We start from the raw sequence: 220,409 nt of genomic DNA on the forward strand, positions 1-220,409 counted from the left end.
CTTGGTCTGGCTCTGACATGCCTTTGCTACCTTGACCCACACTACTCTGGTGACACTGCTATGTGGACCCTCCTGCTGCACACTAAACATTCCCTAATGTGCTGTGATTTGTTCCCTTTTCCATATGGAAATAGATCAAAGCAACCAGGGAACTTGTAGTGTGTGGCAACAGGTTCTACATAGACAATTATTACAAAACCAGCTAGTGGAGGGTAGATTTATTTGCTAGTTTGTTGTGCACTAGCTGCTCATATAGACGAGCCCAAAATTTCATGATACTGTTTCTTGTTTAATTTTGAATGAGTGAACCTTTCTAAGCAGACTAATGAAACGAGAACAAGAAATGCTCATCATGCACCGACACATTTATTCAGTCATGCATACAGATGTTCAAGTGCGGCAAAATTCACCCCTGTGCAGTGTGAACTCAACCAAGAGCTATGGGCCACATAAGTCCTTAAAACAGGGCTCGTAGGGGATTTAAATGAGGTGCATTCCTTTAACTGGTCCTTTGTACAGGGGACAGTTTCACTCACACACAGCCATTCCCCAAATGTTCAGCTGAAGAAAAATCCGTTTGCATGAATAAATTAGGACACAAATATAACAACGTTCAGGGCTGGGGCATCAAACACACAACCTTTGCATTTAAAAAGCAATGAGTCACGCTTGCTTGAACTAAATGACACATTCCACAGCCTTAGTAATACTAACAGACTCTACAAGCCGTATTCATCTAATGAAATGAGTTTTGTCCACAAAAGCTCATGATTGTATATATTTTGGCTAGTGTCTAAGGTGCTATGGGCCATTTTGGCTAGTGTCTAAGGTGCCATGGGCCACTCATTGTTTTTAGACTCTACATGGCTCAGTCACTTGAGGTGGACAAAACCCAGCACTGGATCAGCTAAGGTAACAAATACATGATGAACCAAATGACTGTTCACAAGTCAAATATTCACTGACCCTCTGTATGCAGTTTCCAGCCTGGTATTTGCCTTCATGACACACATGTTAGGATATAAAAGTGAGTTGGCCAAGTCTCCACAGGAAGGTTGTGGCAGAGCTGGGACAAGACTCAAATGCTGTGCTCTAAGCACACTGTCTCACCTCTCCCCCTCTTGCTGTGAACACTCAAGGCCAAGTTGGCCAGGGGTGGTGTTGAAACATTTGCTCTGAAATTCCATCAGGGAGGCAGGGCAAATACTTGCTGGACCATTAGTCTACTGCAGTGATCTCCAACCTTTTTAGGCACAAGATGACTTTTTTGAATTTAAATGCAATCCAGGATCTACCTCACACCCAAATACCCTTGCCTGGCCTCCTTTGTGCTCCTTCTCTAAGGCTCCACCCCTGCTCACTCTGTCCTCCCCCATCCTTCTTCCCTTTCATCAAGCAGGGGCAGAGGGTTTGAGTGAAGACTCTGGTCTTGAGTTAAGGGATTTGGAGTTGCTCTGATCTGAGCCTGGGGCGGGGAGTTGGGGTGTAGGAGGGATACAGGTTCTGTAAGGAAGTTTGGGTATGGGGGGGGCTCAGGGCTAGAGCAGGAGCTTGGGATGCAGGAGGGAGGGTTATGACTGGGGCAGGGGTTCAGGATACAGGCTCTAGCTGGACACTGTTTACCACAGGTGGTGCAGTGGGGCTAAGGTAGGCTCACCCCTGCCCTGGCCCTGCACCAATCTCAAAAGCAGCCAGCAAACTCCCTCCATCCCAAGACCTGTTGTGCCCCCCTCCATTCTGTGGAGATAGACTACAGGGTGGGAGAGGGGGCACCCTGGCATCAGCACCCCCTCCTCTTTCTTCCCTGCCCCGCCCAGCAAGTGGGGAAAGGAGGGGCATCTAAGGCAAAGGGCAGGAGGATTATTCTAAGAGGGGTGGGTGAGATTCTGTGGCCTGCACTGTGCAGGGGGTCAGACTAGATGATCATAATGGTCCCTTCTGACCTTAAAGTCTATGAGTCTATGAGTCACAGCAGTGTGGGGAGAGGCTGCTGAAGTGCCAACATTTGATAGCCTCTTGGCCAAACCAGTCAGGATCACCTGTCAGAGGCTCCAAGATCTACCGGTAGCTCCCGATCAAGTCTACTGCATGTGCTCACTGAGCATTCTTAGGCAGCATCTGGCCAAGCATTTTGCAGCATTGGTCCAACTGCACCCAGGAAACCAGTAGTGCAAGTACAGACACTGGCAGCAATGAGGTGGAAAATGTTGGAGCCCCATAGACACTAGCACTTGCCCCACTAGTATTAAGGTGCAGGGGGGCCGAGAGTGAAACACAGGCACTGCATTTGCTCCAGTGATGCTCCCTTACATGAGTTAAACCATCTTCTTTGTGAGACTGTTCTAAATCCTAGTGCTTTCCCTTCATAGTCATTCCCCTGCTCTCAGTAAAAGCCTTGTAGAAACAATCCTTCAAGTGCACTTTAAAAATCACTCTCTGATTAGAGTTGTTCAAGCTCTGACAGGAGTCCAGGCAGCACATAAAACCCTGTCAGGGCAATGCCACTGCTAATCTCTTCACAGAGGAAAGTCCAGCCAGAGAATGGTTACTGCAAAATGCTTTTCTCAGTTGCATAGAGCTTAAATGCTGCCTAATGAGCACTGCAACGTGACAGTAAATGTGTTGCAATAGATTTGGAAACACATCCTCCTCTCTGAGCTTTAGCCACCAATGTCATCTACACCAGCTTTCCCTCTCTCACTGTGCCACTGCAAACAAAAGAACAGGAACAAAAATAATGGTAGCACCTAACTCCCTCCCTGTCTTCCATTTCATTTTATCATTGCCTGTATCCATCAGCTGCTTAACTAACAGACACTATGTTCCCTGTAACCTGTGCATTTGTGAGGCCACTCAAGAGACGTTCAAATGCTGTCCAGCAGATTAGCAGAGCACTTACAGTTAGGCTTTGTGTTTCTATCAGTGGTGCACATTCACATATGTCTTGGTCCACACAAAATTTATTCCACGCATGAATGGGAAAAATCTGCACATGGATGGAAAAGATTTGAGGGGACATTGCAACAGCGTGTTGCAAATCACCATGGGTTACATTCTGGGCAAGGCTACATGAGCCTGATAGGGAATTGATGCTCTCTGAAAATCTTACTCATCTCCTCAGGGTAGATCATCCTGTCCCATGGAAAAACCCATGTGAGGGTCTCCGAGGAGGAAACACCTGAGTATCTCATGATAAAGATCCTGCCTGATGATTTCTGTGAGGCAGAGTGGGGATTAATCCCTTGTGAAACCAGCCACTGGACCCACCCAGAAATCCTGCAGATCCTGGAGGAGCCACAGAAGGCCAGGGCCATCCATACAGAGGCTCTATGTTGCCACCCCAGCTCTATTTTCGGATTTGCCCCCACTCTCTGGGCTGCAGTGAAGTGATATTAGCTAGCAAGTGCTCTCCTGGCTGCAAATACCCATCAGACACCTGGAGGGTAGATTCCATGGTTTAGATTGTCTGTTTGTAGTCACATGAGTTCACTGAGAGTTAGAGCCATTATGTTTACACAAGAAGGGGAATCACACCCTTACCTCATAGTGTAGACATATGTCCCTGTGTGAACACTCTTATTCTACTCCAAGTTTAACCTAGGATAGCTACTGGCTTTAATGTGCAGCCTTGCATATTTTGCAATCGCTGTCCCCTGAAGACAAGCCTTATCAAACAGATTCATAGATATCAGGCTTGGTTTGCAAACAGCAAGAAGGGCTATATTCTTCAGATAATTTATTTGCAATGAATAATTCAGTTTTAGCTGTGAGATGTAATTAATTGGTTTGTTGAGCACTTTGAGGTGCTCTGATGAAGAGCACTATGTACTCCTAGCACAAAGAAATATTATTTACTATCATTAATTAAATTCCAAACAAAGCAGCAGCCATTTGCTTCCCATTCTGAGAAACAGTCAAAGGACTGTGTGAGCTCAAGGCCATTAAAATTTCCCTTCTTTTTTAACTTGCTCGCTTCTTCTCAAAACACACACTAGCCGCAGGCTCAACTCAGCTCATTACGTCATTCTTGTCAATACTGTCTCTGTGCTTCAGTGCAGATAGTCTAATCATTATGACTAGGGGAGAAGTTCTACTAAAAATACCAAACCCCTCCCGTGCACTGGAAGGTCTCTGTGGAGAGTTTTCTCTTTACATTTTCTCATATAATGACTCACGCGATTATGAATATCCAGTCCCCTCCAACCTCATATCAACAAGGAAAAAGAGGAAGCTGTTATAGAATTGCACATTTGAAACTTCCATTTTCTAAGGTTAAGCAGTCAGAAGACACAAATTGTTCTGGCGGCAAAAAGCTGACAGAAGTGAAAATATTTACAATAGTGGTCAAGAGGCTGACAGAACTGCCATTCTAGCTTATTTGGTCTATCCAGCATTTATATCATGCATGAGCATTTCTTAGTGTTCAATGGTTCTGTATGCTAATTAGGGAGGCTTCGATGGCTAAGCCTTTGATATTTGAAATACTTGGCCTCTGTGGAACCAGAGGTTGTTTCTGGCTGGAGATGTCAACCCGGTCGATTATTGTTTCTATTACAGTGATGACCAAAATGTGATAGATGCTTTCCAAGCACAGAGGGGGAGACAATCAGTGTCCTGAAGAACATATAGTCTAATGAGCCAGAAAAGGATGGGACTAAACAAGCAAAGTGATCAAGACAACCCAGAGCAAAAGTCAAGGTGGATTTCTTTATGGCACTCACACCCATCATCCAGCTTCACTTGCCTCTCAATTCTCAATGCACTAGGAGTGCCATTGACTTCTGCGCTGTTGATTGTAGAAGGGCAGTACTGACAGCAGTGGAACGGAGAGCTGCACCCTGAAGAAGAGAATGAGCCAATTTTTTAATTACAGCAATAGCAACTGTGCGACATGACAACCTGTACATTGGTGCAGGACAGCAGTCTCCACAATATCAACGTTAATGAGAGAGAAACACAAGATGCAGAAGAGGTAGAACAAACATCTTACCAATATATTTTTAAAGGGATGATTCAAAATCTACACTAAATATTATATGTTTTTTACATGTTTGAGCAGAACAAAGTAGGGAAAGGGAAATACTAATTGCAAACAGGTGTGTTTGGACTGGTAGTGTGAGCAGTAACTTTCAGCCTGTCCTAGTCATGAAACTTTCATTAGTCCCGTTATTGTAAGGTTGCAGTCCCCTTCTCGCATTGTAAACACACAGCCAAAAGAACGGGTCAGTCTTTATTAATTATTTCTGTCTAGTCAAGTGAACTCTTCCTCAATTAGGCCATTGAGAAAATTCTTCAGTACTAACTTTTTGTTTGTCTGCCACTAAGTGTTGAGGACAGAGACTGTGGAGAATCGAATAGACCAAAAACATGGCAGGGAAATGAGTTTCAGGAGGGCAAGAGCTGGGTGAAATACTTTAGCAGAAAGCAAATTACTGTTACAATATATGTTTCATTAAAGAAAGCCATGTACTAGCTGGAGTGTCTCTTTCAGCAGCCTTCAGGTGTTCAAACTTCTAAACAATTATTTAAGTGCAGGTTTCATTACAGATGCAGAAGAGAATAACAACACTCAGCCTAAGAGAGTGGAGGTGTGATTTCTTACACATATGTAACCCTTCTGTGAGGTGGAGCCAGCAGCAACCAGCACTGGGCTCAGTATTTACAGGGCTCTTTTCAGCAATACAACACAGAACCAACTCAAGCCCCTAACCAATAAATTACACACAACCCCTTGGTGCTTCTAAGAGGCAGTACTTCCCCGCTTGCAAGCATAGAGTCTCAGTGTAGAAAAGAAACCTTTAATGAAAGAAGACATCACCCAACATTATTTAGGGAACATGTCGCAAGCAGGATTCATAAATATAAAACTACAAGCAGGACGCTCACCTCAGAGTATGTGGGGCAGAGTCTTCTGCCTCATGTTCTTGAGTTCTACAACCAAATGTTCCTTTTCTGTGCCCCCCTGTGCTCTCTAACCAGCCCCCACTCACAGTGGTTTCCCTTGATCAGTGAAGAACCAGGATTTAAAGGGGCATCTGTGTAAATTCATCTCCTACCCAGGGAAAAAGGGCACCATGCTCGTGCTTCCTGAGTACTGTTTGGTTGTCTGCCCTGTCAGCTGCAGCTCCTCTCCACACGCCATGCCTGCCAGTCACCTTATGCTGCCACCTGCCTTTTCATGCAACATCTTTAGGTCAGTCTTTTAGTGATTTTTAGCTGTCAGCAAACTGGGCAGAAATACTGCCTACCACATGTGACTTCAGGGCTGATTGAGTACTTAAAATAACAACAAAAGGCTCCTAATGAAGCCTATTTTATTCTATCTGTGAGGAGGAACCAGCTGAGCCAGACCTGGGACCCTTAGGGCATGTCCACACCTCCTGGCTAGGACAACTGTCCCAATCCCTCTTACTTTCACAGGGGCCTGGCATTCAAGCCTCTGGCTTAACAAGAATCTTTCAGCTAAGGATGACCCCTTATTTGGGACAGGTTAAGCACAGTTTTGCTCCCCTTTATTCATACAATAAATACAAGAACATTGATAACTTTTCACTATTGAAGTGATGTAACCCAACACCAGCCAGAGTTGATTACTTTGAGCAATACAGCTCTATCACCTTTGCTCTCCCTGAATTTTGAGGCCATGCAGGAACCCAACCCCTATTGTAAATTCAATCACCTTGCCCCTGGGTTCTGAGAAACAGAGCCATCTTAGCGCAGTGCACTCACCCACACTCCTAATACCTACCCATGCTGGAGTGGGTGGAAACGGGGCTGACAGACATCACAGTCCTGCTAGGGTACGTCTACATAGCAGAATTAAACTTGAAATAAGCTACACAACGTGAGCTACGCTAATTGCATAGCTTAAGTTGAAATAGCTTATTTCGAATTTGGGCTAAAGATGTTAACTAGTGGTTAATTTACTACTCGACTAGTCGATAGGCACTTCCGCATTCCGGGCTGCACATGGGCCAGCTTTGAAATGTACAAAGAATCCCCAGCGGGGGTGCTTGTACATTTCAAAGCAGAAGCACCCTCATGGAGCCCAGGGTCAGCTGGGCACTCAAAGTCTCCTGCTGACCCCGGGCTCCATGCTGCACTGCCGATTTGAAATGCCACACGGAGCCTGGGGTCAGCTGAACCGCACAGCTGAGCCAGGGATCAGCTGTGCAGTGCTGCCTTTTGAATGCTGCCTTGGCATTTCAAAGTGGCAGCATCGCATAGCTGAGCCAGGAATCAGCTGTGCGGTGCTGCCGCTTTGAAGTACCCCCTCTGATAGAGGCAGCGGGCGGAGGGTGGGAGGGCGGGAGGAAATCAACTAGTCGACTGACTATCCAATAAGCATTTGATTATCAGATTGTTGACTAGTCCTTAACATCTTTACTTTGGGCACGTCTACAGAGCACTTATTCTGAAATAGAGCATTCTTCTTCCGACTTCCCTTACTCCTCACACAATGAAGTTTACAGAAGTCAGAGTAAGAAGCCTGTTATTTTTAATGTATTTTGAAATAACAGATTTGCTGTGTAGACGTGCACTATGTTATTTCGGAATAACGCTGCTGTGTAGATGTACCCCTACAATGCTGCTGATATGTATGGGCATCAGCCTGACCTCACCTAGCCTGGTATGAATCAGGGTAAACTCTTCTAAAGGCAATGGCATTTCAGCAGTGATTGGAAGCAGGCTTTTCTGGACTTGGGAAGTCTACAGCAGTGTGTTTCTTAAACAGTGTACCACAGCACACTAGTGTTCCACGAGGCAGTCGGAGGTGTGCCACGGAGAACAACAGAGTTAAAAATGGCTGCCCTTAAAGGGGCAGGTGACCTTTTTTTGGGGGGGGGAGGAGGGGCTCAATAACTTCACCCCTGAGGTGTTCCTGAGTCTTAAAAAGTTTAAAAAACACTGGTCTACAGGATCACTGTACTCCCCCCTTCTGGCTCCAGGAGCACCCTATTGGTATGAGTAATACTGCACAATATGAAGGTTGCACCCATGTGCAAACATTGGGCTAAGAGGAACCAATTATTTCTTGACTAGAAAATGGGAAGTTTCATCTCCACTTCCCTCTTTGATAGGAATCATATTTATTGTTCCTAGTTCAGAGTTAATTTTTTGTAAGTAGCAGAGAAGGGGTGAGGGATAGAGAATAGAAAGAAGCTTTTGCCATAGCCATTCAAGTGCAGACAAGATAGGAGTGCTTACTTTTCTTTGCACAAAAGTGAAAAAACAAAACTGGGAAGAAATCCACCCATCACCTGACATGAGGTCCTGCTGTGCCAAAACAAACAAGCATTGGTTTCAGAAATGGCTCCTTATTCCTTTCTTTGCCCGCCAGTCATTGCAATGGCTGAAAGTCTTGAACTTCTAAAGGAAGATAATTCAAGGGTAGCATGAATTGTCCTGTAACATGCCCTTACCTCATCATGTCAATCCAATTTATTATGTATTTCTCAGATCCTTTCCTTCTCTCAGCAGGCAGACTGCACTGGCGGCTGGCTGGAAAATTAGCCAAGTGAATCTTTGGCTGCATCTCTCTCTGCCCTAGGCTAATGAGAAAATTGAACTGTGATTCTTTCAATCTGTCTCCTCATTAGGCTAGCAGCATGTTTTAGTTTCTCAGGGGTGGCTGCAGGACTCCCTGCAATCTGAATTGTTATCTATGTTCATAAACATTCAGAGAAGCAGTTCAGGAGTTCAAGGGTCAGAGGGAAAAGATAGACAGTTCTTGCTTAATAGCGAGGATAGCCCAGTTCACTATCAGTCAGCTAGTTGCTTCAGTATCAAGCTATATTAACCCTCACTGGTGCAGAACTGGCCTACAGTCCAGCTGACTGTCATATACACAAGAAAGGTGTGTTGTTGAACTAGCAAACTCTTTAATAATATGACATTAGCAGACAAAGGAAATACATGACAACTATATATTTTATAAAAGGTGAAAGACATCAGTGAAGAAGATGGGGTGTAGGGTAACAATGTTACAGGGCAGAAAAGGGACAATCCATAAGGTAGGCCAGGTTTCTATTTAACAATAAACTCTATTTAACAATACAAAGGATGAGACTAAAATGGAAATGAGCAAAGGCTGCTGAGTATGTCAACAATGCCAGAATGGTATACAGTACAACACACTATTCACAGTTCCAGGTATTATTTAATACTATGAATGGAAAAGCACAGGAGCAGATTATTCAGGCAAGCCCAAATAAGAGCTAATCAAGCCTTTATGCTACACTCCTCTATCATTGTTTGGTATGTTCCACATACATTACAGCAAGACAATTATAGGTATGTTTTAGAGGGGTTTAAAATGTTCATATTGCAGACTAGTTCTGTGTTCTGCCCTTTACAAAGCCAGGTGCTTAAGGCCAGGTTTACATTGGAGGAGAAATTCGAGTTAAGATATGCAGCTCCAGCTATGAAACTAGTGTAGCTGAAGTCAACATACCTTAAATCAAATTTCTGCAGCAGCCTAACTGCAGGAGGTTGATGGGAGAAACTCTCCCTCTAGTACCCTGTGGAGTACCAGGGTCAACAAAGGCACCATCAGCATTCAATTTAGCAGGTCCTTACTAGACCTGCTTAATCGAATCCCAGATAATTAACCTCTGGAGTGTTGATCTCCAGGTAAGTATAGATAAGGTCTTGACAGTCCAACTGTGCAAGGCTCAGAAAAAGCAAGTCGTAAATCCTCTAAAAATGACCTGAAAAGGTTTTTCTAGAGAAGTAATTGTCCTGGCCAATGGCTGAGAGTTCAGACTTCTTATTTGTATAGGGGTCAGTTTGCTGGTCATACATTATACCACTACATATAATGGAGTCAGTTTCTGTGAGGGATGAAGATGTGATTATTGAACTAATCAGGATTGCTGCAGTGTGACTAGATAATAAAGTGACTGATGTTTTATAAATACCTTGTCCTGAAGTTGACTAGATAAACCTTTTGTTTAGGCCTCCTCAGCTAGAAAAGGCTGAGGTAGCAGGTGTTGAGAAAAGCAGCACAGGATGAGAACAAAGCGTCAGTCATTCTCACTCAACCATTTTAGTCTCTCTCTCTCTCTCTCTCTCTCTCTCACACACACACACACACACACACACACACACCCCTCTCTCCCCTCTCTCCAAGGTCTCAGAGAGCCTCTATTCCAGAAAACAAACCCTGATTTTCAAGTGCCTGTAAGAGCTATTAATTCTATTTTTATCTTTCCCTGTAACAAAAGTTTTCCAATAGCAGCATCATTATCCACTAGATAGGTTTTAATAACAAAATTGCCCTATAATCCCATTTTTATTGCATGGTTTGTGGTTGTTTGATGTCTGGCCTGGTTAATAAATGTTACAATTATAGTCTGTTCAGCTCCATCCTATTTAAAGGTGTATCCCTTCAGGAGCATTGCTGTGAGGTACATTTCCCAAAACAGAGGAAGGCTGTTGTAGAGGGAGCTGTTCTGACCTATTATCTGGATCACAAGATAGCATTAAAACAAGATTTCCCCTCAGCCCCCATAGAGAAAGAATTAACTTAGTACAAGACGAGCTAGAGACACTAGCATTTGGGGGTGGGGTGGTTAATTTGGGTTGATGTTCAGATTACATCTGATGGGCAAAGCTATTTATCAAAAACACAGTCTGTGACAAAGTTGTGTTTTAAAAAATCTTTTAAATGAAGAGGTCCAGCAAATGTAAAGCATCAATGATTATAAAACAATCTAAGGAACAAAAAGCCACAAGAGGACATAAAAGTGACAAGTCATTCACCCTTTGGTCTGGGAGATGTGGTGCTGATTCTGAGTTTGTGAGCAGCTTCCCACAGCATGGTTCCTACGGGTCCATGGCCAAATATCAAAGTTGTCCTTCCTTGCTGAAGAAAAATCTATCAGAGATGAATCATCAATAGGACATGGTTACAAACAGCATGTGCCACTGCTTGAGCCCTGAACGTGATTATTCCAACATGCCTGCTTTTCAGATTCAGACATACCCCCATGGTACTGACAAGTTCTGTGGCCCTCAGAGAGAGCTTAGGGAGTAGAAGCACGTTGGCCTCCTGGAGATGTCTAGTTGGATAGCATGGCTTAACAGCTTCTAAGTTCCCTGCCTGCCAGTTGACAGGCACTAATGAGAAAAAGGCAAATCTGAGGTGGCAGAATAAGGAAGAGCAAGTTCCATACTGGAAGGCTACGCAGGAGTAGATAATGCCGGAGGAAAGCTAGAAGTCTATTTTTTAATGGGTGATTCCAGTTCTGTGGCCAGGGCCGGCACTAGGCACCAGCAAATCAAGCTCGTGCTTGGGACAGCACGTTTCCATGGGTGGCATTTCCAGATAAGCAGCCACCCCTGGCAATGCCCAGCCCCGCCCCGCCAATTTTAAAGGGCCACAGGAGAAGTCACTACCTGCTGTGCAGCACTGGTACCATGCGCGCCTGGAGCCTGCTGGCTGCCCTGTGCCTCCTGCTGCTGCCCGGCTCCGCCACCTATTTCGGGTCAGTCCTGCCCGCGGGGGGCTGGGGTCGGTTCTCAGGGGGAGGGCCCTGGTGCAGAAGGCACAGTCTCCCCTCTGGCGAGGTCCATGGTGGCTGCAGGGGGGCCAAGCACTTGGCAGAGGGGGCGAGGATGCCCAGGACTGTGGGTCGGGAGTGAGGGACACTGGCAGGGCTGTGGCTCAGGAGTGAGGGACCCTGGCAAGGCTGGACTGGGCTGGCTGTGGGTTAGGGCGTGAGGGGCACTGGCAGCTGGTGGGGGGAGCCCATAGCTGGCTTCGTTATGGGGCCTGTGGGTCAGGAGTGAGGGGCACAAGCAGGTGCGGGGGGGCCAGGGCTGGGCTGGATGTGGGTCAGGAGTGAGGGGCACCAGCAGCTGGGGGGGGGGGGCAAGGCTCAGCTGGCTGTGGGTTGCTAGTGAGGGGTGCTTGTCTATAGGGAGGGACTGGACAGGGCAGGGAAAAGGCTGTTGACCCAGCAGCGAGCGAAAGGGGAGGAGGATGTTACTTTAAGTGCCTTTGCCTTTATGGGAAAAAAATAATTAAAATTATATTTGTATGATGAATTAATAGCTTTATCTGAGCTAAGAAGTCCTAAAATTTCTCCTCTAAAAGTATTAGAATTTATAGTAAGAAAAGATTTTTTCACTCCAAACACTGCTATAGCATTATGCAGTCTTTTAACATTACCAGTATCAGTGGCTTCTGGTAAGCACTGTTTCTCAAAACTGAAATTACTAAAAAATTATTTGAGGTCCATCATGTCTCAAAATCTTTTGTCAGGACTCACATTAATTTCAATTGAAAGTACCATTGCAAAAAATTTAGATTTTACTGAATTATTAAAAGGCTACGCAAGTATAAAAACCAGAAAAATTCAGTTTATATAAATTCTTTTAATTTATGAGAAACTGGGTGCACCAGAAGACACTAATGTTTTTTATTACAATGTATAGTTGAACCCAGATTGTTTGTAATTGTGATTTTGTTAAAATTAAATGAGTACACTAGTAGGAAATTGTTTTATTTCACTAACTACACATTTTCTGTTTTCATTTTCTTAAAAATTTTAAACAGTCAAAAGAAAAGCAAAGCAAAAAAAAAATTGCAAAGTGCAAACGTGTAAAAGCCAACAAAAAAATGGAAGGGGAATGTTTTTGCTTGGGGCAGCAAAAAACCTAGAGCCGGCCCTGTTTGTGGCTATATTTCAGTCATTGTTTTCTTTCCTGTTGTTGTATTTGTAGTTGTGAACACCTGTGCACAAAACAGGAGGCTAAATAAAACTCATTTCACCCTAAAAATAATCTCTCAAGGTCCGGATTGAGATTTATGAGCTATAGGCTCACAACTGGGACCACAGCTCACAATCAGTTAATTTTGCAACATCTGTCTAAGCAGCCCCAAACTCAAGACTTTAAAAAAAAACCTAAAGTTCAAGTGTCATATTGTCATGGTGTCGCAGGCCCCGTGGCCGAATCTCTAGCTCCCCCAGTTCAGGGAGTCAATATGGCCCCAGCAGTTGGGTTTCTTGCTCCGGTCTGGGCGTGAATATGGCCCAGTGGCCAAGTCTCTAGCCCCCTCCCGCCCCGGTCTGGCAGGCGAGGTTAGCCTCCCCTCAGCCGGTGCGGGGCTGACACACCCTGTCACACACATATGGTAGGTATGTAAACAAGGATGTCACAAACATGTGTATGTACAGTGTATGAGTCTCTAACTGTAGATGACTAAAATAAAGTTTACCAACCACAACAACCTAAACCTTAGAATCTTAAAGAAAAAAGGAGAAATACTTGGAAGTTATACATTGACAATTTCTGTGGACTTCACTAGATATGTCTCTGCCAGAATCCTCTTCAACATCTTGCTCTGGCCATGATAAAAGTTTTGCATCTTAAAACAACATGCTACTCATAGAAATATTTATGTATTTATATACAGTAGACTTCCGATAATCCAGAACCTATGGGACCTAGGTGGTGCCGGATTATCAGATATGCCGGACTATCAGGAGGTACTATAAACTGGTTATATATATACTGTATACATTATATACTGTATATAAAGTGTTCTTAACCCTTTTTATTGTACATACTGTATACAGTATACTGTAATATTTTAGTTTTTTAAGCCTTTTTTACCCTTTTTGCTCAGTTCAGCTGCTCCGCTGTTACCTTGTGACTCATTTTTTGCTGAAGCTCACTCACTAGGCTCTTGCCATTTTGATAGTCCGGACTATCAGGAGTGCCAGACTATTGGAGTTTTACAGTATTTATTTGAGGGCCAGCTGGTGGAACTTGGACTGTGCGGGGTAGAGTACAGTAGCTTGTGCTCCAGTTGCCAAAAATTCTGCAGTAAGGATAACAGTCTTATGGCTTTGTGCTGCATTTTGATGGAAGAAAATGGGATAAAAGATTTCATTACAATAACCCTCTCAATTATTACAATACATAATTGGGAGTAAAGCTATTGGACATATGCGGGGGGAGGAGGGGAGGTAGTTTTAGCTTTCATGTGGTCTCTGTCTTCCCATGAACAGACGTTGTACAAAAATGGAGAATGGATCAAATTCAGCCTGAAAAGGTGATTACTATGAAACAAAACTCTAGTCCCAAGATGTGACCAAATGGTACTGGTAAGGTCCAGACCTTTAACACCCTCCTGCAAATTCACAGCTAAGTTTCAGCTCAGTAGTATTATTACTTAGCCCCTATTTTCTATTCTCAATATAACAGTTACCATTTGTAACTGTTCCTTTGATGGCTGTCACACTCACTCGTCTTGGCGATAAGGTGTTCATTACTGTCAGATCTTTTAATTATAATGACTACAATCTAAGGATAGCCCCAGATGCTCTATTCCAAATAAGATGGATTTCCCCAGTTAAACCAGCATGATGTGAGGAGGAATGATGTGCACCAATTGCAGGGTAATTGTGGCTGCTCCCTCTCCTGAATCACTGAGGATTTAAAAAAAAAGCCAATCAATGGACTTCTGTGGCAATTTTAATATGGGCTTTAGCTACCTCAAAGGAAGCCAGGTGACTAGTACAGCCTCAAGTGATTGATCTTGCTCACTTACAATAAAGATGACCCGTTTTATATTTTCGTAATTTTTTTTTAACCACAGCAAAAAAACATCACTTTTCTATGGATCAAAGTAGCAAAATTTCATAGACCCACACTAAATTTCATAAATGTACTTTATGGTCAGTGTCAACCACACATGCTTTATAATATGCTAGAAATGGTTCACCATCCAGCTAATAAAATTAAAATAATGTCGGAGTACTTTTAGTTTGTGGAGCTTTAGTTTGAAACATTCCAGAACTCCAGGGGTATATTTATGTCTGATGTGTTCAAAAACACAACCAATTTCAACTAAATCAACTTACATAAGAATCTAAGCAGGAAAGAGTAATTATAGCAATGTTTCTATTGTTTGACTGAGTTTGTTACAAAATGCTGGACGGACAAACACTCTGGTTTCGTGTAGCTGTATTTATCCTTTAGCAGTGCAGCATAATGTGAAAGGATCTTTCAGCACTTGTGCTGGGAAAAGCCTCAAAGAAAACCACAATATTTGTCAAGTCTGGAAAACATTCTGTGAAGTCCCTTAGAGCTGAATGATGATGTTTTCATCCTGCTTGACAGAACTGATTCCTTGCACGTACCTTTTAAACGAGCAATTTTCAGTGTTTTTAAAAAAGGCAATATAGATTCTAGCCTATATGTGCTGCACACACAAAGGCTCAGGGATTAGATTTTATTTTTGACTTCCCACCTACTAATGGTAGCTATCAACTATGGGAAATGTTCTACACACATATTTTTATTTAGGACATTTGACTGTAGTAGTGAATTTATTTTCTTGAGACCGCTGGTTGATTCAAGAAATGAAAGACACTGCCAAAACACAGGAACTGATTTTTGGCTGAACTATTAAAGCCACATATATTGAGCTGCCTCTGAGCATTGCACAACAGCTATAGTCTCAAATCCTCTTTTTAAAGGCTGCACAGCTATTAGCAGAGTTAGGAAGGGTCAAAAGCAATAATACAGGAATGATATAAGACTAAACCTCTGTGACACTCCCTCTTTTTCTTGCTCTCCTCGCTATCAAAAACTTGATGTTTGCTGGCTTAGCCATGTACTGATACTTAGTATTTTGGTCATTTTATCTAAACTACATGCATTCATGAGATTAAGACAGTAATGAATCCTCTCAGTGTTTACATTTAACACACAGACACGGACTATCATGATAAGTAGGAAATGTTTGCAAGTTGTCTATATGTGTCTTTTGACAGAGTTAAATAAGCTACCTATAAAAAAGCAGAAATGGGAGAAGGAATTGCAATGACAAATCAGGGAAAGACCGTGGAAGTTTACACATCAGGGGTACGTCTAGACTACATGGCTCAGTCGACGGAGCCATGTAAAATAGTTTATTTGGCATAGTCAAAGAAGCGGGGATTTAAATAAGCTCTGCTTCATTAAAATAAAAATGGCCACTGCGCTGTGCCGATGATCAACTGATCCGGCACAGCGCGGCAGCCTAGACACAGCGCAGTCGACAAGGGAAGCCTTTGTTGACTGCCCCCGTATACCTCATGAAATGAGGTTTATCGGAGCGGTCAAAAAAGTCTTCCCTTGTTGACCGTGCCGCGTCTAGACTGCCACACAGTGCCAGATCAGAGGGCTGGAGCACACCATGGGTCCTTGCTGCGGGAGGAGGGAGAGGGAGACACAAGCTGTAACTGATAAATTCCACAGACAGGATAATTTCATTCTAATTTCCTAAATTACTCGGATTAGGTTATATATAATTTGAAGAAAAAACACAAAAATGTCTCCTATTGCAGACCTTAGGGATAATTCTCCCTAAAGAAATAACCTGAATATTTGATATCAATTTCCATTTCTATTCTCTAGGGTGTACTACATCTGTCAATCTTATTACTTAGAAAAATAAATTTTCAGGTAAGAAAAGAGAAATTTTCTTACTCATCATCCTGCTTAAATACACAGATCTATCACAATGAGGTTTTCCACAGCAATGTGGGAAAGCAGGATTATCCCTGAAATATAAGCATCCATAATAAGGTAAATTGTGTACTCTTCATCTTTAATCCCCACTTAAATTTGGAGGACACTTCAACTGAAAAATGGTATTGGCAAAATATTGAAAGACCAATATGCAGAATAATGTGAATGTATGTACTCATGGCCACGGGGAGCCTAACTGATCTTATTACAAGAGACATGACTTTTCTATCCTGAGAGATATCCATGTTCTTATATTTATGGACTTCATGATGGACAGAAGGAAGAATATTTTTTGAATTTACATTGGGAATTAATGCTATGACAGTTGTAAGAACTATTTGTCTGAACTAAAAGTACGCTGCTTGGAGTTAACTAGGAAAACTTCCAACTGCAGAAACGTATCTGATTGGAGATAACTGTAGCACTACATTAATGGATTAGAAGCATAAGGACATCTGCTACAGAGATTTAATAGGTGTAGTACTGTCAGGACCAGAATGAGATGCCAAGGTTGTGGTCTATAACCATGGGTGGCTGGAATCAAGGCAGATGTTCCAAGGAATGGTTTAACATCAATGTTTGTATACCGTTTTTTTTCTTGAAAATATTGGCATAATTGAAAAACTAGACAGGTTTGTTTGACTGCTTTCCTACACCGGCAATTGAGCCCTCCTGGAGGAACTCAAGGGTATGATTCAGGTAAGCACAGGTAAATGTTCCTATTGAGTAATATTACTCTGAACTATTAGCAATGATGGTTTAATATCTTAATAATCATAAATAACTGTTATATCTTATTTTTCATCTAATTCCTGCATGAGGTATAAATTGTATCCCATACAAGATACACATGTTCTCTTTCTTTCCAGCAAATCCCCTAACTTACACATGAAATTGAAGTTCCCATGTCAGAGCAATTAAAACAATCATATCCAGTGCTGTTTTAAAGACAATATTGTGGGGAATAACTTTCTTTAATTGACGTAAGCAAAAACATAAGACCATGAGAATGGCCATGCTGGGTCAGAGCAAAGATCCATCTAGCCCAGTATTCTGTCTTCCACCAGTGGCCAATGTCATAGTGAACCATAGGGAATGAACAGAACAGGTAATCATCAAGTGATCTCTCCCGTCACCTATTACCAGCTTCTGACAAACAGAGACAAGGGACACCACTCCTACTCAGCCTGATAAATTGTTATTGGGGAACCTATCCTCCATGAATTTATCTAGTTCTTTTTTGAATCTTGTTAAAGTCCAAGCCTTCACAACATCCTCTGGCAAAGAGTTCCACAGGTTGACTGTGCGCTTTGTGAATAATCTATTTAAAGCATAAACAACTGAGGTTTCTTTTAAATGAAAAAATAGGAGCAGAGACTGTGGATGTCTCTTACTTGTATCTGTATACTCATTCATTCTATGATCATAGTTTAGTCAGCAGAAGAAATGAAGTGACAATGACAGGCTTTCTTTTACAGCTGGCCAAAAAAATTCCAATGAAACATTTTTAGTTTGGATTTTGTTTCTTCAAAATCATAAAATTTCACAGAAACAGTTCAATTCCAGAGACGTTCTAGTGGAACGCAGGCAGGGTTCTATTGAAAACCTGATGGGCTTCCTGCCAGCTCACTTTCCCAGCTCTAGGGTAGTACAGCCTCCATGCTCCTCAGCAGCCCAGCCGGTGAACTGATAGGGAGCCAAGATCCTGGAAACTAAAGCTCCAAGGAGTTCAGCAGATCAGGGCTTCTAGTCTCCTGTTCTGGGACAGTGTTCCAGGCACGCTATCCCAGAGCTCAGGACTTCCTGAGTCCATGGAAGCCCCTTTCACAAAGAATTTTGAAATTGTGAGGTTTTGTTCCACATTAAAATGAAATCAAATTTCCTATTAGTCAAGTCCTCCATAAAGCAGTGTTATGTTCCTCCAGCCAGCTCTATTTTCAATTCATCAACTGGCTACCCATATTGAAGAACTAGCATTCCTTTGAAATAGCAAGTCTTTCTCAGACTATATAACTAGATAAAGGAATGGGGTCCTACACACAGCAAAATTGTTTGAAGAGAATTTATTTTTTTGTTTTTTTTACAAGCTCTCTCTCACCTGAAATGAATATACATCAGCTTTGGCTACAAGGGTTGAAAAGAAAAGAACTTTGATCACAGCTCCCATATTGTTTTTCAAAGAGGGCAGCTCTCTGCACGTGAGACTAGCTTAAATGATAAGTTTAGGACCTACTGAGCCCATCTGTACCGACAGCAAATTCTAGCTTTAGCCTGAACACTTTCATATACCTACATTAGAGCCCTGAATGATTGGATGAAAAAAAAAAATGAAATAGAGCTAATGAGTACCAGAGAGAGCCCTTTCCAGTAGCCTCATATTGCATTTGACGTAAGGATGAATGTATGCATTAGGGATGTAATGACTAATCAACTGATAAGCATAAGTTTATCGGATAGTTGAGTAATGATTAGACTAGTCACTCCCCATGTCCCTATAAGAGGCAGCAAGCAGGGGGACAGGAGTTGGTGCCAGCCACCGTGAACAGGGGCTGCTGGACTCAGCGTGAGCAGGGAATGAGTAGTCCCAGCTCGTGCAGACACTGCACCCCTGCATTTTAAACGTCATAAGAGTCCCATTTAAAATGTAGAGCTGCAGAGCAAGTGGCTTCCAGGAGCTACCCTCACTGTGGCTCTGCAGAGCGGTTCCATCGACTAATCGTATAGTCAATACAATTAGCTAGATAACCGCAAATTAATATCCTTAGTGTGGATCCTTTCCAAAAAATCTGCAGTTCTGCATTCACCAATTGGGGGAGCAGAGAATAGGTAATTGGATCGCAACCTCTGCTGATGGATTTGAGGGTGCACTGTGGAGGAGCTAACAGGATTTACTGGGTAGGCTCTGTGTGAACCCTCATTCATTGAAGCAGGTCTGTGCATGAGGTTCGCATGCCCAATAGGTTTCACTAAGAATTAGATTTTTATTTCTCTGACACCACTTATTTTTGTTTATAGCCATCTTTGGCATGGCTTCATCTTTTAACATTCAGCTGAGAAGAGACTCTGGGACTACTTGTCAGACTGAATGGTAATGATTGCCATCATCCATATGCAAAGTAGGAGACCGGTCTGTGAGATGGGAAAATGGGACTGTGAAAACAGGCCTCTTTCAGGAACTTATTCTGATGTTTCAAACTAACTCCTGCTCCATTTATTCCTGAGTCCCTAAAGCTAGATATAGACTAGGGGATAGCCCTTCAAAGAGACTGGGTTAAATCTAGAGCTCCATGAAATTCTTTTTTTTTTAAATATTGGTACTGTTCCATTTTATTTTTCCAGAACTCTTGTAATAAAAACACTGACAGCTAAAACAAGACATTTGCATTTATAAAATACCTCAAAATGACCCTGTATAGACAAAAGCAGTGCACAAATCCATTATTTACACTACATCATTTTATTAAGCATTAATGATGCCTTGCCTTGAGACATTCACCAATCACTCCCCCTCTACTCCTCCCCCCACTTAAACAACCCAAAATACCCTGGACAGCGCATTAGGGTTTCGATCCTTTAAATTTACCCAGTACTGCACATTCCCTCTTAGTGTCACAAACCCAGTAGGATACTTCCTAATCCCTAATGCTTCCTTCTCCAGCACTGCCCTGCCATCAGTTCCCACTCTATTTACCCAAGGACACCCCTCTGGGCAATCTCCTCTCCTCTTATAGATTTCCCCTCTGCCATTGAACCTCTCCTCCCCGTAAATATTTTCCATCCCCTGTTGTGTTCGAGGGGCCCCTCCCTCATATCTCTTTATATAGTCCTTCTATCTCACTGAAACCTTAATCCTTCTTTAGCCCTCTTCCCCCAGAGGACAAGGTGTCAGGCCCTGCCTCCCGGGGTGGAGGTTCTTGATGGTGATGGGGTTTCAATGCAAGCTCACCCCAGACGTGGGGCTAGGCCCAACTCCAAGCTTTGTGACCCAGAGTAGCACTGGTCAGGTTTGATCTGACCATTCCCTCTCACGATGGCAGGGAAGTTGGACCAAATTTGAATGAGTAGTGCTGACCCCAATGTGCCTAGTCACAATGTCTCTCAAACTTGGCCTGGGTACCGTAGCCACCCCCTTTTGCCCTCTTTTGACTGTGGCCCAGGTCACACTACCCTGGAGTTCAGTGTAGCCCAGCATGTTCAGTGGAGAGGGGAGTTCAGTGTAGCCCAGCATGACAGGGGCCATTGCTATAAGGTGAGGTTTTCTGTTTAGCCTCCTATATTTCTATGTTCTTTTGCACTCTGATCTGATGCACATGATGGATGTCCTGGCATTTCCAGAGACCTGTATGAAGTTGGGAATTGGACAAAGCTGTACTGCTAAGTCTTGCACAGCATAATAGATCTTCTCCTCTGGATATCTAGGGATCTCCTTTTGACCAGAACTGTAGCTAATTTGCTATCGAAGTGAAAGACCCTGGCACCAATTGCAGCCTAACTCTTGGTAGAGCTGTAGAGAAGTTATGCAAGACCTTGCTTCACCAAAGTGGTATTCTCTGTCCCACAACAACAAGCCGCCACATGATCTGCATTCCCTTCTATAGTCTGACAGGAGCAAGGATTGTAAATCTACTTTCCCAGTGTCAACAAACAGATATGGCTTTTTGTAACCATGCCCACTGCAACATGAAGATCTGGAAACTGTTTTGCCTGAGCAGCTGATCTTAATGACAAATACCCCCTCAAACCAGCATGAAAACAGCTTTGTGCTCAACTATTTCTTGTCTGGAAGCATCTCTCACACTATAGGCTATTTTAGGATCACAGAGCACACTGCTCTTCTGGCATTCTACTTGCTGAATCGTGATGAGAGAGTTTCATGCACCTGAATCCAGTTATTCCAGTCTTGGCTAGCTCTTTTCCCGCCCTAGTGAAGAGGCCTTGAGGCAACCCAGTTGAGACTGGGGCTGCATAGTGGAACAGCACAAATCCCAGAGCTGGCCGAGCTCCCTGATAAGGCCTTCAAAGAAGTGAAACCCTCTCCTTTTGTCTTTAGAATGCCTTAGCTTAGCGCTCTCTTGAAGGCTTCAGGGAGATGGGGCATTCCAAAGTGCTGCCAAATTCTCCACCTACGCATTCAGTATAACAGAGCTGTAGTCCTTAGCATGATGAAAGACAAAAATAGAGGAAATTGGGTTAAGTCAGCTCCTTCCCTCACACTGGAAAATTAAGGATGAATGTAGTGAACCCTGCCATAACTATCAAAGGGTTAAACAAGGACTCCTCCCGTCCCTTAAATTTCTGTCCAAAGTGGAACTGTAAATCATTATCCTTTCCTTAATCTCTATTTCCACATGATAAAGTTAGATCAATAATATATTTTGCTAAATAGTCTTCCACAATATACGAAGTCATTTAATATGGAAATTAGAAAATACCATGGGTCAAATTTGTCTGAAATCAATGAGGTTACACTAAATATGAAATTGATACCATGTCTCTATCATGCACTATTGATTTAAGATGGTATATGTCTTTGTGCAATCATATTATATCTGTATGTATATGCAATTTTTTTGCGCTGCTTACTCTGAAATATATAGCTTATATTAAATCTTGGAACACATGCTATATCAAAAAGCAAAATTGGAAGAAAATTGCTGAAAACAAACCATGTCTGGGAAATTGGTATAAAATAAAATTTATTTGCTCATCACTTTTGACAACTGAGAAACAAGTTCAACTGGAAGGTGTATTTTCTCAAGTGCCTCAGACCAACATTCCTACATGACATTCATAGAAACCAAAATGAACTTTGAGATTTGTTTGTCTCTCTCTCTCCTGAATGAATCCCTCCTGTGATCATTCTACAAAAGCCAAAAGGAAAAAAAAAAATCTACCCCACAGGAGGCCTTCATGTGATGTGCTAACACATTAAAACAGCTCTACTTGATAACACAGAGAGTTGCACACTGTTGGCTTCACATTTGTGTGAGGATATACAGCTAGATTCACAAAGATATAATCATGCCAAGGCTGAGAATCATCATACCTATATTTTAGATGCTCAGAAAATCATTAGCATTCATACTGCTTGAGTTACACACGCAGATTTCCTAGGCAATGAAGGGAGGGACACAGGCACCCAAGGAGTCACAAATCCAGCACACTAAGCAGCTCCCTGGCTAAACTAGCCAATGAGAGAAGCCAAGGAGAAAAGTCTGGCTTAAGCCAGGGGTGGGCAGAAGGCACTCAGCAGGCCAGATCCAGCCTGCATAGAGCTTTGATCCCTCCCACTCAGCTGTTTCAGGCCCCACCCAGTCATGTGTTGCCTGTCAACTGCTTCTATTTAAAAGGCTCACACCTTCCGGTGGCTGGCAGGCAACAACCCCAGGGAAGGCGCAAGCCCTTTACATAGGAGCAGTTGAAAGGGCCCTCACGTACCCAGCTAACACACTAGCAGCAAGGCTGGGAACGAGCCCTTTAAATAGCAAGAATTGAAAGGGCTTGCAGCTCATGTCTCTAGCTAATGTGAAGCCTAGGAGCTGCAGGGGAGGCACAAGCCCTTTCAACTCCTGCTATTTAAAGGCCCTGCCCTTTCCAGGGCGGTCCTCGACTATTTCAAACATTTTTTAAGTGCCCCCTCTCAAAAATTATTGCCCACCCCTGGCTTATGCCCTGAGCTCTGGAAGTTCAACAACTAAATCTACAGGTCACCTACAGTACTGGGATTATCAGATGTGAACATTCTCTTGCGGAGGAGAGTAGGAAGAGCACCCCTCATAATATCCTAACCATTGGGCTACAAGTTAATTTGGATATGGAAGACCCATTCCCTTCTTGAATGCAGAGAAGCATTTGCCACCTCTTAGGTAAGTGTCCGATCTACTAGACTACAGGATATTCTGATCCTGGGCTGTCAATTGCTGTTCCACTTCGGATAAGAAAGAATCACTGGGCCAGAAAACAAGTGGACATATGGAAGCATGAGAATGACTTTACAGCCTGATTAGAGCACTCTCAGGATCTGGGAGACCTAAGAGCCAGTTTCCTTACTTTCATGACTAGTTATCCAAAGTGAAACAGCTTCAACAGGTGAGACTGAGGGAGTCGCTCAAATAGAATATCCCATAGTCCAGGGGCTAAGGCACTCACCTCAGAAATAACTGGCTCCTCTTCAAATCCCTTCCCTGATATTTGGTCCTACCAATTTAGTCTAATTGTGAGATTAACTGTAAAAAAGCATATGAAAGTTTGTAAAATGAAACAACTTATTACAAGAGATGACGGAAAATGGGTCAAATTGCTTTCACTAATGAATGTTATAAATAGGTGCAAATGAAGCAAAGAGAATTTATCTAGGACAATTTAAAGGCCAAATTGATAGGATTAAAGGATTACACTGAAATTATGCTTGGTGAAAAGATAAGATGTAAAACTGGCAGCTGATTAACCAGAATGTGTCAGATATTAGCCCTCATTGATGGACAAAATAATGAGGTGGATGGACTATTTCTCCCATCACTCCTATATTAGGTCCATAAAGAAAGGCTCCAGGGAATGGAGTGAGGGGGAAATATAGAAGAGCACTCTATTGGAGCTGGCTGCCACCCCCATTATTTCTTGGGACTCCAGACCTTCTGCATCTTAGTTCTAAGCAATGTCTTTGTTAGACTGGGACTCAGATAATACCACCACCACTACCCACTCCACCTGAATCCCAACCACCACTGGCAATGAAATAGAAATAGACATTATCAGTTCCCTCTCATTAACTCTTTTACCCAAAAGAACAATTGCCACCATCTTTAGACACCATCTGCCTGACAAACAATGTGATTTTTTCCTTCTAAAATTTCTTTCCTATGGAAGCAGCAATATTTACAATTTCACAGAAAGGTCATCAATCCATTTGAGAGCTTCAGGACATGCCGAGTACACCATTGCTATTACCTGGAAATACAGAGATGAAAAATTTGTTCACAATACGTTCAATGGTTTGGAGGTTTCCACACCCACACTGTGGCAAAGCCGTTTCTCTGTGCATTGGATGTACACATCTTTCAAGAAACATCCATAATGCAATTGATGGTCATCCACGGTCTTTGATGGACCAAAAAACCAAGCAGTTCAACAGTGGGATCCTCTATGAAGTGCTTGTTTACATCACTCCCTGATCATTACAGGCATCAAATGTCTTCTGGGTTGAAGCTGGATGAAGAGATTCTTCAGCTGCCGAGAATAGTTGGTGGCATTAAGACAGGTGAACAAGGTTGTCACGGAGCTGTCTTGTAATCATGTAAACACAGCCAGCTATCACCAGATGGTTCAAAAAGTTGTTTGTGAGGACTGAACATCAGAATGGACTTCAGGGTGCCAGCCCCATTTAGTTGGGTATTCAGGTCTGTATTCGACTGTACTCCCCAAAATAGGTGTGCAGTACTTAGATATGGAATAAACAGTACTGCTGTTTATAGCATTCAAGCATCATGATCACAGCTAGAAACTGCTAGCTGTTGCATTATATTCATGCAACTCAGTTTATGGCATATCTATCAACAATCTCTGAAATAGGTAAGATAATTAAGTGGGATTCTGAGGTAATGGGGTAAGATTATGGTCAATTACTTTGCCACCGAAGTTTATATTCAGCAACTTCTTAGCTTCCAAACTGCAGACATGGGAAGCTGACACCATTTTTCAGGTACTGAGCTTGAACTGTCAGTTCCAAATGTAAATTTTCAGTCCTCTTCAGATTAGCAAAAATAATAATGTTGTAGCCTGTGTCAGTGGTGCCAGGTCATTGGCATAAGTGATCTTGTAGCATGTAATACAAATTACTGGAATGGACAATACTGGCGAGGATGACCCCCATCCTGGAGCCTGCAAGACGCCCTGAAAAGAAACACTACAGGGCAAGACAAAGCTGCTGAGATCCAGTGCCTGCACTGACTACACATATGGAGGCTGGCTTCCAGCAGAACCTTAAAATGGCTGCAGCTATTGTCAACTTGTCATAGGTTAATGACACTCTTGCACAAGGACTCACAGCAGAAGCTATCCAACCTACATCAATGTGATCAGACATTTCTACTAATTAGGTCAGTGCTTTTGGACAGACCATTCCATGATCTTGCAATTCAGTTTACCAAAAAGCAGAGTCTGTACAATGGCCTCCTACAGAGATCAGTACTAGTACCATCACTTTCTAAGAATGTGTCTACATAGTAACGTTATTTAAGAATAACTGATGTTATTTCAAAATAAAATGTGCATCTACACAACAAGACATTATTTCAAAATACTGGTGAGCTGGAGGACTTCTTACTTAGACTCCTGTAACCCTCATTTTACAAGGAGTAAGGGAAGTCGAAGTAAAAGTGTTCTTCCTCTGACTTCCTGCTGTGTAGGCAGCGCCAAAAGCTGAATTACGCTATTTCATAAGAACAGCAACACTGGGTCAGACCAAATGTCCATCTACCCAGTATCCCGTCTGCCAACAGTGCCCAATGCCAGATGCCCCAGAGGAAGCGAACACAACAGGTAATCACCACATGATCCCTCTCCTGTCATCCATTTCCAGACAGAGCCTAAGGATACCATTCCTACCCATCCTGGCTAATAGTAATTGATGGACCAAACTTCCATGAATTTATCTAGCTCTGTTTTGAACCCTGTTAAAGTTCTAGTCTTCACAACATCCTCTGGCAACAGCCTCAAATTCAACTATTCAATTGGTGTAGCTGAAGTTGCATATCTTAATTCAACTTTGGCCCTGCTGCATAGACCTGCCCTAAGGTATAAAATGCTCGTCAGGGAAAAGGAACAAGAAATGTTAAAATGAAATTCTTACTTAATACATTTCAAATGCTTTAAAACAGCTTTTCCTTAAGATACAAAGGATGTCTAATGGTGTGTTTGCCATGGTACTAAGCAAGCTGCAGTCTTAGTAAACCAAACCACCAACCTTATATGACATTGTTTAATGTTGGACAGTATGTTCACACTTCTCACCCATAAGATCTCCTGCCTCCCTGGTAAGCAGCCTCACCACGGAGCTATAAGTTTTGAGGGAACCTCTCTTGCTCTGCCATACACCCCACCTGTTTTGCACGGAACTAGGCAAGCTCACCCGCAAGGCAAGATCCAGAAGTGCCTGATCCTGTGCCTAACTGGCATGGATCAGGGACTACATGCCAATTAGGTAGAGGAGTGCGTATCTTCCCTTGGTTTGCATATCACACCAAACCAGGGTAGAAGATAGGTGTTTTGATGTCTACAGGAAAGATGCAATATCTGTGTCTCTGCATGTAAAGACATGTAGGAAGCTTTCTCTGAAAAAATTTGTCAAGTGAGTTTAGGCACCTACAGAGTTGGATGAAACATGAGTAGAACTTTGACTACCTGTGAAGCTTCCTCTCCCCCCCCCCCCCCCCCGAGTTAGGCACTTAGTGTCAATAGGCACCAAAAGCCCTTTGTGAATCTAGCCCATAGTGTTTAAGTGCGCAGATTCCCACAATGGAAAGTGCCTTGTACCATAAATAAAACCTACCTAAAGAATCCAGTTTCTTGCAGTATGTGTAAATAGTATAGCAAACTACATCAATTCTTGAGACCTGAACTTGTATGCCTAGTCAGAGTGCAAAGAGCTGCTATTTAATAAAATACAATCTTAAAATATCTTAAGTGATGTACACAAAGGTAAAGAATTCACAGAAGACAGCGTGACTCACTTTGATATTACACACCTACCATCCTATTGACAGAGCAGTAACAGAGGAATAAAAAAAAGAGCTCAATATCTAGTTATATTTTATCTTACATATATATTTCCCTAATCTCCCCCTTCCTTTTGTTCTGCTCATGTCCCAAGGAAGCTTCAGAATGAATATAGTCCAGCTGTGATTTGTCAGACCACTTACCAAGTATTTTTTTAAAATTTAAGTAAATGAGGGTATGTCTACACTATCCCACTAGTTCAAACTAGCGGGGTAATGTAGGCATACCGCACTTGCAAATGAAGCCCGGGATTTGAATTTCCCGGGCTTCATTTGCATAAGCGGGGAGCCGCCATTTTTAAAACCCTGCTGGTTCGAACCCTGTGCAGCGCGGCTACACGGGGCTCGAACTAAGTAGTTCGGACTAGGCTTCCTATTCCGAACTACCGGTACACCTCAAATCCCGGGCTTCATTTGCAAGTGCGGTATGCCTACATTACCCTCCTAGTTCGAACTAGGAGGGTAGTGTAGACATACCCTGAGTTCCTTCACAGGAACATAGGCGATAAGGGATAAAGTCCTACATAGATAAAAAATGGATTAGGTAATATAAATCCCTATAGCAAGAAACAGTTAGTATAGAAAGCAGAAGCAGAGTGTTTTTGAAATATTTAGAAGAGAAGTAATTATTTGATTATGTAAAAAGACATTGATTCACTCTAGAAGCTGTAGAAGGATTGTGTCAATCCTGGGTATCAGATATGCAAATTCAGATTTATAAGGGATAGGTACTGCATTTTTTTTTTAAAAACAAAGTAGTAATTCTTTTTTCCACATATAAATGAAACATGAAAGAACCTTTCACAGAAAAAAACCCCTAGAGACCTACGACAGCTCAGATACTGAACCCAATACCTTATACTTAAGTACTCAAAGCTACATCTACACTACGAGGTCTCTCAGCAAAAAATATGCTAATGAGGGACTCATTTGCATGAGTTGTGATCTCATTTACATATTTTCTGCCAATCCGTTTTTGCGTAAAAACCAAGCAGTGTGGATGTTTTCTTTTTGTGCAAAACCCCCCTTTTTCCACAAGATTGGTAGGGATTTACAGATCTTGTGGAAAAGGGGGGTTTTTGCACAAAAGAAAACGTCCCCACTGCTTGTTTTTATACAAAAACCCAGCACAAAAACGGAGCTGCAGAAAATATGCAAATGAGATCATGACTCATGCAAATGAGAACTTGTAGCATAGACACAGCCAAAATGTATTGTTTGGATATGCACAAAATAAAGATTTTATCCAAATCTTAAAATTTCAAGCTAATGATATGACCACTATATTTCTTGGTAGTTGCCTCATCTAATAACACATACCATAAAAATGGAAAAGGTAAATAAATGATTGTTTAAAAAAACCTCCATGCTTTTAACCAACTGAAAAAAAATAAGGGGCCAATATTTAACAGTTTAATCTTATGCACTCAGTAACAGTTTGGAAGATAGGACCCCTTAATATGGGCAATGGAAAGATAAGTATTGTTTTTATTAGGTATAGACACTAGCAGACTAAGAGGACTGGACTATTCAAACACGATGTCAACAATATTTGTTGTAGTTTAACAAGACACCTTAATTTAGGATAGGCCAGCTCCACTCATCTTCCTAATTTTATTTCCAGTTGCTGTGAAAACACCATACCACCAACCAGCAAATTAGCACTGTTTGGATACACATGCTTCTAATATGCCACATGAAATTAAACTAAAAAACTGCTACATTTGTCATATGTTCAGTATCCTAATGTCTCTAGGTTTGAAACCCTAAAAAACAAATGGTTTGGTTTGAATCCATTAAAAAAAAAAAAAAAAAAAACACAACCACTATTTTAGTGAAAAAGGCTGGTGTTCAAACAGTTGAAAAAGAAAACATAGCAAAATCAATAAATGACTTCTGAGTATAAACTAACATTTTACAGTGCACCTTTAACATGTTAAAATTATTACCTCTTTTTAAGAATCAAAATAAATGGTTCCATAAAGAAAATTAACGCTGATAGTCAAAAAATAACTCCCATGATTATGTAAGATCACATTTAAACATTCAGAAATAAGTTATAAAAATAGTTTAAAATGTCATGAAAAGCTCCTAGTAAGTTTTATTTTACGAATTCTTGCTCATATCTATAGATTGTCTAGCATCAGCAACTGCTTCGGGTACTCGAACAGTCATATTGTTCATACATTTCTTCAAGCAGATTTGGCAGCCCAAACGTGATCTGCAACAAAGAACAAAACACTGTTTTTAATTCAGCCATGCACGTATGCCAATGGTCTTATAACACTCCAGTGACAAAACAGAGTTTAAAATCTGATCTTTCAGAATTCATTCACGAGATTTAGTACAGTTTACCCAAATGTGCATTTGTACAAAGCTGGCAAGCTGTAAACACTGTAGCATAAAGATGCAAAAACTTTAATTTAGTGCTTACATATTAACTAGTAGATTATGTTACCTTAGAGGGGGGAAAATAGTTTAACATTTATATTTAAAATTCTGATCCTGCAAGCTGCTCCACATAAACAATTATGCTCACTAAAATCAGAGAGGTTCTGCCTGCATGTACACACAACAGCTTTCAGGAGAGAAGCCCAATTTTGAAAAACAGCAGCATGGTGGAGTTCAAGCACATGAGATTTCTGATTGTCATAACTACAATGAAGTATTCAATGAACTTTAAATTTACTCCAGCTGCAAATATGTACCACAAACCTCTTCTACTTTAAGTCTCTGGTTTTAAATCCTGTTGAGATCACTAGTAACTTGAGATTTTCTGGACGGGTTTTTGTGACAAGTTGGTATTCTCAAGTCCAAGTTTCTAGTGGAAAGTCTAAATCACATTACAGAGCAATTGGTAGAAAAAAAGGACTAAATTTTCTGATGATTCTGCAAGATCATAACTGCAGGATCAAGCCCCTTAATTGGCAACGGAAAGATACTAGGCCGGGGGAGAAAAGAAAACCCAGCCCTGATCTATACTTATTTTTTACTAGGACCTCACTCTTCATTTTAGTCAATTCAGAAATTTCAGTGGAAAAAATTGCAGTGGAAATAGAGCGAGTAGGTCTTGCATCCAAATAGACTGAATGAAAGAGACCATTGAGTCTAACCCCCTGCCCTCACAGCAGGACCAAGTACCATCCCTGATAGATTTGCCCCAGATCCCTAAATGGCCCTCTCAAGGACTGTACTCACAATCCTGGGTTTGGCAGGCCAATGTTCAAACCATTGAGCTATCCCTCCCCCGTTAGAGCATCATATGGCAGATTGTTTCTTCACATCTCCCGCCTGCTCACTAATACTGTCTTTATGTGCTCACTGTGAACTATGACCACAGAAATGAGGAACTTTGTCGCAGCCAGTAGAATTCAATGTGCTCCTGAATAGGGGGATATGATATGATGAAGCCATTATCAGATGTAACAGAACTAATGAATAGTCCAGAGTTCTATAAGAAAGTAAATAATGCAGAATAAAAAGGAACCTGAGTTTCCAAGGGAGAAGTGTGATTGCGTTCTGCCAGTTGTACAAATCTTTTCTACTTGGTTTCGTGTATTAATGTTGTGGTATCTTTTCTGGTTTGGATCAAAGTGCTGATACCAGCAGAACAACCCCTTTTCACTAAAATCAGCCAGCATCATACTGAGTGATACAGTGATGTTGATTTGGCATGGAGGAACTGTCCACCGTTCTGCGAAATTATGTGCAGGATCTGAAGTAACATTACTGATGGTTCATTAGATAGCTCAGAGATCTGGATACTAAGATTGTTCAGGGCAATCTATTGCTATTAAGATCATTAGCTATCTTGCTTGAGCTCTCTCAATATTAGAGGGATTAATGGGTAAGCATATTACATACAGGGGGGTAAGGAAACCACTCAGAGCCAGGGCTTGCATGTGCAGATATACGCACTCCATCCTCTCAGAACAGAAATTTGGACACTATTTCTGTTGCAAATAAGACCATGACTGGTTGGATCCTATTTGCAGAAAATGTTGGGAATCAAAGACCCCAGTCATTCACATGTGATTGCACATGGACACTAAATAGCTTGCTCAGATGGTATGCTAGGGTATTTAGTAATCTTGAAAGATTCAGAGCTACTGAAATGATGGGATGCCCACTCAATCAGTTTGACAGCTGAATAACTTCTTGGAAAAAGTAAACAGCTGGACTCCTTGAGTGGTGGTGCTGATTTTATGAGTGTCCCAGGTGAGGCATATGGACCTCCCTCAACTATGCTGTGGAAATACTCAATTGTCCATGTTGCACCGGTGGCCGGTATGAAGAAGGGTAACAGCAGGGACTCAAGAAGCTGGTACCATGAGATCACGCAGTATTAGGAACTATGATGGGAGCCCTAGCAGGCCCCGCAATCACCTGGCACTGACCCCAGCGGGCTGGGCAGAAAAGCCACTGCTGGCAGATTGGCAGTGTGTGTTCCACAGCCACTGGGGAGCCCAGCAGCTGCTCCGGTCGGCAGGAGGGGGGCGGGGCTGGAGCCAACTCAGGAGTAAAGGCAGTCCCGGTGTGGTGGGACATTTAGAAGCAGTGCCGCTGCCTCAAAAGGGGAGGGGTGTGGAACTCCAGATGGGAGACCTCCACGGTGGCGGCAGATAGGGAGGCAGGAAGACGCCAGACCAACACTGACCCGGAGAGGCAGTAGGAAGGGGCCCAGGGTATGGCCAAAGGAGGGCCCACGGGTTGGTGAGCTGCGGGAAGCGTTCCCCACCAACTGGACGGGGTTGACCAGTCCTTAGGGTCCTGGGTCAGGGCTCGGAGTGAGGGAGGGCCTGAACCCCCCCTACCTGCCTCAAGCACCCGAAGCACAATGAACAGAACTCCCATCCTGGGGCAGATACCAGACGCAAGATGGGCAATCTGGGACACTCGCGGTGTGCCAGTTATCTAATAAAGGTGACATCAGACCTAAGTCAGAGCCTCAGCCTTTACAGGAACTCAGCGCCAAGATGACTGGGATCTTGACTAGGACACTAGATATTAATGGTACCAGAGTGGAGGATACTGAAAAGACTGGTTCTAGTATGGAGAGCACCAATGGAGGAGAGGTTGAAACTCCATAATCTGGAGCTCCCTAGTCCAGCTAAACCCCTGGTCTGGCATGCTCAGAGTGGCCTTGTGGGAGCACTCATGGGGAGAGCCCAAGGGGCTAAAAGTGTTGCCAGATTAGGGTGCTGAGAAAGCAGAGCCCCAAGCAGCAGCAGTAGCGTGCAGAGTCCCCAGTCAACAAGGGTAGGGCGGCAGCCATCAGAGCAGCCAGGAGCTGGGGGAGAACAAGGCCCCCTGGGCAGGAGCAGGGACCCCTGATTGGCAGTGGAGCCCCTCGTGCATTGACCTCCTTTGGTCTGGGACCTGTCAGGTCCTGAGTAAGGCTGGTAAACACTAGTTGACTATCCAATAAGCAAAAGCTTATCAGTCAGTTGACTAGATGATTCCCCCTCTCCTCTGTGCTGCCTCTATCTGATAGAGGCAGTAATGGGGGAGAGAAGGGTATTTCAAAGTGGCAGCACTGCACAGCTGATGCCACATGCAGCTCAGAGTCTGCAGGACTTCCCTACTGACCCTGGGCTGCACACCCCCAGTGGGGGCTCTTGTACATTTCAAAGGAGGAATGAGAAAGTGCCTATTGACTAGTCAATGGAAATGCCATTGATTACTCAACTAGTAAAGTAACTAATAGTTAACATCCCTAGTCCTGAGGTGCCAGACCAGGGAGGTTCAACCTGTATTGCAATTTCAGAAGCATTGTCTTCGGTCCACCCACTATGGGACACCTGGTGCTGGTCACTGTCGGCAGACAGGCTACTGGGCTAGATGGACCTTTGGTCTGACCCAGTACGGCCATTCTTATGTTCTTATGTAGAGAATACCCCAAGACTGATCCTTAGGCAGTACCATAGCTCAACCACTGGAGTCTGAGGATTCCAAATAGACCCATTTTGGAATATATGCTAGTCTTGGGGGTGGAATGAGACCCAGCTGTGCATCTGGCTAAGGTTAGCTGACTGGGGCTTGCATAGCTAAAAATTGCTACATAGATATCAGGCTCAGGATGGAGTCCAAGCTCTGGGACCCTCCCCCCTACAGTGTCCTAGAGCATGGGCTCCAGTCCCACACGGACATCTAAATTTGTATAGGAATTACACAGCCAGAACCACATGACCCAGGCCAGCCATCGTAGTTTAACAGCTATGCAGACATCACCTTATTTTAAAGGTATTTTAGGATATAAAATCCTGTTTAATTGGTTAACCAATTAAAGGAAGGATGGGTGGGGGAATGCTGCAGCCCAGCTGGGCTGGAGCAGTCCCCCTGCCCATCACTGCTTGGCTGGAGTGGCTCCCCTGCAGCAGGCAGGGTCTGTCCTGGACGACCAGAGCAGCCTGTGTCCACAGCGGGCCCCGCTGCAGGGCTGGAGCAGCCCCATACCTGCACAGGCAGGGAGCTGCTACAGCCCCCACCAGTTAGGCGGAACTGGAAAGACTCACCCATTAAGAGTGATGCTTATCACTTAACTAGTTAACCTTTCACATCCCTAAGTGACTTTAGCCTCCTTTTCTCAGCAGCTCCTTCAGAAGGTGACCTCTTTCTATACTTTCCCACCCGAGCAGGGCTTTTTCATACCTGCTGGAAAAGCCGACAAAGACTTGACAGAAAGAACAGTGGAAAGTCTTTTCAGGAGCAGGAGCTGGGTGCTAGCAGTGAAGCAAGAACTAACCAGAACACTTTCAGAGAAAATCTGTTCTATTCCACAAGGGTCTTGTTTATCCAGATCAGGTGAGTATTTTTCAGGGCTGTGCCCCTTCTCCAGACAAAACAGACATCCGATATCTATTAGTAAGGAGCACAGCTGCCTCAAAAGAGGGACAAGTCTGGGATATTTGAGCTTAAGTCATAAGGGTTGAAGACCAGTACTGGGCATAAGAAAAACAAAAGAGCCCTATGCTAACTACCTACATACTGATCTAAAACACTATAGAACTAAAGGACTTCTATATACAACTGGAGGTAGCCAAGAAATACATGAACTGCTCACAAATCCACCTCACAGTCATGAGCTGTAACAAGATATTGAGGGAGATTGGCCCTAGCATGCCTCGTATGCTCTTAAAATAGGGGGGGTGCAAAGGTACTCAGATCATACGTATGCATGATCCCCACAGACACTGCTAGACAAAACATTGCAATTTCAAGTGCATGGAGTATGTATGCGCCTGGGGAAGCATACTTACAGAGAAACATCTGAAGAACTACTAATCCCAGGATCAGCTGGAAAAACTGCTAAGTGATGCACAGAGCCCAGGATCAGCTGGGGAGACCTTAGCTGGGCTCCACAGCTGCCCCTTGGAAAGGTGCAGAGGCTGTGCAGTGGCTTCCCCTTTTAAATGCCGCCTTGGGGTTTCAAAGTGGCAGCACTATCCCCTCCCTCTATCTCATGGAGGGGGAAGGGAAGGAGAAAAATCAACTAGTCAAAATACTATCCGATCGACTTGTCTTTTACATCCTTACTACACAGCAGAGTTATTTCGGAATCACATCAGTTATTCCAAAATAAAGAGCATGTCTACGCTGCAAGCCATTATTTCAAAATACTGGTGAGCTGGAGGACTTCTTATTCTGACTCTATAACCCTCATTTTACAAGGAGTAAGAGCAGTTGAAGGAAGAGTGTTTTTCCTTCAATTTCCTGCTGTGTAGACAGTGACAAAAGCCAAATTAAGCAATTTTGACTTAAGCTATGCAATTGACTTAGCTGAAGTTGCACAGCTTAATTCAACTTTTGCCCTGTGTAGACGTACCCTTACTGACACATAACATATTGAAAAAGTTACCTCCAGCATAATTTACTTTTCAGCGTTTCATGTTCTTGTTCTGTTATATGTACAATGTAATGGAATTAAATTTTAGTAAGGAAGGAGTTTTTAATGTAACAGCTAACATTTAAAATTTTGCATAATTTTGACTGATCGGCAATCTAAATTACACTGTAGCTGATAGTTTCTAAAACTGATTCTTAGACAAATTAAACATTTCTGAGTCCAACATTCTAATATTACCAACTAGGAATGTAAGCAAATAGTTGACCATCTGATAAGCAAAAGCTTATCGGATAGTCGACTACTCCCCCAACTAATAGGCAGGTGCAGGAGCCAGTTCCTCCCAGCACCATCTCCATAGGGTCAGAGGAGTAGCGGAGATCAGGTGCAACCCGAGAATCAGCTGATTCCCAGCTCCCACCCAGTCCCAGACATTGCACCTCTGCTTTTTAAATGTATTAAGAGCCTGCTGGCTAGATTACGAGCATGCAGCCCTGCTGCATGTTCGCCTTTTATATGTATTAAGAGCCAACAGGCTCTTAATACATTTAAAAAGCAGAGCCATGGTGCGGTTAACTTCCAGGTCGGGAGCTAACCCCACTCAGCTTCCCCCACTTATCTACTAGTCAATGGAAAACCCATTGACTAGTTGATTAGCTGATTAAATTTAGTATCTCTATTACCAACATTAACTTTATTCACTAACTTTATTCATTACTTTATTAATCCATTTCATATATACTGATTTTTGCAGCGGCAACCCATAGATTATTTCTGACTTGAGCCTCGTTTCATTGGACCAAAAGTAACTAACTCCACCAAAGTGTAGTCCCTGCTACCAATTACAGTAACTGTGATGCTAAGACTCCCTGATTCAATTCATTTACTTGTTATATGAGAAATCTATTTCCAGTTACCAGAACAGCAATCCAGAACTAGCAAAGATATTCAGAGGAGCCAGTCATTTATTAGCACAACAAATCATTGTTCTCTCAATACAGATATGCAGTATTAAAGTATCCTGCAAGTTATTCTCTTTTTGTTTGTGGGGGAAATTAAAGATTTTTTTTTTTTAGAATTTCTATATGTTTAGGAAAGACTCCTATTGGAGGATGATTTTTTGGGCTAGTTTTATGAAGGGATAGAACAGGTAAATTAAGTCAAGTTCTATTATTTTGATTTTGAAAGATTACACAGGTGAAATTTAATCCTCAAGATACCAATGGAAGTTGGGGTAACATCAGTTAATCCCTGGAGATAAAATGAACTTCACAGAAATGAGCTCATCATAACCATCCAGAAAAGGGCTGCATCATTTCGTATGTTTTACTGAGGTAGTTAGAGCAAATAAAGTCAGGGTGATAACACAAAGAATTGTTCTTCACTTCAAATCAGTGGATATTAGGGATGCAAAAAGTCATTTAAAAAAATGTAATAGTAACCGCTAAAAATCCTTGCAGTTACACAAGCTGTGGGCGCTGCAGTATGAAGCTTAAATAAGTTTTATATTGCAGAGCCCATATTAAAGCTTCCCTGGGAGCAGAGTTGATAAAGGCTGCCGGCTCCACTCTTGAGGAGGTGGTTTTGTGGCCACAGTGAAGCCACCTTTCCAGAAACGCTGCTAGCAAGGGCTGTTGGCCCTTCTCTCAGGGAAGCTTTGGTGCAGGCTCTGCTCCCGGGTAGTCAACATATAACATATGGTAGGAGGAAAAGGGGCAGATGGACCTGCCACGGACAGGCGCTGCTCTGGCCAGAGAGCCCCTCCTCATGGCTGGAGCAGCAATTAACTAGTTAACCATTTAAATTCCTCATGGATGTATTGATATACTCAAGGTTAAAGATCATCATCAAATAACTAATAACTTTATTTTGAATTTGAAAGAACAAATTTGGAAAGATGTATTCCCCCTCCCCAAAATCAACATAGTGGGTTGAATTAGCAAGTATTTGTATATGAAATGAACAGGCTAAATTTCCTTCTAATTCTAAAGTTGACGGGTCTTCACTAGAGGTTAGTAGCTAGCAGTGGGAAAAGTGCACAGTTTAAAGGGGTTGAAAGGTGAAAGGAAGATCCAAGAGAAAACTAGCTGAAGCTCTGATTACTTATCTGACACTTTAGATGAAAAATCATAGTGTTGTCATGTGGCTCCTGGCTTAGAGAATCACCTTTAATCCTGTGATCGTAAATGTCTGCTTTAACAGGGACATAATTTAAGATATAAAATTGGTCAAGTTCATTGCAAATTCTTTGGGACAGGGACTGCATCTGTACAGTGCACAGCATAATGGAACCCCAATATGAAGGGTCAACTAGATGACACTAATGCAAATATTTAAAAGATTTCACATTATGTTCCTCTTTCAACACTTATAATTGTTTGAACTATTCACAAAAATACTCTAAATCTCTTGCTGAAACTTTCTAAGGCTAGAGATTCACCTGCAAAAAAACCAAAACAAAACCCTATGCATATTATTACCCTAGGGAAGTTAACAGGCTTAGTTAATTATAAACCCATAAAAGCAGCCTAGCAAATGCAACAGAAGCCATAAAAGTTGTCGTCCTGTTGGTCTGCTCATCCAGAAAACTTCTCCCTCTTCAGTAACTCATAGTATTATTGGCCAGAGAAGCAATAGCAATGACAGGTAAACTGATTAAGTATAGCTTGCCTTTAGAAACTCTAATTTTTCACCATCTTGCTTCCTCTCCTTCCGATATTTTTCTCCTCCATTTAAACTGGATGAACTATCTATGCGGTATTCTACTCCTTTGTCAGTAAAAGGACACTTCTCTAAAGCCTTAAATAAAAGGTAATTAAATAAAAAACATATCTTGAAAAATTCTTTTCAGAGTCTGCTCCTTAAATAGCTCTGGCCTAGAATCTAAAGTACACGTTGGATCTCCCTAGTCCAGCACCCTCAGGACCTGACTGGTCCCAGACAAGGGAAATTGTCAGACCAGAGGTCTGCAAGAGCGAGTGGGAGAGTGCCAACCTCCCAATTGACTCCTCTCCTCAGCCCCGCTGAAGCTGCAGACGGCCCTGCCACCACCCCGCTGTCTGCAGGCTCCTCTGCCCTACCGATTCCATCAGCAGGCTCTGCTTCAAGCCACCGGCAACCTTTGCCACTGGGGCGCTCTAGTCCTGTAACATCCATGATCCTATTGGACCATGGATGTTGCCGGACCAGAGAGTCCCGGACCACAGAAGTTCAATCTTTACCTCTCTCTCAGTGGAGAAAGTGAACAAGGTAGGTAACGGTGAAGTTTAGGTGTAACGTTCTTACACTTTCTTTACCCTTCCTTTAATTTTCTGTTTAGGGGAGGAGATGGGGAAGAGGATAAAGGGAAGGAAGCAGACAACTTTCACAGAGTAATGTCTTACCTAGGAGACATATCCTAGAAACACAGCAGTTGAAAAACGTTTGGCTGACCAAACCAGGCAATAGGAGACATATCCCCACCCTTTAATTCAGAAGCCCTGCTGCAGGGAGGAAGAATGCTTGAATTAGACAGTTTTCCAGAATTATAAAAGTGGTGTGGGATAGATCCAAAGCCCATGTGGGGGGGGGGGGGGGGTGGAATCAATTGAAACATATCAACGGGCTCTAGATCAGGCCTTTTCTGAAGCCCATCTCAGTAGAATCAAGCTTTTAAACGTGTTAACGGGATGCTTGTCTACTAGGGATATAAAATCCTGTTTAGTTACTTAACTGGTCAAACGTTATTTAACCAGTTAACCACTTAAATGGGGGTGGGTGGGACAAGGCTCATCAGACCACACCTCACACCAGTGGGGAGATGCTCCAGCTCAGCTCAGCTGGGCCAGTTAACTACTGACATTCCTATAGTCTACCACGTTCTCCTGTCTTTGAGCCTAACCAAAGAACAGCCTTTGACAGCTGGAAAAATGTATTCATATGTGAAGTTCTTTTGTAGCTTTTCTTAGCTCTTTAAAAGGGTAAGTTGTCCTTCACAATGGGTAGTACACAATACCTCAATGTGGATGAGTGACTAAGTCCCACATATTGATTTCAGGACTAAGATTTCCTGGGCTTTTTGAGGTATTTAAGAGTGCTTGTCTTGTTATGACACTAAGGTGAACACAGACTAACAATAGAATAGATTAACAGGAAAAGGTTTTTGGCAGCCAAACTTGCTTAAAGCTGAACGGCATTTTTTTTTGGTTTTTGCTTTTACAAATGGCTACTAATTACCTGTTCCAAAATGACAACAGGCTCAATCTCAATAGATATGGCTAATATGGTCCATAAAAGCAGAAGAAAAAAAAAAACAGAAGAGCAGCAGCTGAACTAGTGAGATTCTTTATTTATACTGAGCTACATAACAGCTAGGTGGAAGATCATCTGTACACTGAAAAGATACTACTGAGGACTGGCAAACAGTCGTTAGTTTGGCATAGGTGCCACCTACGTAGTAACAAAGAAAATCTAACCTACCATTCCTTTCTATGATATTGATTTCAACTATTTATTTTCATTAGATAAGTCATTCTAGCAACATTTAATTCTTTCTTGCTATTTTTGCCATCCCTTTCACCCACTGGAAAAATCTGTGCCTTACGTTTCTGTCAGTCCATAGGCTAGGTCCAGCATGTCCATCTCCTCATCAGTAATTGCATCTAATTTCTCAAATATGTGGTCTTCAAAGATTAAGTGACAAGTGGAGCATGCCAAAGTTCCTTCACATGCACCTACAAAACAGACAGAAGTTTAATAGAAATACTAAGTTTGTTCATGGGTTCAATGGTATCCACTGCCTGTCCCTGCACTGTGCACAAAGCGGGGGCTCTCTTGCTGTCATGACTACACCCATTAAATTGATAGGTTACATCTTACACTGCATTATAAAGAAATTTCCGTAGAATCTTTTCCTGATCAACTACGTGTTAATAAAAGTCAACCAACGAGTAATCACAAATGTTAAAGTGCATACATATAACATGCTATTAATTTCCAACAAATTCGTGTATTAACCAGAAATCTTATTAGGCAACAGAGAGAGCATTACTAGATTCATCCACTTTTTCCTAAGACATCACAAGTCTTATGAATTATGCACCAATATATTTACTGTAGTTTTGCTGAATTTATGCATGCAGTTTGAAAAGGACTAGAACTACTAAGGCAGGGCTAAATAATGAGAAGTACCTTATCATTAATGTGAATGTTACTTAAAGAACCTGAGAAAGTGCTATGTAGTACATGTGATATGAAATTTCAAATAAAACACTTGAAAAATTCACCCAGTTCCCACCAGCGCACAGAATAAGGCCAATAACCAGAATGCTTCCACTTCCAATATGGTTGGGGCCCTCAAAACAAAACCCATTTTGGTAGTGTATTTCTACATTGTTTCAGTATCTCCTGGACTTGCCCAGAGCAGCTCCTACCCATCATAATCCAGACAAAAATATCTGCTGTCAGATACTAGGTTATAGTGGACCACAAGCTGAGTATGAGTCAGCAGTGTGATGCTGTTGCAAAAAAAGCAAACATGAATCCGGGCTGCATTAACAGGTGTGTTGTGAGCAAGACATGAGAAGTCATTCTTCTGCTCTACTCTGCGCTGGTTAGGCCTCAGTTGGAGTATTGTGTCCAGTTCTGGTCACTGCATTTCAAGAAAGATGTGGAGAAATTGGAGAGGTCCCAGAGAAGAGCAACAAGAATGATTAAAGGTCTAGAGAACACGACCTATGAAGGAAGGCTAAAAGAATTGTGTTTGTTTAGTTTAGAAAAGAGAAGATTGAGGGGGGACATGATAGCTGTTTTCAGGTATCTAAAAGGGTGTCATAAGGAGGAGGGAGAAAACTTGTTCATCTTGGCCTCTGAGGATAGAACAAGCAGCAATGGGTTTAAACTGTAGCAAGGGAGATTTAGGTTGAAAATTAGGAAATGTTCAGGGTAGTCAAACACTGGAATAAATTGCCCAGGGAAGTTGTGGAATCCCCATCTTTGGAGATATTTAAGAGTAGGTTAGATAAATGTCTATCAGGGATGGTCTAAACAGTATTTGGTCCTGCCATGAGGGCAGGGGACTGGACTCGATGACCTCTTGAGGTCCCTTCCAGTCCTAGTATTCTATGCTACAATTTCAGGTCTGAATGGATTATCTGACTGTGATGCTGGAGACTTGATCATAGCTCCTATGAGCTGTACTGTCTGTGATAGGATAACAGAAATTTGATAGTTAACCAGCAGAGCTAGTTGGGCAAACAGTTTGAGAGAGCATGTGAGTGCACTTTCTAGGCTTGCCACTATCTCCTGCTGGGATCTGCTTTTGATCATCCACCCACTCAAGGAAGGATACTCAAGGTTAAAGATTATATGGGCCACCACCACCAAGAATTTATGAAGATTCAGGAATCACGGAGAGTTCACCTGGCAATACTTTGAGAGGTAGGAGAGTTACTTTGCATGCTGCCTGTTCTTCAAAAAGGCAATTCCCATTAGTCTGTTTCCAGCCAACGAGAGCTACCAGATTGTGCTGGGGCAGCACACAAAGCCTTTTCTCCCAAACCCACTCCCCCAGCTCACAACTGTTTGCAAATGCACATGGCCCCAGAACTGGCTTTTTTTTTTAGCAGCATGTGGGGGCATGGCAGGGCAGGGAGCCTTACTGAGGCCCCTGCTGTGCCCATGGGCCAGATCCAACCTATGGGCCACATTTTGCCTGGCCTAGGTTTAGTATCTTTCATGATGCATTGCATTTGGAGCCAAACATTTCACTTGTACAGGGGTAGTGTTCCATGAAAAAAGGGGGAAAGGGGTAAAAACCAAAATTCTCTTCAAATATATGAAGCTTTCAAAAGTACACCTGGTCAGACGCTTGCTACAATCCACCGTACTGCTATGGGTGGCAAGAAGGAACTAAGGGAAGATCATGGCTTGGGGAAGAAATGGTACTTGGTCCCGTTGTGAGGGCAGGGGACTGGACCGGACCTCTCAAGGTTCCTTCCAGTTCTAGTGTTCTATGATTCTATAGCTGGCCCCAACTGTGCTGGTGGGAGCAGGGGACCATGGTACTGGGGCAGGGTGCCAGTGGGGGCAGGGTTCTGCAGCAGGGGACAGGGTATTGCTGGGGGCAAGGAGTCCCCCGCACCCACCTCCTCCCAGGTGTCCTCACCCGCCCCCCCCCCCGCAGAGGAGGGAAGCCCTGGTGCGCACCTCCTCTGAGGCCTTCCTCTCCACCCCCGCAAGTTCTCGGCACGCCACAGACCCAGGGGAGGGGAGCAACCAGCGCACTTCCAGAACCCCCGAAAGTGGCGCACAGCTGCAGGACTTCTGTCCACCCCGCAGGAAGCCGGCACTACCTCCATTGTCGCTGGAGGTAGGTAGTGGGGCTTCTTGAGAGGGAAGGGGGAGGGAGAGGCGGGCTGCGAATGCCTCACAATTGACTGGTCGAGCCCTCGCGATAGATCAGTTGATCGCAATCGACGGGTTGGTGACCATGGCTCTAGATACTATATGATTTCACAATTAAAAACCAATATTAAATACAGCTGGCATGCCAATTTAAATTAGCCACCCGAATAAAAGAAATACGTTTTCAGTTTGGATTACATAATCTCATTACACTGACCATTCCATTTAAATAATACAACTTATTTAACAAAGTTGTTTAAGTGAGGTGAATATAGTTAAGCTATTTTAAGTACCTTTATAGCACTATTGCTGCATCTGGAATGCCCTCTAGTGGCAAAATTGCACACTTAAAAGGTTTTACAAGACCAAATACTTTTAATAAACCAGTCCTATATATCAAACATACAGAATTTCTTTAACATTATGTAGGACAGACTCAGCACCAAGAATGAGATTCTACTATCCCCCAAATTTAGTTTGCTTAAATATTTATTTTGGCTTCTTAAGATACAGACTATCACTTTTTGCTTCCAGATTTAAATAAGGAATTTTTTAAAAACACAGAATACAAACAGATTAGCTACAGGGCCTACATACTGTATTTAGAATTCCTAATAGAGTAGCTATGATATTTTGACATGCTCTAAACATTTAAGTAAATTAACAATTTTACTTTTAAATGATGATGTTAGGAATCTATTCTCCCATATTTGTGTGTGTGTGTGTGTGTGTGTGTGTGCACGTGTAATTATATATATAAAATTACACACACACACACACACACACACACACACACACACACACACACACACACACAAAATAAAGAGAGTTTCTACTGATGTCAACAGAGATACCTGATAGGCACACTTGTAGCATCACCGATACGTTTATTTAACCTTCCTTTAAACAAGACTGAAACCTGTAAATTATGCACATGAGTAGTTTATTTCATTCTATTTTGTTCCTCTCTAATTATTATATTCTCAGTCACTTATCCATCTTTTCCTACTTCATTTCATTTGTTCTAGCTCTAGTCTCAAACCTCAATCCTGCAAGTTGATTTGTACGGATCCCAATCTGATAAGGGCATTTGAATGCTATTTTAGAAACCAGAATCCATTAATCTAGACTAGCACAGGATACTTCATAAAATTATGATATATTCACCAAATACCTGATCCAATTCTATTTAAAAAAAACCCAGTAAGAATCTCCCCAGACTTCAATGGGCATTAACGCGGTCCTAAATTACTTGCGCATGGCCAATGACGATGTACTATTGCACATGCAGCCTAAACCAATACATACCTAAGCTTTGCAAGATGATTAGACAACAGGAAAATTATAAATGATTCTTATGTAGGAATTAACAATATTAAGTTCTTAATACATTAAAATCGATATTTTATAATATAAAAGTTTTAATTCAGTAAATTAAATGAAACTATATAGCTTTTTTTCCTGAGAAACATGGAAAAGCAAAGACCTTACTTCTACTGCTTGGATACCTTTTAGTCTACAATCACTTTTTATTTTGATTACAAGAGACGCAAGAGGTGAAATTCTCCATTACAAGTGGCAAAGGAAAGGAAATAGACAATTTAGTTTCCCCTTTCATCCACCATCAAGATCCCCACTCTCTCTTGCACAGAGAGTTAAAGGAGCCTGAGCAGAATAGAATCACATCACATCACATGCTCTCCCCATCCCACTTTTGTTGTGACACCACTGGATAAAAAAATTTTAGGGAAATTTCTAGGAACACTGGAGGGTCAGGCGGAAGAGAAGAGAAATTATCTCTTTAAAGTGAGAACAACCCCCCTTCCAAATTCCTCCTCAAAAGAATAAAATAGAATACAATTCTTTCCCTGTCAACAATCCTTTCACAACTCCTTTTCTGAGAAGGAAAATAAAAGTCTCATCTTGTTTAGATGATCATCTCTCTGAGGTAGGGACCATGTTTGTCCTTGAGAAGTGTGTGTGAATTTAAGCTGAATTATAGAAGAGCAGAGCAGGACTGGATTGCAAGAAGGCTTTCTGAGACTCTGTAGAACTGTCCCACCTCTGGTCAGGCCCTGCGCTATTAAGGCAGATGAAAGGCTCAGGCTCAGGGAAGGAGAACCATCAACTGGAGCAGAGGGAAATGATCCCATACTTGGGACCCATGTTCCAGAGGATGTTTTGGTACCCTTCAGCACCAAGGACACATCTCCAGGGGAGGGAACTCCAGCTGTTAGGAAAAGGCAGGTGTTAGTAATGGGGGATTCGATTATTAGAAACATAGCTAGCTGGGTTTGTGATAACTGGGAGAACCGTAGGGTGACTTGCCTGCCTGATGCAAAGGTTGCAGATCTCTCGAGATATCTAGACAGACTTATATGTACTGCAGGGGAGGAGCCAGTGGTCATGGAACATGTAGGTACCAATGACATAGGGAAGGGTAGGAGAGAAGTTCTGGAGGCTAAATTTAGGCTGCTAGGAAAGAGACTGAAATCCAGGACCTCTATGGTAGCGTTCTCTGAAATGCTTCCAGTTTCATATGCAGGGCCAGGTAGGCAGGCAAAGCTTCAGAGTCTCAATGTATGGATGAGAGAATGGTGTAAAGAGGAGAGGTTTGGATTTATGAGGAACTGGGGAAACTTTTGGGATAGGGGGAGCCTATACAGGAAAGATGGGCTCCACCTAAACCAAAATGGAACCAGACTGCTGGCACTTAACATTAAAAAGGCTGTAGAGCAGGTTTTTAAACTAAGGGCTGGGAGAAAACCGACAGGTGTGGAGGACCACATGGATTGGACAAAGGCATCTATTGGGGAGGCTCTATTAATAGAGATGCTCTATGTTCTAGTCAGGAGGAGAAGATGGAAGTATGGGTCAGCTCAGATGAGAGACAATCTAATGAAAAAGTCTAACATCAAGAAATGGCAGACAGATAAATAGTAACAAATTATTCAAGCGCTTATACACAAATGCTCAAAATCTAAATAATAAAATGGGTGAATTAGAGTGCCTAGTTTTAAAGGAGGATATTGATATAATAGGCATCACAGAAACTTGGTGGAATGAGGCCAATCAATGGGACATCATACCAGGATACAAAATATATCGGAAGGACAGAACAAGTTGTGCTGGTGGGGGAGTGGCACAATACAAGAAAGAAAATGTAGAATCAAATGAAGTAAAAATCATAAATAAGACAAAATGTTCCACTGAGTCTCTATGAATAGTAATTCCATGCTCCAATAAGAATAATATAGCAGTAGGGATATATTATTGACCACCTGATCAGGACTGTGATATTGACTATTAAATGCTAAGGGAGAGTAGAGAGGCTATTAAAATAAGCAACTCGATAATAGTGGAGGATTTCAACTATCCCCATATTGACTGGGTACATATCTCAGGACAGGATGCAGAGATAAAATTTCTTGACACCTTAAAATGACGAATTCTTTGAGCAGCTGGTTTTGGAACCTACAAGGGGAGAGGCTATTTTTGATTTAGTCCTAAGTGTAACACAGGATCTGGTTCAAGAGGTAAATATAACTGGACTCCTTGGAAACAGGGACCATAATATAATAAAATTTAACATCCCTGTCTTGGGAAACACATCTTATCAGCCCAACGGGGTGGCATTTAATTTCAGAAAGAGGAACTACAAAAAAAGGGAAAAAGTTAAACAGAAATTAAAAGGTACATTGACAAAAGTAAAATCTCTGCAAGCTGCATGGAAACTTTTCAAAGACATCATAATAGAGGTCCAACTTAAATGTATACCCCAAATTAAAAAACACAGTAAGAGAACCAAAAGTGTCACTGTGGCTTAATAGTGATAGAGATGTAGCCATGTTAGTCTGGGGTAGCTGAAGCAAAATGCAGGACAATGTAGCACTTTAAAGACTAACAAGATGGTTTATTAGATGATGAGCTTTCATGGGCCAGACCCACTTCCTCAGATCAAATAGTGGAAGAAAGTAGTCACAACCATATATACCAAAGGATACAATTAAAAAAAAAGAACAAATACGAAAAGGACAAATCACATTGCAGAACAGGAGGGGGATGCGGAGGGGGGGGGATTTGATTTACAAATCAAAAGAATTTGATTTGTAACTTACTTTGCACATTCCCCCTTTCATTGTTAAAGGTGGCTTACCTAATTCTTTGGGGTCGGATCCCATCTGGGGAGTGCTCTCTCAGCAGGCTGGGTCCTAAACTGCACTCTCCTTGGACCTGAAGTGGTTCAGCATCTGTACTGCTTCTCGGTGGGGGCAGGGACCTCAGCTCGGGGCCTTGGCTGGGAGAGACCAGCAGAACTAGCCCAGCAGGACCGGGCAGTGAGGAGCCCCAGAGAGCGGGAAGGCGAGTGGCAGGGGCCGTGTCAACACCCTGGGAGACCCCCCCCCCCCGAGGGGTCATCTGTGACTGCACCCCGTCACACATCTTACTCCAACCTTCCAACGTAGTGTAGACCAGGCCTCAAACAGTCCTGCCTCCCTTGAACTCTTAGCTGAAATGAACCGTAAACAGTTTTGTTAAAGTTTTGAACTAGCCAATTATTGTTCATTACTTATTCCTACTTCTGTGATGCAAAAAGCAAGACTGATGTTGGCTACTGCCAAATATGATGGATTAGTAATACTTGTACAGCATCATAAATGAGCATTGTTCTTTACTATTCACAAAGAACAATGCCAAGACTCCCTCTGGATCAAGCTGATGCCAAAACTCTGAAGTCAAATCAAATCCTGAATTTCAAAATATGCCTCCAGGAGTTAGGAAGTGTTATTACCATTGTACAAGGCATGCATGAGAACTTATTTGGAATAATGAGTGCCACTCTGGTGTCCAATGGATAAGAAAGATGATTTCAAACTGAAACAGGCACAGAGGAGGGCTACTAGGATGATTAAAAGAAAATAGAAGAAGAAGAACAACGAGCTTCGGCTGTTCAGCCTAAGCAAAGGAAGAATGATGGAAGATATGATTGCTGTCTATATACACATTCAAGGAACAAACACTAACTTAAATAACTCTTCCCTTCCTGAAGGCACAAGAACAAATGGATATAAATGGACCATCAACTACAGGCAGTCCCCGGGTTATGTACAAGTTAGGGACTGTAGGTTTGTTCTTAAGTTGAATCTGTATGTCGGAACTGGCGTCCAGATTCAGCCACTGCTGAAAAACTGACCGCCAGTTCTGACTTACATACAGATTCAACTTAAGAACCCCAAGTCTCCAAGTCCGCTGCTGCTGAAACTGATCAGCGGCTGATTCCAGGAAGCCCGGGGCAGAGCAACTGTGCCTCGGGCTTCCTGTAGTCAGCGCTGGTCAGTTTCAGCAGCGGCTGACTTGGGGACGCCTGGGGCAGAGCCGCTGGGGTGCTGCTGGGTTGGTCCAGTAGTGCCCAGAGCGGCACTGTGGGACCAACCGGCAGCGCCCCAGCTGCTCTGCCCCAGGGTCCACAACAAAAGCCTGGTCTGCTGGGAGGGGGGGCACACTAGCTGCACACCCCCCCGCTCCCAAGCAGACCAGGGACACGGGGAGCAAAGCCTCAGAAGCACGGGAACCCGCCGCGGCTGCGGCTTTGCTCCCGGTGCCCCTGGTCTGCTGGAGACGGTCCCCAGCAGACCAGGGGCACCGGGAGCAGCTTTTCTCGCCCTGGAGGTCGAGGTGGCGGACCGCTGCCTGCGAGCTCCAGGGCGAGAAAGCCCCATTCGTAAGTGCGGATCCGACATAAGTCGGATCCGCGTAAGTCTGGGACTACCTGTACTTTAGATTTTAAATTAGATGAAGACTTGTAACCATCAGAGGAATGAAGTTCTAGAACAGCCTTCCAAGGAGAGTTATAAGGGGCAAAAAAATCCTCTAACTTGTTTCAAGACTGAGCTAACTTTATGGAAGGGATGGTATGGGTTGCCTATAATGGCATATCTCCAACAGCCAGAGATGGGACACTAAATGGAGAGGCGGCGAGGAGTCCTGTGGCACCTTATAGACTAACTGAAGTGTTCGTTTTTTGCAGATTCAGACTAACTATTGTACCATGAATGAGAATTTATTTGGAATGCTGAGTGCCATTCGGGTTTCAATTTTTTTTGCCTTCTTCTGCAGAAAGGGGCACACATTTGCTGGCTTGACCTAAATGATGCATTCTCTATAACTTGAAGTCTTTAAATCAAGATTTGATAACTTCAATACTTCAGCCAGAGTTTGTGGGTCTATAACAGAAGCTGATGGGTAAGTCTGTGCCAGGTCAGAACAGATGCTCCATAGATTCTACCCCAGACAGATCATGAATGAGTAGGCAAGTTATGCAATCTAACTCCTACATGATGAAAAAAACTAGCATGTTTCAGCATAGGGAGGAGGATGGCAGAGAGGAGTGCTTTCATGAACTAAACTTATCTGGAGGAACAAATTGGCCCAATCTAACAGATGGACACTGTTTACTGCAGGTCCTGTATGAACTGAAGCTGGGAAATACAAGACAAATGAGAAGCCAACAGTAGAGTATGAGTCCCTTTCCCTCAAAAACATGTACCCAATCCAGAGCATGGAACGAACTAGACACTACATTCCCTAAATGAAACTGTGTAGAAGAGAGGAGATACTTCTGGCCACACTTCCTACCAGCATCTGTGGAAGTTGGAAGGAAAGAAAAGGAGGAGGTAGTGGGTTTGTGGTTTTTTTGTTTTTACACACACAAAGCACCCATTCTTCCCTAAGGTCTGGTGTACACTGTTAAAAAAGGTCAAATTAAGAGGTGTTGACCCAGCTACATTACTGGAGTCAATGGATCTTAAATTGCGTTTCCGCACCGTCCACACAGCGGAAGCGCAACGGTAGCGAATGCTCCTGTTGGCTTCCCTTAGTCCTCATGAGGAGCAGGAGTACCCACACCTACAGGGGCACCCTCTGAGTTCCATTTAGCAGCTCTATACTAGACCCACTAAAAAAATCGAACCCCAGAAGATTGACAGCAGCAGCGTCTATCTTCCATGTAGCATAGATGTGCCCTAAATGCAGAGTTTAATAGGATGCAGTTGAAAGAATTGGATGGGAATGAGTAAAGAGGTTTCCCCTCTATCCCTGTGCAGAGATCTACTGGGAAAGTTTCAAAACAAATGCTGTTTGCCAAAAAGTAATGTTCTATATTAAAAATGGTTCAAATTTTCTACGCGACCCTATTCAGAAAGGGACAAATTCTGAAGTTGGGACATAACGTTTTAGACATAACCCATGCAAACGAAAAAACCAACCAATTATACTTTCACAGAAAGTATAGTATTCAAGTAATTTTACTTACCAAATCCATCTATGTCTAGATTCTTATCAACAACAACATCTAGCAGTGAGTCCCCAACTTTCCCTTCAGCTGTTAGTTTGTCACCATCACGGTTTATGAAGTGGACAGTTATTTTATCTTCTGAGCTGAAAAACAAAAGCACATCCTCATTAACAATAACTGAAGCATATAATGTAACTAGCAGGAAAAGAATTTTAGAGCTTCATGGTAATCTACCAATTTCAAAGAGGTACCAATAAAACACTAAATATTCCCAAAAGTTTTTAACATAAAATCCCAAAGAAATTAACTCTGTAAAGTCCTCAGAAGAAAGTATTTCCTGATAAATTAAATGTCATTAGGTTTCTGAATTTCTGGACGAAACTGTTTAGCTTTAAGAATACAGGCAGTCCCCGGGTTACGTACAAGATAGGGACTGTAGGTTTGTTCTTAAGTTGAATCTGTATGTAAGTCGGAACTGGCGTCCAGATTCAGCCGCTGCTGAAACTGACCGCCAGTTCTGACTTACATACAGATTCAACTTAAGAACCCCAAGTCAGCTGCTGCTGAAACTGATCAGCAGCTGATTCCAGGAAGCCCGGGGCAGAGCAACTCTGCCTCGGGCTTCCTGTAGTCAGCGCTGGTCAGTTTCAGCAACGGCTGACTTGGGGACGTCTGGGGCAGAGCAGCTGGGGTGCTACTGGACCAACCCAGCAGCACCCCAGCTGCTCTGCCCCAGGAGTCCTGATTCAGCCGCTGCTGAAACTGACCAGCAGCGGCTGAATCAGGACGCCTGGGGCAGAGCAGCTGGGGTGCTACCGGGTTGGTCCAGTAGTGCCCAGAGCGGCGCTGCGGGACCAACCGGCAGCGCCCCAGCTGCTCTGCCCCAGGGTCCACAACAAAAGCATGGTCTGCTGGGGGGGCACACTAGCTACGCCCCCCCCCCCCAGCAGACCAGGGACACAGGGAGCAAAGCGGCAGTGGGGGGGTGCCTCGCCTCTGAGGCTTTGCTCTGGCACGGGACCGCTTTGCTCCCGGTGCTCCTGGTTTGCTGGAGACGGTCCCCAGCAGACCAGGGGCACCGGGAGCAAATCCGCAGCCACGGCGAGGTCCCCGCACTTCTGAGGCTTTGCCAGAGCAAAGCCTCAGAAGCGCGGGACCCCGCCGCTGGTGCGGGTTTGCTCGCGGTGCCCCGGTCTGCTGGAGACGGTCCCCAGCAGACCAGGGGCACCGGGAGCAGCTTTTCTCGCCCCAGAGTTCGAGGTGGCTGACCGCTGCCTGTGAGCTCCGAGACGAGAAAGCCCTGTTCGTAAGTGCGGATCCGACATAAGTCGGATCCGCGTAAGTCGGGGACTGCCTGTACAGAAGTGTATATATTCTCATAAGACTAAAATATGCTTCCAGTACATTTGGAATACTTTTTTAAAAATCACAACAGGTGAAGGCGATACAAATCTAACTGCTTTTACGGACTACTTTGAAAGTTTGCTAAAATATAAGTATTATTTATTCAAAATGGCCACAGCATTCTAGGCCAGCTAAAGCATGTATAGTTCTGGATGTGTTCAAAATCCAACAGCAGACATGATGCAACAAGTACGAGGAGATAAACAATAGTTGGGCAAGTTATATGATGCTTGGAAAAAGGTTACTAAAATAAAAGTAGGTGTATTTCGTTATGAAGACTTCTTACTCCTAAAATGTGCACAAACATCTTTTCAAGGAAAAGTGCTCCTTTAAATAAAATTCTCATTCACCCTTCCACAGTCACTATACAATCATCTTTTATTGTGTCCTGCACCCTAATGGCCACTAGGAATGTTAAATATTGGATAACTGAATAGTCGTGTAACCGCACGCAATCTTAGTGGTTACATGACTAATGATAGTCACCGGGGCAGGGCCAGCAGCCAGTGTGCCTCCAGCCCCACTCATGGTGAGCCCCCTACCACCGCACACTGCTGTCTATCAGAGGTGGCAGGTGGAAGATGGTCTGCCAGGGGAGCCAGTTTAAAAACCAGCCCTCTGTGCTGATCAGCTGCTTGCCGCCTATGATACAGAAGCAGCAGTGCAGGATGGCAGCAACCCTCGTCCATGGGGGGGTCTGAGCTCAGGCCGGCCACAGACAGAAGCTGCTTTGCAGCAGGCTCTCTGCCACCCCCTCAGCACTGCTGCCTCTGACATAGGTGGCAGCAACAGGGGGACGGGAGGCAGCACTGCAGAGCCAATGCTGGGGTGGGGACTGGCTTTTAAGCTGGCTCCCCCCAGCACCAGCTCCCCCTGATACAGAAGCAGCTGGGGGGGAGGGGAAATGTGTGTAGCCAACAAGATTAACCAATAAACCTTGAAAGCCAGCTTCCCCCTCATCTCTAACTGTACCAGCTCCTGCCTGTGTTCCCTCCTCCACACTGATACCTCTGTACCAAAGGCAACAGCAGAGGAGGGAGGGTAGGCAGTGGGGAGGAGCCAGCTTTTAAACCAGCTCCCAGCAAGCACTAGCTTCTGCCCCCATCCCCAATGCCCCGATACAGAGGCAGCAAGGGAATGAACTGCATGTAACAGAGAGGCTCATCAGTTAACCTTCCCTAGATAGAAGCAAAATGCAGGACTACGTAGCACTTTCCATCTTGTTAGTCTTTAAAGTGCTACATAGTCCTGCATTTTGCTTCAGCTACACCAGACTAACACGGCTACATTTCTATTACTCTCCCTAGATAGGAATTAAAGATTTAGATGCAACAGAGAAGACCAATCAGTAGATGGTGCTATAGTTGCATGACTTGTGAAATCAAGTGCTCAAAATACTCAACTTGAAAATCATTTTTTTCTGATAAAAAAGGCTGCTTACTAGTAGTGCCAGGAGACTCTAATCAGCCTATAATTAAGGCTAAGTTTGTGTCAAGGATGTTTTTAGTAGATGTTCCAGAGAAGTCAGAGGGTATGTCTACACAGCAAAGTTATTTCGAAATAACAGCTGTTATTTCAAAATAATTTTCCTAGCGTCTACACAAGCCAACTGCTATTTCAAAATTAATTTGAAATAGCAGAGGGCTTATTTTGAAATAAGTGCTGTGTAAATGCTTATTTCAAAATAGGGGGCCTCCAGCCCTTCCCAGGGTGCCTTGCTGGCCGCCCAGGCCACAAAGTAACTTCTGACCTGATGCCCTGCTGGAACCAGGTCTGGATGGCCTTAAATGCGATTCAGTGTCCAATCAGTGTGGACATGCTATTTCGAAATAGCAAAAAGCTACTTCGAAATGCATTTTGTGTGTAGATGCGTTATTTTGAAATTAGATATTTCGAAATAACCAGGTCTTGCTGAGTGGCGGCGAACCCTGCTCGCCAGCCGCGCGGTTCTGCGCTCTGCGCATGCGTAGATCGCTCTGCGCCGGCTCTTCCAGGGTGTAATCTACTCGCCACAGGCATTGTTTACATTGTTTGTCAAGCCCTTGGAAATAACTTTTGAAATTAGATATTTCAAAATAACTCTGTAGTGCAGACATACCCATAGGTAATAAAAATACACAGAAACATGTGACCTGTCCCTGACTTTCACTTAAACTAAGGATCCTTGACAAAGCAGAAATTAGAGCTTTCCTTGACTGGTTAAATAGCAAGCCTGACTAGTTTAGGATCTCAAGTATGTTCAAATGACTTCAGGAGTTAAACTTCTAAAACAAAACATCAGGTTGCCTTAATGAAGTTGCAGAGGAGATTGCAGTTTTTAATTTACCCATAACAATTTAATTAGAAAGTGGCATGCAAAATAGGTTTTGCCTGACCTGCTCATATAGTTTGGAATACTGAACAGCAGAACAATATATTGCACTCTTTTACCATGGCAAGATTTAGTTATACTAGCAAAATGTTAAAGTAAAAAAAGTAAGATTGAGTAACTTCCATGATTTCTGTGGAAGTAACTGTATAAATAAAAGGATCCTTGCACAATTCTAAGAAAGTTTACATGCATAATGGAGAGAAACGTTAGGGCTGATTAACTTGCTTTTAACATTTCAGTATTTGGAGTCTTCCACCACCTCTCATTTAAATCAAACATTTTTTTAAAACTCGATTTTTTTAAAGCTATAATTCAGTTTTGCTCTATTAACATCTGAAGTTCTGCCCGCAGACTGAGTGACTTTGGATTGAGAGTGGTATCTGAATAGCACAGGAGGTCGCGAGGGCTGGAGATGGAGCGACAGTCAGCACCTGTACAGGGAGCAGAACTGGGCACTAAACATTAGCAATTCCTCACACTTCTTCCAAAGGAAGAAGCCATTTAGCGGTACCCATAGACGTTCGGCCAGGGCAAGTCTCTTCCATGGGACCCAACCCTGCAAACCCGGTGCATAACTTTCACTCCGCCCACGCCGCACCGCGCTGGGGGTGACCCGAGAGGCGGGCTGGGCTGTGACAAGCCAGGGCCGCACGCCCGACGGGAGGGCGGCGAGCCCGGGGAGGCGCAGGGTAACGAACTACCGGCCCCGCACTAGCGCCCACCAGGCTCGGCCACGGACCGTTTCCCGGGCAGCTGCTGAGCGCCTGGGGCCCGGAGGCAGCACGCGGGGCCCTGGCCGCAGGACCCGCCGTGGCTCCCTCCCTTACCCGAGCCGCGCTCGGGCGGAGACGCCGAAGAGCCGGGCCGGGGCGGCACCGCTGCTCCCGCTCGGCCTCCCCGCGGCTCCCCGGGGCGCGGCCAGGAGCCAGCGGCGGCGGCAGGAGGCCGCGGCGGCCCGCAGGAGGCAGGCAGCGCCCGGAGCAGCCATGGCCGGAGCGGGCAGGACGGAGCGCAGCGGCTCCTCCCACAGTGAGTAAAGTCCGCCCGCTTATACAACCGGCACCAGCCATGGCAATTCCTCAACGCACTTACGCCTTCTACGGGACGTAACCCTCGCGCCACTTGCAAGCGGCTGGTACGCAAAAGGTGCGGCGTAGTCTCCTCCTTCTCTTCTTGGTTCCGGGATGGACGCAACGTGCGTAGAGCCGTGCTTTAGGCTGGAGCGCGCTGGTACGTACATTGCGTAGTAGGTACCTCGATTGGAGCGCTGAAGCTGCTGCGGTCCCTTCTTTAATCCCCCTCCCCAACACACACTGCTGTCCCAAGCTCTTGTCTGCTGCTTTAGCTCCTTGTCCTCCAGTCACCTCTCTGGCTGCCCCCACTAGAAGCCCCTCCAATGCCCCTTTCTGCTATTGCAGCCCCCACTGCTCCTCTCTGGCCCCAGTAGTAGCAGCACAGTAGTACCTCTGCGGAGCTGGCTTCTCACAGTCCCCTGGCCCCAGCTCCCTTATCACTGGGTTTGGGGAGGCTAATAATCCTCTTTATTCTCCATTCCTCCAAAGGTGGTGATAGTTTTGCCCCATTTCCAGAATGCCTGTGTAATGCTGAAAGCTCCTACCTTATAGGACCGGCCCCTTGCTGCTTCTCTAGAGTTGTAAAATTCTGTTTAATCAGTTAACTGGAAAAATGTAGCATTGAACTGGTTAACTGATTAAAATTAATTTAAACGGGTTCCTGCCCATGGGTAGGGCTGCTGGTTTACCAGTTCACAGGAAGCATCACTTGTTTAGGGTGATGTTTACAGGGTTCACATCCCTACTGTCCTATTAAATCAAGGAGAGAAGTGTCATTGCTGCCCTTTTCCTGGTGGGGTTGGATCCTAGCAAACTAGCTTCTTCTCTGTTCCTGTCTTTTACAGGAAGGGCACGGCTAGGCACAAGCGCCAGCCTCAGCAAACGAGTTTCCCTTTGCTGTGGTTTCCCTGTTCAAATACAGAAAGGAGACTTCTCCAGAACTCAGAATGCTTATAAAAAGCAAGGTATAGGTATGTTTGAATTGATATTCATCTGGCTCAGGGACTGTCTTTTTGCTGTTTGAACAGTACCTAACAATGAGGTCCTTGGTCCTACAGTAATACAAATACAAATAATAATTTTGGGATGAACTTCATATCTTGTCTTTCCTACAGTGAGTAGTGGGAACGTACATGCCAGATTTGGTTTGATATAAACTTTTCATACCACCATGTAATCTTGTTATGGCCAAGGGTCAGCAGATGGCATAGTTAAACTAAGATTTTTATTTGTGCTTGTGAGGAAACTTGATCTTGGAAGAAAATGCTGTGGTGTTATTTATCTCTTGAAGTTTTATAGAAAAAAACAACAAATGCTCTGGTAGCACTTTATAGACTAACAAAACATGTAGATGGTATCATGAGCTTTTGTGTGCACAGACCACTTCTTCAGATGACCAGAGTTATGAGTTGGAGATATGAAAACTCGAAATACATAGGAGAAGGAGAGGGGAGAGAAAGAAAAAGGGGTGGGAGACAGAGCATAATTAAGTATCTGGAGAATGGGTACTTAAACCTAAGTAGATAAAAATCAAAGTCAATAGATTCCTAAGACAGGAAGGATACCACTCAGAGAGCTGTTAGCGCCTTCAGTGGTTATTAAGTAGGTAGAGTCCCCACCAGCCCATATCACGATTGAGTCTATTAGTATGTGATTTGAATTTTCAGATGAACTGTGATTCCAGGGCCTCCCTGTGGATCTAGCTTGTGGAGCTGATTTGTGACAAGACCACAAATGCTCACCAACAGTCTTCTGTATGTTCCCTTTACGTATATCCGATTTGTGTCCATTGATTCTTTGCCGCAGAGACCATCCAGTTTGTCCAATACATATAACAGTGGGGCTCTGCTGGCATTTGATGGCATAGATAACAGGAACCTTGCTGTCTGCCTTAATATCTCCACCTAGAGTCAGTTCTTGAGGCAGAGTCACTACATGGGCTTTGGTATTTGTACTGAATTACCTGGAAGAGGGGATTGCCTGAATGCCATTTGTGACCACTTCTATTCCAGAATTGGTGTGTATGTGTAAATAAAACAAGTTACACTAAGAATATTCTCAGACTCTGTATAACTTATTTCTCCTCCTGGGGGGAAGCCAACCAGGAAGAGCACCAATATCTAGTTTCACTCAGCAAAGGAATGACAATACAAACATGCCATATGAACAATGATAATGACAGCCTGTTAAAATTGCAGAACGAAGCACTGAAAACCCAAAAAAGTCAAAGCTAAGGTTACCTCTGCAGTCTTAACTCTGACCTCTTGTGTTGAGGCATTAGAACACAGTCTTTCATAGAATACTAGGACTGGAAGGGATGTCAAGAGGTCATTGAGTCCAGTCCCCTGCCCCCATGGCAGGACCAAATACTGTCTAGACCATCCCTGATAGACATTTATCTAACCTACTCTTAAATATCTCCAGAGATGGGGATTCCACAACCTCCCTGGGCAATTTATTCCAGTGTTTGACTACCCTGCCAGTTAGGAACTATTTCCTAATATCCAACCTAAATCTCCCTTGCTGCAGTTTAAGCCCATTGCTTCTTGCTCTATCCTCAGAGGCCAAGATGAACAAGTTTTCTCCCTCCTCCTTATGACACCCTTTTAGATACCTGAAAATTGCTATCATGTCCCCCCTCAGTCTTCTCTTTTCTAAACTAAATAAACCCAATTCTTTCAGCCTTCCTTCATAGGTCATGTTCTCTAGACCTTTAATCATTCTTGTTGCTCTTCTCTGGACCCTCTTCAATTTCTCCATATCTTTCTTGAAATGCGGTGCCCAGAACTGGACACAATACTCCAACTGAGGCCTAATCAGAGCAGAGTAGAGCAGAAGAATGACTTCTCATGTCTTGCTCACAACACATCTCTTAATGCATCCCAGAATCATGTTTACTTTTTTTTTGCAACAGCATCACTCTGCTGACTCATATTCAGCTTGTGGTCCACTATAACCCCTAGATCCCTTTCTGCTGTACTCCTTCCTGGACAGTCATTTCCCATTCTGTATGTGTGAAACTGATTGTTCCTTCCTAAGTGGAGCACTTTCCATTTGTCTTTATTAAACTTCATCCTGTTTGCTTTAGACCATTTCTCCAATTTGTCCAGATCATTTTGAATTATGACCCTATCCTCCAGAGCAGTCACAACCCCTCCCAGCTTGGTATCATCTGCAAACTTAATAAGCGTACTTTCTATGCCAATATCTAAATTGTTGATGAAGATATTGAACAGAGCCGGTCCCAAAACAGACCCGTGCGGAACCCCACTTGTTATACCTTTCCAGCAGGATTATGAACCATTAATAACTACACTCTGAGTACAGTTATCCAGCCAGTTATGCACCCACCTTATAGTTGCCCCCATCTAAGTTGTATTTGCCTAGTTTATTGATAAGAATATCATGTGAGACTATATCAAACGCCTTACTAAAGTCTAGGTATATGACATCCACCGCTTCTCCCTTATCCACAAGACTTATTATCCTATCAAAGAAAGCTATCAGATTGGTTTGACATGATTTGTTCTTTACAAATCCAGGCTGGCTGTTCCCTATCACCTTGCCACCTTCCAAGTGTTTACAGATGATTTCTTTAATTACATGATCACACAGTGCTATATTGTATCTGCAGATTCCCTACATTCTTCAGCATGTAGGTTGGATGGTGAGGGCACGTATACGCTGCTGTGGTTGATCTTCCAGGGTTCAGTTTAGCACAGGGGTGGACAAAAGGGCTTCTGCGGGCTGGATCCGGCCCGCGGAAGCCCTGCTGCTCCACCACCCCCAGGCCAATTAGAGCCTGGGGGCGGGGGAGCACGCAAAGCCTTCTCCGCTCTGCCTCTGCCCAGCAAGCAGCGTGGGTGCTTCAAAGTCCTGTGTGCTCCTGGCAGAGCGGGAGGAAGCTTTGTGTGCTCCCCCGCCCCCAGACCCTAATTGGCCATGGGACAGGGGAGTGAGGGAAGTCTTCTCCCATGCCAGGGGCATAGGCACCTTGGGGGAACGTGGGGTAGGGACAAAGGCACTCCCTCTCCCTCAGACCAATCATTGTCTTGGGGTGGGGAACCCGGAAATATCCTGGCCATGCCTCTTCCGCTCCATGTCCCACCCCTTCCTGTGTGGCCTGGGGCCACTTCAAAAATTTCCAAAGTGGCCCCCAGCAAAAAATTATTGCCCACCCCTGGTTTAGTGGGTCTAATGGAGACATACTCAATTAAACTCACAGGGCACCCCAGTTGGTGCTGGTACTCCTGCTCCTCACAAGGAGTTAGGGAATCCAATGGGAGCAAACTTATCCTGAATCTATTCTGTGGGTAGGGCTGCTCTGATGGAAGGAAGAACAGGACAAAAGTGATGGATCTGGGTGAGACATCTGAATAAAAGGAAGGAAAGATACGAGGCATAAGCAAGAAGGAAGAAAAAAAAGAGACAGTTCTAACAAGATACATACATAAGGTAATAAAGTGATAGGGAATAGCCAGCATGGGTTTGTGAAGAACAAGTCATGCCAAACTAATCTGATAGCTTTCTTTGATAGGATAACGAGCCTTGTGGATAAGGGAGAAGCGGTGGATGTCATATACCTAGACTTTAGTAAGGCATTTGATACGGTCTCGCATGATATTCTTATTGATAAACTAGGCAAATATAACTTAGATAGGGCCACAATAAGGTGGGCGCATAATTGGCTGGATAACCGTAGTCAGAGAGTTGTTGTTAACGGTGCTAAATCCTGCTGGAAAGGGATAACAAGTGAAGTTCTGCAAGGGTCTGTTTTGGGACCTGTATTGTTCAATATCTTCATCAATGACGTAGATATAGGGATAGAGAGTACGCTTATTAAGTTTGCAGATGATACCAAACTGGGTGGGGTTGCAACTTCTTTGGAGGATAGGGACATAATTCAAAATGACCTTAGCAAGTTAGAGAAATGGTCAGAGGTAAACAGGATGAAGTTTAATAAAGAGAAATGCAAAGTGCTCCACTTAGGAAGGAACAATCAGTTCCATACATACAAGATGGGAAGCGACTGTCTAGGAAGGAGCATGGCAGAAAGGGATCTAGGGGTCATAGTGGACCACAAGTTGAATATGAGTCAACAGTGTGATGCTGCTGCAAAAAAAGCAAATATGATTCTAGGTTGTATCAACAGGTGTGTTGTAAGCAAAACTCGTGAAGTCATTCTGCAGCTCTACTCTGCACTAGTTAGGCCTCAGCTGGAGTACTGTGTCCAGTTCTGGGCGCCACATTTCAAGAAAGATGTGGAGAAATTGGAAAGGGTACAGAGAAGAATGACAAGAATGATTAAAGGTTTAAAGAACATGACCTATGAAGCCAGGCTTCATGAACTGGGCTTGTTTAGTTTGGAAAAAAGAAGATTAAGGGGGGACATGATAGCAGTTTTCAAATATCTAAAAGGGTGTCACAAGGAGGAAGGAGAAAATTTGTTCCTCTTGGTTTCTGAGGACAGGACAAGGAGTAATGGGCTTAAAGTACAGCAAGGGAAGTTTAGATTGGACATTAGGAAAAAAGTCCTAACTGTCAGGGTGATCAAATATTGGAGTAAATTGCCAAGGGAGGTGGTGGAATCTCCCTCTCTGGAGATATTTAAGAACAGGTTAGATAGACATCTGTCAGGGATGGAGTAGACAGAGCTTGGTCCTGCCTTGAGGGCGGGGGGCTGGACATGACCTCTCGAGGTCCCTTCCAGTCCTATGATTCTATAACATCGCTTTGCTTATGTTGCATCACCTTTGCTTATGTTGTTTTTCTATTTATTTAGTTTTTTGAGACAGGCTGCATCTTCTATTTTTATACATTTCCTAGCAAATTTTGGATGCTACTGCATTATAAAGTAGGCATGTAGACAACTACACAATTAACCGATAAACCTAGGCTTATTGGTTAATCTTGCTCACTACAATAATTTCTCTTCCCCCGCCCTTCCCACTGCCTCTGTATTAGAAGCACCAAAGAGGGAGAAGAGTGGGAGCTGGTGCCCATGAGATGGAGGGTGTGAGGGGGGGGGGGGTGGCCGCCCCGCCCCGCCCCGCACTCAAGCCCAGGGAAACCACCTGGCACCAGGGGCGGAGAGGCCCCCACCCATGCAGCCCTACTGGGCATGCTCCCAGGGGAGCCCAGGTACAAAAATCTTCAGGACTGCTCAAAAGGGGCAGACCACGGTCAGAGCTAGAGCTAGCGCCCACCCGCCCAGGGCACTGACCAGACCGTCAGAGAGGGAGTTGCCAAGCCCGCTGAACGCGCCGCTGCCAGGACCAAGCCGGGCTTGACCCCAACCCGCCAGCCAACCCCCCGTGACCCTGGCATCGGACTGACCAACGCTGACCCTGCTGACTTGGGAAGTGCCACTACAGCCACCTGACTCGCGCCGACAGGTGGGGCCGCGACGGGCCGGGGGAAGGGGGTAGGAAGCGACCCAGGGCAGGGAGCTGGAACGGCCCGAGGGCTCGGCGCGTTGCAGGGAGGAACCCTGCCGAGCCAGTGGTGGGAGCCACCTGCCACTGATAGGGCCCTGAGTCGGGGCCCGGTGGAGAGGGAGGGCCCAGGCCCCCCACCCCTCCTGCCCTGAACCCCGGCGAGTGGGGACTCGGCTAAGGACTAGGCCGGGAGGCCGTATTTCCCCCAATACTGGGGCAGGATACTTTGGGACTAGGCCAGTGGGCCGTATTTCCCCTAATAGAGGGGTGTTACACAAGGTGACTTTAGGCCCGATAGGTCTGAATGATGTCCCAAACAAGAGGGGAGCCCCCTGACAGAGGGGAATGGGAACTGGTGCCCGCGAGGAACTGGCTTTTCCAGCACAAACACTGGATCCACCTGCCCCACCCCCATGTTGCTGCTCCTGATACAGAGGCAGCAGTGCAGAAGGTGAGGGGGGTAGGCTGGAGCCAATACATGTGGGGAGCCAGTTTTTACGTGCCAGCTCTGCAGACCTGCCTGCATAGTTTCTATAGTGAAAAATAAATTCTTTTAAATAATTTATAGTCACAAATACAAAATAAAACTGAGATTACATGAGTGCAAGAGAAAATATCAAGATAATGTACCTCATACATAATAAATGTCTTCATCAGATCTTAATAAAAAATGTGTTGGTTTTAGAAAAACGTTGATTTTAAATCCAGACCCTACTTCAGATGACAGTGTATAAACCTATATGTAGTGAATTCCATTGTTTTTATGCCCCTGTTGTATGAATTGAAGCATATTATATATTTAGTATTATTCAGTAAATGTAGTATGTATGTATTACAAATTGTGGAGCTAATAAAATCTGATGAATAATTTCAATGCTTATTTTAAGTATATTTTAGATTTTTATCCATTTTGAATTTTCACAGTTGCATGAAATTATGGGGTAGGTAGTCTGACATTTTATTATTCCATTTCAGGAGCCAGTAGAGATTCAAAAAGCAAAACTTGATAACCATTAAATGCATGTTGGTAACATAATATGTTAAAACTATACAAAAGTAAATATCCTTAAATCAAACTTTAATTTGAGGTTCCCAAGTACAGGTTGAACTTCTCTGGTTCGGCACCCTGGGTATCTGACCAGTGCCAAATGAGGGAAGTAGCCAGACTACAGCAGGTTACTGCCAACCCCTCTGCTGCCAGCCTGGCTGGGCTCCCAGCCCTGGCAAGACTCACAGTTGCAAGTCCCCCTGCCACCAGCTAGACTCCTCTGCCAGATACTGGTCCTACTGCCACAAGCTTGGCAGGGCTCCTTGTTGCTGGTCCCACTGCCACTGGCCCAGCTGGAATGCTGGCCCCAACAAGGCTCCCAGCTGTTGGTCCTTATCAGACCAGAGTTCCAGTTTCAAGGGTTTCAATGTGTAGTGTTTTTCTTACTTTTGCCTATTTGTTAATTTTGCTTATAGATTCAGACTCTTGAGGACGGAAGGGGCCATCATAATTACATAGCCTGACCTTCACATTGCAGGCCACAGCACCTAACACACTCCTGAAATAGACCCCTAACCTCTGGCTGAGTTACTGAAGTCCTCAAATCATGGCTTTAAAGACGTAAAATTACAGAGACTTCACCAATTTATACTAGTTTGCAAGTGATCTGTGCCCCATGCTGCAGAGGAAGGTAAAAATCCTCAGGGTCTCAGTCAATCTGACCCAGGAAAAAATTCCTTCCTGACATCAAACATGACCCTGAGCACATGGACAAAACCCACCAGGCAAATACCTGGGAAACAATTCTCTTTAGTAACTCAGAGTCCTCCCCAACTAGCATCCTTTTTGCAGCAGTAGGGGCTTTTTGCTACTGGCAGTTAGCAATGGCTGTATGTCATCGATGTGGCCCATTGGCTGGATTCAGACTACGGGCCATCGCGCTGGGACTTTCAGGCACAGGGTAGCCCCATGCTACTTTAAGCTGCTCTCTGTAGCTCTCTGATCCAAGCACCCGGGAGAAATTGTGCCAAGAGAGGCGGCAGTATGCAAAGCCTCCTCCTCCCCTGGCACAGAGACCCAGAGCAATATCTCCTATCATATTGACTGCACAGGGGTTAGCCAGCCATTTTGAGCAGCCTGCAGCTGCTGACAAGTAGGGAGCCTGCCTCAGGGTCCAGCAGAGCTGCTGGCCAGGAGCCTCCTAATGCTCTGATCAGAAGCTACTACTTGTGGATTTAAACCCTGCCCCCAAGCATTTTTAGCTTATTTATTAGTGAATAAAGTCACAAATGCTACCATTGGAAATGAAAATGCTATCATTGCAACCATTGGAAATGAAAATGCTATCATTGCATAACCCCCATATATGTGTATTTTCAGAAACAGAGCTCATTTAAGAATCACTCTGGTATCTGAAGAACCATTCAGTACCAGACAGTACATCCATAACTGCCTAATTGTGGATACTCTAAGACAAACATTTTTAAAAAAATGTCGGGTCAGCACTAAGCACACAGACACATAGTCACTGTGCAGATCTGCAGTTTATAGCTCAGCAAGGGTTTCCCATCAGCAATGTAACTGAAACAGGAGATAACTCAGGGTTGGCTCCTTCCCTCTGACATCTTGGAATCATGCAAACTCTATCAGCATATTAAATGGTGGTTCTTGCAGTACTGCCAACTTTTGCAATATATGGGGTGTGTTTTCCTTAAAATTCCAGCTCTGGGAGTCAGGGATCATGTGAGAACTTTAACCATTTAAAGAAAAGTAAGCTTTCTAGCCCTAATAATGGTGGGTAAAGAAAATTGAAAATCGGAACCTTAAAGGCTCAAACCAGAAGAGAACTCAAACTCTGTTTCTAAAATCTAAGGGCTTTTTAAAAGCCAACCACATGACTTTGGGGTTGGCAATACTGTTAATGGGCCCATCATTTCCTCCTCTAGCAGTTAGGGTTGCCAACTTTCTAACTGCACAAAACCAAACACCCTAGCCCAGTTCCTTCCCTGGGCCCCCTGCCTCATCACTTCCCTGGCCCTAATCTCACTACATCCCCCTCCCTCAGTGGCTCACTGTCCCCCACCCTCACTCACTTTCACTGGGGTAAGGGTAGGGGTTGGGTGTGGGAGGGATGAGAGCTCTGGGGTGAGGCAGGGATGTGGGTTTTGGAGTACAGGAGGTGGTTCCACCTTGGAGAGGAGAGTGGAACCAAGGGACGTGGAATGCAGGAGGGAGCCATGGCTCCAGCTGTGGGTACAGGATCAGGGGTTGGAGTACAAGAGGGATCTCCAGTTTTGCAGGGGCTCAGGGCTGGGATTCAGGTTTGGGACTCTGAGTTGGGGCATGGACTCACCTTGGGCAACTCCCAGTCAATGATGCTGCAGAGCTAAGGCAGGCTAGATCCCATCTGTTCTGGCATCATGCTGCACCCTGAAAGCGACCAGCAGGTACAGCTCCTAGGTGGAGGGGCTGAGAGACTCCGCGCGTTGCTTAGTCATAAGCACCACTCATGCAGAATCAGTACTCAGGACAGAGGCAGTGTGCAGAGATGTGTAGTTACCCTGCCTAGCAGCCAGAGCAGATGGTTGCTTCTGGGGCACAGTGTGGTGACAGGACAGGTGAGGGCTAGCCTGCTTTGCCCCTGCAGCACCACCAAGTGGATTTTTAAAGGCCTAGTTGGCAATGCTGACTGAAGCTGCCAAGGTCTCTTTTTGACAGGGTGTTCTGATGGAAAACTGGACACCTGGTCATCCAATTGGCATCCTATTATGTGCATGCATAATGGGGGAGGGGAGTCTGGAGTCAATCACTCCTATTACAGAACATTATTTTTTTTATTTCTCACTTGTATTTATTTTTCATTATTTTCAAGATGGGCCTCAGGGTTGTATTGCCTCAAGCACTATTCTTCAGGCAAACAAAAGAAACAAACTCATAACACAAAGTGGGAATACCTCTTCCTGCCTCCTCTCTGGAGTGCTGCCTTGTTACACGGGCTACTGGGTGCCAGTCCTTCCCCAGTGTGTGAGATCAGTAGTTTCAACCAACAGCAGTTCTAGGCCCCAGGGTGGAACAGTCAATGGGCCCCCATGTATACACAAGCTGAGCCTGTGCAGACATGATCTTCCTGACATTTGAGCAGTGCTGCACCTGCCTAACTGGTGCTCAGCCAGCTACCACCTGCACTGTCTGGGCATGCTCTTCCAACACAGCCAGGGCTTCTACATGCCCTCCCGGTAGGCTTGCCAACGGTCTAATCATGCAAAGCCTTTACCTGAGGTCATGCCCTTGTCCTGCCCCTTTTTTAAGGCCCCACCCACTTCTAATTCCATCCACCCTCCCTCCATTGCTTGTGCTCCCCAACCCTCACTCACTTTCACTAGGCTGGGGCTGGGGCAGTGGCAGGTGATCTGACAGACTCACCAGGGCCCTAGGCAGGATGGGGATGTGTGGTTCCCTGCCCCCAGACAGAGCATGGCCTTGGATGAAAGGGGAGGGTCCAGAGCAGCCACTCCTTAGTGTCACCCGGACTGCCCTGCTGCTCCCCCCAGCACTATTCAGACCATGCTGCCTGGCGCTCTGCAGTGTGCAATGTGGGGCTTTGGCTGCCCTGCTGCTGCAGTTGCCCCTGCCATGGGCAAGTCTGGGCAGTGGGCTGGGATGTAGGAAGAGGTGAGGGGTTGGGTTCTCACAGTTTGGGTGTGGGGTGAGGGCCCTGGCAAGGATTGGGATGTGGGAGGCGATGACCAGTGTGGGCGGTTATCCCAGGCAGCTCCTGAAAGAAACTAGCACACCCCTTTGGCAGTGGCTTATAGGCAGGTAGAGGGTCTCTGAACACCACTGCTCACAGGCACCACCGCCACAGCTCCCATGGGCCACAGTTCTGAGCCAATGGGAGCTGCAGAGTTGGTGCTTAGAGTGGGGGCAGTGCACAGAGTCACCCCCTGTAGAGACATGATGTCCACTTCTAGGAGCCAGGCAGAGTGAGGGGAGACCACTGTGCTGCCCATGGTTCCCAGGTCCTTTTAAATGGCCTGAGCCCCTGGGCAATTACCTCCCTTCTCCCCTTCCCTCCCCTCTCCTCCCCTCCCCTTGCCATCAGTGGGCTTGATGTTCATCTATATGGAGCAGTGGAGGTTTTTTCCCCTCTGCTGCCACTTGTCTCTCATCTCTCCTCCCTCTTGGTCACCAGAAGGAGATGGGGTTGGGGTTAAAAGAGCACAAGCAGCCTTGACTCAGGTGTCTCTGGCTGAACTAACACAATCTCTTTTCCGTTCATAGAAGAAAAATCCTTCTCCATTCTAGGACTGGTACACCAGTCTTTAGCCACTCTTATACAGGCAGTCCCTGAGTTACAAGGATCCGACTTATGTCGGATCCGCAGTTACGAACGGGGTTTTTCTCGCCCCGGAGGACGGGAGCAGCGGGACGCCCAGATGCGCCGCGGCTGTCTTTGCTCCCCGTCTCCCTGGTCTGCAGTCTCCAGCAGACCAGGGAGACGGGGAGTAAAGCCTCGGAGGACGCCGGCAGCGGGACCGCCGCGGCGCGTCTGGGCTGTCCCGCTGCCCACGTGCTCCCCGGCTTTGCTCCGCGTCTCCCTGGTCTGCTGGAGACCAGCAGACCAGGGAGACGCGGAGCAAAGCCGCGGAGGACTCGGGCGGCGGGACTGCGGTGCATCTCGGTCCGCCGCCCGCGTCTCCCTGGTCTGCTGGAGGGGGGGGGGGGCGCGCAGCTAGTACGCCCCCCCCCTCAGCAGACCAGGCTTTTCTCCGGACACCTGTGGTAGAGCAGCTGGGGTGCTGCCGGTTGGTCCCGCAGCGCCGCTCTGGGCGCTACTGGACCAACCCGGCAGCACCGCAGCTGCTCTGCCCCAGGCGTCCTGATTCAGCCGCTGCTGGTCAGTTTCAGCAGCGGCTGAATCAGGACGCCTGGGGCAGAGCAGCTTGGGTGCTGCTGGGATGGTCCAGTAGCGCCGAGCCGCTGCTGAAACTGACCAGCGCTGACTACAGGAAGCCGGAGGCAGAGTTGTTCTGCCCTGGGCTTCCTGGAATCAGCCGCTGATCAGTTTCAGCAGCAGCTGACTTGGGGACGTCTGGGGTTCTTAAGTAGAATCTGTATGTAAGTCGGAACTGGCGTCCAGATTCAGCCTATTGAAACTGATCAACGACTGATTCCAGGAAGCCCGGGGCAGAGCAACTCTGCCTCGGGCTTCCTGTAGTCAGCCGCTGGTCAGTTTCAGCAGCGGCTGAATCTGGACGCCAGTTCTGACTTACATACAGATTCAACTTAAGAACAAACCTACAGTCCCTATCTTGTACATAACCCGGGGACTGCCTGTAGCTGACCAGCCTGATTTTGTCACATTTTATATTTCTCTCTAGCATTTATGTGGGATGTTGATCTTTGCCAAGCTGACACTGTGTGGGCCCAACTTCTGCAGCACATCTGATTCTGCAGTGTTTCAACAGCTGCTTCTAATATTTCTCAACTATTTGGCATTCCCCAGACAGTGCTAAAACAATCCTTTAAATTAATTGCATTTGCTTTGTCACAGTTCTCATGCATTTGTAAATAACTTTAACATCTTGGGTATTCTTGCACTGTTTTAGGGCTCTCTGCCAGTGTCTTGGCACAATTTTTGAATGTAGAAAGCCAAAGCAGTATTATTGCAATCCCATGACTGCTGAGGCAGCAATCTGTTTTATTTCTTTCTTCTTCTGACTTTGATAATCTGTACAGAGATGCAATGATAACACAATTATGCAGTATTTTAGTCTTAAAACTGGCCAAATGCTATTTTAAACTTGTATAGCTCTATTGAAGTCAATGGATCCCTGCCATGTTACTAATAGTACACTTGGCCTAACAACTCTACAGAAACACTTTATACATATAAATCTAACAACTGCATTTCTAGTTCTTATGTCAAATTCCTATGTATTTGAGTGTAGTGTATTGTTTAATGACTTGTCTAGTCAAAAAGCTGTGTGTTATAGGGACTTGCTGTGAAATCCTGGCCCCATCGAATCAATGGCAACACTCCCATTGACTTTTCGGGGCCAGGATTTCACACACAAGAGCTTTTATGAACAGAATGATATGTTATTCAGGTGGAGAGACTCCTTAACTTTTCAGTTATGCAATTGTAAAGCCAATGGATCTGGGTCATCAGCAGGTAGAATTGAACCTGGGAATCATAGGGGCTAAAGCCATGAACCTCTCTGTATCAGCTAAAAGCCAGATAGTTCTTAGTTACGGCTGTAGATCAGACTTCACTTTCCCTAGTGGTCTCAGAGCCCTTGGGTTACACAATCATGAAGTTAAAGGTATTTCCAGAAATCACATCACAGCTATATTTGTTGTCAGCCAGAATTTTGTTACCTTTCCCCTCCCATTTCACCTTGAGAACCTCTCTATGATTTGCTAGGGTGTGGACCTCTAAATATATCTATTTTGACAGGGGGAATGTTGAGTAGTGGATAAGGCCCTACTTGAATTTTGGGATAATTGTCAAAAATTGTATCTGAATTGCAGACAAGCCATAAAAAATTGTGGAAAAGTAATAATGAACTTTGTTACTCGCAGTAATAAAGTCCATCATTACCTTTCAGTCATTTTCCACTGTTGGGCACTCTGGGGCTGACAGCAGAGGCTCAGAGCAGACAGCTGACAGCAGGAACAGGAGGCTGAAAGTGGGGCGCCTGCTGTCGGCAGCCTGAGTACGGCTGAGAGTAAGGCTTTGGGATTGACAGTGACTATCTGGAACAGAGATCAGGGGGTCATGCTGTCGGCCACCCCTCGGTCCCAGGGTGGCGGAGGCTCCCATTGTCAGTCCCATGTATGGTGGGGTTCCTGCTGTCAAAATTGCAGTGGAAGCGTAATACTGTGACATCACCAATTTCCACAATATCACAAGTTATGTAAGGTCTTAGTACTGGATTAGTTTCCTTCCATCTCTGCGCTGGGTTACTGGGCTGGCAAAATCTACATTTTGTTTAGTTACTCTCCAGGATATTTGCAACCCGTCTGTGAAGATCTTCCACAGATGTCTGTCTCTCTGACTTGTCTCTGTAGTTACTAATGGCACTATTTGCACCAGGCCAGAGGCCTGATCCTAACTAAAATGAAGCATGGGGTCTTAGATTTGGCCTGTATCACACTTGGTGGTCTGAGGAGAGTTGGCTAGTTTGCCTGCTGCTGGATCTCTTCCCTTGTCTCCAGTTGCTAAATCATAGAAGAAACATAACATCCATATGCTCCAGATTAACCATACCAGTACGTGAGAGACTGGAATGCTGCAAGCAGTAAATAGGGACAGTGAACATTATTTTATTTAACCTAACATTAGAGCATATTGTCCATCTTTCCTCCTGAGTGTCTAAAGGCAACAGTAAAACTAGCTCAAGAGCGTAAGAGCAAGTCATGCATAGTTATAGACTGCATGCTAGATCAGCTTAAGACCATAAGATGGGCCATACTGGGTCAGACCAAAGGTTCATCTAGCCCAGTATCCTGTCTTCTGACAGTAGCCAACGCAAGGTGTCCCAGAGGGAAGGAACAGAATAGGTAACCATCAAGTAATCCATTCCCTGACATCCATTCCCAGACTCTGACAAACAGAGGCTAGGGACATCATTCCTACCCATCCTGCCTAATAAGCACGGATGGACCTATCCTCCATGAATTTGTCTAGCTCTTTTTTGAGCTCTGTTAAAAGTCATGGTCTTCACAACATCCTCTGGCAAGGAGTGCCACAGGTTGACTGTGCATTGCATAATGAAATACTTCATTTTGTTTGTTTTCTACCTGCTACCTATTCATGTCATTTGGTGACTCCTAGTTCTTGTTTTATGGGATCAAATAAATACTTTTTCCTTATTCACTTTCTCCCCACCATTCACATTTTTTTGACTTCTATCCCATCCCCCTTTAGCCTCCTCTTTTCTAAGATGAATAGTCCCAGGCTTTTTAATCTCTCTTAACATGACAGCCATTCCAAACCTCTAATACATTTTGGTGCTCTTTCTGAACTTTTTCCAATGCTAAGATTAAGGATGTTAAAATACGATTATCTAGCCAATCACGTAGTCGACACAATTTGTATTGACCACGCGATTAGTCGATAAGCGCCTCTGCAGAGCCACAGCGGGGATAGCTCCAGAGAAGCTGATTCGAGCCAGGAGTGAGCAGTTCTGGCTCGTGCCAGCCCCAGAGGCACCCGCATTGTGGCTCTGCACTTTAAATGTACCAAGAACTGCTGGGCTCTTACTACATTCAAAATGAAGAGGCACAGCGATTGGCACAAGCCAGGACTGCTTGGTCCCAGCTCATGCTGAGTCCAGCAGCCTCTGTTCATGGCAGCCATGTCTTTTCTATAAGTATCCTAGCCATTGCTTTCTCCCACAAAATGTCTGCTTACTATAAATTGCCCTCAGCTTCTCACTACATAATACTTCAGTGTGTGCGGTTCCTGAGTGGACATACGTCAGCACAATCCTAATGAAATTAATGGAGCTATCCTGACTTATGGCAGTTGTTCTTGGGAACTAAAGTAGAGGTTTATATTCTTCCTTCTGTCAGAAAGAACAGATATTGGTGATGATTAAAAGAGCGGGCTTGTCACTAACCAGATTATTCTTTCTGCAGCCCAATTAAACTATGCTTGTGACAGAGTCAGAATCATCCTTTCAATTTAGTTAAATTGGCACAAAGCCTTATGTGTAGAAAAGGCCAAAGTCTTTGATGTTGCAAATGCTGAAACAAGTAAACAACTTAACTCACGTGACCAGTTACACTGTTTGAAAAGCCAGATGACCTGGACAATCACTTTGATTGAGAGATATTGTCATACAGTGGTTGATGCAAATATTAAAACGGGGCTTGCTTTCATTTGGGGGACTTTATATTTTAATTAGATGGTATAACAGAAGATGGGCATGTCTACACTACAGAGTTATTTTGAAATAACTTATGTTATTTCAAAATAACAAGGCGAGTGTCCACACAGCAAGCATGTTATTTAGAAATAACAGGCTTCTTATTTCAAAATAATAAATCCTCATTTCACAAGGAATAACACCTATTTCAATTCAAAACAGGGGGGGGAGAGAGATAGCTCAGTGGTTTGAGCATTGGCCTGCTAAACCCAGGGCTGTGAGTTCAATCCTTATTGAGGCCCTTTGGGGCAAAAGTTTGTCAGGGATGGTACTTGGTCCTGCTGTGAAAGCAGGGGGACTGGACTCAATGACCTTCAAAGCCCCTTCCAGTTCTAGGAGATAGGCAATCTCCATTAATTTAAAATTGTTATTTCAAAATAGGATGAGTGTGGACACTGCTGCTGTGCTCATTTCCAAATAATTGGCCTCCAGGGCATCTCACAGATGCCCTGGTGGCCACTCTGTCCATACCCCTCAAAACTCTATAGTTTCCCTTCCCCTGACATTTTTAAAGGTGCAGGAAGAAGGGAAAGTGCTAGTGGCACAACAAAGCCCTGCTCGCACTGTGCCACAGACCAGCACTCTGCCAACCTTCCCTGTTGCCATGGCAGACCCCAACACTCCCATCGAGCCCCACATGGCTGCAAGCACACCAGCAGCCAACGCTAAAGCCCCTGGCTAAGAGCATAAGAGAAAGGCAACCTCATGGACTGACGCGAAAATCCTGGATCTCGTAGGTGTCTGGAAGGGTCAATCAAACCTACAAGATCTCTGCACCAGGCAGTGAAATGCTGACATCTACAGCTGGATGGCCAACAGTGTGGTCCAGAGGAGGCACGGCCGCACTCTGGACCAGGACCGAATGAAGATCAAATTGCTCTGCAGGCCTCCACCAAGGCCAGAGAAAGAAGTTCCTGGTTGGGAGCAGCATCCCAGACCTACCACTTTTACTCCCAGCTGGATGGCAACTTGGGAGAGGGGCAGGTCGCCTCCCCTTATAGTCAACTCTGGCCATTGTCAGCTTCCAGAAGGGCGGTGCTGTGGAGGAGGATGACAAAGACAAAGAGTGGGCGGGGAGGGGGAAAGGAGGCCAGCACTAACACCATGCCTGCCAGCCAGGAGGTGGTCATCAACCTGGAGCCCAAACCCCCCTCCAAGGATGTCTCCCAGGCTTTGGACGATGCCAAGGAAGGCCCATCAGGTGAGTTCCATACTTTCCCTATCTACATGCGGTGGCAGGTGGTGGTCTGCAAGGAGCTGTGAACTCCTTCTCAGCCTGGGGATCGCATAGCAGCCTGTGCACATGGATGCATGTTGGAAACCAAAAATGTAGACACCTGTTCCTACAGTGTACATGGAGCACCAGTCCAGAGAAGACAGCCCCATGAAGCTGCCATACAGGAACCAGTTGCTTCTTCTCACGAGGTTCCTACACAGTCCTGCCTTACTCTAGACTCCGTGGTGGAACATCCTCCCACCACAAGCCACCACTAAGAAGGATGGGGTCAGGGAAACACACAGCAAGGCCGCACGGGGATGCCCATGCCCCTACAGGACAATGCCTGCTGCTTAGGCCATAGATGGCTTTGCTCAAAGCACTTCGCTGTTATCTGAATAGAAACCTTCATTGTTTCACATATTAGGGTTAGGCTTCACGCACACTGTCTCCTGGGATGACTGGCCCATTCTTTTCTTCACAGATGGACCAGCTGCAAGTGGGGCATGTGCAACACCTCCAGTGCCATCCTCTCGATCCTGCAAGACCTGATGGCAGAGGTGACCCCAGGATGACCTGGTGAGGGGACACCTGGAGTATGTCGGTTCCCTGAACTGAAACTTTGAGGAGGACCACCAGGAACACTGCACTGACTGGGAGCTGTGCTGCACCATCTGGGAGCAGCTGTCCTGAGAGCATGTGAACGGCTTACACCAACACTGTTGAGCACATTATCACCACCATGGAGTGGTCCAGCAGCCATCTTTTCCCACCCCACCTACTCCTTCCCAACTCTTCCCTGCACCCACCCTGCCCCCGTCCCCTAGCTTCTCCTCCTGGTCACCTTTGGGCCACTGAGGACCCTGTCCACGAGACAGCGGGACCACCCAAGGCAGGTGCCAGTCCCAGCCCCATCCCTGAGCCCCTCCTTCCCCCTCCTGAGTTCTTTCTCCAGTCCCTCCTCAGTTCCATATTCCCCAAATAAAAATCAATGAGTTTATTGTTTCAAACAAAAGTCTGGTTTATTTGGATGGTAGGGGAGCAGGGAATGGGGAAGGGAGGCAGGGAAAAGGAGGGGTGGGAGAGAAAAGGCACACAGGGACTATGCAGAGGCCCCTTGTGGGGAGGTCCATGGGAGACTGTGGTGAATGAGGGGCTCCCAGGCCTGGGTCACCATTCCAGGCTGATCATTGTCCTCAAGCAGTGCCATGAGAGCAGTCTGCATAAGCTGTACTAGGAGTTGCAGCAGCAGGTCTAACAGCTGGTGACTGCTTTGCAGCCAGTCCAGCTCCATAGTAGGGGTGTTGTGGCATTCGCAAGGGCAACCAGAGCATGCAGTGTGAGTTTGCTGTCCCTCATGGAGGTAGGCGATGGAGAAGGGTCTGCGACATGACTGTAGAGGAGAGCCCCTTTAAGCACAAGCCATAGACAGCCTCAGGCAGCAGCTCCAGGAAGTGACTGCTGTCCTGAGGCCCTGCCTGGAGTGCTTCCAAGGGGCCTTAAACACGCTTCAGGCACCAATCAGTGCGGATGCACTATGTCAATATAGATCTGTGCTATTTTGATGGGGATTTGTAATGTGGATGCATTATTTCAAAATAGTTGTTACAGGAATTATTCTGAAATAACATTTCAAAATAATGTTGTAGTGTACATGCGCCCAATGGGACTACTCATGAGCAAAGTTCCTCATGTGCTTCAGTGTTTGCAGACTCAGGGACTAAGGTCAACCTTTCTGTTTCGTAGGAATCAGGGCTAAAGGTTGGGACTCCTGGGTTCTGTTCCCAGCTATCCCATTGGCACAGTGCTTAAATTTTATCAAAGAAGTTATATTTAATGACATATCATTTACCATAGATTAAGATACTCTTAATATTGTATTGTATTATATTATTCTTGTTTGCACAAAGAGAACCTTTTCTTTAGATAAGGATAAGAAAAATAAACTAAGGTTTATTAGAATTGCTTTGCCTAGCAGGTTCTCTGTATATACAGTCTAGACGACTCAAAGTTTCAGTGTGCAACTACATATGGGAATAAACAAATAACTTGAATCAGGTTAAATAGCTTGAATTCACTAAACCATAATTCACTTGAGTAATATTTAGTCAATGAGTTATCTGACAAACAATTTGGGCAATTAAAGGGTATGCAGGACTGGACTTTCAGAATACTGTATTTCTAGAGCATTAGTGCCGAAAGGCCATGTCAAGATTAGCTTGTGCTAAGTGCTGTACAAATGGCTTTGGGCAAGCTAGCAGCTTTGTGACTGTTCTGGATAAGTTTAACTCAAGTTTGCTGGTCCTGGATGATTTTGTTAACAGAAAAATGGAGGAAAATATTACCAAAATTTAAGTCATATTTAAGGGCTCTGACAATTTACCTGGAACATAACATCATCTGTAGTAGAGGCTTCTCCTCTCTGTTAGGGCCACTTGTCTAGATGAGGAAATTTTTTTACTGACTATTCTTCTCAACAATGCAGCTGCATCACACAATTGATTATGTGAATTCTAGCTCTGATTCACAATTGATTTTGTGAATTCTAAAAGTGAGGACTTGTACTACTTTTAAACCTGCTTTGTGTGGACAAAAGGAATCCAGTGGATATGATGTACTTAGATTTCCAGAAAGCTTTTCACAAGGTCCCATAAGGCTCTCAAGCAAAATAAGCTGTCATGTGATGAGGGAAGGTTCTCCCATGAATTGACGACTAGTTAAAAGATAGACTACAAAGGGCAGGAATAAATGGTCCGTTTTCAGAAGAGAGAGAGGTAACTACTGGTGTCCCGCAGGGTCCACACTGGGACCAATCCTATACAACATATTAATAAACAGTGCTTTTTTTGTTTAAAAAAAAAAGGTGCCAGTACTCCAGGGGAAAAGTTGTTGAGCTCTGACTGGAGGTGCTGGTACTGCATTTGAAGGTGCCAGTACTGCGTACCAGGCGGTACCATCACAAAAAAAAAACCTGTTCATAAATGATCTGGAGAGAAGAGTAAACAGTAAGGATATGAAAGTATAACAATGTACATGGTTAACTGATTTGCCTGGGCTCATCTGTTAAGGTTCACGGTTATATGCAGGCTCTACTAGTTCTCCAACCATCTACCATCTTTTAGGATAGGAATGATCTGATTTTTTTTTAAATCAAATTTTTTGAAAGAAAAAGTACAAAGACAGCCTTTTGGGCCACCTTTATACAACACAGAGAGAAAAGGATGCTTTAGTTTTTTACTCTTAAAAATCACAAACTGCATTTTCTAACATCATTACAGCAAATTGTATTACCATTCCCCCCACCACTGTTTTCTCTTTTCCACTGAACTTCGATCAAGGATGATCCATCCTGATAATGTAAAATTGCAATACATTGACAACTGACAAATGAACACAAGCCTTATGTCAAACTAAATTACTTTCTCAGGTTCCAGTCCTGAAATTGGAGACAGACAGGTATGTAAAAGACCACACTACATAAGATAAATGTGTAGGATAAATCAATCCTCTCTCTGTGTATACCTCTTTCATACTATGCTCATGAAGTCAAAAAGGGGCTCATATGGGCATTCACTTTGGTTTTAATGTGAGAATACATACCTTTGTTAACAGTTCAGCCAGTGCCTTGATAAATTTCTTCAGAATTCTGAAGAAATACCACACAGGCTTGAGGACTTAATCTTTTACATATTTTAGGCCTTGTCTATATTGGCATGTTTTGTTGCCAAAAACTGCTTTTTATTGACCAAACAGTGAAAGCATAGACACAACAATGCAACTTTTGTGAGAAAAAACACACAGTTTTGGCAACAAAATATTTCTACTTCTGTGAGAGATTTTTGTCTTTTCCCTTCCCTTTATTATTGACAAAGGGACTCTGTTGTGTGGACTCTGTCGTTTGTTCCACAGTATCCCACAATGCCTGCCCTGATGGTTGTGATTGTGTTTTGTGATCTCTGGTGCCCTGCCAGCATGTGTCCCACCCCTTTCAAAGCTCTGGGAAGTATCTGACAGCTGAGTGAGCTGCTCCATTTAGGGAACAAAGAAAAAGAGCAAATCACTGAAATGCTCCTGTTTTGCTCTGCTAGAAACACAGCTTCAGGCAGACTGCTGTTGCATGAGGAAGGCTGGAGAGACTTCTGTGCTGCTTTGACATTCCTTAGCATGGAGAGCTCACAGAGCTACTCGTGATGCTGCTCCCAGCAGCTGAGAAAACTAAGGGAGAACTTGGAGAGAATCCCAAAAAGCATAGGGATCATACTACAGCAGAAGAGTTGGGTACCCTATCTAAGTTTGCTTATCTTAACATGAAGCAGGTGTCCATGCTAGGGTCTTTTTTATTCTACAGACTGCAACTGTATTCTGCTGAGCAGCTTTGTGTATTCATAGGGCTGATCCTAGGCTGCACTTGGTGCAGCCCAAAAGTAAAGTAATGGGGGAGAAATTGTCACATACTTCTGGAGGAATGTTTTTTAACTAAAAATAGCTTTCCAAATAAAAAAGGTGTGGAGAATCTTCTGAAAAGAATTCTGAAAGGGTACGTCTACACTGCATCCCTAGTTTAGATTAGGAATGCAAATGGAGACGACGGAAGTAGTTAATGAAGCGGGGATTTAAATATCCCGCGCTTCATTAACATGATCTCGCCGGTGCGCTAGTTCGAATCACAGCTGATTTGAACCAGGAACTGCGCACCGGGACGCATTAGTTCGGACTAAAGCCCTTAGTCCGAACTAACGTTACTCCTCATTTTTTGGAGTACCAAAGAGAGTGTTCATACACACAAGCGCATCGAAAAAGCAATGTGCTTTTTTGAAAGAGAGCATGGAGACTGATTGCACACACTCTTATAAAAGGCCATCTGGAACCACTTCAGCCAGGGCTTTAGGTCATCAGTTGCTTCCGAGTGCTGGTGCCAAAGCTTTGCAGAGATATGTGCTTAAAAGAACCCCTCCCTCCCCAGACAGCCGTTTATCTGCTTCCGCTGCATGCTTGCCTATCTCTTCGAGGGAGAACAAAGTTCTCGCAGTGCCTGCTGTGGCTGCCCTGCTTTTTTGGATGCCACAGCTTTTCTCTTAGTGTCATGGAGCCGGAGCTGCCCCATGGCATGTGATGGCCCCACATGGCCATGCTGCAATTTCTGCAGCACTTTGTTCCAGCTGCCTTCCTGGCTCTGACCAAGCTCTAGCTCATTCTGGGGACCCTCTCCCTGGGTGCGGCTGCTACACTCTGGCAACTGCACCCCACAGTGGAGAGGCATTTTTGGAGGCTCAACACCAGTTCAGACTGGTGGGACTGGCTGGTCATGAAGTGGTGGGACAACCAGTAGTGGCTCCAAAACTTCTGCATGCGGAAGGCCACCTTTTTGGAGCTCTGTGCCTGGCTCACCCCCGCCCTCCAGAGACACAACACTCACCTGTGGCCCACCACCCCTCTGGAGAAGTGGGTCGCAATAGCCCTCTGGAAGCTCAATATCCTTGAGGTGGCAGCAGCATGTTGTGTTCTCCACAACATTGTGGGGAGGAAGGGGGAGGCCTTCCTCCCAGGGTTGGGGGCAGATGCTGGCCATGAGGGATAAGCGTCTGAGCATCCAAGGACAGCTGCCACCCGCCAGGCCCATCAGGCTGGGGTGCGCATCCAGGAGGCCCTGAGGGAAAAGTTCTCTTAAGGACCCAGTAACTCTCCCCCAGGCCTCCTTCGTAGGGGCCTCTGGCTTGCAGCCCTATCCCTTCCCCACCACAACCCCTCCCTTCACCCTTTCCCTGGCCTCTCAATAAACACACCTGTTTGGTTTTCCAAAAAATTAAGTCTGTATTTATGAAACATTCAGAAAAGGTGGGGAGGGGAAGGGGGCTCAGGGCTGGGAGGTGTATGGGGGGCAGCTTGATGTGCCACCTTGGGTGCATGGACCTCGTTTGACTTGGGGTTGGGTGGGTCCAGGGGGCTGAAAAGAGGGGGGGGCTGGAGTGGGGTCAGGGTTGGCAGGGGGAAGGGCATAGGCATCACTTGGGGAGGGGCCATGGGCATCACCTGGGGAGGGAGCAGAGGCATAGCAGGGGGGCAGGCGGAGGGGGAATGGGCATTGCAAGGGGGGCAGGAGGATGGAAGCCAGGAGCAGTGGCATCAGGCGGATGTGCCAACGCGCGCAACATGACAGCACATATGTTGTCACACAGGGGCAGATGACCATTTTGCAGGGCCCAGGGCAGCACAATTTCGCGGGGCCCCCCCTTTGCCACGGCACATGCAGGGGGCTTCTTGAAGCGCGGGGACTGGGGCGGCCGCCCCGCTCACCCTGCCCTATATCTGCCCCTGTTGTGTCACTGCTGCATCAACTGGTCCCATGCATGGTTCTGCCACTCCACGTCAGGGAACTGATGGGCAGGATCCCCTGGTATGCTAACATAAGGTAAAATGGAAATGAGGAAAACTGGCAGTATTTTAAAGAAGCCTTATTGAAGGCGCAGGAGCAAACCATCCAAATGTGCAGCAAGAAAATCAAACATGGTAGGCGATCTGTTTGGCTTAACAGTGAAATTTTTGGTGAGCTTATACACCAAAAGGAAACTTACAAGAAGTGGAAACTTGGACAGATGACTAGGGAAGAGTATAGATATATTGCTCAAGCATGCAGGGGTGTAATCAGGAAGGCCAAAGCACAACTGGAATTGCAGCTAGCAAGGGATGTGAAAGGTAACAAGAAAAGTTTCTACAGACATGTTAGCAATAAAAAGGTGGTCAGGGAAGGTGTGGAACCCTTTTCAAATGAGGGAGGTAACCTAGTTACAGATGATGTGGGAAAAGCTGATTGAGGCAGCTCTTGTACATTCCAAAGGGAGAGAAGCAGCAGTGGGACCAGTGCATGTGGGACTGTTTCAATCCTTGTTCGCGCCATTTCCCTGCTACCCCCTGCCTCCCTGGAGACAGTGTTGGGGGAGGAACCAGCTTTTAAGATGGCTCCCCCGCCCCTCCTTGCTGCCTCTGTCTGATAGAAGCAGCAAGGGGTGGGGGGAGTGACTAGTCAAGTTCCTACTCGACTACCGGATAAGCATTTGCTTATTGGGTAGTCGACTGGTCGCTTACGTCCCTAGTCCTAATGTGGCTGGTGATGCTTACTAAAGAAAAAGACTTCAGACCTTACAGTCTCCTCCTTAATGTCACTTTTACTAAAGCCATCATTACTATTCCAGGAGCCCAATATTCAGACCTGCAGAACTTGGGCTTGCCTCCTGGGTATAGTTAACAAGGGCCTCATTTGACTTTGTATGCCAGCTTCATGTATTCTCCCAACAATTCTCTTCATCCAGCAAGCCAAAGCTATTATACTTCCTAATAAAGGCAATTGCATTCCAATAATCACCACAATGAGGTGAACCATTATATTTAGCATGCCAGTTGCAAAAGACCAGTATCCTAATAGTGTTTTCCAGTATCTGCAACAGTTTTTAGTGCATGAGTGATTTCTGTATTATGTATTTCATAGGTATTCATTCTCCTGTCTGTATAATACACTGTAAATGTGAATGGAAAATGGCATGAATCAACACATTTTCTTATCATTGTCATATTCATGCTTAAGGCTATAGGCATTACATTGTGATAGCTGTGATTTAAGCTTCAGGTAGTTTACATTCCGTAAAGATATATAGAATACAAAATCACAGCTTTTCATCTCTGTAATATTACAAAAACATTTTAACTAAATAAGTCATAACATACAATTATATTCCCCCTCTGGTAATTCCACTTTGTGCTTAAAATTCTTATGTTTGGGTAAGTCTAGACTGGTGGGTTTTTCCAGGGAACATGATTGCTTTTCTGCCTTTTTTTTTTTTTTTTTTTTTTTTTGCAGAAGAGCAAATGTGCTCTTTTGAGGAACCCTATATACCTCATTCTATGAGGAATAAGGGCTCCTCCGCAAGATGACGGGACCGAACGGCGGAAAAGCCTATTCCGGAAAAGCAATCAGAAAAAGCTATGCAAATTGAGGAGCATAATTTGCGTAGCTTTTTCCGAAAAACGGCGATAGTGTAGACCTAGCCTTTATCCTACCAACAGATAAACCATGTGACCCATGAATATTTTGCCTTTAAATGTGTCTCCACCACTTATAGATATTTCCTTGTTAACAGGTTGGCGTTCTTTGACCTCTGCCCTTCTGCGCAACATTTGTTTCTGTATGTACAGTTGAAGTTTCCATTAATTCTTTTCTGCCTAATGTAGTTTCCCTTTTTTAAAATATAATTCACAACGCTAGCAACAATACAAATATAATCTTTGTTGTGATAGTAGATCTGCATAAGTAGTATGCTGGCTGCTCTTGAGCTTTAGCAGCTTCTCCTGAAGTTCTGAAAGACAAAAAGAATATGTTTCTACCCCCATAAGGGGGCAGTAGATTATTGTTTAAAATACCCCTTCCTTTTACAAATCTCCTTTCTAATTGTGGACAAGAGAAATTATCTCCTTACTTTGTGTGCTTGTTCTATAGGCAAGCCAGGTTTTAATGGCTTCTACTTTTAAGAATTTAGGCTGCATTTTCCCACTGTTCAGTCATGACATTTGTAAGATGGTGTACCTTAGTTTCTCTTTTTAATGAAGCAGACCAGGTTCGTAATCTTTTCTATGCTGTGTCAACTTTTAAATTTAGTCACAGGTAATGGCTGAGAAGAATTATTACCATAAGGCTTTTTAATACTAGGGCTACGTCTACACTGGCTCCTTCTTTGGAAGGGGCATGTTAATTTTGAAAGTGGGAATAGGGAAATCCGCGGGGGATTTAAATATCCCCCGCGGGATTTAAATAAACATGGCCGCCGCTTTTTTTCCGGCTTGGGGAAAAGCCGGAAAAAAGCGTCTAGACTGGCCCGATCCTCCGGAATAAAGCCCTATTCCGGAGGATCTCTTATTCCTACTTCAAAGTTTGTACTTTGAAGTAGGCATAAGAGATCCTCCGGAATAGGGCTTTATTCCGGAGGATCGGGCCAGTCTAGACGCTTTTTTCCGGCTTTTCCCCAAGCCGGAAAAAAAGCGGCGGCCATGTTTATTTAAATCCCGCGGGGATATTTAAATCCCCCGCAGATTTCCCTATTCCCACTTTCAAAATTAACATGCCCCTTCCGAAGAAGGGGCCAGTGTAGACATAGCCAAGGTGTATTTCCAGTTACCATTTCTAGCATGCTTATAAGCTTTTCCCAAAATTCATAGACAAGTTAGACCTTCCTGGTTCAGCACCCTTGGGACCTGAGCTGTCCCAGACTAGGGAGTTTGCCCGACCAGAGGAGGTCAATGCTCCACTGCTGGCTGCCCCACTTTCGGCTCTTCTTCCTATGGCTGTCAAGTCTGGGGTTTCCCACCCTGCCACTGCCTTGCTAATGTTGGCCCGGCTGAGGCTCCCTGCCCACTGCCACCAGAGGTTCCCCAGCCAGGGCTACCTGGCCACCAACAGCCCCATTCAGACACTACTGGCCCTAGTTCCTCTGGGGTTCCCTGTCCCCGAGGCCCAGTTCTGCTGCCCCTCGGAGGTTCCCGGACAGTGCCACCCGGCTGCCGCTAAACTCGCTGCCGCTGGGGGTTCCCAGCCGGGGCCACCAGGTTGACCCCAATGCCACCGGGGATTCCTTTGGTGAGGCCAGGACTCCCAGCTGCTGCCTGGACCCACCACTGGAGTTCCCTGGCTGAGGCTCCCAAGTCACTGCATGGCTCTGCTGCCACGAGGGAGTTCTCAGGGTTCCCCAGCCAGGGCCATCTCTGGCCACCTGACCCCACTAACGCCGTCTGGCCCAGCTGACACCGGAGTTTCCCTTCCCAGTCACTGATGGCCCAGCAGGGACTCGGTAGACCTGCTCTCCTGGGGTTCTTTGGTCTAGCAACATCCATGGTCTTGTTGGACCATGGATGTTGCCAGACCAGAAAGTCCCAGTTTTGGAAGGTTGTAGTGAGCCGGGGTGGCCACTCACTGACGGTTTGTATCGAACTGTGTCTTGCCCCTTTAACTCTCCGGAAGCCAAAGGGTGGAGCAGGGAGGACAAAAGCGCAACCCAGGAGCTCAGTAGGGCCCCAGCTGCTGAAGGAAACGGGCCTGCCCTGAGCTCCCAAGTCAAGGGCCCGGAGGACCTTGCAGAGGCCGAGGACTGGCCTAGACCGCAGGGCCCCTCCTCCAAAGAGGAGACCTTCTACCCTCTGCCCAAAGGTCCAAACTACCATGACCTGGAGAACCAGCAGCCAGTGTGGAGCCAGGTAGCTGCTGAGGGAGACTTAGGCAATGGCCCAGGGGAAGCTGATGATGATCAGGCTGATCTCATAACATTCTAGAGCAGGGGTGGGCAATAATTTTTTGCTGGGGGCCACTTTGAAAATTTTTGAAGTGGCCCTGGGCTGCACAGGAATGGGGGGTATTAAGCAGAAGGGGTGGAGTATTTGAGTGAAAGGGGCGAAGCCAAGATAGGTTCCCCATGCCCAGAAAATGATTGGTCTGGGGGGGAGGGAGTGCCTTTGCCCCCACCTCATGTTTCACCAAGGTGCCCATGCCCTGGCATCGGAGGCGACTTCCCTTGCTATCCTCCCCTAGGCCAATTAGGGCCTGGAGGTGGGGGAGTGTGCAAAGCCCCCTCCGCTTCTCCCCCCCCCCATGAGCAGTGCGTGGCGCTTCAAAGCGCCACATGCTCTGACAGGGCGGAAGGATGCTTTGCACGCTCCCCTGCCCCCGATTAAGACCTGGGAGTGGGGGAGCATGTGAAGCCTCCTTCCGCCCTACCAAGAGCATGCAGTGCCATGCGCTGCTTGCAGGGCAGGGGCAGACGGTAGAGTAGGGTGGGCACATGTCCCCCTGCCACCCTTCATACTGGGTGGCAGTTCCCCCTCCACATTCATCCCTGTTTGCTGCCATGCCCTGCCCTAGGGCCTGGGGCCTTATTGCCTGGGGGGACTGTGTCATTGATTGCCCTGCCCTCAGGCCCTGGTGTGTGAAAGTGTTATGCTTAAAAGAAGCACATGGGACCCTTTTCAGGGGGTTAAGGCAACACGCACTTATTGATAATTTAACAAAGTAGCATATGCATTCACACACATGCAGAGTGTCCCACACACTCTGCTGATGAAATAGTTACCAGTCTGTTGCTTGGCCCAACCTATTGGCCAAATAGGTTGGGTGCAAGGAAGGAGCTGGGTTCTTGTCAGTCCGGACCAATGCTCCACAATCTTAGCAGGATGGAACCCAAAGAACCATACACGACACCAAGCTTGGATTTTCCTTCCAAGCGAATCTATGCATTTTGTTTGTCAGGCCTTAATCAGTTATTCAGCATCATAATCAGTCTTTCTGTGACGTATGTTAATCTGGAAGCTGTTCTCATAGTCATCTGATATCAGTGTGCTGACAACCCCTCGGGGGTGTTGTCTTTCGGCAAAAGTTATCGGTTCCCTATGAAGGAGTGCTTGCCACTAACTTCAGGGTTCATCAACCTGCCCCAGTTCAGATTGCGTCTTCAGTGTGCTTTAGCTTAGTTGATAATTATTTGGGTATTCTGAGTCTCCAGCCCCTCCTCTGACCACAGAATCATAGAACCATAGAGCTGGAAGAGACCTCAGAAGGTCATCAAGTCCAGACCCCTGCTCTAGGCAGGACCAATCCTGACTAAATCAACCCGGCCAGGGCTTTGTCAAGCTGAGACTTAAACACCTCTAGGTATGGAGACTCCACTACTTCCCTAGGTAACCCATTCCAGTGTTTCACTACCCTCCTAGTGGAACAGTTTTTCCTAATATCCAACCTGGACCTCTCCCACCACAACTTGAGACCATTGCTCCTTGTTCTGCCATCTGCCACTACTGAGAACAGCCTTTCTTCATCCTCCTTGGAACCTCCCTTCAGGAAGTTGAAGGCTGCTATCAAATCCCCCCTCACTCTTCGCTTCTGCAGACTAAACAGACCCAACTCCCTCAGCCTCTCCTCATAAGTCATATGCTCCAGCCTCCTAATCATTTTGGTTGCCCTCCGCTGGACCCTCTCCAATGCATCCACATCCTTTTTGTAGTGGGTGGCCCAGAACTGGACACAGTACTCCAGATGTGGCCTTACCAAAGCTGAATAAAGGGGAATAATGACATCTCTCGATTTGCTGGCAATGCTCCTCTTAATGCAACCTAATATGCCATTAGCCTTCTTGGCTACAAGGGCACACTGTTGACTCATATCCAGCTTCTCGTCCACTGTAACTCCCAGATCCTTTTCTGCAGAACTACTACTTAACTGGTTGGTCCCCAGCTTGTAACTATGCTTGGGATTCTTCTGTCCCAAGTGCAGGACTCTGCACTTGTCCTTGTTGAACCTCATCAGATTTCTTGTGGCCCAATCCTCCAATTTGTCTAAGTCACTCTGGACCCTATCTCTGCCCTCAAGCATATCTCTCTCCCCCCCTACCTTAGTGTCATCCGCAAACTTGCTGAGGGTGCAATCCATCCCCTCATCCTGGTCATTAATAAAGATATTGAACAAAACCGGTCCTAGAACCGAACCTCGAGGCACTCCGCTAGAAACTGACCGCGATCCTGACATCGAGCCGTTGATCACTACCCGCTGGTAGCCATCTTTCTATCCATCTTACTGTCCATTTATCCAATCCACATTCCCTTAACTTTCTGGCAAGAATATTGTGGGAGACCATATCAAAAGCCTTGCTAAAGTCAAGGTACATCACATCCACTGACTTTCCCATGTCCACAGAGCCAGTTACCTCATCATAGAAGCTAATCAGATTGGTCAGGCATGACTTTCCTTTTGTGAATCACTTTCCTCTCTTCCAAGTGCCTCAAAATGGATTCCTTAAGGATTCCTTCCATGATTTTTCCAGGAACCGAGGTAAGACTGACCAGCCTATAGTTCCCTGGATCGTCCTTCTTCCCTTTTTTGAAGATGGGCACTACATTTGCTTTTTTCCAATCATCCGGGATTTCTCCCGATCTCCACGACTTTTCAAAGACCATTTGGGCATGCAGTGGCCCAGGACTAAGCCAGGCAGTTTAGAGGTTCAACCTGTACATTATTACAGGGTTACTTATTAACATTAAATTATCCCAATAATATTAACAGTAATTTTAGCATCAAATTAAGTGGGTGCTTATAAATATCTTGTTATACCACACCGTTTATTCTGACAATTTGTTTCTGAGGCCAATGTTTTTAATCTCTCGGAATCTTTGCATAGTCTCTTTAATTGTATTATATCCTTGGAGCCTGGGGAGAATAAATTTGGAAGGGATGGTTTGTAATTTGTTAATTTGTAAGGTTAACCTGTCCCTCAGCATCAGGACTAACTTCTCTTCTACCTCCTCTTCCTGGAAAGTCATAATTTGAGCCTTCTTGCTTACATTAATTTACATACGGGCCAGGTGTGTCCATTATCTGCAGCCTCTTTGTGCTACCATCTGTGGCCAGTTCTCTCCTTCTATAAGCTAGGAAATTTGCATCAACAGACACATCAATGGTTGGTTGTTTTTCTTTGAGAGTTTGAAAAATAAAATAGATAATTTTCTAACCCCTTCACACTTTTAATTATGAAGATTGGGAACAATTTTAACCATGGTGTATTTTTTCTCTGACCTTTTTTTTTTAACTTGGTATATTGTTGGGCTATCCTTTTTCTACAATGTTTGCAGGGCTCATTTAAAAATATAAAATACGTTTTTACCTAATTTTGTTGTTGTTGATCTGTTTGTTTTTAAAGCATACGACAATTAAAAAAAAAACCAAACAAACATAACCTATCATGACTCCTCCTTGAGCTCTTAATTAAGTAGCAGGTTTTGTTTATCTTTATTTTATCCTTTCTACAATAGGTGCAGATGTGTTGTGGGAAAATGCATATTCCTTCCATAGTTTAAGATCTATAACATTATATAAATCATATCCATTTTTACATAAAGTGTAACTGTTTACTTTGGGCTTACAAAGATTTCATGTACCCTATCAAAGTGATATTCTGATTATTCAGAACCACATTAAGGCTCAGTGTTCCTAACATTGCTTTTTTGTGCAGCTCACCCCTCTTGTTGCTCCAAGGGACATTGCCTTTTTGATTTTTTTTCTTTTGACAGTTCTTAATCTGTTTTGTTATAAGAAAAAATAGACTTTGTCCCCATTCTGATTCTGGCTGCTACAGCTCTAGTCCTTAATTAAAAACACATTCAACTTTATAAAGAATAGAAGTACCCAAAGGGTTAAATGCTAAATAACACTGCCAAACCACAGGAGCTGCTTGTATCTGGCAAAAGTGTCTCAGTGCTGCAACTCTGAATGAGAGATTTAAATGGGTTTTAGTGGTATTTTTGAAAAAATATCAAAACCAATTCATCTTACCCTACAAAAGAGAGTGTTGAATTATGTTCTGAAAAGCTTACATATTTAAATACATGATATAGTTACACACACAGATTCTCTTTTCTTAACATCCCTTGCAATTAAGTGCATTAATTATTTTTACACATCTATACACGCATTAGTTCCCTTTTATTCATTTGGAGGCAGTTAAGTTCCAATGGAAAACCCTTATATTCTTTTAGTGCTTGACGAAATTGTCCATATTCAAATGATTTTAATCATATTCTCTGACTGTCTGCAGCAAATATTTACAATTGATTATTTACAGACTCTACCTTTGGGAAAGGTCTATTTTCTTTCAGAATGGCTGAAAAAGAATAAAAAATCTTCTTCATATAGCACTAACATTCCCACAACTTAACTATTTAAATCCTTTCAGTCTCTGTGGTGTTAACTTCTCACTCTTTCCTTAAGTCTCTCACAAAAGCCCAAATACCACCATTCCAATATCATCCCTAGGGAATCTGGGCCCCTAGGGTTTTCCTAAGTATTCCTCCCAATATGCCCCTCTGGGCTTCCATCATGTGTTTTTTAATCTATCTGTTGCTGGCAGACTGTATTTCACTTGTCTGAGCCAAGTTCTGCTTTCCTTGCAGAACTGTCCCACTACTAATTTAGCCAGGAGAGTGGGGGCTGAAGTAGACCACACCTCTCCCTTTTATTTGTTCCTGGTCTCTCTTGTTGTTTTGGAAAGGTCATTCTGCCAGGTAGGTAGCAATCTTTTCTGACACACAGGTAATCTTATCAGTTCAGTCCAAATGACTTTAGGCTGCCCATATTCTTCACCTAATTTGTTACCCACGTACCCTAGGGCAGGGGTCAGTAACCTATGGCTCACTAGGGAGCCAGACATGGCTCTTCTGGAGCCCAACTCAACCCCCTCCCCCCAGCTCCCTCTGCAGCAGGGAGCCAGTGCTGGTGCTACAACCTTACAGCCCTCAGCTAGACTGGAACGCCAGCGCCTGCTTCCTCTCGGGAGGAGGTGGGGGTGGGTGGAGAAAGCTCCAAGCCTCCCTGCTGGATCTGGCGTGTGGGGAACGGTCTCTGTGTGCTGCCCTTTTCCTTCCCTGGGGTGTGGGGAACTGGGAACCAAAAATGGTTCCATGCATGCTGCCATTTTCTTTCCCCCAAGGCATACTTCCCTTGCAAATCCTGCCTGGTGCATGGGACCAGCCAGAGATGTGTTACGTGTGGCACGGAAGCAAGTAGTGGCCCCCCCAACCCTCATGCTCAGAACCCACACACCCCCACCAGGAACCCGGCTCCCCTAGCCTGCTCCTGACCCCAGGCCAGAAACCCTGCCCTGACAGCCTGCCCCCAGCCCACTCCTGCCTTCTCTCCCCAGCCAGACACCCTACTCCCAGCTTGCTCCTGCATCCTACTTCCCACACAGGCCTTACACCCTCACCCCCTCCTCCATCCCACCTCCCATACAGATCTTGCATCCCATCCTTTTCTCATTCACTGACAGCTCTGTCCCGCACACTTAACCCCTCATTTTCGGCCTCACCCCAGAGCCTAGAAGGTACCATAAATTCCACTAATCCTTGAACCCCAGAAGAATAAATCTAGCCTGAGGCCATGAACCTAAGTCCTTCCTGTCACATCCTGGGACTGGAGCACCAGGAGAGTGAGGTGTTTCTGTTGGGGGCCACATCAGTGATGGTTGCAGGATTTTGAGGGGTTTTTTTGCTTCTCACTTATGTGGTCCCCGCCTGATTTTTTTTCTGTGAATCAGTGGCTCTCCCTCCCAAAAAAGTTCCCTGCTCCTGCCATAAAGACAATGTTGAAACCTTGTGTTGGACATAATATTTTACTATATTTAAAAATGAAGACTGGCCAACAAGCCCCCAATTGGGGCCCAGTCCCCATCTGGCTGCAGCGTCAAAGTACTCCTGCACCCCCCCACCAATCCTGAGTCCATCATACATCTGCACCGCCTGCCCCGAACCCCTCATATTCCCATGAGGGTTGCCAGGTGTCCAGTTTTCTATTGGACAGTCTGGTATTTGCGTCCTCTGTCCTGAAGAAAAATTCAGAAAATACCGGACATGTGCAATGTTCGGTATTTTCTGAATTCCCATCTGGGCGCGGGACAGAAGCCTGGTGGGGCCGCGATTGGTGCTGGGAGCCCTATGGTCACATGCAAAAGTCGGGGGGCAGGGCGGGGCGGGGGCCGGGACTCCCAGTCACTCCCCCTGCCTGGCTTTTGCACACAACCAGAGGCTCCCAGCCTCTCCCCCGCCCGGCTTCTGCTCGCAACTAGAGGGAGTGGCTGGTGGGTGTTCGGCCCGAAGGACTCCGGTTGTGGCCAAGTGGCTGCACCCCCCTGCCAGCTCTGCTTCCCGCCCCCCTTCCTTCGGGCCCCCCTCTCCTCCTGGCCAGCCCTGCGGCCCCCAGACACACACCCCCGCCAGCTCTGCTTCCTGTCCCCCCTTCCTCCCGTCCAGCCCCGCGGCCCCCAACCCCCCCCCAGCTCTGCTTCCTGCCCTGACCCACTCCTGGCCAGCCCTGATCCCCTCCCGGCCAGTTCTCCCCCGCCCATGATCAACCGTGTTCGTTTTTTGGCGGGGTCTACCTGGCAACCCACTTCCAATAAAGCAGATGAATTTTTACTGGTGGCCAGTCAAGATTAGATCATTTTGGGACTCCAGTTTCTGCACAGTATAGTTGGCAGGATGTGTGTCAGGCAGCTCTGATTTTGGGCTGTGTTCTGGAGTTAGGTTCCAGAGGCTACGTCTAGACTGCAGGCTTCTTTTGGAAGAAGCTTTTCTGGAAGAGATCTTCTGAAAAAAATTCTTCTGAAAAAACGTACACACTGCCAAAGTGCATTGAAAAAGCAATCTGCTTTTTCAACAGTGTCCACACTGAATGGACGCTATCTGTTGAAAAAGCAGATAGCTTTTCGGATGCGCTTTGGCAGTGTGGACACTATTTCTCATGTAAGCTGTGATTACTATGGGCGGAGTTGCCACCAGGGCACCTGTGCTTTTTCCTCTTTTATTGAAAGAACTCTCTCTTCCCTGTCTACACATGCCACTTTCTGAAAGAGCTCTTTCAAAAAAGCTGTTCTCCTCATAGAAAGATTTGCCAATGTTGGAAAACCTCCTTTGTTCTTTTGATTTTTTTTTTCAAAAGAATGTGATTGCAGTGTGGACATAAGTGAGGTTTTTCTGGAAAAACAGCTGTTTTTCTGAAAAACTCTGTAATGTAGGCATACCCAGACAGATTCCTTTTGGACTCCAGTTTATATGGGTTAAATTTTACTCCTGCTTAGTTATACTTTAACCAATAACTTTAAAATTAAGTACTTTAGTAAAGTATCTTTCTTTCAATCCTAGTCCATTATGAAACAATTCTTTAACCAATCATACTCCATCACTATTTGATTTAAATCTTGCAAAATTAGTTATGCAATTAACAAACAATTAAAGAATCAGACCATAGAGGTAAATAGTAGAGAAGTGGGGACAGTACAGGCAAAACAGTAGCAGTATAGATTACACAATGCTATCAAACAAAATTTTCTTTAACGATCTTAAGGTCTATTTCTTTATCTGGGTACTACTTGAACAGGAGAACCTTGTGAACAGCCATCTGGCCATCACCACCCCTGCATTTCTGTTGTCTTCTGGAATTTTTTAAAAGTAATCTTTTTTTTTCTCCTTGTAGAAAACAGAAACCCAGGTGCAGGGCCTATTAATTTAAACATTTTACAATCCCGTTAACATTTTAATAAAATACTTTAGTTCGGTGTCTCTTAAACTGTGCTCCACAGCACACTGGTGTACCGCGAGGAAGTTGGAGGTATGCCACAGAGAACAGAGTTCAAAATGGCTGCCCTTAAAGGGATAGGGGCCTTTTTTGTGATTTTTTTTTTTGCTCAACTTCCCCCAACCTTCCCTTCCCCCCCCTTTTTTTTGGCTCAACAAAAAATCCTTAATGTTCCTCATTAAAAAAAAAATTTGGTGTTCCTCGGTCTTAAAAAGTTTAAGAAAGCATTTGCGGAAAAGAGCATCTACATTGGCACGGACGCTTTTCCGCAAGACGCGGTTTTGCGCAAGAAAGCCCCAATCGCCATTTTCGCCATCGGGGCTTTTTTGTGCAAAACAGTTTTTAGCTGTCTATACTGGCCCTCTTGCGCAAAAACATTTCCGGAAAAGGGCTTTTGCCTGAACGGGAACGTCAAAGCATTTGCGCAAGAAGCACTGATTTCGGACAGTAGAACGTCAGTCCTTTTGCGCAAAATCAAGCGGCCAGTGTAGACAGCTGGCAAGTTTTTGTGCAAAAGCGGCCACTTTTGCGGAAAAACTTGCCAGTCTAGATGCATCCCTTTAGTTTTAGAGCATGAAATTGCTAATGGTATTTTAACACTGGTATTGCAATAGTTTTTCCCTGACCAATTCCTTCAAATATTAGGCAGATTAATAGATCTCAGTGTATAAATGGAGTCATGTGGATAAATATTCCCAGGATGAATAGCTAGGACTCTCCCATCTTGCAAATATTCAAGCATATGTGTAACTTTATTGACTGAGAAGCAGTCTTGGGGCTTAAACTTAACGCAGTAAACATTCCCATACTAGCCAAAAGCATACATCTAGGGTAACGGGATAAAATGTGGAATTTTACACAACCATATTTGATATGAAAAAGTTAGGAAACTGTACAAAAAGTGCAACTTTTTACAAAAACTGTTAATTCCATAACGGTTTATCCAATTTTCCTCATTCTAGACTCTGATCATGCCAGGAAAATGTCATATAAATATATTTAGTTTTAGCAAAATAAGGTCCCAATTCTGCAATTCTCTCTGTACAGACCAACCCTTATATTTGTACAGGGCCTACTTAAAATCAGTGGGGCTCTGTGGGGGCACAAGGGTCTATACTAGCTGCTATGATTGGGCAAGAGTCTTCAATCTATTTTACACTGGAGAGCTATCTTGGTTTTGAATGTGTTTCCAATGATCTTTATCATTCATTATCACACAGTAGCTTCTGTTAATAGTTTTAACTTTATCTTTATAACCTATCTTTAACTGTGTAACTAGACAAACATATCTGAAAGCTTTTTGTAAAGAAAACCAACATGCGGTAGCCACAGCCCTTCAGTAGTTTCACTTCTACTGTTAGGAAGGATGTACTTTGATTACACTTCTAATACTTTATTGACTGTAGATATATGAATGTGATTTTACAGCCCAGGGAAGTCACTCATGTTTACAAGGTAGATAAAACTGTTGTATATAACTTGTTTATCTTTCATTGAGGGGTAGTACAGATATAAGCATAATTTATGTAATCAGACAGGGTGTAAAGTATAATATAAAATGACAAACTAATGTATCCTTTTGAAAGGAATCTACCACCATTGTCCATTAACCCTCCTAATAACCAACTGCAACTAATTCAATATTAGGGGCTGGCTCAGTGGACTATGTAAAAGCAGTATTTGATGCAGTAGCCTGCCTCTAACACAGCCAACCAAAATGAACATACTACACATTTATGCTGTCCAGTTCAAAGGCCTTGCCTCCAAAACCCAATCATATTTGTTGTATGCAGCAAGTAAACTTGTCAGCTGATGGAGCACTATTGGGGTGACTAAAGATAAGGAGGCTTAGTGAAAGGTCAATGATTTTGGACCATGCTTTTGCAAAAGTCTAGCATTACCCTAAATATTAGTGTAGAAATCACATCAAATACTGGAGAAACTGATCACCTTCATTCTTTCACTGTAATGAACTGGCTCCAACAAAAAACCCCAAACCCCCAAAACACCAAACCCAAGGGAGCTGGGGAGAGAACAAGAGGGAGACTTCAACCTCCTAGAAATAATTGAATATACTTTTTACAGTGTGAGGCATAAGTGCCTACTCTGGATTCTCTAGGGCTGGAACACTCATAGGGAAAAGTTAATAGGTTCAGAGCATCCACTGGCAGCCAAGCTAACTGCTTTTTTTCCCTCGCCCCCAAGTCTCTCACGTGCTGCTGCTGGTCTCACGGACCAACTCCTCCTCTATACTCCCAGCACTTCCAAAGAGCCATGAACAACTGATTCGTGGCATTCAGGAAACTCTGGGGGGAGGGGCAGTGAGGATGGGACACACAAGGGCTACGTCTACACTGGCCCCTTTTCCGGAAGGGGCATGTAAATTTCAGCAGTCGTCGTAGGGAAATCCGCGGGGGATTTAAATATCCCCCGCGGCATTTAAATAAAAATGTCCGCCGCTTTTTTCCGGCTTTTAAAAAAGCCGGAAAAGAGCGTCTAGACTGGCCCCGATCCTCCGGAAAAAGTGCCCTTTTCCGGAGGCTCTTATTGTAAGAATAAGAGCCTCCGGAAAAGGGCACTTTTTCCGGAGGATCGGGGCCAGTCTAGACGCTCTTTTCCGGCTTTTTTAAAAGCCGGAAAAAAGCGGCGGACATTTTTATTTAAATGCCGCGGGGGATATTTAAATCCCCCGCGGATTTCCCTACGACGACTGCTGAAATTTACATGCCCCTTCCGGAAAAGGGGCCAGTGTAGACGTAGCCTTGGATGACGAGCAGGAAAAAGGTGAGGCAGCAGTTTGGGGGAAGGGGTGGAGTGGGAGCACTGTGGGGACAGAGAGAGGCAGAGTAGGGGTGGGGGCTTGGCTAAAAGTTGAAGTAAGGGCAAGGCCTGGAGCAGGTTGGGGGCTGAGCACCCCCTCAGCTAGAGGGAAAGTAAGCACCTCTTGTATGAGGGGCTCTCATTCTATGGCAGAGTACCAGAGAAATATCTATGTGAAATATGGAATCTAAAATACCCATTAAAACTTTATGCACTAAACCCCTTTACTAGCTGGACTCTCCAACACTATTCTATCAGGGTATGTCTACACTTGCACCCTCTTTCGAGAGAGGGATGCAAATGAAGACATTTGAAATTGCAAATGAAGCCATGATTTAAATATTCTGTGCTTAAATTTGCATATTCGCGTTATGGCGCTATTTCGAAATAACAGACACTGTTAAGACGCGGTTATTTTGAGAGAAAACCCTTCTCTAGAAATAAACCTTATTCCTCATACAATGAGGTTTACCAGTTATTTTGAGAGAAGGGATTTTCTCTCAAAATAACTGCGTCTTAACAGCGTCTGTTATTTTGAAATAGCACTATTTTGAAATACAGCCGGTCCCCAAGTTATGAACGGGTTATAGGCCAAACACTTGGCTGTAACTCAAAATGTTCGTAAGTCGGACCCCATTGAGTTACATTGCAACTGCACTGTTTGTAAGCGCAGGTCGCGTTCATAACTCGGGGACCGCCTTTACAACCGCTTAATGGGAGCTTTGGTCGTAAATGCGAACGGTTAAATTTAATGTTTGTAACGCAGGGACCGGCTGTAGCACTATAATTCAAATATGCAAATGAAGCATGGGATGTTTAAATCCTGACTTCATTTGCAATTTTGAAAGTCTTCATTTGCATCCCTCTCTCGAAAGAGGATGCAAGTGTAGACATACCCTCACAGAAGCTGAATGGAAGAGATCAACTGAACTATCTAATGCAGTGGTTCTCAACCAGACATGCGTGTACCATGAGGATAAACAGAGGTCTTCCAGGGAGTACAACAATACATCTAGATATTCAGCTAGTTGTACAACCAGCTACATAAAGCTCTAGCGAAGTTAGTAGAAACCAAAATTTCATACAGACCATGCCTATTTATTTTGTTCTAGCCTATAAACTCTACATTGAAAGGTAAGTACAATATTTATATTCCAGTTGATTTGTTTTATAACTGAAAAAATAAGAAGGTTAGTACTTTTTCAGAGGGCTGTGGCACTCTTGTATTTTTATGTTTGATTTTGTAAGCAAGTATTTGAGTGGTAACTTGGGGGCAATGCTTCTTCTTTTTTTTTTTTTTTTTTTTTAGAAAAAAGGTGCCGGTACTCCGGAGGGGAATGCCATTCATTTCTGGTATGTTGGGAAAATAGGTGCCAGTACACCATACCAGGGCGTATTGTCACAAAAAACACTGCTTTTAGGTATGCAAAACAAATCAAACTCCTGAAAGAGTAAAGTAGTCTGGAAAGACTAAAAGTCACTGATCTAGTGCATACTTCTCCCAGCATACATAAATGTTCTTTATATAATAGCTGTTTTGTCCAGAATAACTTTAAATGATGTGGCTTCCATAATTTCCGCCAAGGAGATTATTCCACATGATTTCACTGTCAAGAAGCAGCTTGTTGCTGCTGCAGCTTTTGTTGTTTGTTTGTATTTTGGTGGTGGTGGTGGGGGGTTGGTGGGTTTTTTTTTGAAAGCTGACTTTTTTTTCCTTACTCTTTTTGAAGCAGCAGCTAATTAGAAATTCCTCTGTTCTTCCTCAATCATTCATTTTTTATCATACAGAGGTCAAGGCATATTAATAGCTGCTGTATGACTCAGAGTTGCTAACTCAAGGGGATCCCTTCATACTGAGATCTGCTGGTGTCCCGGGCTAAACTGTCGCTGTACAAGAAAGCACATTTCCTATCAAACAATCAGAATAAAACTGCAAAACACAAACAGCTGAGTCTCCCTCAGTATTTTCATTCCCGTTTTTCTCCAGAAGCATTCTCTCTTTGTTGCTACTCTCTCCTATCATGGTCGAAGGAGGAACTGAAGAAGAAGAATATTCAACCTGTGGAAAGTCTGAGTCTCTTGTCCATACCCCATGAGTGATAGAAAAGGAGTCAGAGGCTGAAAATTCCTTTTCTTCCCCCATACTACAAAATCCTAAAATGCATGAAGCAGCATCTTAATTGCTTTCGTGTTCGCATATGGCAAGGGAGGGTGTAGGAAGACAGTCAAGGTGATCCTGGAAGAGCAGTGTTTTGAACCTCTGTTTGCTTTCTGAACCTTCCCTTTCTCCAAGAGGGCGGGTGTCCTAAAGCAGTGTTTCTCAACTAGTGGTATGAGTACCCTTATGGGTACTTGAGAGAATGCTGGGGGGTATTTTAACAACTGAAATTTAGAGAACTGAATTTTCTTTAAGTTTTATAGTGCTTTATTATTTTTGTCCTTTTTACACCCATAAATTTAATTGCCTGCCCAGCTACGATTAAGTTGTTTAAACAAATGTGTTGCAATGCTAGAAAAAAATTGTGTTGGAAAACTGTAGGTACTGGGGGTACTTTTTTTTGAAAAAGGGGTACTTTATAAAAAGTTGAGAAACACTGTCCTAAAGCAATCACTTTCTTTTATGGTGGGCAACACTAACCAGACTAGCCAGGGTTAGTCTCACTGAACCTGCAAGTGTTGGCAGAGGCTGGTGTACTTAGGAGGAAAAGAGATGGCTGGAGTGTAGTGTGAGCACCCTCACACTTATTATTGAGTCATCCAAGTACATAACCTTCTTTGCCATGGTCCAGGGAAGCTATTTTTAACAGGAGAAATCTGTGGTAATGATTGCATTCCTTCTGAATTCCAAGTACATTTATAATTAGCGCTCCATGTCTGTCATGGAAATCACAGATTCTGTTACCTCCATGATTTCTGCAGCTACCATTGTAGCTAACCATAGAGCTCCTCAAGCACCTGGCTTGGGGCAGGGGGAGGCAGTCACTTGGGTGGCTCCAGGGACCGCCATATCAGCCATTGCCTGGGGCTATGTCTACACTACACTGATACACGCAATTTGCGTACCTTTTTCTGATAGTTTTTTCAGAAGAGTTTCTTCTGAAATTTGGCACGTCTACACTGGGCCAAATTTTGAAAAAGTCTCCTCTCAGAAGAGCCCTTCTTCCTTGTGGGAGGAGGAAGACAGGGCTTCCAAAAGAGCACGTCTGCTCTTTCACAAAAAAAGGCGGAAGAGCAGACACATTCCCTGAACGCAGTGGTGTTTTTCTGGGATACCGAAAAACACCATAGTGTAGACATAGCCTGTGTCGCCCCAGTCAGTGGTCCCAAAGTGGCTGCCCAGAGCAGCTGCAGTCTGCTTGCCCTGGCAGTGGTCCCTGGGAAGGCCACTGGAGCAGCCACAGTCCTCATCCCTCAGGCATGTAGACACTAGAGCAGCTGTGCTCCACTGACTTTGGCAGCAGTCTCACAAGCAGGCAGGCAGCCAGAGTAACCATGATCCCTTGGCCCTAGTAGCAGTTCCCAGGTGGCCAGACAGCGTAGTCATGGTCCACTGGCCCTAGCAGCAGTCCCCAGGTGGGTAGGCAACCAGAGCAGCCATGGTCACAGCAGCGGTCCCCAGGCAGCCGACTAGAGCAACCATGATTGTGGCCCTGTGCATGTGGGGCTGCTGGCTCTGCCCTTCACCCAGCAGTGATATTCCAACTACTAAGATTTAATGATGGGTATTTTTAGTAAGAGTCATAGACATGTCACAGGCTATAAATTTTTGTTTATTGTCCATGACCTGTCCATGACTTTTACTAAAAATACCTGTGACTAAATCATAGCCTTATAATTCTCTTATTTGTCTGTATAATATGTTTTAACAAATTACTGGCATGCCAATTGTCCCCTGCTTTAGGAAATGTTAACATTCTAATCTTTCCCAGTGCCCTTTAATCTCAAATCATCCTTCCAACCTTTAATCATTTGTCTTGGCACAATGTTTACTCAAGATAGTAACCTTGCCTTATTTATATAGTATTTTCATTTAGATTACTCTTTTCAGCTATATTTACTTGCATAAGCTTCAGTTTAGTGGCTGGGAAGGAATTATTTTCTGTTTGTTCAACATGAAATGTTTTGAATCGCATATTTACAAATCATGGCCCTATTCATCAAATATTCATGCACAACTTTGATAATGCTACCCAGTTGAATAAAGTACAATTGGGCCTATGCCTTTTTTAAGATGGCTAGGTATGCAAAAGAAGCTACAGCTTCCTATGAAAAACTACTCAGGCATGATTGTTAATGCATAAATATAAGAAAAAATACTAAAATAAGAATATTACATGTATTCTGTGAAGACCACAATTTTACATTTTTTTTTCCTAGAAGTCAAAAGAATTTGCATTCATGTGTTTGCATGTGGCCAACAAAACAGCTGTGTCCTACAAGACTTTCAGGCCTAACTTTGCACTGAAATCAATAGGAGTATTCACAAAGTGTGAACCACAAACGAATGTGGGCACCTAGATTCTAGATTTAGTATCTGCTAGTTAGCTCCACTATACTGTCAAGGCATGACCCCGCTAATTTAGGTACCCTCACTCCTTCCCATTCCTAGGGCTCTGAGTGAAAACTTACCATATCCTGTTTCTGGGGCTTAGGGACACCCATACTCCCTTGCTATGGCTCAGAGTGTAACCTGCTTAATTTAAGTATCCTTCCTATCTCCATTTCCTAGGGCTCAGTGTATAATCTTCTGTGGGTTTGTGCCACAAGGTCTTCTACCATTGAAAAAGTCTTAAACAGTATTATCCTTAACTCCTATTTTTTTAAAGAGTTACCAAAACAGAATATACACACTAAGCACACACTGTTCACCACTCCCATAAGGCACACATGTTCCTGGGGGCCAATCAGGATCAGCTCATCTCCAGATACATAGCTCCAGATTCATAGCTGGCAGAACATTGATGCCTGGCAGCTCTTGATCTTGGGCTGTGTTAATGTCCAGCGAGATTCCTTTTGGACTCCAGTTTACAGGCAGTCCCCGGGTTACGTACAAGATAGGAACAGTAGGTTTGTTCTTAAGTTGAATCTGTATGTAAGTCGGAACTGGCATCCAGATTCAGCCGCTGCTGAAACTGATCAGTTTCAACAGCGGCTGAATCTGGATGCCAGTTCCGACTTACATACAGATTCAACTTAAGAACCCCAGGCGTCCCCAAGTCAGCTGCTGCTGAAACTGATCAGCAGCTGATTCCAGGAAGCCCGGGGCAGAGCAACTCTGCCTCGGGCTTCCTGTAGTCAGCCGCTGGTCAGTTTCAGCAGCGGCTGACTTGGGGACGCCTGGGGCAGAGCAGCTCGGGTGCTGCCGGGTTGGTCCAGTAGCGCCAAGGAGCGGTGCTGCAGGACCAACCGGCAGCGCCCCACCTGCTCTACAACAGGCCCCGGGCTTTGCTACACCACAGGCCCCGGGCTTTGCTCCACGTCTCCCTGGTCTGCTCGGGGGGGGGTGGGGGGACACTAGCTGCGTCCTCTCCCCCCCCCCCCCCAGCAGACCAGGGAGATGCTGAGCAAAGCGGCGGAGGACCCGGGCCAGACCACAGTGCTTCCAGATCAGCTGGAAGCGCCGCGGGTCCGGCCCCGGGTCCTCCGCCGCTTTGCTCAACGTCTCCCTGGTCTGCTGGCTCCCCCAGCAGACCAGGGAGACGGGGAGCGGCTTTTCTCACCCCGGAGGAGGCGGGCGGCGGGACCAGGTGTCCCGCCGCTCCAGTCCTCCGGGGCGAGAAAATCCCCATTCGTAACTGCGGATCCGACATAAGTCGGATCCGCGTAACTCAGGGACTGCCTGTATATAGTTAAACTTGACTCCTGCATAGCTCTATCTTAACCAATCATTTTAAATTAATATACTTCAAAATAGGAGTTTTCAACAATCTTAGTCCATTATAAAACAATTCTTTAACCAATTATACCCCACCACCTTAGTTGATTTAAATCTTGTAAAATTAGTTATGCTCAGTGCTTTTTTTGTTTAAGGAAAGAGAAAAAAAAAAAAAAAGGTGCCGGTACTCCAGGGGAAAAGTTGCGGATATCTGACTGGAGGTGCTGGTACCGCGTCTGGAAGTGCCATTACCGCGTACCAGGCAGTACCATCACAAAAAAAGCACTGGTTATGCTACAGACAAAAATAATTAACGAATCAGACCATACAGGTAAACAATAGAGAAGTGGGTATCATACAGGCAAAACAAAGTATAGATTTCACAAACATAACTGTTGTTAAGAGAGGGGGAATTGGATGTGAGTCTCATTTGCTATGACAGTGGTTCGTGAACCACTGGGTGCCAGGCTATGGCAACTTTGGGGGTATGCTGCTCAGTGCCTCCCCTCCCACTGCAGCTCTTGGGAGAGGCGTGCCCTCTCAGCCAACCAGCACTGGGGTCTCCTCCAGGACATGGAAGAGTGGTTTGCTGCATGGCTGGAGGGCCGTGCAGAGCCCAGCATGGCAGCCTTAGAGCAGCCACAACCTGGGCAGCATCACTCAACTAGCAGCGGGAGGCAGTGCAGGGCTAGGTGAGGGGGGCAGGGCTAGTGCTGAGGGGGCTCTAAGAGGCAGGGGGCTGGCACTGGGGGAACTCTGAGGGCAATGCTAGTACTGGGGAGTTCTCAGGGGTAGACAGGGCTCTAAGACAGGTAGCTGACACGGGGGCACTGGGTGTCCAAGGTGAGGAGCTGGCAATGGGGAGTTCAGGGGGCTGGGTTGTGCCCTGACTCCCAGAGCTGCCGTGAACAGTCAGCTACAGCTGTGGCAGCTGCTTACATTGTGGTGGTCACTAGCACTGAAGCTGGCTGTTCACAGCCAATATGGGGGCCAGGGCTTTTGGTGGGCCAGCAACATGCTATTTGCATTTTAATTATTTGCATAATGAACATGCAAATGAGATGTTACTGGTCTGCCAAAGCTTGTGAATAGGTTTGCTGGGCTGCAGAATAAAAAAGGTTGGGAACCACTGTTCTAGGTGATTTGGCTAAAAGGTATAAAATGGCCATCACTTCTGGCTATTTTGTGTGGAGTATGACGGATGCTCGACTCATTCCCACAAATTTCAGAGGGGTAGCTGTTAGACTATGTTATGTTGACTTCAGCGCCCCCTTTGTCAGCATCTTTGATTATAATGTTAGAATTGTTTTTGATGCTGTTAAACAAAGACCTCAACTGAATTACTTGCTACATTCCATATCTTAATGACATAAAAAGCCAAATACCAGGGATGTGTCTACATTGGCAAGATTTTGTGCAAAAGCAGTCGCTTTAATGCAAAATCTTGCCACCTGTCTACAATGGCCGTGAGTACTTGTGCATGAACACTGACGTTCTAATGTATAAAATCAGTGCTTCTTGCGCAAATATTCTGACGCTCACGCTCAGGGATAAGCCCTCTTGCGCAAGAGGCCAGTGTAGACAGGCAACATGAATTTCTTGCACAAGAAACCCCGATGGCTAAAATGACCATCGGACCTTTCTTGCGGAAGAGAGCGTCTACACTGGCATGGATGCTTTTGCGCAAAAGCACATCTCTTGCACGAAGGCACATGCCAGTGTAGACGCTCTCTTGCACAAATACTTTAACGCAAAAACTCTTGCGTTGAAAGTATTTGTGCAAAATCATACCAGTGTAGACGTAGCCCAGGGCTATGTCTATACTGTGCTCTTTTGCCTAATTTGCATACTTAATGAGCTGCCATTTTTGCACAAGGGGCTTTTTAGCAAAAAGGAGCTGTCCACACTGCTCCTTTTTGTGCAAAAACCCCCTCTTGTGCGAAAAGTAGCAGTGTAGAAGGCTCCTTTTTGCACAAGCCCCTTGCACAAAATGACAGCTCATTAAGTAGGCAAATGAGGTGCAGCAATATTCACCACTTCACCTCATTTGCATATTTTCTTGTGCAAGAATGCACTATAGACATAGCCCAGGTACTTAGAACCCTCTCAATTAGCTTCATTTAGCATGGAAACTGATTATTTTCCCCCATTTTTTCTCCTTTCCTTTCCCTCCCCATCCCATTTATCTGGAACCTGGACCCCTTAAACTCCATTCATCTGAAGAAGTGGGTTGTACCCACAAAAGTTCATGATACCATCTACATTTTTTGTTAGTCTCTAGGATGCTGCAGAACTATTTTAAAGTTTTTTTTCATTCCTATAAGAAATGCTGTGCCTATTGAAGTGTGGGAAGTGAATGGGCACAAGCCTGCCCATGTTTGAAGCCCCCCTCCTCCCTCAGCCTAAGCTACTGAACTGGGATTCAAATAATTACAGGGACACAATGGAAAAAATAAGTCAGAGTCACAGGAACATGATCTGGAAGGGGACATAGAGCAGAGAACCTTGGACAATGCCTACTGCTCCACAAAGGTTTCTCTAGGGAACCAGTGGACAGGAAGTGTTGAAAGTGCCTAAGCTATCCAACTTTAGGTGGTAGGTGCCTGTTCATGAATTGCTAAGCCAAGATAGGTATCTCCCTGGAGTTCGGACTTTTGTCCCCATGACATAAGGAGCACTTAGCCCAAACCCCTGTTTGGTGTCTCCCATGGGCTAGCATGGATGGGTCCCTGCTAGCGTGCTGGCTTTACTTGATTGCATTCTTCGTCACTCTTCTTTCCATTTCATTGTATAGGGTTTTGTGGATTGCAGTGTTATTCCCACCTACAAGTTATGCCCTGTAACACTCAGCTTTGCAACATAAGACTCTTTGTAGATTCCAACTACAGTGCTTAAAGATGTGAATTTTTGTAAGAACTGGGTTGAAGAGTTAGCAATGCCCAGCCTGTACAACCATTAGGGAACTGTGGCTTCATCCACCCCTCCGTAGGCACAGATTTTCTCATTTCTCTGGAGGAGCTCAACTCCTATTGCACCCCTTCCCCAAGGCCCAGCCCTTTCTGCCCCCACTCTGCTTTGTTCCATCTCCACCCCCAACATACCCTCCTCTCACGCCACCACCTCCCAGCATCTCCTGCTCACTATTGAACAGCTGATCCACAGCAGGTGGGAGATGATATGAGGGAGAGGAAAGAATCACAGCTGTCAACATTCAGGAGAAATAAGCCCCCAAAATTCAGGTCAATGCCATTTTAAAATGAACCCCAAATGAACCCTGTCCATTTTTTTGCTCTGAAATGCCTGGTGACAAGTGCCAAACAAGCCAATTCTCTTTTTGGGTGGCACTCTCTCCTCCCCCCTCCCCAAAATAAGCCCCAAACAAGCCATATTTCAAAAGTGGTGTTTGCTGTCTGTGTACAAATTTTTTAAAAAAGTGTCCCTGTCCTCAACCCAATCCCCCAGTACACATCAAACCAATAGATCAAACCTACATGCATCTGACAAAGTGGGTCTTTGTCCACGAAAGCTTATGCTCCAATACATCTGTTAGTCTATAAGATGCCACAGGACTCCTTGTTGCTTTTATCAAACCAACAGGCAACCCTGCAGAGAGGGCACCTACCAGGCCAGCACCACATGGCTGGCAGAGAGATGTGAGCCAGCAAGCACATTTCCTCTCCAGCCCAAACTTCCCATACCCACAACTACACACCAAATCAACCTCCAACCATATACCTCTCCCTTCCTCCCAAACCTACCTAGTTACAGCTCCTTGGGGAGGGGTGGGGGAAGAGGCACAAAGTTCTACCTATCAGGAGGACTTCAGGGGTTGTTTGGTGGGTCTGAGTCTGTGAGTAACTCAACCCTTCCCTCCTTCCTCTGCTGGCTCTTGGTTCCCTACATTCTTCCCAAAGAATTGATTGGCAGGGTCCACTGGCAGGTGGGAGGAGCTAAGGCAGTGATGAACAATAAAGTGGTGGTAATTCACGAGGGGTAGGCCCTGGCAGGCCTCTGCCACTATATTTACCTCAATCTCTGCAGATACTAGTGATCACAGCTCCCACTGGCTGCAGATCACCATTGCTGGCCAATGGCAGAGGCAGGAAGCGGCACAGATCGGGATATCACTTCTGCAGCTCCCATTAGCCAGGAACGGCAATCCATGGCCAACGGGAGCTGTGATTGCCTGTACCTGAGGAGGCACAGGTAAATATAGTGGTGAGGGCCTACCAGGAGCAATACCTGGAAGACCAGATCCAGTCTGCTGGCTAGTATTTGCTACCCCTGTGCTAAAGGGAGGAACTGCTTGGGAGGACCCACCTGTGGGTGCTGAGTACTCCTTTTTCTTCTCCATGGGTGTTCCAGCCTTGGGGCATCCACGGAGTCACTATTCCATCCTAAAGTCCCAGGTTCAGAGGCAACAACCTTCCATGACTGAATCAGCTTCTCCAAAGTATCTCCAAACAGGACTCTGCAGAGCCTCATTCCCTTCAAAGTGTGTGTGTGTAAGAGTCTGCCTGTACAGAGGCGAATTCTGGATGGGCACATGATTGCCTAAGGTGTTAACCAAAAATAAATAGGAACTTATAAGAAGCTTTCATGTGACAGAATGTTTCCAAATGGAGCACTCAGAAAGATGTTACTCACAAAGCACGTTTATCATGGTACAACTGTTTGAATGAAAAGGTGGGCAAGGTAAGATCTTTTACTGACTAACCAGTTGGTGGAAGACACAAGCTTTGAAACCACATCAAAAATTTAAAAAACAACAGAGTCCCGTAGCAGCTTAGTGACTAATAAAAAAAATGTAGATAGTACCACGAGCGTTTGTGGGTCCAACACACTTCTTCAGGTGAGCAGAGTTAAGGGGTCCAGGGTACAAATAAATAGCGGAGAAAGGGGATTGGGAGGGAAAGAAAATGGGGAAAAATATTGTCAGTGTCCATACTAAATGAGGCTAATAGTGGACACCCTAATTGACAATACTTGCCCCATTTTTCCCCTTCTTTCCCTCCCCATCTCCTCTCTTTCTTTGCTATTTATTTGTACCTAGACCCCTTACCTCCCTTCACCTGAAGTGGGTTGTGCCTAGGGAAGCTCATAATACTTTCTACATTTTTGGTAGTCTGTAAGGTGCTGCAGGAGAACTATTTCTTGTGTTTTAAATTTTCAGATACAGACTAACACAACTAGCCCCCTGAAACTTTTAAACTACATCAAGTTCTTCATGGCTCTGTACCTTGAAAGCCAATCAAAGATACCTGTATTACCTCCCCTGTCCCACCTTGTGTCTCTAATACTCTTGCCCAAACACAGCTCCTGGGAACCACCCAAAAAGCCAACGTGGGACATGCCACATACAGGGGCGCTCGAAAACTTATATGGTGGAAGTGCTAAGAGACATTCAACCGAACTGTGAACCTTGTATACAGGCAGTCCCCGGGTTACGTACAAGATAGGGACTGTAGGTTTGTTCTTAAGTTGAATTTGTATGTAAGTTGGAACTGGTACATATTGTAGGGGAAACTCTAGCCAAACATTTCTCCAGAGCTCAGTTTTATTCTCCCACACCTCACTTCCCTCAATCCTTTATTCTCAAGCTGAGGTGTCTGCTGAGAAAAGCCGCTCTGCGTCTCCCTGGTCTGCTGGGAGGGGGAGCACTAGCTTCGTGTCTCCCTGGTCTGCTGGGGGGAAACAGCTAGTGCGGGGTTGCCTCACCCCGTTTGTAAATAGGGATCCGATGTAAGTCGAATCCATGTAACCCGGGGACTGCCTGTATAATGGAAATCCCTGCAGAGGATTGTACCAGAACTCCAACTTCCAGCAGCGCCTCTGGACACACGAGCATTAGAGGTGGAAAATGTGTTCTCTATCCCCTATGCCTGCGAGCCCAGTCCACGTGTGCCAAGACCTTGCTGGAAAGCCAGGGCCAGGAGAAATACATGAGCGGGGACTGGTCCCAGCAAAGGTATGACACGAGCCGCTCCTGCCCGCCCCACAACACCGCTTCTCCCAGGGCCGAGACCCGTTCTGCCGCTGTGTACTTGTACTTGCGAGACTTCCAGCCCACGGACACGCCGGGTCCCCTGCTGCCAGCCGCGCGCTCTCGTTCCCCACCTCGCGTCTGGCCAGCAATGCGGGAGATAAGGGCAGCGGCTTCGCCGTGGCTAGTGCGCAGTCTCAAGCCTCTCGCGCATGCTCCGTAGTATCGACGGAGGAAAATCTAAGCGGCCGCCGCCACCGCCATATTGCGTAGCTGTCAGCGGCGGCGCTTTGCGTGTCTCCTGCAGCGACCCTCCAAAGAGCCGCCCAGGGTGGCCCCCAGCGCCTGCTGCCCGGCCGCGGAGGGGCCTGCGCGGGGACCGGCTACAGCTGGCTACTGAGAGCGCATCGGAGAACGGCGGCAGCGAGCCCCCGGCAGAGCCCCCGCCGGGGAGCGCAGCGCAGGTGAGGGGGGCGCGGGCAGAGCTGGGGAGGGGGTTGGTATCTGCGCCGTGTCTGTGCTGCCGCCTTGCAGGCCGCGTTCGCCCCGCCTCCTTCTCCGCTGCTTCCCGCCAGCCTGGAGCCAAGGGGGGCTGGTCTTGGGAGCGCGAACCTGGCAAACAGTCCGTTATCCGAGTAGTGGGGGCTGCCTGCCTGGCCCGTGTGCCCCGCCCGGGCGGGGGGTGTCTGCCTGGCCCATGTGCCCCCCTCCCGCGGGGGCTGTCTGCTTGCCTGGCCCGTGTGCCCCCCTCCCGCGGGGGCTGTCTGCTTGCCTGGCCCGTGTGCCCCCCTCCCGCGGGGGCTGTCTGCTTGCCTGGCCCGTGTGCCCCCCTCGCACTGGGGGGGTGTCTGCCTGCCTGGCTCGTGTGCCCCCCGCCCGCACCGGTGGGGGTTGAGTGCCTGCCTGGCCCGTGTGCCCCCTCCTCCCGACTGCTTGTGTCGTCTCGGCCACGTCCCGCCACGGGTGTCGCCCCCTCTCCCGTAATCCTTTCTCCAGAGCTCTGTGCCCCACAGCGCTGTCTCCTCCCCGCAACACCCCGGCTCTCCCCCCTCACCTGTGTCACTCCCTGCCTCTGTCAAGCTGCTCGCCACCTCTCCCTGCTCTGTGGTTTTCGGCCCATTATGGTTCTCGGCCCCATTATGCGCTCAGTGGTCTGCCCGCAGCCTCCTGTCGCTGCCCGTCCCCCTCGGAGACCGCAGGAAGAGGTGGGTGGGTTTTGGGGAGAAGAGGTTTGGGTGGCTGCCGTTGTAGGGCTAAAGCCGGTGCAGGATTGGCTACTTGTTGTAAGGAGGATGATACTATATAACACACTCCTCTCGTCAAATAAAATACCCACCTAACCTGCGCGGTCCAGGAACAGGAGGCGGCCACGGCACCGTGCAAGTCGCACTAGGAGTGAAGAGGTATCTGCTGGCGTGTCAGGTTCAGATACATTCTCTCCCCCCACCCCGCCTCGCCTGCAGAATCTGGGTGTTTTGAGAGTTGGGGGAGCTTTGAATTTTTAAATCGCTCCGGCTTGAAACTAGAGCTCACTCCTTATTTTAAAAATAAGTTTGAAGTGATTTAGTACATAAAGCATATCGAGGTGGGGGGAGAAGAAGAGGTAGTTGATCCTTTGAAAAAACCAAGGTACAGCATGTAAAATTCCACTGCCTTGTAACTGCTTTCACTAATAATTTCCCAGGGCTTTTTAACTCTTGATGTTCTTGTAGAAAATCAGTTTGAATCAATAAATAGACAAATATGGAGGAATAGTAAGGAATTAATTCATAAACATGTGCCATGAAGTGTACATGCTTACACTGGATAAACAGTGCCTTGTATAAATAATGCAAATCTTTGTTTTCAACCTTACCATTAAAACCCAGCAAAGTCAAGGAAATTTAAAGCAGGAAAACATAGTGTTTAACTGTGTAATTCCTTTGCTCTTGTTGGCTTTATCAGCTTGGATATTTAAAAACACTTGATGTCATTGCTAATGCAACTGATTTTGCTAATTTTTGTAAGGAAGTGTGAAGTTGCATTTGCTTCACTAAAGTATTGGTAATGGAGAATTTGATATTACTATGAACATTGTGTTTGTTTGAAAGGCATTTTTGTTCTGAATAAGAATGCCATACTAGGTAATATCAAAGGTCCATCTAGCTAGCCAATATCCTGCCCTCCAACAATGGCCAATACCAGGTGCCCCCCAAAGAATGAACAGAACAGGTAATCATCAAGTGATCCCTCCCCTGTCACTCATTCCTAGCCTCTGACAATCAGAGGTTAGGGACATCATTGTTACCCATCCTGGCTAATAGCCATTGATGGACTTAATCTCCATGAATTTATTTAGGATTTTGTTTAACCCTGTTAAAGTCCTGGTCTTCACAATATCCTCTGGCAAGGAGTTTCACAGGTTGGCTGTGCATTGTGTGAAGGAAATACTTCCTTTATTTGTTTTAAACCTGCTACCTGTTAATTTCATTTGGTGACTCTTAGTTCTTGTGTTATGGGAACAGTAACTTTTCCTCATTTACTTTCTCCTTACCAGTCATGATTTTATAGACCTCTATCATATCCCCAGTTAGTCTCCTCTTTTCTAAGCTGAAAAATACCAGTTTTTAAATCTCTGCTCATATGGTATCAGTTCCAAATCTCTAACAATTTTTGTTGCCTTTTTTCTGAAATTTTTCAAATGCCAAGGTATCTCTTTTCAGATGAGGCGACCACATTTGCCTGTACTTAAGATGTGGGCATACCGTGGATTTATATAGTAGGGATGTTAGATATTGAATAATTGTGTAACTGTATCAAAATGTTGCGGTTACACAATTATTCAGTAGTCCCTGGGGTCAGTCCCTGGGGTCAGAGCTGACAGCCATTGTGCTCCTGGCCCCCTTCACAGGGAGCACACTGCACTACTGCACAGGGGCGGATGAGAGTGCCGCGGGGACCAGGGCAGCGCCGCAGGGCAGCGCCACGGGGCCCCGGGCAGCAAAATTTCGCAGGGCCCCTACTTTGACACGGCTCATGCGCAGGGCCTTGGGAAGCATGGGGCCTGGGGCAGCTGTCCCACTCGCCCTGCCCTAAATCCGCTGCTGCTGCTGCACCTGATACAGAGGGAGCAGCATGGGGCAGAATCAGCCCCTATCTGCTGGGGCCCAAGCTCCCCACAGATAGAGGCTATGTTGGCATCCCACAAAGCAGCTTCTGTCTGCAGAGAGCCTGCCCCCTCCAGCCCCACATTGCTGCCTCTGGGCAGGCAGTTCCATGGAGCCACTCCCATGCTACCTCAGCCCCAGCAGTCACCTTGTGGCCTGTCCCAGGAGCAGCTACCACATGGCGCTAACCCAATTCCAGCCCTTCCACAGGGCTGAAGCTGGAGCCAGAGCCATGTGGTGACTTCCCAGCTGTTTTGTTCAGTGGCCCCAGCCACTGGAGGAGCCGATGCTGTAGCCAGGCAGTCCTACTGTCACAGCCACACAATTTCGGGCTGAGGCTGGAGGCGCCAATGCCATGGCCATGTGGTCCCGGGTTGGCCCCTGAGGAGCTGCTGCCTCAGCCCCAGTGCTGCCTCCTACTGCTGGGGTACAGTGCAGCCTAACCTACTGCCGGGGAAGGGAGAGGGCTTCAGTGGCAGTGTGGGTTTCCCGCTGTGTGGGGAAAGAGAGGGGCCAGATCTCACTGTGTGCTGCTCAAAATTGGCTTGTGTACCCTTTATGGCACATGTGCCATAGGTTTCTGACCCCTGACGTATGTAGTACAGGCAGTCCCCGGGTTACGTACAAGATAGGGACTGTAGGTTTGTTCTTAAGTTGAATCTGTATGTAAGTCGGAACTGGCGTCCAGATTCAGACACTGCTGAAACTGACCGCCAGTTCTGACTTACATACAGAATCAACTTAAGAACCCCAGGCATCCCCAAGTCAGCTGCTGCTGAAACTGATCAGCAGCTGATTCCAGGAAGCCCGGGGCAGAGCAACTCTGCCTGGGGCTTCCTGTAGTCAGCGCTGGTCATTTTCAGCAGAAGCTGACTTGGGGACGCCTGGGGCAGAGCAGCTGGGGTGCTGCTGGGTTGCTCCAGTAGCGCCGCTCCTGGGTGCTACTGGACCAACCTAGCAGCACCCCATCTGCTCTGCCCCAGGCATCCTGATTCAGCCGCTGCTGAAACTGACCAGCAGCAGCTGAATCAGGACCTGGGGCAGAGCAGCTGGGGTGCTGCCGGGTTGGTCCAGTAGTGCCCAGAGCGGGCGCTGCAGGACCAGTCGGCAGCGCCCCAGCTGCTCTGCCCCAGAGTCCAAAACAAAAGCCTGGTCTGCTGGGGGGGAGGGGGGGGGAAGCACACTAGCTGCTCTGGCAAAGCCTCAGAGGGAGGGGCCCCGCCGCGGCTTCAATCTGGGTGCCTGTGGTCTCCTGGGGACGGTCCCCAGCAGACCACAGGCTCCCGGACTGAAGCCGCAGCCGCGGGGGGGTCCCGCGCCTCTGAGGCTTTGCTCTGGCAAAGCCTCAGAGGCGCGGGAACCCGCCCGGTGCCCCTGGTCTGCTGGAGACGGTCTCCAGCAGACCAGGGGCACCGGAGCAGCTTACGAACGGGGCTTTCTCGCCCCGACTTCCGGGGCGAGAAAGCCCCGTTCGTAAGTGCGGATCCGACATAAGTCGGATCCGCGTAAGTCGGGGACTGCCTGTATAACATTTTAATTATAGATAGATCCTTATTCACAGCCATAGACTCTCTCCTGGAATTAAGTGCCTAAGCGCCCCCCCCCCCCTTTTTTTTTTTTGCACAAGAATTAAGTAGGAAGTGGAGCTGCTTACCTTCCATAAAATTTTAAGCTGGATAGAGCATTCCCTTAGGCTAAAACTTACAAAGGTTTCTTTTCTGGTATATTGTATAGGCATGATTTATTAGGAAGCCATAAGAAAGGCCTTACTGGATCAGACCACAGGTCTCTCTAACTCAGTATCTTGTCTTCTGACAGTGATCAAGTAGCAGGTGTCCCAGAGCCATCCCATTTTCCATTCCTAACCTTGACAAACAGAGGCTAGGACCTGGCTAATAGCCATTGATGGACCTATCCTCCATTCATTTATCTATTTCTCTTTTGAACCCTGTTCAAGTCCTGTCCTTCTCACAACGTCCTCTATCTGGGGTTCCACCAAGTGACTGCATTATGTGAAGAAATTCTTCCTTTTGTTTGTTTTAAACTTGCTGCCTATTAACTTCGTTTTTTGACCACTGGTTATGGTGTTATGAGAGGGAATACATAACTTCTTTACTTTCTCCACACCACTCATGATTTTCTATATCTGCAGGATATTTCCCCTTAGTCATCTCTTTTCCATGCTGAAAAGTCCCAGTCTTATGATTTTCTCCTCATATGGCAGCCATTCCATACCCCTGATAATTTTTGTTGCCCTTTTCTGAATCTCTTCCAGTTTCAGTATACCTTTTTTGAGATGAGCTACCACATCTGCATGCACCAGTAAAGAAGCAGGCATGTGGATTTATACAGAGGCAATATGATATTTTATGACTTATGTATCCCTTAAACAGAATGTTGGCAATCTTTGCTTTTTTGACTGACTGACTTCAGAAAATTATCCCTGGCTCCAAGAGCTCTCTTGAGTGATAACATCTAATTTAGACCCTATCATTTTATATGTATAGTTGGGATTGTTTCCAATATGCATTACTTTGCATTGAGCATTTCTATCAGCTCAGACCATACAGATGAGATAGGCAGGGAATTGTATAGTTTGAGAATTTTTCTGGGGTTTAGGTAAAGGTGAAAGTAAGCCAGTGCACCTTGGTGTGGTACACAGGTAAGAGACTGGCTGGCTGGGTACTGGGCTATGGATGCTGCTTGCATCATGGTTTGTGTGGCCACAGTGTACCAGGTCCAGGGGATCCAGCAGTTGGCTGGTGTAGTGGCTACTCACCCAGCCCCTATTTCCACCCAAAACCTCTAATCTCCTACACTAAACTCCCCATCTCCCTAAACCCCCCATATCTTGCCCTGACTCCTCTACCCCAACATCGTCCGCACCCCTGCCCTGAGCCTCCCACAGCTTCCCCCCACTCCAATCCTTGATCTGAGTGATACAACAGTACCTGTAAGAAATTTAAGTTACTTTAACCTCTAGTTAGGTGTGAGTTAGATGTCTGTTTTCCTGGGCTGAGAGAGCTGTGTTTATACCCAGTGGCCGATTTTTTTAGGGGTCTAAAGACATTTTTTGATTGATACTGAATTGCTTACAGGGTTAGGCAGCATTTGAGCAAGGGCTTTGGGGATCTAAATGTTGGATTTGGGCACCTAAATCCGTTTGGGAGATTTAGCCCTAAATGCCAAATGTTACCATTGGTCCTTAGAATGATTGGTGCTACAGAAATATATGAAATAGAAAAAAATGAAGTGTAAGTGTGATAAAAGTCGAGCAGAGATATGCATAATTGCGAGAGTCTGGCGACTCTTACTATGTTTAAAATGCAGAGCTGCAGCATGGATGGCTCCCAGAGCCAGCACGAGCTGTGACTGCTCAGTCCAAGCTCGAACCAGCTCCTGGAGCTCCCCTTTGCTGTGGCTCTGCAGAGTGGTCCTGTCAATTAATCATATAGTCAACTATACTATTAACAGTCCTATCGACTAATTGTATTGTCAACTATATGATTAGCCTGATAACAACATTTTAACATCTTTATGGTAGGCATGAGCATACAGCAATCGGCGAACTGCTTCTGCTGGAGACTTAAGAGGTGGCCTCTTCCCCCTGTCAGCCAATCAGCTCATATGGGCAAACAGGCAGTCTGCTGCAGGCCAGCTGTTCTCTTACAGACTTTGCTTTCTAACAATACCTGTCCCTTAAGGGTCCAACTAGAAACCTTTGGGCCTGGTTTCTCAGGATAGGTATAGTGAAAGGCATATAGGAGATGCAGGCTCCTACTCAATTAAATATTGTCCTTTCTCTTGGAGCTGACTAGAATCTGCTAAATCACATTCTTTTTGGCCCCCAATATTTATCGGTGAAGGAGAGGGAGTAGCATAGAGTGGGAAGTGATTCTTGAGTAATGATTTTAGAAGGGAGACATGGAAGACTGGGTGAATCTTGCAGGACTCTGTTAGCTGTAACTTGATTGTAATCTGGTTAATCTATTTCATGATCTAGAAAGGAATGAGATACTCATGGTCCAGATTCATGAAGTGGAGAGTTGATCGCAGCTTCTTGGAGAACCACCATGCCTTATTCCTTATCCTGAAGCCACACTTATGCATGCCTCATTTATAGACTTCTGTCCTGAAATATGAAACTTGTAGCAGTCTGGTGTTCTTTGGGATTTCAGGCTTGATGAGTTTGGATGGCAAAGGGATCACTAGATTTTTTTTTTTAAGTGTCTGTATCCAAAATTTATTCACTTCAGCAAAAGATCAGGTTATCTTCTGTCACAGCTGGGACCCATTCACCTCCACAGAGAAAATCCTACCAATAGTGAGGAGGGGGCCGATCGTGCAGTTAACGAGGATGGTGTAGATTCATCCCTGGTGCAGTGCCACGGTGGTGTGGCACTATTTGAAACCATGGGGGTGGTGGGCAAGCGCTAGACCACCCACTTTTCAAAGCCCTTCCCCCAGCCCAGTGGGAGGGACAACTAGACCCAGGCCTAACTGATCATGGGGCACAAATAATGAAAAAAGGTCAGGGTGTGTGGGTCAGAGGTTCAAAATAAGGGAACCGGATGGGGACACCAAGCAGAGACCCCTGGACAGTGCCTGCTGCTCCTCAAAGCTATCAGTGGAGCCAATGGATGCTGCACAGAGGAACTCTGCCCGGATATTTGACACTAGGGAGGAACAGAAGTAGGCCCTACAGTCACAGAGAACCCTCTCGTCCAGCATCCTCCTCCTGTTATTATATATAATGGCTTTCACCAGGGCTAGGAGGAGGTTGATGAGGAGGTCTCACGATTTTGTGGGGCCATGGATGGCATGTGCAAAGATAAAAAGGTGTGGGGGGAAAAGTGCAGCCAGAACTTCAGTAAGAGGTTCTGGAGGAGCTGGAATAGGGGCTGCAACCTGGCGTGTTCCAGGTACACGTATGCCAGGTTTTCCCGCAAGCCAAAAAAGGGACAGATGTCAGGAATAGGGGTGAACCGTTCTAGGTACACGCCCGTGCTGATGTCCCTATTGGGCCATGGGATTAGGGTGGAGTATACACTGGCCCATCGGGGTTCCCCACCCTCCACAAGTCTTAAATAATACCGCCACTTGGTGTTGGGGCGGGGAACGAGGGAGAAGAAGTACAATGTATGGAGCATGAGTGTATATAGATGGTTCCTAGATGTGGTTCGGAAGCAGACTGGCTGCAAATCTGGCAGCTGGCTGGGGGGGGGGGGAGGGTCCAGGGATAGGGAAGCTGGGGGAGGCCTGTAGAACAGGGGCCCAATAAGGAGAGACAGAGGGGTTGCAGTGAGGGGGAGGGGAGGGAAGCAGTGCGTACCTTCTTGCAGGGCTCTCTGCAGAAAATCGAGAGTGGGCTGTGACAAAGCCATCTTCACCTCCTGGAGTACGCACAGAGGGCTTCGGGGAGTGGACAGCCCCATGTGCTGAGCGAGCGCTCGTGGATTCATCCGTGGATGAAGGAGAATAGGTCGAGGGCTGTGATACCAGACATTGAGTTTGAGAGCATGAGAATTTGAGTACATAATCTCCTTACCAGGTTCATGGTACTTGTTTTGGGACTATATATCTCTCTTCTTTGTCCTTGTCCCTGGCTTGTAGTTGACCCCAAACTTGAATTGTACAAGAAGGATCAGCATGTCTGTAGACAATACAGATGCCTTGCCATTTTAGACAGTTTTTGTGATCTGTTAGTACTTGTACTGGAACCTAGCACCTACTAGAATAATGTGTCATTCTTCATAGGCTGTTTTGATATCTAGAAATTCTTTGTTTGTGTTAAACTTAAAAAACAAATAGTCTAGTAGCACCTTAAAGACTAACGAAACATGTAGATAGTATCATGAGCTTTCGTGGGTACAACCTACTTCTTCAAATGTTGGAAGTCCAGATTCATAATTCCTCTGAGCAGGAGTGAATTTTCATAAGAAAAAAATCACTGAATTCAAGTATTGGGAGCAGTGGGTTGGGCAAGTGTAACATTTAGAGTTCCTGCCCTTATAGTAAATGGTCTGCAAGGTCTGAGTGGATAAAGATGGGAGCTGTGATGTATCCCAATTTCAAATTGTCAAAGGCAGTTTGTGCCTTTGGGGGCCATGAGAACTGACTCCCTTTCACAACAAAGCTGAGAGGATTAGTGAGCACAAAGAATCCTGGGAGAAATTTGCAGATGATACCAAACTGGGTGGGGTTGCGACTTCTTTGGAGGATAGGGACATAATTCAAAATGACCTTAGCAAGTTAGAGAAATGGTCAGAGGTAAACAGGATGAGGTTTAATAAAGAGAAATGCAAAGTGCTCCACTTAGGAAGGAACAATCAGTTCCATACATACAAGATGGGAAGCGACTGTCTAGGAAGGAGCATGGTGGAAAGGGATCTAGGGGTCATAGTGGACCACAAGTTGAATATGAGTCAACAGTGTGATGCTGTTGCCAAAAAAGCAAATATGATTCTAGGTTGTATCAACAGGTGTGTTGTAAGCAAAACTCGTGAAGTCATTCTGCCGCTCTATTCTGCACTAGTTAGGCCTCAGCTGGAGTACTGTGTCCAGTTCTGGGCGCCACATTTCAAGAAAGATGTGGAGAAATTGGAAAGGGTACAGAGAAGAGCGACAAGAATGATTAAAGGTTTAGAGAACATGACCTATGAAGCCAGGCTTCATGAACTGGGCTTGTTTAGTTTGGAAAAAAGAAGATTAAGGGGGGGACATGATAGCGGTTTTCAAATATCTAAAAGGGTGTCACAATGAGGAAGGCGAAAATTTGTTCCTCTTGGTTTCTGCGGACAGGACAAGGAGTAATGGGCTTAAAGTGCAGCAGGGGAGGTTTAGATTGGACATTAGGAAAAAATTCCTAACTGTCAGGGTGGTCAAATATTGGAATAAATTGCCAAGGGAGGTGGTGGAATCTCCCTCTCTGGAGATATTTAAGAACAGGTTAGATAGACATCTGTCAGGGATGGTGTAGACGGAGCTTGATCCTGCCTTGAGGGCGGGGGGCTGGACTCGATGACCTCTCGAGGTCCCTTCCAGTCCTATTATTCTATGATTCTATGAAATTATCTATAAAAATCACCAAAAACCAAGAAACATTGGATTCTGCAGATTTTCTATGGTGCCACCCAATCCATGATGGTAGTCATATTGCAGGGGGTCCATAACCAGTCCTTTGAGTGAAATGATATAGCCAAGAAATTCAAGGTCAAACTCACCTCTCTCTGGGTTGATGTGTAGATGATTCTGGAATAGCCTTTCAGAGTGCTGCATACTTGTTGGTCAAAAAGAGTTGGTCTTTGGGGAAAATCAGAATATCATTGAGGTGAGTAATGACAAGATGGTCCAGCATATTTCAAAATATATTGCTCCGCACTCTTTCAACACTTATGGAACATTCCATAAGCCAATTAGAATGACTAGATATTGATGGTAGTCATGTTAAGTATGAAAGGTGATCATCCACTTGTCTCTTTTTCATGCATAGGTTATAAGTCCTGCACAGATCTAACTTCATATATTTGTGGGAATTTCAGCGATTACACATTTACCTAAATAAACACATTTTAATATCCCTAGATTATATAAACTAAAACATTGTCCAGTTGCCACAGGATTTTTGGAGACACTTCTGATTGTTGAATGGATGCGTACATATCTAAATATAGTATCTCTTGCAGCCTGAGTGAGCATACTTGATATACAAGTTTCTGTCCAAACATCGTATTTCTTATCAGCATTGAGATATTTCTAAAAGTCTAACTTCCTATTTGGGAAAGAAAATAATCAGGTCTGAAGTGAAATGTATTCAGTTAAACTTTGATGTTTATTCATTTAAACTCATTGTTGGCAAGGAGTATATCCCTTCATATTGAAATGTGAACATTTGCAGCAATCTTCTTTGTCAGTTGCTATATTTATTTTAAATTCTAGCTCTTGTATATACATATAGAGGGATTATGCTGCTTTTTGCCTGCTGCAAAGTTTTCACTATAGTGGTTCTTGCTATAGCGAACTAGTCACACTCAACCGGCCAAATAGCCATGTTGTTCAAGCCAATTAGCCATACTCAAATAGCCACATATGGTTAGCAGTGAGCATGTTGGACACCACTTGTTTACACCACAATTAAATAGCCCCTTAGCGTGAGCTCCTTAGCTCAAGTCAGTTGGCACTTGCCAGCCATAGGTGTTTAATTGCAATGTAGACCTATCCCTAGATTAATGGATTCCAAGGCCAGAAGGGGCCATTGTAATCTAATCTGACCTTCTGTATAACACAAGCCATAGAACTTCCCCCAAAATAATTCCTAGAGAATAGTTTTTAGAATAACATCCAATCTTGGTTTCAAAACTTCCAGTGATGGAAAATTTGCCATGATTCTTTGTAAACTGTTGGAATGGTTAATTACACTTTATTTCCAGCCTGAATTTGCCTAACTTCAGTTTCCAACTATTGGATCATGTTGTGTTTTTCTCTGCTGTGTTGAAAAGCTCATTATTAAATACTAGACTGCTTAACCATGTAGATACTTAACTGATTGTAATCAAGTCACCTCTTAGTCTTCTTATTGTTACCATGTTTAATCTATTTAGTTTGAGTTCCTCACAGTAAGGCATGCTATCTAATCCTTTAATCGTTCTTGTAGTTTTTCTCTGAACTCTCCATGTTATCACCATTCTTCCTGAATTGTGGGCATCAGAAATAGGCACAGTATTCCAATATTGATGGCACCAATGCCAAATATAGATGTAAAACAACCTCTGTACTCCTACTTGAGATTTTCCTATTTATGCAGGATCACATTAGCTCATTTGGACACAGTGTCGCATTGGAGCTCATGTTCAGCTGATTAACCACCACAGCCTCCAAATTTTTTCAAAGTCACAGCTTCCAAGAATAGAGTCCCCTGCAGTATAAGCATGGTTGCATTCTTTGCTCCTTGATGTATATATTCACATTTAGCTGTTTTAAAAACACACATTGTTTGCTAGCGTCTAGTGTACCAAATGATTTGGATTGTTCTATACCAGTGATTTATCTTTTTTATCATTTATCACTTCCCCAGGTTTTCGGTCATCTGCAGACTTGCTCATTGATAAAAATGTTAAATAGCCAAGAACTGATAATTATCCAGTCATACTTTGTATCGTTTGAGAATTGGCTTTCTTCCAGTTTTCTAGAACTACCCCAGTGCGGCATGACTTATTGAAAATCAACTTCTTCCAAGATCTAGGATGCTTGGATACTTCAGTAATGGGAACTTAAATGAAATAGAACTCTTGCCACATAATTCCCACAAAAAATTGTTTTGTACCAGGTAAGCCTGCTTCACCAACCCCTCCAGTCATTTCCCAACTGCTCTGCTCAATAGTAGGTAAACAATTACCTGTTAATAGACCTGCTGAGGTAACTGTTTGCTCAGAGAAGTTCCTGAATTGTTTGACAGGACTCTGCTTCTGAATAGGATGCCTGCTTTTTCCAAGCTTGGCAATCTCTTCAAGTCTCCTGTGCCCCCCAAACCTCCACTTCTTCATCTTACTCCAGGATTTTAGCTTTGTATAGACATTTTTATTTTGGAAAATAGCGGTTGCATAAAATATGTGATCAATAATTTGGCATCAAGCATTTTATGTGCTGTCGTTTTACAAAGAAAGCTTTATTTCTCAAATTTTTATAATCTTTTGTTGTTGGCTACAGTGCCAGTAAAAACTTTAATACAAGTTAATGTCTTAAAATATGATGGCATTGTAGTTGTCCTTTTTAAATCAAGAATCTACATTCTTGGGGGATTCTCAGATGTTGATTGATTTCTATGAGGTAGACAATTTGGCAATTTTGACATTTTGGCAGAAGGTCCAAATGACTTGACTATGGTTTTGAAGGATTAAATAGCCATGGATCATGAACTGTCCCTTCATCTTAATAGTGTCTCTTTTATGTCAAGATTGAGAAATGTAAATGATGAGCCTTTCTTTGTCTAAGGCAGTAATATTACTAAGTAGTTCAGAGAGTGCAAGAAATCCAAACACAACTAATTTGGCCTTTCCTCCCCTTCTCAAGGATTCTACAGTTCAACATAACATAAATGTTTAGAGAACTTGTAAGCAAGTACATGGAATTAATACTTTGTTCCAAAGCTTAAAGTATTTTATTTGGTAAAATTGAAGTGTTTGTTTATGCTAAATGTGATGTTATTAGAAACACTTAAATGGCAAAAGTGGATTTCCACTCTAATATACTGTGTGGTACTGATTCTAAATTTCCTTTGTCCAAATGTTTGCATGGTATTTCCTTTATTGTAACAATGTCAGTAATTCAGAAGGATATACTTTATAGAATGACTGCTTCTTTCATCATTCTAACACAGTTTTAAAGCATATTTTTTTAAATATTGTACTAATTAATACTTTGTAATAACATCCCTCATATCAAGGGTTGGCAATAGTTTTTGACCGTGGGTCACGTCAACATTTTTTGAAGTGGCTCTGGGCTGCCCTGGAAAGGGTGGAGCTTCAGGCAGAAGGGGCGGAAACTTCCATGTTTCCCCGCCCACAGACCTAGATTGGTCTGAGGGTATGGGAGCGCATGAAGTCTTTGCCCATGTCGCCCCTCCACCAGAGAGAACCACCAGCTATTCTGAAGAGCTGGCAGTTCCTTCTAGGTGCCTGTGCCCCTGACGGTGGGAGGAGACGTTGTGCGCTGCCCAGTCCAATCAGGGCTTGGGAGCTGCAGGAGGCATGCAAAGTCTCCCACCCTGCCCCATTTCTGCAAGGAGCGTGCGGCGTTTCTGTGCGTTGCATGCTCCCTGCAGGCTTGGAGGAGACTTTGCACTTGACTGGCTTGGGGGCGGGGAGGAGTGTGAACTCTCTTGCTCCCTGCCCTTGGGCCCATGGGGCTTAGAGTAAGTGCTGCATGCTCCTCGGTCCCTACTCCCTGATTGGCCTGGGAACAGCAGGGACACCGCGGGTCAGATCAATTCACTTGGTGGGCCAGATTCGGCCCACAGAGGCTCTTTTGCCCACCCCTGCCTTATATGCATCTTATTTTTAGTATACCAGAATACCTGGGGCTCTGCTCTCCTGACCTCCCCCATGGCTCTGTTGCCACCTGCAAGGGGGACTCCATGGTCTGCCCAGCAGCTCCACTGCTCCTCAGTGGCCCCATGCCTGGAGCTCCATGATCCGCCTGGCAGCCCAGCTGCTACCAGGGGCTCTCCCCACTGCCCAGCTGCAGCCCAGGATTCTGCATTCCACCTGCCCTAGTCTGGCAATGCTCCTGGCCCCATGGGGTCACTCCATTGATTCCAGACCAGGGGTGTTGCCAGACTACGGAAGTTTGGATTACGGAGTGTTAGCCTATACTGTATAACTGATAACACTATGACTAATAGAAAGTGTACTATATGTAAAATCTCATTTGACAATCTCTGAGCACTTAACACATGTTCCCAAAAGCCCTTTTAGGATGTATACCACTACCTCAATAGATGATGTGACTTGTTGTGTGTCTACTAGGATGTTTTCTTAAATATGCCCTCCCTCATTAAAGTGCAAGGTTTTGGCACAAAACTGATTTGTGGAGCACAACATGTGACCACTGTGATTGTCTCACTCATTTTTGGGAGATCACTGTAGTGCTGATTAGCAAACTAGATGTGAAGGAGTAGCTGTTGCTTTTTGTAGGTGGCTATTAAGAACCTGATTTCCCTGGAATTCTCCTACTTTCTCCTGCCCTTAAATGGAAGGAGAAAGTCCACTGCCTCTCCAGCACTATGAACTAGAAAGACTTCTGGAGATTGCGGAGTTTAGGTGTCTACGTGTGAGATGGGGAGGCTTGGTGATAGAGCAATACTTAAACTCCTTCGCCAGTTCCATGGGGAATCAGGTACAGAATAGAGTAGCCTGATTGGGGAAAACTCTTTGGGTGATTGAGGGAAAGGGAACCAAGTCTCTTGAGGCTGTGTTTATGGATTATGCCCTTTACCCATTTTCTGTGATGACTAAGGCATAACATATGAGAAACTCTGCAAATGTAACCTTACAGTCATTCCCTCTGTTCCACTCCTGTAGTAACTTCCATAAGAAGTGATATTCTGGTCCCCAGTTGCTTTTGTTTTTAAACATAAATAATATACCGGCTAACTAGATCAGCAGTGTAGTGTGTGTGTGTGTAATGTACCCTCTTACTTCTGTTGTTTAGATGGTAATCTTCTTCTTAAACCCTTGTACTCCGAGTGGAGCATAGGTCACCTGCAAGTCTCCTCTACTTCACCCTGTCTTGAGACACAACTTCTAGCTGACTCCAGGAGTACCCCATTTGTTGTCCTTCAAGATGGTAACCAGCCAGGGTTAATTCAAAACCTGTTATGAATATGTTGAAGAAATGGTCTATTATAATCAATCTCTCTCTCTCTCTCTCTCTCTCTCTCTCTCTCTCTATCTATCTATCTATCTATCTATCTATCTATCTATCTATCTATCTATCTATCTATCTATCTATCTATCTATCTATCTATCTATCTATCTATCTATCTATCTATCTATCTATCTATCTATCTATCTATCTATCTATCTATCTATCTATCTATCTATCTATCTATAAAACTTTTCCTATGGGACAACAGAGTGACATCATCGTGTCACTCTGCATCCCCAGGAGCTGTGACCACGTGACTTAGCTGTGAAATGGGGGAGTGGTTCCATCCCCACGTGCTCCCTATACCACACGCCTGCTACATGGCTTCACTCTCTCTCTGGCCTGGCCTGTCCATAGCACTTGGAGGCCATGCTGCAGGTTTCCCCCTGAGCAAGCGGCTCCGGTGTGTGCCAGTGACCTGGGCCAGGCCCCTGGCTCAGGCACTCTCTCCCGGGAGCTCCATCTCCCTGTGCCCCCTGGAGCAGCATTTGCCTGCTTCTGGGACCCACCCCCAGCCTTCCTGTCCCATGTGCCTACTGCGCAGCTTGGCTCTGTGTGGCCTGGATACAGTTCTTGGGGGGGGCATACTCTCCTGGGCCCACCACGAGGTCTTGCACCCCGGTCACTCCCCCAGCTCTCCAGAGTGGCTGCTCTGGGCTCCCTGGCCGTGCCATGGAGCAAAGCTGCCCCAACAGGCCTATTTGGAAAGGCTAGGCTGGGGGCAGGCTCTCGCTTCTTCTGTGGTGACCGGGATTGCGTTGCCTGCCCTGATGGTGCTCCTGGGGGTGGGGCACACAGCTCAACACATTTATGGGAGAGGGCAGTGTGTGTGTAGGAAGAGAGGAAGGGGGATAAGGTGTATGTGGGAATGGGCAGTGCAGTGAGGGAGATATAGGAATGGAGGCAGGGCGATGGGCAGTGTGGGTAAGGAGAGGGATTAAGGAGGATGGTGAGTGCAGGAATGGAGAACTATGTGTTGCTGGGGGGAGTAAGGGCGAAGCTGGGGCTGGCGTGGCCTTGGCTCTGGCCGATAGCTGGGGGAGGGGAGGGGAGAAAGCTGGGGCTGCCTACCCCCCCAGAGAGAGAGAGAGTTGGCAAGCATAGCGAGTAAGGGGCACAGCCCCCTAGTATTTTATAAAAATGAGTGTTCTACATGGCTCTTGCCACAGTATCTTTTAAAATAGCATTTAATATTGTGGTTGCATTACAAAGTTACAGAGCTACACTTAATTTATTATAGCATTCTGTTAAAATGTGACAACAAAAAACCTGCTGATTTACTAAACTTGTGTTGTATTCAAAATCTTTACAAAGGTATGACCCTTGCTAAATGTGAAAATATTAATTCTGATGTGGTTTCTTTTAGGATAAAGTATTAATACAATGTTTACTTAAATATGGTGGGACCAAACAGATATTTTCAGGAAAATGTTACTGTGATTTATAAATTAGGGGTAAAATTTTCAAAAGTGCTTAACTCACTTTGGAAAATGAATTCCTAAATCATGTAGGCATTTTTGAAAATGTTACTCTTAGGCAAGTTCTATAGTACATAAGAACGGCCATACTGGGTCAGACCAAAGGTCCATCTAGCCCAGTATCCTGTCTACTGACAGTGGCCAGCACCAGGTGCCACAGAGAGGGTGGACCGAAGACAATGATCAAGCAATTTGTCTCCTGCCATCCCTCTCCAGCCTCTGACAAACAGAGGCCAAGGACACCATTTTATCCCCTGGCTAATAGCCTTTTATGGACCTAACCTCCATGAATTTATCCAGCTTCTCTTTAAACTCTATTATAGTCCTAGCCTTCACAGCCTCCTCTGGCAAGGAGTTCCACAGGTTGACAACACGCTGTGTGAAAAAGAACTTCCTTTTATTAGTTTTAAACCTGCTACCCATTAATTTCATTTGGTGTCCTCTAGTTCTTCTATTATGGGAACTAATAAATAACTTTTCTTTATTGGCCCTCTCCACACCACTCATGATTTTATAGACCTCTATCATATCCCTCCTCAGTCTCCTCTTTTCTAAACTGAAAAGTCCCAGTCTCTTTAGCCTCTCCTCATATGGGACCCGTTCCAAACCCCTAATAATTTTAGTTGCCCTTTTCTGAACCCTTTCCAAGGCCAAAATATCTTTTTTGAGGTGAGGAGACCACATCTGTACACAGTATTCATGATGTGGGCGTTCCATAGTTTTATACAGGGGCAGTAAGATATTCTGGGTCTTATTTTCTATCCCTTTCCTAATAATTCCTAGCATCCTATTTGCCTTTTTGACCGCCGCTGCACTCTGTGTGGAAGTTTTCAGAGAACTGTCCACGATAACTCCAAGATCTCTTTCCTGATTTGTCGTAGCCAAATTAGCCCCCATCATACTGTACGTATAGTTGGGGTTATTTTTCCCGATGTGCATTACTTTACATTTATCCACATTAAATTTCATTTGCCATTTTGTTGCCCAATCACTCAGTTTGGTGAGATCTTCTTGGAGTCCCTCACAGTCTGCTTCTGTCTTGACTATCCTAAACAGTTTGGTATCATCTGCAAACTTTACTACCTCACTGCTTACCCCTTTCTCCAGATCATTTATGAATAAGTTGAAAATGATTGGTCCCCGGACTGACCCTTGGGGGGCACCACTAGTTACCCCTCTCCAATCTGAAAATTTACCATTTATTCCTACCCTTTGTTTCCTGTCTTTTAACCAGTTCTCAATCCAAGAAAGGACCTTCCCTCTTATCCCATGGCCATGTAATTTACACAAGAGCCTTTGGTGAGGGATCTTGTCAAAGGCTTTCTGAAAATCCAAGTATACTATATCTACTGGATCCCCTTATCCGCATGTTTGTTAACCCCTTCAAAGAACTCTAATAGATTAGTAAGACAGGATTTCCCTTTACAGAAACCATGTTGACTTTTGTCCAATAAATTATGCTCTTCTACATGCTTCACAATTTTATTCTTTACTATTGCTTCGACTAATTTGCCCGGTACTGAAGTTAGACTTACCGGTCTGTAATTGCCAGTATCGCCTCTAGAGCCCTTTTTAAATATTGGTGTCACATTGGCTACCTTCCAGTCATTAGGTACGGAAGCCGATTTAAAGGATAGGTTATAAACCACAGATAATAGCTCAGCAATTTCCCATTTAAGTTCTTTTAGAACCCTTGGATGAATGCCATCCGGTCCCGGAGATTTGTTAACATTAAGCTTTTCTGTTTGTTCCAAAACCACCTCTAATGACACTTCAATCCGAGACAGTTCCTCAGATTCATCACCCACAAAGGACGGTGCAGATTCAGGAGTCTCCCCAACGTCCTCAGCCGTGAAGACTGAAGCAAAGAAATCATTTAATAGAAGCACAACGTTGTGGTTATAGCCATACCAATAGTGCTGTGGGTTAATTTGTACTGGCAAAACTATACTTTTATCAATATTTCAGCCTGCCCCTCTCCCTGAAATGAAATAACCTATATGGATAGAAGCACAGTTTTTTTGTTTTGTTTTTGTTTTTTGTTTTTGGTATAACTGCATTTACTCTAGGGTAGCGATGGGCAACCAAGATTAGTGAATGAGCTGCATGAGCAACCTTCCTGGATCTCAGTGGGCTACGTGATTGCTAGTGGTGGGCAATTTGTGGCCGGCGGCCTGCTGGGATTCTTACTTATGGCCTGTGCACCCCCTTTCTGTCCCCTTCCCCATGCCTCTCATGCACTGTGGCATTAGCCCCACACTTCCTACTTTTCCCCCTCCCTCACAGCACTTTTGGAGTACCATGATTCTGCTGATTTGCGTTCCATCCATGCTCCTCCTTCTCCCTCTCAGAGCTTGAACAGCTGATTCCTAGCGTTCAAACTCTGAGAGGGCGGGGAAAGAGTAAGGATGGAGCATGAATCCTCAGATTCATGGCACTCAAAGTGCTGGAAGGGAGGGAGAGGAGTAGGAAGTGCAGGACTCTACTGCCACGGTATGTAAGTGGCACATGGGGGAGGAGGACAGCCAAGGGGTCCACAGATGGAACCCCAGTAGGCTTGATGTGGCCCATGGGTGGCAGGTTGCCCACCACTATGCTAGGGGCTTATAGTGGTAAGGGATCACATCTCTTCACAACCCTGATTAAGACCTGTTTTCAGTCTCAAATGAAACTTTCCCTCCGGCCGGCTGGTTGGTTCTCCCCCACTTCTCTTCACAATCTTCTGTGGCTAGCCACGCTGCACCCAACCCCCGCCCCGCCGCCAGCTCTGCCTCCCTCCAGCCGGTTTGTGCTCTGGATCTTCCCCAGCCAGCCCCTCTACACCCCCTGCCAGCTCTGCTTCCGGTGGCCAGTTTGCCCATACTCCTCCTTATCTCCCCCAGCCAGCCCTGCTCCTGCCGGCTGCCCCCCCCATATCCCTTGGCCAGCCCCCCTCGCCCCACTGACCAGTCCTGCTTCCCATCAGGGCCCCCCCATTTCCCCTGGCCAGCCCCGCGCCCCCCCCCCCCGTCAGCTCTGCTTCCTGGCCCCTCCTTCCTCCCAGTCCCCTCCCCCCCCTTCCTCCTGGCCAGCCCCACTCTCCTCCCGACCGGTCCCGCCCCTGCCCCTTTTGAAGTGTGTCTGGTATATTTTTTTTTTATGACTACCTGGTAACCCTAATACACAGTGCTTTTTTGGGGTGACTCTTTTTTTTTTGCTCAACAACTTCGAGCCAGGTGTACTTAACTCTTATGTAGCATTCTTCAACTTTAAAGAAGTATTTAAATATCAGCTACTCTTTACAATCCTTGATATTAGAAAAGTCTGTGATATCGTAGTTGGTGCATATGGCATTTTAGATCATCATAGTCCTTCACGTTCTCTAAAATGTAGCTGCAGAAAACCAATACAATTAATTTAGTTTTGTTTTCACTATGCTCTTCTAGTTCTGCTAACGGGGCATTGGTGCTGGATGTCTTAATTGCTTTTATGTTAAGTGAACAACAACTGAGTGTTGTGTGTTTTATGCAGGTAGACTACTTATTTGTTTACCTCTGTTGGAATTTGTACTATTTGCTAGGGTGTACATGGACTCTACTGTGATTAACTGTATAACAACCGTATTATATTTGTCTTCAACAGAAGGGGACAAAAGAATTTGCAGAAGATTTGACTGAACAAGAGATTCAGGAAAGGAGAGAAAATGCCGAAACCAGTAAGTAGATGCCTCTTTACTCTTCTAGAACTTGACATAATAACAGCCATAAGATTCCCTGGACTGTGGTCTGTCAGATCTCATAAGCTAATAAACATGATTAGGCCTATTTAATACTTGCATATGGATAAGTATCCAAGGAAGAAATCTGGGTTCTTCATAAAGTGGTGATTAGTTCTCTCTGAAATGAAACTGGACATGTGAAAAGCCTGCTACCTCCTACTAGGGATGTTAAAATTCACTGAAATAGTCAGAAGTTTATTTGTAACTATTGCAGGCTCTGCAATATAAAGGTTAAATAAGCTTTATACTGCAGAGCCTGCAGTAAAGCCTCCCCCTGAGCGAAGCTGCCAGTTCAGTTCCCGGGGGGCAGCTTCCCTGCCATGGAGAAGCCGCCTCCCCCGGAGCCAGGCGGTCAGCAGCTGCCAGCTCTGCTCCTGGGGAAGCAGCTTCCCTGCTGCAGGGTAGCTTCCTCCCTGGGAGCTGGGTCAGTAGGAGCTGCAGGCTCTGCTCCTGGAGAGGCAGCTTCACTGGGCATCAAAGCCATCTCCCTGGGAGCCAGCTCCGCATAACTGACAGAATTATGCTTACCTGTTAAACCGTGAGACACACTCTACCATCCCTAATTTTGGTAGCTACTCTGACTTTTTGCCTAAAACTTATAGTCACTTAAATTCTATCTTTGTAATCAATAAACTTCTTTTACTGTTTCTTTATTAGTGCGTTTGTCTGAAGTTGCTCAGAGGTTTTACAAAGGCTGTCATATATCCACTTTCCATTGATGATGTGAACTAATTAATAAATTAAATGGTGTATTCCTGAAGTACAGTACTGAGAGCTTGTGGGGAGGGTTGGTTCTGATGCCTTTCTCTGTGTAATTCATGAGTGACGCCGGGAGCATTCATGCAAGATAGGTAGGTGGATATGGGAGGTCTTCACATGTGCTTGAGCTGAGTGATAACATCTCCTGGAGAGGTTGTTGCTTCTCACTAGCATTGAGAGAGAGATCCCAGGCTGGATGGAGCTAAGAGGGCACAGTGGTCCTATGATCCCAGGCTGCACCCTAAAAGGATCCTATCACACCCTTTATCCTCCAATTTTCATTCACATGGAACAGCTTATTTGTTCAGTCTCTGTTTATAGGCTGTTTGAATGCTGTTTCTGCCTTGTACAAAGTTATTAGATTAAATAATTATAATAGCTAGCTTTTATTTAGCTCTGTTACTCATTAGGTTTAAAAGAAATTTTGCTGTTGGTTTGGACTAGGGATGTTAACGTGTACCCCTTTACACAATTAACTGATAAGCCTGGGCTCATTGGTTAATCCTACGCATTATACACACCTCCACCCTTGCTACCTCTGTATCAAAGGCAGCATTAGGGGGCGGGGAGGAATCCTCCCTTTGTGTGCCAGCTCCCATGGAGCTGCCTCCCACAGAGAGGGGCAGCGAAAGCCAGTATCCTTGGGGAACCAGCTTTCAAGCGTGCGTGCTGGGTCCCGTCTGTTCCCCCACCCCCGTTGCCTCCCACAGAGGCAGTAGCACAGGCAGGCAAGAGCCAGCTTAAAATCCAGCTCCCCGTGAGCACCAGCTCCCATGGAGATACCTGCTTTCCCTCTCTCTCTTGCCCGCTCTCCTGCGCTGCTGCCTGATAAAGAGGCAGCAGTGGGGGGGAGAGGCGGAAGCTGGCTCCCTGCGCGTACCGGCTCCCATGGAGCTGCTCCCACACACACATGCTTCTATTTCTGTATGAGAGCTGGAGCCCTGTAGTCACTGGCTTCCATCTGCCCCCCATGCATGTAAACGTGCAACTGCTGAAAAAATTCACCAGTTACGCATTTATAAGAATAAACATTTGTTCACATCTCTAGTTCAAACTTGTCATTATGAGGAGTTTGTCATATTTTATTGCTACAAATTTTCTGTTGGGGCCTTTTGGATACAAGGGCATTTTGAAAATCAAATCTCAGGAGCCCAGATTCTGCTCTGTTCAGGGGTGGGAGAGGAGAATGGGTGTTCTATGGGGACTTTTATGCAAAACTTCTCAATTTACTGCTTTGGACTTTTGCCATCTTAAGGGGATTAAGGTGGAATATCTTGGATTAATTATACTTTGATAATTTAGCATACTTTTTCCACTGAGTTGATCATGTAGGCTATTATTTGGGATCCCGTGGTCTTCCCTTAGGCTATTTATTCAACATTGCTCTTGGAAAAATGTGAAATTTCCGGAGGAGAACCAAGTGAAATAAACATGTTAGAAAAGGGAATTACAGGATGATATTTTGGAGATATCTACAGGCATTACCTTCTATAAATTACTATCAAATAGGGATGTAAAAAGTGTTTAAAAAATGTAACTGCTAAAAATCCTAGCGGTTACATGCACTGTGGGCTCTATACTGAAGCTTTATACTGAAGAGCCCATAGCAAAACTGACTCCCCAGGAGTGGGTCCAGCAGACACTGCTGCCCCTACTCCCGGGAAGCCAGCATGGAACCATAACGGAAACCGATAAACTGATGCTTATCAGTTACCTGTTAATGGTTACAATTTTACATATCCACTGTCAACTGTGGGCTGCTAGCTCCTTCAGACCCCATGGGAGGCTGGCAGCACTAGCCCCGACAGCCTCTGGCCTTTGCAGGCTGCCAGAAGCCCACGGAAGTTTAACTGTTAAATGGAACCAATAAGCATCAGTTTATCAATTTAACTGTTTAAACTTTTACTTCCTTATTATAAAAAAGTATTTATCTCTCTAGCAATACGCCTAATAACACAGCTGCAGATAAGAAAAATAGAGATGGGATCTCAATTTGACTTCTTGAATGTAGATGGAAAATCAAGTTTGCCTGGAATGTTGAACAGAGTCCAGTTGACTGTTTTGTGTGTCAGATTAATTCAGTTGCAAGAACTAGCTGGATAATTCTTAGGACTTTGAATATTAATTCTCTTTCTAGAATGATGTTCTTGCCACTGAATGAGATCTTTTGAGTGGTAATAGCACTTATTTGAAAGACGGAAGCGTTTGATCACTTAAGTCAGGGCTACTCAACATGCAGGCTGTATGTAGTCCATAGCCTGTTTGTTTGTGGCCCATAGTGCAGTTCTACACCTGGGCCTATTACCAGTTAGTGTTTTACACTCTCAACCCTGTTCGTGGCAAGTTCTGTGAGCAGGGACCAGCTTCTTGCTTACATCTTAGCTTTGCTTTATATTAGCCAAGCTTTGTCCATTGTTAGGTAGGCCTCAGGCCTCAAATCAGGCCTGTGCTACATGGGCTTTTGTTTCAGGCTCTCCTCTTACTGTATGATTCTTGAAGGGTTTAATTATCTCTACACCCTGAAAGAATAGAATATTTATTCAGTCTTAATTCCGGCATGCTCTTCCCAGAAAACTGAATCAAAATCATTTTTAACTATGCTATTTTTCCAGATCTTCATCTAAACTAGAAACATTGAGACTGAAATTAAATATAACTAGTTACATAGTCAATGAAGGAACAAAAGTTCGACACCATATAGATTCAAGCATGAGGGTTTATTATGCACAGCGCTGGCGGAGTGTCACTTTGCTTGTTACGCTCAGTGAGACTGCCAAACAGTGGATTACTATAGATTATATAGGGTGCCAATGGGCGGAGAGAAGAGACGGTGTGGGAGTTCCCAAGCCCCTGGATAGGTTCTAGCAGCAAGACATAATGAGCACAATAAGCCAATAGTCTTAAAGATTGCATAGTTGCTTGGCCCATGGCTCAGGTGTACATGTATGCTAATAAACAGGTGTTATGGCCCAAGAGTCATTTTTGCAGTAAATAGGTTAATCCTGATTCCAGATCCATAGAAATGATGGGTGGCATCTCCCAGCCAGGTTTGCTCGCAGATACATTCCTCTGTGGTCTTAAAACAAAGAGAATAGTAAACAATACACAGCATTGGCAATTTGTTTATCGATCACACACCTTTGGGCTGGATTGGCATTTGTGAGGGACAGATATCATTACTCATGCTGGCCATCTCACCTCCCTGAACGCTAGCTGGTATGTGGGGAGGACTTGTCAGGCAAAGTTTCGAGGCCACTCTCAAAGAGTTGTGTCTATAATTCATGATAAGGCCCCAACTACTGCCATGCACCTGGGGTTCTGCTGTCTCAGCTTGTTTCATGCCTAGAGAGCACAGTCCCGGCTCCCCAGGAGGAGCTGCCACCATAGCAACATCACCCTCACTGCCCTGGGTGGCCCCAGTAAGCTCTCCCACCTACCCTCCCAACCCCCTGCCCTGAGTCTGACATCTCCCATTTCTGCCCTCAAGGTACAAACAAGGCTTGTCTTTTGCTTATCTCTGTTCCCTTTTAGCCATGTATTGTCCTCAGACTAGGCCTGTCCAGTTTGGGCATATATGAAAGATTCTTAACATAAACTGTGGTCAAGATTTTACTTACATATTATTGGGATTTTGGCCCTTGAGTCAAAGTCATTTTGTAGTCTAAGAATAGGTTTAATTGACGGTAGCATTTGCAGAGACTAAGATGGCTTCTACAATTTTTTTTTCCCCACCAGCTATTTTTGGTCAGACTTTGGAGTTTGTGCATATAGGAATCAAAGCCCTGGAAGAGGAACGATGCCCCTACATAGGACCTCTAATGGGGGTAAATAGTGTAGATGCAACAAAATAAAAATCTATGGTGGAAAGAAGTATAATTAGCATATCTTTCTATATTTTTTTCATGTATAGAATACATCCAAAAGTAGTAGACTTCAGATTGTAGAAGTGTTGACATCCTAACATTGTCTTAATTATCTTAAAAACCACAGCAATGCTGGGTACATTTGCTAGTTTAAGTGAAGTAATGTTTTTGGGATGGTTTTTTTTTCAAAATAAAAGGAAAATGTACATGCTTTATTTAAATGATTGTATTTTCAAAAAATGAATGAAAAATAAATTTGTATTGATATAAGGAAAGTGAGTCAAACATTAGATGGAGTTTGTTGGTGACATTATTTGCAGCTCTTCTGTCTTATGCTAGAATAAAAAGGAGGCATGGCACAGGAGTGAGGGTAGGGGACTGGGATGGTTGGGAGAGCTCAGGGCAGGGGGTTGGGAGGGTAGGTGGGAGAGCTTACTGGGGCCACCTAGGGCAGTGAGGGTGATGTTGCTATGGCGGCAGCTCCTCCTGGGGGGCCAGGACTGCGTTCTCTGGCAAGTGGCTCCTTCTAGGGGGCACTAGGGCTGCACTCACTGCCTCCAACTTCCTGCTTGTCCAGAGAGGACTGTTCCCAGCCTCTGACTGCCCCTCCACAAGTCTCCAGCCTATCTGGTGTGGGCGGGGCTCTGGTCTGCTGCTGCTCCCCCCCCCCCCCCCACTGCAGCTGGTTTGACAGAGGGGGCAGCACTGCAGGTGCTGACCCTGACCTCTTGTTGTCCCCCCTCACCCTGCAGCTGGTCTGGGGGAGAGGATGGCACTCTGTGGGCATTCCTGGTCTCCACCTACTACTCCTCAACCCTGCAGCCTTTCTGGAGGGTGCAGCATTTCAGGGACTGGCCCTGGCCTCCAGTAGCCCTCCTCTGCCCAGTCTGCAACTGGTTTGGGGGTGGGGAATGCTGGTGTTCAGAGGGCTGGCCAGAGCCTCCAGCTTGCCCCAGTCTGCAGCCTGTCTCAAGCCAGGCCATGGTTCCCGGCCCTGGCTTCTTCTCTGGAGGGGCTGGACCCAGTTCCCAACCTTTTCTTGGGTGGGGTGGGTGCTGGACTGTGCTTTCCGACCCGCGAGGTGGTCCATGGGATCTGAAGTAGGGGCAGTTCCCCTCCATCTGGCCCTGTTTGGGGTAGGAAGGGCCCCATACCTGATCTGGTGGCCAGCCACATGGAACCCTGTCCACAGTTGGCCACACTCCTGCTGATATGGCTGCCTCCAGTAGTCACACTGCAGTATAGTTGTCCCCCATGTCTGCTGACCCCAGTGGTCACTCTGCAGTATAGTGGCTCTCCTCTCTATCCCCTCCCTTTCCATGTTCTGGAAAGCATTCCCATTCTAGGCACTTCCCATTTTCCTGGTGCAACCAACCCCAGACCTTGCTTTAAGTTAGGGTAAGAGGAAGGTATACCAAATTTGGTGCCCCTAGCTCTTATCATTTAGTAGGAGTCTTTGAACAAACAGACTTTCAAACAGATGTGCACACAAACTCTGTAAAAAAAATAGATTATTACAGAGATTTTTATTATTAGTTTTAAAATTTGACACTTGAATATAGTGTACTTTTTTTTTTTTTTTTTTTTTTTTTTTTTTTTTTTTGGTTATCTGTTTAGCTGTATCTTTCACAGGAACACTTCAAATTTTACTTTCCGGTTAAGTGGTAGTGTGAAGGAATTTTCTTCTCCTGGGAGACTGTTTGTGAGTAACCTAAAGGACTCCATTTCAGGTTCTTGCATAAAAACCACCCCTCTTGGAGACCAATTTATTACAAAATATTGTGCAATAGTCTCTAACAAAAGCCTCAAATCATTCATATCACCCCAGTATGTATAGTCCTGGCTCTCACCATATCTCAGTGTCTTCCATCACAGTTAGATTCCTAATCTGTCCTCTTCCACCTGTCTTCCAGGACAGCCATTTCAATCCTTCCACTTGGGGTGCAATTCAGCTGTTCCCTGTGAGAACTGTCACAGCCTCTCTTCCTGAAAGATTTTTGCTAGCAAAAGTTTTATTAATAAACAGACGTTATTTAGTAAGTATAAAAAGTAGGATTTAAGTGGTTGCAAGTGATAACAGATGGATCAGAGTAAATAAAACTAAGCTAAATAAAACAAAACACACCAACTAAAACTAAAAAACTGAGAGAACTTGGGACAAATCATAATTCCTTACCCTAGTTCTTATTTCAGGTAAAGTCCTTCCCGGGCCAGAGATGTTCTTGCGGACCTGGGTCCAATTGTTGTCCACCTCTGTAGTTAGCCCTGCTGTTTACAGGGTTTTTTTCATGTCTGTTGCTGGGATGGAGAGGCTGTCTGTAAAGGCATCTGAAGACAATCATTGCTTACTTCTCTTACCTTTATATAGAATTTCTCTAGGACAGGAAGCCTTTGTTTGATTCCCTAGCACCTCTGTGGAAAAGTACAAAATTGAAGATGGATTCGAGCATCAAATGACATTGACACATGTCTCTGAAGCATGGCTGCAAGGAGACATTTCTTCCCCCATTCAGTTGTCTCTTCCTAATAGGCTATTGCCTCTGTGCCTGGCCTCTTTATTGTTGTTCCTCATGGGTTGGCAATAGGCTTTTCTCGATGTGAATACATTGATAATAAGTTTACAATCAGTATTCTTAATTTCTGGTACAAAAATGGCACGTACATACAAATAGATTATACCCATTCAGAGAATTACAAACTTTCTGTTGATAGTTTACATGTAATATTTTGCGTAAAGCATATTCAAGTTAGGCATATTTGAGTTAGGTTGAAGAAGCAGCAGATGCAGATGCTTGATGGCTCTACGCTGGAATACCAGAGCTCAGAGACAGAGGGCAAAAAGGAAGGAGCAGCAGTGGAGGGGCTTATCCACTGACACCTCTGTGCTTGAAAGTTGGATCCGAAGGACAGTGAGAAGGACCCAGGGAAGTCTGAGGGATGCTGTCTCTAATGTTTCCCTCTTATTCATATTCACATTTCCATAGAGAATGAGGGCAACATTACAGACAGCATCCCTCAGACTTCCCTGGGTCCTTCTCACTGTTCTTGGGATCCAACTCTCAAGCACAGAGGTGTCAGTGGATAAGCCCCTCCACTGCTGCTCCTTCCTTTTGCTCTCTGTCTCTGAGCTCTGGTATTCCAGCATAGAGCCATCAAGCATCTGCTTCTGCTGCTTCTTCAGCCCAGGCTCTCTGGCTTGGGGAATACCAGCCAGTAAAATCCATTTTCCTGCTCTTCTGTCTTCAGCTTTCTCGCAGGAGCCATTTTGTCTCTGTCAGTTCTTATTTCCTATGGCCCTTTTTCTGACTGATTCAGTCTGCTCTGACTCCTTACTGACCTTTTCTAGCTCCCAGGTGCTGCCCTGCATTATTAATTGGTCCAGGGACTGAAACAGGAGAGTTGAGACCCGTTATGGGTAGCTAAATTACAGTTCCAATAAATATGTGGCATTTATTTTTACAGTGTAAGTAGATATAAGGTGGCCAACAGAAGATGTCCACTGCAGTGTAAGCCTAAGGTTAATGGGATTCAAGTCTGTGAATCCTGGGTTTGCAAGCCCAGCACTTAAGTATCTGAAGTGCATATTGACCATAGGTTTAGAATTTCTGGACCAGAGCTTCAGCATCCACACTACAGTACACAGACTGAATCAAAACACCCTATGCCAGAATTCCTAGTGCTATGGTCAGTTGTTAACTAGTTCGTTGCTGGAAAGTCAATCAAGGGTAAAATGGTTGCAGAGGTTTCTACGGCGATCAGGTATGTGATTTCCACAAAGGTGGTAGGCATAGTAAACAATATCCCTGAAATGGATATTGGAGGAGTGGGGCCATTGATAGGATTTGTGCTTATAGTTTGCCCTCCTCTTGTCCACAAATATATACTCTGCAAAGAGTACTGCTCTGTCATTGTGTATATCTTTATGGACCACACAGGCAGATTTAGGGACACTGACATGGGCTGCATGTTCTTATAATAGAAAGTCTACATTCATAGACCGGCTGGGACACTAGTCTCACTGAGTGGTATTGTTATAAATGGAGATAAGGTCCATATCACTAACATAAGGGACCCTGCATGCTCCCTTTTGTCTTGACAGCTGACACACATACTGATCTTAGTAGGATGGCTAAGGTTCATTTAGGCTTTCAGTGGTTGTATAATGGTGATTGAATGTCCTATGAGAGGAGATGACTTGAGGAGGTTGGGCCACATGCCACTGTACGCATCTGTGACTGCTAGTAGCAAATATCCCCAATAGCCTGAGGTGGGATACTATATGGGGAAATCTGAGTTACTACTGTACATTTCTCACGTTTGTGGACATGGTCAGGGTCTAACCAAGCATCATATTCGGGGTCAGAAACAAGTTTTCCCCTAGGTCAGATTGGCAGAGCTCCCCCTTACTACTTTTATTTTAAACTTTATTCTGCAGCATGGGGCACAGATTGCTTAGCTGGTTTATACTAAATGGTGGATGAATTTAAACATAGGAATGGCAAGACTGGGTCAGAGCAAAGGTCCATCTAGCCCAGTTCTGCTGACAGTGGCCAATACCAGATGCCTCAGAGGAAGGGAACACAACAGGTAATTCTCACGTGATCCCTCTCCTGTCACTCACTTCCAGAGAAACAGAGGCTAGGGACCCTATTCCTACCCATCCTGGCTAATAGCCATTGATGGACCTAACCTCCATGAATCTATCTAGCTCTTTTTTTGAACCCTGTTAAAGTTCTAGCCTTCACCGCATCCTCTGGCAAGGAGTTCCACAGGAACTGACTATGGAATTCCACAGGAGTTGACTATGTGCTGAATGAAGGAAAACTTCCTCTGTTTATTTTAAACTTACTGCCTATTAATTGCTTTTGGAAACCCCTAGTTCTTATATTGTGGGAATAAGTAAATAACTTCCTTACTGACTTTTTCTACACCGTCATGATTTTATAGACCTCTATCATATCCCTCCCTTAGTCTCTTCTTTTCTAAGCTGAAAAGTCCAAGTCTTTTTAATCTCTCTTCATATGGGACCCGTTCCAAACCCCTAGTCATTTTTGTTGCCCTTTTCCAATGCCAATATATCTTTTTTTGAGATGAGGCGACCACATCTGCACACAGTATTCAAGATGTGAGCATACCATGGTTTTATATAGAGGCAATAAGATATTTTGTGTCTTATTCTCTATCCCTTTTTAATGATTCCTAACATTCTATTTGCTTTGAGGACTTCCGTAACCTAGTCAGAGATTATGGGTCTTTCACAAGATTGAATCAGTGAGGTTCCAAGCCATTTGCCCCTGAATGGAGCTATGACAGTAATAGAATGCTGAACTTATACATTCAGCCAGAAAATGTCACAGTGAGGGCAGGATGCATCCTGCCAGTGAAATAGGGAGAATAGTATATTTGAGTGTGCTTGTACAGACTATACAATAAATGAGATGCTACCATATCATAGAATTAAATGTAGGGGGACAGGCTGTTTGCTATGCATTGTAATTGTAAATGACATGAGTGCTTATAAAATGACAAGGATGGGATTTATGGGAGGATTAATGTAATTAAATGTATTGAGAAATAATGTTAGCAAATAAATTCCCAGTTGTCTCTTACCATGTGTTATACCTTAATTATTTGAAGCATACATTTTGTAATGTGATAGTGTGTTTGAGTAAATGTGTAACTGCTGAAATTTTCAGCACTTACATGTTTACATGCGGGGAGGAGCCAGTGCTCATGGGGAGCCAGCTTTTAAGCTGTCTCTCTGTGAGCACTAGCTCCCTTTTAGCCCACTGCTGCCTCTGTATCAGAGGCAACAGTGTGGGGGGCAGACAGCTCCACAGGAGCTGGTGCTCATACCTGCTCCCACCCTCACTGTTGCCTTTGTGGGAGGCAGTGGGGTGGGTGTTGGTTCCGTGGGAGCCAGCATGTGTGGGGAGCTGGCTTTAAAGCTGGCTCCCCATGCTCACTCACTCCTGGCCCCTCCACCCCCTGCTTCCGATACAGAGGCAACAATGTGGGGGAGGTGGGTTGTGTGTAACCATGAGGGTTAACTGATGAGCCTCATCTATTAACCATATACTCTAGCAAGCAATGCAACCAGTTTCATATAGTAAACCTCTTCCCCTGGCTTCCTGCTCATATTTGGTTCCTTTCTATTTGCTGACACTTCCAGAGCGTAGAGTTGTTCTTGGGCTGGAGTTTTGTGTGCACTGGAGTGAAGGTTTGCAGGGAAAGAGGGATCAGCATGGGGTTGGAGGACTTCACGGGGCAGATTCACGATGTCCAGCTGCTAAGTCCCAATTGCAAAGACAGCCCAAGCATAGACTTGATCTGTAGCACATGAAACCATGGAGGGGACTCAGGGCTTGGTATGAGTTCAGCAAGAGCTTGTACTACTCAGGGATGTGTGTATTACCAGCCTCTTGGATAGGTTTTTCCTCTGGGTTCCTCCCTGAGCTGATGTTCCTGCTCCAGAAACTGTGTGGTCAGCCTCTCACTCTACTGCCAGTGTCTGGCCTTTTCACTTGCCGTGAGGTTTTTCTTCCTCTGGTACTACACCTGCTTGTTGGCCCTGTCCAAAATTTCCACCCTCATAGACATCATGGAAACACTTTTGCTTGGACCACTCAATGGTAGTTCTATATCCCTCGGTCCTGCTGGAATGGGCCCATTCTGCCAGGAACAGCAGAGCTTGAAGGGACTAAAAACAGATGGCAACTGAAAGAATGTACTATGCATTACCAAAGGTTCAGTGCCATATGCAGGCAAAAGTGCCTTGTGGAATCTCAAGGCCCAAAATGATACTTTTTAAAACTGAGCTTCAGTATATTCTGAGAGGGAATGCCTCAGCTCTCAGGACACAACTCAGTTAATTACAGTGAAAATACTGCATAGTCAGTGGCAAATTACAGATTATCATTTAATTTCTGAGCTCCTTGGGATGTTGTGGGGGAAGGGGGGGAAGAGGTTTCTACATAGGTCTTTTCTGTAGTTTCAGACATTGTACATTCTTGAGGATATTACAATTCTAGTGGTTCCAGAATGGCAAAGGGAAATTTTATTTCAAGCTGTGGCAAGCTAGCCGTTAATGCCCAGAGGTTTTCAAATTTAAAGTGATGGAGTACTACATGTCTGAGCAGAGTGGGCTGGTGACCTATGGAGGAGGGCCTAGGTTGTACACCATTCCCTGCAGTGTAACTATCAGTCCAGAGTTCTTTTGGCTACCAGTGCTTGGGATTGGATCAGAATTCATGGGGGAATCAACAGAATGCTGTGTTAGTGATCGCATGGAGACTGGCTCCATATGGCACTCAGTATAAGCTGCTGGGAATGCATCTGCCCAGGGACTACATTCAGATGCATGTGATACAAAATCTGAAACAACTACACAGCTATTATTACTGGTACATTTCTTGACTGGATACAAACCCCTAGCCATACTTGGATGATGGAGTTTGTAACCCAGTTACTTAAGCTGTGACCTTTTCATCTTACCAATCCTCCTTTCTTTACTTTTGATTTCAATAGATTTTTCAGCAAACTCTTCATATCCCCCTTCATCATCATCATCTTCTTTTACCAGTCAGCTTTTGTACCAAATGTCATTTGTTCCCTACACTGAGATTCCACATCTGCACCCCTACCTACTCCTTCATCAAGTCTCCTGTATAGTGTCTAGGAAAATAAAATATCAGTGTTTTTGAAAAGAACAGATGTTCTGCAAAAGTTGGGGTAAGACCATCTTGCCAGAGAAAATGGGCAAAGTCTGTATCTTCTTGTAGCCATCATTATTCTTCCAGGTTTACGGTAGGGTGATGTATTATAAGGTACTGTTGGAGTTTTTTGATTTTGCTATTAGAATTTTAGTATGATTAGTTTAATTATACTTTTGGCATCAGATTTTGTTGAGAGAAACTTTGGGGTTATTAAACTTAATATTTATGAAACTATGTTGGGATTTTCCATATTTCATGTTTAATGAGGAAATCATTGCGTCTTCAATATTTTAATTTTGCACCAAACTAAAATTTATTTTATTGAGGACTCCAAGGATTCAAAGTCTGCACATTTGGAATTTCAGATGTAAAAAGGGATGAGAATATACCATCTCATCAGTATGTCCTCTTTTCTTGTCTCTTCCTTTCATCTCCCCAAAAACCCTCTTCAACTTCTATTCCAGTTGAACTTAGTCCTGTTTACAAACTGAAATATGTGACTTCCAAAACAAACAAGTGCACGACGAAAGATATTAATAAATGACACAGTAAATCCGTTCAAAAGAGCACTTAATTTTATTTCATATTTTTTCAAAGAAAGCAACAAATAGAAAATGGTTGGAAACGTTTCAAAATTGGGTGTGGTGCATAGTGGGGAAGTGCATAGAACTTGTCAGTGTAATGATGTTGCTCACAGGTGTCAATCTTCCCTTGAGTGACACAATTATACTGACCTAACCCCTGGTGGTGATGGCACTGTGTCAGGGAAGGAAGAGGAGGCTTTCTCCTGTTGATCAACAGCTGCCTTTTGGCACCATTGTAAGAAGTTTACTTATTTGATATAAGTATGTCTTCACTAAGTCTGCAGTGACACAGCTGCGTAGGCACAGAGGTATGTGGAGACAAGCCCTAAGTTTACTGCTTTATCTAGACACATTAAAATTAGCACATGAGATGAGGTCAGTGGCATTTACTGTATATCAACAGATCCATTCCCTCCACTGCCCCCTGTATTTTTTGGCTTTTGAAAGCTAACTGCACTGATTAGCAAAGTACTGATTATATTTGCTAGAGTACTCTATTTGCATTTAGAGTAAAAAGTTATCTTGTGCTTAGTTCATATGAGGTACTGTGATTTAGGGCAGGCTGGTAAGCTAAAACTGTTAGATCGGTGTTTTAAAAGCTAAATGATGAGTGACCAAAGAACCTAGCTTGAAATTAATTGTATTGCAAAGTGCTGTTTGAAGATATACATGAGATTTTATGCTGTGCAATAGAGATGTCAACTGAGGAGCCATTAACCATTTAACTGATAAGTGATTGCTTATCAGTTAATGGTCCTAGTTAACCACACTCTTCCTGCTCCCTGCCATGCTCTGCATTTAAAATTTGGATTGGCAAGCTGGCTCAGTCCCAGCCTATTGGTCTGAGTTTTTAGATGAAGAGCACTCAGGGGAGCTGCCTGCTACCCTGTGCTGCTGCCTTTAATACAGTGGCAGCAGCTTGGGGTAGTGGGTGGGAGCCAGTCTGTGCATTGAGCTGGTTTAAAAACCAGCTTCCTGCGTGCCACTCTGTGCTACTGTTTCTGATATAGAGGCAGCAGCACAGGGTGGCGGGGGCTCCTTAGGAGAGGGAGAGGCAGAGAAGGGGGGAGCAGGGAGTAATCATGTAACTGCTAAGCATTTTAGCAATTACACAATTATTGAAATAAACTATTTCTAACATCCCTAGTAGGAACTTCTATTATGCAAAGAAGTGTCATTGTTGATGGGTAATTACGGTTTATTATTTGGTGTTTTAAATCTATTTGTCCATTTGTTGCTGCAGTTCACTGACAAAAAGCATTGTTTGGAAATAAAAAAGAAAACTGACAGGTGTAGGGTAAGAAAGAAGATGCAGTATTGAGGGACCCCTTTTCCTGTTAGACCCATGATGATTTTTTTTTTTGAACTAATCTGGGGAATTACAGGCAAGTCAAACTTCAGTACCCAGAAAGATAATGAAGTAAATAATTAAGCATTCAGTTTGCAAACAGCTAGAAGATAATAAGCTGATAAGTCAGCATGGAATTATAAAGAACAAATTGTTTCAACCCAACCTAATAGGTTTCTTTGACAGGATAACAAGCCGTGTGGATGTGGGAAGTGATAGGTGTGGTATATCTTGACTTTCGTAAGGCTTTTCCTACTGTCTTGTATATTTTCATAAATTGCTTAGGACATACAACTATATAGAGCTATTATGAGGTAGATGCATAACTGGTTGGGAAACCATTTCAAAAGGCTAGTGTCAATGATTCATAATCAAGCTGGAAGAACATATTGAATAGGGTTCCACAGAGGGTCAGTTCTGGGTCCAGTTCTATTTGATATCTTCATCAATGGTTTAGCTATGGCACAGAGAGTACACTTATAAAGTTTGCAGACAACACTGAACTATGAGGGGTTGCAAGTGTTTTGGAGGATACGATTAATGTTCACAATGATCTGGACAAATTGGAGAAATGGTCTGAGGTAAATAGGATTAAATTCAATAAGGACATATGCAGATTACTGCACTTAGGAAGGACAGTCAGTTGCACACATACAAAATGGGAAATTACGGACTTGGAAGGAGTACTGGGGAAAGGGACCTAAGGGTCATCGTGTATAACGAGTTAATTATGAGTCAGCAATCTAACATTGTTGCAAAAAACAAACAAAAAAACCCAGGCATCAGTCTGGGATGTATTAGGAGGAATGTTGTAAGCACTCAGTGTTCTAATCAATGCTGATTAGGTCTCAGTTTGGAGTGTTGTGGCACTCTGAGCTGAACACATTTCAGGAAGGAGGTGGAGAAATTGGAAGAAGTCCGGAAAAGAGCAACAGCAATGATTAAAGTTCAAGAAAACAAAACCTAGGGCCGTGTCCAGACTCAGGGGTTTTTTCGGGAAAAGTAGCCTTTTCCCGAAAAAACTTCCCCTGCGTCCAGACTCAAGCCGCGTTCTTTCGAAATTATTTCGAAAGAACGCGGCTTTTCTTTCGATGGCGGTAAACCTCATTTCACGAGGAAGAACGCCTTCTTTCGAAAGTTCCTCTTTCGAAAGAAGGCGTTCTTCAATGTAAAGAGGCCGTCTTTGAAAGAGAGCATCCAGACTCGCTGGGTGCTCTTTCGAAAAAGCGGATTTCTCTTTCGAAAGATCCGCCTGCAGTCTAGACGCGATCTTTTGAAAGAGGCTCTTTCGAAAGATGCTTTCGAAAGAGGCTCTTTCGAAAGATGCTTTCGAAAGAGGCTCTTTCGAAAGATGCTTTCGAAAGAGCCTCTTTCGAAAGAAGTCTGCAGTCTAGACATAGCCTAGGTGGGAAGATAGAAAATATTGGGTTTCTTTCTTCTGGCAAAGAGAAGACTGAGGGGGGACATAACAGAAATTGTTCTTCTTAATCTTTGGGGATAGGACAAGAAACTGCAATTAAACAGCACCTTAGTCTGAGCCCTGCAGACCAGACTTAGCAGGCACAGGCCAGCCACAGGTATCTAATTGCAGTATAGACCTACTGCAGTATAGTCCGTGTGTGTACATTTTTAATATATAAGGTAACATCTCCTCCCTGTTTACCAGCCTATCCTTCCTGAGTAAGCTGTACCCTTCTATACCAATATTCCAATCATGTGTATTATCCGACTGATATTAGATCAATGGTTTTCAAACTATGAGTTGTGTACTGGGTCATGGAATGTCAGGCACCGGGGCTTGTTTGCTGCAGGGGGATCCAGATGATCAGTGGGAGTGCTAAGGCAGACATATCTGCCTGTCCTGGCACCGCAGACTGAAATGGGCCCCAGCAGCAGGCCTGGCCCCTAGGTGAAGGGGGAGGGAGAGAGGTCTGTGCACTGCCTCTGCCCGGAGCACTAGCTCTGTACTCCCATTGGCTAGGAACCTGCTGCTGGCTGCTTCTGGGGTGCAGCATGGTATGTTGTGCCAGGAGAGGCAGAAAACCTGCCTTAGCACCCTCAAGGTACCCCTCCTGCCCCCCTCCCAAGCCAGAACCTTTTCCTGCCCCCAAAGCTCTCATTCTCAGCCCTACCTGGGAGCCCACACTCTCAAATTATGTTGGCTTGCGGATGTCAATAATTTTCTTTGGCTGGTGTATTAGGTTACAGAGACTTGACTTATTTCTTTCTGCAGTACCCCACCTAGTGGCAAAATTAAAGTAACGTGTTCTAGAGTTGGGTTTGTATAGGAATGAGTGGAGTAGTAGGATTTATATTCCAGGACCTTATAAATTTTGAGAAGAAGGAAACCTGTATGTCATAAGTTTGATAAAACACAATCAGAAATATGAATTTTTGCAGAAATAATTATCTATTTATAGCAAAATATATTTTAATTTATTTCTTTTAAAATGCTAATTCAGAACTGCTATTCCCTTTAGATATATTTTTAAATGATACTAGAAGAAATATAGAATTTTTTTCTTTCATTTCTTTTTCAGAGTGCATGGGAGTGCTTCTAGAAAATGTCAGATGAATAAATGAGAGTGGTGATAGTCTCTATCCTCCAGAGGAGTATAACCTGTTTAGAGCTAGTGTCAGCTTCTACATTATGCTAATTATAGAAGCAAGACTTGTTCTAGGAGTGAGAAGACAGTACTGTCAAGTACTTGGTCTCTCATCAAAGGTTCTAACTGCATTTGTGTAAGTTCAAGAGGAATTGAACATAGTCTGCCAACTCACCTAATGTAGGCCACCAAACATCCATCAAATGGTGCTAACATTTGGTTGTTACCATCCTGAACAAAGTGGAATAGTGACTGGTAGCTGAACAGCTCCATAATCCTAGTCATTTTAGCTGCCCAGTTACATAATAATTTTAAAACTTTGTTATACCCTTTTATTTTTAAATTCTGACTTAAATAGTACTCTATACGTAGTTTAACATTGAATTCATGCAAGTAGATCTTTTTTTACTATAGATTTACTTTTGGCCATTATATATCTGCTATGTGTTTTGTACAAGTAAGATATTTGCTATATGGTAAATTACTTCAATATACTAACGTTTTTACTTGTAAACTAACTAGTCACAGTTGTATGAAAGCATTGTACAATACATACTGTCAAAGAATTTTATTTTCTTCTTCACAGATCAATGTAAGAGTTACCACAATGGATGCGGAGTTGGAGTTTGCTATCCAACCCAGTACAACTGGCAAACAGCTCTTTGACCAGGTAACTCCTTATATGTAATAATCATGGCTAAAGTGAACAGAATGCTAGTCTTTTACAAAACATTAGTGCTACAGATTTATGTTCACACTTTCCAATTAATACCTTATATTAATCTTAGCTATAATAATAATCAGCTTCATTCACCTCTCTTCAATTCAAAAGCAAAGAATTCAGCACAAGTCAACTTTGCAAGAATAGATAAGCAGCCAGGATTCAGTTGAATTACAAATGTCAATCCCTCTTGAAATTAATAGTATTTATATATATTCTCAATCATATATTCAAAATATACAATAATTATCTATACTCGTGTTTATATAACTTTCAAAAGTATTTAATAAATCTAAAGCAGAAAATATAATATCAAGAAACGACTAGTCTATTCTCTTTTTCTGTCCAAGTAAGGAAGCAGCAGATATGCCCTGCTCTTTTTGAGCATTTATTTATAGTGTAATTTTAAAACTTTCTACCTGTTTTAATTCTTGTTAAAAATATTTTCCCTTTACCCAATTTCTCTGAATTTTTTTAAAATTTGAATTCTAAATTGGGGAAGTAATGTTTTTTTTTAATTTGGTGATGGGCTGTCAACCAGATATTTTCAGATGTTGCCTACATGTGACATAGCCAAAAAGAGCCAACTGACTAATCTCTGATTAAAAACCATATTCTGAAATAAATTTCATGTGTTGTTAGCCATCAGAATTTCTGATCCTAATTCAGCTTACTTGCTACAGCTTTTGGAGAACTTCAGAAAATATAAAATTCTCTGGTAAAAACTCTTCAGTAACTCCTCAAAGCTTTCTTCAAGCAATTTACAGAACCTACAAAATACTTGAATGTTGACTGATACCTTAGGGATGAATATTCTCATGTAAGAGAAAACATGTATTTTCTTTGTGAAACTTAAGAGCCCACTCTCCTGCAAATCCTACTGACATACGTGCTGTAGATATATAATACTTTTTGTCTAAGAAAAAACAACATGTTTACAGATAGTGTTATGCTTATATAATAAAAAAAATATTTGTGGTAATGATATAGCCATTAGCAGTTGTATCATTTTCATTAATGTGTAACTTGAGGGGAGAGTTGTTCTTTTCATAGGTTAGCAGCTCCAGGTATGACACGATTCTTTAGAGGAATGGAATCTCATTTTCCTTAAATAAGTGATTGCATGGTTTCTCCTCTTTCCCTCCTCTGACAACAAAATCATCTCAAAGAATGGTGTGCCTTCATCTAATGAAAAGCAGATCAAAGACTGTCATTTATGGCAGGTGCATAATCAAGTGTAACCCATGGAACTCGTGATTGTGATTCTCTGTCCCATCTTGTGACACCAAGACTACTTGCTCTATAGCCTTAACTAAGATCCATGTGGCTTTTAGGTCATACATCAGAGGCTCTTGTGTTTAGCTCCAGATATCCTAGGTTCAATCCTGTCTGCTGATGACCAGGATCTGTCAGTGTTACACAAGTACCTTCCTTTCCTTTTTAATTTGTTTTTAATTATTATTTTATGTTTTACCTACTTTTATTGGAAATTGTGGAGTCATACTTCTGCTTTCATGTTCTCTTTTTCTTCAGTTCATGAGAATCAGGGAAACAAGACTTCTAGATGAAAGAAAAAATAGAATTAAAATAATTTAAACCAGTCTCTTCAATAGCTGACAAGTGTTGCAAGACAGGAAAGTTTTGGGGACAGGGCAGCTATCCTGCCTCTTCCTCATGTTGAAGGCACTTCGCTGTTAAAGCTCAGTGACCGAGCAACGTATGATTTATTGATGCCAATTAGTCTAATTAACTATGAAGATTACTGGTGCGACTCCAAATCCGTATCTATCGCCGGCTTTGTTTTTTACTCTTGGACATGGCGCGTAAATGAAAAACTAACTCTTTGAATAAGTTTTATAACCACAAGACTATATTATCTCAAATAAATAATCAGTTCACACAAAACAGTAGGGGGTTTTACCAGAGTCTATGGTGACAATTGGACGATTGGTGAGATGCTGGCAACCTCAATCCATTGGCTCTTCCGAGTCTCGGGAGAGGAACTGCCAGGCGTCCCTCGCAGGTAGACGGCGTCGACGCTTGTGACCTCGATCCATTGGTTCTTCCGAGCCTCGGGAGAGGAACAACCAGGAGTCCCTCGAAGAGCTGGAATCGGGAGTGATGGGTTCACCTTCCGTGAAGACCTCGTCCTCTTCCTGCACTTCGGCACAGCTGAAACGGCGATGGAAGTTAAAACCCTAACTACTATCTCCTAAACTATCCTAAAATAAAACCCTAACTAAATCGCGACGCACCTGCCGAACAGACACAACGACAGCCGACGTGCTGTGACCGACACTGCCTGACGGACAGACACGATGACAATATCTAATCTATCTTAACACTAAACTAGCTAAACCTAAATGGAGAGACACAAACCTTCCGTTTGGTCTAACCCTTAGCTTATCTTAACTCATTCAGGCTAATCACTCATCGCGGAACAATAACGCAATCCAATCACCTCCTCTCATGCTATCTAGCCTACGCTATTCCTAGCCCAACGCCCCGACGCGACAGTGCCAACGGCTGTGGCACAGGCTTTTATAGGACATGCCACTGCATATGCATGAGGGCTTTGTTTCAAAATGATTGGTTGGCGAAGGATGCGAATTACCATAGGTTTGAAATGATTGGTTCTTACACATATTATTATATTATTCATGACACAACGTTTGTTCCTTATGAATATTCATCGATTCAACGATTACTCATGAATATTCATTTACAGTTGCCATTTCAAATGGACACCATTCAAACAGCAGTCAACAATGACTCAGCAATGTGTTGTAAACTTATGATGACGTATACATATGTATCCATGGTTTTACTCAGTTAATACATATTAGGCTCACTATTAATTATAACACACTAATTAGATGTAATTATACAAACATTCCATTGATGTAACATTTAGCAAGTCTGTACAATTCTGCTAACACTCAAGATGTATGGGTGAGTTGTCAGCAAAAACCTAACATGTAAGAATTGTGCCGTTTTCTGGTATGCAAAGGCAGCTGCAACTTCTCTTCTGCCAACCTCTGCTATCTCTTGATATGTGGTATTGTGTAGGGGTGATCTGCATAAAGTCTTCTACCCAGATTATAAGTTTCATTCATTCTGTAGCTTCCCTGAACAAGGGGTAAAAGATATAGATGCATGCTCTCTCAACACTTATTAGATTCTCTCCATCAAACTCATCAATTCCTCGTGTAGCTTTCAGGCAGCCTCAGCAGCTCTTATAACAGCTTGAGTCCCTAGGTTGAAGTGCCATGCTTGTACATGAGGAGAGAAATCATTCAGACAGATCCTAAACCCGTACATGGATTCATAGATCTGAAGAAATAGCTGAATCAAACTGTGAAACAAATAGGAAGTTTTCAGAGAAAAGATGTAGTATCTTTGTGGCTATTATTGCCAACAGAGTGAAGTGACATATTGTAAACTAACAAGAATTTGATAGGTCATTTTGGTTAGCTCCATTTGGTGTATGTTGCAGTAAACTTTTTTCCTTAGTAGTTATTGCTCAAAAGCAAATTACCTTGTCATAGCATTGTATCTTGTGCCATGACCCTGAGGGCTTTTGAATGTGAGCAAACTCCTTTCTTAGTGGTAGAAGGTTTTATTTCCCACGTCCCTTTCTCCAAACTGCATTTCCAGTCTAAGACATTTCTCTTCACTCTGCCTACCTGCTGTTAAATGGGAAATCTAAAACTGAGTATCTGTGTCTACTTCTTCCCTCCTGTCATGAAGTTTAATGGAGTCTTCCCTTATCCCACCAAACTGGTGTTGGAAGTCACTTGGGGTATGTCTATACAGCAGGGATAAAGTTGAATTTAAACTACGCAACTTCAGCTATGTCAATTGCGTAGCTGCAGTTGAAATAGCTTAATTCTGCTTTTGGCACTGTCTACACTACAGGAAGTCGAAGAACACTCTTCCTTCAACTTCACTTACTCCTTGTGGAATGAGGGTTATAGGAGTTGGAGTAAGAAGTCATCTAGCTTGCAATTATTTCGAAATAATAGTTTGCAGTGTAGATGCGCTCTTTGTGATAACACTGCTATGTACACATAACCATGGTCAGGGCTCGACAAATTATGCAAAACCCTACTCGCCAGACCAAAAAGGGACTCCCCACCCCCACCGTGTAGGTGCGCACCACCAGAGAACGAGACGACCGGGACGGCATGTTTGTTTACATCCGTTATTATGGATGTGGTTATCGTTGTTTGTCATTCTTTGACATTTTGACGTGGTCTCAAACTTCAGTGAAAGTTACAACAATATTTTCGTAGGCGTGCACAGCACATTTCATTAGGGTGTGCACCCAAAGAATTTTTTTTAAATGTACTCTGACCCCCATTAGCCACACCCCCTGACCCCCATTAGCCATGCCTCTGGAGGTAACACTTTTGGGGCAAGATGGACACATGATCAGAAGTAAAAGGTGTCATGTGACACTCCCACTCCCCCAAGGACTTTTTCCACCATCCTCCTACCAATAGGAATTAGTTTGGCCACCACCAAACTATCCTGCAATTGCATTAACCCACTGGGTGTGACATTAACTCGGGGGCGGAGAGGCTGGGGGAAGTGTTTCTTCTAAGAGTTTCCTCCCATGAGCAGAATGAATTTTCTGTTGTGCACCAGTACTGAGTTCATGTGGCTTGTTTGGGTGTGCCACTGTAGCACCCAAGTTATTAATAAATATCTTATAAACAGGGCTCACCAGCTGCGCTGTCCGGGTTCTGCACACGCACAGATCGCCTGAACCCAGCTCTTCTGGGATGTAATCTACTCGCCATGGGCAAGTAGATTACATAGATTGTCGAGCCTGCTTATAAACCTCTACCTTTTCCCTCTGCTGCCATGTCTCCTCCCCTTGCTCCATCAGCTCCCTTGTTGCCTGCTGCCCCCCAACCCCTCACCCTCCTCTGCTTTCCTGACTCCAGCCCTTTTCACTGCCCTCAGCCTTCCTGAGACCTGCCCCCCTCCACCAGCCCTTCTCTCTCCCCTCTCCCCCATGCCCACTCTTCCAGTAGCCCCACTCTGATCATGTGAGCGACTCCTCCTCATCCCCTCTCCTAACACCTCCCTCTACACACCTGCACTGCCTCTCTCCTCTGGTGCTGGTCCCTCCCCTGCAGGTGTGTGCCCTTCTGCTTCACCCCCAGAATCCCTTGGCACCTGCACCCTCCTGGTGCCTCCCCCTTCCCTCACTGCCTCTGTCCCCTTTGCCATCTTTTTCCCTGATGCTCACCATCTGCCCCCGTTCCCTTCATGTCCCTGTGTCCTCACACATGCCTTGCTCCATCCTCGCCTTACTCATGCCCACCCCTTCTTTCAAGCCTTCTCCCAGCACCTCCTCTCTCCTCTCTAACCCCCAATGCCCTTACCCTCTCCTCTCCCAGCATCACCCTGTCCCCCCTCCCACTGACACCTCCTCTCCTGCCCTTTTCCTCATTGTCTCCACTTGGCCCCCGCCCCCCTGGCATTTCTCTCTCCTGCACCCCTGTCCCTTGGTGCCTTCCCCTTCTCCTGACCTGCCCCCCTTCCCCTCCCCTACCTGGCTTCTGCTTTCCAGTGTTTGGGGCTGCCAGAGCCTTTTTCAATCAGAAGGTCTCTGGCCATGATGTCACGACGCCACGTTACACCAGTATCCTGGCGTCTGCCGGTGTCCCTTCCTCTGGCTCGTGTCCCTCATGCACGTAGGCAGCCTGGCAGTGAGAATCGCCGCACTTTCCCCTGCCCAGCGGTGCTTCACTCCTCCACCCGGCTGGCGGACTGGATGGGGCCGTGCCGCCCATAGTGCGGGTTTTGGCCAGCCCGTCACAATGGCCCACCGGGCCAGTCCACCCCTGCATTAGGGTGTGCCTGGGCATTCTATTTTGTCTAGTCTGTAGCTGCACGCCAGCTGGTAATATCTACTCGCCACGGGCGAGCGTATTTGTCGAGCCCTGACCATGGTGATTCTGTTATCACCCCTCTCACCATCGTCACAAAGTTTTTCTGTCTCCACATCCATTTGGAAGCCAGAGTGGAGGTAAAAGGCTAACTCTGTGGGCCTTAATTAGCCTGTGTTTTTTCTCCATTTCTTCCTTTGTAGCAGATGAAGAACAGCATGAAGTATATTTCTTATCTACAAACTGTTTTTTGTCAAGTTCTCAGAATTTAGCACTGAAGCTCCCAAACAGAATAGTCCCTTTTCAGGACAAAATCTGGGGTTTTACTCACCCTTATCTCCAAGTTAAAACCTCACCGCCCTTGCCAGATATTTCAGAAGTCCTCTATTAAGTTTCTCAGGGAAGACCCAATGTAATCTATTTGGTTGCTTAATAGAGAATTGTTTTGAAATTTTATTGTGTATTGATTTGTTGAAGTACCAATCTGTAGCTTTGGGCACCCTTTTTAAACATTGTTAAACATACATTATCAAACTCAACATATGTATTGGTGTCCCTACTACTTGAAAAATTAGCTGAAACCACAGTAATAAGGCTTGTAGGGAAGCTGGCATTGATCTTTATATTTAGATTGCTAAATGTGTTAAGTACCCTAAGTTTTCCCCCTCTGAGTAATACTCAAAGATAATATTTAAGTCGACTCCTTTCATGTGTTCTTTATGTGTTTCATTATTAAGATTCCTGTGACATTTCTACCTTTTTTGAGAATATCTAATGTTTAAGTTTTTGCCTCATGGCTCTTTTCTTCAGTAAGGAAAAGCTGTCGGGCCAGAGAGGTGCCTCTGACTTCATCCTATGAAATTCCTTTGAGATTTGGCTCGGTTACTAGTTGACGCAAAATCACTATTTGTCTGCTATAGTTTGTTCTTGCTGCTTAATATTAGCAATATGTATAAAGCTTTGTGCAGCTGAAAGAACACATGAAAGGAGTCGACTTAAATATTATCTTTGAGTATTACTCAGAGGGGGAAAACTTAGGGTACTTAACAAAATAGAGGACATGCAAAGAGCACCCCAGAATGGACAGAAATGGTAGAATCTTTTTCTATGCTCTAGGGGACAACTGATGGAGTAAGAAGGATCAGATGGATAAAACCATGAATATTCTCAGGCTAAGTCTCCATAGCAGTGACAGCATGCATGACAGTTTTAACAAGGTGGGTGCAGAGATTTAGTCTAGCTGCTGCCAGAGTAGCTGTTGTGATGGTGGGGGAATGGGTGAGAACCGGGCGAGGCTTCCCCAGACTCAGTGCATGGACCCAGCTATCTATCGCTCTTGTGAATCCACCATCTAGGGTAGGAGTTGATCTCCCAAAGTGTAGAAGTGCTAGATTGGGATATCCTTGACAGTGTCCTTGGCCAAGTACAGCCCCAACATTCATCCAGCCATCTTATTGGGGACATCATATATAGCACAAAGTGAATACAAATTCCTGGAAATCAGTACAGTGTGAATTTTAGACACATCTTTTGCTGACTGATGTTAATGAATCTGTATTACTCAAAATGCTTATTATGAATCAGTATTTGATAACCAAGAGATTACAATACGGGAACTAAATGCAGATCTTTAACAAGGCAGATCTATAGCCTATTCATTTTGCTTCTGTGCTTCTCAAAAGTCTGCTAAACCTTTATTCTTTGTTCTGTGGTCTGTAAAATATGGCTACTCGTGCATAGGTAATCTACTGACAGAAGTATTATTAACCCTGTTTTACAGATGGGGAAACTCAACAGTGTGGCCTAAACAAGTTGTTCAATCATTGGTAGAGTCATGATCAGAACTTAGGACCTCCTGAATCCCAACTCTGCTCATTCCTCCAGATCACAGTGCCTTAGTCACAGGTGCTGAGTATCAACAGTCTCCATTGACTGGAGCTGCAGTGGTGAGTGCTCATCAGCACACTTAATAAAATCAGGATGAAAGAGGTTCAGGTTTGGCACCCAGAAAGTGAAGAAGACACAATTAGGCACCATCTACCAAAACTTTAGTTTGTTACTTGCTCAGCAGAATATTGGAAATCTACAACAGAGAAAGATCTAGAACTGAGTTCTATCTCATGTGGCATTCAGTAATCCCATTCCATTCCAAGACCATGGTTTTTTTCATGCATCCATGGTCTCATTCTCTGCACATCTCTCAGGTGCTGGAGCAAATGAAGCAAAGGTCCAACAGACACCAGCTTTGATTGCTGCAAAACTCTGATTTTGTTCCCTGAGTACTGGCTGTCCTGTGCGCTGACCGGAGTCTGATTTAGATTTATTGTAGTGCATGTGCACAGGGGAGCAGAAGTATGATTACACAGACATCCTTAATTGTGTAATTACCTAACGTTTGAGTTTTATTTTGCAACCTAAACAATATTCTTTTAATGTGGGCTGTTTGTGTAGTTGTATGTAAATCTATATACCTCAGGTGGATCTGAACACTTCCATAAAACAAGCTCCAGCAGGAGATTGGCTGCTGCTAGGCTTCTATTTGGATATATTTTTATTTGAACCTACTGATTTGATCCTTTGGCAATAGAGTAAAAAATATTTCCAGATGTTGAGGAAGGAGAGTTGTGTGAAACATTTTACTCTTCTCCATGTACACCAGAAACCAGATAGAGCAGAAGGCTTTACGGGGGGGGGGGGGGAAATGCCCAACATCGCTACTTTGTTTTTAAAGCTGTAGAGGTCTGGCTGAGATTTGTTACAACTACAAGTGAGACTAGAACTTTTCTTTATGTGGAGAAGGAAAGTTCAGACTACTTGCAGTATAAATAATATACAACACAGGTTAAGTAGAGCATACAAGGATCTGCATTTACCATGTATCTAGAATTTTAAATCTTCGGTAATGTGACGTGACTGCAAAATGTTTAATATCTTGTTTCTTGGTCTCAGAGGAGTAGTGGTGTTAGTCTGTAACTTAAAAAAGGGTGGTCCTGTACCACCTTAGACACTAACAAGCGTGTGTGTGTGTGTGTGTGTTATATCAGTTTTATTTTACCACTGCCAAAACTTGAATCTTTATTGCCTCTGCATTTCAGTGAACAACCTAATCAAGAATTCAGGAGATTACTGTTGTGTGACAAGATAATCCTTATCTCTATGTGGGCCAGCCTTTAAATTAATTTACAGGAAGTTGATTGTTATTCCCCTATTGCACTGATTTGTCAAATGTTAAGTTTAGAACAAACTTTTTCACAATTCAGGCTAACAAACCTACTGGTTTTTTCTTCTTATCTTGATCCAAGTCCATCCTCAGAATGTAACTTAATTCTTTAGGCCAATCCAAGCAAAGTTAAAATTTTCAGAAAACTATCGACTGTATTTGTCTGTAGATAAATGAATGATTCCATTGCATAGCTTCTTACATGCTGTGGTAGTCCTCTGGCTTAGTTAAAATTAGGACATTCTACTTTTTGCACTTTTGATTAAGACATCAGCAAAGATCTGGCAAGTGGCCATTAAGAGAATGCCATTGACATCACTCTCCTCCAACTATAGTACTTCTAGCCATATCCATTGGTTATAGAAAGCAGGAAGAGGAAACATTAAATAATGAACTACTTACCAGTAATTATGTCTGTTATCTTTCCTCCCCATCCTAATTCCGTTGTCTTCTCCTCTTGTTTGGATTGACTTGAACTAAGAGAGAGGGTGTATTTGGCCTACATATTTAATTGGAGTGATTCTTTTTTCTCCTCAACATCTGCTTCTAGGTGGGTGGAGACCTATCACTTCATACTTTCTGGTTGTGTATAGAGGAAGACTTACTATCAAGAGTAAGCTATTCCTTCTTGCTCACTCTGTCCTGTCTAAAAATCGTCTATGGCTTTATTAGCCTAAGTTGGTTGCTTGCAAAACCTTGCTGTATATATTGTATCTGAGTTTGAACTTGTGCTTGGACCATTGCACCCAAATCCAGGTGTCCTTCAGGTATTATTGATTTAATGACTCATTTACTTTTAGGTGGTGAAAACAGTTGGTCTGCGTGAAGTCTGGTTTTTTGGGCTGCAATATGTGGACAGCAAAGGCTATTCAACTTGGTTGAAACTGAATAAAAAGGTAAAATATTCTTGATTTTTTCTGATTCCCTTTTGATTTGAAATCGTTCATATACCGACTTGCTATATGTATAATCTTACAAATTGTAGTCTAATTAATGGACAGACTTCTTTAATGGTTAGTTTACCGTGAGTATTTATAAACAAGTGGAATCTTATTCACAATTACGATATATACTTGCTTATAAGCCGATTTTTTTTAATACAAAAAAAAAGCAGAGTCAGTTTATCAGTGGATCTAAACTAAAAGTTGATGATTTTAAGCTCTATTTAATTATTGAATGGAATATCTAATGTGTTGTCATTGTATATCAGGGCTTGCAGACTTTGGCTCCAGGCCATCAGGCAGGCCGGGATGTTTTGTTTATCTGGAGCATCCGCTGGCACAGAGGTCCTTGCAGCTTCTAGTAGCTGCACTTCTCTCTTCCTGGCCAATTGGAACTGTGGAAAGTGGTGGCCCTTACTCCATCTGCTTCCCGCAATTCCCATTGACCGGGAACTGAGAGTCTCAGCCAATGGAAGCTGAGGGACTCTATGCCTGCAGACTTTCCAGGTGAACAAAATAACCCTGCACACCAGCAGCTTATCCTGATGAGCAAGAAGCCAACGTTTATTGACCCTTGCTTTATTTTAAGAATTGGCATTACAAGAAACACACAAGTTTTGCTAGAATTATTTTAATATAATCTGATGAAAAATGTGTTGTTATAACTGAATAAATATGTATTCACATACCTTCAAAATTATAGTTGATGTTTTAAATGTCAATTTACTGATTTTAAAGTCTCATATAATTTGAATTTACTTACTTAAAAAGTCTTGGTATCCTTCAATGTCTGAATCAGTCTCCAATTCACCAAACAGTTAATTTAACTTGGTTTCAGTCATAACTACTGATCTCTTTGACAATGCAGGTGCAGCTATGACTGAAATAGAATTTAATGAACTGTTTGCTTATCAGCCTTCATCGTACCGTCAAATATGACATCGTCTTTTGACCCATTGAGCACATTGAAGATACAGCATTTCCTAAATAACTTTGTCATTTCCGAGGAAATGGATTCTCATGCATCCTTGACTCACTAGGCAACTAGATTGGTTTCAGGCTTCATAAGATTTCCCCCTTTTATCAAATTCTCCATACCTGACTAAATCCTTTCCATCCCCATTTTGCGTAGTCTGTCTTTGTTTGCCTGAATAAACCCCCTAAAGTGGTTGTAGAACAGAAGTTAAGCCTCAGGTTTTGCAGCAGGGCTGGGCAAAATACAGCCCAGGGGCTGTATCTGGCCCACGAAGCCACTGGATCCAGCCCATAGACCACCCTGCCGGGACCTTCAGGCACACTGCTGCTGTGGGTTTAAAGCACAGTCTTGCGGCTCTCTGCTCTGGAGGGAAGGGAAGACTGTGTGATCTTCCTGCCTCCAGCCCAATTCTCAGCTTCTATTGGCCAGAAACAACCAGCCAATAGGAGCTGAGAGATTGGCATGGGTGATGGGAGCAGCACAAGCCTCTTTCCTCTCCAGAAGCTGAGAGCCACATGAAGGGAATAGCCTGCACTTATAAGGGATCTGGGGCTGCCGCAGGCAGGGAGCCCAGCCTGCGTTGGGGGTGCTGGCCAGGAGACACTTAGATAAACGCCTTCTGGCCAAAGCCTGCCTTCTGCACCCCAACTCCCTCCCCCAGGTCCATCTAAACCCTCTGCACCCCCTGCCCCAGGTCACAACTCCCTCCCAGACCTTGTATCCTCCTCCTATGCCTCTCCCCCAAGCCAGAATCCTCTCCTGAACCCAAACACTCTCCCAGACTCTGCACTCAATCCCCTCCTTCACCCAAGCTCCCTTTCAGACCTCACACAATCTCCTGTACCCAGCCTCCATCCTAGACCCCATATCTCCTCCACAGAAAAGTGCATCCCTTGACCACTTTTCAAAATCTTGGAGTAGTCCCTCACCAAAAATTATTGCCTACCTCCTTTTTATATCCAAAGTAGTTTTCATTTTTTTGGCCACATTTTTCACTTTATCTATTTTGTGTGCCTTGGTCATGTCCCAAACAAGCATTGTTTCTTGAAATGCTCCTGGTGTCTTATTCCATACTTTCTCCAGCCATTCAGTAGTCCCACTTTCATTCATTCATCCCTTTTCATATGTTCATGAGAGAACCCCAATAAAAAATGTTTTTGAACAAGGGTTTTTCTCTTAAAAATAACAGCAGGGAGCTTTGATCCATTTGCAAAACATGATAAAACCACCGTAAAATATATTTTTTCATGGCCAGTGGTTTTAATTAAAACTGTTTTTCTCATCAACACTGGTTACCATTCTGTTGCTCAGGAGATCGAATGTCATCAGTATTTCATCCATATTTCCTATCTGTGTCTGCTCAAATGCATATTTCTTTCAATATTTTCATAATAAACCTTTGGAAAGATTCATTTTTTTTTCCTTCCAGCTTCTTGGCAGCTTTTGTTCACTGATGAAAACAGAGACCATGGCAGTTCATGAAATGAGTACACTAACTCCATGATGTGACAAATACTGATGACTTTACTGATTTGCATTTGTAATCTTTCAACATTTTCAGAGCATGCAGCTAAATGCCAGTTCTAGTGATGACACACCCATTTTGTCAATATTCAACAACCCAATCACTGAGATCTTTCTTTGGCTCAGAAAATGAAGCACATCTCAGACATTTTTTTTTTCTTGCTTGTAGGCATATCATTTAGTGTGTTCTTTTTTCAATTCTCTTGCTTGCTTCTCATAGATAAAGAATTCACAAGCCACGGCACAATTATTGTTTGCTTCTGTATATTTGACAACTTTTAAGTTTGAACACTTGAGACTTATAAGGTCTTTATAGTAGCAATGCATGAAGAAATCAAATTATAGAGTACCATACTGACACCAGTGCCATAGTACAGGCAGTCCCCGAGTTACGCGGATCCGACTTATGTCGGATCCGCAGTTACGAACGGGGTTTGCTCTGTGTCTCCCTGGTCTGCTGCAGACCAGCAGACCAGGGAGACGGGGAGCAAAGCCTCTGAGGACGCTGGCAGTGGGACAGCCCAGACGCACCGCGGCTGTCTTGCTGCCGGCGTCCTCAGAGGCTTTGCTCCCCATCTCCCTGGTCTGCTGGTCTCCAGCAGACCAGGGAGACGCGGAGCAAAGCCGCGGAGGACCCGGGCGGCAGGACCGCGGTGCGTCTCGGTCCGCCGCCCGCGTCTCCCTGGTCTGCTGGCGGGGGGGGGGAGGGCACAGCTAGTGCGCTCCCCCCCCCCCCCCCCCAGCAGACCAGGCTTTTCTCTGGACGCCCTAGGCATCCTGATTCAGCCGAAGCAGCTGACTTGGGGACGCCTGGGGTTCTTAAGTTGAATCTGTATGTAAGTTGGAACTGGCGTCCAGATTCAGCCTGTTGAAACTGGTCAGTTTCAGCAGCGGCTGAATCTGGACGCCAGTTCCGACTTACATACAGATTCAACTTAAGAACAAACCTACAGTCCCTATATTGTAAGTAACCCGGGAACTGCCTGTACTATTATTCATTGTATTTTTCCGATTCACTTGCGAGATCTATCATTTTGTGAAATGCCTGGGTCTAATTTCAGGAAGAACTGCAGCACTGTTCTTTTAGCATTCATTTCACACTATTCTAGTTCACTAAACAAAGCCTTTGCAGCTTTAAACTGCTGTAGTATTGACCTCAATAAATTATTTTGTGATCAATATAGGTTCACGCTCTAAAAATAATTATAATCTAGCCCTGTAGTAGAACAGTACTAGGGGAAAGAAACAGCTAGTGTTAGGAAAATTGAACTTTTGGGAAGCATGTGTTTTTAAGTGCTTTGCTTACATGCAGAATAACTGAGAATTATATAATAGATAACCATACATTTTATATATATTAATACTACTTTTATCTCACTTATAGCATAACAAATATACATTAGAAGTAAAAACAAAATTTTAGCTAACTTTTAAAAGAAGCAAGTCCAGATCTGACATTCCATCATCACCAACCTCTGTTGTAGATCACTAAACTTTGTCTCCTGTCCATCCGGGTAAGTAGCTGGCTAGCTGGGACATTTTGTTTTACCTGCAGCATCTGCAAGCATGGAACCCAATAGCTTCCAGTGGCCGCAATTCACAGTTCCTGGTCAGTTGAAGCTGTGGGAAGTGGCATGGGCCAAGGGACATGCTGGCTGCCACTTCCTGCAGCTCCCATTTACCGGGAATGGCAAACTGCAGCTACTGGGAGCTGTGGAGCTCTATGCCTGCAGATGCTCCAGGTAAACAAAATGTCCTGGCCTGACAGCAGCTTACCTTGATGGCTGGGAGACAGTTTCCCAACCCCTGAAACATAGGTTTGGCTTATGAAAAGGTCATACCGTTTTTGCCATTTTCACCTATCCATTTTTGCAAGTCAGCTTATAAACAAATGGGCTAATGAATGATTATATATGGTATATAAGTGTTTTATTTGACACAGATGAAGATATGTTTTCCTGTACATGATGATTCATATTGCTCACATTCGATTATCCTTGATCACAGAATAAGCTTTCCTCCTCTGTCCCTTTTTATGCAGCAAAATTTATTTTCAGGAAAGAAAAGTTAGGAGTAAGTTTTAAAAAGCAGTGCAGTATGAATAAGGATATTAAATTTCCTCAATGCCAAGATTTTAAAAATCTCAGTCCTGCATGGTGCAGTGATTCTGGTTTTTAGGAAGAATAGTCAGACATAGAGCTGGATGGGAAATGATTTTCTCATCTCATTAAAACTTGAGGTTTTAAAAATGTTCATAGTTCGCATCAGAATGAAACAGTCCTTTCCAGTTTCTTTTTTGTGGGAAAAAGACACAGATATCTGTTTCAGTAAAAAACAGTAATCTGGTAGTTAAGTGTAGGCTAATGACATAAACCTGAATTTGCCACATGCCAGTGAGTGTAAAGGACTAGGGTTTAGGAGGTCTGGCTTAGCAGTCACAGCTGTAATAGGCGTATATCTGATGTATGATAATCAGAGAGCAGGACTTGGAGGAATTGCTAGAGTCAGCTTGAGTAAACAAGAGTTAGAGACAAAGTCAGACCTGGGATGGAGCCTGGAGATCAGAGATACTATCAGACTAGAGTTAGGAGGTAAGAGCCAGGGTGAAAATAAGGCTGAGATTAAAGGCCAGAGATCAGAAGACAAGGAGAGCTCTGTAGTCACAGCATCCCTGAAGTCTGTAGTGCTGCCCAGACAGGTAAGCTATAGATTCCCCTACAGGAGGTGGTAGATACCCATGACAAATGGGGGATATTCTGCACACCACCTTCTCATCCAGAATTGCCTTTAAATGCTTTTAAAGCAGAGGCGCAGTGCCTGGGACCAGGCGTGAGCCGCAACAGCTGATTCCTGGCTTGTGCCTGGTTCCCCGCTGTGCCTCTGCCTTTTAAAAGTAGTAAGAGCCAGGTGGCTGTCACTACATTAAAAAGGCAGAGCTGCAGTGGAGTTATCTCCTGGGGCCAGGAGCTAACCCCACTGAGGCTCTGCAGTTCTTCCCATATTGACTAATCGAGTAGTTGTTGGAATGGGATGAAATTTAACATCCCTAGTGCAGATGGTCATGCTAGCAGCCAAAGATTTCCAACATTTTACCTTTCGGCAGGACTGTAATCAGTACAGACTGGTCCACCGAGGTTATTTACCACTATTCTCCTCCTTGAACTAGAGCACTAACCCCAGTACAGCAACTGTAGTTCTCATCTCCACCTTTGATGAACCTTGGAACAGATGCCTTCCTAATAGGCTGGAAAATTCACCTACACAACCACAAGGTCCAGGGCAAATAGCCTTCCCCAGAATTGATCCTTCATGTCACTCTTTCGGAGTTTTACATAAATCACCAAGAGGGTGCCAGATTGCCCTGGCTTTTCAAGGAAGCACTCAGATTATTGAAGTGGTGCATCCTCACAATGTATTTATCCCAGCTATCTATCTACCAGGGATACAGAGCATGACAACCAACAGTCTCACTCAGAATTTCTGTCACGACCCCAAATGTGAACTGAACTCAGAGATGCCTTGACATATATTCATTGTCTGGGTAAACTTGTCTACAGATCTCTTCTCTCTTTATTGGAACAAGTAATGTCCTTGTTACTGCCCAAGACCTGGCTTGGGGACACATTCATGAGGAGGTGCCCTCATCCTCCCATGGCACAATGACCTCTTGTATGCCTTTTCCCAGTTTTCTCTTCTATCCAAGGCCCAGTTGAAAATTCAACAAAACAAAGTGAGAATTATTCTGATTTCACCTTTTGGCCAAGACAAAGCTGACTTCCTTACCTGACACAGATGGCAATATGCCTTCCTTTTCTTCTGTGGATGATTCCACACTCAATATACTAACCCACAAAATGGAAATCTTCCCTTCCTCTGATTTTATACTACATTTCAGACCTCAAGAGGTCAAAACTCTCACTCAGCTTCATTAAGGTATATCTTTTAGTGAAAACATCCATCCACGACCAGGTAGACAAATACTCAGTGTTTGCTCACCTGCTGATGTGAAGATTCATATCCAGTGAGAGAAAGTGCTGATGTTAGAATAAGTAAATTCAAAGTCTCTTCAGTTTTCTTCAAAGATTGCCTCTACCAGACAGTAGGGCTTTTTACTGATTGGTCCCTTATATTTTTGAAGCGTGACTAAATGTTAACTGGATCTTCTTGGGTAATGTCAACTGATTGTTTTGGGTCCAATCCTAGCTTAAAAATTAAATTGGATCAGACCCTTTATAAGCAGGTTGGGAAGAGGTCTCATTTGTCTATTATTACATATTATTTACCTAATATAGGCATTACCATCATGGAATACATTTCTCACTAGCTATACATATAAAATAGCCCAGCCCCACTGACCTCCATGGGAAATGTACTTTTCAAGCAGTGGTGGTGAAGGTTAGTGACATGGTCTTCTCCACCCTGTAATTGTCATGGTTACTTCAGTATTGTCATTCTGGCTTGTGGAAATGGAAGACACTTGATAGTTTTGCAGTAACTTAAAAAAATGCAGTTGTAATACATCTCATTACAGATGTAAATTCCCATTCATCAGTTAACTGGTTAATGTTAGGCCACACTGGGGCTGCCGCCGGCTCCCAGCTTCCTCCAGAGCAGCACGTGTCCACAGCAAGCTGGACTTCCCACAGAAAGAGGCTGCTCTGGATACTGGCACAGACCCTACATCTGGGGCCCCCAGGTTCTCCACAGACAGGGGATGCTCTGGACAAGAGCAGCCCCTATCTACAGCGGGTGGGGAGCTGCTCCAGCCCCTCTAATTACCATTTAATTAGAACCGGTAAGCATTATCCATTAAGAGGACTAAGGAAATTGTCCTATGAAATGGGGCTGCATCTACACTACAAAGTAATAGGTCTCGGATTCTGGATCTCATCTTAAATTGAGGTTGGACCCTAAGTGCTGCAGTGTTCTGAGACCCTAGGTCTAGGGCCTGGGTTAATTCAATTGCAGTATAGTTGCATGGGAGGCTCCTATCGTACCCAAACCCATCCCTATTGGTAGAGGATGGTGGGAGGAGTTCTTGGGGGGGGGGGAGTCACATGACACCATTTACTTCCGGTTACATGGCTATCTTTACCCCAGAAGTACTACCCCAGGGTTGGGACTTCCTGTGGCAGGTAGGCAGGGCCTAAGGGGTCAGGTGCATGGCTAGCCATGTTAGGGGGTGTGGCTAATGTGTCCCTATATTTGGTTCAGAAAATATGGTCACTGTAAATATAACCTCATCCATGCAGGAGTGCAATGCAATGCTTTACACAGACTCAAAAACAATTCTAACATCATAATCCAAAGAGGCTGACAAAGGGGGTGCTATAGTCATCATGAACAGAACAGATTATGAACAAGAGGCTGCCAGACAACTCACCAGCATCAGATTCTACAGGCTACTCTCTTCTGATCCCACTAAAGAATACCAAAACACACCCTAAAACAACTGGTCATGAAACTTACTGATACAACTCAGAACTAAATCTACACAACTCCCCCCAATCCCTGACAAGGAGTTTTCTATCTGCTTCCCAAGATACACAAACCTGGAAATCCTGGACGACCCATCATCTCAAGCATTGGCACACTTACAACAGGATTATCTGGTTGTATTGACTCTCTCCTCAGACCCTATGCTGCCAGCATACCTACCTATCTTTGAGACACTACCAACTTCCTGAGGAAACTATGGAACATTACTAATCTTCCTGAAAACACCATCCTAGCCACCATGGACATAGAAGCTCTTTATACCAACATTCCACAGGAAGATGGATTACATACTGTCGGGAACACCATCCCTAATGACACCACTGCACACTTGGTTACAGAACTCTGTGACTTTGTCCTCACCCACAACTATTTCTGATTTGGAGGCCATTTATATCTTCAAGTCAGTGACATAGCCATGGGAAGCTGCATGGGTTCATAATATGCCAACACCTTTATGGCTCACCTTGAACAATGTTTCCTCAGCTCTCGCCCCCTACCATCTTTACTCTACTTATGCTACATTGATGACATCATCATATGCAGGGCTTGCTGAGCCGCGGCAAGCCCCGCTTGCCAGCCACGCTGTCTGGCGTTCTGCACATGCACAGATCACCTGAACCCGGCTCTTCTGAGTTGTAATCTACTCGCCACGGGCGAGTAGATTACATAGATTGTCAAGCTCTGATCATATGGACCCACGGGAGAGAGACCCTTAAAGAATTTCACAGGGATTTCAACAATTTCTACCCCACCATCAACCTCAGTCTTGGCCTGTCCACACAGAAGAGCCACTCCCTTGACACTACAGTACAGTTACACAATGGACACATTTCAACCACCTTATACTGGAAACCTACCAACCATTACACTTACTTACATGTTTCTAGCTTCCGTCCAAGGTGCATTTCTCAATCTGTTGTTTACAGCCAGGCCCTAAGATACAACTGGATTTGATCCAATCCCACAGATGAAGACAAATACCTACAGGATTTGTATAAGGCATTCTTAAAACTGAAGTATCCACCTGGAGAAGTGAAAAAACAGATCGACAGAGCCAGAAGAGTACCCAGACATCAGTTACTTCAAGACAGGCCGAGAAAAAACAGGACACCATTTCTCATCAGCAAGCTATCCTGGAAAATGATCCCTCATTCTCACATGCCAGTCCTTGCCTATAGACAACCCCTTAACCTCAAACAAATTCTTTCCAGTAATCATGAAGCACACCTCCATCTTACTCATCCAGAAACTCACCCCTGCAATCAACCCCAGTGCCAACTCTGTCCACATATCTATACAAGCGATATCGTCACAGGACCTAACCACATAAAGCACCACATCAGAGGCTCATTTAACTGCACATCCATTAATGTGATCTATGCCAGCAATGTCCCACTGCCATGTATATTGATCAGACTGGACAGTCTCTATAAGAAAGAATTAATGGACACAAATCAGATATCCAAAAGTGCAACACATAGAAACCTGTTGGGAAACATTTTAACTTGCCCAGGCACTCATTAATGGATCTCAGAGTCACCATATTGTTTCAGAAACAAAATACAGAACTATGTAGCACTTTAAAGACTAACAAGATGGTTTATTAGATGATGAGCTTTCGTGGGCCAGACCCACTTCCTCAGATCATCATCTAATAAACCATCTTGTTAGTCTTTAAAGTGCTACATAGTCTGGTGTAGCTGAAACAAAATACAGGACTAACACGGCTACATTTCTATCTCCATATTGTTTCAGGCCAACTCTACAAGGAAGCCTTAGAACTCAACTTCATTTACAAGTTTGATTCCTATAATCTAGGTATGAATAAAGACATTGGCTGGATGGCCCGCTAAGTTCCACATACTGATGACATACAAAACCAAACAATGGATACTTAAGAACAGTTAGTACGTTCTCGATCAGCTTCATGTGGCATGGACACTCTAACTATTTCTTTCCCCCTTTTTTCCCTTCTGTTTCCTTTTCTTTCCCCCCATCCCATATTTTATTTAGAAATTGGACCTTTAATAACTCCATTCATCTGAAGAAGTGGATTGTGCCCACAAAAGCTCATGATACTAACTACATTTTTTGTTAATCTCTAAGGTGCTGCAAGACTAGTCATTTTTTAAGTTTTCTAGTTACAGACTAACTCCGCTACCCTGCTGAACCTTTACTTTTAGGGCAGTTGTTTTCTATACAGTGTAAAAGTGATTTTTTTTTTAAATTATCATGGTGAGAAACTAAAATTGCCACAGATCTCCTATAAATTTTTTTTTTTAAAACCAGGCCTTAAGTAGTCTTTGAAATCTGTCATGCCTGCCTAATTCAGTGTAAATTATTCATAGTGCTGTGTGACTCACAAATTATTGCTAATTGTATTGCTAGGAAGAATTTGGATTACTATAAGTTATTGCCACTTGATTGGTTATTGCTCAAGTAAATACACTAAATGTTGTTTAGCACTCCTTTAAAGTCTTTAATTTTTTTCAGGTAACACAGCAAGATGTAAGGAAAGAAAATCCTCTGCAGTTTAAATTCAGAGCTAAGTTTTTTCCTGAGGACGTATCTGAAGAGTTAATTCAGGAAATAACTCAGAGACTGTTCTTTCTGCAAGTCAAAGAAGCCATTTTAAATGATGAAATCTATTGTCCACCAGAAACTGCAGTTCTTTTGGCTTCCTATGCTGTTCAAGCCAAGTATGGAGATTACAATAAGGAGATTCATAAGCTAGGCTATTTGGCCAATGACAGACTTCTCCCCCAGCGGTAAGTGGGCAACTGCAACTGCTTTATGGATGCTGCAGAATTGTAAACTTGCTAATAAAATATTTTCTTAACCTTTAAAATCCAAGTATCAGTTTCTTTAATATTATAATCAAACTTCTCTTGAATGTAGTTGGTCTCTGAAAATAATGTTTCATTGGTAAAATTTAGGGATAAAGGAAGAGATCATTTGGGTTTTGAATTGTGAAGAGGAAGCATCAAAACTGTGTATTGCTTGTGAGAAATTAATTTTTTAATGCTTGGACTTTATCTTGAGGTAAATGTACACATTTAGTCAAGCAACTTTTTTTCTGTTCATTGAACAATGACGAGTCCTGTGGCACCTTGAGTTAATGTTGAAGTAGTATACATATTCCTACCTCGTCTCTGGAGTCAATGCCTTCTGTAAATAAATATTTGAATCATTGTTTGCAAATCAGTGTGGATTCCTTAATAGAGCGGGGCAAAATATTTTGCATAGTTTGCATGCCAAAATACTCCATTTTGGTAAACCACAAAATATTAGTAAATCTGAAATGAATTTAAAAAAATTTGAGGAGTAGATGCCATTCAAAATATGGTAGTGATGCTCTCCTTATAGCCTTTAGCCCAATAGTTAGGGCACTCTCCATGCAATTCTAAAGCCCCTCACATGTGTTCAGTCTCTTCCCTCTCCTCCTTCTCCTCCCAAAAAATCAAGACATTTAGAAACTTTCTTATAAAACCACAAAGCTAGACAAAGATTAACAATCCAAGAAAAGGGATGTTCTCCTGGCATCCTACTGAAAAACGTAGGACCCATTAAGATTGAAATATGTACATGAAAACAGAATGCTACAGTCATGCACAGAAACCATATAATTTCAAACAAAGTATTAGAATTTGATTCTGTAATCATAATATACAGTTGTGCTATTGTGTGTTTTATGTGTAGCATAGGCAGATTCTTACTTAGATGTTATACTTTAGTCCATCCTGTGCTTTGCTGCACATTGGGTTGTCTACATTTGCCATCTTGCCTGTCAACTGCTCTTCTCAATCTTCCCATTTCATGTTGCGGTGCTTGATATCATTCAAAATTGTTCATTTCCATGTTATTCGCAGTCTTGCCTTGTGTTTCTGGCTTCTATTCATGGGCAGCATTTAGTAAACATTCTTTTTTTTATTCTCAGCATATGTTCCAGACACTGATGTCATCTTTTGTAGATTATTTGTGAGAGGGTACCTTATCCAGTAATTTTTCTAACTTCTTTATTCATTTTCCTATCTCTGTATTTATTTCCAATATTCTACTTAGACATTTGTGATGAAATAGATCCAAAGTTTGCATATTTTTCTTGGCAAGTTATCATCTCGCTGATCTATGTCATGATGGCAATAACAATTGTATTCAGTTTTGTCTTGAGGGAAATGTTTTTGAGTTGCCAGATAGAATGTTTGCCTTCTCTGTTCGTATTACCTTGGAACTGGTACCATTTTGGCTGATGGTACTTCCAAGACATGAGTCTGCCTTCTCCAGTTCAACTTCTTCAGTTTTGATTTCTGTCTCTGTTGTCCCCATTAGCAGGACTTCACATTCCTTTGTGTTGAATCTCAGACTAGCCTTCTCCATCATTTCTTTTACTCTGCATTTTCATAGTCCACTGAGATCTTTATTAATAGGAGCATGTCATCAGCAAAATCTAGATCAAATAGCCTTGAATTGTTCCATGTTAGGTCATATATGTCACTGTCACATTGCTTTAATCTACAGGCAAGGACTAGCATGAACAGAAAAGGAGACAAGATGCACCCCTGCCTTACCACCTGTCTTGATAAATGGTTTTCTCAATCTATTTTGCATTTTAATGCAGCATTTTGAGTTGATGTAAAATGCCTTCATAATGTTGATTTAATTTTGTTGGCAATCCATATTATTTCACAGTTTTCCACATTGTTTCTGTTTACAGTGTTGAATGCCTTTTGAATCAAACAGAAAATTGATGGCAAGACTACTTTGGAATTCAATTGTGTTCTCAATAATTTATTTTAAGGTGAAAATATGTTGTCTGCACAATCTCCCTTGTCTATATCCAGATTGTTGTTCATGTAGGATAGTATCTATCTTTTGTTTTATTCTGTTCAGGAGGATTGATGCTAATAGTTTTCCTGTGACAGAAGTATTACTGCCCTCCTACTCGAGCAGTTGCTTAGATCTCCTCTCTTTGGTAATTTGATTATAATACCAAGGGATCCCTTCTTCCGGCACTTTCTCCTTTGTCCATATTTTGTTGCATAGCAAACAGATAACTGATTCCACATCTTTGCCCCCATATTTAAGCTTCTCAGAAAGAATGAAGTCCTTACCAGGTGCTTCATTATTTTTAAGCTTTTGCAATGCTTTTATAACGTACTCAATTTTACTTCCAATACATTGATACCTAGGTCTAACGTTAAATTCCAACCTTATAATTGGTTCTTGTTGGCTGAGCACTTTTAGTCCCCATTAACAGGATTTCACATTCCTTTGTGTTGAGTCTCAGACTAATCTTCTCCATTATTTCTTTTACTTTTCATTTTTGTAGCCTATTGATATCCTCATTAATAGAAACAATGTCATTTTCTTGTTCCTCTAGTGGTTTCAGAAGTTCTATCTCGTACTATTTTCATATCCTGCAGTCTTCTAATTTCTGTATATAGAAAGATCTGAGTCTGCCTTTCTCTTTGAGTATTTTGAACTTTAATTTGATATTTATTTTCAGTGAGCAGTGATCACTCCTTGTATCTGCTCCTCTGAATACTGACTAACGCAGAGGTAATCAATCTTATTTTCTGTATGACCATCTGGTGAAATCCATGATGTTGTATGTATGTTGGAAGAAAGAATAGTAGATGCTAAGATTGTCGTCTGCACAAAATTCAAGAAGTCTAGTGCCATTGTCTGTTGTTCCAGTTGCATATGAGCTGATGACTGTTTCCTAATCTCTTGTTTAATTTCCATCTGGGAATTAAAATCTTCCATGACTAGGACAAGATCATGATTTGGTATTTCTTTCATTACATAGAATCATAGACCCATAGAGCTGGAAGAGACCTCAGAAGGTCATCAAGTCCAGCCCCCCTCTCTAGGCAGGACCAATCCCAACTAAATCAACCCAGCCAGAACTTTGTCAAGCTCAGACTTAAACACCTCTAGGGATGGAGACTACACTACTTCCCTGGGTAAAACATTCCAGTGCTTCACCACTCTCCTAGTGAAATAGTTTTTCCTAATATCGAACCTGGACCTTTCCCACCACAACTTGAGACCATTGCTCCTTGTTCTGCCATCTGTCACTTCTGAGAACAGCCTTTCTCCATCCTTTTTGGAACCTTCCTTCAGGAAGTTGAAGGCTGCTATCAAATCCCCCCTTCTGCAGACTGTATAGACCCAAGTCCCTCAGCCTCTCCTCGTAGGTCATATGCTCCAGCCCCCTAATCATTTTGGTTCCCCTCCGCTGGACTCTTTCCAATGCGTCTGCATCCTTTTTGTAGTGTGGGGCCCAGAACTGGACACAGTACTCCAGATGTGGCCTCACCAGAGCCAAATAAAGGGGAATAATCACATCTCTGGATCTGCTGGCAGTGCTCCTCTTAATGCAACCTATTATGCCATTAGCCTTCTTGGCTACAAGGGCACACTGTTGACTCGTATCCCGCTTTTCATCCACTTTAATCCCCAGGTCTTTTTCTGCAGAGCTACTACTTAGCTGGTTGGTCCCCAGCCTGTAACAATGCTTGGGATTCTTCTGTCCCAAGTACAGGAATCTGCACTTGTCCTTGTTGAACCTCATCAGTTTTCTTGTGGCCCAATCCTCCAATTTGTCTAAGTCACTCTGGACCCTATCTCTGCCCTCAAGTGTATCTACCTCTCCCCCTAGCTTAGTGTCATCTGAAAACTTGCTGAAGGTGCACTCTATCATCCAGGTCATTAATAAAGATATTGAACAAAACCGGTCCAAAACTGAACCTTGGGGTACTCCGCTAGAAACCGACCACCATCCTGACACTGAGCCGTTGATCACTACCCGCTGGGCCCAGCCTTCTAGCCAGTTTTCTATCCATCTTACCATCCATTTATCCAATCCATATTCCCTTAACTTGCTGGCAAGAATATTGTGGGAGACCGTATCAAAAGCCTTGCTAAAGTCAAGGTATTTCACATCCACTGACTTTGCCATGTCCACAGAGCCAGTTACCTCATCATAGAAGCTAATCAGATTGGTCAGGCACGACTTGCCCTTTATGAATCCATGTTGACTATTCCTGATCACTTTCCTCTCTTCCAAGTGCCTCAAAATGGATTCCTTAAGGATCCCTTCCATGATTTTTCCAGGAACTGAGGTAAGACTGACTGGCCTATAGATCCCTGGATCGTTCTTCTTCCCTTTTTTGAAGATGGGCACTACATTTGCCTTTTTCCAATCATCTGGGATCTCTCCCGATCTCCATGACTTTTCAAAGATAATGGCCAAAGGCTCCTCAATGACATTTGCCAACTCCCTCAGTACCCTTGGATGCATTAAGTCCAGACCCGTGGATTTGTGTACGTTAGCTTTTCTAAATAGTTCCTAACCTGTTCTTTACCCACCAAGGGCTGTCCATCTTCATCCCATCTTGCATCACTTAGTACATTAGTCCGGGAGCCGACTTTGTCCGCGAATACAGAGGCAAAGAAAGCATTAAGTACTTCAGCTTTTCCCACATCATCTATCACTAGGTTACCTCCTTCATTCAGTAGGGGCCCCACACCCTATCTGATCACCTTCTTGTTAACATGCCTGTAGAAACCGTTCTTGTTATCCTTCACATCCTTTGCCAGTCGCAATTCCAATTGCGCTTTCGCCTTCCTGATAACCCCCCGGCATTCTCGAGCTATACATTTATACCCCTCCCTGGTCATTTGTCCAAGTTTCCACTTTTTGTAAGCTTCCTTTTTGTGCTTAAGTTTACCAAGGATTTCCCCTGTAAGCCAATCCAATCTCCTACCATGTTTGCTTCTCTTGCTACACATCGGGATGGCTTCTTTAAAATACTGCCATCTGTCCTGGATTCCTTTCCCCTTCATGTTAGCATCCCAGGGGATTCTGTCCATCAGGTGTCTGAGGGATTCAAAGTCTGCTTTTCTGAAGTCCAAGAGGTGTATCTTACTACTCTCTTTTCTTCCTTTGGTCAGGATCCTGAAATCGACCATCTTATGATCACTGCTTCCAATGTTGTCACCCACCTCTACTTCCTCTAATAGTTCTTCCCTTTTTCTGAGCAGAAGGTCAAGCTGTGCACGGCTCCTGTTCGGATCCTTCAGCACTTATACCAAGAAGTTATCTCTAGCATCTCCAAATACTTCCTGAATTGCCTGTGTACTGCCGTATTGGTCTCCCAACAGATGTCAGGGTGATTAAAGTCCCCCACGAGAGCCAGGGCCTGCGATCTGGAGACTTCTCTCAGTTGTCCGAAGAAAGCCTCATCTACCTCATCCACCTGATTCGGTGGCCTGTAGTAGACATCAACTACAACATCACTGCTGTTGTTTGCACCTCTAAACTTAACCCATAGACCCTCAACAGGTTTTTCTCCCTCTATATACTGGCGTTCTGAGCAATCATAGTGCTCTCCTACATATAGTGCAACTCCTCCTCCTTTTCTCCCCCGACTGTTCTTCCTGAACAGTCTATACCAGGCATGTCCAAAGTCCGGCCCGCGGGCCAATTGCGGCCCGTGTTCCAGTTTAATACGGCCCCACAGGTACTTGGGCAATATCTATCTTCTATGGCCCCCAACGAATCCATATGTATTGAGATGAATACATTGTAAAATCTCAGTTAATGTCAATTGGTCTAAATCAGTTATAAATATATTTGGACACAACATGTATACTTGGTGTTATGTTCCTGTTCATATTTTTTGAACTTAAAAGTTGACAGACAACCTTTATTACCAATAATATGTAATGTACTTTACAATGTTCCTGACATATATTTCATCTTCCTGGGGGTTTTTTTCATCTGACCTTCAGATATGAAAGGCAGAGTGATTTAACACCTGTTTAGATTTGTCATCCATGTGACGAAATGAAAAGTATGCCGTTTGCAATAAACTTTGCATAAAATAGTTAATTTGCATTTAATTTTAATGGTTCAAAGAATGTCAGGCAAAATGGTCGGCCCTCACGCATGTTCACTTCATCAAATCTGGCCCTCTTTGAAAAAAGTTTGGACACCCCTGGTCTATACCCTTCCATGATAGCGCTCTAGTCATGCGAGTCATCCCACCAAGTCTCTGTTATCCCAATTAAATCGTATTTCTTGGATTGGGCCAGGGCCTCCAATTCTTCCTGTTTGTTGCCCAGGCTTCTCACGTTAATGTACAAATACCTCAGAAACCAGTTGATCATCCTATCTTCTCCATTCGAATCGGGGTCCTCCTTTCTTGCTCATTCCCCTTTGCATTTCTTCCCACTCCCATCAGGGTTTTGGTCACCATCCCCCAACAAACTTAGTTTAAAGCCCTCCTCGCTAGGTTTGCAAGCCTGCCGCGAAGATGCTCCTTCCTCTCTTGGTTAGGTGGTTCCCATTTCTTTCTAACAGTCCTTGTGCCCGGAACAGAGTCCCATGGTTGAAGAAACCAAAGCCCTGTCTCTGACACCACCTGTGCAACTATGCATTTACTTCCTCAATTCGACGATCCCAGCCCAGTCCTTTTCCTTCAACTGGGAGGATGGACAAGAACACCACTTGTACTCCGAATTCTTTGATCCTTCTTCCCAGCGCTACATAATCCGCAGTAACCTGCTCAAAGTCATTCTTGGCTGTATTGTTTGTTCTTTGTAGAACCTTTGTTCTCTTCATCTGTATTATTTATTAGATCACATGGCTGGATTATGATGCACTTTAATGTGCTGAGATTGCCAGTAGCTTATCTGATATTGGCTGCAATCCATAATTGACTTCTTTGCAGCATTATTCATGATGATCTCTACACCTCTTTCATTTTCAGTTCCACCTGAGTATAACTTTTTTTTCTCCAAATGTTATCATGTCTTGATCTTTCTCTAGCTTCAGAGAGTCCTGGGATGTCAATTTCATATCCATCCATTTCTTTGATTACCTGTGGTACTTTTCTTATACTGTTTAGAGTTTGTACATTCATGGTAGCTATGACTGTACTGGTTTTGGCTGTCAGAATTTGAATTAATGACTGGGTGACTTCCCAATGGACTTAATTATCCACTATCATATGCGCATTTGAATGCTTTCCATCCTTCTTGAGCCTTGATATTTGGTTTATGTGAGTAGTTTGTTAGGGGTCTTTTTTTTATAGTGATGGGAAGCCACCGAGCGATCAACCCTCTTCCTTTTTGATCCGGGCTTGGGACCAGCACTGGCAGAGATTACTACGTCTACCTAAAAAAACACAGTAAACAAGTGTGTACTTGGATGTAATGAGAGCTAACACAAGGACTACACGTTGGAGGAAATCTTGGTGAATAAAGACGTATCAGTGAAATGTTTATGGTTCCCTGTTGTTATAGTATAGGTAGGATTTAGAACAGTGTATTTAAGGGAAGTGAATAGTCCAGCATAAAAGCTAGTCAATTTTTAAAAGTTATTTAAAAGTAGCTACCTATGCTATGTTATTCAGACCATTTTTTGTCAAAATGCAAACACAACTGCTCATATCTTTAAAGACTTTTTTGGGTTTTTTTACTGCGCAAAAGATCCGCAACACCTGACTTGGTCATTATTCTGCTCAGTTTAACCTATGAGTATTCTCAAGATTGTCAAGACTGCTCATGTGAATAAAATTATACATAGTACTAAGTGTTTGTACTGAGGAAACAATGCAAATGGCTACGTATAAATGTCACAGGCAGAAACTGAAACATCTGGTAACAGTGAAAAATATTTTTCTCTAATTTCTTAAATTTTACATAACAGTAGATTTAAAAAAAATTCAGACCAGAATGTGTTCTTTTTTTAATTGGTGTCCTTACAGATCCTTGTAATTTTCATTATTCAGACTAAGTGCACGTAATGAAAAAGGAATTATGCTCACCGATCATAAATAACCATCTTTGATCACACCAGACAAGAAGGGGGAAAACAACAAAACCAGTAAGGTGCCCCTACAGTGTAATTCTTGCTATTTAGTGCCTTAGTGGGTGAGGGAAGTATGGGGAGGAAAAATGGAACAGATAATGAGATAGCTACTGCTACAGATCTGATGATAAAGCCCTGCTTGCTCCAAATGTCTGGCCCAGTAGATGCCACCAAATTGGAGGACAAGCTGTAATGTGAATAATAATCTGAGTTCAGTTTATTAATTAACATCCAACCAGTGTCTATTTTCAATTAAATCTCTTTGCTCTGCCTGCTTTCTTTTGAGCGGCCAGTTTTCAAGTGATATTTACCTGAATTGTGCTATTAAAATATGTAGAAATTTTAAACCCTGCTAAAGCAGACAACGGAAGTATTGTATGAGAGGGTAGTGCAAAATGGGCCCATGAAACAAAACCAAGCATTTTAGGCTTCCTACTCTAAATAAATAGTAATTCCATATTTTCTATGTTGGAACTACTAGAACTGCTTACTTACAAGATTTCTTATAAATGATTACCCATTGACATTTTTGGCCAGGTTGGCATATTGAAAGGTATTTCGTGCTTCTTTTATGTATTTACTATAATGGATTTCTCGAGATTTTGTATTACTAAATTCAGGACCAGACTTATGATGATAATGGACTGCTAGTCTCTATGTATTCTTGAGATGCTGAAGCTGTTTAAACCAGGTATAGCTTCAGATAATTAAGTGGGGGAGCCCCCAAAACAAACCTACCATCTCTGTGTACCCCATTTACATTTTGAAAGGGTAGGGATAAAAGAGTTTCTGGAGAGTTGGAGGGTTGCAGATTGAGAAATGGTAAGTAGTAATATCAGACTACTGCCATCTTACTACTGCTTGGACCTTCCTGGTTCAGCACTCTTGGGACCTAACTGGTCCTGGATAAGGGATTTTGCTGGACCAGAGGAGGTAATTTCTGGCCTTATGCTGCTGGCCCCACCTCTGTCCTGCCCTCCCTCCTGATAATCAGCTGGCCCCTGCCACGCTGTAGCTGAGCTACGCACTGGCTCCTCCCTCCCTCCTTGCACTCCAGCTAAGCTGCATGCTGGCTCCTCCCTCCCTGTAGTCCAGGTGAGCCGTGTGCTGGGTTCCTATTTCTCACTTCTCCTTTGAGTGGTGTCCCTGTGGGCAGTCCATTCAGGTGTCAATGCGTCCTTGAACCAGCGATCGGAGATTTTTAGACTAGCAGTGCATGCGTGCACTGCTGTGTATGCACAGCAGCTGTCTTGCACGGTCTTCGTCCATTAACTGCGCGCATGGTTCGGGTCCCCCTCAGTTCCTTTTCTACTGTCTTTGGAAGAAGATGGAGTTTCAAGTAGTGCTTTTTTCACTAGAAAAATAATAGAAAAACCATTTAATTTGTCCATAAGTTTTCCTGTTTTTTAGTCGTTAGTTCTAGTTCGTTTTTCTTCAAAAAAAAAAAAAAATGTTTGCTCCTCAGTTTTCCTTTTTTCCGTTCTCCAAGTTCTTCGTCCTAGTTTGCCAACATGCTAGGTCCTCCTGGGTTTAAAAAAGTGACTCATACAGAGATTCAGTGCCTGCTTCAGATGGGCATGCCTCCTGTACAAAGTGCCTAGGCGAAGGCCATGTGGCACAGAAATGCCTACACTTTCAGAATATGACCGCCAGGGCCAGGAAAGACCAGGAGATGAGGCTTAAATATTTGTTGTGATGAAAATCCATCCTACTGCCAGAAGCAAAGACAACTGCTCTTTCAGAACGTCTGAGGAAAAGGGCCAATTAATCATCCACGTGAGACTTTCATAAATACTGAGTCTTCCTGGCACTGTCCTTACTGGCCGCACCATCAACATTTTGCATGCCAGGCGTTCCCCCATGCTGTCTATCTCTGGCACAGCACAAAAACAGAAAACGACACCAAAAGGCTCTGAGTTGGAACCTAAGAGGAAGGGCACTGCCTCCGTGCCGGCAGTACTGGAACTGAGGGTATGTCTACACTACAGAGTTAATTCTAAGCTAATTAGAACTAACGCGTCTAGAACTAAAAACTAGTTCGAATTAGCATTTTGCTAATTCGAACTAGCATGTCCACATTAAGTGGACCCTGAACAGGGCTTAAGGATGGCCGGAAGCAGTGCTGGCAGGGCATCAGAGAAGAACTTAGAGCGTGGAGATGCTGTCTCAGGCTAGCCGAGGGCTGCGCTTAAAGGGACCCGACTCCCACCCCGGACAGACAGTTCTCAGGGGTGCCCCGCTTGAAAACCAGTCCTGGCTTGGAGTGCCCAGAGTACCCACACTGGGCACATCACACCACTCGGCCATCAGCCCGGCTGCACTTGCCGCAGGCTGCCATCTGAGGAGAGGGGGCAATTGGGGGGCTGCAGGAGAGCTTCCACCCCCAGAAGCCCACAGAGCCACCCCAGTCCTCCCCATCGGGGGCTCATACCCCATTCCTCCCTCACCTCCTTCCACTTACCCTTCCCTAGCCCCTTTTCTTGATGTACAAAATAAAGGACAATTGTGTTAAAAAATGGAATCTGTCTTTATTGAACAAAACTGGGGGAGACTGGGAAAAGGAGGTGGGAGAGGGGAAGAGAGAGGCTGGGAGAGGGAGGGCAACTAAAATGATCAGGGTTTGGGAAAAGGTCCCCTATGAAGCGAGGCTAAAGAGACTGGGACTTTTCAGCTTAGAAAAGAGTAGACGGAGGGGGGACAGGATAGAGGTCTCTAAAAGCAGGAGTTGGGTGGAGAGGGTGCATATATAAAAGTTCTTCATTAGTTCCTATAAAGAAGGACTAGAGGACACCAAAGGAAAGGAATGGGTAGCAGGCTTCAAATTAGTAACAGAAAGTAGTTCTTCACAAAGCAAATAGTCAACCTGTGGAACTCCTTGCTGCAGGAGGCTGTGAAACAGAGTTTAAAGGGAAGTGAGATCAAGTGATGGAGGCTGGGTCCATGGAATGGTATTAGCCAGGGGGTAGGACTGGTGTCCCTGCCCAAAGTTTGTGGAAGGCTGGAGAGGGATGGCATGAGACAAATGGCTTGGTCACTGTCTTCGGTCCATCCCCTCCAGGGTCCCTATGGTTGGCTGCTGTCGGCAGACAAGCTACTGGGCTAGATGGACCTTTGGTCTGACCCAGGACGGCCACTGTAAGCTCAGGGCTCAGGGTCGGGGGTCTCAGTGGACCCCCTTGATTTTCATGCACACCTGCTCCTGGGTGGCCAGGCTGGCAGCTCTCCTGCCCAAGCCGGCCACTTTCCTGTGCCTAGTGCGGAGATCGTGAACAAGGTCCACAATCTTCGCTCTAGCCGAGGCGGGTGCCCGCCTCTTGCGGTCCCGGGCAAGCTCCCGGGAGCCGCCAGCCTGGTCCCGGGAAGAGGGGGAGGGCTGGGGGGCATCGGGTGGCTGGCTCGATCCGTGCCAGGTGCCGGGTCTGCTGGCTGGGTGCTGGCAGGCTTGCACCTGGCACGGGCACCGCAGCCAGCCCGTGCCCCTTTAAGGGGTCCGGGGCCGGGAGGGGGGCATAGAGTTTCCCTGGTGTTGGCCAGAGTGGCCACCAGGGAAAGCTGGGGAGGGCTAGCTTCCCACTAGTTCGAATTAAGGGGCTACACAGCCCTTAATTCGAACTAGCTAGTTCGAACTAGGCTTAATCCTCGTAAAATGAGGTTTTCCTAGTTCGAACTAAGCGCTCCGCTAGTTCGAATTAAATTCGAACTAGCGGAGCGCTAGTGTAGCGCCTATTAAAGTTAGTTCGAACTAACGTCTGTTAGTTCGAACTAACTTTGTAGTGTAGACATACCCTGACAAAGGCAGACATGCTGCCCCCGCCAGTGCTGAAACCTTTGAATTCTCAGTGCGCATCAACACCAAAGTACACGCCGGCACCGCAAGTGCCAAAGCTTAGATTGCACAGAACAGAGGCTCTGCACCACATGTCACAACCATCAGTACCTTCTTCACCAATGCCGGTGGATAAGACACCTCTGCACTCTCCTAGATTTGAGGAATTTAGCCTTCATTGGTTTTCCCTGGGCAGTGGACCTGGCACTGGACCTGGGAGCCATTTTTCCTCATGTTGTGTAAAACTCCACCCAGTCCAGTATAATGTGAATGAAAGACATGTAACTTTTTGTATTATAAGTTGTCAGTTTCAGCCATTGCAAGTCATGTGGCTGTTTGTTATTGTAAGCCATGTAACTCAGTTGTTCTAAGTTATGTCAGTTTCCATTGTAAGCCATGCAACTTTCATGTAATGTTTCAAGTTCTGCAACTTCATGCAGGCTTTGTAACTTCCAGCTATTACTTGTACAGTCTTTAGGCTCTGTAACATTCTACCTTGTGACAATGGGGGTGGGGTGAGGGGGGGAGAGAGGGAGGAAGGAGGATAGGGTAATGTCTGTGCCTTTGTGGAGAGGAGCCATGAGGCTATAGACTTAGAGCCAGGAGCTTGAGCTTGGTGGGATTTGACCTAATCTTTGCTTGCACGTGAGAGAGACAAGAAGTGGAGGTGCAGTGAAGATGAGAAGAAGAAACGAATATGCATGAGGAGAATGAGCTGGACGGGCCTCTTCGTGATGGACACAGAGAAAGGACTTATTGTGTGAGATTATTAAACTGGGAGGCTCCAAAGAGAAGAAAGCATGCAGACTACAGGCTGTACGATCAGCTCATTGGCCCAGATTAGTGACTGCAGGCAGACACACCTAACCTACCATGCTTGGCTTTCTGCTCTCTCTGCACAATTTGTTGCGTGTATAAGTGTCTGAGTGTATGAATGTGTGTGAAGAGTTCCATTCCCTTTTCGCTTGATCCAAAAGCAGCATTGAATAAATCAATGTAAATGTAACCCTGGGTTGGTCTCCAGTGAAATTAGGTAACAACTCGGCCATCTCATTGGCACTGATTTGGGAGTCAACAGCAGCTACCTTAGAGGTATGCACAATAACAAGGCCTCCTCCACAGACTACTCAATCTTCTCTGACCCATTCCCCACCATCACCTTTGGCCACAACTCAGATAGGTCCTGCAGAGGAAGATGATAACTTACCTCAGTCTGACTCAGTGTCCACCTCAGCAGTCCTCTTCACCCCCTGACGAGGCTGTGTTTCTTTCCTCTTCTCCCTGCTGACAACCTGAAGCAATTTCAGGAATTGTTTAAGAGGGTAGTACAGTAGTCACAAGACAGCCTTACAATAGGTACAAGAAAAGCAGCACAAGCTGCTTAAAATTCTGCAGCCCACCACATCTTCCAAGATAGCACTACGAATAGACGAAGCTATCATGGAACCATCTGAAGCCATATGACAGACACCAGCCTCTATCTTGCAGACTAATCACAGGGCCAACAGAAAGTACTTTGTCCCAGCGAAGAGGATGGATTTTTTTCTTCTCCTACCCTCAGCCAAACTCTTAGGTGGTAGATTTTTCCGTCATTGTTCCAGACATCCACGGTTCAAATATACACTCCAAGACAACATAAAAGACTTGACTTTTGGGGGAGGAAAGTCTATTCTTTGGCTGTCATCCAGTTTAGAATCTCCAGTTACATGGCTCTCCTTGCCAATTATGACTCTGCCAATTACACCAGGTTGCAGGAGTTGCTACATGACTTCCCTGAATAAAAGAGATCATAGCTACAAGTCCATTATGAAGGAGGGCCCATCCATTGCCTGAACGGCACTCCAAGCATCTATGGATGTAATAGGCACAGTGGCCAGATCAACCGCAGTGGCATTTGTCATGCCTCATGGCTGCAATCATTTGGTGTCTCCTGTGAACTACAAACCAAGCTAGAGGACCTGCCTTTTGACAGGAATCTGCTTTTTGCAGCCAAAACTGATGATGTACTCCACTCTCTGAAAGATTCATGCACAGCCATCTGAACATTCGGAATGTATACACCGCCCAGTTAGAGAAGGAGATATCCTGTGATTTCTGGTATAGCGTACTTCCTACCAAAGTCAACATCAGAGGCCCTTCAATAACAGATCAAAACAACCAAATAGAAGAAGAACTCAACACACCCAGTAGTCTGCCCCTCAGTCAGCGGTACCTAAACAGCAAATTTGAAGGTGTGGTTGAAGGCCTGAGCAACCACCCTTCAAATCCAATGCACACCATCCATACTTTCCATCATTGGTTGAGACCCTTGTATCACCAGGGGGCTCTCCTCACTATGGACCAGTTGGTCCTCGAGATCATAAGAACTGACTATATCATTCCCATTATGTCTATACTTTACCCACCCTCCCTCCCTGTCACTCTTCAGGGACCCCTATCATGAGCCCCTTCTACAAGCAGATGCTCAAAAACTACTCAGTCTGGGGGCTATAGAGTGAGTGCTACCCACATTTCACAGAAGAGGTTTCTATTCCAACTATTTCCTTACTGTCAAAAAACAAAAAACAAACAAAACGGGGGGTGGAGACCCATATTAGATCTCAGGAGACTCAACAAGTTTGTCTGCAACAAGTTCAGGATGGTGACCTTAAGAGCCATCATTCCTGCAGTGGACAAGGGGGACTGGTTCTCAGCCCTTGATCTCCAAGACTTATATTTTTATACAACAATACACCCTGCCCACCGAAGATTCCTCCAGTTTAGGATGGGTAAAGAACATTACCAATACTGTGTCCTCCTCTTTGGGCTATCACAATAGCACCACATGTTTTCTAAGACTCTGGCCATAATGATGGCCTTCTTCAGAAAGCAGAGTGTCATCATATTCCTGTACCTAAATGACTGCCTAATCAAGAGGACTTCATGACAACAAACGACAATCATGACAGACATTACCCAAGCATTTTCTCCCACCTGGGTCTTCTGATAAATGCACAGAAATCTATTCTGGATCCATCCAGAGAATAGAATTCATTGGAGCCCTACTAGACTCTACCATGGCCAGGCCCTTTCTTCTTCTAAACTGCTTTCACACTCTGTGCAACATAATAGACAATATTCTCTAAGTCCCAGTGACAAACGTTCAAACATGTCTTCAGTCCCTAGGCCACACAGCAGCCACTACTGTGTACCTCTCACAAGACTACATATGAGATCCTACAGGCTTGGCTAGCATCAGTGTATATCTCAATCAACACAGTGTCATCAAGTGAGTTACACTCACTACATTGGTTGACATATCTGTGGTGGTGGAGTTGCCCACACAATCTCCTTTCCGGAGTGCCCTTCCACCGCCTAGGCCCCTCATAGGTAATAACTACAGATGCTTCCCTTCTGGGCTGGGGCCCTCACTACAGACATCACACGGTCCAGGGCAGATGGTCGCACCAAGAGGTGAGACTGCGCATCAATGTTTTGGGCCTTAGAGTAGTCCGCGACACCTGTCTTCATTTCCTACCACTCATCTGTGGCCAGACAGTATGTGCCCTCATGGACAACACTCCATGTATGTATTACATCAACTGACGGGGTGCCCTAACTTTGCCCTGGGTATGAAGCGCAAGTTCTTTTTTATTCTAAGTTCTGAATCATCATCAGTAAGGATCTGTACTGGAATTGTATTATTGTATGAATTAAATTATTGGTGGATGAGGCAAAACAAAATCCAATTCACTCATCTATCATTGAATGATGCTAGATAGAGTGAAAAAAGTAGGAAATGTTACTTCTGTCGATAACAAGGAAGATCTTGAACACAATTGAGCTGATTTCTTCAGTAAGTTCACTGCTGTACTCCCTCTTCTGACCATTCACCCTTTAAAATAGTTTTTGTAGGAATTTCAGAAAGTTAGCCAGGTGGCTAAAAGTAAAAGAAAACGTTTTGTGATTTAACTTTAAGAAGACACGCAAAAAACATTTATTTTAATATCAACATAACTAAACAGTTCCTTACATTGTGCACTTGGTTTTTGCTGTTGCTGTACCTGGCCACATTGCTGTACTATGCTGATAAATTCTAATGGGTTGAAACACCATCACTGTAACAAACGAACACATTTATGTTTAAAACTGCTTGTGACATTGTTAGTTTAAAACCTGAAGCCTTTTTATTTCTTTTGCAACTCCCCATGCCCACATTCTTTCCCAGCTAACAGCAGAACTCATGGTTTAGTTCTACTAATAAATTGAAAATTTGTGGTGTATTTGTGGGTATATTGAAGTTCTGTAATTCATGCTACAAGAGTTGGAAGGTTTTTTTTAATTATTCTATAATTTGTCTAGTTTATTTTCAAACACAGTAACTTTATTCCACAGATTTAAATTGCTGAGGCAATGAATTAAAATTGTCTATGGATGTATTTAAATACAATATGTTTTGGCTTGTGTTACAATGAAAGTTTAAAAGCTGTTGTTAAAACTGAATTTGGAGTGGGAGGTTTTCCTCAAAAGATTGATTTCACCATTTTAGACATCTTGGAGTACTTTGTAAAATTTGATATTTTTTTTCCAAAGGGTGTATCAGTGACAATGCCAGTTAAATATTTTACCTCTGAATCTGTTCAACTATATTTGTAATAAATATTGTGTTACTAATTATCGTTTATAGGATATTGTATATAATCAGCTCTATACCTGAATTTATTTGTATATTTTATGGAAGAGATTGTCATTTTCAGTTCATACCCATCTCTTTTATTGACAGTGTTCTAGAACAGCACAAACTGACAAAAGAACAGTGGGAAGAAAGAATACAGAACTGGCATGAAGAACATAGAGGAATGTTAAGGTAATTATGTAGGAATTGTCCCATGTATTGTAAGTTTTGTGGGATTTTTAATTTCAAATTATTTGGTCTTGTTTAACAGTCTCTCCTTTTTTTTTTTTTTTTTTTTTTTTTCTTTCCTATCCAAGTCTGATAGGAAGGATGGTCTCTTGGATAGGGCACTAGATTTGAGTGTGTTAACTAACTTGCCCAATGTATCTATCATGTGCCTCCATTCCCCATCTGTAAAACGGATGTAATACTTCCCTAGCTCGCAGTGGTGTTTGAGATTAAAACATAACGAATGTGAAGAATCTCTGATATTATTGTGTTGACAGCTGTATACATACTTGGAAAGAATTCTGGGTGAATTCTTCAAGAGGAATTAAATAAAATTATTTACTTGACGTTTCAAATGTAGGCATTTAGTTTCTCCATTCCTATATATTATTTATTTTTCATTTGTCTTAGTTATGCTGTGTTCTCTCATCAGGGAAGATTCTATGATGGAATACCTCAAGATTGCACAAGACCTAGAAATGTATGGAGTCAACTACTTTGAAATAAAGAATAAAAAGGGTACTGAATTGTGGCTAGGTGTTGATGCTTTAGGTCTGAATATTTATGAGCATGATGACAAGTAAGTTGTTATATGTCTAATAATGTCACAATATAGATTAAGACCCCTTTTGTTAGGCACTGTACATACATGTAATAAGATACAGTTTTGTCCCAAAGATATTGGACTAAATAATAGAAGCAAGAAAGTAAAAGAAAAATTCACTATTGAAGGTTTTTTAAATCCTCTAAATTAAGGTTTAATTTACTCCTACTTTGTGGGTTTCTATTTGGACTTCTGCATTTTGAAGATTGAGTGGCTTACAAAGCTTTTTTTTGTATGGATGCTCTCTGTGCTTCTCACTTTTGGCTTTAGTGAGTGTGAGAATAAATAAATAATCCTGTTAGTATGGCAGAAATGGAAGTACTCTTAAAATAGGAAGCATTTTATTTGTAATAGCTGCAGTTAGAAGCAGAGCTTATAGAACAAAGCTGTGCTGATGTGAAGTGTAATTATTTTATTATTCAAATAAAACTTAATAGATTGTAACACCATTGTTCTATTGATGAGGTTGGGAAAGCTTGCTGTCTACCCATTCCTCTTTTGTTTTCTTTTTATATCTTAAATGATAGGGAAAGGATATATAAGAAAACTTCTCTTAATAATAATATTTGCAAACAGAATATTTATGATTTGAAGTTAAACATTGTGAGCTCAATATCAGATGGTTATTACCATCTACATTTAAATACATGCCTTTAAACTAATAAATGTAATCTTTGAGAGTATCCTTGGCAAATGTATATTGCCATTAGATGGCATTGTAGCTTCTAGGAATTGGAGGAATTATTCATTTAGGGTGTTGAAGTAGAAAGAAATACATCTTTTTCAGGAGATGTCCCTGTGGGTGCTCTACTGTAGATATCAGTGTGTTCATATACCGTCAATTGGAAGTTTTTAAAGCAATGACCTTGTAGGCCGCGTAGGCACAATGCCCAGCTCGCATGCCTCTGTGCCTTGACATCATGTATGCATGGCTCCTCTCCACAGTTCCTTCTCCACCATCCCCAGACTGAGACAGAGCTCTGCAGTGTTCCTCAGAGAAAAAAAAATTCTGCTTTCTTTCCTACCTTTAAATTAGACAAGTAGTTACTACCTATTCTTGAGATAAGTTTCTCTTATCCTGGTTCATCTTATTCTCTTTAAAACTTTCCCTATCTTTCTCTTTATAGTTAGACAGCATGCATGATTCACCAGATTTTTAAATGCTGCGTGACATGTAGACTGTCGGGTCCAATGGGTAGTGATCAACACCTTGATGTAAGGTTGGTGGTCAGTTTCAAGTGGAGTGCCCCAAGGATCTGTTCTAGGACCGGTTTTGTTCATCCTCTTTATTAATGACCTAGGTAAGGGATTGAATTGCACCCTCAGCAAGTTCTCAGATGACACTAAGCTAGGGGGAGAAGTAGATATGCTGGAGGATAAGCATAGGGTCCAGAGTGACCTGGACACATTAGGGGATTGGGCCACAAGAAATCTGATGAGGTTCAACAAGGACAAGTGTAGAGTTCTGCACTTGAGACAGAAGAATCCCAGGCATTGTTCCAGGCTGGGGACTGAATGGTTAAGTAGCAGTTCAGCAGAAAAGGACCTGGGGATTACAGTGGATGAGAAGCTGGATATGAGTCAATAGTGTGCCCTTGTAGCCAAGAAGGCTAATGGCATATTAGGGTACATTAGGAGGAGCATTGCCAACCGATCCAGAGAAGTGATTATTCCCCTTTATTTAGTTCTGGTGAAGCCACATCTGGAGTATTGTGTCCAGTTCTGGGCCACCACTATAGAAAGGATGTGGATGCATTGGAGAAGGTCCAGCGGAGGGTGACAAAAATGATAAGGGAGCTGGAGCACATGACCTACAAGGAGTGGCTGAAGGAATTGGGTTTGTTTAGTGTGTTGAAGAGAGGAGTGAGAGGGGATTTGATAGCAGCCTTCAATTTCCTGAAGGCAGGTTCCAAAGAGGATGGAGAAAGGCTGTTCACAGTAAATCTCCTCCTCTGTACCATCACTCTGTACCCACAGAGGGGCAGGAGGAACCGGTTCTCCCACAAATACAATCATTGGCCCCGGACACTTAGCCAGACGCCACTAATTCATCTTCTTCACCAGACGAAGCCTTTATGACACTCTCTCTTATGGCAATGGACGACTTTACCCACTTTGAGGAACTTTTCAAGAGGATAGCTACATAGTTCAACATCACTCTTGAAGGAGTTACAGAAAACTAACATGAGCTCTCTCATATTTTGCAATCAGCAACATCCTTGAAGATCACCCTGCAAGAATCATCTGGAAAACTCCAGTCACCATAACACCTACCTGCAAAAGAGCAGATAGGAAATAAGTCTCACCCAAGGATTCGGATTTCTTATTTAAACACTCTGCCCCAGACTCCCTGGTGGTGGAAACTCCTCTTCAGAAGAGCAAACAGCAACACTTCCATTCTACACCTTCAGATTGTGATAGTAAAAGGCTCCCTTCAGCCAACAATTTAGTCTTAGTCCACCCTATAATTTAGCCAATTATACAGCCCTCCTGAGCAAATATGACCACAACAACTATTCAAAGTTTAATGATATCCCTGAGGCAGAGACAGTAATTCAAAGTGATGATAGCAGAGGGTTACACATCTCACTCACCACTCTCCAGGATGCTCTTATCAGCACAGATATGGCTGCCAGGTATATTGCTAAGGCTGTTGTCTGTGACGAACATGGTGGTTTAATTCCTCCTCCTTCACATGTGAGATACAATCCACACCAGAGGACCTCCCATTCCATGGAGAAAAGCTCTTCACTGCAGAGACCAACAAGGTCCTGCATACTATGAAGGACTCCAGGCTACTCTCTGCTCTCTTGACATCCACACATCAGCATCTAATGACAGTATAGATATTAGCCTTATCCAAGGCCACGTTACCCCCACATATTCACAACAATCACAAAGACCATATGATCAACATCAGTCTCAACATCCAACAACATCCACCGTGCCTCGAACTCTTCAATCTAACAGATTTGAGGAATTAGCCGAGAGTTTGGAAAATCTCTCACCTGCTCCAGTTCCATGAATATTTCCCAAACTATTTGGTTACCGTTTCCTCCCATTTTAAAACAATTGTCATGCTCTCACTTCAGGTAGATGGGTTCTGCAAACAATCTGATTAGGTTAAGTCATTCTCTTCACATCAGTACTCCCTACCTTGCCCCCTTCAGGGAACACTCTCACAAACAGCTGTTCCTTCAACATCTCCAAGTTGGAGCCATAGAACTTGTACTGACCCAATACAAAGGGAATGGGGTCTACTCCCATTATTTTCACACAGAAAAGAAAAATGGCACCTAATTCTGATCTCAAGGCTCTGAACAGATATATGAAAAGGCAGAGATTCAAAATGGTGACCCTCACAACCATTATTCCAGTACTAGAGCAGGGGAATTGGTTTTCATCCCTCAACCTTCAAAGCGCACGTTTTCATGTTACTATACACGCAGTCCCCGGGTTACGTACAAGATAGGGACTGTAGGTTTGTTCTTAAGTTGAATCTGTATGTAAGTCGGAACTGGCGTCCAGATTCAGCCGCTGCTGAAACTGACCGCCAGTTCTGACTTAGATACAGATTCAACTTAAGAACCCCAAGCTTCCCCAAGTCAGCTGCTGCTGAAACTGATGAGCGCTGATTCCAGGAAGCCTGGGGCAGAGCAACTCTGCCTCGGGCTTCCTGTAGTCAGCGCTGGTCAGTTTCAGCAGCGGCTGACTTGGGGACGCCTGGGGCAGAGCAGCTGGGGTGCTGCTGGGTTGCTCCAGTAGCACCCCTCGGCGCTACTGGACCAACCCAGCAGCACCCCAGCTGCTCTGCCCCAGGCGTCCTGATTCAGCCACTGCTGAAACTGACCAGCAGCAGCTGAATCAGGACCTGGGGCAGAGCAGCTGGGGTGCTGCCGGGTTGGTCCAGTAGTGCCCAGAGCGGGTGCTGCAGGACCAATCCACAGCGCCCCAGCTGCTCTGCTCCAGGGTCCAAAACAAAAGCCTGGTCTGCTGGGGGGGGCACACTATCCGCGCCCCCCCCCCCCCAGCAGACCAGGGACACGGGGAGCAGAGCAGCAGCGGCAGCGGGGTGCCGCGCCTCTGAGGCTTTGCTCTGGCAAAGTCTCAGAGGCGCGGGACCCCCCCCCCCCCCCGCGCCTGCGGCTTCAGTCCCGGTGCCTGTGGTCTGCTGGGGACTGTCCCCAGCAGACCACAGGCACCGGGACTCAAGCGGCAGCAGCGGGCGGGTTCCCGCGCTTCTGAGGCTTTGCCAGAGCAAAGCCTCAGAAGCGCGGGGAACCGCCGCTGCTGCCGCTTGAGACCCAGTGCCTGTGGTCTGCTGGGGACGGTCCCCAGCAGACCACAGGCACTGGGTCTCAAGCGGCAGCAGCGGCGGTTCCCCGCGCTTCTGAGGCTTTGCTCTGGCAAAGCTTCAGAAGCGCGGGAACCCGCCCGGTGCCCCTGGTCTGCTGGAGACGGTCTCCAGCAGACCAGGGGCACCGGAGCAGCTTACGAACGGGGCTTTCTCGCCCCGGAGCTCGCAGGTAGCAATCTGCTACCTCCACCTCCGGAGCGAGAGAGCCCCGTTCGTAAGTGCGGATCCGACAGAAGTCGGATGCGCGTAAGTCGGGGACTGCCTGTACATACAGCTCAGACATTTTCTCTGGTCTGTCCTAGATCACAATCACTACCAGTACAGGTCTTACTTCTTGACCTCTCCACAGTGCCAACATTTTCTTCCAGAAACTTTCTTGGTAAGGGAAAATAATCCCTTTCTTTCTGAGGTGGTACTAACTGTTGACTTCAGAAAGACAGGCATTATTTTCCCTTACATGGATGACTGCCTCGTGAAGGCACGTTCCCTGCAGGATTCTCAACTAAGCATCCTTATGACCATCCGCTGTTTTCACTCCTTCAGCCTACATATAAACATAAGAAAATCCACAGTTATTCTATTTACAATTTATAAGAGCTCCTCTCAATCCAGCAATGGTAATCACTTCCCTCCCATGCAATAGATTCAGCAACATCAAGGCCTTCATAAACAAGCTGCAGGGGAGCCTGCAGGTTCCATACAGCTTATGGTGTCTCCAGTTACTCGAAAACGTGGCTGCCTTCAACATAGTAGTTCAAAATGAATTCCTCTCTCTATGATGCTTCCAGGGATGGCTGAGTACAGTTTACAGACCTAACATTCAGATGCCTCCCTTATAGGGTGAGAGTACATCTTGGGAGTCACACCGCTCAGGGCTTATGCTCCATCTCAGAAAGATTGCTCCACATACTCTGTCATCGGGATGCCCAACATGTTTGCCTTCAGTTTCTCTTTTTCATGGGGGACAGACACATAAGGATTTACATCAACTATATAGCCTGCATGTTTTACATAAGCAAGGAGGAGCTCAATCCCACACCCTCTGCATGGAATCCATGAGACTAGAACTGGTGTGTCCAACACAAAATAACAATATCCATCTTTTACCTTCCTGTGTCCCTCATTACTACCATGGATAAACTCATCAGCTCTCTTCTCTAAGAGCATGAATAAAGAGAAACGACAAAGTCATCAACTCAGCTTTTGATCTGTGGGGCCACCACAAAATCAGTCTTTTTCCAGTTTCACACAACTAAAATTGCCTGGACTTCTGTTCCAGAGTAGGGCTAGGCATACACTCTCTGGGAGATGCATTCCTAATCGGATGGAACCATGGTCTCGTATATGCCGTCCCACCAATACTGCTACTCAAAAGGAATGGTACAACAAATTTGAATGGACAGAGCTAGAGTCATACTCATAACTCTCTCATGGCCTGGACAACCATGGTATTCCTTCCTCACCCAGATGCCTTTATTCCCTCCAGTCACTCTTCCACTAAACCCCAATTTCCTATCAAGCCTGGAACACAGGCACAGCATCCCAGCCTTCACATACTGCACCTCAAAGCCTGGTACCTCAATGGTTTTCTACTCAAGAGTTAGAATGCTCAGAACCCATTCAAAGATCGATGTTTTGCTATACAGAGTACACATGCAAAAGCTACCAGCATAAATGGACAAAATTTCCCCACTAGTGCTCTATCAAAAAAAACCACACATCTGGGTGGAGTGGTACTATACGTGAAAGAAAATGTAGAATCAAATGCAGTAAAAATCTTAAACGAATTAAAATGCTTCATAGAATCTCTATGGATAGTAATTCCATGCTCTAATAAGAATGTAGGGGTATACTATTGACCACCTGACCATAATAATGACTATGAAATGCTAATGTAGATTAGGGAGGCTATCAAAATAAAAACACAATAACAGTGGGGGATTTCAACTACTCCCATATTGACTGGGTACATGCCACCTCAGGATGGGATGCAGACATAAAATTTCTTGATGCTTCTTTGAGCAGCTGGTTCTGGAACCCACAAGGGGCGAAGCAATTCTTGATTTAGTTCTAAGAGCATTGCAAGATCTGGTCCAAGAGGTAAATATTATTGAACTGCTTGGAAACAGTGACTATAATGTAATAAAATGTAATATTCTTGTGGTCAGAAAAACACCTCAGTAGCCCAACACCGTGGCATTTAATTTTAGAAAGGGAAACTACACAAAAATGAGGAGCTTTAACAGAAATTAAAAGGTACAGTGACTAAAGTAAAATCCCTGCAGGCTGCAGGGAAACCTTTCAATGACACCATAATAGAGGCCCAATTTAAATGTATATCCCAAATTAAAAGACAAAGTAAGAAAACCAAAAAAGTGCCACCATGGCTTAACAACCAAGTAAAAGAAGCAGTGAAAGGATAAGACACCTATTAAAAAGTGGAAGTCAAATCCTAGTGAGGGAAAATAGAACGGAGCACAAACTCTGTCAAATTAAGTGTAAAAATATAATAAAAAAAGACAAAAAGGAGTTTGAAGAGCAGCTATTCAAAAACTCAAAGTAATAGTAAAATGTTTTTTTAAATACATAAGATGGAAGCCTACTAAACAACCAGTGGGACCTCTGGATGATCTAGATGCTAAAGAAGCACTCAAATATGATAAAGTCATTGCGGAGAAACCAAATGAATTCTTTTCTTCAGTCTTCATGGCTGAGGACATTAGGAAGATTCCCAAACCTGAGCCATTCTTTTACATGACAAATCTGAGGAGTTGTCCCAGACCGAGGTGTCATTAGAGGAGGGTTTGGAACAAACTGATAAACCGAACAGTAATAAGTTATCAGGATCAGATGGCATTCACCCAAGAGTTCTGAAGGAACTTAGATGTGAAATTGTGGAACTATTAACTGTGGTTTGTAACCTATCCTTTAAATCAGCTTCTGTACCTAATGACTGGATGATAGTTAATGTGATGCCAATATTTAAAAAGGGCTCTGGAGGTGATCCTGGCAATTATAGACTGGTAAGTCTAACATCAGTACCGGGCAAATTAGTTGAAACTATAGTAAAATATAAAATTGTCAGACACATAGATGAACAAAATTTTTTCGGGGAAAAGTCAGCATGGTTTCTGTAAAGGGAAACCTTGCCTTGTTAATCTACTAGAGTTCTTTGAGGGGGTCATCAAACATATGGTCAAGGGGAATCCAGTGGATATAGTATACTTAAATTCCAGAAAGCCTTTGACAGGATCCCTGACCAAAAGCAAATGTATCATAAGATAAGAGGGAAGGTCCTCTCATGGAGTACTTGGTCAATAAAATGTCAAATACTGCTGATAAATGTTGATAAATGTAAAGTAATACACATTGGAAAAAATAATCCCAACTATACATACAATATGATGGGGACTACTCAAGAGAGAGATCTTGGAGTCACTGTGGATAGTGCTCTGAAAATACCCACTCAGTATGCAGCAGCAGTCAAAAAAGCAAACAAAATGTTAGGAATCATTAAAAGAGGGATAGAAAATAAGACAGAGAATATCTTACTGCCTTTATATAAAACCATGGTACACCCACATCTTGAATACTGAGTACATATGTGGTCGCCTCACGTAAAAAAAGATATATTGACATTGAAAAGGTTCAGTAAAGGCAACAAAAATGATTAGGGGTTTGGAATGGGTCCCATGTGAGGAGAGATTAAAAAGACTGAGACTTTTCAGCTTAGAAAATAGAAGACTAAAGGGGGTAATTATAGAGATCTATATAATCATGACTGGTATGGAAAAAGTGAATAAGGAAAAAACATTTACTTGTTCCCATAATATAAAGACTAGGAGCCACCAAATGAAATTAATAGGTAGCAGGTTTAAAACAAACAAAAGGAAGTTTGTGTTCACAGAGAGCACCCTGTGGAACTCCTTGCCAGAGGATGTTGTGAAAACCAAGACTTTAACAGGGTTCAAAAAAGAACTTGATAAATGCATGGATGTTAGGTCCATCAATGGCTATTAGCCAGGAGAGGTAGGAATGGTATCCCTAGCCTCTGTTTGTCAGAGGCTGGAAATGCACAACAAGAGAGGGTTCACGTGATGATTACTTGTTTTGTTCACTCCCTCTGGAAGACAGGATACTGAGTTAGATGGACCTTCAGTCTCACCCAAGATGGCTGTTCTTATGTTCTTAATCTCTTCTGCCTCAGCAACCCTTCCTGCAGTCCTTGAATATCTTTTATACCTTAAACAATGCAGACACTCCTTAAGCTCCATAAAGGTACACCTGGCAGCCATTACAACAATCCACCAAAAATAGACGCTTACATATTCTTTCATCCAGTGACAGAGGTTCCTCCAAAGTCTCCAAGCCCTCTACCCAGATGTTAAACCACCGACTGAACCTTGGGACCTTCACCTCATTCTTAATTCTCTAATGTGCCAAATATTTGAACCAATGCCAAGCTGTTACTTCTTACACTTACTGATGAAAACCATGTTCTCATCATAGGTTCTTGACCTATCCTTTTATCTTGACAGGATTAAGCCCTTTAGATCCTCACCCAAATTCTTCATATCCATAGCAGAGCGCAATAAAGGCAAAGCCGTTTCTTCTCCCAGGCTTTCATACTGGATATAGGACTATATCCAATTATGCTATCAGTGGAACAACATGAACGCTCCTACCTCTGTTTGAGCACACTCCATGAGAGTGGTCTGTACATCTATAGTGTTCTTACACAATTTTCCGATAGCAGGCTCTTGTAGAACTGCCACTTGGGTCTCTGAGCATACCTTCACAAAACACTATGCACTCACTCAAGGCCCACTGTCTGCCATTGCTAAAGCCAAAGCAGTACTATCCAGTCTTTCTACGGGATCCAAAGTCCCTACTTCCTTAAAATGTACTGCTTTACAGTCACCAACTTTGGTGCACCCGCTGTGACATATCTGAAAGAAGAGGAGGCGCTCACAGTTACTGATATTCTTTGAGATGAATGTCCCTGTGGGTGCTCCACCACCCACCCATCTTCCCTCTACTTCGGAGTTTTTTTTGTGTGGTCACCATTGTAGAGAAGGAACTAAGGAGACGGGCCTCACATGCCACGCGTGATGTCAAGGCATAGAGATACATGAGCCTGGTACCAGGCCTGCGTGACCTATAAGGACATTGCTGACACATACAGTGGAGTACCCACTGGGACACTCATCTCCAAGAACGTCAGTTACTGCACAGGTGAGTGGGTCCGCTTTCTGATGTTCTGATGTGCTGCTGCTAGTGAATGTAATTGTGATACTGTAACATGAAAATACTAGAAGTCCGAATTGGAAAAAATATTAATCACTGCTGTAATGTGATGCACAACACATTCCCACTATTTCTGGTATCAGTTATATCCGATTATTTAATTTAGGATGCAGGGGATGATGTTTATGTTGAATTATGGAAATCAGTTTAGCAAATCAAATTGCACAACTAACTTTAATCAAGATGCAAAAATGCGTAAGGAAATTTATTTAACTATCTTACAGTAACAGACTTTTGAATGTTTCTTTGAAAAGTCACTCATAAAAAGTATACTTCTAATTGTTTATAAAGAATCAATATTTTTATCTGTCTTACAACATTAATAGTATGTGTATTAAAGAATAAAGAGCTCATCAGTAGAAGGTGCTGTAGTTAGTTAAATGAAATCCCTGGACAGTATAATTGTTACAAATTAACTACTAAAACCTCTGTTAACTACCATTCCTTCATTTAATTGTTTGTAAATGTAACCATAATATAAAGTGTGATTAAAAAAACAGTACAGTGTTAATAAAGAGGGATTTAAATATATGGTGGAAATGCATATCTTTGTGCTTCTGATTTAAATATCACTTTTTGGGTTTGTTTTTTGAAGGTTGACACCCAAGATTGGTTTCCCTTGGAGTGAAATCAGAAACATATCATTTAATGACAAAAAGTTTGTCATAAAGCCGATTGACAAAAAGGCCCCTGTAAGTAAAGTTTGGGGATATTTTCCTTGATGTATGAGGAAAGTATAGAGAGAATGCTATTTTTATCTTCAACTTGTCTTATCCATATTTTGGATGTTGTTTGGATGATTTTTTGGATATTTTCCCACTAATTCCTTTTAGCAGCACAGGTTGGACAGCTGCTCTATAGTACCCCTTAAAGTTGCATGTTTGCTTTTTCCCAGTTTTTTTACAACTTTTTGCTGCTGTCCAGCACTGCAACATTTTACTTCTGAAATATAGATTGGGGCACAAAATGAAATTTCATGAATTAGCTAAAATATTAAAATAGAATAGTGAGTGTTTGCCTAATGTTTTCATAAAATTTATAGTTCTTTCGTTTGGTAATCCTGCAGATATGTGATTCCCAAACTTTTTACTAAGGTAATCCATTAACTGCTTTTTTATTTGTTTGTGGTATGTGAGAGAGACACTCATCCAAGGTCCAGATTTGGGGATTGGGTTCCAAAATCATATATGATTGTCCTCCTTGTCTCTCTGAATGGATACCACAACCCTAAATCCACTGCAGTAGGAAGGAGCCCGAGGTCTTGGAAAGTAGGCTCACTCCATAATGGAGGGGTGGTTGGGCTAAATTAAGTGGCACAGTGACCCCATACGCGAGGTTGCAATGCCCAGAGTGGGGAGCTGGCACAGTTATGTAGGATAGGAGCTTCCACTGTAGGGTTAGTGCAGAGAAAGCTCACTTTCCAACACTCCTCATATCTTGAGCCTCCTTCCCATGCCAGGCCCGTGACCCATTTCAACCGACTGGTGGGGTTATGACCCACAGTTGGGGAACATTGCTGTAGATTTATGCCATTGGACTTGCCAGGGTTAAAATGTCAAGATTGCTGTAAACTTACCTTTAATCTTACAAATACAAACATATAATATATTAATTTTAGCATAAATTCCAGATTTTTAGACTATAAGAACTGCATTTTGAAGAATTTAATTTAAAATAATTTGTTGCTAGGATTTTGTTTTTTATGCACCTCGTCTGAGAATTAATAAGCGGATTTTGGCACTGTGTATGGGAAATCATGAACTGTACATGAGGAGGAGGAAGCCTGATACAATTGAAGTGCAACAGATGAAGGCCCAAGCTAGAGAGGAGAAACATCAGAAACAGTTGGAAAGGTATGACAATAATAATCTTCCGTGAACTAGGGATGTAAGCAACTAGTCGACTAGCCGATAAGCATGAGCTTCTCAGATAGTCGAGTAGTGATTTGACAAGTCGCTCACATTTCTCCCCTCCCCCCCGCCCCAGCAGCAAGGGGGGTAGCAGGAGACAGTAGGGGGGAAGCCAGCTTAAAAGCCAGCTCCCGCAGCACCATCTGTGGGTGGGAGGTGGGCAGGGGCGCAGTGGGGAAACAGTACAAGCAGAGACTGAAGCAGTTCTGCTCGTGCCAGTTCCCACTGCGGTGCTTCAGTCTTTGAAATGCACACGAGCCCAGGGCAGCAGCCCATTTGTGGTGGACTGAGCTGTCTGCCACAAACAGGCTGCTGTTGGAGCAGCCTCTGTTCATGGCGGCTAGATTGTCCATCACGAACAGAGGCTTCTGCCCGAGCATCCCCTGCCCATGGCCAGCCCTGGCCACCGTGAACAGAGGCTGCTTTGGCAGCAGCCCCTGTTTGCAGCAGACAGAGCTGTCTGCCATGAATCGGGTCTGCTGGACTCAGTGCAAGTCGGGACCAAGCAGTCCCGGCTTGCATTGATTGCTGCACCTCTGCATTTTAAATGTGGTAAGAGCCCAGCAGCTTTTACTACATTAAAAATGCAGAACTAACAGAACTGCTCAGTCCCAGCTTGAGCCGGATCCTAGAGCTACCTCCATGGTGTGTTGGCTTAGAGCTGTCCTACCAACTAATTGCATAGTCGATACAAATTGTATTGACTATACAATTAGCCTGATAACTGCATTTTAACATCCTTACAGTGAACCAGAATAAAATATATGTAAAGCATTTTTGTGAGAACATGGCCAGAGAATACAAAGTACCTAGTGTCCCAAAAGGCAAAATTCTACCTGTTCATGTCTGAATATATAACTTAACTCTACTGATCCATGAGCTGTCTAGAGTCTTCTTCCAGTAGTGTTTCTTTGGGTTCTGCATTCTAGGTGCATTTCCACTTCAGATCAGAGATTTTAGGGTAAGTGGATGCTATGCCTGGTTTTCCTAGGTTTAAATGTTGCCTTACATGCTGAAAAGCTATCCCAGTTAGGGGAACACATTCCTGGTGTGTTCATTGCCTTGGGGAGTTGCATGTTCCCTCAAAAGTGCAATTTCTGCTTGAAATTAAAGTTGAGGGCCAGCTTTTGTACACCCATTCATGGCTGTGTAATACATTTTATTTTTGTTTTTAGGGCACAATTAGAAAATGAGAAGAAGAAAAGGGAAATAGCAGAAAAGGAAAAGGAAAGAATAGAGCGTGAGAAAGAAGAATTAATGGAGCGCTTGCGGCAAATTGAAGAACAGACAATGAAGGCCCAAAAAGGTAAACCTTCATCATGTACTCTCTTATTTCAGTCTGTACAGTAGTGTTGAATAATTACTTCCACAATTTAGGATTTGTTTTAAAAATTACAAAACTTAATATGACATTTCTATTGATATTTTTGTATACAATTTTGATTTTAACGTTCACTAATACTTATAGCTCAAACACTGCAGCCTTTTTTCCAGAAGTTGAATTATATGCTACTTGAATTATGAAGTATTGTTTAAATTTTGTAAGTATTGTACAATTTTATTTAGTTGTGTATAATTTTATGTGTTCCTGGCTGCAAATTTCTAGACTCTTTGTGTCATGGATATAGGGCAAGTTCCACTTCAGACCTCCGTTAGTTCCTTGGGGGGATAGGTTTCATTATTTCACCCCTGTCTAGTTGCAAAAACTCTGTGCTACCACTTTTAGAATGGTTCCTAGGGCTGCAGTCATCTGTTTACTGACCATGTTAATCTGATAAACCCAATTGTGTTTGGGATCGTAAATTCTGCATGCATGTCTCCTTACCTAAACACTAACCTTTCCTTAAAAACTTTAATAAGCTCTATTCTGCCCAGCTGCTTCATCTCTCAGCAGGGAGAGACAGCCTGCCTGCAGCAGTTTGTGTCTTAGTGTATCTGTCACTGTCTTTCCTGGGTTTCTGCTGCCAAGCTGCTCAGCCCTTGCAGTTCTTCTGAGGCCAGCATCTTTAGGGATTTATCCTAGGCTCAGGTTTCAGAAGAATAAACACTAAGAACTTGACTGACAATTTATCTCATTGAATTAGCCATTTTCAATATTGTTTAAATGTTCATGTATAAGACTGTGACCCTTAGCCTTATTTTCTGCATGTGAGTAGAACATGCTTTGAAGGCAGAATTATTAATTTCTTCATTGCTTTTGTGTGATGCTTGTCATTTTAGTAGCTATGTACTTTACAAACATTAATCTTCACCAGACTTCTGAGCTGAAGATATTATCTCACTTTTTCAGGTGGGGAACTGATGCAGAGAGAAAGTTGAGGTCAAATGTATCTACTGCATTTGGGTGTCCAATTTCAGATATCTAGGACCCAATTTTTCTTAGTATTGAGTGTTACTTTTATATGATGAAAGCACAACACCCATTGATTTCAGCTCCAGCTGAGGGTACTCAATTTGTCTGCAAATCATACCCATAGCATCTTAGAAAATGAGGAACACAATTCACCACTATCTGTGAAATGTTTACTTTAAGTGACTTGCTCAGTGCCATACACACAACTCTGTGCCAAAGGCAAAGATAGAATCCTGTTTTCCAGGATAGCATTCAGCTGCCTTAACTGTGGCATAATCTTTTCTCTTCTTACCTGATTCACTACAGACCTTTCAAATTCTGTATCATCTGAGCCCTAGACAACATTGTCCTTCATGACTACGTTCTGATTCATCCTCTGCACTGAATGAGATGCAGTCCTGTGGTCACATAATTAAATACTATCATAATGCATTACATACCAGGGATCTGAATTATAATTACACAGCCAATCTTCATTCTGGCATTTCTTCACTTTTGAGTGCTTAAAATTACAACCTTAATATTCCTTTAATGTAGGATATTGTGGGTAATTGCCTAGGTTTTTAACAAAGCAGACTGAAAAACAATCTTCAAGGAGGGCACACAAGACTGTGTATTAGGGCATAGGAACATTACCTTTTAGAGGTGAGTTATTTGATTGAAACAGACTTTGAATTGAAACACTGTAAAATCAAAACATAATTTTAATTGGAATTGAATAGTATAAAAGCACTTAGACAGGTACTGTAGTGGATTTATTAAAATTAGATAATCTAGAAATAAGTTTACCTTGGAACCATTGTGCCAAACTGTATCTTGCATCCATTCTAATATTTCCAATTTCTATTTATATTTTAAAACATTTATTTTTCAGAATCCTTACATTATTTGGTGCTATATATCTTATCCAAGTATGTTAGATAATAAAAATAGTTCTATCTATCTATCTATCTATCTATCTATCTATCTATCTATCTATAGTAACTATGATGGGTTGAATCACAGAGGCTCCATTACGACTGTTATCCAGTGTGCTAATCATATCACTGAACTTGCCTACCTGCCTTCTGGGGCACCCCACCACCCTGTCTTGCTGGACTACATACTCTGGTCTTCCCCACCAAAGGCACAGAGTTGGGGTAACTGCCCCTCCAGCAGAGTAACATAGATGCTTGATAACTGCTTAGCTCTGGGAGGGCTCAGCTACTGGGATTTGTCAGCCCCCAGGAGCAATCACAGGTTCAAATAGGATCAGAACCCAAGATAAGTCTGTTTTACACTGAATACAAGTTTTACACAGAGAAAGCCTCTAAGTTCAGCTGTTGCTCTCTCCCCCAGGTAACCATTATTTTCACTGGGTTTGAAAATAAAAGTCTTTTTATTAAGTATAAAAAGAAAGATTTAAGTTGTTCCAAGTAGTGACAAATAGCTAGTTATTTGTAAGTTATTAAACTAAAATAAAGAAAATACACCAGCTAAACCTACTACTCTTAGGCTGTGTCTACACTGGCATGAATTTCCGGAAATGCTTAAAACAGAAGAGTTTTCGTTATAAGTATTTCCGGAAAAAGAGCGTCTACATTGGCAGGCTGCTTTTCCGGAAAAGCCCTTTTTCTGGAAAAGCATCTGTGGCCAATGTAGACGCGCTTTTCCGGAAAAGAGCCCCGATCGTCATTTTCGCGATCGGGGCTTTTTTCCGGAAAAGACTACTGGGCTGTCTACACTGGCCCTTTTCCGGAACAGTGTTCTGGAATAAGGACTTATGCCCGAGCGGGAGCAGCGTAACTTTTCCGGAATAGCGGCTGATTTTGTACAGTAGAGCGTCGTTGCTTTTCCGGAAATTCAAGGGCCAGTGTAAACAGCTCACAGCTTATTCTGGAAAAGCGGCTGATTTTCCGGAATAAGTGGCCCAGTGTAGACACAGCCTTAGAGAAATTGTTACAACATAAACATAAATCCTCATGCTAATCCTTATTTCAGGTAACATTCTTCAAGTCAGAGCTGATCTTTAATCTGACCCAGGTGTAACAGCTTCTCCCCTTGTTAGCGCTGTTTGTTTTCAGGTCTCTTCATGTGTATCCTCTTAAAGTGCGGAGGTAGCTTCAAAAGCCAGCACAAGACAATTGTTCTTTGCTTCCCATCTCTTGAATTAGAATTTCCACAGGGTGGGAATCCTTTGATCAGTTCTCCCCACCAAAAAATACAAAATTCAAGATGGATTCCAGAACCAAGTGGCGTGGTCATATATCTTTCTAGGACCAGTTTAGGCTTACAGGAAAGACAAAACCACTCACAAATCATTGTTTTGAGAACTGGGTCATTAAGTTCCTTATGTACCACTAATGGCTTTCACTAAAAGACACTAATCACATTTAGAGAGACTACATAATTTAACATCATTTAGTCATACTAAAAACGTATGATTTTATAACTTTTCTTGAAAGTTCATCATAGTGTCTTTGAGTTGATTTCCTAGGAAAGAAGTGAAAATGAGTCCATTGTATTAGAAAAAGGAGAAATTCACAAATGTAACCTAATGGAAAAGGCAAAACTACTTAGATGCCCAGACTGAACCCAGACATTCATACTCTGGTGATGAAACGTATTATTATGTATTATTTTTTGCCCAGATCATTTTGAATGATAATCCTATCTTTCAAAGCACTTGTAACCCCTTCCAGCTTGTTATCATCCACACACTACATAAGTGAACTCTCTGTGCCATTATCTAAATGATTGATGAAGATATTGAACGGAACTGGTCCCAAAACTATAGATGTGAATGTTTAATCCATTAGCTGGATAACCAGTAAGCCTCACCCTTAACGGATGAGGCTTACTGGTTAAGGTTAACCAGTGGGGGCTGGCACGTTAGGGGGCTACTCCTGCCACTTCACAAGCAGGAGCTGCACTGGCATCCTGGCTGGAGCAGCCTCTGTCCACAGGGAGACTGCTGCCCCCCCCCCCCTTTGATCAGTTAACCAGTTAAACAATATGTTTAACCTGTTAACCAATTAAACAGGCGTTTACATCCCTACCAAAAAATGGATTCTTGCAGAACCCCACTTGTTATGGTCTTCCAACACAACACTAAACCATTTATAACTACTCTTTGGGAATGGTTATTCAGCCAGTTATGCCCCCATCTAAGTGGTATCTCCCTAGTTTATTAATGACAAGGTCAGGCAGGACTGTGTCAAATGCTTTACTAAAATCTATGTATATCGCATCTACCGCTTCACCCTTATCCACAAGGTTTGTCCTATCGAAGAAGACTATCGGGTTGATTTGATATGATTTGTTCTTGACAAATCCATGCTGACAGTTAGTTATTACCTTATTATCTTCTAGATGTTTGCAAATGGATTCCTTAGCTATTTGCTCCATTATCTTTCCTATCACAGAAGTTAAGTTGAGGGGTGTGTAGTTTCCTGGTTTTTATTTATTTATTTTTATAGAGGGGCACTATATTTGCTCTTTTCCAGTATCTTGAATCTCTCCTGTCTTCCATGACTTTTCAAAGATAATATCTAATGACTCAGGTATCTCCTCAGTCAGCTCCCTGAGTATTCTAGGATGAATTTCATCAGGCCCTGGTGTCTTGAAGACCTCTAACTTCTCCAAGTAATTTTTAACTTGTGCTTTTCCTATTAACTTCTGACTCTGTCTCATTTTCACTGGCATTTAATATGCTAAGCATCTATTCACCACCAACCTCCTTGGTGAAAACCAAAACAAAGAAATCATTAAGCACCATTTCCACATTTTCTGTTACTGTTTTTCTCTCTTGATTAAGTAACAGGCTTATACTGTCCTTGGTTTCATCTTGCTTCTAACATATTTGTAGAATGTTTTCTTGTTACCCTTTATGTGTCTAGCTAAACTGAGCTAATTTTGTGCCTTTACTTTCCAAGGAGATGAAAGTATTTTATTTTCTGAAAATTGTGTCTAAACTGTCAGGGCTTCTGAAAATCAAGTCCTACATGAAGAACTGTTAAAGGTATTCACCAAGATTTAAAAAACCTAGGAGCCTAACCCTAAAATCATGAACTATTTTTTAAATAACTTACAGCTTGGGTAATTTGACTTCCTAGAGAATGTATCAAATTTTATATTTATATTTATCTGTATTAAAACCAACTAACAGTGACTTTGTGAACCTTCCTTTGGACAGAGCTGGAAGAACAGACAAGAAAAGCTCTAGAACTGGATCAAGAACGAAAGCGAGCAAAAGAGGAAGCAGAACGTTTGGAAAAAGAACGTCGAACTGCAGAAGAGGCTAAAGCTGCTCTAGCCAAACAGGCTGCTGATCAGATGAAAAATCAGGAGCAGCTAGTAAGCAGTTAAAATCAAGCTATAGCTATTTCAACAAGACAGTACAGCCTTTGGGGTGTTTGACATTTAATTATATTTTTGTTGAAAGAAACAGATACTCTTTCATATTGGAACATAGGTGCCTGTAAGTTACTTTGACCATTAGATTTCAGCTTTCAGAAACAGATTACTTTTATACACAAGTGGCAATCACAATAGTTTGACCTGCTCATTATTAATAATACATTTTAAAATGCCAACAAGTACATGTAATTAATATTGAAATATGTTACCTATAGCATATACTGAATCCTTTGTAGGTTTTGCTACAGCCAGCCCCAGGAGCCATTGCGGTTTTTTTAGTGTCTGGTAGCATGCTGTGCTTAATTGCCCATTATGGGATCAAATTACACTAATAAACTTTTATTATTTAAAGAAATTGTACATTAAAATTTCAGGGTGAGGTTTTCAGGAGAATTCAGTGTTCCCTAATTCTTCTTCGAGAAATTGGCTATAAAATTCCTGTAGATTTCAGCGGGATCTGAGCTAGCCAGTGCTGAGCACTTTTGAAATCTCCCCTCCCCTATAATGTAGAAATAATTTTTCATAATAATTACTAAAATTACCTGGCTAGGTGGCATACATCAACATTCTTTGCTATCAGAAAGATAGTTGTTGAGAGGTTGCTAGAATATGATGATCCTCCACTATTTTGCTACCCAAAGCAGAAAATAAGATTTGGGAGCATGGGCAGAGAAACTGTTAGGATGTATTTGTGAGGAAAGCACACTACTATGTAGCCACTCTGAAATAAACCCTCCTGTTATTATTTCAGCTTCATCTGGTTGAAAACCAAAATAGCTTCTCTTAGTTTCTTTCACTGTAAGATGTCCAGGCAGTTTTATCTCTCTGGAAGGCTGATCTTTCTTTTATATGGAAAAAATTTATATGGAAAAGTTTAAGAAAAGAGCATTGTTTGATGACTATAGCTATGTATGTTTTTTCTGATTTCATCACTTTGGGTAGAAAGTGAGAAAATAAAATATGTTGATTACATGCCCTTGCTTGTACACTGTATTATAAAGATACCATAGTTGTCAAGGGAGAATTCCTCCAGTGAAGGAACAGTCTACTCTGGCTTCCTGCAGTCCCCATCTGTAACAGCAAGGGCTGAGGCTAAAAAGATGGGTTAGCATAGCACTGAGATTCACTGTGTTGACAGCTCATAGGTAGCCCAAGTAAAGCTGCTGGGACTGATCGAATTTACACCTGGGGCTGTATCAGCCTCTAGACAGCTCAGAATCTAGAACATTTAAAGGTGATTTAGAATCCTCCTCACAAGGCTGTGCTTCTTGTGAAATACTGAATAGAATGTCTCCTAGTTCATTTATATTTTAAAGTACTATTTTAAGAGGTATAAAAGTGATTGTGATCTCATACTTTGAGCTTGAAGAATTAACTAACTATAACAAAGCTTTTGCCTCTTCTGCAGATCCAAAAATGGGTAGCAAATTAACCTTAAAACTTGTTTAATTCTCATTTTTAGGCAGCAGAACTTGCTGAATTTACTGCCAAGATAGCACTTCTAGAGGAGGCCAAAAAGAAGAAGGAAGAGGAAGCTTCAGAATGGCAGCACAAAGTAATAAAATCTTATTGTGTATTAAGTTGGGATTTTAAAAGGAAGGAGTTAAGTGCATAGTTCCCATTGAAATATAATGAGGTTGGAGGCATGTCTGCCTTAAACTCCTTTGAAAATCCCACCCCAAAAGACCTAGTTCTCCAACTTCTTCAAACCACAACTACAAAAAAAATCTATTTAACTACAAAACCGAGTGATAAATCAATATGGAGAACAATACTCTCATCAAAACTCCTTTCCACTCTGGCTTATATCTTCACAGGTTTCAGTCTATAAATTACTCAGCTGGTGTATAGGAGTGGTTGCCATATATGTAGACATTTAATATATTTTCTATTTAATATTTAGATTATTTGTAAATCACTATGAAGGTGAAACTATATAAATGCTAAATGCTAGTATTATTACTTAGGCTTTTGCAGCCCAAGAAGATTTGGAAAAGACCAAAGAAGAACTGAAGACTGTAATGTCTGCTCCTCCTCCACCTCCTCCACCACCAGTTATTCCTCCAACAGAGAATGAGCATGATGAACATGATGAGAACAATGCTGAAGCTAGTGCAGAACTGTCTTCTGATGGTGTCATGAACCACAGAAGCGAGGAAGAACGGGTAACAGAGACTCAGAAAAATGAACGTGTTAAGAAACAGCTCCAGGTAATGAAAGTTTGTGGTTGCATTAATGGTATAATTAAGCCTTCCGTTTTTTATTCCTTAATTGCTGAAAATCTTGCATATTTAAGCAGCACATTTAACTGAAACTGTAATGTGTAGTTTCCGTGGAATATTTTATCACTTACTGGATTTGTAACTAAACTGCACAAAACTGAATTAAGTAAGACTTGGAGTAGAATAACATTTTCTGTGTACAGTTTAACAATGTACGTACAAATGTGATGCTGCATTACCACAAATATTTACAATCAAATATTGAACATTTAAATTCACTTGTAGTACACTATAATCTTTACCACTTAATCCTTTAATTTCAGAACAAAAATTGTTGTACAGTACCAACTGGGGTTTTGTTTAGTGAGTATTTGAATTTCTCAGCAGCAATTCAATAAATCTATAAAAGTAAAAAGCAGTGAAAACATCAACCTGTTAGGACAAAATTTTATCTTTATTCAAGTAAGACTCTGTAAGAGAATGTTTCATTTTTTCCTGTCCTTTTTTTAAAAGGGTGTTGTTCTGACATTGTACAGTTTACTAATGTAACATAAGGGTACCATTTTTCTATGAAGATGTTAAAACCAACATGAATTCCCATTTTTTTCTCAGTATCAGCATTTTACCAACAAATAATAATTTCTCAATTGTGTACATATCCTACTGCTGTGCTGGCCATGGTATTAAGCAGAGAAGTAAATAGCTGCAACCTTTCAGTTAAGTAGAAACTAGAGTAAAGTTAAGCCCTAGCTTCTCCCACCAGACTATTTTCCTTTGCTCTTATTAGAATTCTCCTCCTAAGTGCTAGAAAGTGAAAAACATTTCCCTCCGGGTTCAATATATCTAACATCTTCAGCAGTGTCAGGTATTTTCACTTCTTTCTTGAGAAGAGCAGGAAGCATTCCAATAGTTGGAATTCAGCAAATCTCTGTCCAAGACTGTAGATCATATGTTGTCAGGAAATCCAAAGTCTTTGTGCTGAGTAGTGAAGATGCTGAAACTCAAATATTTTATTCCCACAGACCCTAAGTTCGGAGTTGGCCCAAGCCAGAGATGAAACCAAGAAAACTCAAAATGATGTCCTTCATGCTGAGAATGTTAAAGCAGGTCGTGATAAGTACAAGACTCTTCGACAAATTCGACAAGGCAATACAAAGCAACGTATTGATGAGTTTGAGGCAATGTGAGAGCCGTTATTTTGTATATATGTTCTTCATAAAGCTGAACCACCAACAGAGAAAAAAGTAGGTCTTTGCAGATTTGAAGATTGCACCCCACTTTGCCAAAGCACTTATACCAGTTTGACTGTGGTGATAAAATTGAAATTTGGGGGAAGCCATTCAACAATAAGGCAGACTGTCATCCCGGGCTTTTTTGGGGAGGGAGAGAGGAATGGGGGAAGAGAGTTTTCATTGACTTACATTTTATTTTTCATTGTCATTGTTTGTGCCACTTCTGCTCAAAGATTGGTGCTTACTAGATCATGACCATTAAATGTATGTTTTACTAAGCACCAGTCAGAAAGGACATTACATTGGAATCTAAAACTTATGGATACTATTTCAGTGTGATGCAGTTTGAAATTACATTTTTCTGTGTAGCCACATCTCTTTAGGAATTTGATATAGCTAACTTATTTTTTTAACCAAGCTGAATTTGGTGTTTCATGTCCAGTCATCATTGATGGTTTTCTTTGCCTACCTGTTCACAAAGGTCTGGATGGCAGGTAGTAGGTTCCAACAGAAATTTTAAAATGGAACACTACCTGTGGGCAGCAATTGTCTGCTATTGGCCTGAATAAATATAGAATTTTCATTTTAGATGTGTAGGAATGTTCTAATAAAACAAAACAAAGAAGTTCTCAACAATCTTCTGTATCCTGTTGTTTTTAATTATTATTTTAATTGCAATAAGAAAAACCTGGACCTTTCTGGCAAGGGAGCATATGAAAACATCAGTCCCAGGGAGGGGACAGTATCCTACCTCATTACTATGTACATGATGACTGGTCCTTCAAACACCAAGTAAAATTGTGTGTGTTAATTGACTTTCACTTTATGATCATACTATGGAAAGATAAGAATCTTTACTCTTAATATTTTGTTTCATTTCAGGATGGGTTTAGAATGCTATATACTGATTAATTGCCATTTTGCTGAGTTAAATTTGTAAAAGCATATGATGTATAGTAAAACTGTAACTTGTCACTGGTATACTCTCTTATGGGAGGGGTGTGGAATGTATTGACTTGGTGTCTGTGGGTTTCTCTGTACCAAATGAAAATTCCTATAAATGGAGGGGGGGAAGCTTGTAACTTCATTTCTGAATGATGTCTGGGAGTAACTGTGATCATATCTGACATCTGATCATTGTTGTTCAGTTGTCTCAAACTCATGAAATGGATACTTAAACAAGATAATTTTTTTAATTTCAAAGGGTCAAATAGTTCATAGAAAGTGAGTCTTTTAAGAAATTGTTTTACAACATGAACTTCAACTTTTGTTCACTTTAAAGTACCCTTGTTAATGTCTAGGAGGGAAAAGCCCTGTTTTCTCTGAGGATGGTTCAGCAATCTTCTGTTTGGTATTATGCACTCATAAATTTACACTTAACTATTAAAATATGCCATTTTATTAAACATTTTTCATGTACATTAAGCTCAAGTTATTTATGAACAGTTCAACTGAGCTTTTTTGATTTTGCTGAGTTAAAGATACACTGTGTGGGATAATATCATGAAAAGAGCATAAAATTGCATTAATATATTTTGGGTCGTGGAACTAAAAATAGCTGGCTAACCTCAGACTGATGTGCAAATGTTGTGCACATGCTTCAAAACAGGATGGTAGAAATTTAGTCTTTCAACTTGCAGTACATTGAAAGAACAGTTTGAGTATCTCAGACTTCCTGCCCTGAAGCATGAGCATTTGAATTTCCAAACTGAGACACCCATTTGCCATAGTGGAAGAAAAACTGTCCTTTCAATGGGGCTTTATGGTTTTTCTTCAAATGTGTGCACTAACATTATTACATCGGTTTATCAGTGTTGAAAAAAAAAGTTAAATTTGCTGTTCATAAATCTATGATATATAGATTAGAATTAAAATTGATCTAATTCATTTATAAAGCTATATGAATTTTTCTAAATAACAGGAACAACGATCTGAAATGTGAATTTTCACAACAAACCAGAGTGGTTATTACCAATAGTTGGGAACACTTATTGATGTGGAGCTATTACAAATACATTTAATGAGTACTTGGTGAAATAAATTTCAACATATTTTTCCTTTAGCATCATGTTTTGTGTTGTACAATTAAGCTACAATTACATCTACTATTTTGGATAACATTAATTGGTTAACAATAAAGAGACACAATTAATTTCTCTGAGGTTCACTGTTGTTATTTAGTGTACTTTGGCAAATGTGATCTCACAAAACTAAGTGATTGGGCAACAAAATGGTAAATAAAATGTAATGTGGATAAATGTAAAGTAACATTGGAACATTGGAAAAAAATAACCCCGACTATACATACAATATGATGGGGGCTAATTTTGCTACAACTCATCAGGAAAGAGATCTTGGAGTCATCATGGATACTTCTCTGAAGACGTCCACGCAAACAGGATGTTAGGAATAATGAAAAAAGGGATAGAGACTAAGACAGAGAATATCTTGTTATCTTAAAAATATTCTCACTGGAGACCACCCAGGGTTACATTAGTATGGGTTTATTTCCACGAAATAGAACTAAAGAGGAGAAAGCAGCCACCAAAAGTTTAAGCTAAAGAAGATAGATCTCTCTCGCACGCAAGCAAGCAAGCACACACCCCTCCATTCACTCACTCATTCACACCCATTCATTCCTGCCCTCAGGCACTCAAACACTTACACAGACATATGGGTTGCAGAAGGAGCCAAGGCATGTGGATCCTGGAGGGTCTCTCTGCTCATCATGGCTGGGGAAGCTGGTCAGGAGAGACAGATACTGGAGAGGAGCTTCTCAGGAGCAGGGGAAGGAAAAAGAGAATCTCACATGTGCTCCTTCTCCTTATATTGTGTCTGAATGGCCCCTGTGACTCATTCACCTTGAAATCAGGGAGCATGCCCAGACTTCCCTTTCTCCAGCTACGAGCATGCCCAGACTATGATGACTCATTGCCATGTGGTCCATTGTTCCAAGCCTCCTTCAAACACACTCAGACTCTCTCTCTCCATTCACTCAGGGGAGAATGCATCTTAGAGAAAGTTACAAGCAAGGTGGCTGAGAGTTAAAAAGATTACAAAGTTGCAGTTTACAGTAAATTTGAGAATTATACAGATTACAAAGATTGACAAGAATCACAATAAGTAGCAGTTTAAAACCTTAGACCTTACAGTTTGGTGTAGCTTCAGAAAAATCCATGTATATAAATCTAGTGAGCTCAGGCAGAGGCTTTTTATGCAACATATCTTATTGCCCTTATATAATTCCATGGTACGCTCACATCTTGAATACTGCATAGAGACGTGGTCGTCTCATCTCAAAAAAGATATACTGGCATTAGAAAAGGTTCAGAGAAGGGCAATTAAAATGATTAGGAGTTTAGAACGGTACCATATGAGGAGAGATTACAGAAATTAGGACTTTTCAGCTTGGAAAAGAGGAGACTAAGGGGGGACATGATAGAGGTATATAAAATCATGAGTGGTGTAGAGAAAGTGAATAAGAAAAAGTTATTTACTTGTTCCCATAATATAAGAACTGGAGGCCATCAAATGAAATTAATGGGCAGCAGGTTTAAAACAAATAAAAGGAAGTTCTTCACACAGCACATAGTCAATCTGTGGAACTCCTTGCCTGAGGAGGTTGTGAAGGCTAGGACTATAACAGGGTTTAAAAGAGAACTAGATAAATTCATGGAGGGTAAGTCCAGTAATGGCTATTAGCCAGTACAGGTAAGGAATGGTGTCCCTAGCTTCTGTTTGTCAGAGGGTGGAGATGGATGTCAGGAGAGAGATCGCTTCATCATTATCTGTCGGTTCCCTCCCTCTGGGACACCTGGCATTGGCTACTGTCAGCAGATAGGATACTGGGCTGGATGGAACTTTGCTCTGACCCAGTATGGCCGTTCTTATGTTAAACTCATTGAAATTGCTTTTTTTTCAGAACAGTGAACCACGTCTTGATCATCATTGTTAAAATTCCACATTGTAGTCAAAGTCAAATAAAAAGTTTTAAATCTTCAAAGAATAGTAGTCTGCTTTAGAAATTATTGCCAACAATTGGGAAGAAAAACTGGTGATTGCTGATTCAAAAGAGGATATGAATAATCAGAATAAATTGGTTCACTTGAAACAAGAAGATAATTTGGTTACATAAGAGCTGCATTGGGTAATGTAAGAACTTTCATTCACTTCCTGCCCTGTACTTAGCCTCAGGTAAAGTAAAGTTAAATGTAATTGGTTATTGGCTTGTCTTTAAGATTAAAAATAATCAAAATGTTATTTATTTATAAAAATGCCTTCTAAAATCTGAATAGTTCTGTCAAATACAGAAATGCCTAAAGATGCTTTTTTATTTATAAGTTTGGATTTTCTGCTCCTCCTCTTCACCAGTGTAGAGCACATGCACTGCTTCTGACTTCTTCCACAAAAAACAGCTAGAAAAATCTCCTAAAGAATTTTCACATGAATTAGGCTTCCTCTCAGTTGACTTACACTTCAGTTTCACATTTCTGTTTGGCCTTGTACCGGCTCAAACGCAGAGCCTACTATTCAGTTAGTTATCTCAGGGTACTTAAAATATTGCATGATAGCAGTATTCAGGTATCTAAAAGGGTGTCACAAGGAAGAGGAAGAAAAATTGTTCTCCTTGGTCTGAGGATAGGAGAAGAAGCAATGGGCTTAAACTGAAGGAAGGGAGGTTAGTTTGGACATTAGGAAAAACTTCCTAACTGTCAGGGTGGTCAAACACTGGGATAAGTTGCCTAGGGAGTTTGTGGAATCTCCATCTCTGGAGATTTTTAAGAGCAGGTTAGATAGACTATCCCAGATAGATGTCTAGACTAGGCATGTCAAACTTGAAGCCTACTGAGGGCCACACAAATGAAAACTGATAGCTCTCAGGGCCACCAAAGAAAATGTACTTCTATTGGAAAGTCATAATTATTTTTTATTATTAGATTACGTTTTAGGTATATTTTATAATTTTTCAGGTCTTGTTTTAATCTAATACAATAATTTGATATGTAAAATTATTTGCCCATATAAAATAATTTTTAATTTAAATATAAATTTAAGGTACTTTTTAATTTTTTGTACATGAGTTTTTTTTGTTGAAATAAAAAAAAGAATAGACCATGATTAATCAAATAGAACAGGCCTCTGTGAAAATTTCAGATACTTTGTAAGTTAGATTTTGCATAAACATATAATATTAATGCAATTGCAAAAAATGGACATTTATTGATATAAAATTAATATGCATTTTGTGATTTTTTTTTTAAATTTGGGAATAAATAAACAAAATGTTAACAAAATATCCTTCTCCTTTCCCACAGAGCCAGGCACACCCCCGCTCTAACCAAATGCTTCCCCTCCAAGCCAGACACTCCCAGCCCCCCCAACCTAATGCCTGTGTCCTGGAACTGCCGCTGACACACACTTCCTCCTCAGGCATTAGGGTGGCATGAGCACAGCAGCCAGCTATAAGCAGGCACTTGATGCCTGTTCAGAGCGGCCCAGCCAGCCATGAGCACATGCTGGAGCGCCAAGTGCAGAGCAGCCTGGCTGGCTATGAGTACGTGCTGCGTACAGAGCGGCCCGGTCGGCCGTGAGCACATGCCGTGCGCTGTGTGCAGAGCAGCCCAGCCAGCCGCAAGCACGTGCTGGAGGGCCCAGCGCAGAGTGGCCCAGCTGGCCATGAGCAGTTGTAGCGGTGCCGTACGCAGAGCGGCCCGGCCAGCTGTAGACGGGTTGGGTGCCATGCACAGAGCGGCCTGGCCAGCTGTGAGTAGAGTTGCCAGGTGTCTGGTTTTGAACTGGACAGTCCAGTATTTGAGCTTTCTGTTCGGGAAAACAAATTGAGAAAATATAAATGTCCGGTATTTTCTAAATAAGATGTAATGTAGATTGTGATGTAATGTCAAGTGTGTCCAGTATTTTTGTTGAAACCATCTGGCAACCCTAGCTGTGAGCAGTCACTGTGGTGCTGTGCGCAGAGCAGCCAGTCGGACAGCTGTGATCTGCATTTGGCCATGTGCTCCAAGCGGCCAGCAGGCCTCACTTTATTCTTTTATAAGAACGTAGTGGCGGGCCGCAAAAAATTTCCAGAAGCCTGTTTGACATACCTGGTCTAGACGGTACTGGGTCCTGCCATGAAGGCAGGGGACTGGACTCTATGACCTCTCAAGGTCCCTTCCAGTTCTAGTGTTCTATTCTGTAAGTTAAAATAAGTGAAAAGATACATTATACACCATATATGCTTTTACCTCTGCACGATGCATGTAGATTGATTTTGTCCTTTCTGTTAACTAGAGCCCTTTCTGATGAAATGTTGGGATTCCAAATGCCTCATTGACAGAGTGCTCTTGCATATGTACACCAACCTCAGGGTATGTCTACACTACAGAGTTAGTTCGAACTAAAGGACGTTAGTTCGAACTAACTTTAATAGGCGCTACACTAGCGCTCCGCTAGTTTGAATTTAATTCGAACTAGCGGAGCGCTTAGTTCGAACTAGGTAAACCTCATTTTACGAGGATTAAGCCTAGTTCGAACTAGCTACTTCGAATTAAGGGCTGTGTAGACCCTTAATTCGAACTAGTGGGAGGCTAAGACTTCCCAGGTTTCCCTGGTGGCCACTCTGGCCAACACCAGGGAAACTCTATGCCCCCCTCCCGGCCCCGGACCCCTTAAAGGGGCACGGGCTGGCTACGGTGCCCGTGCCAGGTGCAAGCCTGCCAGCACCCAGCCAGCACACCCTGCACCTGGCACAGATCGAGCCACCCACCCGATGCCCCCCAGCCCTCCCCCTCTTCCCAGGACCAGGCTGGCGGCTCCCGGGAGCTTGCCCGGGACCGCAAGAGGCGGGCACCCGCCTGGGCTAGTGCGGACATCGTGGACCTCGTCCACGATCTCCGCACTAGGCACAGGAAGGTGGCCGTCTAGGGCAGGAGAGCTGCCAGCCTGGCCACCCAGGAGCAGGAGCGCATGAAAATGAAGGTGGTCCACTGAGACCCCCAACCCTGAGCCCTGAGCTTACAATGGCCATCCTGGGTCAGACCAAAGGTCCATCTAGCCCAGAAGCCTGTCTGCTGACAGCGGCCAACCCTAGGGACCCTGGAGGGGATGGACTGGAGACAGTGACCAAGCCATTTGTCTCGTGCCATCCATCTCCAGCCTTCCACAAACTTTGGGCAGGGACACCTCTCCTACCCCCTAGCTAATACCTCTCCATGGACCCAACCTCCATCACTTTATCTCACTTCCCTTTAAACTCTGTTCTAGTTATAGCCTTCACAGCCTCCTGCAGCAAGGAGTTCCACAGGTTGACTCTTTGCTTTGTGAAGAACAACTTTCTGTTACTAGTTTGAAGCCTGCTACCCATTCCTTTCCTTTGGTGTCCTCTAGTCCTTCTTTATGGGAACTAATGAAGAACTTTTCTGTATGCACCCTCTCCACCCAACTCCTGCTTTTAGAGACCTCTATCCTGTCCCCCCTCCATCTCCTCTTTTCTAAGCTGAGAAGTCCCAGTCTCTTTAGCCTCTCTTCATATGGGACCTGTTCCCAACCCCTGATCATTTTAGTTGCCTTCCCCTCTCCCAGCCTCTCTCTTCCCCTCCCACCTCCTTTTCCCAGTCTCCCCCAGTTTTGTTCAATAAAGACAGATTCCATTTTTGAACACAGTTGTCCTTTACTTTGTACATCAAGAAAAGGGGCGAGGGAAGGGTAAGTGGAAGGAGGTGAGGGAGGAATGGGGCACGAGCCCCCGATGGGGAGGACTGGGCTGGCTCTGTGGGCTTCTGGCTGTGGAAGCTCCCCTGCAGCCCCCCAATTGCCCCCTCTCCCCAAATGGCAGCCTGCGGCAAGTGCAGCCGGGCTGATGGCCGAGTGGTGTGATGTGCCCAGTGTGGGCACTCCGGGCACTCCAAGCCAGGACTGGTTTTCAAGCGGGGCACCCCTGAGAACTGTCTGTCCGGGGTGGGGGTCGGGACCCTTTAAGCACAGCCCTCAGCTAGCCTGAGACAGCATCTCCACGCTCTAAGTCCTCCTCTGATGCCCTGCCGGCACTGCTTCAGGCCATCCTTAAGCCCTGTTCAGGGTCCACTTAATGTGGACATGCTAGTTCGAATTAGCAAAACGCTAATTCGAACTAGTTTTTAGTTCTAGACGCATTAGTTCGAATTAGCTTAGTTCGAATTAACTAATTCGAACTAAGTTAATTCGAATTAGCGCTGTAGTGTAGACATACCCTCAGAGAATATTTTGGTTGAATTGGAAGGTAAATGCTTTGTAGTTATTTTTCTTTCCCAGGGGTACATCTACACAGCAGGGATAAAGTCAAATTCAGCTACGCAACCTGAGCTACATGAATTGTGTACATGAAGTTGAAATAGCTTAATTTGGCTTTTGGCGCTGTCTATGCAGCAGGAAGTCGAAGGAAGAGCACTCTTCCTCCAACTTCCCTTATGCCTCGTAAAATGATGATTATACAAGTTAGAGTAAGAAGTCCTCTAGCTTGCCATTATTTTGAAATAATGGCTTGCTGTGTAGACATGCTCTTTATTTCAGAATAACATCAGTTATTCCAAAATAACGCTGCTGAGTTGACATAGCCAGGGAGAAAAAGAGGCCAGAAATATTCCCATACTCCCTGTGCACCAACTTAATTTAATTAATGGATTCCCAGTTGGATGGAAAGGGAAATTAAGCATATTCAGAAGTGTTCTCTCCTTCATAGTTGTATTTCCAAAACAAATTTTGTTGACGTGTTCTACAGATACACAATTGTGCATTTTTGTTCATTTTATCTAAAAATGGAAATAAGCCAGAAATCCAAGGCCATATCCTTCTGTAGCTCATGTCACTGCACATTTAGGCCCACTTCAGAAAAGCACTTCAACCTGGTGATGAAGTAAGTTCCTTTTTCAGAAATGTGATTACGTGCTTTCCTGAATAAGGGAGATGAAAAGCAGTTTTCTTCGCGTTCTCAAAATATGGTCTCCAGAGTCATTTAAACTAACTTACTCAAATGCACCTGTGAAAGAAAGAGAACTAACTTGTTCCCTGTTTCTGAATGTCTTGTCTCAAAGTAATCTAGAACTCCCAGCAGACCAGGGACACCCCGAGCAGACCAGGGACACCCGGAGCAAAGCCTTGGAGGTGCGGGACCCCGCCGCCTCTGCGGCTTTGCTCGGGGTGTCCCTGGTCTGCTGGGGACCCCTCCCAGCCGACCAGGGAGACCCCGAGCAGACCAGGGACACCCGGAGCAAAGCCGCAGAGGCGGCGGGGTCCCGCGCCTCTGCGGCTTGGAGGCGCGGGACCCCGCCGCCTCTGCGGCTTTGCTCAGGGTGTCCCTGGTCTGCTGGGGACCCCTCCCAGCAGACCAGGGACACCCCGAGCAGACCAGGGACACCCGGAGCAAAGCCTTGGAGGCGGCGGGGTCCCACGCCTCTGCGACTTTGCTCTGGAGCAAAGCCTTGGAGGTGCGGGACCCCGCCGCCTCTGCGGCTTTGCTCCGGGTCTCCCTGGTCTGCTGGGGACTCCCCCCCCCCCCCCCAAGCGGACCAGGGACACCTGGAGCAAAGCCGCAGAGGCGCGGTACTCCGCCGCCTCCACGGCTTTGCTCTGGGTCTCCCTGGTCTGCTGGGGGGGGGGGGGCGCAGCTAGTGCGCCCCCCCCAGCAGACCAGGCTTTTGTTGTGGACGCCTGGGGTAGAGCAGCTGGGGTGCTGCCGGGTTGGTCCTGGGGGGACCTACCCGGCAGCGCCCCAGCTGTTCTGTCCCAGGCTCCAGATTCAGCCGCTGTTGCAACTGATCATTGGCTGATTCCAGGAAGCTGGGGACAGAGCAACTCTGCTTCAGGCTTCCTGTAGTCAGCCTCTGGTCAGTTTCAGCAGCAGCGGCTGAATCTGGAGCCAGTTCCGAGTTATGTACAAATTCAACTTAAGAACAAACCTATAGTCCCTATCTTGTATGTAACCCGGGGACTGCCTGTATATCTTTTTTGAGATGAGGAGACCACATCTGTATGCAGTATTCCAGATGTGGGTGTACCATGGATTTATATAAGGGCAATAAGACATTCTCTGTCTTACTTTCTTTTTTTAATGATTCCTAACATCCTGTTTGCTTTTTTGACTGCCGCTGCACACTGAGTGGATGTCTTCAGAGAGCTATCCACAATGAGTCCAAGATCTCTTTCCTAATTAGTTGTAGCTAAATTAGCCCCCATCATATTATATGTATAGTTGGGGTTATTTTTCCCAATGTGCATTACTTTACATTTATCCACATTACATTTCATTTGCCATTTTGTTGCCCAGTCACTTAGTTTGGTGAGATCTTTTTGAAGTTCTTCACAGTCTGCTTTGGTCTTAACTAACTTGAGCAGTTTAGTATTATCTGCAAACTTTGCCACCTCACTGCTTACCCCTTTCTCCAGATCATTTATGAGTGTGTTGAATAGGACTGGTCCTAGGACTGACCCTTGGGAAACACCACTAGTTACCCCTCTCCATTCTGAAAATTTACCATTTATTCCTACCCTTTGTCTCCTGTCTTTTAACCAGTTCTTAGTCCATGAAAGGATCTTCCCTCTTATCCCATGACAACTTAATTTAAGTGAGAGCCTTTTGTGAGGGACCTTGTCAAAGGCTTTCTGGAAATCTAAGTATACTATATCTACTGGATTCCCCTTGTCCATGTATTTGACGACCCCCTCAAAGAACTCTAGTAGATTAGTAAGACATGATTTCCCTTTACGGAAACCATGTTGACTTTTGCCCAACAAATTATGTTCTTCTATGTGTCTGACTATTTTATTCTTTACTATTGTTTCAACTAATTTGCCCGGTACTGACATTAGACTTACCGGTCTGTAATTACTGGGATTGCCTCTAGAGCCCTTTTTAAATACTGGCGTTACATTAGCTTTCTTCCAGTCATTGGGTATAGAAGCTGATTTAAAGGATAGATTACAAACCATAGTTAATAGTTCCACAATTTCACATTTGAGTTCTTTCAGAACTCTTGGGTGAATGCCATCTAGTCCCGGTGACTTGTTACTGTTAAGTTTATCAATTAATTCCAAAACCTCCTCTAATGATACTTCAGTCTGTGACAAGTCCTCAGATTTGTCACCTACAAAGGACGGGTCAGGTTTGGGAATCTCCCTAACATCCTCAGCCGTGAAGACTGAAGCAAAGACTTCATTTAGTTTCTCTACAATTACCTTTTGAGTTTTTGGCTAGCTGTTCTTCAAACTCCTTTTTGGCTTTTCTTACTACATTTTTACACTTAATTTGGCAGTGTTTATGCTCTTTTCTATTTCCCTCAGTAGGATTTGACTTCCACTTTTTAAAAGATGTCTTTTTATCTCTTGCTGCTTCTTTTATACGGGTAAGTCAAGTCACGGTGGCTCCTTTTTAGTTCTTCTATGTTTTTTAATTTGGGGTATACATTTAAGTTGGGCCCCTATTATGGTGTCTTTGAAAAGTGTCCATGCAACTTGCAGGGATTTTACTTTAGTCACTGTACCTTTTAATTTGTTTAATTTCCTCATTTTTGCATAGTTCCCCTTTTTGAAATTAAATGCCACAGTGTTGGGCTGCTGAGGTGTTCTTCCCACCACAGGAATGTTAAATGTTGTTATATTATGGTCACTATTTCCAAACAGTTCTGTTATAGTTACCTCTTGGAGCAGATCCTGCGTGCCACTCAGGACTAAGTCGAGAATTGCCTCTCCCCTTGTGGGTCCCTGCACCAGCTGATCCAAGAAGCAGTCTTTTAAGGTATCAAGAAATGTTGTGTCTGCATCTCATCCTGAGGTGACATGTACCCAGTCAGTATGGGGATAGTTGAAATCCCCCACTATTATTGGGTTCTTTATTTTGATAGCCTCTCTAATCTCCTTTAGCATTTCATAGTCACTATTACTGTCAATAATAGACCCCTACCGTTATATTCTTAGAGCAGGGAATTACTATCCATAGTGATTTTATGGAACTTGTTGATTCATTTAAGATTTTTACTTCATTTGATTCTAAATTTTCTTTCACATATAGTGCCACACCCCCACCCGCAGGACCTGTTCTGTCCTTCCAATATATTTTGTACCCAGGAATGATTGTGTCCCATTGATTGTCCTCGCTCCACCAGGTTTCTATGATGCCTATTATATCAGTATCTTCCTTTAATACGAGGTACTCTAGTTCACCCATCTTATTTTTTAGACTTCTAGCATTTGTGTACAAGCACTTTTAAAACTTGTCACTGTTTATTTGTCCGCCCTTTTCTGATGTCAGATTCTTTATGTGAATGTTTTTCTTCTGATCTGGCCCATACTTTACCCTCTTCTCCTCTCCTCCTTTCCCCCCCATGTCTGGCACAAGATAGGCCTCTCCTCAGTCTGTTGAGAAAAATTTTCTATTTGCCTTTGTATCCATTTTACTTCCACCCAAATTCTAGTTTTTGGTAGAACTGCTTGTGTAACAGTTAATAGATGGAAGCATTATTGCCATTTGAAAAAAAAAATTGTAAGAAAAACAAAACCCGCAGGTAATACAGTAGAAAGCTTATATGCAAATAGGGGTTGTTGAGTGCAACTGCAAAGTGCAGTTAAATGCATTATCTGCTGTTGTGCTGTTTTAGCTCAAGAACATGGTTTGATTTCTATTGCCAATATTTATTAACGCCTCTGTTTTGCTAGAAGAAAGACGCGGTACCATACAGTCTAGTAGCTTGACTTATGTAAGAGTTCTGAGAAATTGATTTGAAAGTAGTGATAAACCTGAGACTTTGTGCCCTTTTGTTACTGCTGGTGTGTCAGAAGGTGGCTTTGGTTGCCAATAATTTGGTTTTAACTTCAGTAACACCGGGCTTGCTCGACTGCCTCATCTAGTCCAGTATTCTGTCACCGACAGCAACTAGTACACACTACTCCCGAAGATACAGGAACCCATGCAGTAGATAGTGATGGAGTAACCTGCCACCAGGCAATTTCTTCCTCCCCTGCAAGAGTTAGTATGCTCCGAAGCCCAGGGATTCCAGATCCCTTCCAGAATGTGGCAGGTGAAATCCTGATCCCCTGAAATCAATGGGAGTTTTGCAATTGGCAGAATTTCACCCTTGGGTTGTTTAAAGCATGCACCATTATAGCAAATAGGTAATTCAATGCTTTGGAAGGGTGTGTTCAAATCTCTTTAAGGGAATTTTGCAATCAAGTTTGAGCTCTGTTGCATGGTGGTAGAGTATTTTTCTGTCTTAAGTCTGCCAATTCCTGAATCATTGTCTTCACAGGCCCAAACACGGTGGCTGTGTCTAGACTGGCGCTCTCTTGTGCAAATACTTTTAATGCAAGAGTCCTTGCGTTAAAGTATTTGTGCAAGAGAGCATCTACACTGGCATGTGCCTTTGCGCAAAAGCTGTGCTTTTGCACAAGAGCATCCTGTGCCAGTGTAGATGTTCTCTTGCACAAGAAAGCTCCGGCAGCCATTTTCGCCATTGGGGCTTTCTTCAGCAAGAAATTCCTGTCCCTGTCTACACTGCCCACTTGTACAAGAGGGCTTTTTCCCAAGCGGAAGCGTCTGAGTTCTTGCGCAAGAACTCGCGGCCAGTTTAGACAGCTGGCAAGATTTTGCGCAAAAGCAAATGTAGACACAGCCAGTGGCTACGTCTACACTGGCAGCTTCTTGCGGAAGAACTCTTTTGCGGAAGAATTCTTGTACAAAAACTCTTTTGAGGAAGAGTTCTTATGCAAAAACTCTTCCAGAAGAGAGTGTCTACACTGGCATGTGCTTTTGCGCAAGAGCATCTGTGCCAGTGTAGACGTTGTCTTGCGCAGGAAAGCTGATGGCCATTTTAACTATAGGGCTTTCTTGTGCAAGAAATTCATGTTGCCTGTCCACACTGGCCTGTTGCGCAAGAACAGGTGCACAAAAGGGCTTATTCCTGAGCAAGAGCATCATAGTTCTTGCGCAAGAACACACGGCCAGTGTAGACAGGCAGCAAGTTTTTGTGCAAGAGCGGACGCTTTGGCGCGAGATCGTGCCAGTGTAGACTCAGCCAGTGTATACAGCACTTTAACCAGATGAGGACTCCTGACAGAAATCATTGATATCACTGTGCTTCAGTCAGAAACAGGTGCTGCCTCCGTAGGAGCTCCAGAGCTCAAGCACTAGTTACATTGGGCTGACCACGGATGAGCTGTGCTGGTGCTCAGGGGAAGGGGCTAGAGGAGAGCAAGTGGCAGGAGGGCAGTGGTGGGCAAGGGGGCAGAGATGAGCGAGCTTCAGGCAGGTAGGAAGGGGACAGGGCAAGGGAGGGAGTGGGGGAGAGAGAAGGTAGAGCAAGGGCAGAGGTGGGATAGAGCACCTACTGGGAAAAAGGCAAGTCGGTGCCTGTCCTCAGAATCCCATTCTAATAGGGATTCAAACAATGGCAATTTGTAGCTCACCAAAGCAGAGCCACAGGTAATAACAGAAAAGTTGGTGCCCAGGCAGCCAAGTGCTATTAATTCTGGTAACTCTGTAATTTCTGAGCTCAGCCACATACCTATTTCCCCTGTACATGTGATAGATTCTAGCATAAACCTACACGTTTTTCAGTTGCTCTCAGAATGTGTCTGAAGTTCTGTCGCTGCCTTGCACTGCTTCATTCCAGGTTAGATGAGTGTTATTCAATGGCTGAAAGCAAGCCTACGAGTGTTCCAGCTAGCTCCTCTCCTCAGGGCTGCTGCGCCAACACACGCTATCCATTAGCAAGCTGCTGGTGTTCAAGTAAATTAGTTCTTAAACGTCAACAAACTGAGAGAGAATGAGTCAGATTTGATGAAAAGCCGGATACAGGTTGAGAACATAGCGAGGAGCCAATTTCCTTATACCCGATGACACATTAAAGTGTTATGTTTCTATCAGAGACATTTTCTTGTTTAACGCAAAAACTAAAAATGCAGCCAGTGAATATCAGTAGCAGCTTTGATAGGTATTGTGTCTCTATTGGTTAGCATGTGAATTATTGAATCACTATTCAATACAGCAGCAAACACCACCCATTTTCCCTATGAGTCAGCTGGGCCTATTTGCAGTGACTGTAGGATGACAGGTAACTTACACAATGTAAAGCAACCCTAATTGTGACAGAAGCTACCCATTCCTCAAGAATTGCTGTAGAACAAGACCAGCCCTCTCCCCCACATCCAGTTGACTGCGCAGCCTCAGCTAAAAGGGCAGAGAGAATTTTTGCCAGCATTTCTGGTTAATTCTCCCAACATGCCCTACCTATCCTCAACGGCTGTGTCTAGACGGTCCAGTTTTTCCGGAAAATCAGCTGCTTTTCCGGAAATACTTGCCAGCTGTCTACACTGGCCACTTGAATTTCTGCAAAAGCACTGACTATCTCATGTAAGATTGTCAGTGTTTTTGCGGAAATACTATGCTGCTCCCGTTCGGGCAAAAGTCCTTTTGCGCAAAAGGGCCAGTGTAGACAGCCCAGATTTGTTTTCCGCAAAAAAGCCCCCATTGCGAAAATGGCGATCGGGGCTTTTTTGTGGAAAAGAGCGTCTAGATTGGCATGGACGCTTTTCCGCAAAAAGTGCTTTTGCGGAAAAGCGTCCATGCCAATCTAGACGCTCTTTTCCACAAATGCTTTTAACGGAAAAGTTTTCCGTTAAAAGCATTTCTGGAAAATCATGCCAGTCTAGACGTAGCCAACATGTCTTCAGCCCAGTTAAAGTTCAGCTTCAGACACCTAATAAGGGAGGGATTTGGGATTTAGGTCTATTGCAGTGACATAGTTTAGGTTTTATTTTAACACTACTTGCGAGAGAGAGCTAGATTTGATTGACAAATAGGGAGGAAATGATTGATAATTTTAAAGGGGAAGGCAGCATAGGTGAATGTGATAACGAGAGAGTTCTTAATCCTAGGGAATGGTAAGAGGGCAAACAGCTCAATAAAGATAATGATTGAAAGGTGGCTGACTTTAACAAACTCAGGGAGTTGGTGGGTAGGTTCCCCTGGGAAGCAAGTCTAAGGGGAAAAAAAGTTCCAAGAGATTTGGCAGTTTTTCAAAGTGACATTAGGCATACAAGCAAACTAGGCTACTGTGTTACAAAGAGGAAGTATGGCAAGATGCCACCCTGCCTTCAGCAGGAACCCTTCCATCCCCTGAACCTCAAAAGAGTCTTGCACAAAGTGGACACTAGATCAAATTACAAAGGATGGCTATCAACAAGAGACTCATATAATCCAATGACCCTGTTTCCTTGCTGGGAGCCAAGAAAGCAAAAATGTGCTTGTAGGGTGGGGCTGAGGAATGAAGTACATCTTGCTAGGGGCCAAACTGGAGTTTCTAGTGACCTAATGCCACAGGGGGACCAGCAACACCCCTGTATTTGAGGAGGAAGTGGCTTAGGTAATTGAGCATGGGCTATGGAGCCTTTCAAGTGCAGCCCTGATTTGCAGTGCTGGAAGGTTATCAGCTGTTGGCAGTTTGATGGGTGGCAGAAAATGAGGTGTGGGAACTCAGTCTAGTTCCTAGATGGAGAAGGGCCATGTCCCAATTGGCAGCAAGAACAGAAAGGCCATGCACATGGACTGAATTATCTTCTCATGCAATAAGGCTGGCTGTGCAGCTAAGGGGTAGGAACACTGGCAGGAGAGCATGAGGGAAACCAGTATGGCTGGTCCCTTGGCAATGAGTGGAGTTGCAAGGGCTGGCACCTTTTGTGCTGCTAAAGTTGGCACTCAGGTCAGTCTAGTTGTAATCACCCAATTTCGCCATCCCAGTACGAGGCTGTTCAAGTGAGGGCTATTCTGCCTTGAACACTTTAGGGGTGGAGGGGCTGGGCCTGCAATTCCTCGATGTGCTCTGCAGTGTCTACTCTAGCCCAGACCACCATGAAGAAGAGTTTTATTCTGGAAGGA

General features: G+C 43.9%; 2 protein-coding genes and 1 long non-coding RNA gene across 6 annotated transcripts; 2 read left to right on the forward strand and 1 right to left on the reverse strand.

The window, feature by feature from the left end:
* Nucleotides 1–22,209: 22,209 nt before the first annotated feature.
* On the reverse strand, nt 22,210–104,033 carry FDX1 (ferredoxin 1). Of its 2 annotated transcripts, none has more exons than XM_089775630.1 (4): nt 103,411–104,033; nt 49,841–49,965; nt 39,728–39,857; nt 22,210–29,523 (listed from the first exon to the last, which is right to left on the reverse strand). In XM_089775630.1, the coding sequence occupies exons 1-4, from the start codon at nt 103,464–103,466 to the stop codon at nt 29,409–29,411; spliced, it is 426 nt and encodes a 141-aa protein (XP_089631756.1). In that variant the 5' UTR covers nt 103,467–104,033; the 3' UTR covers nt 22,210–29,408. The 2 variants fall into 2 exon arrangements, with proteins under 2 accessions (XP_089631756.1, XP_089631755.1); XM_089775629.1 differs by lacking the exon at nt 103,411–104,033 and adding an exon at nt 54,425–54,585.
* Nucleotides 54,652–73,233, forward strand: LOC149525875 (uncharacterized). The gene is made up of 3 exons (XR_016348552.1): nt 54,652–54,827; nt 55,516–55,641; nt 72,732–73,233. It is a non-coding gene; the product is annotated as an uncharacterized LOC149525875 (long non-coding RNA).
* Nucleotides 104,034–105,284: 1,251 nt separating the features above from the next.
* On the forward strand, nt 105,285–205,665 carry RDX (radixin). 3 transcript variants are annotated; one of them, XM_089775625.1, is made up of 14 exons: nt 105,285–105,537; nt 125,742–125,814; nt 143,339–143,422; nt 153,397–153,492; nt 164,030–164,304; nt 181,007–181,090; nt 181,560–181,706; nt 191,990–192,086; nt 193,084–193,247; nt 194,480–194,610; nt 199,832–199,992; nt 201,518–201,610; nt 202,023–202,265; nt 203,300–205,665. In XM_089775625.1, exons 2-14 carry the CDS (start codon nt 125,803–125,805, stop codon nt 203,462–203,464), a joined length of 1,752 nt encoding a protein of 583 aa, XP_089631751.1. In that variant the 5' UTR covers nt 105,285–105,537; nt 125,742–125,802; the 3' UTR covers nt 203,465–205,665. The 3 variants fall into 3 exon arrangements, with proteins under 3 accessions (XP_089631751.1, XP_089631753.1, XP_089631752.1); XM_089775626.1 differs by lacking the exons at nt 105,285–105,537; nt 125,742–125,814 and adding an exon at nt 150,493–150,593 and having other exon boundaries at nt 143,341–143,422; XM_089775627.1 differs by lacking the exons at nt 153,397–153,492; nt 164,030–164,304 and having other exon boundaries at nt 105,286–105,537.
* The last annotated feature ends 14,744 nt before the right edge of the window (nt 205,666–220,409 follow it).

Source organism: Pelodiscus sinensis, chromosome 1, assembly GCF_052426305.1.
Source record: "Pelodiscus sinensis isolate ZL-2025 chromosome 1, ASM5242630v1, whole genome shotgun sequence".
Classification (NCBI taxonomy): domain Eukaryota; kingdom Metazoa; phylum Chordata; order Testudines; family Trionychidae; genus Pelodiscus; species Pelodiscus sinensis.

Excerpts from the sequence above, each read along its gene's own strand:
- RDX (XM_089775625.1), top strand. Across the intron at positions 143,423-153,396 it reads GCAAACAGCTCTTTGACCAG|GTGGTGAAAACAGTTGGTCT; the intron begins GTAACTCCTTAT and ends ATTTACTTTTAG. Across the intron at positions 202,266-203,299 it reads GTGTTAAGAAACAGCTCCAG|ACCCTAAGTTCGGAGTTGGC; the intron begins GTAATGAAAGTT and ends TTATTCCCACAG.
- FDX1 (XM_089775629.1), bottom strand. The coding sequence starts at position 54,585 with ATGGCTGCTCCGGGCGCTGCCTGCCTCCTGCGGGCCGCCGCGGCCTCC. Across the intron at positions 49,966-54,424 it reads TCCGCCCGAGCGCGGCTCGG|CTCAGAAGATAAAATAACTG; the intron begins GTAAGGGAGGGA and ends TTTGTTTTTCAG. Across the intron at positions 29,524-39,727 it reads GCCTATGGACTGACAGAAAC|ATCACGTTTGGGCTGCCAAA; the intron begins GTAAGGCACAGA and ends TCTTTGTTGCAG.